The sequence below is a fragment of the Hevea brasiliensis genome, chromosome 11, assembly GCF_030052815.1.
Source record: "Hevea brasiliensis isolate MT/VB/25A 57/8 chromosome 11, ASM3005281v1, whole genome shotgun sequence".
Taxonomy (NCBI): domain Eukaryota; kingdom Viridiplantae; phylum Streptophyta; class Magnoliopsida; order Malpighiales; family Euphorbiaceae; genus Hevea; species Hevea brasiliensis.
The window spans coordinates 102,824-389,675 of record NC_079503.1 but is presented as its reverse complement, the minus strand read 5'-3'; the positions used below and the strand labels follow the sequence as shown (position 1 = coordinate 389,675).

The 286,852-nt window shown below is 34.6% G+C and overlaps 24 protein-coding genes, 1 long non-coding RNA gene and 2 other non-coding genes across 50 annotated transcripts; 11 read left to right on the top strand and 16 right to left on the bottom strand.

The window, feature by feature from the left end:
• Positions 1 to 17,572: 17,572 nt before the first annotated feature.
• LOC131170967 (small nucleolar RNA R71) lies at positions 17,573 to 17,678 on the top strand. The gene has a single exon (XR_009141727.1). It is a non-coding gene; the product is annotated as a small nucleolar RNA R71 (small nucleolar RNA).
• Positions 17,679 to 39,895: 22,217 nt separating this feature from the next.
• On the top strand, positions 39,896 to 40,289 carry LOC110650360 (flowering-promoting factor 1-like protein 2). Its single transcript, XM_021805300.2, has one exon. It carries the CDS (start codon positions 39,987 to 39,989, stop codon positions 40,287 to 40,289), a length of 303 nt encoding a protein of 100 aa, XP_021660992.1. The 5' UTR covers positions 39,896 to 39,986.
• A 17,536-nt stretch (positions 40,290 to 57,825) lies between these two features.
• Positions 57,826 to 60,307, bottom strand: LOC110650359 (transcription factor MYB90). The gene is given in 3 exon segments (XM_058130072.1): positions 57,826 to 58,647; positions 58,902 to 59,035; positions 60,230 to 60,307. Coding segments are annotated over 3 exon segments (885 nt in total). The 3' UTR covers positions 57,826 to 57,974.
• Positions 60,308 to 60,697: 390 nt separating this feature from the next.
• LOC110650356 (pre-mRNA-splicing factor ATP-dependent RNA helicase DEAH7) lies at positions 60,698 to 71,057 on the bottom strand. The gene is made up of 17 exons (XM_021805295.2): positions 70,724 to 71,057; positions 69,560 to 69,685; positions 69,040 to 69,258; positions 68,472 to 68,548; positions 67,822 to 68,071; positions 67,448 to 67,621; positions 67,207 to 67,352; positions 66,930 to 67,027; positions 65,968 to 66,076; positions 65,160 to 65,337; positions 64,819 to 65,048; positions 64,549 to 64,725; positions 63,920 to 63,991; positions 63,619 to 63,795; positions 62,903 to 62,964; positions 62,648 to 62,800; positions 60,698 to 62,523 (listed from the first exon to the last, which is right to left on the bottom strand). The coding sequence occupies exons 2-17, from the start codon at positions 69,648 to 69,650 to the stop codon at positions 60,924 to 60,926; spliced, it is 3,813 nt and encodes a 1,270-aa protein (XP_021660987.2). The 5' UTR covers positions 69,651 to 69,685; positions 70,724 to 71,057; the 3' UTR covers positions 60,698 to 60,923.
• Positions 71,058 to 72,791: 1,734 nt separating this feature from the next.
• On the bottom strand, positions 72,792 to 77,144 carry LOC110650358 (uncharacterized). The gene is made up of 2 exons (XM_021805298.2): positions 77,004 to 77,144; positions 72,792 to 73,327 (listed from the first exon to the last, which is right to left on the bottom strand). Exons 1-2 carry the CDS (start codon positions 77,128 to 77,130, stop codon positions 73,065 to 73,067), a joined length of 390 nt encoding a protein of 129 aa, XP_021660990.2. The 5' UTR covers positions 77,131 to 77,144; the 3' UTR covers positions 72,792 to 73,064.
• Positions 77,145 to 77,398: 254 nt separating this feature from the next.
• LOC110650357 (cryptochrome DASH, chloroplastic/mitochondrial) lies at positions 77,399 to 81,980 on the top strand. The gene is made up of 13 exons (XM_021805296.2): positions 77,399 to 77,930; positions 78,085 to 78,224; positions 78,352 to 78,576; positions 78,677 to 78,802; positions 78,919 to 78,993; positions 79,481 to 79,597; positions 79,697 to 79,743; positions 79,838 to 79,914; positions 80,099 to 80,174; positions 80,557 to 80,626; positions 80,840 to 80,963; positions 81,122 to 81,171; positions 81,627 to 81,980. Exons 1-13 carry the CDS (start codon positions 77,399 to 77,401, stop codon positions 81,822 to 81,824), a joined length of 1,857 nt encoding a protein of 618 aa, XP_021660988.2. The 3' UTR covers positions 81,825 to 81,980.
• Positions 81,981 to 107,410: 25,430 nt separating this feature from the next.
• LOC110643193 (RNA-binding KH domain-containing protein PEPPER) lies at positions 107,411 to 111,282 on the top strand. Of its 2 annotated transcripts, none has more exons than XM_058129530.1 (6): positions 107,411 to 107,945; positions 109,228 to 109,486; positions 109,606 to 109,754; positions 109,831 to 110,097; positions 110,328 to 110,522; positions 110,962 to 111,282. In XM_058129530.1, exons 1-6 carry the CDS (start codon positions 107,667 to 107,669, stop codon positions 111,157 to 111,159), a joined length of 1,347 nt encoding a protein of 448 aa, XP_057985513.1. In that variant the 5' UTR covers positions 107,411 to 107,666; the 3' UTR covers positions 111,160 to 111,282. The 2 variants fall into 2 exon arrangements, with proteins under 2 accessions (XP_057985513.1, XP_021651155.2); XM_021795463.2 differs by having other exon boundaries at positions 109,606 to 109,756; positions 109,872 to 110,097.
• A 4,513-nt stretch (positions 111,283 to 115,795) lies between these two features.
• On the top strand, positions 115,796 to 118,749 carry LOC110643185 (NAC domain-containing protein 92). 5 transcript variants are annotated; one of them, XM_021795452.2, is made up of 4 exons: positions 115,796 to 115,962; positions 116,332 to 116,536; positions 116,793 to 117,064; positions 118,014 to 118,749. In XM_021795452.2, exons 1-4 carry the CDS (start codon positions 115,810 to 115,812, stop codon positions 118,536 to 118,538), a joined length of 1,155 nt encoding a protein of 384 aa, XP_021651144.2. In that variant the 5' UTR covers positions 115,796 to 115,809; the 3' UTR covers positions 118,539 to 118,749. The 5 variants fall into 5 exon arrangements, with proteins under 5 accessions (XP_021651144.2, XP_021651143.2, XP_057985512.1 ...); XM_021795451.2 differs by having other exon boundaries at positions 118,011 to 118,749; XM_058129529.1 differs by having other exon boundaries at positions 115,870 to 115,962; positions 116,327 to 116,536; positions 118,011 to 118,749.
• A 711-nt stretch (positions 118,750 to 119,460) lies between these two features.
• LOC110643184 (uncharacterized) lies at positions 119,461 to 124,644 on the bottom strand. Of its 3 annotated transcripts, none has more exons than XM_058129526.1 (14): positions 124,132 to 124,644; positions 123,937 to 124,008; positions 123,745 to 123,858; positions 122,813 to 122,881; positions 122,670 to 122,726; positions 122,406 to 122,459; positions 122,273 to 122,335; positions 122,042 to 122,104; positions 121,599 to 121,763; positions 121,366 to 121,521; positions 121,130 to 121,210; positions 120,934 to 120,995; positions 120,674 to 120,804; positions 119,461 to 119,834 (listed from the first exon to the last, which is right to left on the bottom strand). In XM_058129526.1, exons 1-13 carry the CDS (start codon positions 124,249 to 124,251, stop codon positions 120,723 to 120,725), a joined length of 1,158 nt encoding a protein of 385 aa, XP_057985509.1. In that variant the 5' UTR covers positions 124,252 to 124,644; the 3' UTR covers positions 119,461 to 119,834; positions 120,674 to 120,722. The 3 variants fall into 3 exon arrangements, with proteins under 3 accessions (XP_057985509.1, XP_057985510.1, XP_057985507.1); XM_058129527.1 differs by having other exon boundaries at positions 122,273 to 122,323; positions 124,132 to 124,560; XM_058129524.1 differs by having other exon boundaries at positions 120,712 to 120,804; positions 124,132 to 124,551.
• A 1,226-nt stretch (positions 124,645 to 125,870) lies between these two features.
• LOC110643192 (uncharacterized) lies at positions 125,871 to 127,003 on the bottom strand. Of its 2 annotated transcripts, none has more exons than XR_009141219.1 (3): positions 126,769 to 127,003; positions 126,255 to 126,693; positions 125,871 to 126,131 (listed from the first exon to the last, which is right to left on the bottom strand). It is a non-coding gene; the product is annotated as an uncharacterized LOC110643192 (long non-coding RNA). The 2 variants fall into 2 exon arrangements; XR_002492579.2 differs by having other exon boundaries at positions 125,871 to 126,423; positions 126,650 to 126,693.
• Positions 127,004 to 128,501: 1,498 nt separating this feature from the next.
• LOC110643171 (beta-amyrin 28-monooxygenase-like) lies at positions 128,502 to 130,587 on the bottom strand. The gene is made up of 3 exons (XM_021795434.2): positions 129,505 to 130,587; positions 129,095 to 129,282; positions 128,502 to 128,967 (listed from the first exon to the last, which is right to left on the bottom strand). The coding sequence occupies exons 1-3, from the start codon at positions 130,460 to 130,462 to the stop codon at positions 128,665 to 128,667; spliced, it is 1,449 nt and encodes a 482-aa protein (XP_021651126.2). The 5' UTR covers positions 130,463 to 130,587; the 3' UTR covers positions 128,502 to 128,664.
• Positions 130,588 to 132,716: 2,129 nt separating this feature from the next.
• Positions 132,717 to 147,633, top strand: LOC110643172 (uncharacterized). The gene is made up of 20 exons (XM_021795435.2): positions 132,717 to 133,184; positions 133,341 to 133,401; positions 134,967 to 135,088; positions 135,203 to 135,430; positions 135,972 to 136,058; positions 136,205 to 136,294; positions 136,384 to 136,510; positions 142,278 to 142,378; positions 142,677 to 142,845; positions 142,969 to 143,090; positions 143,490 to 143,618; positions 143,700 to 143,798; positions 143,889 to 143,946; positions 144,023 to 144,098; positions 144,181 to 144,307; positions 144,947 to 145,104; positions 145,600 to 145,672; positions 145,768 to 145,962; positions 146,428 to 146,521; positions 146,707 to 147,633. Exons 2-20 carry the CDS (start codon positions 133,344 to 133,346, stop codon positions 147,501 to 147,503), a joined length of 2,910 nt encoding a protein of 969 aa, XP_021651127.2. The 5' UTR covers positions 132,717 to 133,184; positions 133,341 to 133,343; the 3' UTR covers positions 147,504 to 147,633.
• Positions 147,634 to 148,435: 802 nt separating this feature from the next.
• On the top strand, positions 148,436 to 149,395 carry LOC110643188 (calmodulin-like protein 7). Its single transcript, XM_021795455.2, has one exon. The coding sequence runs from the start codon at positions 148,736 to 148,738 to the stop codon at positions 149,393 to 149,395; it is 660 nt and encodes a 219-aa protein (XP_021651147.2). The 5' UTR covers positions 148,436 to 148,735.
• A 156-nt stretch (positions 149,396 to 149,551) lies between these two features.
• Positions 149,552 to 151,748, bottom strand: LOC110643187 (basic leucine zipper 9). The gene is made up of 6 exons (XM_021795454.2): positions 151,477 to 151,748; positions 150,713 to 150,836; positions 150,475 to 150,622; positions 150,323 to 150,398; positions 150,060 to 150,185; positions 149,552 to 149,981 (listed from the first exon to the last, which is right to left on the bottom strand). Exons 1-6 carry the CDS (start codon positions 151,657 to 151,659, stop codon positions 149,730 to 149,732), a joined length of 909 nt encoding a protein of 302 aa, XP_021651146.2. The 5' UTR covers positions 151,660 to 151,748; the 3' UTR covers positions 149,552 to 149,729.
• Positions 151,749 to 152,526: 778 nt separating this feature from the next.
• Positions 152,527 to 154,685, bottom strand: LOC110643189 (26S proteasome non-ATPase regulatory subunit 11 homolog). Its single transcript, XM_021795457.2, is given in 4 exon segments — positions 152,527 to 153,104; positions 153,106 to 153,161; positions 153,163 to 153,568; positions 153,570 to 154,685. Coding segments are annotated over 4 exon segments (1,320 nt in total). The 5' UTR covers positions 154,055 to 154,685; the 3' UTR covers positions 152,527 to 152,731.
• A 1,785-nt stretch (positions 154,686 to 156,470) lies between these two features.
• Positions 156,471 to 158,358, bottom strand: LOC110653997 (uncharacterized). Its single transcript, XM_021809829.2, has 2 exons — positions 158,024 to 158,358; positions 156,471 to 157,090 (listed from the first exon to the last, which is right to left on the bottom strand). Exons 1-2 carry the CDS (start codon positions 158,189 to 158,191, stop codon positions 156,560 to 156,562), a joined length of 699 nt encoding a protein of 232 aa, XP_021665521.2. The 5' UTR covers positions 158,192 to 158,358; the 3' UTR covers positions 156,471 to 156,559.
• A 5,141-nt stretch (positions 158,359 to 163,499) lies between these two features.
• Positions 163,500 to 164,309, top strand: LOC110653979 (protein SMALL AUXIN UP-REGULATED RNA 51). The gene has a single exon (XM_021809793.2). The coding sequence runs from the start codon at positions 163,646 to 163,648 to the stop codon at positions 164,129 to 164,131; it is 486 nt and encodes a 161-aa protein (XP_021665485.2). The 5' UTR covers positions 163,500 to 163,645; the 3' UTR covers positions 164,132 to 164,309.
• Positions 164,310 to 166,810: 2,501 nt separating this feature from the next.
• On the bottom strand, positions 166,811 to 172,731 carry LOC110653998 (uncharacterized). 2 transcript variants are annotated; one of them, XM_021809831.2, is made up of 4 exons: positions 172,422 to 172,731; positions 171,668 to 171,799; positions 167,560 to 167,618; positions 166,811 to 167,473 (listed from the first exon to the last, which is right to left on the bottom strand). In XM_021809831.2, the coding sequence occupies exons 1-3, from the start codon at positions 172,578 to 172,580 to the stop codon at positions 167,592 to 167,594; spliced, it is 318 nt and encodes a 105-aa protein (XP_021665523.1). In that variant the 5' UTR covers positions 172,581 to 172,731; the 3' UTR covers positions 166,811 to 167,473; positions 167,560 to 167,591. The 2 variants fall into 2 exon arrangements, with proteins under 2 accessions (XP_021665523.1, XP_021665522.1); XM_021809830.2 differs by lacking the exon at positions 167,560 to 167,618 and having other exon boundaries at positions 166,868 to 167,473; positions 172,422 to 172,728.
• An 18,033-nt stretch (positions 172,732 to 190,764) lies between these two features.
• LOC131171009 (small nucleolar RNA snoR77) lies at positions 190,765 to 190,891 on the bottom strand. The gene has a single exon (XR_009141768.1). It is a non-coding gene; the product is annotated as a small nucleolar RNA snoR77 (small nucleolar RNA).
• Positions 190,892 to 194,896: 4,005 nt separating this feature from the next.
• Positions 194,897 to 198,180, bottom strand: LOC110653965 (uncharacterized). The gene is made up of 4 exons (XM_058130071.1): positions 198,068 to 198,180; positions 197,563 to 197,638; positions 195,371 to 195,463; positions 194,897 to 195,186 (listed from the first exon to the last, which is right to left on the bottom strand). Exons 1-4 carry the CDS (start codon positions 198,178 to 198,180, stop codon positions 195,049 to 195,051), a joined length of 420 nt encoding a protein of 139 aa, XP_057986054.1. The 3' UTR covers positions 194,897 to 195,048.
• LOC110653999 (proteasome subunit beta type-6-like) lies at positions 198,151 to 204,144 on the bottom strand. Its single transcript, XM_021809832.2, has 8 exons — positions 203,919 to 204,144; positions 203,758 to 203,834; positions 203,610 to 203,665; positions 201,842 to 201,914; positions 201,550 to 201,661; positions 199,005 to 199,078; positions 198,567 to 198,641; positions 198,151 to 198,450 (listed from the first exon to the last, which is right to left on the bottom strand). The coding sequence occupies exons 1-8, from the start codon at positions 204,013 to 204,015 to the stop codon at positions 198,319 to 198,321; spliced, it is 696 nt and encodes a 231-aa protein (XP_021665524.2). The 5' UTR covers positions 204,016 to 204,144; the 3' UTR covers positions 198,151 to 198,318.
• Positions 204,145 to 231,734: 27,590 nt separating this feature from the next.
• LOC110654001 (gamma-glutamylcyclotransferase 2-1) lies at positions 231,735 to 234,674 on the bottom strand. Of its 2 annotated transcripts, none has more exons than XM_058129523.1 (9): positions 234,411 to 234,674; positions 233,574 to 233,695; positions 233,380 to 233,456; positions 233,123 to 233,179; positions 232,952 to 233,032; positions 232,787 to 232,827; positions 232,618 to 232,689; positions 232,436 to 232,515; positions 231,735 to 232,302 (listed from the first exon to the last, which is right to left on the bottom strand). In XM_058129523.1, exons 2-9 carry the CDS (start codon positions 233,680 to 233,682, stop codon positions 232,127 to 232,129), a joined length of 693 nt encoding a protein of 230 aa, XP_057985506.1. In that variant the 5' UTR covers positions 233,683 to 233,695; positions 234,411 to 234,674; the 3' UTR covers positions 231,735 to 232,126. The 2 variants fall into 2 exon arrangements, with proteins under 2 accessions (XP_057985506.1, XP_021665525.2); XM_021809833.2 differs by having other exon boundaries at positions 232,952 to 233,008; positions 234,411 to 234,670.
• A 2,146-nt stretch (positions 234,675 to 236,820) lies between these two features.
• LOC110654003 (trihelix transcription factor ASR3) lies at positions 236,821 to 240,206 on the top strand. 2 transcript variants are annotated; one of them, XR_002494665.2, is made up of 4 exons: positions 236,821 to 236,985; positions 237,342 to 237,874; positions 239,177 to 239,846; positions 239,926 to 240,206. XR_002494665.2 is itself a non-coding variant. In XM_021809836.2 (3 exons), the coding sequence occupies exons 2-3, from the start codon at positions 237,349 to 237,351 to the stop codon at positions 239,620 to 239,622; spliced, it is 972 nt and encodes a 323-aa protein (XP_021665528.2). In that variant the 5' UTR covers positions 236,821 to 236,985; positions 237,342 to 237,348; the 3' UTR covers positions 239,623 to 239,899. The 2 variants fall into 2 exon arrangements, 1 of the variants encoding a protein (XP_021665528.2); XM_021809836.2 differs by lacking the exon at positions 239,926 to 240,206 and having other exon boundaries at positions 239,177 to 239,899.
• Positions 240,207 to 241,101: 895 nt separating this feature from the next.
• On the bottom strand, positions 241,102 to 243,154 carry LOC110654002 (uncharacterized). Its single transcript, XM_021809834.2, has 3 exons — positions 242,194 to 243,154; positions 241,611 to 241,884; positions 241,102 to 241,540 (listed from the first exon to the last, which is right to left on the bottom strand). Exons 1-3 carry the CDS (start codon positions 243,139 to 243,141, stop codon positions 241,404 to 241,406), a joined length of 1,359 nt encoding a protein of 452 aa, XP_021665526.1. The 5' UTR covers positions 243,142 to 243,154; the 3' UTR covers positions 241,102 to 241,403.
• Positions 243,155 to 256,101: 12,947 nt separating this feature from the next.
• LOC110661045 (probable LRR receptor-like serine/threonine-protein kinase At4g31250) lies at positions 256,102 to 258,860 on the top strand. Its single transcript, XM_021819550.2, has 3 exons — positions 256,102 to 257,078; positions 257,169 to 257,738; positions 257,842 to 258,860. Exons 1-3 carry the CDS (start codon positions 256,445 to 256,447, stop codon positions 258,510 to 258,512), a joined length of 1,875 nt encoding a protein of 624 aa, XP_021675242.2. The 5' UTR covers positions 256,102 to 256,444; the 3' UTR covers positions 258,513 to 258,860.
• Positions 258,861 to 259,201: 341 nt separating this feature from the next.
• LOC110661046 (probable nucleoredoxin 3) lies at positions 259,202 to 262,188 on the top strand. 3 transcript variants are annotated; one of them, XM_021819553.2, is made up of 5 exons: positions 259,202 to 259,409; positions 259,646 to 259,801; positions 260,511 to 260,671; positions 260,949 to 261,428; positions 261,522 to 262,188. In XM_021819553.2, exons 3-5 carry the CDS (start codon positions 260,570 to 260,572, stop codon positions 262,101 to 262,103), a joined length of 1,164 nt encoding a protein of 387 aa, XP_021675245.2. In that variant the 5' UTR covers positions 259,202 to 259,409; positions 259,646 to 259,801; positions 260,511 to 260,569; the 3' UTR covers positions 262,104 to 262,188. The 3 variants fall into 3 exon arrangements, with proteins under 3 accessions (XP_021675245.2, XP_057985504.1, XP_021675244.2); XM_058129521.1 differs by having other exon boundaries at positions 260,504 to 260,671; XM_021819552.2 differs by having other exon boundaries at positions 259,646 to 260,671.
• Positions 262,189 to 262,219: 31 nt separating this feature from the next.
• LOC131170492 (oligouridylate-binding protein 1A-like) lies at positions 262,220 to 280,578 on the bottom strand. 11 transcript variants are annotated; one of them, XR_009141211.1, is made up of 6 exons: positions 280,447 to 280,578; positions 280,222 to 280,297; positions 279,497 to 279,527; positions 279,276 to 279,395; positions 277,644 to 278,645; positions 263,429 to 263,826 (listed from the first exon to the last, which is right to left on the bottom strand). XR_009141211.1 is itself a non-coding variant. In XM_058129522.1 (5 exons), the coding sequence occupies exons 1-4, from the start codon at positions 280,282 to 280,284 to the stop codon at positions 278,593 to 278,595; spliced, it is 267 nt and encodes an 88-aa protein (XP_057985505.1). In that variant the 5' UTR covers positions 280,285 to 280,440; the 3' UTR covers positions 263,429 to 263,826; positions 278,560 to 278,592. The 11 variants fall into 11 exon arrangements, 1 of the variants encoding a protein (XP_057985505.1); XR_009141209.1 differs by lacking the exon at positions 280,447 to 280,578 and adding an exon at positions 269,035 to 269,223 and having other exon boundaries at positions 280,222 to 280,440; XR_009141210.1 differs by lacking the exon at positions 280,447 to 280,578 and having other exon boundaries at positions 277,644 to 277,817; positions 278,560 to 278,645; positions 280,222 to 280,440.
• Between the last annotated feature and the right edge of the window lie 6,274 nt (positions 280,579 to 286,852).

Below are 286,852 nucleotides of genomic sequence, written 5' to 3'. Positions count from 1 at the left end.
TAAATTGTGTTATTGATTGGCAACATTGTATTGTTCAATTATTTGATCGAATTGTGTTATTGATTTGCAAAACGATATTATTCAATTATTTGATCGAATTGTGTTATTGATTTGCAAAACGATATTATTCAGTTATTTGATCAATTGTGTTATTGATTTGCAAAAAAGTATTATTCAGTTATTTGATCAAATTGTGCTTGAATTGGCAATACGGTATTCTTAAACTATTTGACTAAATTGTGTTATTATGAATTTTGATAATTTGTGAATTGGAGTTTAAATTCCTTATGACATTCATTGTCTTGAATTTAACTATGATTTTAAGTATCCACTATTGATATGATTTATGAATTGTGATTTAAAATTTGTATTTGGTTAATGTTGTGCACCACTGAGACATTGTCTCAATGATAGCTTTATTCTTTGTCACGGTAGAGAGACAGACAGGGGCGATGACTAAATTGCTAGTACTTGTGAGAGATTTTGGGTATAGTGAGTATACCATATGTGGCATTTTATCTTGTAATGTATATTCACTGTATGTATATTTTGTTCTTGGTTTTGAGCGATTGTAAATTTAAGTTGTACTGATAAAGTTGTAAAATAATTATGAGTTATTTGGCTTGTAAAAATTGTGTTATATTTTTGTATCTTAGTCTTTGAAAATCACTGTGGATTTGACTTGAGAAATGTGTTGTGTTGATAAAAATGTTGGAGTTGAGATTTGAAAATATATTGAAGTGCTTTTTACAGGTTTTCTGAAGAACTGTTTTGTCCAAAATACAAATGGCACCTTGCCAAAATTTTCTGAATACTCCAAATAAATCAAATGAGTTAGTTGTTTCACTTGATTCACCAAAGTCTTTCACACTGTAAATAGTGCTCACCATCTGTAAAAGAAGTAAGAAAAGTTTTAAAATCCCTTGTAGTGTATTTAATGGATTATCGATGAGATGAGTTGGTAATTCATTAGGTATACTACGGGATCATGTTATGCCTTACAGAGGGGTAGGGTGTGACATGTTTTAGTGGTATCAGAGCAAAGTTTTTAAATTCTGTTTTCACTTGTTACTTGAATATTCTTTCTTCACAGTACAATTGCTCAATATCATTGTTTGATACATACAGTACATTACATTATAATTATGCACTAACGGGAGGAAATCTCCTTGTATTATTGTACAAGAGGTCTAGAATCCTCGCATTGACTATGGAAGAGGGTGATCGTTTAGTCGATCAATCTATAGAGGCTGAGGTGCAAAGGATGCCCAGTAGTACATAATGTTAGTGGTTCAAAGACAGCCCCTCTGATCTGCGATTTCTGCTCGATTCGCTCGGCGAGATGGCTGCAATGTCCCAACAAATGGTGGTAATGTGCCTACTCAAGTCCCAATCTGGACACGATGGTACAACCACGATCTTACGCAAGGCAGTATGATAAATTGATGAAATATGGGGCTACATAGTTCAAGGGGACAGTAGATCCTCTAGAGGCAGAACAATGGTTAGAGAGGATGGATAGGGTATTCAAGAAACCGACCGCATGCAGGAGCTTAGATTTGAATACTCGGTATCTTTGCTCTGAGGGGATGCTTATGGTGGTGGAAAACCATTCCCCACGATCGATAGAACTGCGGTGCTAACATGGAATGACTTCCTCGGGAATTCAGCAAAAATATGTCCCCGATGCTTATGTAGACCGAAGTCGCAAGAATTCCTAAGTCCAAAGCAGGCGGATCGGTGGTGAGTATGAAAGGAATTCTCCCACCTCGGCCATTATGCAAGAAGTCTACTTTCTACCAATAGGAGAGATGTAAGAGGTTTGAAACCGGCTTGAAGCCTAGTATCAGATTACAAGTGGTCGGATTCAAACATAACAACTTCTCTGAACTTATTTCTCAAGCACTAGAATTAGAAAGAATTGAATCTGAAGTGGCCCCTGAGAAAAAGAAATCAGAGAAGACAGAAAAAGAGGGAAAGTCAGTAGAACAGAGTTCTAGTGGTCCTACTAGAAAGAGGAAAAACTTTAGGGGATACGACAGAGATAGTAAGAAGTCCGGTAGAAATAGATCTTTTGGACAGAAACCACCTTGATCCGATCAGCAAACTCAACAGAAACCCAGAAATGCGCTGTCAGATCGACTTTGTGAAACTTGTGGTAAACCACATAGTGGGCTATGTTATAAAGCCGTAGGAGCATGCTTTAACTGTGGAGAGACTGGTCATTTTGCTAGGGATTGTGTAAATCCAGGTCGTTCTGGATCATTTACTACACCAAAGGGATCAACCCAAGTTTCTACCCCAAATAGTTCACCATCAGTTAGTAGAGGCAAAGGTAGAGGTAGGGGTAGTACACCTAGAAGTCGGACTCATCGTGAATCACCAAAACAGGTGATGCTTCAACTAGAGTATACGCTTATACGACGTAAAAGAGATGAGACTTTTGACATCATTGCTGGTACTTTCTCAATTAGCAACTAAGATATATATATATGTATTGTTTGACCTGGAATTTGCATATTTTTACGTTAGTGTTAGAACTATATGTTCTGTTGTTATTCCTTTACAGGGGAATAAATTTTGACGCATTAGTGATTAGTCCTTAAGATAAGGATTGTGATAATAAGTGAAATTAGTTTTGAAAGAGTTTATCGGCGAAAAGTATTTCCTGACACACCATAAGTTATAAAGCTAATTGGCGAGCCTATTTAATGTAAAGCAAGAGGACGTAAAGGTAAGATGCAGTAATGGAATTGCTCTAGATGAGAGCAAGGAGGTTACTGTTAGAAATTGCTAATGGATATTGTAATCAAAATAAGATTCGAATATCAGTGAATTCGAAATGGATAAAAGATAGGAAAGTTTGATCTATTGGGATGTATCGTAGTAACTATGCAATGTTCTTGATGTTTATACTGTAAGCTGCAGATTACAGTACTAACTTGAGATTATTGTGTAGAGCTACGTACTACCCGATAGTACACCTAGATGAGAATAGTTGCCAACGACATCTGTTTTGGTATAGTTATGCCATGACAGAATTTAATTGTTAAAAATAAGTTTGAAAATCCTACTTAGGGATCTAAAACTCAAAAGTTAAAATATCGAAAGGTTATAGTTCAGTAAAAAAGGAAGTAAGTTATAGAATATTGACAGATAAAAAGAGTTATGAAAGTAGAGAATTGAACAGTTGATTCATGTGTAACAAAGAAATATTACAAATGTGAGGAAGACTATGGACTAGAATGGTCAGAGGACCAATGACTGATGAATGATTCTAACATGACCTCAAGGGTCATTCAAGAAGGAACGTGAACCGAAATATTAGACAACACAATAGTAAGAGGAGATTGGTGTTATCCAAACAAAGTAAACATTGTATTAGATTGTTAAAAGTCTTATACAAATTTGAGAAAAAGAAGATTATACTATCATATAGAAAGGAGAAATAAACGTATGACTATTGTAAGATGGCTACTGGGTAAAAATTTCGTGGACGAAATTTATTTAAGGGGGGGAGAATTGTAACACCCCTAAGTTCGATAGTGCGTTCTGCTGTTCCAGTGACCAGTGCTGTCCGGACAGCTAGGATGCCTAGAACCACACTTCAATGAGAGTGAGGAGACATAAAATAATAAAATACAAGAAAAGAAAGTACAAGAAAAACAAAGGAAAAATGATAGCAAAGAAATATGATCAAGTTAAACGAGCCGGGAAACCTAGCGATGGGTGATCGCACTGGGAAATCACGGCGTGGACCATTGACTAGCCTTGGACTGCGGGGAACCCTGGAAAACATTTTTAGGACTTAAATGGACCCTTATTGAAGAATAAATATCATTAGGAAGATCAAAGAAAAATTAAATAAATAGTACAAAGAAAAGTGAGAAATCGAAAAACAGACAAAACCCGGTAATACCGAAAAATCGGGAACGTAACCCGAACAGGGGCATTATGTTCATTTGACACCCCAAATTGTCTTTTGACCTAAATATCCAGTAAAAATAAATAGTATTACAATTAGAAAATGAAATGAAAAATTTGTTTAGTGGTACCTAAAATAAATAGCCAAAAATAGAGTGGAAATGGTGTAAATAACACATTAAACTTATAATATGGTTAAATAATGTGAGTGGGCCACTAAGGGAATAAACTAAAGACATAATGGGGCAGGTGTACACCCATTATCACATCTGCACTTCACCTTCTTCATTTGAGTTCCTTCATGTCGATTTGAGAAAGAAAAGAACCACCATTGACGTTTCTCTCAAGCTTCACTTAACTCTCCATTTTCAACTCCAACCTCTTAGGTTTCTTCATTAAACTTTGTCTACACATCACAAGGAAGATATTGATACCAAATTTGAGAAGTTTGGTGAAGGTTTAGCAAGTTACAATCAAAGGTAAGTTTACATTTTGAGAATTCCTTTGTTAAACTTTATGTTCATGTTATGGGTATTAGTTTTGTGAAGGAAATTTTAAAGTTTAAATAGTTATTGAGATAGCCATTTTGGACAGCCATGGGGTCATGCATTTAATGATTTATTATGCATATAATTGATGAGAAATAATGTTGATCATGGTGATTTAATGTCCTAGTGAATTATTTCACATTTATATGGTGATTTTGGCACTTGGATGAGTATGGATGAATTGTAGGGCAATGTGGTGTTGAAAGACAATTTTCGGCAGCTTGGGAACCCTTGAATAATTGTATGTATTGATGGAAGTATAGGCAGAATATTGACCTAGAAGGATTGATGGATATGTATGTAGATTGATATTGTAAAGTGTATGTAAGATTTGTAATGGTTAGGTGTGTATGTAATGGTATTTAGAACTTGTAAATATGAATTATATTTGGTGTGTTGAGGGTAATTGTAATATGCCCAAAGTAATGTTAATGTAAAGTAGAAAATGCTTTTGGTAATGTACCAAAACAGATTGGTAGGGAAGTGAACCAAATTGCAAGGTATATGTGTGTTTGAATTGGGGTTTGAAAGACATATAGAGGACAGTGTGCAAATAGACCTATAACTTTAAATGTGTAACCGCAATTGGTATGAGACCAATTGGAGGTGGAACTAGGCACAAAATGTGCCAACTTTCATTGAGAAAACATACCAAAATTCTGCTTGCAAGGTGACCTAAGAAAATGACCAATTCGGATTAGGTGCAATTAGGACCTGAAAAATGACCAATTGGGCAGCAGTGAGTGTTTAGGCCATAACTCACTCAAAACAGGTCCAATTGACCTGAAATTTTAACCATGAATAGTTGAGACCCATACCTACAAGTCTTATGAAGACACCAAAGCCCAGAAATGACCATAAGTAAGTCAAACAACTTGCACAAATTCGGGTCCAAAAACTGGCCGAACCAGAGTTGACAAAATTGACCTAATTGATACCAATTGACCAGCAATAGTATAATGACCATAACTTGGTCTACTTAACTCGGATTGACCTGAAATTTTGCCCCGCGTGCAATAAGACATAGATCTACAAGTTTGTAGTTTTGACCGAAACCCGAAAACCGAGGGAACTAGATCGTCCGGCTAGGTCAAACCAGTGTCCCGGAATCCAGCAATTTGCATTAAAATGCACTAAACAAGGAAATGACTTTGGTAAAACGTACCAAACCTAAAACCCTATCGAATGTGACATATTAACCACACTAAAACCTAATTTACCTAAAACGCAATGAGGGTCGGTATATTAGGTGATTAAGTGAATAATTGAGTTCAGTGCATTATTTACCAAACACCATCGATAGAGACAGTTTAATTTGGTACTGAAACACTTCAAATTGTGTTTCTCAGTTAACAAGAACTCAGCAAAAGGGAAAGAAATACTGAGTCAGGACCAGGAGACAAATATCAGAGGTTTGTGCACAACGGCTATTTCTTTTGAAATTTTCAATTGAAATGGATTATGACTATTTGTATATTATTGTTTTAAATTGTGTTTGTGCACAACAACTATTTCTCTTGAATTTTTCAATTGAAATAAATATTGACTATTTGTATATTATTGTTTTAAATTGTGGAAATGTGTTTGATGGACAATTATTGATTGAAAAACATTGTGAATGGTTTGAAACTATGAAAAATTGTTTGAATGATATTGATGGATACTTATTGATTGAAAAGCACTGTAAATGGTTTTTGTGGAAATTGAAGTGAATTACGAATTGTGTTGCCATTTTGTGAATGAAATTATAACTTTGGAAATTTATTGGATTCTTACGGATCATTTGAATAAAATGTTTGGAATTGTTTTGACTCACAATTGGCATGACACTGATACTATGTTTCTCCTCCATTAATGGGGTGAGTGTGATTATTCCTCCCTCTTTGACTTATCAGTCTGGGGTGAGTATGATTATGTTCCTCCCTCTTGACTTCCCAGTCTGAGGTGAGTGTGGATGAGTTCTCATTAGATAGCTAGCTTCCTCCCTCATTGATTTCGATTATTGGGGTGAGTATGTCTTGTCGTGGTGTACAACACGGCATATATGGAAAAATGTGTGTCATGACCTAAATTGTGTTATTGATTGGCAACATTGTATTGTTCAATTATTTGATCGAATTGTGTTATTGATTTGCAAAACGATATTATTCAATTATTTGATCGAATTGTGTTATTGATTTGCAAAACGATATTATTCAATTATTTGATCGAATTGTGTTATTGATTTGCAAAACGATATTATTCAGTTATTTGATCAATTGTGTTATTGATTTGCAAAAAAGTATTATTCAGTTATTTGATCAAATTGTGCATGAATTGGCAATACGGTATTCTTAAACTATTTGACTAAATTGTGTTATTATGAATTTTGATAATTTGTGAATTGGAGTTTAAATTCCTTATGACATTCATTGTCTTGAATTTAACTATGATTTTAAGTATCCACTATTGATATGATTTATGAATTGTGATTTAAAATTTGTATTTGGTTAATGTTGTGCACCACTGAGACATTGTCTCAAATGATAGCTTTTATTGCCGTCGCAGTAGAGAGACAGATGGCATAGAGACTAGGTCGCTAGTATCGCCATGAGAGATTTTTGGGTATAGTGAGTATACCATATGTGGCATTTTGTATCAGAATGTATATTCACTGTATGTATATTTTGTTCTTGGTTTTGAGCAGTTGTAAATTTAAGTTGTACAGTAAAGTTGTAAAATAATTATGAGTTATTTGGCTTGTAAAAATTGTGTTATATTTTTGTATCTTAGTCTTTGAAAATCACTGTGGATTTGACTTGAGAAATGTGTTGTGTTGATAAAAATGTTGGAGTTGAGATTTGAAAATATATTGAAGTGCTTTTTACAGGTTTTCTGAAGAACTGTTTTGTCCAAAATACAAATGGCACCTTGCCAAAATTTTTACAGATACTCCAAATAAATCAAATGAGTTAGTTGTTTCACTTCAGTTCACCAAAGTCTTTCACACCTGTAAATAGTGCTCACCACTGTAAAAGAAGTAAGAAAAGTTTTTAAAATCCCTTGTAGTGTATTTAATGGATTATCAGTAGACGGAGTTGGTAATTCATTAGGTATACTACGGGATCATGTTATTCCTTACAGAGGGATAGGGTGTGACACAAAAACTGACCAAAACTTAGTGAAACAATTGACCAAAGTGAAATGAGAGCAGTCACATCAAGATTAAATCGACCAAATGAACAAGAATCGCTCATTTGGTCATAACTCGAGTTAGGAAGGTCAAAATGGCCTGAAATTTTACCAGCAATTAGATATGATATATACCTAAAACTCTCATGAAGAACACAAACCCAAATTAGGCCATTAACCCATTCAAATTATTGAGCAAAGTTGAGTTTCCAAACCTGCGATTCTGCAGAATTCTATTTGAGCAGTAAAGTTTGATGGGCTATAACTCTCTCTAGGAAACTCGGATTTAGGTGATTCTTGAATCGATGGAAACCTAAGACATAGTAGAACATTTCATATGAAGAAAGTTAGACCAAATTATGAACTTAACTTGATCAAATTATTGAACAAATTTGGACCAAAAATCTGCCAGACCCAAAATACCAGTATGAACAGTGCACGTGAATAGTAAATTTATTTTGGCTATAACTTGAGCTACAAAACTCCGATTGAGTTGATCCAAAAATGAGAATACACTTAAGACAATAAGGAACATTTTCTATGAAGGAAGTTTTGTCAAATTCCAACAGTAGATCGACCAATGGAACAGTGCAACTTCAGAGCACCAAAATCGAAAATTGGCAATTTTGCCAAAATGACCTAAGCTTTGAGAAAATGACCAAAACCAACAAGTTTAATGACCAAAATGTGGTATGTGGGTGAAATTGGAGTTCCCATACCTATTAAGCCTTAGAAAGTCAACTATTTGACTTGAATAGTGCAGTGAATAGTAACCCGAAACACAAAATTTAAAGAACGTCGAATTTAGCACGTTAGAGCTAGGTAATTGTGAAGCTAAAATTATTTTGGATTTATGTTAAGTTCTAGTACTGAAACATTGTAAAATTGTGTGTTTCAGTTGAAAAGAATATCGGGAAGGAACCCGAGGAACCGAGTCGAGGCTAAAGGCGACTCATTTGAGGTTTGTACACAACGTGTAATTTTTGTAAATTATTTGCTGCATATTGTTTTGAACGATTTGAAAAAGTGAATTGAGACATTATTTATGATGCTTTGATCGAAATTGTTGAAAGTTAGTTGTGTATATTTGAAATGACAATGTTTAGCAAAGTGTTAAGATAAGTTTTGAAACCACAGTGTCATGACCATATATTTGAACACCTCACTAGCACGACTAGTGGGGGTAATTAGTTTCGAATTTTGATTCCTTCTCTGGAGAAGTGTTGAGGTGTGCCAGTAGAAGAGGATGTGAATGGATATCCATATATTTGAGCTAGCTAGCCTTGTGATGTGATTTCTCTTTAGCCTCTGGCTATTGAGATTCTATTTGTTTCGAATGGCATGATCTAACTGTGGGTTTTATGAAATGTGTTTTGATACTTTGAAATGAACTTGGTTTGCATTAAAATCTCATAATTCATGTTTTGTGTTTAATGCTCATGTTTAGTCAAATTTTTCAATAAATGTGATTTTATTTTTGCATAAAGATTATTTTAGTATGTTGTGTACCACTGAGTCCTAGTACTCAGCGATAGCTTCTATTGCTGTCGCAGATACAGAGACTAGAAGAGCAGCAGACTGAGCTGCTGAGGTGTGAGGAGCTATCATCTTGAAGTCTTCGGGTATAATTTATACCACATCAGAAATATTTATTTTGATGTATGTATTGCATATAAAGGTATGGACATGTAAATGGGTCTTGAGCAGCTTGTACAAAATTTGTATGAAGTTTGTAATAAAATTTAGTTTGTATTTCTTTTGATGTGAATTTTGTAAGGATGTATATAAATTGTTTTGTCTCAAATGAAATGATTGTGAAATTGAAGTTGTGGTTGAGAAAAATTTTTAGAAGTGCTTTTTACAGGTATTTGAAGAACGGTTTTCTCAAAATACAGAGGAAACTCTGTCAAAATTTTTATAAAATTTGCGGAAAAATAAAATGGGCCAAAATTTCCAACTAGCTTTTCACTTAAGTACATGTTTTAAATACTTATTAGAAATGCTCACCACTTACCAAAAGTAAGAAATTGTTTCAAAATCCCTTGTAGGGTGCTTAATGAGTTATCAGTAGGTGAAGTTCGGTAGTTCATTAAGTATTCTACGGGATCATGTTATGCCTTACAGAGGGGTAAGGTATGACACTCAGGCTCCTCCTCGCTCTCCTCTTCAGCTCTGGGGATGAGATCCAGCATCCAGGAGAAGTCTTCCACAGGATAGCGCCTCACAAGCTCGGCTAAAAGATCTCCATGAGCATTCATATAAGCGCCAGCTTCTCTCACCACAGCCTCTTCTTCTTTCACTTTGATTTCTTTGGTAAGGTGATTGACATCGGCAGATCGGTAAGCCCGAGCATCTTCAAGTTCCTGCTCCAGTTCAATTATCCTATCCTTGTAAGACTTCGTCCAATCTTCAATTTGAGCGATGTGGTCCTTAGCAGAAGAAAGTTGGGCTCTGGCGGAAGCTGTGTCCTGGACTGCCTTCAGAATTTTCTGTCTCAAGAGATGGGCCTTTTCTCTGATTATATGTTAGTTCACAATGCTCTCTACACTCAAGCTCATAGTTTGAGCCAGGAGATCGTCAATGCTATCTGGAACTAGTCTATTCCGATCTTCTTTAAAACAGATGGTGACACCCAGGACCTTGGCCAAGTCAGGATTCCCCCGAACTGAGCGATTCTTTTCCAGAGAGTGGATAAGGACTTGAGCACCCTCAAAGCCCTTCGGGTTCTTACTCCTCAATATGAAGAACCAATTTTTCCAATTTTTCAATGTAGAGGGGAGATCAGTGAAAAGCCCGCAGTTCGGCTTGGCTTGGAAAAACCAATATTCATCGTCCTTCCACCGAGCGAGCCTATGCAACTCAGTGAAAACCTTTGCTGTAGGCTTGAGCTTTTTGGCTCGGCATAAACCTCTGAAAGCCACGAGAGTCCACCAGGAGTTCGGATGCACTTGGGCTATGCAAACATAATGGAATTTCAGGACAGCTCGGTAGAATCCGTTCAGGGGAAATCGAAGCTCGACTTTCAATTATTTCTCATAAACTATGATCAGGTCAGTTTCTTCAAAGAAATGTTTGGCTCGGAGATCGCCATGACATCTGATAAGCTCGAAAGAGTTAGTTCGAAGGTTGTACTCTTAGTTAATGGACTGGAGATCGATCACCTTGAGAACCGGTGGCAACTTGTCCATAGGTAAGTTTTCTTTCCCTGAAGAAGACGCTTGTTTTAATTTAGTTGCCCGGCCATGGGCTGGGATAGAGGTTATAGAAGGTTTGGATCGCTCACTCGGTCTGGCCACCTCACCTTCGTCCGATGTCCATGAGATATGAACGGAAGGAGGACTAGCAGCTCTTTGATCGTCAGTACCGCTCATTTTCAGAGAACAAAAGTGAAACCAATCAGGAAAAGATCAAAACTCTTATTGAAGTATAAATCGGTGCCGAAAAACTCTAGAAAACAAGAAAGAGTGTCGAAGTCGCTAGAGGAAGGTCTGAAAATAACATAAGGGAACAAATGGCTAACCTCTTCCCTATTTATACCCGTCCGAGCATTAAATACTCACGAAGCCCCAAGTGATGCATCAGTTAGCAGAACCGAGCCATTTCAATGACACGTCGAAAGAAGATTCCAGAAACATAGTAAAAGGTCGGATAAATGAGGTCGATTAACGAAGGCCATCAGATCGAATAGGGTTCTGAACCAACAGATTGGTAAGATGGCGATTCATCTAGGGATCAGATCGGGCATATTTACTAGAGATCGAAACAATAACCAATGCGATAATAAAAACAAAAAATGCATATCCAAATTTTAATAATAAATTTTATTTCATTTTCAAAAGGTCAGATTACATCATTTGGGCGATCTCTCAAGATCAGATTACATCATTTGGGTGATATCTCAAGGATCAGATTACATCATTTGGGTGATCTCTCAAGGATCAGATTACATCATTTGGGCGATTTCTCAAAATTAGCACTATATCCTACCTAACTTAGACTACTCCTGAGCCTAGAATGCTGGCCTATGTTAAAGCCTAGTCTTGTGGCTGAGTCAAAAGATGTGTTTGATCAGAAAGCCAGCAATAAGTACTGGATAGATGTACAACTCAGATGGGGTGACTATGACTCTCATAATATTGAGTGGCGTCATTATCGATGTCATCAACCAGAATCGAGTTGCAATCGGGACCCTCGAGATGGTAAGGAGCCAAATGAACTTCAAGAGGCGGTCACCGATATATAAGATCGAAATTAGCGGTCCTCTTGTCAGAGGTTGGTCTGCAAGCCATACTGATGGGCCGATCCATGATCGGCGCGGTAGTCAGTTTCAACATTGATCGGTCAATTAGTCCAGTTCCCTCACCATCATTAGACGACGCCCTCATAAACCTCTAATCACCGGAATTGCTCATTTTCAGGAGATGAACAAAGAAAACATCCGGAAGAAGATTAAAGTGGCTATCGTGAGAAGAATTCTTATCAGAAAAGCCAAGAACGGAGAAATAAAACATTGAAGATTCACCAAAAAAAAGATAGTTGTGAGTAAGCGAAGAAGAATTTGTCAGCATATATATAGGGCCTTGGCATTTATTGTATGCAAAACTCGAAGCAACTCATCAGTAACTGAAGAATTTATTACTTTGACAAATACAGGTCGGATTGAAGGGAGAGATCAGAAAATAAGAGAGATCAGGAAGTAAGAAGGGACTCGATGCAAAAGATAGAGATTAGAACAATAACCCTAAAATTGGTCAGTCACAATGGGAACATCGGAAAAGCGAGGGACAACCTATAGAGATCGGAGAACTCAGAGAGTTGAATAACCTCTAATCATGACCTTTAATTAGCTCCCTTCACCATCAGAACCGAGTTAATTAAAGCATTGCAGGCATGATCTAATCCTCACCACACATCTCGTTTGTAAGGACGCACTCCTAGCCGCCAGATTCCAAACTGTTAAAGCAGCCTAGTACATCTCAATCTACACCATTGATTATAATTGTAAGGATAGATTTGGAGCCTTCAGATCAAAAGCAGATAACAGATTCGGCACTTTTTGTTCCTAGCCTTTTGATCCATTTTGTAAGGCAAGACACTTGATCGTTAGATTAAGGGATGAAAGGACAGAAATTCTGAACGGAATCTCGACCCTCAATTTTGATTCTTTTTAATTCCCAGACATCAGATTATGTCCTTTTGAATCTAGGCTTTTCATCTCCTCCTGATGAGATCCAGACCCTCCATTTTGAGCAACCATTCCCTATAAATTCCTGCATGCAATATTGTAGAAGGAGAGGAGGTGGTGATTATCGTGAAAAGACTCTAAACTTTGAGATAGTCTTATTGCCTATCATTCGAAGCTCTCAAAGCTTTAAGAAACTTTAGAAACCAGTTTTCTGAAGTATCTAATTTAAAAGAGCTTTAAATCCTGTGAGTCTCATTTTCAATATCTGTGTATTACCCCACGAGCTCAACTTCACTCCACTTTGTCCCCATCACCTCGGGTCAGCTCAAGTTTTTTAGCCGTCCCAGTCTTCAGCTCCCTAAGATTCGCCGGTACCAGTGTTGGCCCACCCGTCATCCCAACTTTCTACAGTTAAGCGTCTAACCTGTCATTTATTGAATACCCTGGATTCATTTTCTTAAGTTTTTTAAAGTATCTAGTCACACTGAATCTTAAAATAGGTTTTTTTAGCTCGTAATTATTATCTTTATCTTTTTATCATTCGTAAATTTCATTTTAATCGTCACCTCATTTTTATTTCCCTCGAAAATGAATGTTCGAGTCATCGGCGACTTGTAAATACTCTGAAGAGTACAGGTAGAAGTATTGACACGATAGTTTTTAGTCCAAATAAATGAAAATAATAGGAAAGGGAGTGTAACTTGAGTAATTATAAAAAGGGTCAGAATAGGTTGAAGGGATTGAAATGAGAAAACAAGTTACGAGATAGGGTCCTGGAGCGAGCCCAGACGATAAGACAATAGATCGGAAATCAAGACAAAGTTCGGACCTCGAGCAAGCGACCAAAAGGGACGGAGTCTGAAACCAAAGAGTTTGGATAAAGCAATCATGCGAAAGATCAGCAAGGAGCTCGACTCAATGGCCGCCCTCCAGTTATAAAATCCCATAGACTAGGAAAAGCCTTTCATAGCGGTTTCTTATGTCTTTGGTAATTCTTTCAAATATGAAAGGGATCGGGAGAGAGCCCTTACCTGAATCCCTAGTTTAGAATTCTAATAAAACACTGTTCTTATAAATACAGGAGATTGGGAGAGAGTTCTTACCCTGGTTCTCAGCAAATTTTAATAAAATATATTAGGAGATCGGCAGAGAGTTCTTACCCGGGTTTTGATCTCAAATTTTTAACAAAATATATTAAGAGTTTAGGAGAGAGTTCTTACCTGAATTCTTAGTCTAAATTTTAATAAAATATATTAATAGATTGAGAGAGAGTTCTTACCCGAGTTCTCAGCTTAAATTTTTAATGAAATATATTAAGAGATCGAGAGAGAGTTCTTACCTGAGTTCTCAACTCAAATTTTTAACAAAATATATTAAGAGTTCAGGAGAGAGTTCTTACCCGAATTCTCAGTCTAAATTTTAATAAAATATATTAAGAGATCGAGAGAGAGTTCTTACCCGAGTTCTCAGCTTAAATTTTTAATAAAATATATTAAGAGATCGGGAGAGAGTTCTTACCCGACTTCTCAGCTTGAACTTTAACAAAATATATTAAGAGATTGGGAGAGAGTCCTTTCCTGAATTCTCTAACTAAAATTCTAATAAAATGTCTCAGATGAGGAGAGAATCCTTTCCCCTTCTAATCCTAATACTTTTATTACAAAACCCTCTATATGTTCTAAACAACTGGTCTATGGGAGAGTTCTCCTAAAGTCTCCCGAATATTATGTTGAGGCCCGATGGAGAATCCTCCTCAAGGCACTCATATTTATGAGGCAAAATTCCCCCTGAAAATATCACAACTTCAGTATTCATATTAATCCTCAAAATACTTATTATGCAACATCCATTTACTAAAGGGTCATCTCATGTACTCGTGTTCTTGGGCAACCCAAAATAGTGAAATATTAAACATTCTTTTTATCCATACAAAGGATTAACATCATCATTCTAACCTTTAAATTATCAATTTCAATTTATAAAGAGTACAACGTTAAATCTGCTTACCCTCATAGAGGGACGAGGTGGGGTTGCTAACACCTTCTCCACCCGTATATGGACCCCGAACCTAGAATCTCTGTTTTCGAAGTGGTCTTTAATTTGTTCTTACAAGTGGTTGTCTTTAATTTCCCTTAAAATTAAAGTGGCGACTCCTCACTTTTTCCACTTCGGTGAGAATCGTCCGGCGACTACAAAGTCCTTGCGACAACTGCCAATAAAAGATCCAATTGTATTACACTTATCACCAAACTATGATCTAATAAAAAAAATTAAAAATTAACATAATTAAAAAATAATAAAACAACACTATAAAGGTTGTGCTATCTCAATTCAATACTAGTAACAAAGCAACAAATATAAGAAAATAAGAAATTAAAGCAACAACTATCAATTCAAGAAAATAAGAAATTAAAATATTAAACATTTGATTTTTTCAATAATTTGCATAATTATACATCATTCTATATTGGTATATTTAAAAAGCAATTTATAATACTAATAATAATGCAACATAGAGAAGAAAATTACAAATTAATTAATTAAAGCAATAATTCTCAATACTTCCCTAAACTCCCAATTCAAGCAAATAAGAAATTAAAATATTAGACATTTGATTTTTTTCAATAATTTGCATAATTATACATCATACTATATTGGTATATTTAAAAAGTATTTATAATACTAACAATAATGTAACATGGAGAAGAAAATTACAAATTAATTAATTAAAGCAATAATTCTCAATACTTCCCCAAACTATCAATTTAAGCAAATAAGAAATTAAAATATTAAGCATTTGATTTTTTAAATAATTTGCATAATAAGAAATTACAATTTACACATCAAGAGCATTAATACCTATTTAATAAAAACATACCACATAATCACAACCACAATACCCATTTAATTAGCATATCACATAATACCCATTTAATAATAAAATCACATCACACTAAATTTTTAATAAATTTAACAAAAAAAAAAATGCTAGAACCTGGAATAGGTCGAGCAACATGCCAGCATGAGATGAAAGGAGAGACAAAAGAAGAAAAAAAAAATAAAAAGAAAAAAAAATGATCGCAGGGCAACATGTGAGGAGAAGAGCAGATAAGGGCAAGAGGTGATTGCAGGGTAGCATGTGAGTAGAAGAGTAGGGGAGAGAGAGAGAGAGAGAGAGAGAGAGAGAGAGAGAGAGAGAGAGAGAGAGAGAGACGACATAACTAGTGCGGTTATTATTTTATTCTTAGTGGCAAGCTGCTCTGTTCTTGCGTTCTTGTAGTCTATACTGGGTAGGTAAGTGAAGTCATGATGGATTCTAGGGTTACTTGTATTTTTTAGCTTTTAAGAAAAAAAAAAAATCTTCCCATTACTTTCATGAAGTGGCTCTTCGTGGCCTCGTCAACTATCGCCTCTCAGGTCCAGGGCAGCCGCCTCTTTGCAGTTGCCTCGCCTCGGCCTCGGGAGTCACAGCAGCCTCGCCTTACCTCGCCTCCCCTTTCTTCTCGACTCACTTGGCACCTCTATTTGACTTTTACAACACTAGCTCTGGAGGAGAGCTAATGGGTGAATCAGCTTTTAGTGCATTGGCTAGAGTACGTGCCTCGGTAAGTACATCATTGGTTGCTGGTTTCTCTCAGCAATTAGTGTAGGAGCCTCGATAGGTGATCTCATAGGAGACTTGGCTTTTGTTGGAGCTGGAGCAGGTGCCTTCTTGGGAGCCCTAGGTGTTGGTGGAGGAGCCACGGTCTCAATCCCTAGAGCCTCAATAGCACTACTTACTTGGAGCACTGAAATGTTATAAGGCTGTGAAGCTACGAATCCCTAAGAGATGCGATGGGTGGAGCACCCTTCTGTGCAAACCCAAACATGATTCTGAGTAACATTTAAGAAGCCTTGCTGACTATTTGCAATGCTAGTAGTCTGGTACAAGGAGGTGAGAATGCTATTCTTTTTCTTAAGGTTTTCTAGCTAGCTTTGTCTTATCATAGTGATTCTCCAACATGCGGTTATAAGCTTGCAGCTGATCCATAGTTTATCTTGTGTGTTGCATTTCTTCCTCCAATTTGTTATTCAACTTGCTTTGTTTGGCAAAAAATTGTTCCATCATGGTTTTCAAAGTTGGCTTTAGTTTAGGAGGTGAAAGAGGTTATGTGCTCTTGATTGATATCCAGGAGGTGGCAGCTGTGTGGGTTGAAATTGTGACTAAAACTGAGGTTGATTCTGCTGCATGTACTACTAGTTATGAGTATAGCTTGAGCTTTGACCTTATTGACCAAAAGTTGCTTGTGGTCTCCATGTTGAGTTGTTCACATTAGAATAAGCATATCCCATATGTTTCTATTGCTAGCCTCCTACATAAGCAACTTGTTCTTGCGAGTAATCATCACCATATGAAGAGTAATTAACTCCGCAACTTTGGGTTCCATCTGTGTAGGCAACATGTTGAATAGTTGTAGGAGTTGAGACTGTTACCTTTGTGCAAAAATCACTAAGTAGCTAAGTCAACTGATTAAATCTTGCATTCATATAACTTACCGAATCAAGTTCATAGATCCTAGCCTTTTTTGGCTCAATTGTTCTAGGATTTCCCCATAAATCGGTATTATGAGCAATCTTCTCTAATAGATCATAGCATTCTTCACTTGTCATTCTCATGAAATCTACTCCTGCTTGTGAATCAATTGTGTTTCTTATAGCTGTAGTAACTCTGGTGTAAAAATTCTGAACAATCATCCATTTGGGGATTTCATGATGAGGACACTACCTTTCAAGCTCCTTAAATCTCATCCAAGATTCATATAAAGTTTTATCATCCTTTGGTCTGAAAGCTACCATTAAATTCCTTAAATGAATGGTCTTCTCAAGTGGGAAAAATTGTGATAGAAAAGCTTGAGATAGCTACTCCCAAGTGGCAATAGTAGCTTATGAAAGTGTGTCGTACCATTCCAATGCTAAATCTCGAAGAGAGAATGGGAATAAGGTAAGCCTAATCACTTCATTTGGAACTCCAGGTTGTCTTTAAGTGCCACATATCATCAGAAACTTCTTCAAATGAGAATGGGGATTTTCAAGTGGGCTACCTCTAAATTGTGAATTTGGACCATCTGAATGGGAGCATTCTTTAACTCAAATTGGTTAGCTCCAATGATAGGTCTATTATCTCTCACATCTGCACATTTAGGAAAAGCATAATCTAACATGGACCTCCTCTGAAGATCATTTTGATTAACAACTTCGTTCTGTCTGTTCTGATCATTTCCTCCACTGTTTCCATCATTAGCTCTATTTGGATTCTCCATGTTTTCAATTTTCTCCTCTTGCTCAAGCCTTTGTTGTTCTTCTTTTTTTGCTTCCTTTCTTCTCCTGGATTCCTTTTTGTTGGCTCAGTAAAATTTTTCAATTTCAGGGTTGAACAATAATTAAGTATCACTTGTACTTTTTGACCATCTCATAAATAATCAAAGTACCTAAAAAACACAATGAACAACAGTGAAAATTAAAGAAAATAAAAATTCTAATTAGCTAAAAATAGTTAAAATCCAATTTAAAACAAATAATTCCCTAACAATGGCACTAAAAACTTGATGTGCTGTAAAATAGCTACAGTAAGTGCACAGGTCGCTGTAATACAGAATTAAATATGTTGTTCCCAAGTAGAATTGTGCTTAAATTAGAATTAAATGAACAAGCTAATTAGAAATGTTAAAATTTAAAGATATTAAAATGAAATTGAGTATAAAATTGGTATTTGAGGAATTTAAACTAAATCAAATGATTAATTAAACTAATTAAACTAGATAACTAAAATTTAAACTGAAATTGCAAATTACAAATTTGGGATGATTTAAATCTAACTTCAATAAAATTAAAGTGATTTTAGAGATAGGGCTTTTCAATATTGCTTGTATGTGGTATATCCCTAATTTAGCAGAACACATGAGATTCGCACTTTTGAAGAAAATCAATTCTTAGTTCTTTGAAGCCTTTCTCAACCATTTCAAAGGTGATTTTCATCAAATCAAACCCTGTTCTGACGATGTTTCAAACCTGATAAAAACCCATTTAATGAAGGAGCGGAATCATGTAAATTGTTAGATTAGAGCATCAAATGTAAAAAAAAAAATTTCTTTTAGGGTTTTATGCATCATGCAACATCCATTATGTACCTAATTAATTTCAATGCTCAATTGCATATCAAAACACTTTTAATATGTATTAGGATCTATGTTTGCCATTCAAGATTATGAATTAACAAATTAATTCATTTAAATCTTAGTTTAAAAGAGGAGTTAGAGCACTAACCTCTTTGATGCACTATGGATGTGATTGGCACCTTTAGGAAGCACCTAGGACCCCAAGTGTTGTCCCTCTAGCTTGTCCACACCAAGACCACCAGTGGGCAGTCCCCAATTTGCTTCTCAAGCCTTTGCCAACCAATTATAAATTGGGTTCTTACCTTTAAAGAAGTTGTATGTGTGTATAGGACACTAGAAATAATTTCTAGCAATTTTAATTCAAAGGAATTTGGGCAATTCTCTTTGAATTGATGAGAAAAGATGAAGAGGAGAGGGAGAAGAAGAGGTGCCGCCACCTTTGAGAGAATATAAGAGTGTTGGCTGATTTTTATTTTCTTATAACATCAGCTTTTATAATTAGGTCAAGTAATCACTTAAACCCTATGCCACATGTCACCACCATGTGAAATGATCAAATTACCCTTATGTTGTAATTTTGAGTTCTCAATCCAAAATCATTATTTCTCCTCTTCAAATCAATTTATATCAAATATAAATTAATTAATTAATCTCTATTAATTAATTTCTCACAATTAAATTCATATTTAAATACTTTAAATATAAATTTAACTTATACTATACATCCAATAACCTAGATTTAGTTTCAAGTCATGCTAGGGACTTTGCAATCTTATTGCAAACCAAACCTATTTAATTAATTAATTAAACTATTTAATTAATCAATTAAACGACATATTACTTGGTGATTATCTTGTGTATGTGTGTGACTCACTAGGCTTATCACTAATTGGCAATGAGATATGATATTAACTCTTAATATCATCAGAACTCTTTCTTACCGTAAATGATTTCTCTAAATCATTTTAGGCATCTCATAGACCATGGTTGACACCTATCATAGCGTGCTATGGCCGCCCAATCAGTAACAAGGAATACCTTAAATGAACCTTTAATCATATGTTACCATGCACTAGAATCTCTCTGTTATAAAATCCCAATTCGAGCTGGAGTCATAGTTTATGTCAAACCCCATTTGCTATGAAAATTATGTTATCTTTTAATTCCAGTTCTTGATTAATTAGATTTTCTTGTCAGAAACTCTTTTCTGACTAAATCTGTTTGTCCTGGCTAGGAACTTAAAACATCAAGAACAATTAAATGAACATAGGACTTTATCCCTATTTACTTCGGGTAACAGATTCTATCTTGATCAACACCTACCTCCATATATAACTAGTAGGAGCCAACACATGCCCATATACCCTTACACAGTACAAGTATGAACGCAGTATCAAACTCAAACCACCTATATACAAGAAAATTGTGTTATCTCAGGTCTAAAGATTATATGCACTAATATGATATATGACAATGCATTGACAAGAGTAAACTCCATGTACTTGTCATATGTGTCACTGCTTCGGCCTACTTATCATGTATAAGTGCCTATCATATTTGTCATATGGCATGAGACTCACCATTCCATCTTATTTATATCTTACATAAATACCTTGGGAACAAACATGATTACAATCTTTGTGGATAAGTCATGTCCTTATTGTGAAGTATCCTCGATTGTGAACCAATTTATAATACTTTGTGCTAGAAATACTGTCACTCATATTCTTAACAACTTAAGAATAGAATTTCTAATAAAATATTAATGGACCTTTTCTATTACACATAAATATATTATGTAAACGGAAAAGTGAAATTGCCTTTTATTAATAAAATATGTACAAGAAACATACTAAATGATATGCTCTAGGGCATACTATTAACAATCTCCCACTAGCACTAGAGCCATTCATTACAATATCTTAGACCCATCTTCTCAAGATGTTGGATTAACTGAGCTTGTGACATAGGCTTAGTGAATGGATCAGCAGGATTTTCAGCTGATGCTATTTTCTGTATGGCTACATCGCCTCGCCCAACTATCTTTCTGATAATGTGATAGCGCCTTTCTATGTGTTTGGATTTCTGGTAAGACCGGGTTCCTTATATCCAAACAGTCTTTTTTGTAGCATCTGATGCAGCAATATGCTCAGCTTCTGTAGTGGAATCGGTAGTTATACTCTTTTTAGAACTCTTCCAACTGACTGCACCTCCATTACAAATGAACGTAAACCCAGAGGTAGACTTTCTATTATCGATGCCTGATTGAAAATCAGAATCAGTGTAACCATCTAATTGCAAGTCATTATCTTTATAAATCAAGAATAAATCTTTAGTTCTTCTTAAGTACTTAAGGATATTCTTGACAGCTATCCAGTGTTCCAAACCTGGATTGGATTGAAACCTGCTAGTCAGACTAACAGCATGTGCAATATCCGGCCTGCTACAAATCATTACATACACCAAACTTCCTAGCAGAAGCATATGGAATCTTGGCCATTTTATCTCTTTCTTCAAATGTCTTTGGAGACATCTCTTTAGAAAGGTGGATACCATATCTCACTGGTAACAATCCTCTCTAGGAATCAAGCATGTTAAACCTCTTTAACACCTTTTCCAAGTATAGACTTTGGGATAAACAAATTATTCTTTTCGCTCTATCTCTATAGATGCGAATTCTAAGAATATAGGTTGCCTCCCCTAAGTCTTTCATGGAAAATATATTTGACAACCATACCTTTACAGCTGTCAACATACCTATGTCATTACCTATCAACAGAATATCATCCACATATAAGACAAGGAAAGTGATAGCACTATCACTAACCTTCTTATATACACATGGTTCATCCATATTTTTTATAAAACCAAATGACTTAATGGCTTAACTCTTCGAAGCTTGTTTCAATCTATAAATGGATCGCTTTAGCTTGCATACCTTGGAACCATCTTGGGATTCAAAACCCCTAGTTGTTCCATAAAAATGTTTTCTTCAATGTATCCATTGAGAAAAGCTGTTTTAACATCCATCTGCCAAATCTCATAATCATAGTGTGTAGCTATTGCTAATAGAATCTTAATTGATTTAAGCATGGCAATAGGTGAGAAAGTCTCCTCATAGTCGATTCTTTGCCTTTGGCGAAACCCTTTCGCTACTAGCCTTGCTTTATAGGTCTCTACCTTTCCATCAGAACTAATTTTCTTCTTAAAAACCCATTTATTCCCTATAGGTACAGTACCTTCAGGTGGGTCAACAAGATCCCAAACTTGATTCTTGTACATGGAATCAATTTTGAATTTCATAGCTTCAATCCATTTGAAGAGTCTATATCTGATATAGCTTCTTCATAGGTAAGTGGATCATCTCCATGATCTACTTCTTCATGAGTAAACAACTCTTGTTCATCTTCATGAAGGAAACCATATCTCACTGATGGGTGAGATATCCTGGTTGATCTGCGAGGAATTACTGTAGATGATTTATTAATAGGTGTAGATTGACTAGATGGATCTATATCCATTTGATCTATTGATTAGTCAGAATTCTCCAATTCTAACTCTATTTGCCTTTCTTTGCCTCCTTCTTGAATAAACTGTTGTTCAAGAAATGTGGCATCTCTACTTACCACAATCTTTTGTGATGTAGGCAAATAAAAATAATATCAAAAACTCTCTTTTGGATATCCAACAAATCGACCTTTTTCTTATCTGGTTTCCAATTTATCAGTGTTTAGCTTTTTGATATAAGCTGGATAACCCCAAATCTTAACATGCTTAAGACTTGATTTTCTTCCATGCCATATCTCATAAGGTGTGGAAGAAACTGATTTTGATAGAATCCTATTCAGATATGCAAAGTTGATTCTAATACAAATCCCCAAAAGGAGACTGGCATATCAATATAGCTCATCATACTGCATACCATATCTAATAGGGTACGATTTCTCATTTCAGATACACTATTCAGCTGTGGTGTTCCTGGAGGAGTCAGCTGGGAAACAATGTCATATTCTTTCAAGTATTCATCAAATTCAGTACTTAAGTATTCACCTCCATGATCTGATCGAAGAGTTTTTGTAACACCCCTATTTGCATAGCCTGGTATATTTCACTGTTCCGGTGACCGGTGTCGGTCTAGATAATTAAGGGGATTAAAACCATATCTAAGACAACTAGATAAGTCCTGAACATAAATAATTAGTAATTGTCAATTAGTTAAGTATAAATAAGAAAAACAGAACATAAGAAGTTAAATGAGTCGAGAGTCACAGTGATAGGTGACCTTCTCGGGAAGGACTGTGAGGTCGATTTAAATTCAAATTTTGAATCGTAAAATGTGACGCTACGGTCCTTAGGACTATTGCGAACACAGTGAAAAAGAGAACATCATAGAAAAGAATTTTTAAGCAGGTTAAATAATTAGGTCAAGGATCCAAAAGAAATATCAAATAATTTGCAAACTAGACTGAAACAGCGAGGGGCAATTTGGTCAATTGACCCCTAGAGCTGACTCTCAACCTAATTGTCCAATAAAATCGAAGAAACTAAAATTTCTGAATCGAAAATTAAATTAAAGAACTATTAAAAAAATAAAGGAAAAACAGAAAGAATTACAAAGTTGATTTATTACATCATGTGATGACATCACAAATGATGTCAAAATTTACTTTAATTTTCCCACATTTTTTACCAAGTCAACTCAAGTTAATTACCCATAAAATAACAAAAAAAAAAAAGAAAAATCACTCATCTCTCTCCCTAACCCATTCAGCCGCCCCACCTCTCCCTTAGCACCACCATTACCACACCTCTATGAAAGCTTGCTCCAAGCTTTAAATCCCCCATTAAAGCCTAATTTCTTCCCCAATCACTTCATAAAACCTTATTTTCTTCCTTTGAGAAGGAGATTTAGCAAGAAAGAAAGAAGAAAGGAAGAAGTTTGGAGAGGTGAAAAATTCTACATAAAGGTTAGTTTGATTTCTCTTTTTGTATCTTTATATTCATACTTAGGCAACTTGATTGAGTGATGATTTGTTGAAATATGAAACCAAATGATATGTTAAAGAACTATATAAATTTCAGCCAACAGTAGGTTAGGGCTTGAAATGAGTGAATTTGATGCATTTGAATGGTTGTTTAGGTTGAATTATGTATGTAGACTATGGATAGGTGTTTAGAATGCATTAGATTTGAATTTTATGAAAGTTAGGGTTTTGGACCTAGGGTTTGGGAGATGAAATTTTGAGAATTGGTCAAATAGTGTGTTTGACCTTGTTTGAGCTGAAAAATGGTCATGTGTGACCAATTGTGGTGTGTTGGAAGTGTTGGAACCAAATGGAAATTCGGATTGGTTATGGACATTCTGCAGGCACCATGACCAAGGTCCTTTTCAGGGATTAAAACTGAAAATTTACTAACCCAATTGGTGTGAACCCAATTGGGAATAAAACTAGACACAAAATGGCACATTTTTCATTTAGGGATCATGCCCAAAAAGTGACCAAAACCTAGTGAACGAATTGATCAAATCCGGAACTGGGTGTTCTGACCTGTACAAAAATGACCAAATAAACAGTGTTTGTTTATTTAGCCATAACTTGGGCTAGGTAGGTCCAAATAACCTGAAATTTTACCAGTAGAAAGCTGAAATATAGCCCTACAACTTTCATGAAGAATGCAAGTCCAAATTATGCCCTTAACCAAGTCATTTAGCCACCCAAAGTTAGTGACCTAAAACTGCCAGAACCAAGTTGGTGCCCAGAAAATCTGGGTTAGACTAATCCGGCCAGCCATGTTCAAATGGCTATAACTTGAGCTACAAAACTCCAATTGGAGTGATTCAAAAAGGGAAATAAATTTAAGACAATAAGGAACAATTTCTATGAAGAAAACTTGATCAAATTCTAACAACAACATGACCAATGGAACAGTGTAAAATAGGACACCAAAACTGAAAATTTGAAATTTGTGCCTAAAATACTTAAGTTTTGATAAAACAACCAAAACTAACAAATTAGGTAACCAAAATGTGGTATGTGGGTGAAATTAGAATTTCCATACCTATTAAGCATTAGAAAGTTAACAAATTGACTTGAATAGTATCATGAATAGTAACCCCGGAATATAAATTTTAAAGAACGTCAAGTTTAGCATATTAAAGCTAGATATAAGTAGATTTGAATTTATTTTTGGAGTTATGATAAATTGTGATACTGAAACACTGTGAAACTGTATGTTTCAGTGGAAAAGAATACAGGGAAAGAACCCGAGACATCGAGTCAAGGCCAAAAGGTGACTCGTATAAAGTTTGTGCACAACTAACTATTTTGTTACTTTTCACTTCTAAATTAATTTAAACAAGTTTATTTTATGACTTATGATTTTGTTGTGTTTAGAATTTTAACTTATTGAATGAAATTGTATAATTTAAATATAAATTTTCTTATGCATTTAAGGATTTATTGTATGGTTTTGAGGATTGTAAATTTTAAGTTTGATGTGTTACCAACCTTGAGCATGAATTTATGATGATTCAATATGTTAATGGTTTGTAAACACTTAGTAAATAGAAATTGTTTTGAATATGATTTGAAACCACAATTGACATGGCAAAATATGTTGTGAATTCTCATTAGCTTGTCTAGTGAGATATCTCCTCCACTAGATGGGGCGAGTTCCTTCCTCTCTGGCTTGCCAGTTGGGGAAGAGTTTGAATGAGTACTCATATATACTAGCTAGTCTTTGTTCCTCCCTTTTAGCGTCCGTTAGTGGGAGAGTTTGAAATGTCGTGGTGTACAACACGGCATCTATTTGAATTTTGGGTCATGAGTTCAACTGTGTGAATTGTTGGCAACGCCTTTTAAATTATGCATAGTTTGATAAATTGTGATTGAAATAAATAATTTGTTAGTGATTGAAAATATTTTTGTATTGTTTTGAGATTTAAAAGAAATGTAGATAAAGAATTACTATTTGATCAAGATGTTATTCAAATGAATAAATTGCATGAATGAAAATATTGATTTCTGAATGTTATGAATTTTGAAGAATTTAGAAATTTTAAATTTTTATTTGTTATGAATTGTCAAAGCATAACTTATATTAAGTTTTAAATTATTAGTTTGTGCACCACTGAGTTCACCACTCAGCGATAGCTTTATATGCTGTCGTAGGTGAAAGAAAATATAGAGTAGCTGAGCGAGGTTACTGAAAGACACAGTGAGACTATCTTCGGGTATATCATAGGTATACCCTTGTACATTAGATTTTGATGTAATTCTGTAATTATATGTATGTAATTTTATTTGAGCAGTTGTATCAACTCTTTTGTAATACACTTTTGGAATGTAATCAAATACAAATTATTGTAATATTATCTTGAGATTTTATATATTTATAAAGTTTTGTACTACTAAATTTTTAATACTCCCATGAATGTAAATATTAATTTTGTTATCTTAATGAGATATTTCAATGTTTGATTTAATTTAAACTGTATATTGAGTTGCTTGTGTTGATTTGTGAAATGAGATTGAATATTAGAGTTCTGATTGAGAAAAATATTGGGAGTGTCTTTATTTTCAGGTTTGAAGAACTGTTTTCTCAAAATACAGATGTCACTCTGCCGAAATTTTTATAAAAATTACGGAGATTTTAAATATCTAAAAATTAGATTTATGTTTAGACTTTAAATAAATGTTTTTAATATCTGAAAAAAATTTTACCTACTAATTTAAAAATGAATGAAAATTGTTTTAAAATCCCTTATAGTATATTTAATGGGTTACCGGTAGGCGAAGTACGGTAATTCATTAGGTGTACTACAGGAGCATGTTACATCTTATGAGGAGTAGGGTGTGACAGTTTTAATACTTTTTTCTGTTTGATTTTGTACTTTGGATTTAAATTCTTTGAACTTTTCAAAGGATTAATGTTTGTATTTCATCAAATACAAATACCCAAACCTTGATTTATCATCAGTAAAGGTAATAAAGTAATGAAAACTACCTCTAGCCATTTCCTTAAATGGACCATATACATTACTATGTATTAGCTCAAAAATACTTTCAACTCTTAGTTCTTGTTCAACAAAGGGTGATCTAGTCATTTTGCCCTGAAGGCAGGATTCACAAGTTGGAGTAGGTTCAGAACCCAATGAGGATAAAATCCTCATTTTCTTCAGTTTTGCAATCCTATCTTCTGCAACATGACCTAATCTTAAGGGCCAAATATATTTTGAACTTGAGTTGATTTTCATCATGGCATTGCATTCTTTTAGATTGCTTGCATTCATTTTGTGTTTATCATTATTATCCAAATAATAAAGACCATCATGCATATAACCCGAGCCAATATATTTATTTCCAAAATAAATATTATAAACATCATTTGTGAACTGAAATTCATAACTATTTCTAGTCAAACTAGATATAGAAATGATGTTCTTAAAAGCATCAGGCACATACAAAGTATTATTCAAACACAAAACATGTCCACACATGTAAAAAGATTTAGATCCTATGGCTAAAGCTTCAATAGTTGAGCCATCGCCAATCTGGAGTCTAACATCTCGAGCATACAAGCTGCTACTGTTTGCTAGTTTCTGCATATCATAAGAAATGTGAGAACTGGCACCAATATCTAAAACCCAAGCTATAGATGAACTATGAGCATCATCAGCATCTAAATAACAAGATATAGACATACCTTCTGAAGGTGTATCCTTCTTGTCCTTCAAAGAAGCAAGATACTCTGGGCAGTTCTTTTTTCAGTGCCCATCCTTCTGGCAGTGGAAACACTTTCCTTTGCCTCCATCAGCTTTGGTCTTCCCTTTCTGTATAGCTATCTTCTTGGAAGGTCCTAGAACTTGAGGTTTCTTTTTCTTATTGTCCTTCTTCTTGTTGGACTTTCCAGTAAAAGAAGATACAATCAAAGCTACCTCTTTTCCTTTATTGCTTGACATATTCTTTTGGGCAATAACAAGCATGTTAAGTAAACCAGCCAAGGTGTATTCCTGCTTAGTCATATGAAAATTTGTCACAAAATTTCCAAATGACTCAGGTAGGGACTAAAGGATCAAATCCGTCTACAGCTGGAAATCCATGTTAAAGTCAAGATATTCCAGCTGCTCTATAAGCCGAATCATCTTATGAACATGATCCCTAACATTCTGTTCCTCAGACATCCTCATTTGAAATAGCTGCTTAGATATCTCATACCTAGCATTCCTACTATGCTCACCACATAACTCTTGTAGGTGAAGGAGGATCTCACTTGCACTTTGCATGTTCTCATGCTGCTTTTGTAACTCATTACTCATAGAAGCAAGCATGTAACACTTGGCTCTCATATCATGCTCCTTCCACTTGTCCAAAGTGTCATATTCCTCATGAGTGGCCTCTGGAGGTAAGGGACTAGGGACATTTGAGTCTAGAATATATCCAATACATTCTAGGTTCAGGACAAGTTTTAAATTTCTTAGCCAATCAGAAAGATTAGGTCCCGTCAACGTATTATGATCAAGTATGCTCGCAAGGATATTGAATGGTAGTGGTTGTTGTGTGCTCATTATTATCAGAAAATTAACTGCAGAAAATAACTAGATTAATTAGTAAATGTATCATATAATTAACCAAAATGATTATGGTCTTTTAATCAAATTGGTCATCCCACTAACTTAGCAAATCCTATACTTCCAAAATAGGAAACGAAAATCCTAGTTGGATGGATTTCTAGTGGGTGATTGAATTCTTATAGTCTTATTGATCATCCTCAGGCACATCCATTATTGGAATTACAATAAACTGTAAGTGAGCAACTCCTTGCCCATCACATCTCATGTGAGGTTCAATCATTTACCTAACCCCTAATGCTCAAAATCTCAGGCACATCCATTATTGACTTATCTTGCATTAGTTAAGTTGATCCCATTGAGCCAGTAAACATGCAAATAATTTTAATGTCCTCAGGTACATCCATTATTGGCCACTAAACTATTGACATATTTACAACATCTCATGCTTAACAATTATTCTTAAGAAAATCTCTTAAATTAATTGCATCATATGCAAGTATTTAAAATTTCTTAAAATAATTGCCTCAATGGAGGGCCCATGATATAATTACCTTAATTATACCATTTCCAACTTAATCATTTGTTTGGAAGATTTAGTGGTTGGCTTAATTACTATTATGATCTCACTTTGCACATTATCCAATTAGCATGCATATATCATATAATTGCATATAATCCCATACATCTCATGTATACATGGATAAACAATAAATATGGTATGATCATGGACTTTCTAAGGGATTCAATTCTGAGCCACCAAGAATTGAATCAGGGCATTCCTAGGTGCATTTCATTCATTCATTTTATAAGAGTTACTGAAGGAGTACATAATCAACACTTGATCTTGAATTCCTCTCACTGGTCCCACTAATGTTCTTGACCTCTTTGATGCTCTTGCAATCCAATTACATTGTAATCTTTAGCATACCAAGGTGAATTTACAAGAATATAGACTTTAAAGTCCTCAAATAAATGAAATTATAACCCAAAATTATTACAATACTTATAATACATGCCACCAAAAATAAAATTAATTATTTTACAACCCAAAGAAAAATAAAAAAAATAAATCCAATCACATTGGTCTTTTATTGTCCATGATCATCCATCATGCATATTACCATTTAATAATTAAATAAAACATACATACTAAAATTAAATTGAATATCTCATATTCAACTAAAAAATTCAGATTTGAATCTCATTCAAACAAATTTAAAAATTCGTATTTGAATCTCATTCAAACAATTGAATCAAAATTTAATTGTGTGATTAAAATTCTTAATTAAACAATTTAATTAAGTGTGGGCCTTAATTCATATACAACAATTGTATAAAGAATCACCAAGTAACCATGTGCACCATTTGGGGTAACCCAAACCATGCGCACCATTGGTGCACAAAGCATGCCGCCACATATATCATTCCAACCAGCAATGAATCAATCAAAATTTGGTTAAATCACACAATTAAATATCATATTAAACAATCTAAATGGCAGATATAGTGGCTCTGATACCAATTGGAGGAGCGAAAGCATGTTAATTGTTAGATTAGAGCATTGAATTTTTTAAAAAAATTCCTTCTAGGGTTTCATACATCATGCCACATTCATTATGTGCCTAATTAATTTCAATGCTCAATTGCATATTAAAACACTTTTAATATGTATTAGGATCTATGTTTGCCATTCAAGATTGTGAATTAACAAATTAATTCATTTAAACCTTAGTTTAAAAAAGGAGTTAGAGCACTAACCTCTTTGATGCACTATGGATGTGATTGGCACCTTTAGGAAGCACTTAGGACCCCAAGTGTTGTCCCTCTAGCTTGTCCACACCAAGATCACCAATGGGCAGCCCCCAATTTGCTTCTCAAGCCTTTGCCAACCAATTCGAAATTGGGTTCTTACCTTTAGAGAGGTTGTATGCATGTATAGGACACTAGAAATAATTTCTCGCAATTTTAATTCAAAGGAATTTGGGCAATTCTCTTTGAATTGATGAGAAAAGATGAATAGGAGAGGGAGAAGAAGAGGTGCCGCCACCTTTGAGAGAATACAAGAGTGTTGGCTGATTTTTATTTTCTTATAACATCACCTTTTATAATTAGGTCAAGTAATCACTTAAACCCTATGCCACATGTCACCACCATATTGCATCTTATTTTTAATTGACCTAATCACATTAAGCCAAGTGTCAAAGCTAGACTTAATCTTGACTTTGATCAACTTGCATGATGGGAAGACAAATGACAAACTATGATGCCATGTGTCACCATCTCATGGTGCCACATGTTACCATGTGAAATGACCAAATTACCCTTATGTTGTAATTTTGAGTTCTCAATCCAAAATCATTATTTCTCCTCTTCAAATCAATTTATATCAAATATAAATTAATTAATTAATCTCTATTAATTAATTTCTCACAATTAAATTCATATTTAAACACTTTAAATATAAATTTAACTTATACTATACATCTAATAACCTAGATTTGGTTTCAAGTCATGCTAGGGACTTTGCAATCTTATTGCAAACCAAACCTATTTAATTAATCAATTAAACTCTTTAATTAATCAATTAAATCACATATTACTTTGTGATTATCTTGTGTATGTGTGCGACTCACTAGGCTCATCACTAATTGACAATGAGATATGATATTAACTCTTAATATCATCAGAACTCTTTCTTACCGTAAATGATTTCTCTAAATTATTTTAGGTATCTCATAGACCATGGTTGACACCTAGTATAGCGTGCTATGGCCACCCAATCAGTAACAAGGAATACCTTAAATGAACCTTTAATTATATGTTACCATGCACTAGAATCTCTCTGTTATAAAATTCCAATTTGAGCTAGAGTCATGGTTTATGTCAAACCCCATTTGCTATGAATATTATGTTCTCTTTTAATTCCAGTTCTTAATTAATTAAATTTTCTTGTCAGAAACTCTTTTCTGACTAAATCTGTCTGTTCTGGCCAAGAACTTGAAACATCAAGAACAATTAAATGAACATAGGACTTTATCCCTATTTACTTAGGGTAACAGATTCCATCTTAATCAACACCTACCTCCATATATAACTAGTAAGAGCCAACATATGCCCATATACCCATACACAGTACAAGTATGAAAGCAGTATCAAACTCAAACCACCTATATACAAGATAACTGTGTTATCTCAGGTCTAAAGATTATATGCACTAATATGATATATGACAATGCATTGACAGGAGTAAACTCCATGTGCTTGTCATATGCATCACTGGTTCGACCTACTTATCATGTATAAGTGCCTATCATGTTTGTTATATGGCATGAGACTCACCATTCCATCTTATTTATATTTCATATAAATACCTTAGGAACAAACATGATTACACTCTTTCTGGATAAGTCAAGTCCTTATTGTGAAGTATCCTCGATTGTGAACTAATTTATGATACTTTGTGCTAGAAATACTGTCACTCATATTCTTAACAACTTAATAATAGAATTTCTAATAAAATATCAATGGACCTTTGCTATTACACATAAATATATTATGTAAACGAAAAAGTGAAATTACCTTTTATTAATAAACTATGTACAAGATACATACTAAATGATATGCTCTAGGGCATACTACTAACATTTAAAGCTCTAATTGATTTTAAAAGTCCTCTTAATCTTCTTAGCTTATTCTAACACCAAGAAAATCAAGTTCATTGCATCATTATCTATCCAAAATATTCATTTTTCAGTCCATCTGTAAAGGATTAAAACTGAACTTAATAAGGTTCCTTCATCAAGCAAGATAATAAGCTTATAAGCAGTAAATCAAAATTGCAGCAAATCTCATTTAAATAGCTAAATTAGTTCATAAACCACATTACAAGGCAATATTTACATACTCATCTCTAAAATCTCAAAGTTCTACTTGCTAAACATGGTTTCAAGACAAACCCAAGTAGAGAAATGAAGAAGAAATGAAAAACTAAGCTAAGGGAAAGAAAAACTCAGTAAAAATGGTGAAGAATCTGTTGTTGGAACGTTGAAGATGTCCCTTCAGCTATTGCAAAACTGATCTAAGAATGCTCCTCTCTCTCTTTTTTCTTTCTAGTAAAAATGTCCCTGTATTCTCCTTAGGGTAAGAAAGAGAAAAAGCAGCTTTTATATAGTTCAGGGTCCTACCCTAGAATGAGTTAAAAGATAGAAGATTCTGGAGGGAAATGATATATTGGGTTAGGGGAGAAAAGATGTTACATCAGCATTTTTCATTAAAATGACATAAGTTGAATCGGGTTGTGTTGCAAGTTGTGTTGCAAGTTGTGTAACCTTTTGGAAAATGCTAAAATTCATCAGGTGCATCAACACAGGCAAAATGAGATTGTGTCCATACTTGTGTAACTTTTGGCCTGAGAAAAACTTCATTTTTAACTGCGACACAACTTGCGACACAAGCTACACAAGTTGTATCATAGGTTGTGTAACTTTTTGTTTCTTTAAAACTCAACTTTAAATCTTTCTCTTTAAAACTTTGCAATTCAGCTCTGATTTCTTCTAAATAGCTACCATGATCAAAATATCATTAAAATTCTCCATTTTAACTAGCAAAATAAATAAATTCTATAAATTAAACTAAAAAGTATGAAAAGGTAAAATTAACTAAATAAAGGCTAATTTCTGATATAAAAGCTATAAACAAGAGTAAATTAGCTGTAAAATTATACCTAAACAATGATATGAAATACATACATCACATAGTAATCCAGAACCACATGGGTGCCCAAGGCATCATTAGGGACGACGAGGACAGTGATGGTTTGGCGGTTGTAGATTTGCTAGGCTAGACCAATCTGAGTTAGCAGATTATTGAAGGTGGAAAAGTTGGGGTAGTTAGAAAGGATTTTGGTGATACTGAAGGCCGTAGAGGTTGAGGAAAAGGGGAAAAATAGCGAGGAAGAGGAAAGAAGAGGCCTTGGAATCCATGTTAGTGAGAAAATGGTGATTCCAAATTCCCATCCCCCCCAGTTTTTTTATTGGGATGCCCTCTGCTTAATGGAGGAAATCTAAGTTGAGGGCTTCTTATACCAGTGGAGATTGTGAGATATTGAAACTTGCAGGCTGAGTGAATTCCTCTGGCTATGTATTGATTTTTGGATGGTCTCACTATATTTAGAGAAATTGATTGAGATGAGAACCCATCAAAGCCTTGGTTGTTAAACCAGCAAACTAGCCACTTTGTTACACTACGGGCTCAGACCTAGCTAGCTATCATTATATATTTCCTTAAGAGATTTTAAACACAGTTGGAAAGACTGACCCCAATATGCATTAATCCAATCGCTATAAAAGTTACATCATTCCATTGTTAGGGCGAACACATTAGGTTGTGATGACAATTGACAAAGGGTATCTATCTGAAGTCAAATTTTCATGAGCCAAGAGAGAACATGCGATCAAAGAAATAGCTCACGACTTAATTTCACTCTGAAAAATAGATCGAGCTCATAGTATTTACAAGAATTAATCATTATTAGATTGAAAAAAATAGTTTCTTAAATAATTTTTTAAAAAATAATCTTATAATTAGTATATAAAAAAAAAACATGCACCCAATTAAGAATCATAGCTTTTGTTTGAAGAAACGTCTAATAATTAATTGTATCATGTAAAATGACATAATAATTTCTGAAAAGACGTTTAATAATGTGTGGTTGGTAATTTATTCTTTAAAATAAAATGGAGTTAGTTATAAAGAATAGATCCCTATGCAGAGTAAGTTAATGGGAATATGGCATATACAGCTTAATTAGTTAATCTTTGTTCTCTTTTCTTTTAATTAAGCTACATTAGATTTTTGTTTGCCAATTCAAGTTATGCCTTACCTAATTAGTACCCTTTCATCTTGCTTTTATATATGAGACTAATAAGATAATGTTAAAGAGCACTTATGCTGTCTGCTTTCATTAATGCTGCTCTTCTGTATAATTCCTTTTAGATTGCTTTAGATAACTAATTAAAATCTATATCACTTCTTAATTATACCACCATATCTTATTTTCCTAATCAACACCACTTTCTGTATTACTCATTAATTTTATGCGTTTAATTAATGAACTGATTTCCTTTTAAAACGTTACGTTACACTCGTTATAAATATTTAAAATTAATTTTTTATATAATTTTATAAAATTTTTATGTCATTTAATTAATAAATGTTAAAATATTTTATAAATTTTTTTTCATATTTTCTTAAGAATATATTGTTGAAAATTTTCTATATTCAAAATTTATTTTACTTCTTGAATTAATGGTTTCGATTAACTTACTTAGGTACTATTTAATTACTTTTTAATATTACATTTAAATTACATGTATTTGTGATTTTAAAATTTATAAAATTAATTTTGTGAAAATTGGTTTAAAATTCTACTAAGATTCCTATTATTTATTAAAATTGTATTAATTAATTTATTGATTAATTTAATTTTATTAACCAATTAAAATAAAATAAAATTTATCTTTTATTATCATAATACTAAATTATTATGTATATTTTTTACAATCTTTAATTATATATTTCAATTGATTTTCTTTGCACCGTGCATTGCACATTGTGCATATTCATAATTAAAATTTTTTATAAATATTTTTTTTGTTAATTTCTCATATGTAATGTAATATAATAATAATTTATTATATAAAAATAATTAAATTAAAAACATAAAGATAGTTTAATATTATGAATTAAAAATTAGTTTTTTTCCTATAATTTTATCAATTTTCTTAAATATTATAATTTAATGGATTTTTAGTTGAAAAGAATAGAGAAGCCTTTATAATTAGAATAATAATAATAAAAAAAAAAAAACATAACACATGTTTGGTTTGCCTATTTTTGAAAATAGTATAAAGATTTATATTTTATAACGATTTAGCCTAAATAATTAAAATTTTGTAATTTCATTCTCTTAAAATTTTTGTTTTTATAATTTTATTCAAAATTTTATAATTTTATCAATTTTATTATGAAGTCAAAAGTTTCAACAAAATAAAGACATCACTCTTATCGGTTAACTAATATTCTTAATTTATCTTCCTATAGATTGTTTTTTACGTGGAGTCATGTGTCTATTGAACTTGTATTACAAATGATGTTTATAGTAGTAAAATTGTGAATTTCAAGCATATGCATAGTACTCTTTTGAAACTAATTATTGGAACTAAGGTTTGCATGAAGCTAATCAATAAAGATGTTTGTTTTCAAATTAGACATGCATTCTACTAAGATACAAGGAGTTTGTTTCAATCATCCTATTAAAATACACACACACATATATATATATATACTTATCAAACCCTGTACTATTAGATGGCCAATGATCTATACTATAACTGACATTAAACTACCCTTTTATAATAAAAATTATTTTCTATTTAAATAAATATATTATAATTATATTAAAATATGTAAAATATAATTAAATTAAAAAATAAAAATTATACAATAAAAAAGTCTTTTTTTTTTTAATTTTCACTATATTGATATAATCTTATCTTTTTGAATTAATAATGATTGCAAAATTTTAGTAAAAAAAATCCTTTCAGTAAGGTAAGATTGTTATTTTTATTTTTTTTAATTTTAATTATATTTTTGATATTATAAACTTTTAATATTATAAATAATATAAAAAATTTAAGGATATTTTTGTTTATTTTAAATTGCAATAAAACAAATTCATTGGGCGAAAACTAAATAAAATTTAAGTGCAAATAGAATTAAAAATTTTAAATTTATATAAAATCTAAAACTAATTTAAGTAATAAAAATTTAAAATAAATTAATTTTTAATAACCAATTAAATTTTATTTTTTATTGTCATATTAATAAATTATAGAGGGCATTTTTAGTAATGCTAATGTTTCTCCTCCGTTCATGCATTTATATATAATATAGTTATAGATATATATACCACTAAATTTTAACTTAATGATATTAGAGTCGTCTAAAAATTAGAAATTTAAATTCTAATTAAAATCAATTGTTCCCGACCAACAAAAGCAAAATCCCATTCGCAACCTGACTGGCTTGCACAATTCACTCATTCTGTTATCATAAATCTATTGAAATTGCAAGATCCTTCAAGGGTGTCAAGCATTGAGATATATAACATGAAATATTTTTAATTTCTTTAGAGTTATTTCTAATTAAATTTTTAAGTTGTAATTATTATGATAGAGTGTCTAAATGGACTATTAATTTCCAATCAAATGTATTTGATTGAATTTTATGCCTATAATAAGAACATCAAGCTTTATAATTATAATTAAAAAAAATAAGATAAAAGTTAAGCAAAGGCGAATCCCAATTTTATTGAAATTCTGGGGTAGGGCAGGAATTATGATTTGCATCCTTCGGAAATTGGGTTTGCTACCATACGTAACCATCAGCTTTTTCTCTCTTTATTCTAAAAAAATATTTCTAATAAGTCTAAGACTTGTTGTGCATGATGATGTCCCACTACACCTATAACGGGTCACGGTCTAATTCAAAAACTCAAACTCAAATTGAAATCCAATCAAATAATTTGAATCAGACCGTTTCATTTCTTTCAACTTAGATTAGAATCAACTGGTCTGATTAAGTTTGAAATGACTTTTTTTTTTATTTAGAAAAATGAAAAAAAAATTCAACCTTTATATTGAATCAAAATCTAATTAACTACACTGAATTAAATCAAAATTGAAATTGAAATCAGCGAATTTGGCCTGAAATCAAACTGGTGATCATCCCAACTATATCCTTTTATTTATAGATTTATATAGACTTAATTAAAAGGAACCTTTTTTGTAAAAAAAAAAAAAAATGACAAATATAAAAAGGCATTGGAAATTCTTGCTCTTATCTAAATTTGTCCTCCAAAATTCAAACAAATGTGATCAAACACATGACTGGGATGTGGGAAACTGATGTATATAACTTGAAAGTGATGAGTTCCTCCTTAAAGTCTAATCTTTATAAATGAATTTAAAAATATATACCCATTATTGTAAAAATTAAAAGGAAAGAAAATAGAAAACTCTTCTGTTGTGCACACTTACGTTTGCAAGTTTATCCAATAGAAAAATGGAATCAAACAATTTTCTTTTTCTTTAAGCTGAGGGTGACATGTTCAACCAAATCCAAAAATTCACATAACATCTAAAAAGAAAGGAAGAACAGGTGTTGGTTGGTGGTTGGATAAAGTGGAAAAGAAAAACAAGAAGAGAAAGAAATAGGCACCACTTTGAGGATTAACCAAATCACAAACGTAAGTGAAGGGTCTGTATCATTGGGATCTTATGGTTTGGCTAAAGAGGAACAAGAGAAGCCTTCTTCTCCTGCCTTGAATTGCTAAAGCCATACATAAATTTTCCTCCTTCCTTCATTTTGAAAAGGTTTTCAGGACCACTCCACCAGCTGACTCAGTTTTCTTGATACCAACAAATCCTCCTCCTTTCACTAGCTGTTGACATTTCAATCTGCTTTTAGTATAGAGTGTGAATACTATAAATTCAATTTTAAATAATAATTTTTAAACTAAGTAATATAGATAGAAAATATATAATATATTAATAGAGGAATTAATAGTTGTTGATATTAATTAAGCTTAGAAATTTAGGGTTCAAATGTGGAAGCATACATACAGGAATGATAGATTTGACAGAGAGAGGTCATCTTCATTCATGGACCATTTCAGCCCATGTGATCTCATGTGGACAACTTGATAATGATAAGTGAAATTAATAATACAATTTTTTTTTATAACTTGATAATGATAAGTGAAATCTGGTTTGGTGGTCCTCTAAGAATTACGTACTATAAACTTCATTTATTTGTGAATTGACCATTTCATTTCTCGCACAACATAATTCTATCTTCACTGCGATGTGATCTAAAGTTTAAAATTAAATTGCAAATATATAGTATAACAGAAGAATTAAAACTACTAAAATTGAATATTTATTTCATATAGTATAAAAAATTTATAATAACCCAATAAATTCCATTAATTTTTAAGAAATTTTATTATATATAAACAAAGAAAATTTCATATATTGTTCTCATTATATAAATAGAATGACATGTAATCTACTCCACACTTTTAGTAAGAATCTATTGACATCAATCAATATGTTTGCTTGCACAAAGAGAGAGAGAGAGAGATGTTAATTATATGTCATCCATTGGAATAATTTAAATTGAAAACCTTAAAAATGCTAGCTAATAGAAAAAGATAGGACCCAGAAGACATAAATATTCTCCCAAAAGAACATAGCATAATTCTACAACTATAGATAAATCAGACTAGCAGGGGATATATAGATAAGCTACCATTTAAATAAATTAAGAAATTTTTTTTATTATTTATTATGATCAAAATTGTATTGTAAATAAGGTTCTGCATATCATATAATCTATCTCATTAATTAAATTAAAGATACATGATTTAAGTTGAATCTAATATCCTAAAAAAGGAAAAAAATATATAATTTGACTCTAGAAAGAAAAATCTTCATTAAGTACTAATATGATAAGCTATGTATATATGAAATAATATTAATTATTTATAACCAATAAATAGTGTAATTTTTTTTTGGGAATTTATATACCTAAAATTCACTTAATTAAATTGTCGAATGTGGTGACGGAATCTTGGTTAAGAAGCAAAAGGGGAAATAGGGATTTGAGAAGAAAAGGGGAAAAATTGGGTTTTTAAGGTTTCAAGAGTATATATCCCCAATGATGAGTATGCAACAGAACTAAAGTCTAAAATAGAAGCACAAAATGGTCCTTTCAGTTGCCTAACCATAACCCACCAAAAGAATTTTTTTTTTTTAAAGAAATAAAAATCTTCCAATCTCAGCAACTCTCTTCACGTGGACAACTCGTGATGTAAGTGGTGCAACATCTTTATGTTGATTGACTTTTGCAAATAATATTTTGCATGAAGTTGTGTGTGTCCCAGTGATTCTGTATTCTAAAGCAAAGAAAGAAAGCTCGCACAACATAGATGGATTCTCCTCCTAAACCTAACCCCATGGATGGTACATGTGCCCTAAATCATACCCTAGTGGCATCCCTGTACCCTCTTATTTATACCCATATGGACCCACTGTTTCTATATTCTATACCTAAAGCCAAACATACCCAAGAACAACACCCTCCTTTAAACCCCACTTCACTCCCCGAGTATTTTCCCCTTGTTTTTTCTGCCCCTTGCACAATATATAAACCCCCCATTCCAATTCCCTTCTTCACTCGCCAACCCACTACTACTCACCAATCCATCACTATTTGTACTACTCTTTCTTTCTCTTCTACCTTGCAGCAACATACATACATTTATATATATTTACTAGAACAACACTACTGCAACCGAAAAAAAAAGAATGTCAGGAGTTTGGGTTTTCAATCCTAATGGCGTAATAACTACCCAAAATACTTCCAAGAGAAAGGTTTTGGTGCACTTGCCAACAGACCAAGTCATATCTTCTTACTCTTCTCTGGAGCAGATACTGAGAGAATTAGGGTGGGAAAGGTACTATGGGGGGGACCCTGACCTCTTCCAATTCCACAAACAATCTTCCATTGACCTAATCTCTCTTCCAAGGGATTTCTCCAAGTTCACCTCGGTTTACATGTACGATATTGTGATTAAGAACCCCAATGTCTTCCACGTCCGCAATATGTGACGTAAGCTGTACGTGCGTGTGATCCTCTCTATATTATATAGTGCTAGGTGGTAGGCTGCTGGCACAATCCTTTTATATTAGTTTGTTTTTGATTGGTGTGTTTTGTTCCTTGTGAGTTCTGTGACTGTGCAGGCTGATGAGGTTGTTTCCTTCGTTTACTATATAAAAATAAGAAGGAAGCTACTGGCCATGTATGTGTTTTGTAACTGTTTGGTTTATGTTTAAGTTAATATTGAATTAGTTTTTGTTTCGCATGAGAATTTCATAATATTTCATTTTCGAATTTCAATTCAAAGCACCAATCTCAGCATACTCCAAGCCTACATTACACAGAAAAAGCGGATGATTTTTACCTTTTTGGTTATGGGGATATGGCCTCAACACCAATTGACGACAAATCATGCATCATCAATTAATTAATCCACAATCTATATATATTTTTTGCTCGACTTGAAGGCTCACTTGGCTGCATATATGTGTGTGTCTTCAAGAAACAGATAAATAGGAAAAAAAATCCCAATATATATACATGAAAGAAGAAGAAGAAGCAGCGGTGGTGAATGAAATCAGCCATTTGGAATGCAACAACATGGTATGTAAAGCGGTTTCCATTTTTGAGTGACAGACTATTACAAGCAGGACCAAGAAACCCTATTATTTCTGAGGTTGCAATATAAGATGTTGGTGAATGAGCGTGACAATACCAGCAGATAATGATTTTCTCCCAGAAAAAGAGAGTCTCTTATCCAATCATATGCAGAGAGAGAAACATATGACAATTACTATTGCCAATCGAATGTGTGCAAGACAGAATGTGCAATCCAATCATTTTGGTCTCGATTGGTTGGGAATGATTCTTCATAAGGTCCCCCAAGAAGTGAGGGCCGATGGGGCTTCACGTGAACTGGATTTACAGACCAACAATGGGATGCCAAATGTCCAAATGGGATGTGGGTACAGCACGTGGCACATCATTTAAAAGAGAGCATAGGTTAGTGACCACGTTTTCAATATATATGCCCCCTAGAGTTTAGGCATGTGACCACATTCCTTAATTGCCCTCTTCCTATTTACACATCAAGCCAATAGTTCACACTGCAACTCATATTTGTCACTAATTGCATATATATTAATTTCAAGGAATGAAAAACCAAGCAAATAAGGGCGAGAAGAATTGTAATTAAAGAAAAGCCTTCTATTAAATCCAATCTGATCGATGAACTTGGATTCTGATCTGTTGAAATTAAAAAGCATGCTTCAAGCCAAGGGAAACCCAAAAATTAATAGATCCATCACAATCTCTCCTGTTATATATAATCTTAGTGTTTTTCTTAGGGAGGAATCGCATCTTTTCTGTTTGGCACTGAACTAACCCCAGAAACACTTTAATGAGTAACTAATGGGATGGTCATATATAATAAGAAAAACAGTTGAATATATATATATATATATATATATATATATATATAGCGGCCGGTTGCTGGAGCTATATATTAGGATAGATATATGTTAGAGTCTAAATCCAATTAGAATTAGGAAGTATAATTAGTTTATGAAGTATAATTAGTTTAAAAATTTTAGTAGAATTTAAATTATGAAATTTAATAATTAGAGTCCTAAAATGACTAAGTTGAAATTTAATAATTAGAATCCTAAAATGACTAAGTTTTAGTGGCTTATATATATGTGCAGTTGGTTGGCCATTATATGAAATGTATTGTAGAAAGCTCACAAAGTGAAGAGGTGTATTGAATTCTGTGAGTTTTGTTTGAGTAATTTTGAGGGTGAGAAAACTAATTAGTGATTGCAACTATTTTTCCTTGATAGTGGATTGGTTAGCAGAGTAGGTTTATGCTGAAGCACGTTAAATTTTGTGTTCTTTATTTTGTGTGGATGTGATTTTTCACAACAAGTGATATCATAACTTTAGTTCGAGATGTTAAAGATGGCGAGCACAAAATTTGAGATGGAGCCATTCGATGGGAAAAATAATTTCATTTTATGACAAAGCACCGTGAAGGATGTCCTTATACAACAATGATTAATTAAAACATTAAACAAGAAGCAACTAGCGACTATGAAAGATGATGATTGGGAGGAGTTTCAATAAAGGGCTGTGAGTACAATTAGATTGACGTTAACCATAGATATGAAGTATAATATCTTAGAGTAGACTTCGCCAGTTGTTTTATGAAAGAAATTGGAGAGCCTGTATATGTCAAAATCACTCATAAATCATTTGTATTTGAAGAAGGAGTTGTACCAATTCAGAATGGATGAAGGTACTAATATGAGGGATCACCTTAATATTTTTAATAAATTAATTACTCAATTAGCTAGTGTTGGTGTAAAGGTTGACGAAGAAGATAAAACCCTCTTGCTTTTAACCTCTCTCCCACACTCTTATAAAAGCTTGGTGACAACTCTAATAGTTGGGAAAGAGACTTTAAAGGTAGAGGAGGTTACTGCAGTTATCTTGGGTGATAAGAAGTTTAAGAAGATAGGTAGTAGCAATAAAGGTAGAGCTTTTGTTGCTGGTTCGAATTGTGATAAAAGCAATCCATGTGAAAGCAATTGGAGAAGGAATAGTAGATCGAGCTTGAGACCACAAGTAGACTATGAAGATTGAGAATGTTACTACTGTCATGAGAAGGGTCATATTCAATACTATTGTATGAAGATGAAGGAAGATCTTACAAAGTTTAAACAATTCAAGAAGAGTAATAAAAAATAAAAAGAAGAAACTATTGCTATTGCAATGGATGATGGTGTTGATGGTGAATGTTTTAGTGTGGATAATGATAAGGAAAAGGCTAAAGATCCATTACAAGATGAGTGGTTAATGGATTTTGCTTACCCATTACATATTTTCTTAAAGAATGAGTGGTTTGATGTGATTAAAGAGAAGAAAGGAGAAAAAGTAAAGCTAGCCAATAGGAACAAGATAGAAGTTGAAGGTGTTGAAAGAGTAAAGATCAAACTGCATGATGATTGTGTAAAGGTGTTCGATGAAGTGAGATACATTCCTAAATTTGAAATGAACTTAATTTTCTTGAGTACGTTAAATTCTTTGGCTTATAGGTGTTCGATTCATAATGAAGTCATGAGAGTTAGCCGAGGTGCTCTTGTGATAATGTAGGGTAAGAAGATTGGTATAAAGAATCTCTACAAATTGAAAGAAAGCACATTGATTTGAAGAATGCAAGTGGAAGCAAGAGGCAACATCAACAATCAAGAGTGCAAGGAAGTACCCAAGAGAAAATTGACTTTTGCAGAAATTGTGAAGACTAATTCCATTTGACTTGGTGGTGGAGATTGTTAGTGCCACGACCCAGACTAATTCCATTTAACTTGGAGGTGGAGATTGTTAGTGCCACGACCCCACTTATGGGCTAGACCGGCACTAGGACTTGGGCTAGTCTAAAGCCCCCAAGGCCCGTAGTAAGCCTAACTATTCATTAACCCAATCCTAAGGCCCATTTTAAGCTCAATTTCAAGAATTCAACTGGACAGAGTCCAGTCATAACATGGACCATACAACGGAAAGTTTTTTACTCACCCGACCTGTAAACACAATATATAAAAATTTGGGGAGCTCAGCTCACTCTCCACATACTCATAATATCATAAAATCAAATGAGAGCTCAGCTCCCTCATCCAATCTAATCATACATGCATTTAATAGATTTACAGATCTAACGTGGCAATTATAATACAAACCCAAATCAAATAAAATACTTCTAACATATGTGGAATTCTAGAAGTTAGTAAAATTATACAAAACATAACAGATATTAATAGATTGCCTGTGAAGGAGAGAGGCAAGTTAGAACTCAACAAGAAATCTCATGTATCTTGAAAAAATAAGGTGAACAGGAGTGAGAGTTCTACTCAGAGAGTGAAATACCGATTTTAAGCAAAATTTCTATAGCTATCTAAAGCTAATGCATCCTAAAAAGTGGAATACAACACCATAATTTTTATGCAAATCACATCATAACAGCAAAAAGATAATTTGGAGCACTCACGCATCCATTTAATATTTAAATAGTACATGTATGGGAGCTAATCCCCTATACAGCTCTCTTAATCCAATCTATGCCAGTGAGTACATCTCAAGCCAGACTTTTGCTTAATAGACCAAATGCGGGGGCCAGCGAGATCATCTCGAGTTGTGCCTACCCCGACTTATCTATAAAAGGATCGGGTCCCAGCGAATCAAGCTCTAGCCGCGTCTACCCATATCCAATACTACACACCACACGCACGCCAATGCACGCACACTGCTCCAAATTACCATAAAATAACACCCATAGCATTACATCAATTAAGAATGCAATATAAAATGTACCTGTCAGGACCCAACCTATGGGCCGGACCGACACTAGGACCTGGGCCAGCTTAAAACCCCCGAGGCCCGTAGTAAGCCTAACTATTCCTTAACCCAACTCTATGGCCCGTTTGGGCCCAATTTCAAGAATTCAATCGAACAGAGTCCAGCCATAAAGTGGACCTTTCAACGGAGAGTTTTCGACTCACTCGACTTGTAAACGCAATATATAATCAATTGGGGAGCTCAGTTCACCCTCCACATACTCAATGTCATAAAAATAAATGAGAGCTCAGCTCCCTCATCCAGTCCATCAAACATGCATATAATAATACGTTTACAGGTCCAACGTGATAATTATATTACAGACCCAAATCAAATAAATACTTCTAACACATGTGGAAATTCTAGGAGTTAATAAAAATACACAAACATTAATAAACAACCTGCGAAGGAGGAAAGCAGGTTAATCATATCAAAATCCTCCTGTAGCCTGAAAAATAATGAACAGGAGTGAGCGTTCGACTCAGAGAGTAAAATATCAATTTTAACCATAATCTCTATAACTATCTAAAGCTAATGCACCCTGTAGAGTGAAATGCAACATTAACAATATTTTCACATCATAACAACAAAAAGGTAATTTGGAGTACTCACACACCCAGTAATATCAAATCATAAATATATAAGAGCTGATCCCCTATACAGCTCTCTTAAATCCAACCTGTGCCAGCGAAGAACTCAAGCCAGACTTTCGCTTAATAAACCAAATCGGGGTCCCAGCGAAGAACTCAAGCCGTGTCTACCCCGAAGGACTAGGTCCCAGCGAAGATCTCAAGCCGTGTCTACCCGTCCTGTCCATGGCCAACACTATACTACACGCACGCCAACGCATGCACAATGCTCTAAATTACCACAACAACATCCATGGCACTTTAACAGTTGTGAATGCAACATAAACGTGCCTAGAGTTTAACTACATAGATATTTACATATAAGTGATGCATGGGTATGCTTAAACATATAATAATATCGAAATTACAATTAAAATTAATATTTTACTTACATACTTGGCAGCAGTCACTGTGGCGGCTGGGCGGAGGAAGAAGGCTGTCCTGGCTCACCTGACAATTTTATTACAATTATTTAATATAATTGACTCAATACAAACCAAGAAAAGACCAAATAGGTCCTAAGTCATGCCGAAAATCCGGCAGAGTCTCCCCTATACCTAGGACTTACCCAACCTGCAAAAAGGCTAAAAACACACTTCTATATTCGCATACCATACACCCATAGCTCAATGATATCACACAGCCTCTCCTGGGCCCATCCAAACAGTCATCAATTACACGATGTAAAATTATAGTGTAGTCTTTATAATTGACCCTTTTTGCAAAAACTACCCAAATAAACTCTAAAAATTCTAAAACTTTGCCCCGTGGTCCTGGCAATATTACTAGGCTATTTCAAAAAGAATCATAATTTTCTGAGCTACCACGAATATTTTATGAATTTTTAATCCCACTTAAGTACTAAAAAATTACAAAAAAGCAAGGTTCAGGCTTATCTATGCCGATTCCGACTTAGGGGACGCGCTCAGGACGTCTGACAATGGTGGGGTAGCCAAAATCTCGATCCAATTCGGAGACTTTTTAGGTAGCCGGTCTGTCTGGCTGAAAATTCACAAACTCGGAAAACTGTTGAATTTCCGCGAATTGAAGGTACCTACACGAAGCCCACAATACGGGGGTTAGTATAAAATTTTTTACGAAATTTTCTAAGCTTATTTAATGCTCAGAAAAATACTACAAAGTTCTGTGGGACTCACCAAAAAATGGTGTCGGAAAATTTTGAAATTTATATTGCCGCGAAGCTCTAGACGAGTGGAGCGCTCTGGTACTCTCGGTTTTCTAGTGGGCTTCACGGTTTGCGAGAAATCTAGCACAAAAATCAAAATGGGCTAAAACTTTTCGGACAAAAATTGGACAAACCGCTCGATGGATTTTGGTGTTCTTGGTGTTTATGGAAAGCTCTCGAGGTGTGGATATTGTTTGACGCAAGACCCGGCCCAATCGATGGCCGGATCGGCTGAATTTTAGCCGGGAAGTCGAAACGGCGAGCGGGCATCAGGTGGTCTTCGCGCGTGTTTTCCGGCTGCCTGGAGCGTCGACTAGCCGTGGGGAGGTGGTGGGGCAGCGCGCCGATAAGGTGGGGTGGCTGGGGAGGGGGCAGCGCTGCCTGGGGGTGAGGGAGGAGAGAGAAAACGGAAAGGGAAGGAGGGGAGGTCGGGTGCGCGAGGGAGAAGAAGAAAAGAAAAAGAAAAGGGCCGGTCCGATTCGACTGGTCTGATCCAGTCAGGTTCAATTCGGTCGGTTCAATTCAGGATACAAAATTTTAAATTTTACTCTGCCTTGAGACCGAAAACAAGGCCCAAAAATTCTAGAAAACTCAGAAAAATTTGTAGACTCCAAATATATTTTTAGTTTTGCCACGTGGTCTTTAAATTAATTTTTAAAAATCATTAAAGTTTTATATTTTCTAGAAATCGAACTCGATTTTTAAAATCCGAAAAATTTCAAATAATTTCCTAAAATTTAAATAAAATTAAAATACCAATATTTACTCAAAAATAATAAATTTAAAAATTAGGGGTGTTACATTCTTCCCTCCTTACAGAAAATTCGTTCTCGAATTTTATACAAGGCAGAATAAAGTACAGAATTACACATTGAATAGATAAGGGTACTTGCTACGCATGTCTCGTTCTGACTCCCAAGTGCACTCTTCCACTTACTGGCTCCTCCACAAAACCTTAACCATAGGGATCTGTTTTGATCTTAACTGCCTTTCTTGATAGTCCACTATGGCTATAGGTTGCTCCTCAAACGTCAAGTTTTCTTTCAGCTCTACTACATCCGGCTATAGCACATGAGAAGGATCAAGAATGTATTTCCTAAGCATGGAGATGTGAAATACAGGATGAACATGAGAAAGGTTGGGTGGTAACTCCAACCGGTAGGCAACTGCTCCAATTCTATCCGTAACCTCAAAAGGTCCAATATACCGAGGTGCCAACTTACCCTTCTTTCCAAATCTCATGACTCCCTTCATCGGAGAAACTTTCAGGAATACGTAGTTGCCTACTACAAACTCTATATCCTTCCGTCTAGGGTCTGCATAACTCTTCTGCCTACTGAAAGCTGTTTTCAATCGTTCCCTGATTAAAGGAACTATCTCTGAAGTGTACTACACTAGGTCTACATCATGCACCTTCGCTTCTCCCATTTCCATTCAACACAGAGGAGACCTACCCTTTCTTCCGTATAGTGCCTCATAGGGTGCCATCCCTATGCTGGAATGGTAACTGTTGTTGTAGGCAAACTCCACCAAAGGTAGCTGATCATCCCATTGACCTCCAAAATCCAAAACACTTATGCGAAGCATGTTTTCTAGTGTTTGGATTGTCCTTTCGGACTATCCGTCTATCTGAGGGTGGAAAGTAGTACTAAAGTTTAACTGTGTGCCAAGTGCCTCCTGCAACTTCCTCCAAAATCGAGAAGTGAACTGGGGCCCTCTGTCCGATATTATGGAAGCTGAAACTCCATGCACTCTGACTATTTCTCGAATATAAAGTCGAGAGTACTATGCAACAGAATATGTGGTCTTCACAAGCAAGAAATGAGCTGATTTAGTTAGATAGTCTACAATTACCCATATCAAATCATATCGTCGCGTGGTACGAGGCAACCCAGTCACAAAATCCATAGTAATCATTTCCCACTTCCATTCTGGGATAGGGAGCTCCTGCAGCTTCCCTGACAGCCTCTGGTGTTCAAACTTCAACTTCTGACAAGTCAATCACTTAATTGGACACAAAGTCTGCTATGTCTCTCTTCATGCCATTCCACCAATAGCTATCTTTCACATCATGGTACATCTTGGTGGAGCCTGGGTGGACATTGTACAGTGTATAGTGTGCCTCTCGCATGATTTTATTTCTGAGATTGTCCACATCGGGCACACATATCTTGGAACCTTGCATAAGGGCGCTATCATTAGCAAATCCAAACTCACCACTTTCACCCTGCTGTACTCTTTCTATGATCTTCATCAATTGTTGGTCTCTGTGCTGGGAAACTCTGACTCTGTCTCGCAAGTCTGGCCTCACTGAAAAATGGGCCAACAATACCCCCTCATCTGAAAGATCTTGGATTAAACCTTGATCCATCAACTCATGTACTTCCTGAATCAACGGTCTCTTCTCTACTGATATGTGCGCCAAGCTGCCAGAAGATTTTCTGCTCAAAGCATCTGCCACTACATTGGCCTTCCCAGGGTGGTACTGGATGGTGCAATCATAGTCCTTCAGAAGCTCCATCCATCTCCTCTGTCTCAAGTTTAAATCCCTCTGTTGGAAGATGTACTTCAAACTCTTATGGTCGGTGTATATCTCGCACACTTCACCATACAGGTAGTGTCTCCAGATCTTTAGTGCAAATACTACAGCCGCCATTTCTAAATCATGGGTGGGGTAGTTCTGCTCATGCCTCTTCAGCTGTCTTAAAACATAAGCCACTACTGTTCCATTCTGCATCAAAACACACCCTAAGCCAACCCTGGAGGCGTCACAGTACATGGTGTATCCTTCACCACTCATAGGTAGTGTCAACACAGGGGCGTTGGTTAGACACTCCTTAAACTTCTGGAAACTCTCCTCACAGTCATCTGTCCAAATGAATGGAACATTCTTCCGAGTCAACTTAGTTAGGGGAGCTGCTATCCTGGAAAAATCCTGCACAAAATGCCTATAGTAGCCAGCTAGGCCCAAAAAACTTCGCACCTCAGTAACTGTTGTAGGCCTAAGTCAATCAGTTACAACTTCAATTTTCTTGGGATCCACTTGAATACTTTCACCAGAAACCATGTGTCCCAAGAATGAGATACTTTCTAGCCAAAATTCACATTTTGAAAATTTGGCATATAGCTGGTGCTCCCTCATAGCCTGCAACACCATCCTCAAGTGCCACAGGTGTTCTTCCTTGGTCCGAGAGTATACCAAAATGTCATCTATGAATACGATGACAAAACGGTCCAGGAATGGCCTAAACACCCTATTCATCAGGTCCATGAAGGCTGCTAGTGCATTAGTGAGTCCAAAAGACATCACCAAGAACTCATAATGACCATATCTTGTCCTGAATGCTGTTTTGGACACATCCTCATTCCTGATTCTCAATTGATGGTAGCCTGATCGCAGGTCTATCTTGGACAAGAATCTAGCCCCTTGGAGCTGATCAAACCGATCATCAATCCGAGGAAGTGGATACTTATTCTTCATAGTCACCTTGTTCAGCTGTCTATAGTCAATACACAACCTCAAGGACCCATCTTTCTTTCTCACAAATAGAACAGGAGCACCCCAGGGTGAAGTGCTAGGACGTATGAAACCCTTGTCCAAAAGCTCCTGTAGTTGCTCCTTTAACTCTTTCAATTCTACTGGTGCCATCCTGTAAGGCGGTATTGATATGGGGTTTGTACCCGGTACAACATCAATGCAAAACTCTATTTCCCTTCCTGGTGACAATCCTAGAAGCTCCTCAGTGAAGACATCCATGAATTCTCTAACAATAGGAACATTTTCCATATTGACACCTTCTATAGATGTATCTCTCACCAATTCCAAATACCCTTGGCATCCACGCCTCAACATTTTTCTAGCACTAATTGCTGACACCAAATTATATGGAGCCACGCTCCTGTCACCATCAAAACTAAACTCTTCCACAACAGGTATGTGAAAATACACCTTTTTATTTCTGCAGTCTAAAGTGGCATAATGAGTTGCCAACCAATCCATTCCCAAGATTACATCGAAATCCATTACTGGTAGAGGAACCAAGTCTGCTGGGAGGATCTTTCCATCCACTACTACTGGGCTACCCGGAAAAATCATATCTACATCTATGTTGTCACTAAGCGAGGTAGCTACAGACAAAGAGCATTTTAAAGTTGTAGGGTTCCTACCCAATCTCATGGCAAACACTGGGGAGATAAATGAGTGTGTAGCACCCGGATCTATCAAAACACGAGCCTCATAGGAACAGACTAGAAGAATACCTACCACAACTGCATTGGAAGCCTGAGCATCTTGGTGGGTCAGGGTGAAAACCCAAGCTTGACCCCTACCCTAGGTTGCAGAACCCTGATACTGACTTCTACCTCTTGATCTGCCTCCAAATCCATGTCCCCCTTGTCCTCGGCCTTGTAGGCCACTGAACTAACTACCTGCTATGCTGGAAGCACCAGGATACAACTAACGAGGAACATTTGCAACAGAACCCTGTGACCCCATCTGTGGCTCGCTGAACACGGGGCATTCCCTAGCAAAGTGACCTTGTTGGCCACATCTGAAGCATACCCCTGAACCCATCATACAAGGTCCTGAATGTCCTTTTCCACACTGTGCATAAGGTGCAAAGGAGGATCCTAAACCAGACCCAGAATTGCTGTATTCCGAACTATGACCATTGCTGGATTTGTACCCTAGTCTGAATTCTCGAGATTTATGTCTAAAACCACTCTTCTTATTCCTACTTCTTCCTCTATAATTACTCTGGCCTCCGCTATCCGGAGCACCCATGTGGGGAACACCTGAAGAACCTTATGCTCTATTTTTCTTTGCCCTTCTGCTGTCATCCACAGCATAGCTAATCTCAATCCGTCTGGCTTGATCAACCACCACATCGAAAGACTGATCAAACATCATGGCCAGGTGTGCATACCTCCTGTCAAGCCCCTTTAGGAACCTCTTCACCTTCATAGTTTCTGTAGCTACTGCTGTAAAGGCATACTTGCTCAGTTCCAGAAATTCTGTAGCATATTCATCTACAAACCTGCCATTCTGCCTTAAGGCCTAAAAGCCCACTACTTTTGATCCCTAAAACTTTCTGGTACAAACCGGTTGATGAACAGTTTCACAAACTGAGTCCACGACAAACCCTCCACCCGAGGTAGTATGTAATCATTCATCCATTATTTAGGCATAGGCCCCATGATATGCTGCATACACTCTATAAGTCTTCTATCAGTCAACTGCAACTCTGTTCCTGCCTGTCTGCAGGAATCCAAAAACCGATATGCATCGTCTGACACATCATAAGTACCAGGCACCAACTTCTTGAAATTGATTATCTGTTTGTAAGGTTCCCCTCTTGGTGTGGTGGACTGCTGCTGTTGGGGAGGATGGACCATACACTGTGCCATCATATCAAGGGTTCTCTGCAAACCAGCTAGAGTAACTGTCATTGGGTCCATGGGACCCTGTGCTATAAAAGACTGTTCCTGAACTGGTGGCAGCTGCTCTTCTACTTGAGCAGCTCTAGGCTTCCTACCCCGCCTCCTCGGGATAGGTGCCTCACCTCTTCAGGCACATCTGGTTCTAGTGCAGTGGCAGCTCTCCTGCTTCTACACATTTTCCTGAAATTCAGCAGCATTAGCCCATAAAATTTCAAAACTGCATATTACATAGCTCTATAGACTCATATTCACACATAATATATGAAGCAGAAAATAGAAGCACAGATGACAATGCAAGACGAATGTGGACCCTATTTTTCTGCATGTGACTCCTATTAGACTCTTCCCAACATTTTAGACAATTTTTTCCTATGAATCTGGAGCCTCAGCTCTGATACTACATTTGTCACGACCCAACTTATGGGCCGGACCGGCACTAGGACCTGGGCCAGCCTAAAGCCCCCGAGGCTCGTAGTAAGCCTAACTATTCCTTAACCCAACTCTAAGGCCCATTTGGGCCCAATTTCAAGAATTCAACCGGACAGAGTCCGACCATAAAGTGGACCTTTCAACGGAGAGTTTTTTACTCACCCGACCTGTAAACACAATATATAATCAATTGGAGAGCTCAGCTCACCCTCCACATACTCAATGTCATAAAAATAAATGGGAGCTCAGCTCCCTCATCCAGTCCATCAAACATGCATATAATAATACGTTTACAGGTCCAACATGATAATTATATTACAGACCCAAATCAAATAAATACTTCTAACACATGCAGAAATTCTAGGAGTTAATAAAAATACGCAAACATTAATAAACAACCTGCGAAGGAGAAAAGCAGGTTAACCATAAAAAAATCCTCCTGTAGCCTGAAAAATAATGAACAAGAGTGAGTATTCGACTCAGAGAGTAAAATATCAATTTTAACCATATTCTCTATAACTATCTAAAGCTAATGCACCCTGTAGAGTGAAATGCAACATCAGCAATATTTTCACATCATAACAGCAAAAAGGTAATTTGAAGCACTCACACACCCAGTAATGTCAAATCATAAATATATGGGAGCTTATCCCCTATACAGCTCTCTTAAATCCAACCTGTGCCAGCAAAGAACTCAAGTCGGACTTTTGCTTAATAAACCAAATCGGGGTCCCAACAAAGAACTCAAGCCGTGTCCACCCTGAAGGATCGGGTCCCAGCGAAGATCTCAAACCGTGTCTACCCGTCCTGTCCATGGCCAACACTATACCACACGCACACTGCTCCAAATTACCACAACAACATCCATGGTACTTTAACAGTTGTGAATGCAACATAAAACGTGCCTAGAGTTTAACTACATAGATATTTACATGTAAGTGATGCATGGGCATGCTTGAACATATAATAATATCGAAATTACAATTAAAATTAATATTTTACTCACAGACTTGACAGCAGTCACTGTGGCAGCTGGGCGGAGGAAGAAGATTGTCCCGGCTCACCTCACAATTTTATTACAATTATTTAATACAATTGACTCAATACAAACCAAGAAAAAACCAAATACGTCATAAGTCGTGCCGAAAATCCGGTAGAGTCTCCCCTATACCTAGGACCTACCCAACCTGCAAAAAGGCTAAAAACACACTTCTATATTTGCATACCATACACCCACAACTCAATCATATCACACAACCCCTCCTAGGCCCATCCAAACAGTCATCAATCACACGATGTAAAATTACAGTTTAGTTCTTATAATTGATCCTTTTTGCAAAAACTACCCAAATAAACTCTAAAAATTCTAAAACTTTGCCCTGCGGTCCTTAGCAATATTACTAGGCTATTGCAAAAAGAATCATAATTTTTTGAGCTACCACGAATATTTTATAGATTTTTAATCCCATTTAAGCACTAGAAAATTACGAAAAAGCAAGGTTCGAGTTTACCTATGCCGATTCTGACTCCAGGGACGCGCTCGGGACATCTAACAATGGTGGGGTAGCCAAAATCTCGATCCAATTTGGAGACTTTTTCGGTAGCCAATCTGTCTGGCCAGAAATTCACAGACCCAGACAACTATCGAATTTTCGTGAATTGAAGGTACCTACACGAAGCCTACAACACGAGGGTTAGTATAAAATTTTTTACGAAATTTTCTAAGCTCATTTAATGCTCGAAAAAATACTACGAAATTCCATGGGACTCACCAAAAAATGGTGTCAGAAAATTTTAAAATTTATATTGCCACTAAGCTCTCGACGAGTGGAGTGCTCTAGTACTCTCGGTTTCTCGTGGGGTTCACGGTTTGCGAGAAATCTAGCCCAAAAGTCAAAATGGGCTAAAACTTCCCGGACAAAAATTGGACAAACCGCTCTATGGATTTTGGTGTTCTTGGTGTTTATGGAAAGCTCTCGAGGTATAGATGTTGTTTGACACAAGACCCGGCCCAATCGGTGGCCGGATCGGCAGGATTTCCGCCGGGAAGTCGAAACGGTGTGCCGCGTCGAGTGGTCTTCGCGCGCATTTTCCAGCCTCCTGGAGCATCGGCCAGCCATGGGAAGGTGGTGGGGCGGCGCGCCAGCGAGGTGGGGTGGCTGGGGAGGCGGCAGCGCGGCCGGGGGGTGAGGGAGGAGAGAGAAAACGGGAAGGGAAGGAGGGGAGGTCAGGTGCGCGAGAGAGAAGAAGGAAGAAAAAGAAAAGGGCTGGTCCGATTCGACCGGCCAATCCGGTCCGGTTCAATTCAGCCGGTTCGATTCATGATACAAAATTTTAAATTTTTTACTCTGCCTTGGGACCGAAAATGAGGCCCAAAAATTTCGAAAAAATTCTAGAAAACTCAAAAAAATTTGTAGACTCCAAATATATTTTTAGTTTTAACATGTGGTCTTTAAATTAATTTTTAAAAATCATCAAAGTTTTATATTTTCGGGAAATCAAACCCAATTTTTAAAATCCGAAAAATTTCAAATAATTTCCTAAAATTTAAATAAAATTAAAATACCAATATTTACTCAAAAATAATAAATTTAAAAATTAGGGGTATTACAGTGCCTAGGGTTTAACTACATAGATATATATTTATAAGTGATGCATAGGCATGCCTAAATATATAATAATATTGAAATTATAATTAAAATTAATATTTTACTCACAGACGTGAACCGAGGTCACTGTGGTGGCTGGGAAGAGGAGGAAGGTTGTCCCGGACTACCTGACAATTTCATTACAATTATTTAATATTATTAACTCAATATAAGCTTAAAAAGAATCAAAGACATCTTAAGTCGTACCGAAAATTCGACAGAGTTCCCCCTATATTTAGGACCTACCTAACCTGTAAAATGGCTCAAAATACACTTCTATATCCACAAGTCACACAACCATATCTCAATCACATCACATGGCCCCTCCTGAGCCCATATAAATAGTCAACAATCATAATTTGAAAAATTATAATTTAGTCCCTACACTAACCCTTTTGCAAAAAACTGCCCAAATGAGGTCTAAAAATTCTAAAACTTTGCTCCGTGATCTTTAACAATATTACTAAGCTAATACAAAAAGGAATTAAAATTTTCTAACTATCCACGAATATTTTATGGATTTTTAATCTAAATCAGGCCTAGATAATTAAGAAAAACGAGGATTCGGGTTTACCTATGCCAATTCTGACCCTTGGGAAGCGTCCAGGACGTCTAAAAATAGTGGGGTAGCTTATAATCTCGACCCTATTTCAGAGCTTTCCCCGTAGCCTGTCTGCCTAGTCTGAAATTACAGACCCGAGTAACTGTCGAATTTCCATGAAACGAGTGTAACTACGCAAAGCCCACAACACAAGAGTTAGTACATAATTTTTACAGAATTTATTAAGCTCATTTAAGGCCCGGAAAAATACTATGAACTTCTATGGGACCCACCAAAAAACGGTATCAAAAAATTTTGAAATGGGTATTGCCGTGAAGCTCTCGTCAAGAGGAGCACTTCGTGGGATTCACGGTTTACGAGAAATCTAGCCCAAAAATCAAAATGGAATAAAATTTTTCGGATAAAAATTAGACAAATCGCTCAATGGATTTTTGTGTTCTTGGTGTCTATTGAAATGTCTCGAGGTGTAGATGATATTTGGGACAAGACCCGATCCAATCGGTGGCTGGATCTGCCGGAATCGGACTGGGAAGACGAGGAGTCCTGCAGCGCATTGAAGGGACTTCGTGCGAGCTTTTCTAACCACTTGAGTGGCAGCTGGCGATGGGGAGGCGTCCAGGTGAGGCACCGGTGACTGGGGAAGAGCTAGGCGGCGGTGGGGCGGCAAGGGGAGGAGAGAGGAGAGAGAAAAGGGAGAGGAAAGAGAGGGAATCGGGACGCGCGAGGAGAAGGAAGAAGAAAAGTAGAGGGCCGGTCCGATTCGATCGGTCTGGCCCGATCCAGTTTGATTCAGCCAGTCCGATTCAGAATACTCGAAATTGAATTTTTACTCGGCCCTGGGACAAAAAATGAGGCACAAAAATTTCAAAAAAATTTTAGAAACTCATAAAAATTTGTAGAGTCTAAATATATTTTTAGTTTTACCACGTGGTCTTTAAATTAATTTTTTTAAAATCATCAAAGTTTCACATTTTTGAAAAATCAAACCCGATTCTAAAAATTAGAAAATTTCAACAAAATTCTCAAATATTTAATACAATAAAATACTAATATTCTCATATAAATTAATTTATTTTCAAAAAAATTCTCAAATACTTAATACAATAAAATACTAATATTCACATATAAATTAATTTATTTAAAAATTAAGGTTGTTACATCTAGCCCAAGTCTAATTGGAATTAGGAAGTGTAATTAGTTTATGAAGTATGATTAGTTTAAAAAGTTTAGTAAAATTTAAATTATGATGTTTAATAATTAGAATCCTAAAATGACTAGGTTTTAGTGGCCTATATATATGTGTAGTTGGTTGGCCATTATATGAAATGTATTATAGAGAGCTCACAAAGTGAAAAAGTATATTGAATTCTGTAAGTTTTTATTTGAGTGATTTTGAGGGTAAGAAAACTAATTAGTAGTTGTAATTATTTTTCCTTGATAGTGAATTTATTAGTAGAGTAGGTTTACACCGAATCACGTTAAATTTTGTATTCTTTATTTTGTGTAGGTGTGGTTTTTCACAACAATATACATTGAGTTAATGAAGCTTATTCATGTTCATTTTGTAATTATATATATATATATATATATATATATATATATATATATATGTGTGTGTGTACCCTAACTTTGGAATTTAACTTCTTAATAGTATGCAATGGGACTTTTATGCCTCGAAATTTTATTTCCAACACAGACAATTAATGTATAGTTTTTTTTTTCAAAAAAAAAAGTATGATTAGAGTTATTTTTTTTTATCAATTTTCACATATGAAGATTAAATCTTTTGGGTCAACTTTATGTATCAAGATTAATTCGGGTAATTTTAAGGGTGCACTTCTTCAAATTAATTCATTTGATATATTCAAAATAAATAATTTTATAATTCTTTCATGGAATTGAATCCTAATTAATTGACGAAGAAGGTGTTTAGTTTGACTAGCAAGTAGTTAATTATTTAATAAAATTATTTAAAAATAACTTTTAAATAGTTTAAATATGTAGTTAAAAGGTGCTTAAAATAACTATTTAGTTAATTTACCAAAAAGGATATGTAATTAATTGTAGTTGTTAAAATTAAGATAATTTTGATATTTTTAAAAATTATTAAAATAATATAATATTTTACTTATTCAAAGAGTAATTTTAAAATAAATAAATAAATAAATAAATCGTAAGTAATGAGTCCTTATTTATGATTTCTGACTTATTTAAGTAAACTTTTTAATTTATAATTCAAGCTAAATACTAATTTATTTATCACTTTTTACTTATAAATAAATTTAACCGACTATAATTCAAACTAAATACATTCTGAATCTGAGTTTAAACTTCTAGTTTAGGTGAGCGTGTTTCTCGAGAATTGCCCCACGTGCAATAATGATAAGTGAGCCAAATTCTTATTCTTATGATTGAAATCATAAACTAGTCACATGTTCTGGAGATCTCTCTCCGGAACCATATATGTTAGTGATTGATGTTGTCGGTGGCCATTCCACATCTGAATCAAGAAAGGAAACCAGCTGTGACATGAAATCAGTTTCAACACATCCATTGCCCTCAAATTTCACTGCAGGAAACTCTGCTGCTCCACTCTTATTAATCCCATCCATTTCTTCTTCTTTCATGTTATTATCATTCGCACCACTTGCCTTTGTCAAGTAGTCTGAATCAAGAATCTGACCAAATTCTTCCACATTAAAATCCTTCAGATAGTCCAACTCACACAGCTGCGCATTTTCTAATAATGGTCCCATTGCCACATTAACTAGTTGAACATCTTGTTGCTGAGTCGCTGTCGTGCCTGCAGGTGTTTGAATGCTTTGACACATCAGTTTTGGTATTGTCCCTGGAGATGGAGGTTGTTTCTTCTCAAGTTTAGGCAGGGTCAATTGCAACTCTTGTGCCCTCTTAGCTAAAATGGTGTTCCAGTAATTCTTTATTTCATTATCTGTTCGCCCTGGAAGTCTTCCTGCTATTAGAGATCATCTGTTGCCTAAAAGCTTGTGGAGCCTGATAATGAGTTCTTCTTCATCGTCTGAGAAGTTCCCTCTCTTTATGCCAGGTCTCAGGTAATTCAACCAAAGAAGCCTGCAGCTCTTTCCTCATCTCTTTAGACCTGCATGTTATTTAAAATAAATAAATAAATAAAAGACCCATAATTCAATGATTAAGTTAATTGATATATAAACTTTATTTATATATACTGCTGAATCTAATAAAATAGAGAGAAGATCTCTGATCTATGTTTCTGGAAATCCTTTCCCATTTTCCTTGACCATGTAAGGCGACATAATCCATGAACATTTTGTCTTCAAGAGCAGTCTATGCTCCTCTTTTATTACCTTCCTTTGAAGAGCCAGTTGTTCTCCTCATATCTCACCGTCTGTTTCAAAGAAGCTGGCTGTTGGGTTTCCAAATTGGTGAAGAAACTCGTTCTTATAGCCAGAGGCGTATTTGTCCAATAGTGCATGGACCACTGCTTTGCACGTGATCCATTACAAGAAATTTGTAACAATTATTCCATTCGATTAAAATTTTATTTTATTTTTAATAATAAGATATCGATTTATCATGCTGGTGCTGATAAAAAAATATATATATATCCTATGAATTGTCGCCTTCCTCTTATATATGATTTATTCATCTAACATTCTTAGTCTGTTCCCTCCACCAGAACTAACGTTTGCTCAAGCCCAGAGAGACATGAAAGTTTGTTGCCCACACTTTGCAAAATAAAATCACTCCAAAAATCATTCATTGTTTATCAAAGGCCTCATGTGCTAAAAACAAATTAAAGGGTAATTGTTCATTCAAATAAAACAGCCCATCAATCAACTATTTATATGTACTATATTTTTCCTAAAAATATTTATTGTTGGCATCTATATTGGAGTTAGGTTGAAAAGCATTCACTTATTAGGTGTTAGGTTAGACAAAATTTAGTTGTAGACATAATAAAAAATGAATACTGAAAAGAACTTTTGGACTCTTACTTGATAAAAAGCTGACAACGGTTGCTATGAATCTGTGTCTCCTAGAGAACTCGCTGATCAGGCTCAGCTTCATTATTCATTTTGGCCACAAGCTTCTTTTTCGCTGATATAATTGAGTTTTGTCCTTTTGTTTATTTAAATATGAATGATCTCTATGAACTACATTATTTGAGATTAGGAAAATAATGGAGTAATTGGATTACCATAACAAATCAGCTATTTATTAGGCTAAACATGGGTATGATTTTGAAGAAGGGTTGAGACTGGTGTTTAATGATAGGGTGATGATTGTTTGAGCTTGGTTCGTGAAAATGAGTTTATTAATTTTTATCTTAAGCATGCCATAGATGCACTGAGGTCGTAATTGATGGTTGCTTAAATGTGCATTTGATAAAAGCTAGTGCAGAAAAATCCAAAGGAAAATTACTAACCTATAATGTGAATGTATGAGGGTACAAGTGAGAAGGTGAGAGGTAGTGTTGGTGATGATAGGACTGATAAAAGCTATTAATGACCCCATTGAAATCGACTCTGCTGATATGGATGAAAAATAATGAAAATTATGTGGTGAATATTGATCGTGAATCTGACTATGATGACCAAGAGTTAATTGAAACTACCAAGATATTATGAAAAATGAATAGCAATAGAAAGGAAGAGACAATTCAAGGATGTACCTGATACAAATTATGAAATTGAAGATGATCAACGACTCCTGCAGGCAGGGAGTATTGAACTTGCACTGGAAATGCCATTTTCCATCTCTTTGGTCACGAGCTTCTTTTTTGCTGGGCTGATTGAGTAGTTTACAAGTCAATCTCCAAAGTTTAACAAAAATTATAATTTAACCCTTCTATTTTCAAAGAGAAATAAGTTTAGGTTTCCATTAATAAAATAATCATTTCAATAAAATTATAGCAATATAAATTAAACATACTTTAATCACACCGTTTCAAACTAACAATATCAGTGTCTTTCTTAAAAAAAGCTATTTCAACTACAATCTCAAACATGCTCTAATTCTAGAGAGAAGAGGACTTTCCTCTGGAATTATTCCTTTCCAAATTTGGGGTAGCCAATTTTACATGATGGAAAATTTTGACGTCTATGACAAATCTTGAAATCCATGAATAAAAATGCGAAAGTAAAAACAGCAGAACTCAGAATCAATAAATACTATGACTCAAATATTCTATTCTACCTCCAAACTTGTGTAAGCGCTTAAAAAAAAATGGACACTGAATTTTTTCTGTCCTCCTGTCAACAGCTGCGCTTGAGGGGACTACATCCCTCCCCCTTTTACAACATCTCTATTTTAAGAGAGGAATTGATAACATTCAACCGCAAATATTAATACAGAATACATGACATTTACAAACCAAACTTTTTTGGTCTCAAATAAGTGGAAGAGCCTTGTCGCAGCCCTGGCATAGAGACTTGCTGCTGCTGCTTTGCCCTCTTTTGCCTTTCCCTTTCCTTGCTCTCTTTCTCTACCTCTGCTTGCTCCCTTCTCAAAATTTCCATCTCTTCCTCCATTGCCGTTTTTTCTTCCTTTTGCCTTTTCTTGTGCTCCAACATAGATGTGTCCGATTCCTTCACAGAAAAAAACATTGGCCCCAGCTCAGCCAACCACTGGGGCTCCACTGCAGTGGCACACTGCATGTATTCCTTTGTTGTCAAAATCAATTCATGATATACCACGTACTCTGGAGTATAACCTAAACCATATAAGGCACTGCTTGGGTGAAGATGGCATGGCATTCCATTCCTGCAATTAACATATTCCCCAACACCCTTTAATCTTGCAGCATTGTGAAAATATGCAGAACATATGGCCTTTCGTATAACATCCCAATCATGACCACAAGAAGTTAATGGAATTTTCAAAGTTTTGAGAATATCTAGAAGCTGGGATCTGACTTCTCTAGCCTTCCGTAATCCTTTGACATGCAAAAAGTGATCGTTGCACCAATCTCCACGGTATTGATGCTCTTTCCATTGCAAATAAACATTAAGCAGAGTCAGGTGGTCAGATTCGGGAACAAAAAATTTTTCCCTTGCAGCATCACTCTCCTCTGCCCTATCTTTGGGCCGGAAAAACACTGATGGCACTGAAAGCATTGACACAATTGTCAAAACCTCATTTATACATCCTAGTTGTTCTCCCATCAAGAGCATCTTAGCTAGTGGGGGGTCTAGAGGAAACTCCACCATTTTCCAGCCAAGATCAGTTAGGCCTCCAACATTGTTGAGTGCACCCAAGACCCACAACTGATACATTGAATTAAGGATGTTATCCTGTGGAGGTGGGTCCATGAAATCAAAATCTAGCAAGTTGTCAATCTTCAGAGACTTGAGCAACAAAACCACATTACCAAGGTTGGTCCTCTGGATCTCTGGCACTGGACTGGGCAGCATTTCATTTAGGTATGCACTTTCTGTATAAAGCCCATAACACGTGCCAGGGCCAGTTCTACCAGCACGTCCAGCACGCTGATCAGCAGCAGCACGGCTAACAGGGAAAACTTGGAGAGCATCCATGCCCATCCTAGGATTGTAAACTTTCATTTTACCATATCCTGTATCAATAACATAAAAAATTCCATCAACTGTCAGCGACGTTTCTGCAATGTTTGTGGCAACGATGCATTTGCGGGCCCCATCCTCAGCTTTCTGGAATATCTTGGCTTGCAAATCAGCTGGTAGTTGGGAGTATATAGGCAGTATCAAGAGCTTAGGGACTGCTTTTTTTGTCGTAGATATAAGTTGTTCCATGCGCTCAGCAAGGGCATAGCAGGCTGCTTCTATCTCATCTTGGCCGGTCATAAAAATAAGTATGTCACCTGGAGGACTTGTAATGTGGATGGTCATTGCTTGCTTCACTGCTCCTTCAACGTAATCTTCACAAGGCGTTTTGCTGTACAAGATATTCACTGGGAATGTTCTTCCTGGAATGTGGAAAATTGGAACACTGCAACATGTTTAGAAAATTAGTTTATATTTCTGTCAAGGGAAAAAAATACATACAAAGTTTATGAAGGCAAATGGATGCGTGCAGTGTTTCTTATTTTTGGTAGCAGAAGCATATAAGTTACCTTCCAAAGAAATTAGAAAATTTCTCAGCATTTAGAGTTGCAGATGTCACAATGAGCTTGAAGTCACGACGCTGGGCAACCACCTTTTTTAGTATTCCAAACAAAACATCTGTGTTTAACGATCTTTCATGTGCTTCATCCATGACTACAACCCTGTTACAATCACAATTACAAAACTAAATACTCTTGATTCTAGCAAAAACAATAACTTATTAATGAAAATGAGATGAATACAGAAATAACAGCTTCACATACCGATACTTGTCAAGATCAGAATCTTTCAGAGTTTCACGCAATAGCACTCCATCAGTCATATACTGCAAAGTTGAGAATGAAAGCTTTAGAATGTGACTGTCTTATATAAGTTAGAACCAAACTTGAAAAAATAAAGAAAATAAGATAAATTGCTCAACAACCTATTACTACAATGTGGATAATAACTCATTCATCTGGCTATCTTCATATCAATTATATGAACACACCATTGTCGACATTAAAACTAAAATAAAACACAAAGCCAAATCCTCAAGATATTACTGGTTCTCAAACTATTATGCGTAATTCGGATCATTTTTGAAGTTCTCCAAAGCTTATATTTTAAGAACGCAAATTCTACGTTTTCTATTACATTTCCCATTAGCTTTTCTTTCAAACAAGTCTTATTTTTAAATTTCGTTTACAAAAATGCACACATAAAAAGTCACTGGATAGGGAGATTCTAGTGTAACTCTGTTTTTAACAAGTTAGATTTAATTTATCAATCCAAATCCCCATGAATTAAAAATGTTTTGGATTCTATGGCTAAAAAGGCAGAGTGAAAACCAAATTACCTGAAAGAAAGATAAGGTATAAGGCACCCATTGCATAGAGTGATTTCAGCAATAACCATTGGCAACAAAGGCTTATTCAGAAACTATCAAATAGCATCACATTGCAAAAAAATAAAAAAAAAAAGAGGAGCCAAAACTCACCTTAATTATGGTGTTTGGCCCAGTCACATCCTCAAAACGGATAGCATAACCAACCTTATCTCCCAATTCAGTTTCCATCTCTTCGCTAACTCTCTTTGCAACACTCATGGCTGCCACACGCCTTGGTTGGGTGCAACCAACTATACCACTTTTTGTATACCCATCTTCGTGTAGATACTGCAAAAAAAAAAAAAAAACGGACACGTCAGATTCCAGTTCAGGAGGTGTCTGCACCTCTAATATTATAAATTAGTAAAAGCTTTCCGGAAAACAGAAAGGAGAATGTAATGCATGGGGTTACCTGTGTCAGTTGAGTAGTCTTTCCTGAACCAGTTTCTCCAACAACAACCACCACCTGATTTTCACGAACCACCTATGCAGAGCATAATCATAAAAATAATGAGCAAAAACAGGTCTGCAAAAATATTCCATGCATGCATCAAAAGGCACAGCCAGTTAGCAACAAATGAAATAGCAACTAGACCTAAATTTTATGCGCATTTCAAACATAAGACACAAAAATGAACCACAAATGGGATGATTTAGTGGTCAAATCACCATTGCTAATTTGAAGAATGTTTTAGGTACAACATTATAAAGGAGGGAAAAAAAAAAAGAAGCTTTTTAAACAGAACTCTATTTGTTACATCATTATACCAAAAAAAAAAAAAAAAAAAGATAATTTCCATCAGTTCAATTTCCACATATAGCTCTATCCCTCTAACATCCACCCAAAAACTCCAAAAAGAACAATTAGAATAAATGCCCAAAACATTCCATTTTGGACAGTCCAGGCAATATTATGGGGAATAAATTTTGTAATGTTCTGAACTCCCCTTAGAAGGCAACAGTTAAATGGAGAAACAAGCAATTTTCAATGCTGCTGAATGCAAAAACATACAAGCATACAATGATAGAAATGTGTCAAACCTGTAATAAATCCTCTCGCACTGAATATATGGGCAGATATTGTCGCTGCTCAGCAATGGATTTTGACCTTGCAAAATCACTCACAGCTTCCTCCTTTTTCAAATGCTGTGCAAATTTTGCATCTTCCTTAAAATCAACTTCACCTTCTTCACCTACTACAGCTGTATCGGCATCAATCTAAGATCAAAACAAAAGTTGTGTTTTAAGACCGATAATTAAATATTCTTCAAAAAAGCTTAAAGAAACCTACATTTTCGTTCAGATGTGTACCTGTTCTGCTGTCTTCTCAACACCAAGAATATCACCAAGTTTTGAGCCAGCAAGCTCCCAAAAACGCTGGCGTGACTTATTCATACTTTGCTTCTCATGAATTTCTCTAACCAAAGCAGATCCTTTGCGTGAAATAATGGCCATGTCTGAGGTAGGATCTTTTATGGGCATTATAGGCTCTGCTTGTTTAGTAAAAACAACTCTTCCATCCAGGAATGGAGGTTTTGTATCTATCACAACAAAAGATGACAAAAAGTTTAGCTAAAAGAAAGAATAATTTGTTTTGCATTCTGCTCACCAATTATCTAAATCTAACAAGGCCCATTGAGATGTTCTCTTACCATGTACAAGAAGAATGACCTTGCGTTCTTCCTCGTCATCAAAATTAGTCTGCACTTCAGTACCCCTAACAGCTCCAGATCTTAATAATTGCCGGTCCTCCCATTGGGCATTGTCAGCAGTAAGTTGAGACAACCTTTTGCTTTGTGCAAGTGACATTCTGGTGCCATCTCTTCGAACCTGCATAAAAGATGCCATTATCTGTCAACAGGGGAACTCGGCATGCTATAATTAATAAACAATTGTTATACCACTTCAATAATTTGTAAGGTAGAATTTCTGTGGATTTTTATTTATGCATCCATATATAAGAAAGAGAAGAAAAAAAGGCACCCATAAATAAAAATAGAATGTTTTGAGCAAATGATCTTTTTCTTAATTTCCAATTAATAAGGTTCATACTTCACAACCATCTACACTAATGTAAGAGAGACTCTAACTTGCGACTTGTTTATGACCCCTTAAGCATGTTGTGGATTGCAAGGACATTTCTAATTAATTCTAGATGTCAAACCACTTTAATTAGTTTCCTTACATTATAGATATAACATCCTTTGATGCAGAAAAAAGTGTGCTGAATCCAAATATGCACACAAAAACATAATGATCAATTTGAATATTGATAAGACATGCAAATTTTGTTAGGCAGGCAATGAATTAACGTCGTTCACTCACTGCGTCCATTACATATAATATTGATCAACCAAATTGTCAACGATGAAGACCAATTAATACAGTCAGAGAGAGAGAGAGAGAGAGAGAGAGAGAGAGGGGGGGGGGGGGGAATTTTCCAAGCATTTATAAACATACCAGCCTTTTGGCCAATTCTGCTTCTTTTTTCTGGAATGAGGCATCATCTCCAAGGAAAAAAGATGAGCTATCAGCATCAAACATTGTGTTACCTTCTTCTCTATCATACCTATGCATGAAACTCCATTTAGCAAAAATAGAGGCATAAAAGAAAAAATGCTGGTATAAAATTAATACTGTACAATGATCAACAACCAAAAAGAAGACTACTTGGCGGAGCCATCATATCTGGATTGATATAAAGTAATGGAAGTTTGATCTAATTTGAAAAGGCTGTATTTAATAGGTTAATAACCAAAAAGGGACAAAATTCTTCTAAAAGTACAATTGCATTAAATTCTTTAAAAACATATTATCGTAGCCTGTACATTACATATTGCTTTCATTTCTACTGTTGATGCTGTCATTAAAATAATATCCCAACGAAATATCATTCCATTAAGCTCCAATGAAAACCATAGCAGGAACAATAACAAATCCACTTTATAAGGAAGGCCAATATGAAATTTTTAGAGATGATATATGATATAGTCTCCATTGAATAAAAAATAACTCACCAAAAAATAGTACTATTTTGTCATTGCCTTCAAAAAAGAATTTTTTTAGCTTGGCTATAATTGTAACTAGTTATCATGAAAAGGCTATAATAATATATTCCAAAGAAAAAAAGGCCTCATTTGTAGATCTGGTGAAAGATCATGCTTTTTTAACTACTTAATATGGTAGCAATCACTTGTAACTAGGCAAGCAATCCAAAAAGTACGAATATGTGTATAGGTGCAGACAAAGGATAATTACGAAAAATCAAAGAAAAGGAAATGACATTCATGGATTTGTGCATTCTATGAGTTCTTAGGAATAGACATGACCTGCTTGTCCTCAAAAAGTTCATATCTAATCCCATCAATGAAGAAAATAAAGCTAATATGTATAATCTCAAACTAATTTGAGAAACTAATTACCATGCTCGATCAGAATTGTACTCCATCTCTAGGCGCATGCTTTCAGTAATCTCATGATTGTGTTCCTCAGATGAATAAGCTTTATCTGCTCCTTCCTCCTGCAAATATATAATGAGGCATGACATTGACTTGGGCTAATATTGAACATAAAATTGATCAACTTAGGAAGTGCACTGTGATCATTCAAACATACAGAATAATTATACACATGTAAATTATTTTTATTGAAAGAATAAGCAAACAAAACTATGTGCATCACTAACCACCTACACATTACCTCTAATGATTGTGACCTTGCAGAGGAGAAAGTAAGTTGATGGGACTTCCCACCATTCCTAGAACTAGAAGACTTAGCTGAAGATCCAGAGGCACGAATCGGAACTGGAGAGGGAGCAATCTGATCCCATGGAGAAGCGGTAGAACCTGTGCATTTCCAAAAATGGAGTTATAAGCCCAAAAAAATAGGAAGAGAAAATTATAGCAGTTTCCAGACAAATTACAATCACCATTGAACATACCAATAGAAGAAGGTGTATGGCTGCCCAACCATGGGGAAACTAATCGTGCATCAGGTGAGGCTCCAACAAACATCGGGGATGGTGAATAATAATGGCGCTGGCTTGTATTAGAGTGACTATCCCGACGGGGAGTTTCTTCCCATTCCCATCTCCCATCATCCCAGTCAAATCTACCTGCATGATCCAAATTTAATTTTCTTACATTAGATATGTGATAAGGATAAGATGTCCCCATCCAATCAAAACAGGAGACTAGAAACTAAAATTATTAAATTTTTTTTTAAAGTTTTATAGAGCAAGAGAAATAATTATGCTATTGTATCATGTGTAAAGAAGAAGATATCTAATAGACCAAGAAAAGAAGTTATATATACCTGGTGTCCTCCTTGAACCTTCGTATCTGCCTCGTTTTCTGTCATAATCTCTACTATGTTCTCTTTCATACGAACGACGATCTCCCCTTCCATGACTGCTCTCTTCACTATTATCCCTATGCCGGTTTCTATTCCTGCTTTCACCCCTGGAATCATCCTTAAAATCTCTTCTCACATTACTGCGGTCATCTCTCCCACCCCTAGGACTGCTTGAACGGATACCTCGAGAACTCCTAATAGTGCTAGGATCCTTATTTCAAAAACATAACACTATTCAATACCATATATAAAATACAAAATTAGAAGCTCAAAAACGTTGCCAATGTAATCACTAGTCCCAGAAACTAAGTAATGAAGAAGCTCATAAATTTGACTATTTTGACATAGTTCTGGCCCTTATTCTAGTTTTGTTACCCAAACAAAATAACTCATTGCACATAACAAAATATTATCAACAATCCATTTTGCACACAAGGGGTAAAACTGCAGTTAGACCATCAAAAACTCCAATAAAGATACTTGGTAACACCTACATCATAATTGAAACTAACTTTTTCTGAAAGATATAATTTCTAGTTCTATAACATCTGCAAGGTAAAAATTTTGATATAACAATAAAGAAAAATAACAGAAGTTGAGGATTAACTCACATCTGATGATACATTTTCTCTTGAGTGATGACTACCATAAATATCACTAATTGTTTCTCCTTGAGTCACGGTACTTTCTGCAAGTTATGATTGAAATCTTTTGAGAAAACATGAAAAGGCCTTGCTTCAAAAATAAACAAGAGGAGGGAAAAGGATAAACATAGACATCTGATAAGTATTATGAAAGACACATAAGTGTCCATCAGACAGGACTTGAAAGTGTATAAAACCAGTCCAAGACCATACATCATACATAAAAACCACACTTTTGAAAAACATTGTGGGGAGGCAAAGAGGGGTCAAGATTAAAAATTGTGCAGATATTTGTAGGTAACTTCAATGTTGCCTGACTACTTTGCTGGTTTGCAAAACTTGTTGAGATCTCCACCACAGTATTTGATTGTTGAAAATGGGTCCAGTCTCAAGTCTTTCTTACAAACTATTGACACAGTCTAACAATTGCCTAATTTAGAATGACTAGAAACAACACAAAATCAGGGTTTTAGCAGCTCAATAAGTGCCTACAACAATTGATCATTTCCACCACAGACAAATTCATTATGCATACCTTCATGAGTGATCTCATGCGCAGCTGTTTCACGATAACGTCTATTTACATGATTGTTTACACTAATAGATTCACCATCCCTGACTTCATCTGTTCCAGATGATTCAAGTTCTCCCTCGTCGATGGATGCTGCAACAGAGGTGATTCTTTCTCTTGGAACCTTAAACATGCCATTTGATTCAGATTTCTCCCGTTTTTCATTTGCAAGGATGTCCAAACCTGTTAACTCTTCAGTGTTAGTTGATGAAACAAATAATCTTATCACATTGTGAGTGTGAGAATGCTTACAGCATTCAGCAGAAAAATGAAAGGGGATTAAGATTTCATTACTTATTCAAGAGTAGAATCAGAGCAAAGATGGAAACAAACATGAGTGTCATCACACAGTACATGATTAAAAAAAATTAATTAGAAAATACAGCAGAAAAATGGCAAAAAATACAATTCGTAAGAAGAATTATATAGATTCAAAACATATATAATAACATGTCAAAGATTATATAGATACAAAATCTCATACCTAAAAGGGACTTCCTTTGAGGAGCTCTGAACTCGACTCTCTGCTTCCCAGGAACATATAATCCTCCACCGCTGCTCTGCTCAGGTTCCATAGTTACCGTTGTTTAGGAATTTAGACTACTGCTACCTAAAATTGAACAAATATGTATAATAGGAATTCAGATTACATCTAGGAATTTAGGCCACTGCCACCTAAAATTTCACAAATATGTATAATAGGAATTCAGATTACATTTAGGAATTTAGGCCACTGCCAGCTAAAATTTCATCTCCCATTTAGGCGAATGTTTCCATATTGATAATCCTCTTTAAAGTTTAAGTATTGGGAATACCTTTGCATTAAGCAATTATTCTTGCTTTTATTTTTTTTTTTTTTTTTTTGAAGCTAATAAATATAAAAATATCATCAAAATCAAAGCATAAAGTTCCATATGTGGCAATGTACTAGTAATGATACAATTCTCTTCACAAGGATTTTATATGATATTTTCTAGAGTTAGTTACATATACAATCCAGGCAATTATTTTGTTCCCACTAAAATACTGCATTTCTAGACAAGGACATTTTATGTTCCCTTTTTTTTCCCAAATACAAAAGCAATACACACTCTAGGAAACCTAGGTACAAACCCTCTATTCTATTCTACTTTGGACGGTATCTGAATTCTAATCACACAGCAAAAAAAGTCTTATCTCAACTGTTTCTTCCACTACAAACTTCCTTGCAACAATAGCATACAGAAACAATGATCCACCGCAATCTATTAACTTTCAACCCAAGAAAATAAATTGAACTGCTAAAAAACCGAAAATTTCTAATTCAACTGCAAAAATCACCCAGTTCCATTCTAAATCCCTGAAACCCATATTGACAATTCTAAAAGATTTTCAAACAGATTTCTTAGATACCCAGAATTACAACACCCCTATTCGACCAACTCAGCATCTCCCTTCCGTGGAATAAAATTTCCCTTCAGCTAAATTTTCCATCGATTAGATTGAAACTTTTACCAAGTCCCACTTCATAAATCTATCCCTATAGAAACCCCTTCATAAAACCCTTCAAAAAACGCACTGAAATTACAAAATACACATTCAGAAATTAAAACCCTAAAACCTAAAATTGATGGCAAGCAAATCAAGAAAAAAGTTGATAAATCATTACCAATTGAAAAAGCAGAGAGTTGATGAAATAAGCCAAGCGAAGTAAAGACGGAGAAACAACGATGGAGGATGTGGGATCGTGAGACGACACAAAGCTATGATTGGCAGAAGTAGTGGCTCGATTGGAGTGGGAACAGATTAGGGATTTCAAAATTTTCAAAGGTAGCAAGTGGATTTGAAAATTTTTTATCTAATTGCGTAAGCACTTCCTCGCGTGCGATTGATGCTAATTGGTTTAGAGAGAGACAAAGAGGAGCGAGCAGAAGCTTACTTTTGGATTCTGTGCAAAAATTTGGCGCTCTGCTCCTTACTTAGTGCAGCGCAAATATATAGAGACACTGAATTTTTTGTGTTCTTAAATTATTTTAATATAAAGTTCGTTTATACATTTCCAAAAAAATTTAGATGTACAAAAAAAAAATTGACAAATATAATAATTGTAAAATTATAAGCATTGATCACCATCAATTTATAAATTTTAATTTTTATTTAAAATTATTAAATATTCAAATAAAATATCATTAATTTAAAATTATTAAATATTTAAATAAAATATCATTAATGAGTATATATATATATATATATATATATAAATAAATAAAATAGGAAGTTTACTTTTATTAATTTTTATTTTTTTGTTTAAATTGATTTAAAAATTTTAATTTAATCTAAAAGTAAAATTTTTTAGACTAAATTTTTTTATTTATTAATTTAAATAAAAAATTAAATAATTTAATTTCTTATTTTAAATCTAAAAATAAATAAACTCAGTATATTAATTTTTAGTTAAATTGAATTTAAAAATGAAAATTTTAATATAATTTAAATAAAAATTAAAAGTAGACTAAATTAAAATTTTCCAATAAATAATAAATTCCCTTAACATTTTAATGTTTAAGCTTCAAATTCCAAATATATATATATATATATATAGATATTTGTCATTTATTAATTGGTAATAAAATTGTATATCTAAACCTTAGTAGTCAAATTAGTTCGGATAACTGGGCATTAAACTTGAATCCTACACATTTATTATTTGTTAAACTTAAATATATTTCAATATTAATTGATTAAGTCGAGTATCTGAGAAAAATACTTGTCTTACTGTTTTTCGTAATGAAAATACAAGTCTGACCGTCATTCATAATGAAGGAGAGAATGAGGAATTTTATATTATGAATAAAACCATGTCACTTAAATTGACATAATTTTGATCAATTGGATTTCAACCTTTTTGATCTTAATATCAACTGAATCGAGTAATCGAATTTATTTTTTAAAAAAATTCAAATGAAAAAAAAAAAAGAAAATGATGTTAGAATAATTTAATTTGATTTTTCGATTGTTAACATTTTATGCTACACCTACGACTAGTCGCCACCTTCATCCTAAGTATCACCACCACAACACAATGCAGTGAATTTTGGGTACGTCCACTTTAAGCCACCACACAAGCTAACTGCGACAATCTTGGGGTAGGTGAGTGTTGCACTACCGCTACGTCCATTTCAAGTCCCTACAGATGTGAAGACCACTAGTTTCCATGCAGGGAGAATTGGAGTTTGAGATGTTGCACTACTTGGTTGTGAGCTTAAATTTGAAAAATGGTTTGGAAAAGAATTAAGTATTTGCTTGGTTGAATCCCGCACGCACCCAGTCCATGGAAAAATATTTGGTCATACTTGCTTTCAGTTACAAGGTTTCTCACCAGATTTCAAGTAATGTATTATTTGATGAGAGCCTTAACCAATACTTCTCCCACTGAAAATCCAAAGTCTCTCTGAAAAACTGGAATCAATTTCCTTAATATTTTTCTTGCCAAAGGTGGATAAAATTTCTCATATCAAATGGTTAAGAGTCGTGCAGATTTGCAGTTGCAGCAGAAATTTCAGCTGCACCCTATTTGTATTTTTAGCAACTCATTCCCACTTTCAGGACTAAAGATTGAATAATGAACTCAATATCAGTAATCTGCATGCTAGCGTGCCAGAAAAGACCCTGTTAATAGAAATCAAGTTGCACAAAGGATGCAAAGTAGAAGTCACCAATCACATAACAGCTGCCTCTTCAAACATATTCCAGAAAATTTCATCTACCATCCAAAGACATCCATGAAATTACAATCTGACTTGCCAAATATCAAGGAAAGTACCTCATATAAAATTTTAAGTCCAACCATTTCAGATGATTAAAATATGTAAGTTCTTCAACGGTCATCTCTAGGACCTCATTTTTAGAATAGGAATCACACCATTTCAATTGAATAGGAAAACATGTTTGCAATTCCACAATACAATTGCAATCAAAATTCAATTCGACTGACCAATCAAACAAACTAACTAACCAGGCCCCACTTTAGGAATGTCATAATGCTCACTTAGGTTAGCCAGATATTGGTTGAATTCTTGAATCTGATCACGGTGTGATTTACTGGCCATCTTAGTAAGTCTTTGGAGATCAATTTTCTCCCACTGTTGAAGATAACGCCTCTCAGCTGCTGTAATATGGTCATCGTACTTGGCAGCCTGACCCTTTTTGTCATCTTTGTCTGTCTCATCATTTATATTCTCACCATGATCTTTTGATGATGAGTTGTTTCCACCTGACAGCCTCCAAGATGAAGAAATTATGTTAGTCGAATAAATATGATAAGAAAGTAGAAAAACAAATAGATTAATCATTATCGCCAAATGTTATAGAATTAATTTCAGAATACATGACAGCAAAACGAATTGCATTCGCAAAACAATATGAGGATTTAAAGCACCCTCCTTCCCTCCTCTCCCCCTGCGCCCACCCATCCTCTCTGTCTCTCCCTGCACCTAAGTTACATAGCTATTATATATCCCTAACATATGATATCAATCACTGATTTTTTTTTTCCCAAGGAAGATAAACTGCATATTGTATCCCCAGGTTTCGTAATGAATTTACAACAAATCACCCATTGAGAACTCACTAGTGAACCCACGATTATCATCTGCTAACATTTATAAAACATAAGCTCCAAAAGTTCAGGCCTTAAATCACTCATGAGAAACCATTGGATAGGAGCCCACAACAACAACTAAGCCTTAATCTCAAACTAGTTGGAGTTGGCCATATGGATTCTTTTTTGTCATTTAGCTATATTAGATACATCCCACAAAAATCTAATAACACACATAAAACAAATCAGTTACTATATAGGAAATAGATTCAGGAATCTCATCCCAACAGTGTCCACTTTAATATTCATTCACTAGCAAATAGCAATCACCTAGACAAAAATGCTACCCTAATTTGTCTATAAAGCATGTTCTCCTTGTAATGTTGGAGATAGCATAAATAGTGAACTCTACCCCTGTTCTGGTTTTGGACACAGCAGAATAGCTACAGGAGTAAAATGGATCACTGAAACACATCTACTTCTCACAATACCACATTACATCAAAGCCTACTTATCTTCTTATTTTTACTGTCACGCCTTGTAACACCCAATTTTTGTGAATAAAAAAGGAAAATTAAATATGGTTGTGATCAGAAATAGAAACAAAATTTATAAAGTTTTGAGGAGGAATATTTAATTTGAACTTGGACTTGAAAGAAAAGTTTTAGAAGTTTTGAGGTAAAAAATAGGATTTTTGAAGAATTCAAGGACCAAAAAGGATATTTTTATTTTAATGGGCAGCCGAGGGTCACATGATGAACTTCTCTAGTAGCTTAAAAAAAAAAAAGAAATAATTAAATTACGAGCTTTTGAATGAAAAATTAACTTTTGAAGGGTTGAATGACCAAAATGAAATTTGATTTAAAAAGGCGGACAGCAGGTTGCACATCCACGTGACTCCTCCAGCAGGATCTATAAAAAAAACAATAAATAAAAAAAGAATAGAAAGAAGATTCAGGAAAGAGGGAGAAAAGGGGGAAAAAAGGAAAAGAAAGAAATAAAGAAAGAAAGAGGGAGAAGAAGAGAATGGAAGAGGGAGGAAAGATGGATGGATTTCTGGAGTTTTTCTAGCAAGAAAGAACACCAACAAAGGGGAAAAGAAGGATTTTGGTCTAGGATACAAGAAATTAAAAAGAGAAAAGGGAGAAAGAAGGTGAATAGTAGCAAAAGCAGGACTCTGCAAGGGTAGCAGCTCTCCCATCCATTCAAGTGAGTTTGATTTTTCATCATTGATTTTTGAATATGTTTAAGTACTATAGTTAGGATGCTTAGAAAATTATGAAATTTGGTAAAATTGAATGTACAAAGTACTAAATTAGATATTAAGGATTGAGTTAAATTGAATAAGTGATTTTGATGGAACTAAAATTATTTTGAGATGGGATATAGTATTTATTGAATTATTATGTGATTGCAAAATATTTTTGAGAAATAATTAAGTGTTTGGTTGGATTTTAGTGATATGAATGAGTTTTGAGTATAAAATGGTGGTATGTATAGTTTCTATGGGTTCTTTAAATTTTATATACTTGGTTGAGAATGAAAAATTTATATTTGTGAACGGTTAAATTTAGGATGAATGTGAGCATTAGTAGTTGGAAAAATAATTTGATGTTGTTGTAACCAATTATAATTGAAGGAAGTAAATTGCATTAAAATGAAAATTTGAGTTTATAGAGGAAGTGGTAGTGAAATTGTGATTTTAGTTATGCAAGTTAATATATTGATATAATTTTGGAGTTGTGGATTTGAGTTCGTGATAGGAAGTTTAGTTTAATTTTAAGAGGAGATGTTGTCGAATTTTCATTAGATTATTAATATGAAAAATAAAGCATGTGGTTAATTTTGATTATTGGATTATTGATTTTTTAGGAGGAGCTTTTGAATATGAATTTATATGGATGGAGATGTTGCAATCAGGTAAGTGGTATTTTACAATATATAGCATGAATTTGCATTTTAATTGATTTTAGTTCCTTCAAAAGTTGTGATTTGCTTTTGATATCATTTGTTATATTCTGATAATTTAATTTCTCATTTTGATTCAATTTAATTCTATTATATAATTGTTCATTATTATTCAAATGTTATTTCATTTATATTAGCAAGTCTAGAAAGAGAGTTAAGAAATTATGAGAATGGAAATAGTAATGAGATTAGTAGCACATTATAGAGCGCTAGTAGCTAAATTTAGTAAATATAATTTGATATTTTAGAATTATGAGAAATATTATGAGATTGTGGATTCACATGATAATTGATTGATTATTTAGCTAATTTGGGTAGCAATGAATTTTTACTAAGTATAATTATGTTATTGAAGATGGTGAGTTTGATGGTATCTGATTTTGACAACTATGACATAACTTAATATCATTATGAGATATTGAATTGTAGACATAGTATCATTATGAAATATTGAATTGTATTTAGCATAATTGCTCTCACTAGAGAGATACCGGTAGTTTAATTATTACAGCAGAAAAGGATTGCCCATAAAGAGGTGGAGTCGCCGTTGTAAGGTTAACACAATATAGATATGATTTTGATATCTATTTTGATACCTTAGCATATCCTTAGTTGTCAAGAATCAATTATCGATATTTTTACATATGTAAGAAATGATTGAAAACTAGAAAGAATTTAATTTGAGATGGATATAAAGATCTTAGAATTCACATAGCATGCATGTTAAAATTTATTATCTACTTTATTCAGCTTGTTTTAAAAAATTTTATTATTTAACTTCTTTTTCTCTACTTCCGCATGCTGCATGATATACATTATAAATGCTAACTCACTAAACTTTTCCCTAAAAGTTTACTCCTCCCAACTCACCAGTTTTGCAGTTGATAGTGAGATGAATGTAGAGTATGGTTTTAGATGCTCCAATTGGCTAAACTCTACAGTCTTAGAAAGCAAAGGAAGAATAATTTTCAGTAGGGATAAGGGCGTTACACGCCTTATTTAATACACTCTCTCGTTCTTGTTTTGATTCAAATTATATTTACTATATAATGAATTATCAAATAAAATTTTAAACCTTCTATCTCTCTGCCACCTCTAAGACTAGAAGACAGAATTACAGCCACTAGCTACTAGCCATACCAGTGTTGATAGCCAAAAGACTAGCAAATCTATATGAGAAAAAAGCAGAACATATATCAACTCCATTGTACCAACGGCGAGAAAAGACCACCTGAATTCATTCTAACAAACATTAATAATTGTCACTATAAAACATCGTCACACTTCAAATCTTCAACCAAGGCGATGTTATTGTTTATGTCTAATTCGAAAGAATGGGTGTAAATTAATTAACCGAGAAGGAAGGATGACATGAAGGAACCTGTTCTGGGTCGATCATGATAATGATGCTTTTTCTTTTTCGTCTTAGAAATGCCAACTGTTTTCACATCTAGTGGCTGTCCCTTCAACCTCAGCTTCCCGCCAACAACGTTTTCATATGCCGACATCTCACCGTCGACCACCGAAAAATAGTCAAAGTCACCTGGAATTTTCTTTTCTCCCCTTGGTTGTGGTAGGTTCGAGAACCGACCTCTCTGGAAGGAAGACAAGCCCAGGTGGGCGATTATAAAGGACAAAACGCGAGAACGTGCAATAATCGGTAATGTGAACAATACGGCGCCGTGTAAAACATAGTAATTTCAGTGTTGTAAGCCCACCCAAATTTAGCTCAGCTCAACTGGACTCGTTGAACCCAATCCGACTTTATAGGCTGATATGGAGCCACGTCATAAGCAACAAGAAAAAGCCACGTGGCAACCGGATGACTGTCCACATCCCTGTGTCTCCCTCTTCTCCTTTCTCTCCAAAATCCAAACTATATGCGTACACATGACTATCCTGTTTCCTTCGCTGTCTTCACTTCCCCTGAAGAAACTAATCCAGCCATCAAAATCCCTTTCAGTGTTCATACATCCAATATCAACCGCCCACGCAAAGCTCTCTATTGGCTCCCAAATCATGAATCCCACTTCAAGCTCTTCTTCTACCCTCACCTACCAAGTTCCAGCTCTGGACTCCGATCAAATGTGCCGCGTTGCAGACCAGACCTTTGACAGATACTCGTCGAACACGGTCAACAGGAAAGGTAAAGGGACTGCCATTGTTTGGTTCAGGAACGATCTAAGAATACTGGACAATGAGGCTTTGTTCAAGGCTTGGGCTTCTTCCGAGACCGTTTTGCCTGTGTATTGTGTGGATCCTCGACTTTTTGGAAATACTTACTATTTTGGCTTCCCTAAAACTGGAGGTATTATCCATGCCAATTTTGTTCTTGTTCCAATGATTGTGGTTTTATTATCGTCGAAAAATGTGCAAAGTACCTTTTTTCATTGGATTTTAATTGAAGATGAGGAAGTTGATCAGGTGATTGTAAAGTTTCTTCTCTCTTCTGCTTTGACCAGCTTTGAGAGCTCAATTTATTATCGAGTGTTTGGCTGACTTGAAGAAAAATTTGATGAAGAGGGGACTCAACCTGCTAATTCGACATGGCAAACCTGAGGAAATCATCCCTTCTCTTGTTCAAGCTTTTGCAGCCCACACAGTTAAGTGTTTTCCTTGCTGTTGTTCTTATAAAATACTCTCTATAAAATATCAAGGAATATAATTATCCTGATTTTCTGGGCATCGAAGCAATAAGATGTTTGGGTATCTCAATCTAATCTAGCCAGGTATATGCGCAAAAAGAAACATGCAGTGAAGAGGTAAATGTCGAGAGATTAGTCAATAAAGCACTGCTGCAGGTAAAGTTAGCACCTTTTCCAGAGAAATCCACTGGCCAGTGCTCTACAAACAATCCTAAGCTACAACTTGTTTGGGGCGGCACTATGTACCACATGGATGACCTCCCTTTTTCTACCAACACCATACCTGATGTGTATACTCAGTTTCGTAAGGCATGATTCCTTATTTACTATTTTTTAACTTTTAATTCCATCACTTTTTTTCCCCTGTTGATGTTTATTGGAAATTTCTTTGTGGGAAGCAACAATTCAGTCTGTTGAAGCAAAATGTACCATCCGATGCTGTTTTAAAATTCCAACATCTCTTGCACCACCGCCTAGCGTTGAAGATTGGGGTTGTGTTCCATCAATTGATCAGCTTGGACTTCAATCACAAAAGGCAAGATTGATATTCCATGTGCTACTGTAAAAATGATCTGACCCATGAAAAGATATCTGATACACCATCTGACTGCGAATGATCAATTCTTTTGGTCGTTTCTCTTGTTCTTGCAGGTTAACAAAGGAATGAACTTTCTGGGAGGTGAAAGTGCTGCATTATGTAGGGTTTTTGAGTACTTCTGGAAGAAGGCAAGTGGATTTTCTCTCTGTATCTATGTATATCTACTACTATTTCTTTGTTAGAATTGCAAAGGGACTGTTGTATTGACACAGCTGAAAGTCTATTATGTTCAAGTGTTAAATGTTGTAGCAAACAAATTGATAACTTCAAGATTGATGATAATAATTACATTTTCATGAATATAAAATTTCAAACCAATAACTCTGGCTCTTCTTGAGAATTCAATATTTGAAACAACATATTCTTAAGGAAATGATATTGTCCATATTGTCTTATATTTTTATTCATTCTTGAAGTTGTTGCATCCTAAACTATACTTGATTGTAAATAATTAAATTAAGCAACCACTAATCCTCGTCAAGTTGTAGAACTTTTAGTTTAGGTAGAATATATTTTGGAATTTTTACGTGCAGAGTCTGTAATACTGAACAAGAGCGTCAACTGTCTCAGACTCAATCATCTTCGAAATTTTTGCTCTCACGCTTACACAAACAGGATTTGCTGAAGATATATAAGGAGACTAGAAATGGGATGCTGGGACCTGATTACTCAACGAAATTCTCTCCATGGCTTGCTTCAGGAAGCCTTTCTCCTCGTTTCATCTGTGAAGAGGTCAACAATTAATCCCTTTTGCAGTGGCAGTTTTTAATCTTCAATAAATAGTGAATGATCAAATTGATTCATGGAAGGTATTTTTATTAATTGCTATAGGTAATTAGATATGAAAAGGAAAGGCAAGCAAATGATTCCACATACTGGTCTCTACCTCTCTCCCTCTCTTAAAGTGACAAACAGTGTGTCTTTCCGTTAGTGTTTTGATGTCTTTACCTGAATTTCAATATGCCATTTCAGGGTTTTGTTTGAATTGATTTGGAGGGATTACTTCAGGTTTCTCTCAACCAAATATGGAAATTCAATTTTCCATTTAGGTAAAGATTTTCTCTAGTATCCAGTCTATCCTAAGAATTCAAAAACAAAGGAAAATTGAAAGGATAGTTTTAGAGTAGAACATTGAAAGTATGTGAATAGCATTAGAACTAAATAGAAACTGTAAGAAGGAATACATGTTACATGGAATTTTCATCATGTTGTCTTGTCAATTTCTGTTTTTAGGTGGCCCACGGAAAGTGGAAAGAAGATGGAGTCAAGACCAGAGGTTGTTTGAATCTTGGAGAGATGGGTGTACAGGGTATGTTGTTTGATCCTAGAATTTTTGTGAAGCATCGCCCTTTCTTACAAGCATTTTAATCTTTTGGCTCATGAGAGCATTCAATCACCATGATGAAAAACTTCAAATCTACTAAAACTTTACTGTTCTTATCAATGAAAACAAAAAGATTTATTTTTTTTTTTTCCCATTGAAACTTGCTAGTCTTGGTTGTCTAACTAGACCATTTGCATTTACATTTTTCCTTTTGCTACTTTCCTTCCTTCTTTTGCCATGGCTGGACATGATTAGTTCAAGCATTGCACAATAAGAATACATTGAACTTGTTTTCTTAAGAAGTTTGCAGTGCACCTTAAATAAAGTTGCATTGCTTCTATTCTCATGTATACTTGCAAATTTCTAGGTACCCTCTCATAGATGCAAACATGAAGGAACTTTTTACCACCGGATTTATGTCAAATCGAGGACGACAGGTAATAAGCTAATGATTATATTTTGGCACATCCTTAGTTATTTCAGTTGGGACACTAACAAGATGACAACTCCATTTGTTGTCAAAGCCCCTCTTATTTAAATGTGTGTGGTTGTTAATACAATTAACCTTAATCTACAGATTATCTTCTTGCATTCTTGCAAAGAAATAAACAAGTCTTGAACATGAAAATGAGTGGTTTTTATTTTTACAGATCGTGTGTTCCTTTCTTGTTCGAGATATGGGCATTGACTGGCGTATGGGAGCTGAATGGTTTGAGACATGCCTCTTGGATTATGACCCCTGTTCCAATTATGGGAATTGGACCTATGGTGCAGGTAAGGCATTTTTTTTTTTTTCTGTATACATTTATGGAATTTATCAATATTTGGTTAAGTCAACTTGTGTAAGAGAGTGCATCAGCAAACAAACATGCTAGGAGTACTCTTATTTTATTTTTGTGAATTAAATACTTATCCTCGGTTCTTCTCTGAAGGAATTGGAAATGACCCTAGGGAAGATCGTTATTTCAGCATTCCAAAGCAAGTAAGTGCACTTTCCATATATTTTTCCTGTAATGATAATAATATCATGTTTAGTTAATTTATGGAAATGAAATAGAAATGGAAATTGGTGTCATCTAGATTTCTTATTTTGAGAATCCCAACCAATTTTGTTTTTAAAACTATAAAATATAATCTAACAGTAATTGTAGAAATTATAGTTGAAGTCTAAAAAGGTTAGATTTCTTGTACACCAAACAACAAAATAGAATCATTTTTCAAGAATTATATCCTATCTCCATTTACTAGGGCAAAACATGGCCTAGATATTTAGAGATAATTAGAAAGGATCCGAGCGTTTTCAACATATCCAAAAAGGAAGATGATGTAGTTTAGAATTCCCTTTATATATACATATGCTATGAAAGTTACTGAGCTGGCTGTGGAATGATATGTTAAATCAGTTGTGCCAAAGATGATGGTTTTATAATTTTCTAGGCACAAACCTATGATCATGAAGGCGAATATGTTGCATACTGGTTGCCACAACTGCAAAAACTTCAGAAAGATAAGAGACACTTTCCTGAAAAATCGTACATTGAGCAAATTGTACCTCTCAAATATGGAAACCCAAAGAAGCACCAGAGCCAAGAGAGAGCCTTTGCTACAAGACAAACAAAAGGATTCGACAGATAGGAACAAAAGAAAATTTGAACCTTTTACTTGCAAGTGAAATTACTTGTTACTAGAATTTATTTAAAATTCACAGTTAACATGTATTGTCTTATTTGTTGAAAGACATGATTATTGGGACAGTTGGATTAGTAATATTTGAAAGTTTTGGTTTTTGTTGATCGGTTTGGTTACTTTTCAAATATTTATCAAATAATCAAAATTTTAATTAATAAATATATTTTTATAATTTTACAAATAATATATTATTCGTAAAGTGTTTTGATTCTGTCTACCATTAAGTCCTCTGTCTAGATTTTCTCTTAACCTGCGTTTTCAGTTGGGTGAGTGAGTTGTATCGAAGCGATTTTCAGGAGGCCGACGCAATTCTAAAAGGGTGGCTCGCGGCTGCAAATAATGGTGGGTGAATTTTACTCGTAGTACGGTGAAGGGAGGAAGAGGGTTGGATTGAGAGGGATGGAGTAGGTGGTAGAGGTAAAGGAAGGTTATTTTAGGAATTAAATTTTGTTTTTGTTCAACTTTATTTAGACTAACATTTTTAATTAATAAAAAAAATTAGACACAGAGATGTTTTTGTTTACAGAATAAAAATTAATAATATATATATATATATATATATATATATATATATATATATATATTTAAGAAACTGACATATGGTATTTCTTTAAAAAATTTACTACATGTTATATTTTATAAATATTTTTATTTACATTAATTATTATTTAATTTTATTTTTAATTATATAATATTATCTTAATATTAATGATTTAAATTATTATTTTATTTAAGTTTTACTTTTTAAAATTAAAAATTTTTATAATTAAATGTAATCTTTAAAAATTATTTATATTATTTTATAAATATTAATTATTATTTAATTTTTTTTATTTTTTAATTATTATTTATTATACCACTTCAATATTTTTTATTTAAATTATTATTTTTTTAAATTAAATTTTTAAAAATTAAGACTTTTTATGATTAAATTTAATATTTAAAAATTATTTATATTATATTTTTATAAATTTGTTTATATAAAAATATTATTTATCACATGTTACTTTCTATAACAATAATAATAATAATAAAGGTTATTGGTGTCCATTAGTTTAAAGAAAATTAACTATTAATTTGAGATATTAGAATTAATCATAAATATTTTTTTATACTAATTATTATTTAATTTTTTGATTTTCTTTTTAATTATCATTATTATTTACAATAAGACTTTAACATTTATGATTTTAATTATTATTTTTTTTTTAATTTAATTTTTAAAAATTAAGACATTTTGTAATTAAATATAATATTTAAAATTTATTTGTATTTTTTTATAAATACTAATTGTTATTTAATTTTTTTATTTCTCTTTTAATTATATCATTATTTATAATACTACCTTAATATTTATTATTTTAATTATTATTTTCTTTAAAATTTAATTTTTAAAAAATTATGACCTTTTATAATTAAATGTAATATTTAAATTTATTTATATTATTTTTTTATAAATTTATTTAGGTAAAAAAATTTTTTGCCACGTGTTACCCTCAACAACAACAACACCAATAATAATAATAATAATAATAATAATAATAATAATAATAATAATAAGATCATTGATCACTATTAATTTAAAAAAATTAATTATTAATTTGTGATCTTATAATTAACTATCATATAATTTAATTAATATTAAATTATTTTATATCTTTAATAAATATTTTTATTACATTGTATATTTTTTATTATTTTTATTATAAAATCTTTGTCAAAAAATTTGAGAGACAAAAAGGTTAGTATATATAAAAAATTATAAAAATAAAATAAAGAGATTTGACTAATTTATAGTTAGGATGTAGTATTTTTTATGTTAATAATTTAATTTTCTTCTTATTTTATTTTCTTAAGATTAATTAATACTTATTATAATTATCATTATTGTTAACTTATAATGATTTAATTAAAATAGTTAAGTAAATAGAAATAGGAAATATTTTACTATTATAAAAATTAAATTTGAATGTTTTTATTATTATTTTTTAATTAAATAATATTTAATTATAAATTAATATTATATTTAAATAGTTTTTATTGGTTTGCCTATATATATTATTTCATATGAGATATTTAATATATATCAAGCACTCTTCTCTCATCAAGTATTTTCATTTCACCTAAATACTCTCAAAATTTTTTTTATTTGTACTATTTTTTTATTATTTCTGTTAAAAGTTATTAGCTATTATTCTCAAAAATTATATATTTAAATATATTTAATTAATATTTATTTAATTATTAATTTTTTATAAATTTCTTATTTAATATTCTTTAACTTTTAATTATTTTATTTCTTTATAATTATATATCGAATGCAATAATAACTAATATTTTAATTATTTATATTTTATTATCATTAATTTTTAATAAAATTATTTTTAAATTTTAATTAAATATCTATATTTTCATGCATAAATTATCTCACAACTATATTTTTATATAAAAGTAGAATTTCAAAGATAAATTGTAAATATGATTGCACTAAAAATTTAGTTACAAATAAAAATTATTAAAAATAATTAAAATTACAACATTAAAATTATAAAATTTGTCTTTTAAAAAATAATATATATTTTAAAATTTTAATTTTTATTAAATATATTTATTTTATATTATAAATTTATATAAAGTGATAACTGTTTTTATCAAAAAATTAGTTTATAAAAAATATATCAAATTAATAAAGAAAATTTTACACTTAGATATAGTATTTTTAAAAAATAATATAATAGAATGTTTCCTAAGATTAATTAATGATTATTATAATTATCATTACGGTCAATTTATAATTATTTAATTAAAATAACTACCTGTTATAAAATTTGAATTTGAATACTTTTGGTATAGTTTTTCAATTAAATAATTTTTAATTATAAATTAATATTTTATTTAAATAGTTTTCATTTATTTTTCTATATATTGTATATTGTATGAGACATTTGATATACATTAAGTATTTTCCTCTCATCAAGTATTTTTAATTCACCTAAATGCTTTCAAAATTTTTTTTTTGTTTGCACTATTTTTTTATTATTTCTATCAAAAGTTATTGGTTATAATTTTCAAAATTTATTTATCTAAATATATTTAATTAATATTTATTTAATTATTAATTTTTTATTAATTTTATTTTTTTTAATATTTCTTAAACTTTTGAATATTTTATTTCATTACAATTATATATTGAATGCAATAATAACTAATATTTTGATTATCCATATTTTACTATCATTAATTTTTAATTAAATTATTTTTATATTTTAATTAAATATTTATATTTTTATGCATAAATTAACTCTCAATTATATTTTTATATAGAAGTAGAATTTCAAAGATAAATTACAAATATGATTATACCGAAAATTTAGCTATAAATAAAGATAATTAAAAACAATTAAAGTTACAGTATTGAAATTATGAAATCTGTTTTTGAAAAATAGTATGTATTTTTAATATTTATTATATTAATAGAAAATGATGATATTTTAAAATTTTAATTTTTATAAAATATATTTATTTTATATTATAAATTATGTAAAGTGATTACTATTTTTGTCAAAAAATTATTTTTTAAAAAATAAATCAGATTAATAAAAAATTTACATTTAGATATAGTTTTTTTAAAAAATAATATAATAAAATGTTATTTTTAATTAATAATAATGTTATATATTTTCATTATTATTAAAATTAAATAATTCAATTCATTATTAGTAATTTAATTTTTTTTATTATATTAACAACCAAAAATATTATATTTATATATTTTTAAAATAATATTATTTTTTTCATTAATTTAATATATTTTCTGTAATTTATAAAAAAATAAATATTAATTTACATAAATTATGACATATAATACAAAAATTTCATGGAATTTAAATTATTTTTTGAATGATGTATTTTTATTACATTTTAAGTGAAATAATCATGAAAACTATTATTAATACATGTATAAAAAATTGCATAGGTATTTTAATTAATTACATCATAAATTAATTAAAAATTTATTATTATAACAGCTAAAAATTTATTCAAATTAAATAAAAGATAAATTTAAATTTAAATTTAATTTAATAATAATTTATCTTATTTAAAATGTAATTAAAAAATAAAATTTATAAATTACCCATGCATAAATATTTTTCTTTATACTAACTAGCATAATGCTAATACTATTCATAAATAATTTATAATTTTTATTTTTTAATTTAATTTTTAGTTACATTTAAAATAAGATAAATTATTACTATTAAATAAATTTTCAATTGATTTTTTTTTCTTATTTAATTTAATTTGATAAATTTTTATCTTTATAATAATATATTTTTAATCAATTTATTGTATAATTAATTAAAATATTTATTTAATTCTTTATATCTATATTAATAGTAATTTTTATGATTATTTCAATTAAAATATAATAAACTTACTTTATTAAAAAAATAATTTAAATTTTATGAAATTTTTACATTTTATCTTATAATTTATGTAAATTAATTTTTTTAGATTACAAAAAATATATTAGATTAATGAAAAAATTATGTTATTTAAAAAATATATAAATATAATTTTTTGTTATTAATATAATAAAAAAATATATTACATTACTGATAGTGAGTTGAATTATTTAATTTTAATAATAATAAAAATATATAACATCATTATTAATTAAAATAACATTTTATTATATTATTTTTTAAAAATATTATATCTTTAAATTTTTATAAAGTATAAATTTTTTTTATTAATCTGATATATTTTTTTATAAAATAATTTTTTCACAAAAATAATTATAGTTTACATAAATTTATAATATAAAATAAATATATTTCATAAAAATTAAAATTTTAAAATATTTCAATTTTTATAATAAAAATATCAATTTTCATAACTATAAAATATTTCTTATTTTATTTGGTTGTTTTAAATGAATGGCCATAAGTTAGCCATAATGATAATAATAATAATAATAATAATAATAATAATAATAATAATAATAAGTATTAATTAATTTTAGAAAAGTGAAATAAAAATAATATTAAATTATTAATACAAAAATTAATGCATACTAACTATAAATAAGTTAAATCTCTATATTTTATTTTTATAACTTTTTATATACACTACAGTTTTTGTTTCTCAAAATTTTTAACAAATATTTCATGATAAAAATAATAGAAAATATAATAATATAATAAAAATATTTATTAAAAATATGAAATAATTTAATGTTAATTTAATTATATAATAGTTGATTATGATATCATAAATTAATGGTCGATTTTTGTTAAATTAATAGCCATAACTGATCTTTTATTATTATTATTATTATTATTATTATTATTATTATTATTGTTAAATTATTTTTTATTTTAAATTATTATTATTATTATTATTATTATTATTATTATTATAATAGAGCGTGATATGTGATAAATAATATTTTTATATAAATGAATTTATAGAAAAAATAATATAAATAAATTTTAAATATTACATTTAATCATAAAAGGTTTTTACTTTTTAAAAAATTAAATTTTATAGAAAATAATAATTTAAATCATAAATATTAAGGTGTAATTGTATATAATATTATAATTAAAAGAAATAAAAAAATAATTAAATAGTTATTATTATAAAAGAGTATAAAAAATAGTTATTAATGAAAAGTGACACATCGTAAGTTTTTCAAAAAAAAGTACTATATGGAATTTTCTTAAAAATATCATGCTGCTTTATTTATATATATATATATATATATATATATATATATATATTTATTTATTTATTTATTTATTTATTTCTCTTTTAATCTATATTTATATATAAGATAAAGAGGCATTTTCAATAAAATGACATGTGATATTTTTTTTAAAGGTTTGCCATGTGTCACATTTTATAAATACTCTCATTTATATTAATTATTATTTATTTTTTATTTTTTTTAATTATTATTATTATTATTATTTACAATACTACCTTAAAAATTATGATTTAAATTATTATTTTTTTTAAATTTAATTTTTAAAAATTAAGACCTTTTGTAATTAAATGTAATATCTAAAAATTATTTATATTATTTTGTAAATACTAATTATTATTTAATTTTTTATTTCTTTTTTAATTATTATTATTATTTATAATAATACCTTAACATGTGAGATTTAAATTATTATTTTCTTTAAAATTTTATTTTTAAAAAATTAAGACATTTTATGATTAAATGTAATATTTAAAAATTATTTATATGTTTTTATAAATTTATTTATATAAAAATATTATTTGTCATATGCTATCCTTAATAATAATAATAATAATAATAATAATAATAATAATAATAATAATAATAATAATAATAATAATAAAAGATCATTGATGGCCGTTAATTTAAAGAAAATTGTCACGATCTAAATTATAGACCAACCCGGCACTAGAACTTGAGTCAGCATAAGACCCTAAAAGCCCGTAGTAAGTTTAACTATTTTCTAACACAACCATAAAGCCTATATTTGAGCCCAATTTCAATAAATTAATCAGACAGAGTACGACCATAATCTGGATCATCCAATGAAGAGTTCTCAACTCACCCAACCTATAATAACAAAATATACAAATTTTGGGAGCTCAACTCACCCATACAATCCTTAATCAATCAATAAAGTCTAATAAGAGCTCGCTCCCTCATTTATCATAAATATTCATTCCATTCAATATACAAGCATAATATTAAGCTTACGATTTTAAAATAACAATCTTTCACTATTCCCAAACCAAATAAGATAATCTAGCACGTGCGGAATTATAGAGTTCAAATTAATAGTATGAAATATTGATTTAGTAGCTAATGGACCTGCGAGAAAGGAAGCAGGTGATACACTTGTATTATAGAGATGTTTTTAAGCACATTTATGCAACATTTCATAGCATTTAGATAAGTAATTTCATGCATAATCATCAAATTCATTAACTTTTGAAAAATTCATTACTCTGCACTGAATTTTATGTTTTCTATATATTTTTCAAGTGTTTGAGGAAGTTTCAAAGCATAAGAGTAAAGAAGGAAGCTTGGAAAAACTCAAGAAGAAGAGTATTGCTACTAATACATAGTACACGGGTTGTGTAAACATAACACAGACCCGTGTAACCTATTGTCGAGAGATAACCAATGAAGTCAAAGAGGAGTCATAGTACACAGGCCGTGTAACACGACCCGTGTAAACAGTGGAGACCCGTGTAAATATTCTGCCTAGAAAAGCTTGAAGAATTTCCAGAAGAACAGCAGAACACGGTCCGTGTAATTGGACTCGTGTAACCTCCTGCTCCGACAAAAGTGCAACCTTCAAGTTCCAGTAAGTTACATGCCCCTAGACCATATAGTGAAACATGGGTCGTGTATCAGCCGATAACTAGTTTCCTGATTAGGTTCTAGCTCTAGTTTTTATGTAGAAAACAGACTCCTAATGCCTTAGGGACTCTAAAAACCTAACCCGAAGACATTGAGTATAAATAGAAGCAGTAGAAAATAGATAAGAGAGAATCTGGACACACACAACTTCACTCACATACATCTTCATCATTCTCTCCAAGCCGTCTTTAAGAATAGTGCATCAGTATCAAGGAGGAATCCTCAGCCGAAGTTTCACAAGTTCAAAGCTGTAGATTCTCTTCGGTTCTTTTATTCTATTTCTTTAGGCTGCTTTCATGTTCTTTTATTTTACTTTTATTATGTTTGCTAAATTCACTATGAATGAGTAGTTTCTTTATTCTGGAATTAGGAAAGTAACACTTTTAATCATTATTATGGATAAATATTGAGTTTTGTTTATTAGATTTGAGTTTTGTTATTTGATTTTAATATTCTGTGTTCTCAATGCATGCTATATATCAGTACTCACTTAAACATGATATAAGATACTAATTGAAGAACTGAAAGGTGAAGATTAGTATTGGAAAATCAGAATATTAAACTTAGAAAATCTGACCTAGAAATAGGCTGATGACCTTCGTGAAATCCCATAATTGATCATAGATCTTAAAGGGTTTTTATTAGGACTAATCACTAACGACAGTAGAATTTAACTCTAATTGAAACACACCTTAGGTATCTTAAGAGAGGACCTAGGATTTCTTAGGATTAATTTCCATCAAAGCAATGATCCTCAATCCAATGAATAGACAAGATTGGATCATAATAATGTTAAAGAGTGAAATCTTAATTCTAGAATTGTTTTAATAGATTGTTTCATTTTAAGTTCATTATTCTCCTAAACTTTAGTGCTTAAGATAAATTAGATTCACTCCCCTATTTTATTCGATAGCCTAAACAGTCATAATTGTCGTGTAACTTGGTACTTGCTAATTAAATTTCTCGTGCAATATTACTCTACTCACTACTTTATTACTTGTTAGTAATTCTTGCACTTGCGGGGTTATAAAACTAGTAAACAAGTTTTTAGCGCAGTTGTCGGAGATTTATTTCTAGTAATATTAGGTGATAGGCAATTTAGCTGATTTAGGCATTTAATTTTACTATTTAAATTTACTTAATTTGTTTTTATTCTTTTACTTTATCTCAGGTATTTGGTTTGGTACATGACTAGAACAAAACCAGAGGAAGGGATTTTAGACTTGGACCCTGAGATAGATAGGACTCTAATAACTATCAGGAGAAAAAGGAGACATCAAGAACGAGATCAAGAAAATTTAGAAACTCTTGTCATGGCCAACAACAACAACTAGCCAAGACCCTTGAGGGCTTATGGAGCTCTATCTATCCAAGGATTTCAATCCAGTGTTACAAGATCCACAGTGGAGGCCAACAATTTTCAACTAAAATCGACATGGCTCCAGATGATTCAACAGACCCAATTTGGAGGTTCACCTATCGAAGATCCACACTACCACCTCCAATGCTTTCTTGCTCTATGTGACACATTCAAGATGAATGGAGTCTCTGATCAAGCTATAAGACTCAGAGCATTCCCATTCTCTCTTCGAGATAGAGCAAGTAAATGGTTACTCTCTCAACCAGTTAGAACATTCACCACTTGGGAGGACCTCTCGCAAGCTTTTCTAGTAAGTTATTTCCCACCTGCGAAGATAGCAAAGTTGAGGGTTGAACTCAACACTTTTAGGGAAAAGGAAGGTGAATCACTCTATGACGCATGGGAGAGATATAAAGACCTACAGAGGGAATGTCCATACAATTGCATAGAAGATTGGCTCCTAGTTCAGAATTTCTATAATGGGCTACTGCCCTCTACAAGGAGTACAGTAGATTCAGCTACAGAAGGAGACATGATGGAGAAAATAGTAACACAAGCTCTTGAACTTCTAGAGAGGGTCGCTTATCACAATTATGAGTGGACAAATGAAAGAGGAGACACAAGAAGTACAGTAGGGATCCTAGAAGTGGATGCCCTAAGTATGATAAATGCTCAATTTAAGCAGCTCACCAAAAAGCTTGACAGAATGCAAGCCAATGCTATAGGGATGAACAACCAACACTGCGACAGCTGTAGAGGAGGGTGTATGACTTCAGAATGCAACAACTTCAATGAGCCCCCTATAGAACAGCTAAACTATGTGAATAATAGAGGAAACTTTAATCAGAGGCAGGTTAACAATCCATATTCAAACACTTACAACCTTGGATAGAGAAACCATCCTAACTTCTCATGGTCCAACTCGCAGAATCAACCAATGAACAAATAGCAAGGGTACAAATCACTAGCACCCCCAGGTTTTCAGAATAGAGGACAAAGCCTTACAGAGTCACCACCACCTCCTTAACCTCAATAGCCTGAACGAAGGTTAACTATGGAATCCATGATGGAAGGCTTCTTAGTAGCCCAACAATAGCAGAATGAAATGATAAAGCAGTTAGCTTTCAGAATGGACCAACTAGCCACCCACAATTAGGGGTGTGCAGTTTTCGGTTTAAACCGAAAAACCGAACCGAACCGATTAATTCTGTTCAATCGGTTCGGTTTTAAAATTTAATCGGTTCGGTTCGGTTTTAAAATTTAATCGGTTCGGTTAATCGGTTCGGTTCGGTTATTTTCATAAAAAAAATCAAAAAAACCGAACCGAACCGAAATTATTAGTATATATAGGAAATAAAAAAAATCAAATCAAATTGAATCGAACCGAATTGAACCGAACCGAAATCAAAGAAAACCGAACCGAACCTAAAGATTTTTGAGTTTTGATTTCTTATTTTTTTTGTTTTTATGTTTTTATTATTTAGATTTAATGTTAAAAATATGAAATTTTATAAATTTCGATTTGATCGGTTTAAAACCGAACCGAACCGAAATTTATCGGTTCGATTCGGTTCGATTTTCTCTTATCAATCGGTTCGGTTCGGTTTTTAAAATTTTCGATTTTCGATTTTCGATTTTATCGGTTCGGTTCGGTTCGGAACCGAACCGACCGTTTGCACACCCCTACCCACAATAAGATGCTTGAAAACCAAATTGCTTAACAGGCAAGTTCTTCAAGCAAGGCTGCTGGTAAACTGCTAAGTCAACCAGAGATGAACCCCAAAGAACACTGTAAAGCAGTTACCTTGAGGAGCAACAGAACATTAGAAAAGCAACCATCAGAGGAAAAATCAACCGAGAAAACCTTTGATGAATCTGATAAACAAATAGAAGAGAAGGAGGAAGAAGTTAAAAAGGAAGAGGAAGAGGAAAAAAAGAAGAAGAAGAAGTTACCAGAGCCATATCAACCTTCTCTACCCTTTCCCTAGAGATTTCAGAAGGCTAAACTGGATAAACAGTTTATAAAGTTTTTAGAAGTTTTGCAGAAACTCTGCATTAACATTCCGTTCATTGAAGCACTTTCTCTGATGCTATCCTACGCTAAGTTCCTTAAAGAGATTCTTTCAAAGAAGAGAAAGTTGGAAGATTATGAGACTGTTGCTCTTACAGAGGAATGCAGTGCCATATTGTAAAACAAACTGCTACCAAAGCTCATGGATCCAGGAAGTTTTTTCATACCTTGTCTTATTGACAACATAAAAATAGACAGGGTACTCTGCGATCTAGGTGCATGTGTGAGTCTAATGCCTCTATCAATATGTCAGAAGCTGAATGTAGGAGAGCTCAAACCCATAATAATTTCACTACAATTAGCTGATCGGTCTGTCAAGTGCCCGGTGGGCATCCTAGAAAATATTCCCATCAAGGTGGGAAAATTCTTCATCCTTATTGATTTTGTTGTCCTAGAAATGGAAGAGGATGTCCAAATTCTTATCATCCTGGGAAGACCTTTCTTGGCAACCGGCGGAGATATTATAGATGTTAAAAATGGGCAGTTAACTCTCAAGGTAGGAGATGAAGAAGTGGAATTCAACCTGTTCAGAGCAATAAAGCATAAACTTGAACCTGATGAATGCTTAAGGGTTGACATAACTGATAAGCAAGTTGAAGAGGAATTGCACAAAACACATCCTAAAGATCCTCTTGAAGCATGCATAGTGCACAGCCATACAGTAAATAATGAAAACACGAAAATTACAACTTGTGCACAATCTTTAGAAGCTAACCCATCCCTACCCTTAGCTCAAGCTCTACAGGTGGAAGAGTTAAAGGAGAAGCAACCCAAAAGCAAGTCACAGGAGGACATCAAACAGGTAGAACTGAAAACTTCTTCCCTCCACACTAAGATGTAAAGAATCAAACTTGGTTCTAAATTGGGAAAAATGTCACTTCATGGTAAGAAAAGGTATAGTTCTTGGGCACTTGATATCAGAAAGAGAAATTAAAGTTGACAAGGCAAAAATTGAAATAATTGAAAAGATGCCACCACCCACATCAGTCAAGGGAGTGCGAAGGTTTTTAGGATATGCAGGCTTCTACAAAAGATTTATTAAAGATTTTTCCAAAATAACTAAGCCACTTACTAACTTATTAAGTTAAGATGATCCCTTTGATTTTGATGAAAATTGCCTTTTTTCTTTCAACAGGATCAAAGAAGCCTTGATTTCAGCACTAATTATGCAATCACCTGATTGGGAGATGCCATTTGAGGTGATGTGTGATGCAAGTGATTATGCAGTTGGAGCGGTACTCGGACAAAGAAAGGATAAAAAGCTCCATGCCATTTACTATGCTAGCAAAACGCTTGACGATGCACAAATCAACTATGCTACCACAGAAAAGAAATTCCTAGCAGTGGTGTTTGCAATTGACAAATTCAGATCCTACCTACTTGAATCAAGAGTCATTGTATTCACAGACCATGCTGCCATCAGTACCTTTTGAACAAAAAGGAAACAAAGCCAAGGCTTATTTGATGGATCTTACTCCTGCAAGAATTTGACCTTAAAATCAAGGACCAAAAGGGATCCGAGAACTTAGTAGCTGACCACCTCTCAAGGCTGAAACAGAAAGACATAGGGGACACTGAGGATTTACCAATTGATGACTAATTTCTTTGTCACGACCCAACCTATGGGCCGGACCGGCACTAGGACCTGGGCCAGCCTAAAGCCCCCGAGGCCCGTAGTAAGCCTAACTGTTCATTTACCCAATGCTGAGACCCATTTGGGCCCAATTTCAAGAAAACAAACGGACAGAGTCCGGCCATAAAATGGACTTACCAACGGGGAGTTTTTGACTCACCCGACCTGTAAACACAATAAACAATCCATTGGGGAGCTCAGCTCACCCTCCACATACTCATCAACATAATAATAAATGGGAGCTCAGCTCCCTCATCCAATCCATCAAAACAGACTTAAAATATTAAGTTTACAGGTCCAACATGATAATAATATTACAGACCAAATTCAAATAATTACTGCTAACACACGCGAAAATTCTAGGAGTAATTAAAATTACACAATTATTGATAAACAACCTGCGAGGTAGAAAAGCAGGTTAACCCAGAACAAAATATCCTCCTGTGGCCTGTAAAAATTTTTGAACAGGAGTGAGCGTTCGACTCAGAGAGTAAAATATCAATTTTAACCATAATCTCTATAACTATCTGAAACTAATGCAACCTGTAGAGTGAAATGCAACATCAACATCATATTCACATCATAGCATCAAAAAGGTAATTTGGAGCACTCACACACCCTGTAGCATCAATCATAATATATTGGGAGCTGATCCCCTATACAGCTCTCTTAAATCCAACCTGGTGCTAGCGAAGAACTCAAGCCGGACTTTCGCTTAATAAACCAAATCGAGGGTCCCAGCGAAGAACTCAAGCCGTGACTACCCCTCGAAGGAACGGGTCCCAGCGAAGAACTCAAGCCGTGACTACCCCTCGAAGGAACGGGTCCCAGCGAAGAACTCAAGCCGTGACTACCCCGTCCTATCCATAGTCCACACCACATCACACGCACGCCAACGCACGCACACTGCTCCAAATCACCACAACAACACTCATGGCACATTAACAGTTATGAATGCAACATAATTCGTGCCTAGAGTTTAACTACATAAATATATGCATATAAGTGATGCATGGGCATGCTGAACATATAATAATATCGAAATTACAATTAAAATTAATATTTTACTCACAAACTTGACGACAAATTACTGTGGCGGCTGGGCGGAGGAAGAAGGTCATCAGCTCACTCGACAATCATATTACATTTATTTAATACAATCGACTCAACACAAACAAAGAAAAGACCAATTACGTCCTAAGTCGTCTTAAAATCGCAGAGTCCCCTATACCTAGGACCTACCCAACTGCAAAAGGGCTAAAAACGCACTTCTATATTCACAATCCATATATCAGCTCAATCATATCACACGCCCCTCTTGGGCCCATCAAATCAATCACCCATCACAATACGCAAAATTTCAATTTAGTCCTTATTATTGATCATTTTTGCAAAACGCCCAAACAAGCTCTAAAATTTATAAAACTTTGCCCATGATCCTTAGCAATATTACTAAGCTATTGCAAAAGAATCGTAATTTTCTAAGCTACCACGAATATTTTATGGATTTTTAATCCTATTTAAGCACTAGAAAATTACGTAAAAACTAGGAAAGGGATTACCATTGCCGATTCCGAAATCTTGAACGCGCACGGTACGACTGAAAATGGGGGGGCTAGCCAAAACCTCGGCCCAATTCGAGATTTTTCCAGAACAGTCCATTCGCCGAATTTTGCGGACGATCAATCGTCCGAATTTCCGCGAATCGAGGATACCTACACGAAGCCCATAACACGGGGTTAGTACATAAATTTTTCAGAATTTTCTAAGCTCATTTAATACTCGAAAATACACCGCGGTTCGTGGGACCCACCGAAAAACGGTGTCGGAAAAATTCGAAATTTATGTTGTTGCGAAGCTCTCGACGAATGGAGAGTGCTGGTGGCCTCGGTTTCCTCGTGGGATTCACGGTTTTCGAGAAATCTAGCCCAAAAGTCGAAATGGGCTAAAATCTTCCCGAGCAAAAATCGGACAATCCGCTCGATGGATTTCGGCGTTCTTGGTGTCTATGGAAAGCTCGCCGAGTAGATGATTTTGGACACAAGACCCGGTCCATTGGTGGCGGATCGGCCGGATTTGGCCGAGGAAGTCGGCGCGTGGCGGCGCAGGGGCGTTCAAGCGCGATTTCCATTGCTCGGCGCGGCCGCCATGGTTGGCGGCTACGGCGCTGGCCGGGTCGGGTCATGCAAGGCGCTTAGCGAGAGGAGAGAGAAACGAGAGAGAAGAGAGGAGAGGGCGTCGCGCGCGGGAGAAGAAAAGGAAGAAGGAAAAGGGCCGGTCCGATTCGACCGGTCCGATCCGATCCGATTCGATTCAGCCGGTTCGATTCAGGATACAAAATTTTGAATTTTTACTCTGCCTCGGGACCGAAAACGAGGTCCAAAAATTCCGAAAAAATTCCGTAAAACTCAGAAAAATACGTAGACTCCAAATATATTTTTAGTTTTGCCACGTGGTCTTTAAATTAATTTTTAAAAATCATCAAAGTTTATATTTTCGGAAAATCGAACCCGATTTTTAAAATCCGAAAAATCTCAAAAAAATTCCTAAAATTCAAATAAAATTAAAATACCAAAAATACTCATAAATAATAAAATTTTGGGGTGTTACATTCTTCCCCCCTTACAGAAAATTCGTCCTCGAATTTTTACACAAGGCAGAATAAAGTACATGATTATACATTGAACAAGTAAGGGTACTTGCTACGCATGTCCCGTTCTGACTCCCAGGTGCACTCTTCCACTGACTGACTCCTCCACAAAACCTTAACCATAGGGATCTGTTTTGATCTTAGCTGTCTCACTTGGTAGTCCACTATGGCTACAGGCTGCTCCTCAAATGTCAAATTCTCCTTTAGCTCTATCACATCCGGCTGCAGTACATGAGAAGGATCGGGAATGTATTTCCTGAGCATGGAGATGTGAAACACGGGGTGAACGTGAGAAAGGTTGGGTGGTAGCTCCAACCGGTAGGCAATTGCTCCAACTCTATCCGTAACCTCAAAAGGTCCAATATACCGAGGTGCCAACTTGCCCTTCTTTCCGAATCTCATGACTCCCTTCATTGGGGATACCTTCAGGAAGACATAGTCGCCCACTGCAAACTCCACATCCCTCCGTCTGGGGTCTGCATAACTCTTCTGCTTCATCGAAAGCCGCCTCGCCGTTCCCTGATTAAAGGAACTACCTCTGAAGTGTACTGCACTAGGTCTACATCATGCACCTTCGCTTCCCCCATTTCTGTCCAACACAGAGGAGACCTACACTTTCTTCCATATAGTGCCTCATAGGGTGCCAACCCTATGCTGGAGTGATAACTGTTGTTGTAGGCAAACTCCACCAAAGCTAGCTGCTCATCCCATTGACCTCCAAAATCCAAGACACTCATGCGAAGCATGTCTTCCAGTGTTTGGATTGTCCTTTCGGACTGTCCGTCTGTCTGAGGGTGGAAGGCTGTACTGAAGTTCAACTGTGTGCCAAGTGCCTCCTGCAACTTTCTCCAAAACCGAGAAGTGAACTGGGGCCCTCTGTCAGATATTATGGAAGCCGGAACTCCATGCAATCTGACTATTTCTCGAATATAGAGCCGGGCATACTGTGCCACAGAGTATGTAGTCTTTACAGGTAAGAAGTGAGCTGATTTGGTCAAGCGGTCTACAATTACCCATATCGAATCATATCCTCGCGTGGTACGAGGCAACCCAGTCACAAAATCCATAGTGATCATTTCCCACTTCCATTCTGGGATAGGGAGCTCTTGCAGCTTCCCTGACGGTCTCTGGTGTTCAAACTTCACCTTCTGACAAGTCAAGCACTTGGACACAAAGTCTGCAATGTCTCTCTTCATGCCATTCCACCAATAGCTATCTTTCACATCATGGTACATCTTGGTGGAACCTGGGTGGACACTGTACAGTGTGTAGTGTGCCTCTCGCATGATTTCATTCCTGAGGTTGTCCACATCGGGCACACATATCCTAGAACCTTGTACTAGGGCACCATCATTGGCAAATCCAAACTCACCACCTTCACCTTGCTGTACTCTTTCTATGATCTTCATCAATTGTTGGTCTCTGTGCTGGGAAACTCTAACTCTGTCCCTCAAGTCTGGCCTCACTGAAAAGTGAGCCAACAATACCCCCTCATCTGAAAGATCTAGGATTAAACCTTGATCCATCAACTCATGTACCTCCTGAATCAATGGTCTCTTCTCTCGAAATGTGCGCCAAACCGCTGTAAGATTTTCTCGCTCAAGGCATCTGCTACAACATTGGCCTTCCTGTGGTGGTACTGGATGGTGCAATCATAGTCTTTCAGAAGCTCCATCCATCTCCTCTGTCTCAAGTTTAAGTCCCTCTGTTGGAAGATGTACTTTAAACTCTTGTGGTCGGTGTATATCTCGCACACTTCGCCATACAGGTAGTGTCTCCAGATTTTCAGTGCAAAGATTACAGCCGCCATTTCCAAATCATGGGTGGGGTAGTTCTGCTCATGCCTCTTCAGCTGCCTTGAAGCATAAGCCACTACCTTCCCATTCTGCATCAAAACACACCCTAGGCCAACTTTGGAGGCGTCACAATACACGGTGTATCCTTCACCACTCACAGGTAGTGTCAACACAGGGGCAGTGGTTAGACACTCCTTGAGCTTCTGGAAACTCACCTCACAGTCATCTGTCCAAATGAATGGAACATTCTTCCTGGTCAACTTAGTTAAGGGAGCCGCTATCCTGGAGAAATCTTGTACAAAACGCCTATAGTAGCCAGCTAAACCCAGAAAACTTCGCACCTCAGTGACTGTTGTAGGCCTAAGCCAATCAGTTACAGCTTCAACTTTCTTGGGATCCACTTGAATACCGTCTCTAGAAACCACGTGTCCCAAGAATGAGATGCTTTCTAGCCAAAATTCACATTTCGAAAATTTGGCGATACCGGTGCTCCCTCAAAGTCTGCAACACCATCCTCAAGTGCTACACGTGTTCTTCCTCGGTCCGAGAGTATACCAGAATGTCATCTATGAATACGATGACAAAACGGTCCAAAAATGGCTTGAACACCCTATTCATCAAGTCCATGAAGGCTGCTGGTGCATTAGTGAGTCCAAAAGACATCACCAAGAACTCATAATGACCATATCTTGTCCTGAAAGCCGTTTTGGACACGTCCTCATTCCTGATTCTCAACTGATGGTAGCCTGATCGCAGGTCTATCTTGGAAAAGAATCTAGCTCCTTGGAGCTGATCAAACAAATCATCGATCCGAGGAAGTGGATACTTGTTCTTCACAGTGACCTTGTTCAGCTATCTGTAGTCGATACACAACCTCAATGACCCATCCTTCTTTCTCACAAATAAAACAGGAGCACCCCAGGGTGAAGTGCTCGGACGTATGAAACCCTTGTCCAAAAGCTCCTGTAGTTGCTCCTTCAGCTCTTTCAATTCTGCTGGTGCCATCCTGTAAGGTGGCATGGATATGGGGTTTGTACCCGGAATAACATCAATGCAAAACTCTATTTCCCTTCCTGGTGGCAACCCTGGAAGCTCCTCAGGGAAGACATCCATGAATTCTTTGACAACGGGAACATTTTCCATGCTGACATCTTCTACAGATCTATCTCTCACCAATGCCAAATACCCTTGGCATCCACGCCTCAACATTTTTCTGGCACTAATCGCTGACACCAAATTATATGGAGCCACGCTCCTGTCACCATCAAAGCTAAACTCTTCCACACCAGGTATGTGGAAGTATACCTTTTTGTTCCTGCAGTCTAAGGTGGCATAATGAGTTGCCAACCAGTCCATCCCCAGGATTACATCGAAATCCATTACTGGTAGAGGAACCAAGTCTGCTGGGAGGATCTTTCCATCCACTACCACTGGGCTACCCAGAAATACCATGTCTACATCTATGTTATCACTAAGTGGGGTAGCTACTGACAAAGGGCACTCTAAAGTTGTAGGGTTTCTACCCAACCTCATGGCAAACACAGGGGAGACAAATGAGTGCGTAGCACCCGGATCTATCAAAACACGAGCCTCATAAGAAACGGACGGAAGAATACCGCCACAACCGCATTTGAAGCTTGAGCATCCCGGTGGGTCGGGGTGAAAACTCGAGCTTGACCCCTACCCGAGTGGCGTAACCACGACATCGACTTCTACCTCTGACCGCCTCCAAATCCACGTCCCCCTTGTCCTCGGCCTGCCAGCCCGATCGCTGCCATGTTGGAAGCGCACGGATACAACTGTCGAGGAACATTCGCAACAGAACCCTGTGACCCCATCTGTGGCTCGCTGAACATGGGGCATTCTCTAGCAAAGTGACCCGGTTGGCCACACACAAGCATACTCGATCCCATCAAACAAGGTCTGAATGTTCTCTTCCACACTATGCACAAGGTGCCAAGGAGGATCTGAGCAGGACCAGGCTGCATGCCCGAATCGTGACCACCGCTGGATCCGCACTGGTGCAATCCTCGTGGTTTGTGTCTAAAACCACTTTTCTTGTTCCTACTCTTTCCTCTGTAATTACTCGCCACCACTATCCGGAGTACCCATGGAAGGGACACACGAGGAACCCTCTGCTCTGTTTTTCTTTGCTCTTCCGCTGTCATCTACAGCATAACTGATCTCAATCTGTCTAGCTCGGTCAACCACCACGTCAAAAGACTGATCAGACATCATGGCCAGGTTTGCATATCTCCTGTCAAGCCCCTTTAGGAATCTTTTCACCTTCATAGTCTCTGTAGATACTGCTGTAGGGGCATATCTGCTCAATTCCAGAAATTCTGTAGCATATTCATCTACAGACCTGCCATTCTGTCTTAAGGCCTCAAAGGCCCACTGCTTCTGATCTCTGAAACTTTCTGGCACAAACCGGTTGATAAAAAGTTCCACAAACTGAGCCCATGTCAAACCCTCCATCCGGGGTAACACGTAGTCATTCATCCATTGCCTAGGCATGGGCCCCATGACGTGCTGCATACACTCTATCAATCTTCTATCAGTCAACTGTAATTACATTCTGCACATGCAGTAGGAATCCAAAAACCGATATGCATCGTCTGACACATCATAGGTACCAGGCACCAACTTCTTGAAATTTATGATCTGTTTGTAAAATTTCTCTCTTGGTGCGGTGGACTGCTGCTGCTGTGGAGGGTGGACCATATACTGCGCCATCATGTCGATGGTTCTCTGCAGACCAGCTAGAGTAGCTGCCATGGGGTCCATGGGACCCTGTGCCATGAAAGACTGTTCCTGAACTGTGGGTAGCTGCTCTTCTACTTGAGCAGCTCTAGGCCTCCTACCCCGCCTCCTCGGGGCAGGCGCCTCATCCTGTGCCGACACCTCGTCAGGCACATCTGGTTCTGGTGCAGTGGCAGCTCTCCTGCTTCTACGCATTTTCCTGAAATTCAGCAGCATTAGCCCACAAAATTCAAAACTGCACATTGCACAGCTCTATAGACTCATATTTACACACAATATATGAAGCAGAAACTAGAAGCAAAGATGACAATGCAAGACGAATGTGGACCCTATATTTCCGCATGTGACTCCTAGTAGACTCTTCCCAACACTTTAGACAACATTCCCTAAGAATCTGGAGCCTAAGCTCTGATACCACATTTGTCACGACCCAACCTATGGGCCGGACCGGCACTAGGACCTGGGCCAGCCTAAAGCCCCCGAGGCCCGTAGTAAGCCTAACTGTTCATTTACCCAATGCTGAGGCCCATTTGGGCCCAATTTCAAGAAAACAAGCGACAGAGTCCGCCATAAAATGGACTTACCAACGGGAGTTTTGACTCACCCGACTGTAAACACAATAAACAATCCATTGGGAGCTCGGCTCACCCTCCACATACTCATCAACATAATAATAAATGGGAGCTCGGCTCACTCATCCAATCCATCAAACCAGACTTAAAATATTAAGTTTACAGGTCCAACATGATAATAATATTACAGACCAAATTCAAATAATTACTGCTAACACACGCGAAAATTCTAGGAGTAATTAAAATTACACAATTATTGATAAACAACCTGCGAGGTAGAAAAGCAGGTTAACCTGAACAAAATATCCTCCTGTGGCTGTAAAAATTTTTGAACAGAGTGAGCGTTCGACTCGAGTAAAATATCAATTTTAACCATAATCTCTATAACTATCTGAAACTACTGCAACCTGTAGAGTGAAATGCAACATCAACATCATATTCACATCATAGCATCAAAAAGGTAATTTGGAGCACTCACACACCCTGTAGCATCAATCATAATATATTGGGAGCCGATCTCCTATCTGACTCTCTTAAATCCAACACAGTGCCGTGAAGAACTCAAGCGGACTTTCGCTTAATAAACCAAATCGAGGTCCCTGAAGAACTCAAGCCGTGACTACCCCTCGAAGGAACGGGTCCCAGTGAAGAACTCAAGCGTGACTACCCCGTCCTATCCATAGTCCACACCACATCACACGCATGACGCCAACGCTGCTTTGCTCCAAATCACCACAACAACACTCATGGCACATTAACAGTTATGAATGCAACATAATTCGTGCCTAGAGTTTAACTACATAAATATATGCATATAAGTGATGCATGGGCATGCTGAACATATAATAATATCGAAATTACAATTAAAATTAATATTCTACTCACAAACTTGACGACAAATTATCGTGGCGGTGGCGGAGGAAGAAGGTCATGTCGCTCACGACAATCATATTACATTTATTTAATACAATCGACTCAACACAAACAAAGAAAAGACCAATTACGTCCTAAGTCGTGCCGAAAATCGTGAGTCCCCTATACCTAGGACCTACCCAACTGCAAAGGGCTAAAAACGCACTTCTATATTCACAATCCATATATCAACAGTTCAATCATATCACACAGCCCCTCTTGGGCCCATCAAATCAATCACCCATCACAATACGCAAAATTTCAATTTAGTCCTTATTATTGATCATTTTTGCAAAAACTGCCCAAACAAGCTCTAAAATTTATAAAACTTTGCCCCGCAGTCCTTAGCAATATTACTAAGCTATTGCAAAAAAAATCGTAATTTTCTAAGCTACCACGAATATTTTATGGATTTTTAATCCTATTTAAGCACTAGAAAATTACGTAAAAACTAGGTTCGGGTTTACCTTTGCCGATTCGACTTGAGAACGCGCTCGGGACGTCGACAATGGGGCTAGCCAAAACCTCGGCCCAATTCGAGACTTTTCGTAGCAGTGCATCCGGCGGAATTTTGCGGACCGATCAATCGCCGAATTTCCGCGAATCGAGGATACCTACACGAAGCCCATAACACGGGGTTAGTACATAAATTTTTCAGAATTTTCTAAGCTCATTTAATGCTCGAAAATACACCGCGGTTCCGTGGGACCCACCAAAAATCGGAAAAATTCGAAATTTATGTCGCGAAGCTCTCGCGAATGGAGCGTGCTGGTGGCACAGGTTTCCTCGTGGGATTCACGGTTTTGAGAAATCTAGCCCAAAAGTCGAAAATGGGCTAAAATCTTCCGAGCAAAAATCGGACAATCCGCTCGATGGATTTGGCGTTCTTGGTGTCTATGGAAAGCTCTCGCCGAGTAGATGATTTTGGACACAAGACCCGGTCAATTGGTGGCGGATCGGCCAGATTTGGCCGAGGAAGTCAGCGCGCGCCGCAGGGGCGTTCAAGCGCGATTTTCCATTGCTCGGGCGGCACGGCCGGGTGGTCTGGTAGGCTAGAAGCGAGAGGAGAGAGAAACGAGAGAGAAGAGAGGAGAGGGCGTCGCGCGCGGGAGAAGAAAAGGAAGAAGGAAAAGGGCCGGTCCGATTCGACCGGTCTGATCCGGTCCGGTTCGATTCGGCCGGTTCGATTCAGGATACAAAATTTTGAATTTTTACTCTGCCTCGGGACCGAAAACGAGGTCCAAAAATTCCGAAAAAATTCCGTAAAACTCAGAAAAATACGTAGACTCCAAATATATTTTTAGTTTTGCCACGTGGTCTTTAAATTAATTTTTAAAAATCATCAAAGTTTATATTTTCGGAAAATCGAATCCGATTTTTAAAATCCGAAAAATCTCAAAAAAATTCCTAAAATTCAAATAAAATTAAAATACCAAAAATACTCATAAATAATAAAATTTTGGGGTGTTACATTCTTGATGAGCAATTACTAGCATTCTCCCAAGCTCCACAGTATGCTGACTTTGTTAATTATCTTGTACGCTAGGTATTGTCACCAAACATGTCCTATCAGCAAAGGAAGAAATTCCTGCATGATGTGTGATTCTACACGTGGGAAGAACCTCTACTATATAAGAGATGCAATGATAGGCTAATAAGAAGATGCATACTAGAGGAAGAAATAGAGAGCATTTTGTAGCACTGCCATTCATCATTATATGGAGGACATTTAAGCACTACAAAAATAGCAGCCAAGATTTTGCAAGTAGGGTTTTTCTAGCCAAATCTATTTAAGGATGTGAGATCCTTTATGATGGCTTCTGATCAATGCCAAAGAACAAGGAACATCTTAAGAAGGAATGAAATGCCACTGCACGGTATACTAGAAATAGAACTATTTGACGTGTGGAGAATAAGGTATGTATCTCTTTTGATGTTTCCTGAGAGTGTCATTGTCCTAGTCTTAGAGATTATTGGAATGCCCATTACTATATGCAAACATAATGCTTTTCTACGGTTTTTCCATACCATGCAACTCTCCTGAGAATATAATTTCTTAACCTGGAATATTCTGTAGACTGTTTTGCTACATGCTATAGTGTAGGCAATGACTTTAATATGTGCTTTGTCATGCTGACTGCTGTAGTCAATTACTCAATAATTAGGTGTGCTACTCCGTGAATCTTAGCTGAGTTAATATTATTGTATTGCATTGTTGGACTTTCTTTGGTTCATTACTTCATTTGTTGTGTTTGAATCTAGCATGATTTATATGAGCTTGACTTGGCCTGCTATGATTTACTTGTGTTCGATTTGGTGTTACTTACTTGATCTTGTGATTAATGTTAAAACTTGTCTTTGTTTTTACTTTCTCTGGTATGATGTGTCTTGGATTTGAGTTGGGCCCATAAGTCTTTTCTGGCTTCCTGCTGTCATCCTGGAGATAGAGAGGTTTTATTAGTGGAGGTAGGATGGTTTGAATTATTTTTTTTGTATGCTGTTTAACTGGTATGCTTTCATGTGCTTAGTGGAACTGAGGTGCATCTGGAACTCTGGGATTTAGTGCAGTGCATTCATTTTGCTGTCAGGGTCAGTAAGTAATAAAGCTTTGAGTTCATCATATTAGTTGGAGCTCAGTAGCCTGGTTGAGGGCACCGACAGAGATGAAGACTTCATATACAAGCAATTGCAGTTACTATGCTCTAATAAGTGAAGTATAGCGATTTGAAATGTCAACCACTGCTTATGAGAAGCGCAAGATATTTAACAAGTTATTATACCAGATTCTTGTTGATTTGTGTTCATCAAAATCAATGCTCTGGGTTGCTGTTGGATCCAAAACATGAAATCCCAGTACCTTACTCAACAACTCATTCCATCTGCAATGCTGGGAGAAAGTGCCATAAGAGCTCAAATAGCACCTTGGGCACTCAGCACTTGACTCGAAACTCCTCTTTTTTGTATATGCGAAAAGAGCTTTGGTTTGGGTTTTAGTAGAAGCAGGTGAGAATCCCAGTGACTTGTATCATTTTTAGCTTGTTTATTGAGTTATGCATATGGCTTTATTAATAAATGGATTTACCTGGAATATTTTGTATTTTTGCAGTGGTGTAACGGGAGGTTGTATACTTTCGTGTAGTGCCTGACCAATGATATTCGATTGAACCAAAAGAAAGAAAACCCACGGTACAAAGTGCTCTTGTATATTTGTGTTTTTGAGTCATTTTATTGATAGAACCTCTATTTTCTGTTGTTCATTACACTATGTAATTAAGATTGAACTTGTGCAAATAGTGGGAGCCTTCAAAGCTGGTGCTTGTCTATGATGAAATGATAGATTGTTGTTTCTCTAGAGTCAATGAAGATGACTGGCAATTCCTACTACTTCTTGTCAGATCTAAGTTGAGTGATGCTGTGAGGCCAAGATTTTGGGCCTTGTTGAGAACAAAGCGATGGGCAAGAATTATCAATATATAATTCATGCACTGCAGTGCAGGTAGTTATTCTCTTTCTTTCTTTGTTTCTATCTCTGGATGGCTTGGAAGTTGGAAAGGGGATTGGATACATAAATACTTTACTGGCCGATTCAAAGAATCAAATGTGTAGTGCTAAAAGACACAGCATGAACATCATGATGTAAAACAAGAAACCGATAGAGCAAATGTTCTAGTAAGTGTTGCTGAAGAATAAAAGACTTAAATAAATTGCACAAAAGGTCTTGTATATTTATATGGATGGATGGACTAATTTCTTTCTTTCAAAGAGGTCCCGAAATATAGGAACAAACCTTCTTCGGCTCTTAAGAATAAAGCATTTCTTGGTGTGATGGATTTGTTGGTCCAATAGACTATGTTATGATTCATTAACTTGAGCACATAGTTGCCTATAGCAGTCATTTGAGCAAATAAAAAAAAAAAAAAAATTAAAAGAACAATAGCCATTTGATTGTCTAAGATCTCTCCTCTTGTAGTATATATATATAAAAAAGGGAAATGGAATATTTTATTTAGTTCTATATTTAGAAGACAAAGGAGGGAAAAAAAAAAAAAAAAAACTTTGACTATTCACCTTTAACAATTTGAAGTTAAAAAATTTCAAGGTAATAAAAATCATCCGCGAGATCTCTAAAAAGGAAAAAAGAAAATCTTCCATGAGATTTAAATCTTAATATTGTTTAAGTAATTTAATCTTTATTGTCTTAATTTCTCTCTTATAAAAGAAAAATGATATAATTCCTCAATACTAATTAATTGATTTTTAAGATAAAACATCATTGTAAATTGAAATTATTTTACTTTTACAATAAGATTATTTTTCATGTTAATTAAATAGGAAAGCTAAAAAAAATATTTATCTTTTAGAGGTAGGAGATTCTGAGCGAAACTGTGTCGTGAGAATGCCAGTGTCTCACGCCACAAAACTAAAAGTAGAGAAATCAGCCTTCGGTAATTCTTTCTGATGTGCGTGAGGAAGTGAAGGCTTGAAGCCACACCCTCCATTCCCTCTCTTCTAAGCTGAACTCATGAACAACCCCACCGCTGCTTGCTAGCTGGCTGCTACTGCTATTCTTCTCTTTCTCTATTTTCTCACGTCATCAATAATTCTATATCACCCGCAATGTCTTCACCGCCCACAGATACTATCAATTCAGTCCCACCTGAACTCAATGCCGAGGAACCACCACAGTCAGAGGGAGCACAACACCAGCAATTACAACCACAAACACAACCAAAGTGGCCAGGATGGCCTGGAGACAACGTCTTCCGGCTTATTGTGCCAGTAGTGAAAGTAGGAAGTATCATTGGAAGGAAGGGAAAGCTGGTCAAGAAAATGTGTGATGAAACCCGCGCCCGCATTCGCATACTCGAAGGCCCCCTTGGCATCCCTGACCGCGTCGTTAGTGCCTTTCTTCCTTTTTCTCTCCCTACCCATTTCTGTCTTTTGCATCACTGCTTAGTCCTTTTCTCAATCTGTTTTTGCTATGCTATCGGAAAACTGACAAAGCCGGAGTTCTTGTTTGGCATGTGATTATTGAATTCGATAACTTTCTATGCTTGCTTAATGTTTGGTTGCTGTCCAGTAAAACTAGGACCAGAAGTCTTCAAAATGTATACCTTTGGTTTTTTAATTTTATATGTCAAAAGGCAAACCCTAGATTCAGGCAGGCTTCTGGTCCAGTGCCCAAATTGAAATCATAGCTGTCTGGAATTCTGGGCAATTCAAGATTTGCTAGTTGAATTGATTTCTTTTCAAACTCCAGCTGAAACCATTGGTTCAGCTTTGGATGGTTGAGATTGGCTTGGATCAGTTAGAATAGTTTATAAAATTGAAGCTTGATGTTATTTAACGCTAATATGAGTCTCTACATACACCTTTTTCATGAGTTTAGACAAACTCCATTGGTAATTGGGAAGCCTAGCTGTCACCAAATGAAATGCACTTCATGAGTCTTGTTTGTAAGCTTGGCAAGGAAAAAGTTGCCATTTTTAAGACAGTCCAATTCTTCAATTGTGCTCTAGTTTTTTGCATATTCTATAAGAGTTCCTCATATGATTTCATGAATGAAATCTTTCAGTCTTTGTATGTTAGAAGTACTATCAGTGTTAGTATTAGTATCAGCCAAGATACACTATAGTGGTTTTTTCATACCTATTGAAGTATGAGAGCTTGTCTTTCCATGACTTTGCTAAATTTATCCATGTCCAACTAAATTTTGTGAACTAGATAATACATGATTTGTCTCACAAATTTTCTTTCATTTGACCAAGTCACTATTTTGTGATTCTGCAAGTTCACTAGGTCCAACAGAATACATCAGTTTCAAACTCTTAATCTATAAGCTGCTCTGTTATGATTGATACTGGTCCTTTCACTTCTTTTTTTACCACATATGCTGTTTTAAGCATGACATTGCCCTTTTTGTGGTTCATTGACTGGGTTGGGTTCCAAAACATTCATGCTATCTTATCATGGTTGAGTAAGTCTTATCATGGAATATTTTTCTCTAATTATAATCCTTGTTTTTCATCTTTTTGTATGACTAGATTGCAATAACTTCATGTCTTAAGGCAGTAACTCAACTGAGCAAGATCAATTGATATCTGCTGCAATTTTTTATTGAGGTGCAGTTGTACTCTCTGGTGATCCTTTTCTGGTGATTTTATATGTTTATTTTTAGGTTTTGATATCTGGAAAAGAAGAACCAGAAGCAGCACTATCTCCTGCAATGGATGCTGTTCTGAGAGTGTATAAGCGTGTTAGTGGTCTATCTGCTGGTGAGGCTGACGGTATGGATTCAGCTGTTGCTGGTGCTGCATTTTGCTTCATACGGCTATTGGTTGCTTCTTCACAGGCGATTAACTTAATCGGAAAACAGGGATCTACAATCAAATCGATACAGGAAAACACTGGTGCTGTTGTTCGTGTTTTAGCAGAAGGTTTGCTCCTAGTCAGTTATCTTTTTTAGTTAAGTAATTGGATTCTACTATTTGCTATATTCTTTTGCCTTCTGAAAGTGGCACAAAGTGTAATTCACTAATTCTACACGTTCTTGTAGAGGAAGTGCCTTCATATGCTACTTCAGATGAGAGAATAGTTGAGATACATGGTGAAGCTGTAAAGGTTTTAAAAGCATTAGAAGCAGTAACTGGACACCTGAGAAAGTTCTTGGTTGATCATAGTGTCATTCCTATATTTGAGAAAACTGTGTAAGAAGTCATTTAGTTGCGATTGTTTGTTGAGATTGCAGGAATTATGAATTAATTCACATATTTTGTTGCAGTACAATGCAACAATTTACCTGGAACGCTCTGCTGATTCCAGGGCTGAAAAAACTCCGCCCTCACTCCATTCAGCTCCTGCTCATCAGATTGGGATTGGTTCTGATTATTCCCTGTCCTTGAAGAGGGATCCTTCAATATATGATCGTGAAACCCATCTTGACCCAAAAATCTCACAATCTGGACTGTCACTTTATGGACAAGATTCTGCACTTGGTGGATTACGCTCAACAGGACTTGGTCGTGCCACTGCTCCTATAGTTACCCAGGTTGGTTTATACTGTTGGAGTTAAACTTGACTAGATAGAGGAAACTGATTCTGGGATGGGATCAGGCTCCTTTTTCTGTAATAGGAAGAGTCCCCATTCTCTGAGATCTTTTAAAAATGTTGATCACTCGTGTATCCTGACTCTTGAAGCTGCGTGATTTATGCCATTCGTATGTCATATATCCTTGCTACATTGTGTTTGACCTTGAGAATCATTGTTAATTATTTCAGATGACACAAACTACGCAAGTACCTCTTTCATATGCTGAGGACATCATTGGGGTTGGTGGATCAAATATCGCCTACATTCGTAGTAATAGTGGAGCGATTCTTACCATACAAGAGAGTAGAGGTTTACCTGATGAGATTACTGTGGAAATTAAGGGCACCACTTCTCAGGTTCAGATGGCTCAACTACTTATTCAGGTAATTTTCTTGACTAATGAGATGGGGTATTTTTGCTACCAGTAGCTTATTTTCTTTTGTCACTTTGTGCTGGTTTTCTGGTTGTCTGGATATGCATTTTGGGGCCTAGTGTTCACTTGTGACAGTTTTTGCTTTCCCATTCCCACTCTTAAGGTTGACCTATTAATTTGAATCTAGCTTCCTTTCTTCAGGAAATGGTAAAAAGTGAAAAATAACAACATGCGCATCATATTCAGAGTTGGTGATATTACTAACTTTGGATATGTAGCCTAATCAATTAATTGGTTTGTTGTTGTTTTTTAATTAACTGTGAATAAGGTGCATGTTAAATGTTCTCTTTTGCACTGAACCTTCTTTTGTAATGTGGAGAATGAAATAGATTAGTTGTGTTGTGTGGCAGATTTTAATTAACCGTCAAATTGGGCATTCTTGTTTGTAGGAGTTCATTAGCACTCGGAAGGAACCAACACCAAGTGTGTGTGGGAAGATGGACTCGGGATTCAGTTCATATTCACAAGTAGCGGACACCAGCTACCCTTCATCTTCTTTTGCATCGCATCTAGGAGGGTATGGATCTTCAAGCTTAGGAGGGTATGGATCTCCCAGTGGGGGAGGTTATAGCAGCTACAGATTTTGAATGTTTGTCCAGAATGCCCTTGTAGAACATATGTTTTGGCAATAGGAATTTGGATCCATTGAGGTTATGATATTTCATGTTAAAATATATATATAAGTGGAAACTTGGCCGGCTGTTAGAAAACTACCTCAAGAAAAGGTGAGAAATCTCTGCGCAACATGGTGAAATGGATCCATTTCCTTTCTCATGTTCATGGGACTTGAATGGCTCTCAGGCTTGCCATACATGGTGGACTTTCCTTGACATAAGTGGCAAGGTGGGTTCTCGTTAGTTTATTTGGGATTCTGCTTAGGCCTATGGAGAGGGTTTAGCAAAGGGCGCGGCTAATATGCATTATCAGGTCCATAATAAGAATAGGCAAACAGCTTCAATGAAACCATCTAAATGGTGCTTTCTTTTGAATTTTGAAGGATCAACGGTGCCCATCCCGCTGAAGGGATATGCAGATATCTTCTTATCATTTTGATTTGTCTGTGAATTGGGTTGCTGTAGGCTGCAACGACTAGAGTTTTCTCTTCTAAAACCTTCCTTAGGTAGGGCTTAGCAAGCAAGCTAGGGGTATTCTGTGGGCTCAATTAATTCCAGGCCTCAGAGGCGAGTTCAGCCGGTGAAATTCTGAACATTAGCTTCACATATTGGCTAATAAGATTTCTTTTGGAAGCATTTGAGGAATCTTTCATCTTTCGTAGTCCTTGGAATTTAAACTCATCAAACATCTGAGGAGAGTAAGCTTCAGGCCTGGAAGCCATATTTAGAGGTTTTATTTAATATGCTCCGTTCCTGTCCCACCATTTTAACTTATATAACACATTTATTTTTTAATAAGAGAGTAATTTTTTTGATAACTTATAAAATTATTTTAAAAAAAAAAATCCCTATTCTCATACCGCTTTAGTATAGGAATAGGAATAGCCAGAAACTTGAAAGAATGAAGTCTTGGGAATATGTACGCTTCTAACCTAACATGTAAGAGCAAATTTTATGCAAGTAGCTAGCGTTTTAAAGTTAATGAACAAGAAATGCATACGCCAAGGACTAAGTTACGTAGAGAGTAAGTTGCAAAATTAAGAGATTAATTGGTGCTCTCGGACTGCCTACAACGTCTCTCGCATATATATATATATATATATATGATATAGATTCATTATTCATATTTTAAAAAATTGTTATAATATAAAGATGATGTCTTTTTTTTTTTAATTTATTTAAAGTATTTCCGTAAAATTAGTAGCAACAAATTAAAGAAGTGGAGAAACGTAGAGATATATTTCTTGTATATTGACATGCAACTACCTTTTTGAATATATTGCACCCCTTTTGGAAACAAATTCATCGCAGCACTCTTCCTCTTATCCTTTTCTTACTACACATATCATTGTATTTTGGTAAAACAATGAGATTAAACACCAGTCCTTTATTATATTTTGAAGTGCTCGACAAGTAGCATGCCAGCCATATGAATGATCTGCAACTAGCTAGCTTAAGGGTTCTTACTATTTCTAGAGAGTCTTCATGACAAATGCCTGTCAACTACTTCACCATCAAAGATCCATAAAGTCATCGCAAAATTATTTTGAAATATTTGATTCATCAAAAGAGCCCGTATTCTTTAGTCGTATTTACAAAGCGGTGGGATGGTCATATTTAATTTTTGTATTTTTTTTACAAATTAACACGAAATCTTAATTTATATTTTTACAATAACAAAATGAGTTTGAAATTTAATAATATGCACAATTTTAACATAACAACAAATCATTGATAACGAACACTTTTTAACTTCTGGCTAACTACAACTAATATGTAAAAGTTTCTTTAATTATATCCTTGTATTCAATAGTTAACCTTTGAATCTAACTCCTCAAAATCCTTTAATTATATAGGCGTATGAAAGGTTCCGAACACTATGCTTTGCTAGCTAGCCATGTTCAACTTAATTATATCTTCTTGGAAATGAGATTGAGTATTATTGATGAAATTCATCTCCTCTCTGCCTTTGTTACTATTCTCTTTAGACCATTTACATATTACAAGTGTGGCATTTCCCCCACTTTAGCTGGATTTTTTTTTTTTTTTTGGTTAAGCAGGGAAGATATATTTAAGGGAAGAAAAAGAACACAAAACAGAGAAGGAAGAGTTCCAAATTAATGCCCATGCCAACAGGCTTACCGGTATACTTTGAATGCTTAATTCTCACCAACAAAAAAAAAAAATTATAGTCAAATCAAGTATATCATTTCAATCATGTATTTGTCTCATGTGTAATTAATTAACTTTAAAAATAAACTTAATAAAGTTAGTCTAATTGGTAATAAGGATTGGAGCTCCCATTTCTTATCAACTAAGGCTCAATTATGCTGGGAGTATTCTAAAATTATTTATATTATATAGGTGCATCATATCGATGTAAGAGAATATGTTCATAAAATCGTCCAGGAAGAAGACTTGGTCTTTGTGCTTGAAAGTTGATCCGAAAATACCCAAAATACAGATACTAAAAAATTAACTTCAAAAATAAAATTGGCTGTTTGTTTTTTGAGGATTAGGTCGCCTTTGGCAACAGGTGGATGTGATGAAGACCCCTTTATGAAATTATATGGTTGAAGTGTTTGATAAGTAAATTAAAGATGGTGATGGATGTCTACCCCTGTATAATTTATTAACTTCTGATCTCGTTGCTCAATAATTCAAAGTTAAACCTCTCAATCTTGGCAAAATCGTAACTAACCCACCTTTTGATTATGAGATGAGAGAAATACATACGAATTATATTACAAATTTCCCTCAAACATAACCTACTTAAATTTCACGTAAAGTTAACTCTTCCTTTTGCCTGAGGATAGAATTAGTTATCGAACATAATTTACTAGTAAAAGCCTCTAGATCTATCTTAAATTGTAAAGCTGTGACAATCACAGATATCAGACGTAATAATTTATTTATATATTAATCTAAGCCATTATTCTTGATGGTAAGAACTGATAAGAATGCATACATGCATGCACAGGAAAAAAGAAAATTAACTAATTTAATTATGCCAAATTCAACAATTATTATGGAAAGACAATAATTTTAAGGTTGAACGTATTTAGATATCATATAGATCTCACCAACGGAAAATTACATAGTATATATATCTGGTACACAAAAACAGTGCACCCCATACTTACATGTGGGATCCTCTTAAAATATAGTACTCGAAGAGTACTGAATAATTTCCCCTCATTCATGTCTCATAATAAGAAAACCATCCAGTCATAGAAGCTGCAGATGCAGAGAATAATTGATCCTAAATTGGTTGTGAAATCTCCTTAACTTATTTCTGGTGGCAAGTACAAGAATAAAATGGCTATATATAATATTGGTCAAACAAGAAATTTACCAGATCAAATATTTGATCGTCAAAGAAGAAGCATCTACAGAAAGAAGGAATGCTTACGTTTTATGCATCTGTCTACGGTAAATTTTGAGCAAAAGAAAAGGGAAAAATAATTAAAAAGATTAGCAGAATTCTCTGCCATATACATTTTTTAAGTTGCAATTCCAAGTACGTAGTCTGTAGAAGAGATTATTTTGTTATCAATGTAATTAAATAATAAAATTCCCAAGGTATTATAAATTTATGAGACAAATAATACACATTTTTCCTATTTTAATTTTTGACAGTTAATTTTGCTGCATTTAGCAGGTTTTATTTGCTTTTTTTCTCAATAATTTTAGAATTTTATTTTGTCCGAGGTATAAATTAAATTATATGCTTACATAATAATATTAATAACAGATAACAAAAAAAAAAAAAAAAAGATAATAATTATATAGATCAGTGGAAGGTATCCTCTCTCCCTTCCTCCCTTTACTTCCTATAATGCCTATTTTTGTTTTCGAGTTTTGACTCTTTCCTCGTCGTCTTACTTAGGAGGGTATGGCATCCATGGAATGAAACGATTGATCAGTAGATTTTTCCTCAAATAAGAAGGGTGAGGACTCACAATCACAGGGCATTGGGTCGGTCTAAATATAAAGTGTGAATGGGGTTTACGTGTAGCAGTAGTCAACATGGTCTGATGACCATTATTTGTCTTATTTGCATGTCCAAATAATCTTTAATAAATATTATCGAAGGCATCCATATATCTTCTTTTTACCCTTTTCCTCCCAATCTCTAGTGTATCATTTATCGTGAGGATGATTCATTTCTGAATCAGTCTCGAATTATTTTAAATAGAAATTAAGTTCAATTAATTCTCTATTTTAGTTTCAAATTATCTAAATTCAATAATTTAATTTGATTCGAATATTATTTTAAAAAGTATAATGTAAAAAATATAAAAAAAACTACTTGAACTAAATCAGATTAAATTATTTAAAATTAAAATTAAAATCATTTCAAAATGAAATCAAAATATCAATAAATTAAATGGAACTTGACCCTGAATTGTCTTGAATAGAAATTAATTTAAGATGGATTAAATTTTACTTAATTTTTCGTCTTCAATCAATCATTAATTTCGATTTGGAATCGATGTGAGATCTATCTAATACTAGAGGTCATTAGCCATTCTACAATGCATGATATTATTTATTTATTATTATTATAATAGCTACATAGCAATTGGGGGCAGCCATGGATTCTAAACAAGGATTTCTTCGATGACTTTCCAAGTTAATAAAAGCATAGGATGTGGCTTTGCTGTCCCTTGTATGAGAAGACCCATATTAGGTGAGAGCTTGAGAGAAACTCCCTCGCTCCTCATTTCTTTTCTTCATATCAGAAGCTTAAATTTCCCAGATTTCTTGTGGATGGTAAGTAAGAAAAGGTTTCATCAAGTCTTTGAGCTTCATTATTGTCACCCACATTTTTATCAAAAAACTGATGAGAAAGCTCCACAACCTAATCCAAGAATTTTAATTTTGTCCATGCAGTAAGCTAGCAACTACTTCTCAAACAAAAACATTAATTTTAGACCAGAAGATTTTCCTTTTGGATTGTCCTTCCTATTATTACTAAGGGAGATATTTTCATGCCGCTAGGGTTTGTTTGTAAAACCAAGCAAGCCCTAAGCAGGGACCAATATGGAAGCATACATTTTTCACCTTCTTTCATGAGTTTCAGGGTTTTCTTAATTTTGTTTTTCAGCAATAATTCATTCATGCCGTTTATTTGTAGTACAGAAGCATACAGGTGAGAAAGGAAAGAAGGAGAAGGTCATGGAAGGAGATGCAAAGGAGGAAACTTTACCACCAGGGTTTCGGTTTCACCCTACAGACGAAGAACTCATCACTTACTATCTTGTAAGCAAGATCTCGGATACCAATTTCACCGGGAGAGCAATTGCTGATGTTGATCTCAACAAGTGCGAGCCATGGGATCTTCCAGGTTTTTGGTTCATCATCAGGATAGGCTTGATCAATTCTTAGACGTAGAAATCATCAAAAGCTTGCCAATCATATATGCATATACATACATAAAAAGCAAAACCTTCAGCCATCAATTATACTTCTCATTTTCTTGTGATATATGATATGTAGATCTATATGCCATTTTCTATTTTCCCAACAAAACTAGGCAAACTTTCTTATCTAATTTGACTATATATAGACAAGGGTTTCACTTTTCTTTTTCTCTGAAATAGGTAAGGCAAAGATGGGAGAAAAAGAATGGTACTTCTTCAGCCTTCGAGATCGGAAATACCCGACTGGCGTGAGAACAAATCGAGCTACAAATACTGGTTACTGGAAGACCACAGGAAAAGACAAGGATATCTTCAACAGTGTCACGTCAGAATTAGTAGGGATGAAGAAGACATTGGTTTTCTATAGAGGGAGAGCCCCTAGAGGAGAGAAAACCAACTGGGTCATGCATGAATATCGTATCCACTCCAAATCTGGCTTCAGAACTAGCAAGGTATCATTATAATTAAACAACCCTGCAATTCATCAGAACTTTAATTAAGAACTGACTACTAGTGTTTTTGTTTTTTTTCTCTGTCAACCCTAAGTAGGGAAGTTAGCTGAAGCTTAAGATAAAAACAGTGATTCATACTATTATTTGGGGAGTCACAGCGCTAGCTAGTGAAGAAAGCAACAAAACAATGTTCCATCTTATAGAGTTATTAAAAACAAATGTTTCTGCGCTTTGCATTGAAATTAATTAATTAGAGAATTCGAAACTTCTGATTACTTTGGATCCTTTTCTAAAGTATATATTATCTTTTTTATGTGGTTCCATTAACTTCTGCCTTTTTAATTAGCTGGAAATTGAAAAATAAAATTATATGATCATTTTCTCTCTCTTTTTTCTTATAAGCAGTTATTTTTTTAATATTAATAAAATTATGTGATCCTTTTCTTCCGGCCTTCAAAATCTTCTTAACCTCCATCAAGCTGCAGGTCCATGCATATATGCATCTTTCTAGAAGATTATAGAATATTCTCGGTGTACACAAAAATATTACTTCATTTCTCATAAAAAAGTGGACCCTCGTTATAATATGAAAAAGTGAGTTTTATATAATTGTGAGAAATGGTGTATGTGCAACTCATAAAAAAATAGACTTTCTTTATAATATGAAAAAGTGAGTTTCATACGATTGTAAGAGATGATGCATGTGTACCAGATATACCTAATAATCTCCCCTTTCTTTTATATATGAATATACAATTTGAATATATTTCTATATATAAGAAGAGAATTACTTGAAATATTGAAAGACTTGTTGTTCCTATAGATTATGAAAATAGCTTATTTTAACATGGAAAAGAAAAAAGAGTTTTCTTGTTCTTTTTAGATGGTTGCCAATTATATAAATATATATCATGTTTGATGGCCGATGGCGACTGTGTGAATCCAGCAGGACGAATGGGTGGTTTGCCGTGTCTTCCAGAAAAGCGCAGGAGCTAAAAAGTACCCATCAAACCAATCAAGAGCAGTGAATCCCTACAACCTTGAAATGGGACCCAGCGTTATACCCTCACAAATGATGCAGGCAGCAGAGAACTATCAGTTCAATGTTGGAAGAAATTACATGAATCAGGCAGAGGTGGCAGAACTCACTAGGGCTTTCAGAGCTGGTGGATCAACTAGTGTAAATCTACCAGTTCAATCTCAAATGAACTACCCACCTGGAGGTGGATGCTTCACAATTTCAGGGTTTAACATCAATCATGGAGGGGCTCCAACACAGCCCATTTATAGGCCAATGCAGCCTCCTCTTCCAGTCATTAACCAGCAAGATGTTACTTCTTCCATGATGACTAGTACTACTTTCGCTGCAGAGGGTAGCTACGGTGCAGAAATCAACAACGCAAATGGGCCAGGGAGCAGATTTATGGGCGTGGAACATTGCATGGATTTAGACAACTACTGGCCTTCTTACTGAAGGAGAGAGAATTAGGCAATTATATATCGAACTAATAGGCAAGTTTGTTAATGTAGAATATATAGATTAATTATATGTTTAATTCTAACTGCTTTCAATTAATTATCTGTTAGGGCTGGCAATGGGTAAAATACCCAGCAGTTTATGTTAGGGATTGAGATCCCTGAATTCTAGCTCGTTTTAAGTTAATCCAGCTTCAACTTTCTTTTCAGTCATCCCTTTTCTTTTTTTTTTTTTTTTTAGGGCACGAGCAGTAGGGATTTTTCCCTGGGGAGTAGAGAACAAAATACAAGTCCAAAAATTTGAAAAAATTATTTAATATTATCGATGAAATACCTTTGCATATAATGCTCTACACAAATTTCCTTCCCATTTTGAACAAATTTTTTCTATCATAAATATAGTACTCTTGATATAAATTATATACTATACTCTTGTTCATAAAATTATATTTTGGATGCACTTGGATGTAGAAATTTGAATTGGAGTGTTTTTTTTCTTTTTTATTTTTTTTTGGGCTTAAAATTGTACATCCTCAAACAAAGTACAATTCAAGATTCAAATTTTAAATTAGAAAAAAAAATACGTAAACCATATTTTAAAGAATGTACTTAAAATCATACTTTCTGGTTCACTTTCATAAATTCAATTTCAATATACTTATCAAATTAAACGAAAATTTTCTATATCTGTAATCCACTTACGTGAGAAACCGTTAATCGTTATTCTGATTGCACTTGCACGAGTACACGAGTTTCTGTTTGGGTTCAGAAACAACGAAAGACCTGAAGAGAGCTCGTGAAGCCAGCCCATCATTTGTCGTGGAACAATGAGGCTACGAGAAACAGGTCAGTCACAAAAAATGGATAAAAATGAGCAACAATAAAGCCACCCATGGCCTGCTCAAAAAACAATGCGAAAATGATATCAATCCATGCTTTTGCTTCAACATATTTCCCCTCTTCCACAACACTAAACCATGGGTGATGGTTCGAAATACCTCCACACTCGTTATAATCAATGGGTACATTATAGTTTTTTCAACTGTAAATTAAGAATAAACCCAAATAAAAAGACAAAAATTACAACTCTTCTCTACCAACATTAACAGAATTACACCCGTATTACATCTTAAAAATTATCAGGATGTTTCAATCTGTGGTGTGAAAATGGTTCTGAACATTTTTCACAATGACTATGAAAAGAAAATATGCAGGAGCTCCAAAAGCATCAGAATTCCTGACCAGGACTGAACTTTGTAGATCTAAGAGCAAATGCAAGGGGCAAAACTCCCATCTGCAACAGATAGAAAGCAACAGTTGGACCGAATCAAGATCCAGCTAATAGCAAGGAGAAAAATAATTTTCAGCCATAGGCATATTTTGGCATGAATCCAGTGCAAATTCTAAGTACACAAGCATTCATGGCTCCAATATCAAGCTTATCCACACAAAATAGGATTGCTAATCAAAAAATGCAACAGATTGCAAATATAACCTCCCTAAGATAACTTTGAAAAACTTGCATTATTCTACTTTATAGATGTACTGTGTCATCATGGCTTCCTTGCCTCCTGCATTTTTATTAGAAAAAAGGACAAGGGGTTTAAGAGGTACGGAGGGAATGGGAACCTAGTAACATTGCCAAATCGGAATTGAAATAGCAGAGAGTTGCTCATCTCTGATGTGAGGACTCCTGAAAAAGAAGCAATAGTTCAATCCAAACCTTAAACTCTCTCTCTCTCCCCTTAACAACTCCATTTTGCAGGTTGTTAATCTATTCTTTATTGCAAACAAAGGACAGAAGAAAAATAGGATGAAAGAATAAATATTGTAGATGACATTAGCACATCATGATTTGTTATTCCATAAAACAAAAGTAAAAAGTGGCAATCCAAATTACCACAAGGAATGTAAATGTGCACCCTTGTCATATTTTAGAAGTTCAAAAACAGGTAAATCCAAACCAACAAACTGGACCCAAGGCCATTCCAAAAATACCAAAAGTAATCACCATTGTCAACATGCTAGGAGGATGCATGTTGCTTTAAATGGGCATTGCATGCAAAACATAAATAGTGATTGCATGAAAATTGAAATGCACCCTTGACATACTGTAATTATAATGAAGCATACCACAACTATTTCCCAAAAGAAAAGAACCAGGACACAACTTCATGGCACTCTACTTGTCTGGATGCCCCCGTTTAGCCTTACGACGAGAGTGGCTTGTGTTAGCGTTTCGATTAGGTCTCTTTGCCTTTTTGCTGCAAGGTAAACAAAACTAAGTCAAATCACAAATGAAATTAGCTAAAAATATAGTAATGTAAATGAAGACATTTTTTGATATATGAATAGAAAGTTCACCGAAATGAATAATTAATTAAGAAACTGACCAGAAAATAGCTGAACAAATTCTGGACAAAATGATGATGGGTAAGGCCAACAAGGCAGAGGCCTACAACATTGAAAGAGAAATAAATTGGGTACTTGTTCAAGTTAGGTAGCTTCCAATATATAAGTTTTTTTTTTCTTTTTAAACAACTATTTAATAAAAAAAAACTTGGACAATAAACAAGCAAAAATTCATACCGTAAACCAGATCAACTCCTTAGTTGCAAGAGGTTTAGTCAGCTCATGCTTATTCAGTGTTTCTTGTACAGTGCCTTGCACCTTAAATAAAAGGAAAACAGTTTAATGTGCTGAAATAATTTTTTAAATGGTGAGTCGTATGAGATGAACCCACCTTCATATTATTACCCAGAAATAGTCACAAGAAAATTAGAAAGCCAATATTTCATCTAACATACAAAGAGCAGCATTGATACCTGATGATGGTATGTAGTTGCAGACTCCAAAAATTTTCTGTAAGCGTGAACTGCCTGCTTCGTGTAGGGCTTCAAAACCACCCTAACCTTGTCAACATGGGGTTTTGTCATAGTGGCCACTTGATCAATATAAGGCTTACTGAACTTCTTAGCTTCCTGTCAAGAAATTAAGCATTCAGATGCAGCTTAAGATGGCAGATATAATACAAAGTTCAATGACATTAAATACACACCTGAAAGTATGGATCAACAAATTCTTGCACTCTAATGATGTGTGGGGTTATTGTAGTCTTTGAGGCTTCATAAGCTTCAATGATTTTTGCAGTAAGTGATTGCACATGTGGTTCAACATGAGCTGTTATCAGCAACCATTGCTCCTTCACAGCTGGGATCCATTTCTTCAAGCAACAGTTCAAAGAACAATAAGTACAAAACAATCAAACATTGTTCCATTAAAGGACAACTCTTAGCAAAAAGCTAAACTAACAGACAGTAAATAGCTGAAAACCCTTGATTTATCTCTTTGTAAAACCAAATTTCAATATGCTCACAGCAAGAACATGCAATCTGACAAAGGGAAAAATAAGTGACTGCATCGGAAATGGCAGTCACTATGCTCCACATTAAATAATGGAAGTCAGAGCAGAAACTTAGAGAACAAAGAAAGAGATCTTACAGTTTTAATTGTTTCCATGTGGGGTTTGGCCCACTTTTCGGCATCAGCTTTTTTCTCCAGGGCCTAAAACAAATTTCAAATCTTCCCTTTAGTGATAAACATTTATTCTATAAGCCGATTATACACTTGAGACCTAGTATTCCACTATGGGACTATGTTTAAGTAGTAAAAGGTCAACAGAAAATAACATAAAGGGGAAAAAACCATGATGTTGCAACCAAAAGATAATACCTTTTGAACCACCAACTCCATGGCAGGCTTTCCATGTTCATCCCAATGTGTCTGGACCAAAGACTGCAAAATACAACATCATCATGCCATAGAAGAAGCTTTTTGGTGCAAAATAACATATTGCACCAATTACCTGACAACGGACTACTTGTACAGCAAGCCAAGGTGGAAGCCATGCACCATGAACCTAAGCATTCAACAACAAACACCAATATCAAATAATCTTATCTGGTTTTTTTCATGAGAATGAATAGGACTTACTTTACAACCAAATGAAGATATACAGTGCATTGAATTTAATCTAAGATCCTCAAAACAACACATCTAAAGAAGAATATGAACAAACAAAGGGTAGACAACACAAGAAACTAAACCATGTTAACTTATTAGTTGTTACCTCACTTAATTCTTGAGTTTTTGAGGAAGCTTCAAACTTTGCCTTCATCATTTCTTCCTACAAAATTAATTAGTGATAAACTGCATATAAGAACCATGATTAAGAACTACATGTACAGGAAACTTCATAAATAACATAAATACCTCAGCAACTTTAAGAGCACGCTCTGTCTTGCGGAGTTTGCTCTTCTGTTCATCAATAACCTTTTGAAGCTGTAAAGTGAACATGTTGTATATCATTCATATCATCCCAATATAAGAAATATAAAGCAAATCTCAAATCATAAATATACCTAAAGCCTCAAAACGATAAAACAGAAAGCACAGAAATATATTGAGTACATAGTATTACACAGAGGGAAAAAAGAGTTGCAATAGCCCAATTGCACAACTAGAATTAAATTCAGTAGCAGACACCACACAAATGTGGCCATGTGGGCATGCACCGGGCTGAAAGGCACAAGTGTGCATACAGAAATAAGAATGTGAAAAAACCGGCTTTCTCTCAAACAAGGGCAAAGCTATGAATTTTTTATTGCAAACTCAAAGAATGTTGAATTAAGAAATAATAACAATAATAATTTCAAAATGTTATCAAATAGTAAATTGCTTGAGATAGCATAAAATTTTTTGAAAATTCAATTTAATTTAAAGCCCTTAAATTGAAATAAATAAATAAACCCATATTTCACCTCAACACCAAGCCAATTTTTTGGCTCAAAATTTAATAAAAACAAGAAATGATAACGTTGCCTCTGCTTCAGAATTAAAAAATATAAAGCATTTCCTGTATAATTTTAGCTACTGAAGAAGGAAATTTTACCAAATTCAACAAAAAAATAAGACCATAAAAAAATATATATGCTGCAGCATAAAACTCATAAAAAATATAATCAGATGCCCTTAATAGACAGAAGACATGAAGTTAATGCTTTATTTATTCTAAAAAAGGAATGATGAATACTTGAGTGATGCTTTCAGAAGATTTTAAGATCAAAGAAATCAAAGAAATGTTGGATGAAGGCTGACCAAAAAAGAAAGGATTTTTAAGAAATCCTGTGGAACAAATTACTTACATTCTCTAGTTTCAAGTTTAATTCACCCATCTTCTTTTCAGCTTTATTGGCTTTTGCTTCCAAAGCATCTTTCTGCCTCTGTTGTGTTTCCAATTCCTTTTTAAGTTTGTCAACCTGCATTGAGAAGTAGCATTTACAAATGTCCAACACTTCTTTCAAAATTAGCATTTTATCTACCTAGAATTATTCAACCTGATGCTCCAGTTGGCCAGCCCGTGCATGAGCCTTTCCCACCTGCTCTGCAGTGTCTAGTTTCCCCTTTTTCTATTTAGCAATAGAATAAAAGTTCATATAACATATGGATTTCATTTCCAGAGTTAAAAAGAATGAACAGTCGGAAAACATTCTTGTTTTAGCACTTAGCACGTGATTTTGTGGAATGCTTACCTGAAGGGAAGATATTTTGCTTCCCAAGGACACAATACTATCTGATTTTTCTTGAATGATTTTCTCCTTCTGCGCTATTATATCATCTTTGCTCTTCAATTCTAGAGTCTTCTCATCCATTCGGGATTCTTCATATTCCAAAAATCAAGGCAGATTGAAAAATATAGAACCCATTAAGTTAGAAGCTTCCTTAATAAAAACATTCCAGAATTGGGAGGAAATTCTACAAGTGAAGAAGGTAAAAAAAAATAGTAATAAATATTTTCAACATAATTTCACTTAGTTGTTACAGTTAATTTTCTTTAGTTAGAGCAGCACTTCATGCCCTGCCAATCTTATACTTCCACAGCACCTGGCTTGATGCAGCAAAACGATATTGTAAAACTCATAATGGAAAGAGGAATTGTACGTGAAAAGTTACAAGAATACATCATTAGCCTCTCCCACTTCATAGATAAATCTAAGTTGAACCCAAAGCAACATTCGATGGTTTCAAATATGACGAAATAACACGAATACATCATTGGGTTGTTTCAATGCAACTCGTGTTTGTGCTCCTAGCGTCTGCCTTTCAGGACGGTGTGTCCGGGGGAAAGAAAGAATTTGGGCCAAACCATCTAGCAGGCCTACAATGTGGATCCTATTCCTCCTTCCCAGGGCCCCAGTTAGCTTGGACTTGGCATTGCCTGCGATGAGTGAGATGCGTTGAGACAAACTCATATTGGGTCTATATGTCCAGAAGATAATTGTTCTAATGTAAAGTCGCGAGGGAGCATTGCCAGCGCCTAAGGAGCCTGGAATTTTCCCTGGAGGAAAATTGATTGAAGCAGTATCTTCCTGAAGCAAAAATGTATTTGAATTTGATTGAAGCAGGATCTTCCTGAAGTAAAAATGTATTTGAATTTTGTTTCATTTTTTTTATCAAAATCAATAGTAAGATTGATGACAGTAACAAGAAGCTTTAGCTAGGTGAAAATACAAGGAATAAAAAGCTTTTATGACTGTCTGGGTGAGATCACTTTTCTAGCTAATTGGTAGGCCATTGCCTGTACCTGTTGAACTGCAGTTGAATAACGTTAATATCTTATGATTAATGTCTCTTGTCATGATCTATCATGATCTAATTAAAGAGATCATGATCTATAACATGCATCTCTTTGGTCATTATTGTCAGTCTTGCATCTCAATAATTAAGGCGCAATAATAGCAATACATGAAACAAGGAACATCTTTGATACTCGTTGGAGAGGCATGGCAGGCCCTTTGTAGCAACGCTTTCCATCAGTTGAAAAAAGGAGGAACATATTAATATACTCGATTAAGCTGTGTGGGAATGGAACTTCGCTCGATTTACTTCGTTTAATTCTTGAGAAATACAGATTTTATGGTACGTATGTTTGCTTTCTAGAATAGACTAAACGGTGTGTGAATTAGTTAAATTCCTGAATCCTGATATATATAAAACAGAGGATGATCCAATGTTCACATTTGTCACCACTTAAAAGCTAGCGAGTGTACACTAAATGCTGCAATGCCAGCTATGCTTCTGAGGAGAACGGCATCAATTATTATCGCCCAGTTGGACACATAAATGAATAGAGAATATGGAGGGAGACCACCTTTCTTTTTCTGTTTTGTACAGGCTACTGGTACGCTCCATTAATTGTGGATGATGTGATGAAAAGAAATGATCGATATATATATATATATATTACATGATAAAGCAAATTATGCAGTGAAATTGTTTCTTGATGTCCATATCTTGAAGGAGTATCCCCCCATTGGCATCTTCTATTTGCTCTCACATGACCAATATTAAGGTAGTAGCTTATCCCTATAGCCGTGTAGCCTATTCTTATTTCAATGCTTTGCTACTGAAATATCGTAGTTGTGGGCCATTTGTAATATTGCCTGCCTCTAAAAGCAACATCAGGTCACTGTCCGAGCCATATCGTCTTCTTTTTGAATCTTCGGTTGGGATTTCATCTTTGCGAGTCTCTCTGTCAATTGATTAATTAATTTATAGTTGGTTTTAATCACTTATGGGCGCCTAATAGCTCTAAAATGACAGCCACATGAAAAAGTACGTAAAAGTCTTTTTTGCATGATAAATGAGTCATCACCTTTTTTCATATTTGCTTTTGTCGTACATGTTTCTCAGTGGCTCTTCCGGCTTATGCTCAGCCACTGTGGTTTCTTTTTTCCTCTGCCGAAAAATAAACAACTCCATCTTACAGGGAATAGCTCTACCACTCCTCTGTCATTTATTTTTACTTAAAAATCAGACCTACCCTACAATTTCCATAGAAAATTTTAACATATTATCATCAGAATCATCAATAGAATTAAGTAGCATGTATTTTCAGTTAAGGTAAACAAATTAAGCACAAGAAAAATAAGATTTTTATTCCACATATATTTATTTACTTATTTCAATATGTACAATTAATTCTTTCTTGAATTCGGAATAGAAAAAATGGAACACTTAAACCAAGCAGAAAATGTTAATGAAACGTACCAGCTGCAGGTTTATGTATAACCCAAATTTAGATGATTACTTGCCTGCCAGTAAAAAAAAGATTAACAGAATTAAAAATAAAATAAATAAATGAACAAACAAAAATAGGCTGCGCATACCCCTTATCCTCAGTTCACATGTAATCGAAGTGGCTGCATAGCCTGGTAATCTGGTGTGAGGTTCATCAGTACGTAGTACCTGGGTAGGCCTTACATGAGAAGAAAAGAGTATAGTGTAGCCAAGGAACAACTTGCCGGACCGTATAATCAGTGCTTCCGGCAAGTCATCCTTGGCTGAATTACACTCTCTACCTCTTCATGCAAGGCCCCCAGGTCAGCATCAGATTCATTTCATCATGCATGTCGCAAATCCAGTGTGTATTTATAGGCAGAAAAATAAGAGAGGCAGCACAGACATATATACATTCTGAGTCCAAAAAAAGAAAGTGGCCAGAGCGCCAAAAAGAACCTCCAAATAGCCATATCCATCCAAACCCTGCTCAATTGGTTGGCAGTGTGGACCCCAGTTGCAGATATTGTGTCCCACTTTTTTTTCAGAGGGAGTCAAAAGGTAGTACGAAATGTTCACTGGAGGGGAATATAATCTTTCAAGAGATATGGTTTCTGAGGAGATAATACGTGCACCGCATTGTCAAGCCTCTAATGATTAGCGCAGATGGTTTATTAGCTCATAATTTCCTTTTAATGGTCGGCTTGTATAATCACAGGCCGGTGCAGAGACTGGGATTAAGCAAGCAATCATGCAAGTGGGTGCAATATGACAGTATATAAGAATGCAATTGGGGAATAGCTGTAAGGTGCATGGTTTTGGGCTTTAATCCATCGTCATCACCTACTAATTGTGTCCCTGCTTTGTTATTCTTTCTCAGAGCATCCTCAATATTTATGTCTTCATGCCTCACAATAAAGTTTTCACTTTTCACTGGCCACCGCCTACATGCTTCTATCTATGGTAACTAGTAATCTAAATAATCAATATATATAGGAAAATAATAATAACCACATATTTCAATGCAAAAATAATTCAATAAAACTATTCCATATGTTTTTGTTCGCTCAAACCAAATATCAATATTGGAATGGCAAAAACTTTAATTAATGAAAATTGAAAGGGATAAAAGAAAAACGTGGGAAATGGACAAAAATAGAGGCAGAAACAATGCAAGGACAGCTTGTCAGCTTTCATCAATTGCGTATAGCTTTAAAATTAATATATACCTCCATATGTACCATCATATCTGGTTCTCATTTACAAAGAGGCCATGTTGATATCCATGTATGTAGAATGAGAGAGAACTCTCTTTTTATCATTTTACGCTTGCCACTACGTAGATGCAGCCTAATGTTAGAGAAACGAGAAAGTAAATATTTGGGTTTGGAATTTGGTGTTTTGTGGGTTTGGGATTAGGAATCTATTGTATTGATAATCCAAATCGGAAAGAAATAAATTTACAATAAAACTTTTTAAAAATATATATATAAATTTGATAAAATTAAAAAATTACTTCAAAAAAAAAATTGTGTTTGTGTATAAAAAGGCCGATAATCTCAGAAAATCGATCAATCAACTCATCAGGTCAATTCAATTTCTATATTAGTAAAAATATAGAGATTATCTGCATACTACTAAACTAAGCCCCAATAGAAGAATAACATATGATGAAAAAGACAATTTTGTCAATATTGACGGAAATTTAATATTTAAAATACAAGCTGTATATTTTTATTGATTTATATCTTTAATTTTCTTCAAGTTGGTTCAATATTCTTGGTCTACGTAGGCTTACATGTACAGGCTTTATCAGATATGTGAAAGACTTGACTCGATTAAATTCATGCAACAAATAGGGTCTACTATCATATAAAAACAAAATTACAGTCATAAATAAGAATTTATTCCATTAATGATTGATATTGGTGGGGAAAAGAAGTACGCAGGAACTAGTAATTTGAAAATTAAAAAGAGTACATGATATAGAGGTAGTGGATGACTAGTCAGAGTTGTTGATGAGGATAAAGGCGAATTGGAAGGCCTTTGGCTGGCCTTAAAACGGGAAGACCAATAACCTTCTCGTCAGGAAACACTTTTTGTAACTTGAATTTTGTGACCACATTATGCATCAAAACCAGTATTGCAATTCGGGCATATTCTTTTCCAGGGCACATATGAGCGCCTCCTCCAAATGGAACATAAGAGTAAGGAACAAGCCCATTTCCTTCAAACCTTGATGGGTCAAACTTTCCGGGATCCGGGAAGTACTCTGGACTTTTATGCGTGGCGAATGCATTCCAGTGCAGCTGTCGAGGGTAAAAAATTAATTAAGATCTCTACAATTAATATTATTATATGGTGTACAACAAGAATATATATATATATATATATATATATATATATATATATATATATATATATATATTCCTATACCTTCCAGCCTTTGGGAATGAGAAATCCAGCGTATGTGAAATTGGTGATCACCTCTCTAAAAGCTCCATTAGCTGGTGGATGGAGTCGTAACACTTCACTTGCCACATTCCATGAATACCTCATCTTTTGTATGTCATCCCAATTCAAGGGCTCATCTGCTTCTTTTGCTTTGGCAATCTCGCTTTGCTCTATATATGCAGTTACTAAATTTTATTAGTTTTTGAAATTTTATCGCATATATAAAAATTAGGATACGTGACGATCATTTATTGACTAATTAATCAGCATCCAGCCATTAATTAATTTGATGTACTATTATTGGTGTAGGATATTATTTTTGGTGAAATTAAATCAAATGTGTACATATATGTGTAGTGGTGGTGTATGCATGCTTATTTCAAATGAATTACCTCTCAAGACTGCATCATACACATTGGGCATCTCTGCTAGATACTTGACTACAAAAGTCATTGCGGTGCTTACGTTGTCATAAGAAGCACTTATCAAGGCTAAAATCCTGGTTGCCATGTCGGATTCTTGTCCCTCCTCGTTCAGCTCTAGTAGATGTTGTGACAATATGCCCTGTGATTGGGATGGTGACCTGTCGCGCTTCCACCGCTTGATCATAACTTCAAACTCCTTCCGGAGCTCCTTGGCTGCCTTGATGGCACGCCTGAAATTCGTCCCTGGAAGATCTATAGGCAACGAAAGAAGCCCTGCTGAAAAGTGGCCAAATGGCTTCTGAAGTTGTGCAATTGCTTCCTCATCATCAATGCCTAAGAGCAATCGACATGCTAATGCAAATGTCAGATCCTTGGCAAAAGGGTGAACCTCAACAACTTGTTGGCCATCCCAGTGAGCCTTTAGATGAAGTCTTGTTTTTGCATCCACAATGTTGACATACTTGCGGAGTGTGTCTGGCTTCAGAACTGGGGTGACAAATTTCCGCATTTTCATGGCCTCCTCGCTCTTGGATGCGTTTTGAGTGTCAAAGAATTTATCGACGGAGCTAGGCCACCAGGACGTGAAAAGCCTATTCTCATTGGAGAAAACAAATTTGTTTCCCTCAGCATTGCACAAAAGAACCATAGGTTGGCCTAGCAAAGACGTCTTAAAGAGCTTGGAGGAGTATTTCTTCCTTCTATCGTTTATGAACTTTTCAGGTATACCTTCCTTGGTGGTGGAGAGATATTCGATAGTTTCACCGATCAAGGGCCATCCGATGCTGCCCGGTGGGGTCTGCAATAGTGCTTGTGCCTCATTTTTTGTGGATCTCAACTTGTTGTGACGCAGGAAGTAGAGCAAGAGGGGAATGGAGAAAAAGAAAATGGCTGAAATGAGTAGAGAATTAATCAAACTAAGTTCCATATTTGTGGGATTAAGGAAAGAATAACATGGAGTGTGTATATATAGTAAAGGATAGAAATTTAGAAGACAAATATACGAATCAATGAATCAGAAAAAAACCGAGTAAAAGAATATATTTATATATATATATATATATACCATCGATCGATGATCTCAAAAGTATCGGCTAAATAAATCCAAGAACACAGATGCATATGTATAATCTTTCCTTAATTATAAAAGAAGATTTAATTATGCTTAATTATCAAAACTAATGGCAACAAATTAAGGCTTTCCGATCGATGCAACTGATATAACAACTCTTTAAAATAAACTTGACCTGAAGAAGACAAAAACCAGGACAAATCTCTCCTCTGCTTTCCATTCAATTTTTATAATTAGAATATAATGTGAGATTGAATGAATTCAAATATATAGCCCGTCGATTTCCTCTTCCAGTTTGCAATAAGCAACTAGTGTATTTTTAACTGTTAATTAGCACATATTAATTCAACCTGCAGATTTGGAGTATAATACAAGGGAAGGGAAGCATATTCTTATGTCATATATATATATATAACATACACGAAAAGCCAAATCTAACAAGGAGTTAATAATAATTTGTAAATTTAAATTAATAAGAATTTAACATGCACTTGATTTAAAAAAAAGATAAACCATAAGTTGATGTTTGATTTAATTAATGAGAATCGATACATGCTTCAAAATGGATTTACCATTTTGCTTATTAAGAAATTAGACTTGAATGGACCGATTTAATTTAAAAATTAAAATTCTTTTAAGTCTAATTTAACTAAAAATTAACTTTAAGCAAGATTGATCAAATTCAATTTTATGCCATAGGCGACTTTTCATTACAAAAAAAAAAAAATATTAAAGTTAACTAAAATTAAATTGAATCGAAAATTAAAACAGACCATTTCATATGTTGGATTTATCATTCACAACCTTTAATTTATTGCTTCTATTAACACTCTCCATTCTTTTATCTTTTTATTTATTAATTGGCTTCCATCAGTTGTTTTAGCAAGTGATGCCTAATATTATCCTCTTCCAATTTTACTGATTTTGTTGTTACTGCTGAAATGATGTAATTGTATCGGATACAGAAATTACTGGGTACTAACAATAATTTGTCGCTTTCAGGACCGAAAATAACCTTTCATTTGCTAATTAAAACGATGCGTCGTTCTACAATGACACATTGTTTTTTTTTTTTATTTAAATTCAAACTTAAAATCTAATAAATATATTGACATACAATCAAAACCTTTAAAAATAAATAAAATTTAATCTAAGACCTTAAATTTCAATTTAAAATCTAAGAATAAACGAAGAAAATATAACTTTAAAAAGCAATTTTGATTGAATAATTAAAAAAAAAAAACTTGCACATAATAGAAATATAAAGGTTTTTATAGAGTTTTGAATTATAATCGAACTAGGAATAATATAAGTAAGAAATAATTTAAAAAACTTAAATTAAATAAAAATAATATTATAAAATTATAAATAAATAAAAAATATAAATAAAATCTACCTAATAAAATAAAGAATCTAATTAAAAATAAAAATTCTTATGAATATAAGAAAATTTTTGAATCTAGTTTGGATTTGCATACCACATTAAATATATTTTAAAAAGAGAAAAAATTACTATTTAATTTTTATATTTTTAAGAAACTAACTATTTATTTTTGTATTTTAAAAAATATACTATTTAGTTTTTATATTTTACTTCCATTAAATTGATTAATCTTTTCGTTAATTTTTTCATTAATCAATGCCATTCAAACTATAATTTAATCACTTTATTTTAACAAAACTAATTAGTTAGTCTATATATTTTGAAAAAATTTTCACAATTTTTTTTAAAAGTAAATTTAAATTTAATTTCATATAGCAAAATTTATATTTTTATTCAAAAATATATTTTTTTAAAATATTATGTTTTTCAAAATATAAAAATGAACTAATTAGTTTCTTCAAAATGGATGGATTAAATCGTAATTTGACTAGTATTGACGAATGAAAATTTTGACAAAGACACTAAATAATTTTACAGAAAAAAAAATGAAAACTAAATATTATATTTATCAAAATACAAAAATTAAATAATTAATTTTGTTAAAATATAAAAACTAAATAGTAATTTTCACTTAAAAAATTTATGAAAAAGGCTAAATTTGTGAAAACGGCAATTTAAGCACAAACAAACACGCATATAAACTATAGGGTGGTGGCGGGAACAAGCAAGGCCTCTTGAATTTTATTAAGCTTTTCGCACTCCTTCATTCCTTTCACCGAATTCACGAATTCTGTGGAATTTATACTTTGCTTACGCCTTAATTTCATCCTAACTATTCTTTCCCATCCCTTTCTCCCATTTCACGCCTCTCTCTCTTTTTTAAATTGTATTCTTTTTCTTCTTGCCTTGCATTACATCTTCTCATTTCACAGAACTAGCATCATCCGTCAGTACCAAATTGACATACCTATAGTTACCGCGAGCGACTTCTGGTGGATTACGTGTCCAGTCGTCCACGGCCAAGAGGGAAAATTGCTTGTCAATTTCAGCTTGGATTTCTACGACTAGGAGGAGGAGAGCAGGTGGCCAGACAAACACCAGTCCAATTGAATATTCTTCACCCATTTCCAGAAACTACGCTTGTATCCGATCGTTTTGAGCGTTCACAGTAGTCTTGTTTCGACCTGCCTTGAGGTAATAATCTCTCATTTTAGTTTTGTATTGTTGCATTATTTTATTATTAATTATTTCTTATTCCATTACCAATGCTTTCACCATTCAATTTGGTCCCTTTGCTGTGCTTTGAATTCCGCATGCTAATTTTCCACAATTAATTCAAATTCACTGAAGGCAATGTTCAATTTGCTAGAGGTTCGATTGATTTCTGCTACTATACTCGCCTTCATAATAGGTAGGTATTGTTGTTTACAACTTTATTAGCCACAACTTTAATTTATTGCTTCTATACTGGCCTGCCTTCATACTAGGTATGGCTGTCAATTGTCGGCTAGAATCAACCATTCTTTCATTAATTTAGAATCTTTTGGATTTAACCGTTAGATTATGTCTAGTTGATAATCGATAATTATAGTTGATAGCTGATATAACTGATTGTAGCTGATGTATTTTAAGTATTTTATGAAATTATATATAACTGTTACAATTGATATATAAAATAACTAATAAAAATGCATGTTATATAATTTATTTTATTATTACATTATTATTAATTTATTATATCATATCATATTTTATTATTAGTATTAATAAATAAGAATAAAATAATGTTATTATATTTTTTAAAATCAGTTACTCGAAAAACTATTTATTGAAACAATATTTTTAAATAAAAATATTGAATTTCAAAAATTAAATTCTCCCAATCCCACCGTGTAATTTCACTCAAAAAGTGGTTATTCATTTTTTTTTTTTTAAGTAACTGTCTTTGTTATTCCTTTTTATTGGGTACCAGCAGAAGCGTGTTAGAATCAACAAAAACATTGGCCACCTCGACGCGCTGATGAGGGTTATTTTTGTCAAAACAATAAATAAAAATGCAGCTGATTTGAATCAGCTCCTAATTTGAGCTGATTGAAACGACAACCGATCAGTTATCATCTATGATTTTGAGTGCTTTATCAAACCGGTTGGATATTTATGAACAAATCAAACACCTTTTTAAGATCATATTATAAAGTTTCCTCAATTTTAATTTATATTTTATTTTTATTTGAGTCAATTTTAATTTTAAATAAAATTAATTTAATTTCAATCTAATTTCGACTTAGAATGGGATGATGGCCATGCTTGCTTCACACATATATGATATATCTCAATCTTTTATCTTTTTATTCTTCGGCAGTCTTTTATTTATTTATTTTTTATTCCTTGGCTTCCATCATCTGTATGTTGATTCGTTGTTTAGCAAGGTTCATTTAATATTATTGTTTAATTTGTTATTAGAAAAATGTTATGTTAAATATGATAATTAAAAATTAATTTTAAATTAATCTGAATATATTTAACTAGAAAAAATTACTATTTAATCTTTCTATTTTTAATCGGTAACTATTTTGTCCCTCTTATTAAACTTTTTTAAACTAAACTAGTAAAAGGAGAGAATGATTGTATTATTTAAATTACAGAGAGATTGAATAGTTAAATTGAAAAAACAAATTTACTTCAAAATGAGGAAAAACGTATTTCAGCTTGGAATTGTGTATATTCTTAACAAGTAATAACATATGTAGAAATTGTTATTGTTCATTCAAATTTTGTGCATTCATGACCTCTTTTTTTCTTTCTTTCTTATTTTTTTTCCTAGTTTTCTTTGGGTAGTTGATATTCATTGTTGATTAGAGACTTTTGTGGTCATTTTCTCCACAAAAGACAGAATAAGCATGGTGCAACCTTAAATGAGCATACAAGTTCCTTTAATTTATTTACCATTGATTTTTTATTCCCTTTTTTTTTCAGTAAAAATCTGTAGACGTGGTTGTTCTTGGTTCCAGTTTGTACCTAGGATGGGATGCGGAAACATTTATGGAAGGCGGGTGAGAGTGTTTGCTGTGGCTTCAATGATCTACCTGGATTATAAGGTATTGTTTCTTGATTGCTACCCACTTATATTGACTGAGCATATGTTGATTGTCTGCTTGTGCCAATTACCCTCCTCTTCTTATTTAATATTTTATTTATTTATTTGTATCAAGGCTGTAGAGCAAATAAATAAATGGACCATCGACTCCAAAAGAGCTGCACTGTGGGATAAGACTCATGAACGCAATGCTAAGCGTCTTCTCAACTTGATCATAGAATTGGAAGGTTTGTGGGTAAAACTTGGACAGTACTTATCCACACGTGCTGATGTTTTTCCTTTTGCATATATATCAATTCTCAAGCAGTTACAGGACTCTCTTCCTCCTCGTCCCGTGCAAGAGGTTTGTATTCTTTATTTAGCAAATAGTGAAGGTGTTCTTATAATTCACATTTTCCGTCTGTTTTATATGGATGATAAATGTAGTTTTATATGGATAATAAATGTAATGAAATTTAGTTGGTTGCATGTTCACTACAAGACATTTGGCTTTTGAACAGCCTGTGCCGAAAGAGAGTGAAATAAGAAGATTTTAATATATTAAGGTACCAGCAATCATTGACAGAAAAAAGAACTAAAATGTAAAATAGGCCAGCATGTGCAGAGTACCCGTAGAAGGGCTTGTTTAAATTAAGCAGAAGAAGTAAATTGGTGAAGATCATGTTCCATTCTTCTGTTAATTAGCTTAGTAATTTGTAGTAAGCAATATCAAGTTTATGAAGTGGCTGATCACATGAAGAAGGACAAAGCGGAAACTTCTAAAAGTTCCTTTTTTACTTTTTAGGAGTAGAACTTTGAAGCATGAGTGTATGCATTTATATGGTTTTTGCATCCGAAGAAACTTTAGGTGCTTGGTTTACTGATTTGAAATTCCATTTCCACAGGTTTGTCATACTATAGAGAAAGAATTGGGGAAATCCGTGGATGATCTTTTCTCATATTTTAATCGAACTCCTTTGGCAACAGCATCAGTAAGAACCTTGGACTACTGTTTTTTGATGGGAAAATAAAACCAACACATAATAAAAATAAAAATCTACTCGTCTTCTTCTCCAAAGGTATAGCAAGACTCGGTACATTTTTTAATAATTCTATTGATTCCAATTATATTGTGTAGATTGCACAAGTCCATCGTGCAACGCTTATTAATGGGGAGGAGGTGGTCGTTAAAGTTCAACATGAGGGCATTAAGTCAGTGATATTGGAGGTTTCACACTCTTTGGCTCTTAAGATGCTATAATGAAGAGTAATAGTTACAACCTTTATGTATCTTTTGTGTATGCCATTGTTTTGCAGGACTTAAAGAATGCCAAGTCAATTGTTGACTGGATAGCGTGGGCAGAACCACAGTATGACTTTAATCCCATCATGGATGAATGGTGCAAAGAAGTTCCGAAAGAACTTGACTTCAATATTGAAGCCGGTACGCTTTGATTCTTTGGTGATATTTATGTTGAGGAGATTCTGGGAATTGTGAACTTGACAGAATAAGAAGTTGTTTTCTTTAGTGAATAATGAATGCAACTTGAAGATCAGTCTGGTTAATTGAAATTATGAGTCACGTCAGTAATTTCACTCATAATTTCAATTGTAGATAAGTAATCCAATCATCTAGAAAAGTGAAATTCAATTATAATTTAGAATCACACTGTGGATGAGCATGTTAAGTTCCTGTCAAATTGACTTGAGTATAGGGGTGCCAGTGATGCTGGAGACTATGGAGTAGCCATTGGCAATGCCACAACAGTAGTGTGACAATCATAAGTGATGAAATGCTATCAGAAGGTGTGTGATGTAGAACAAAGGAAAAAAATCAAGAAAAAGAGAAATCAAGGACCAATTCTTAAAAAAGAGAACTAATTCTCAATAATTTTATTTCATCTCAATAATAATCATAATAATAATTTTATTTAATCTCAATAATAATCATAATCTAAAGGTTATCTAATAATGATAGAAACCCTAGGTCTTATTTATAGAATTAGAAATCCTAATCACACTAAGATTTTAGAATCCTAATTCAATCCTAATTAGGAATACTAAATTAAATCAAAATAAATTAGGAAATAATAAAATTTCTAAATAAGAGACCTAATAAGATAAAAATTCCTAAATAATAAAACTCCTAAATTTTCTAATTTTACAATGAGAATAATTCCTAAATTCTATTTTTCCCATGCTGCATTGTTCTCCTTTGGTTGGAGAAAAGTCGACCTCTAGTTCTGAAGTGTTGAAGCATCAAGAACCAAGTAAGGAGAATACACAGTGCAACCTTCTTGGACGGTAGCAATAAGAATGACTTGGAGAAGTTTGCGCTAGCTTTTGTATTCTTAGAAACATCTGGACAGATAAAATCAATTAGAACAACAATTGAAATGCGCTTTAACTCAATAGGATCTTCAATTTTCATTGATGTTTTCATAGAATCTTCTTCATTCCCTAATATATCTTCCTTAAGCTTTGGTTGTGTAGTTTTATCAATATCTTGCTTTAGAAAAGGCTCTTTAACATGTGAATGTTCAAGACGTGAATCGTTGGATTCTTCAATCTCATACTCTTCAACGTTTGTTTCTCTAGGTTGCTCTTTTTGTTCCTTGTTCTCATCTTCAAGTTGTTTTTCGAATTTTTCTTCTTGTTCATCTTCAATGTCAAGCTTCTTTCCTTGATTTACAATTTGAATTTCTTCTTTAAGTTCTTGCATAGCTACCAATAACTTAATTATTAAGCTCTTTTTTTGTCACGACCCAAAATTCTGAATTGTGATCGGCGCATAATTTAAGTATTCTTAAATCATGCAAGCCTTATCAGAGTATCTTGAATGAATATATTGTTACTTACTAATCCCAAAAATAGTCAAAATCCAAATAAACAAAATGCTGAATAAACATCATAAATATCCCATAGGTAAACTGCGGAGTCTCTACAGATTTCAATAAAAACTTAAACTGTTCAATAAACTAAACTAATTATTAGCCCGAGAAAACATGAATACGGGCATACCATGAAAACAAATCAAAGTTGTCCCTCTCTAGAAAATGGACTGAATATTTGGATCACCATGAATTCTACCGATCCAAACAGGATAATGACAGAGAAAACGTGGTTTGAGCTAGATGCTCAGTGAATGATAATTATAGCACACAACGGAATAGGAACAGGCAGACGCTTGATTAATTTCACAATAAATTTTCTATTCAATAAAATCATGCTTAATAAAATAACTTCATAAAATATATATATAAAAGAAATTCATTCAATAAAAATTTTATGGTACAGTGCACCAGGGTGATGATACCCCACATCACCAAAGGCCAGATGGTAAGCGCGCTACCAGATATTAGATACAGTCCTCCTCCTTCACAGATATCAATGCATATGATACTAATGCAATCCATAAACTGCAATGATGCATGACTCGACAATGCAACCTAATACCGTGATAGTCCACACGGCGGGGCCAGATAACAGAAACAGATACTGGGCACAGGTACCAATTCAAAATAGAAAATCAATTTGTACAAATCAATCAAAATCAATAAAAAAAAATTCAAATAGCAAATAATAACTGATAGTGCAATTCCAATAGTGTATTTCAATAGTTTCAGAGAGTCAATAAAATCAAATCAATCTCAAATCAATTCAGTAACACATCGATAATTTTTATAGTCAAATATCAATCAATATAAATACATTAAAGGCCTGTTCCAGGAATCCTAATGGGTCTAATGCAGAGATAGTTGACAAAATCAATTATTTAATCAAAATCGAAATAAAATTCAATAATAAAATAAAACTCTAGAAAATCACATATAAAATAATTGTTAAAATATTGATTTAAAATTTCATTTAATAACAAACTTAATCCTAAGAAATTTTAAAAGGGACTAAAACGGTGCCATGTACTATAATTACCACTCACTTAGAACCTCCAAAATAATAGCTAGATTCAATAAAAGAGAGACAATTTCAGCTGACAGAATGAATATTTGAATCTCCTACATACCCAAAATATAAAAGAAAAATATTAAATAATAATAAAATAAAATAATTTTAATATATATATATATATATATATATATATATATATTGGGTAGACGAACAGGGGGGACGAATTCGGTGGACAGATGTTTATATATATATATATATATATATATATATATATATATATATATATATTGGGTGGAAGAACGTGGACGAACAGAGAATAAAGGGTTTATATATATATACGGACGTGGACGAAGGTACAAAGATTTATATATATATATAAAATCTAAATTGAAGGTTACTATTTCACAGTAATCATGATCAACCCAATTCAATACCAATGGTCAAAGAAAAAAAAAATTTCTAGAGTAGTTGTAACAAATCGAGGAAAGAAAATAAAATCAAATTCACTCATTATTGAATAAAGAATGAGAATTTTTACCTTGAAAACAGAATCGAAGGTGATGAATAGAGAAGTAAAAATTTAGGGATTCTCTGCGCACATCAGATTATAAATAGTAAATTTTTTATATTTATATATATATATATATATGTACATATATAATAATAATTTAAAAGATAATGAAAATACCTGTTGAGAGTATTTGATAGAAAAATGAAGTGACAAACAGGTTTTGAGAGCAAAGTTTAGCAGAAGAGATGATTAGGGTATATATATATTTCAAGAGTTCTATTAGGTGTAGAATGGGATAAGAGTTATTATTAAACTGGATTGTTCAGATTGCAGATATATATTTAATTTCAAAAATAATATATATATATATATATATATATATATATATATATATATATATATATATCTAAAAATAAATAAGCAGACCATCCAATAAAATATATATATTTTTTATAAATATATTAAATTATTGTTAGCTAATTAAAATAAAATAATAATAAATAATAAATGTATATGGGTTTCCACATTTTTTTTATGACTTATCATTACTTCTACTTTTGATGACTTATCAAGTTGTGCTTTTAATTTTTTTACACTTAGAAATCACAAGTTCTTTTCTGCATTCTTCAAGCTCTCTTTCCTTAACTCATAAGAATTATTGTAAATCTTTATATTCCCTTTTCTTCTCTAGTAAACTCTGTCTAACTTCTCGATATTCATTATGTAAGAAAGAACATCTTTTATGATCACATCTATAACTATAATTATCTTTCCAATGACATAGAGATAGTAACTGACCCTTATGAAATCCAATATCATAATTAATTTCTTTGAGAACATTTTTGTAGTTTGATCTCCTCTTCTAGCCTCATAATATAAGTTTCTATGGCATTTGAAGTAAGAAAACATATCTTACTTGAAGAAAAGAAAAAGAAAAAAACTCAAAGTTTAGCTTTATGAATACTCGATCTGTGGGGTTAAAGCTCCAGGTGCATCAAACTGAAGTTCCGACAACGCGAAGAAACAGATTAGCTAATGATGAGTTGTTGGGTTCTTCTAGTTTTCGATTTTTTTTTTTTTTAATTGTAAGTAGCAAGAAAAAATTTCGAAGAACAAAAACACAAGTGGGGATCTAAGGAATGGGAAGAATTGAATGGGAGGTTTAGTAATTTTGTGGAAAGTGATGGAAGGTTGGCTCGATTTTAGGCTCTGATACCAAAATTGATGTAGAACAAAGGAAAAAAATTAAGAAGAGAAATTAAGAATTAATCCTTAAAAAAGAGAACTAATACTCAATCATTTCATTTAATCTCAATAATAATTATAATCTAAAGCTTGTCTAATAGCAATAGAAACTCTAAGTCTTATTTATAAAATTAGGAATCCCAATCATATTAGAATTTTAGAATCTTAATTCAATCCTAATTAGGAATGCTAAATTAAACCAAAATAAATTAAAAAATAATAAAACTCTTAAATTTTTTAATTTTACAATGAGAATCATTCCTAAATTCTATTTTCCTATACTGCATTAGTATGGAGTAGCTGTATTGTAGTGGTGTTAGAATGGGGGCAGTTGTGGTGTGATAATTGGTGATAACAAGGGTATCATGGATGAATGACATGTGGCGTAGTGTCAAGGATCATATAGAAAGGAGTATAGGTGTGTAGGATGTGATTTATGAACAAACGAGAGGCTTATCCAACCGGTTTCGAGGGGGTTTAGAGGTCCAGGAATGTCCTTCTATAAGACACCAAAAAAGTTAGAGGGCCAAGGGTTGTTTCCACTTAGCACTCCAATGGTTAAGTTAGTCACCGTCGGAAAAGAAAGACAAGCAGTCAAGAGAATAAGGGTTAAGAGTGTAAGAGTTCGACTGTTTTATATTGAGGGATGTATCCTTATACACTAACCATTAACTTAACAGGAAGTGCCAAGTATTGTTATGGAATATTAGTGTGGTGGTAGCCTCCAGCTTTGGTGGCATGTTGCTTAGAGTTTGTCTCTAGTAGCAGGTGCCCTGTCATTCCTGCAATGGGGTTTATTGTGTTAGTGATGAGGATATTTGTTGTGGACACAGCACCACGATTTTTTGGCTCATTGGTAATAAATGGCTCTCCATTTGTCAGGAGGGTATGCCTTTCCTCTTGAATGCTAGGTCTCAGTTTATAGGAATCCACGTGTCACTAATCCATTAATTGAGTATTTTTAAGTGTATCATGGTGATTTTGTAGACATTGAGGATGTCATTGACCAACACTAGGGCACAGTATAATAAAGGTGTGTTTACAGCAGTGGCAACACTAGTGGCAGTAGCTCTGGTCTGTAAACTTAGATGGAGCCACAATACAGTTGGTACTGTAGTACTAACAGTATGAGGACAATAACATGGCGCTGGTGCCAATTTGGTGTTAATGATTTGAGGTCATTGGCCTGGTGCACCTTGATGTGGTGGCCATTATGGTGCTACAATGGAATGGAATGAGAAGCACAGTAGCAAGTAGCATTGCCCCAGGGATGAGTTTGGAGGATATGGTGCTGAGAGTGATGTCAGCCATGGTACAATAGTCATCAACTTTCTTGCATTTCAGGATCTGTGGCATGGATACTGCAACTCCTTGTGTTGAATATTAGTGGACTACGGCCTTTCTTTCCACTCTTTAAAACTTTCCATATATAGGAAATGACCCTAAATTCCTCTTTCAATGTCTTCAAACACCTTACTGGACATCTCAACTTTTTAGTGTACTTTTTCCTTTTTACTGAGTGCTGACTTTTCTCTTTGTGTTGTAGAGAATACGAGAACCGTTGCCAGTAATCTTGGCTGTAGAAAGAACAATGACGATAACAAGCTTGCAAAATCAGTGGATGTTCTGATTCCAGAGGTTATTCAGGTAGTTTTCTCCTTATGACATTTTATTGTAACAAATGTACCTGCTGAAGTGGAGACACTTTAGATACACAGGGTAGTGTTAAAAGCCTTAGGATTAGTTTTTCAGTTTTTTATTACCATATCAAAATTTATAATGCAATTCCAAGAAGATGTCTCTCTTCTTCCACCTTCAACAAAAAAAAAAAAATAACGTTTGACATTGGGGATCTTAACCATTATTCCCATTATTTTGCTTGGCATTTCATTTTGTTCTTCTTGAACTGAAAGCTGTTGCCTAATTGTGTTGCTTCTAATGACAGTCAACTGAAAAGGTCCTAATTTTAGAGTATATGGATGGGATTCGTTTGAATGACAATGAATCTCTTGAAGCTTACGGTGTTGACAAGCAAACAGTTGTTGAAGAAATAACTCGTGCCTATGCCCATCAAATATATATTGATGGATTTTTTAATGGTGACCCACATCCCGGTACTTTATTGTTCTCTCTCCCTTGCGTTCTTCTAGGGATCTTTTAACATATTATTACATGCAACATTTTTAAGTTTTGTATCATTCTACTTTTCTAATGTTCATTTTTGCCCTACCTTGCAGGAAATTTCCTGGTGAGCAAGGAACCACCACATCGTCCAGTTCTACTCGACTTTGGGCTTACGAAGAAAATATCAACTTCTATTAAACAAGCACTAGCCAAAATGTTTCTTGCATCTGTGGAGGTTTATATTTTTCCCCCTTTTATCACTCTTTCTGTGGACTTTTCCAATAATACACGAGAATTATGGATCATTAAATAGTTCTTGATTTAGTGAGTGCCAATGAGCTAATTGCTATTGCATGACTCCTCTATACTATTTCCAACTCAATTTTTTTTAACTCTCTCTCTCTCTCTCTCTCTCTCTCTCTCTCTCTCTCTCTCTCTCTCCACCTACTCCTGATCATTAATTTATGTCCTTAGGTATTCCATTTTCATCAGAATTATTAAAGTTAGTTTGGGTAGTTGAAGTAGAATCAATATTGGGAATGCAGTTATGTGCAATAATTCTCGATTGCTTCATTGCTCAAACTGTTCACACACACATATAGGTATATTGTAATTCTGAATCTCTGTGTTACAGGGGGACCATGTGGCCCTTTTGTCTGCCCTTGCAGAAATGGGGCTCAGGCTGCGCCTGGATATTCCAGATCAGGCTATGGAAGTAACCAATGCATTTTTTAGTACTTCAACTCTAGCAAATGAAGCTTTTGTAAGCACGCACTGCCTCCTCTGATTTTTTTTTTTCCTTCTAACTCCGCAATTCTTATCATATATAAATGATCTTATTAAGGAAACCATGCAATCCTTGGGCGAGCAAAGATCAAAGCAAATGAAGGTGATACAGGAAAAGATGAAGCTCAAAGAAAAAGAAGTTAAACGCTTTGACCCTGTAAGTCCTAGTGTCACCTCCTATTTCTATGTTTCACAATATGTTTGTTGACTATTTCAGTCAAATTTAATAACAAGCATTTGTTTTCAGATAGATGCATTTCCTGGAGATATTGTAATATTTACGCGGGTCCTCAATCTTCTGAGAGGTCTATACAGAAATCTCCTTTTATTACCTTTTGCAAAAAACTATGCCTTTTTACTGATTTTCTAACATTGATTTAGGGCTTTCATCCACAATGAATGTTCGGATAGTATATAAAGAAGTCATGAGACCATTTGCAGAATCTGCTCTACAAGGGTGAGTCTATCCTAAACGTACTGTTGATTTTTAACAATTTTGTCTCTAATTTTGCTGTTCAAATTGTGGATTTAATTTTCAGAAACCTCAAGGGACCAGCAGTTAATGCACAATGGATCTACGATACACCATCTCATTCTGATGTGGAGACAAAGTTGAGGAAGCTCTTAGTTGAGCTGGGAAATGAAGAAAAAATACTTGGAATCCAGGTCTGCGCCATTATCAACTATTTATATGAGCGAATGATAATCTAAATAGCCATTTTCTTGTTATGTAGAATGAAAATAAAATCTATGTAATAATCTTCTTCTTGCGTTCTCTTCGTTTAACACTCCATATTATTAGTTTTCCTATGTAATTCCATTAAAATCAAGCATTGTATCCGATACACCTACAGCTGGAGAAAATTGCAGCAAAAATTAGATAAATAAATAAAGAACTGAATGCCTTTAATTTATCATGGAAATAAAAAATATAATATTTTTAATCTAGAACTTCGAAAATTACAAATTCATCAACCAACCTCAATGCTTCTGCACTTCTATTTTTTAAATCTAAGAGAGTTCCTTGTAAGATAATCAAAAGCAATGAAACTAATGAAGTTAAAAAGTCTTTAAAATACTAGAATGAAGACATGAAACAATTTTTGGGGATTATTGCATAAAATAGAAAGAGTTATTATAAATCCTTTTACGTGCAAACTATGCTCATTGAAGTATTTTAATAACTCTTTATAATTGAAAAAATAATAGCCAATTTCTAATTTATGACCAGTTGACATGAAAAAGTTAAGAATTGGTTAAGCTCTGCTGTTATAATTTGATATTTTTCAACAATAATGTCTTAAGGTATGTGCCTACAAAGATGGCAAGGTTATTATTGATACTGCCGCGGGAGTACTGGGTAGATATGATCCTCGCCCAGTTCAGCCTGATAGCCTTTTTCCAGTGTTTTCTGTAACAAAGGGAATCACGGCAGGAATGCTACATTGGCTTATCGACAATGGGTAAGTAATGTTATTTTATGGCTATTTTTTCATGTTTTGTATGTGAACTGTAGGGAAACAGATCTGTAGAAGTGTATAATCTTTTCTTTGCATAATTATTTGCCCTATAAACTGTTGGTGAAACTTTATAGTTTAATATCACTAAGATCCTGCCAAGTGATATTTAATTAGTCTGCATGAGTAAAGAAACTCGTATACAGGAAATTGTGTAAAATGACCCATCACAATAAAATGTTGATATTTTGGTGAAGTGACTGGATTTTTTTGCTTTGCAGATTGAATTGGATTACGACTAACTAAGAAATTTCAGTATAGAATATAAGATTGAATCATTGTACCAAAGAGATATGGTTTAAATATACTTGATTAGATGGTCAGGAATGATCCTAAAAGTTTCGCACATTATATGACAATTTTGTTATGTACTGGTCTTGAAATTCTTGAACTTAAAATAGTCCATAGTTTCCTAACAAAATACAGAATGATGAGTTGCAGAAAAGTCAAGCTTGACCAAAACATTGCCAATGTGTGGCCAGAAATTGGAACAAAAGGCAAAGATGAGATAAAGGTGTGAAATTTTGTGTTAAAAATACCAGGCTTGTCCAATTAGCATCTGAAGTTTTTCATTATTTTCTATCTTGCTCATTTGTTGTTCTCTTTTAGGTCTGTCATGTTCTAAACCATACATCTGGTTTGCACAATGCCTTGGCCATTCTTAGAGGAGAAAATCCTTTGCTAATGTGTGACTGGGAAGAATGTATGAATCAAATTTGTATGTCAGTACCTGAGACAACACCTGGCCAGGAGCAGCTGTATCATTATTTGTCTTTTGGTTGGCTATGCGGTGGAATAATGGAGGTACTATAATCTCATGATTACGTTTTAGAATACTGAAAATTTCAAGGTCAAGTACAAATTCATTTCTCAAAATGTTAATCGGAGTTCATCACTATTCACTACACTCACCAACTGGACATTACATTCATTATATATGTGACTGTTTACATAAGTTCACATCTTCATAATCATCGCGATTGTTCCCTGATGGAATGCTTGAACACGGTCCCCCCCCCAACCAAACACCCCCCCCCCCCCCCCCCCCCCCCCTAACAACACACACACGCACACACAAGAAGTAAAAGAAGAGGAAAAAAAAAAAAGAAAAAACACTAAAAGCCAGAGACAGCACATAATAACAATAATATAACTTTCTGATCGGAATATATGATTTTGATCTGTTCCTCTGAACATAATGAATAACTTGGGATGATTTTCAAGGAGTCGTACTAATTCCCTGTTTTAATAATGATTCAAATGAAACAGCATGTGTCTGGCAAGAAATTTCAGGAGATTCTTGAAGAAGCAATCATTCAGCCCCTCAAAATTGAAGGCGAGCTGTATGTTGGAATTCCTCCTGGTATATGTCATGCAAGCATGTGAAAACAATCACTCTCTTTTCATCTCTTATCTGTAGTTTACACAGTGTTTGGTTCAATTCTATAACAAATAAAATTGTAATGGTACTATCTCCTAGTTCCTGGGAATTGTAAACTTGGACTTGCTTAGATAATTGCAGTATAATGTGTTTCTTCTTTTCTCCAGGTGTGGAATCTCGACTTGCAAGTCTAACAGTAGATACGGATAATTTCAGCGATCTTTTAGAGAAGGACCTATCATTTTTCTTCCAGCTAAGCGACATTGCTCAACAATTATCTGCCTTGCCGGCTTTATTCAACACGCTGAATGTTCGTCGCGCAATCATACCTGCTGCTAATGGACATTGCTCAGCCCGCGCTCTTGCACGCTATTATGCAGCCCTTGTTGATGGAGGCACAATCCCACTACCACATTCCTCTTTCTCCAAGCCACCACTTGGTAGCCACCCCCACATTCCCAAGTTTCCTTCTGAGAAGACCCCTAAAAGGCAAAAGGGTAAAAGTAGTAGTAGCACTAGGCTTGCTGTTGACACCGATAGCAGCAGCAGTAATGCCAGTGCAGCTGACAACTTTGCAAGCGATGATGGTTCTAAAAAAAATAATGTTGGGAGGATTTTTACTAACCCTAAAATTCATGATGCATTCTTGGGCGTGGGGGACTATGAGAATATGGCCATACCAAATGGAAAATTTGGACTCGGATTTAGGAGGGCTATTTTAAATGATGGATCCTTTAGTGGGTTTGGGCACTCGGGCATGGGAGGATCCACGGGCTTTTGTGATATCAAAAACAGGTTTGCCATTGCAGTGACACTAAACAAAATGTCGTTTGGGGGTTTAACAAGAGAAATCATTCAGCTTGTTTGTTCAGAGCTAAATATACCATTGCCGGAGGATTTCTCAAGTTCTGGCGATAGAGGACCTGATGTACTGTTAAATATAGGGGGATCGCTGATTAATTGATGCATAAGAAAAATCTCTCTTTGTTACTTGTATAATACAACTCAAAGATGTTATAATGACCACAGTTGATTTGAAAATAATGTGGACATCTGTTGTGGTTCTAATTAATGATGGTATGCAGTTATATAAACACGTTTGTAAATGTTTTGAGTTGCATTTGTTGCTTTCAAGAGATGCATTTTGTGTCTTTTGTTAACCAATACACATATGTAATCAATGAGTTTCGGCTTAGTGGCGTCGGATTTGTGCCTAGGGGAGAAAGAGAGAATTAAAATTGAGAAGGAATACCAATTTTGAAAGCTTTGAGAAGTAAGAAGATGCATAGCACAGATGTCACTCATATGGCAGCAAAATGTTAAGCAGTGCTGGAGTAAAGCACATTATTGAATTAGAAAATCACAGAGCAATAATTTTACAAACAACGCGGTTTCATGTGCTCTCTCTTAAACAATACAAAAATAATCTCTCATTAATTGATGAGATTTGCAAACTTGTCATTTTATTGGTAGAGATGCTGAGATTTTAGGAAAGCAGTGCCTTGAAACTGCGTTAACAAGCAATAATTTCCAAGTAAATTGATGAGTTGTGAGCTGGTTTTCACGTCAAATCTAAATCATATTCTTCAAGCTTCTTTAAATCCACCAATCCCCATAAATCTATTGCTCATGATGGGCCAAATTTTCTCATAATTTCTACTTTTATTCGGTTATGTTCATGTATAAATAACACTCCTATATTTGAACATCTTCCTGTCCTCTGCCTTGCAGCGAATAAATAAATGCAAGTCTCTCCTCTAAGGAAAAGCTAAGAGGATTTAGTATATATAGCCTAATCCAGCGTAAGAATACAATTAAAGAATAATTTAAAAAAAAAAATCCCATATACTCCTATGGTTCATACATTGTACCAACTAGGGCAGTGTTTATCCGATGCATTGACCCAATTTAACGTAAGTATTCACCAAATCATCATGGGCCATCAACACTTGTACTGTAAGAGAATTTGCCAGCTTTGCAATAATGTAAAAAATTAATCATCAGATCAACTGGAATGGAAGCAATAATTGAATGTGGCAATCCAATGGCATTCAAAGTGATTTTCATCAACATGAATGTTCTTTATATGGATTACCAACTATATAAAGCAGATGATACTGCAGAAAAGGGAACCAATAATTTCTGTCTGTACAGCAGAAAGAGCCCTTGAGCGAGTTTCTAATTGTATTTTGCAAAATGATGAACGTATCAGGACTGTGCTCCAGACTGGTCGGAGAGCTAGTGGAAGCAATGGGAGTTGCAGGGTCAAGTTCGCCATGCCTTGATCCAAGTCCAAGTTACAACCCGCAAAATGCACCTCAAGTGGATGACTTCATGATCCGGGCATTAACTGTTGTGTTTGGGATGGAAAACAATGGTAAAATAAAAAAGGAGAATGCACGCCAAGTGGTGGAGAAGCTTGGTTTGATATATGGCGAAGAAGAAGAAGAAGAAGAAGAAAACAAATCTGCTGAAGTGCCGGTAGAGGAGGTGCTTAATGGATTGGAAAAAGGGCCAGAGCGCCAGCATTTGCTGCATGAAGCCTTCAAAATATTTGATGAGGATGGTAATGGGTATATAGAAGCAGTGGAGCTGAAAAGGGTGCTGCAATGCTTGGGTCTGGACAAAGGGTGGGATATGAGCGATATCGAGAAGATGTTGAAGGTTGTGGATTTGAACTTGGATGGAAGGATTGATTTTAGTGAGTTTGAATTGATGATGAGCCAATTTAATTTTCTTTTCAGTCTTAATTGTATATTCTTTCCCAATAACCGATGGGTTCTAATTACTTGCTCTCCTTCCTTGACCTCCTTCAATCAGCTTACCTTCAACCTCCCTAAACTCCAGAGTCAGTAGATTAAATCCAATATGCCTTCATGGAAATACTACTAGAAAATTTTGAGCTTTCCTTCTGGTTAAGTCCAGATAAGAAGTAAAAGTTGAATTTTCATTAAGCACTATCAATCATGAATCTAAGATTCATCTTATGTCTTGAACCAATGATAGGCTTAGTTTAGGTAAAAAAAGAAATCCATTAATTATTGTACTTATAAGCAGAAAACAACTATGTATTGTACAGACAACAACATTACCACAAGTGAGGATGACAGGAAACAACCTAAGACATAAGAAGACACATACACCTAATTTTACAGTGGAAAGGCAATTCGATATTGATATTCTCTCATTCTCAAGGCCAAAGCTCCGACACACAGCTTACAGCATCACTCATGACACTGCTCCTGAGATTGCCATTACTAATATCGGCATTTCCAACTCCAACAGCATACGAGGCATCATCTCCATTAATTGTGATGGTTGGTGAGACTCGCAGATTATGGTTATTGAGTGGTTGAGGTGAAGTTAGATGATTTTGATGAACAAGTTGATTCAAGCTAGAGGTTAAGGAACCTCGAGTAACCATATCTTCAGCTAGCTTCACCTAGTTCACATCACAAATGCAACCCTTTAATCATCTCAATAATCACTTACAAAAAAGATATAGTAAGAAAAAGTATACCTTGGCTCTCAAAGCCTCAACGTCTGATTTAAGAACTCGGTTATTTGTATGAGCATCACGATATTGATGAGAAGCATCTGAAAGCTGCTTGTACAAAGACGCATTATCTCCTGTGAGTTGTTCAACCTGAAACCCATGAAGCAACCTGTGACATTGCTCTCTAAATATGTATCCAATGGAAAAAATCTTACCAAGACACAAACACAGGTACAGAGGTCTAGAATTTTCCTATCCAATTTACTAATAAATATTAAATTTTATACCTGCGATTCAAGCTCGTGCAAATGTGCTTGTTTTCTTTTTCTTGATCGTCTAGCTGACTCCCGGTTTGAAACCATCCTAAAGGCCAGAATCACGATATCATATTGGCTTGCTTATGCATAGGTGAGAGTTGAGAGAGAGTGACTGAGAGTACCTTCTAATGCGTCTTAAATCAATGGGATTGGAATTGTTGCTCTGTTCACAAGGACCGGCTTCTGTCTCTGCATCTTCATCGTCTGAGGAACCACTGCTACTTACTCTTGTTTGGTTTGGTTTATTATTGGCCGACAATGGACTGCTAACTGCTCAAATTTGAAGTTATTTGAATGTTACTGAGAAGCGAAACAAGACAATTCCTTCATTTAGACAGACACTCTGATTGAAGAACATACCACAAACTGATGACTGAGCATCAATGGGTGCTGATGAAATGCTGGATTGCTTGGGGCTGATGTTTTGAGACCACACAACAAATGATTCTGGGAGTCCACAACTTGAAAAACCATTCATCGCGTCCTGCATACATGCATCTATTAAGAAGATGGGACTTGGAAATTAAGCATTTTGCTTCGATAAGGACTCAAATTTGAGACTAAATGTCCTCTTCTTATAAAGATATAGAATAAAATGAAGTATTTCTTTACCATCATAATCTTGAAAATAAGCATTAAAATATTTGTCAAAAGTAAATAGATAAACTCAGAAACATATAAAATACAGTTGATCTTGCCACAAACATTAACAACAACAATTAAAACTTAATTTCAGATTGAATAAGATTGGTTATACATTTTTTTTTTTTCCATCATTTAATTCTATTTGAGATTAATTTTATATTAATATTAAAAAATTATACATCTTGTTTTAACTCTACTTTCTTTCACGTTATTTTAAATCTCTCCGGATTAAGAATTTCATCTTTGGACTAAGATCAGGCGCAGGGCAGGAAATTAAGCATTTGAATGAATGGTTGGCTTAGTAAGGTATTCCTGAATTCTCATAACAATAAATTCTAAAGTAACATTAATTTATATAAAATAATTAGTTTCAATGGATGGGATTGTGGGTACAGGTCAGCATGATTGTCCAAAGCTTTTCAACAAGTGTTAATAAATAAAAATTAAAACACAAGTATCTAAATGTAAAGAATCCAAACCAGAGTTTTGAAGGAGAAAGAGAGATCATCGCCAAAGAAGCTGTCGAGCTCAGCAGAAAAAGAGTTGTCACGATTTTCCTTCATTTCTTCACCTCTAATTTGGGTGGTCTTCTTGATAACCTCTTGGAGGGCCAGTTCTGACTCACTTCGCTTCATGTCACCTACTGCTTTTCTCTGCTCCATCCCTTCTTACTTACTACTGGTCTACAACTATTGCTATGAGAGAGAGAGAGAGAGAGAGAGAGAGAGAGAAGGAAGGGAAGGATTACGAGCGAACTTCGTGTTGATATATAGAGAAAACAGAGCAAGTAGAGTACGCCTCTCTGTGCGTTTCAAAAAACAAAGAGGAGGCGTTTGACCTTGTTAAATTACGGAAAAATCCTTAAACATTTTCACAATGTATTTAACAAATGATATCATGTTTTTTGTAAATAAGAAGGTAGAGCAGGGTTATAATCGACACAACGGAGGTTTGATATAGACTGCCACCGACCTTAGAAGAAAGCCACAAAGTTGCTGATTGGATACCTCCACTTTCTTTACAGAATTGAGTATCTGCTTTTCGCTCTCTTTAGACTGGGCGATACCTAACTTTGTACAGTGGAACACAGCAAAGCCCCACGTTGCAACCACAATTCAATTATTTTACTTCCCTTTATTCGTATGGCCTTTGCTTCTTTGCTAATTAAATCACTTCACTTTCCTAATCCTTGATTTTTCATATGGGGTTTGCTTCCTTGCTGATTAAGGTCTCAATGAAGTGAGGAGCCTTATGCTCTGCTCGCTGACAAATACAATGTTGCATTTGCAAAAAGAAAAGAATTTGTACGCATCTGGAATCAGCAAGCAATAATGACACACAAGCACAACCCCACATCCCCTTTTGATATAATTTTATAATAAGAATGCTTCGATTTGTAGCTCTAAGTTTATGAAAATTCCAACCAACATAACTTTTCTCATATTTTGGTTAACCAGAAAATTTTAGGTGCATTTCATCTATCAGTCTCATTACAATTCTACTCGCTTAATTTACAGATGACATCATGATAGACCAAGTTTGTTTACTTGAGATTTTATTCCGGTTGATCCGTTTTTTTACTTGAGATTTTATTCTGGTTGATCCGTTTTTCAAATTCATACAAGATTATGAGGAAGCTGCTATATGACTAATACATTTATTTTTACATATCCAAGCATTATAATTTATAAACAACTTACCAGACTTCCAACTGCAATATTACCCGAGACAATTCTATTTTGGAAACAATATAAAGGCAGGAAAAACAACACTGTTAAGAAGATCCACCAACGAATGTGTCAAAAGAGGATAGCACAAACAAAATTCCACTGATGAAAATTTCTTGGCAGAACTGACAAACAGGCTATCCACAATCTTGCCCATGTTGGAAATGGTTTCTAAAGTTGCAGGGTAGATTGCATCTGTCTTCTGATCTTCAAATATGATGAGGCACCCAGCACCCTGATCCAATGTCCCAGCAAACTTCTTGTCCAGAATCATCTGTGACAGCTTCTTTTCCGGATGAGCAATTGATAATTCAATCAGTTCAGCTATATGGGCAATCTCAACCCTTGAGAAAGGCTCAATCAATCTGCACAGATTTTGTTGAGAGATGCCTGAGGACAATTGGGTCTTCCTCCAGCTGGGCCTTATAATTGCGCAGGGGCAATCTCAAACGACTTCAAAGATCGCTTGGAGTGAGCATCAGCCACGGATTTAATAGCATCCAAATCTGGCCCCATGTGCTGGAGACCTGCCTTTGAAGAAATTATCCCAGTCACATCATCAGCTTGATTCACCATGATTTTGCATAGTAGCATGTATTTAAGACTGAGAACTGCCCTTGGGCCTTCAAGAGCATTGAAGGACTTAAATGCTTCAAAGAAATAGCTGTAAGCAGTTTTATAATCCTTCTCTTCGGCGTGAAGAATCCCACTCTGCAAATCAATTGTGCCTTGTTGAGCTGGGGGTACATATATAGCATTTGCAGCTGTCCTGGCAGCTGTAAGAGCAGCTTTTGCCTTGGGAAGGTTCCTCAAGGAAAAATGTAGCTTACACTCTAGTAAGTCGTTTGTCATCTAACCTCCTCACCTCTTTCACCAAGTTGGTAAGAAGAGTCCATGCTTCTCAATATTCCTTATTTTCCATCAAAAGAGCTGTAAGCCTTGCCTCAACTCGCTGCCTAAGGAATGTACGCTTTTCTGCTCGGGTCCATTCTACCATTTCCTTGAAAGCAATTTGGGGATCAGATGTACCAGGTATTCGAGCTGCAGAATCAATTATTCCCCTGACAATTTTGGCAGTTTTAGCCTTGGGAATTAGGGCAAAGAATGGTCTCATATGAGTAAGATGCCCATAAAGATCTTCAGCCCTGTTCCCTTGTCTAAGAAGGTCAGAAAGGTTTGTAATAGACTGTTCTTTTATCCTCAATGCTTCTGGAGAAGAAGAAGGGTTTTCAAGTATCTGGTAAAGAATGGAAATGCGCTCAGATGGATCTTTAGCTTCTAAAGCCAGAGAAATGGAGTCTGTTGTTGCAGGAAGATATGAAGAAGACATGGCCACTGCTGGAAGAATTCAAGTCCTGCAACATGAGAATTCACAGATTGTTTAATGTGAAGAAATCACCAGAATTGTAAGGTTGGCTGCATTTAACACCTACATGAAAGGTTGTGTATATGATAGACAAAATTAAAATGATTGTCCATAATTGCAATTTGAACAAAGATTTGGATTTTTTTTTTTTTTTGGTAAAAACATAAAAGATCCATCCTTATTGAGCATATTGGAGTCATATCCACAGTAAACATTCAAAAACAATTTAATTGAACTAATCTACAGTATCTGGCACTTTTAACACATTTCTAGAGCTAGTCCGCTTATTGTTGATAAAATTTGGCTTATTGGAAATCAGAAGCAAAACATAACAAGTCGACAACAGAACTTGGCACCCTTACAGATGAGTTTTGGCAATGGATATTTTATAAGAAAACTAATTACTAGAGCTCCAGTTGGTCTGGTATGAAAAGTTGTGGGAAAGAATATATCACGGCATCTCTAATTTATGAACACAAAAACATCCATGAATGAAAAAAAGTTCAAAATGGCATATAGAAAACACATAAGAAATGAGGTTAAATCAAGAATTTAAAATGGCATAACAGTCAAACACTTTTCCACTAATTGAATTTAAAATGAGTAACTACCAGCTCTAGAGACCAGAATCTGCCTCCAAGAATCCAAACTTCGAATCCTACAGTTTGAGGCTTGGCCTCCATCACTATAGTCTATGAGTAGTGGCCTCATTACATATACCAAGAAGTAACTCGTTTAAATATATAAGTAATTTGTTCACTTCCAGGAAATAAACCCATTAGACAAAAGCGAAATCTTGATAAAAAATTCAATTCTTAATATTCAATGAAAGAAAGAGCACAGTATTAACAACAATGATGAAGATATAAGAAGACTGTCACGGTGACTACTGCTGAAGAACCAATTTCAAGATAGAAGCATAAACTCCATAATGCAATTAGAGAAAAAAAAAAAAAAAAAGAAGGATTAAAATGGGATTAAGCTAGAACAGCATTATTGATGCGAAGAGCAGAAACGATAAGGAAACACTAAGAGCTAGTTAACCTCAGAAACTATGAAAATCATTGAGCTCCCAGAAACTATGAAGAGAGGCATACAACTTGCAAAGCTGAAAATTAAAGAAGCAAGGCATAAAAGGGTTAAAAAATAATAAGAAGAAGAAATCCAAGCACAAGTATAACCAGGAAAAGCAACAGAGATAGATGAATGGAAAGGAAGGAAGAGGAGCTAAGAAAGTACTTGCCTTGAACCATAAGACAGAGGGGTGGGTGTGGCTTCGGAGTCGAAACAGGCTTCCCTCAGCAAGTTATATTAATCCTCTCAGAGTCTGGGTAGGACCAACCCATTAGCCAATTTAGGCCACTTCATAAGCCAATTGAGCCCAATTTCTAATCGCACTTCGACAGCCTGTTTTAGTTTAATAGTTAAATTCATATAATTTATTAGCAAGTGTTAGGTTCAAATTCCCATTTCTCTCTTGATTTTTTTATAAAAAAAAAAAAATTAAATATAAATTATGCTTCAAAAATCATACCAAAAAATTAAGAGATTTTAGTTGTGGATTAAGTCATTATATATTAACCATTGCTAATAGTGATATTTTAATTATTAATATAAAAAATTCATTTCTTTGCATTTTTCATGTGAACGCATGGGGTTATAAAGACTTGAGGCTCAAAGAAAGCACATATTGGCTTCGGATTTATCCATCATTTAAGAATTTATTTTTGCATTTTTATTAGAATTATTAATAAAAAAAAATCTCTTTAAATATATTAGTTAGATATTAATAAATTAATTTAAAGTTAAATTTATTATATTTTAGTACTAAAAATTTAAAAATAAATAAACTAATTTTTTAAATTTTTTATAACATTTAAAATAATATTTTGAAAAATATTTAAATTACGGTTATTTATTTTTGTTATTGGGCTTCAACCTATTTCCATTACACATAATTTTTCCTCATAATTCAAAATAGCTTTTTCATTTTTTTTTTTAATTAATTTAGATTGAACTGATATTCCAACCTAAAATTTTATAGCCTTAAAAATTACTGGGATACTATTGAAATAAATTCTTTTCACCCATTTTTGTTTTTAACCTTTATGTTCCTAAGAATATTCACCCAACTTTTGGGGCATAGGAAATTATTGGAACACCAAAGAAAGCACAATTGGGAATTGGGTTTGGTAGGTAAAAGAAGAATTGAGTTGATTCATATTCAGCTTGAGGTAGTTAATTAAAAAAATCCAAATATGATGATACCCAAAAAGAAAATAATAATAATAATAATAATAATAATAATAATAATAAAATTGTTTATAATTTTTCATGAAAACTTAATTAAATTTAATTTATTATAAATTTAAGAAATAAATATATAAATTTATCTATTTTATATTAAATCTCATCATATATATTATATTATATGATGCATCCATAATTACAACCTACTATCCCATACATTCAGACAAAATCCCCTTCCCCGTTGACATTGCTCTTTCTCTTTGCAGTGCCAAACACAAAGTCTGAGTTGTAGAGCACAGGGACCATCGCAACAGAACATAAGAAAACCAGCACTGGTCCAAATATCCACAGAAGAAAAGGCATAGCAGCATAGAAGAGCCTGTTGCCCACAGAGTTGAGAAGAAAACCCTTCTCTAATAGCTCGGTTACATACTCAGGGGTCACAATGGACATGGGATCAGGTGGGGTGTTGATGAGTAAGTTGACCTGGTTCACAAACCTAATGGACAGAGAGTGGCAAAAGAATGAGAAGAGGAAAAAGCTTAGCAGAGTCACATATTTCAATGCCACCATGAATTCACCATGAGCCCCGTAAACGGCATCGTTTAGTGGCTTCTTCACAGTATAAGTGCTGCTTATAATGGCAGCCAGCCCAGCAGAGAGAAGGATTGATGTGGTGGCCATTAAGGTGGATCCCATTATCAAGTTTCTAAGAGTTTGAACGGCCAAGATGTTCTTCTTGTCATTGTCCTGAACCCAAAATTACATTACCCACTTGAGTATCTGATACTGGTTTATACGTATGCTACTAGAAAAGGCATGAGATTTGAGCAAAAGAAGAGTATTGCTTGCTTGTCATATACGTACAACAGGGCAAGACAGGTTGTCGAGAGATTCGTTTCAAGGCATCTATGCCCTTTTTCTCAATGAAATTGGCGTCACTGTTCTAATAGTAATTAAACAACGCTAGGCATCTCAATTATTGATGATGCAAATGAGTAAAAAGGAGGCATGATCCATCGTGGTCATGGCCATATCATAAAACCATAAAGGGAAAAAGTTACCATCTTTTCTTCTTCAAGATTGGCAATGAAAGTGAAGTGCACGCATAAATATATAATAATGTATGTAGAAACTTTGCATGGGGAGGGAATTAATCCCCAACCTCAGTCCATCATAAACAGCTCTTATCTACTTTACGTGAGAATTCCATCATATTTATTGTGTATCAAATCCATAATAAATCAAGAAATTTCCCTAATTCCAATTATATATTATTCCTATATGCTTTGTCGGCTATTTGTTTCCAAATCTATGTTTACATGATTCTTAATCTTATGGGAATTTCAAGAACAGGGAAAAGTCAAGAACAGGGAAAAGGATATATGTAGAGAGAGAGAGAGAGAGAGCACAGAACAGGGTCTTTTTCAGAAGTATGGAAATGATATTAAAGAAAAAAATCGAATTTAGATGCTAGAACGTAAGATATATATTTTTTTGCCCTTATATTTAGTGAGATGAAAGTATAATTAGCGTGGTTAAATGATTAATGGAAAATTATAAAGCTTGAGTTATTATATATATATATATAGAGAGAGAGAGAGAGAGAGAGAGGGAGAGAGAGAGTGAGTGGGGGTAGGTGGGAGTAATTAAGGGTGTGTATATGCATGAGAAATGAGATACCTTTATCATGGCCAAAACCCAGTAACGACGTCCGCTTGCGTTTGTGCCAATGATGGTGGAGAGGGGCTGCGTTCGAACCTTATGCCATAACCAGATATGATAGGCCATGGTAATAAGGAATCCAAGTGGTACTAGTATCACATCTAGATAACATTTTCTCCACTCCATCTTCTATCTCTCTCTTCACCTAATTCCTCTTCTGACACCTCTATTTATACACTCCTGGAAAGATGTACATGGACATGTTTTATCTGGGCAATTCAATCTACAGGAACAGGAAGTAAAAGCATACCCCCTCTCTCTCTCTCTCTCTCTCTTTTATTCACTGAACTTTTCAATAAAGATTTTGAATAATGATACACTATGCCTAATTACCTATATATCTAAGAATTTATCTTCTGAATTCAATTTGTTATTAATTAATAGTCACTTATAACTCATCTCTCATTTCGTACTATCTCTTGGTTAATAACTTACTTACTCTTATCTTATCTTCTTCCATTTTTCCATATAACTTACCTTATCTTATCTTATCTTATTTCTTGGTTAATAACTTACCTACTCTTATCTTATCTTATCTTCTTATCTTATTATTTCATGTTAATATTTATTTATATACACTTTGCTCATTATATTATTATTATTATTATTATTATCACTTTCTTTAAAATAATTAAGTTGGCTCTTTTCTTTTTTGCATAAAATATAAAGTAATAGAAATTAATAATGCCTTCCAAAATTTTGCATTATTTCATTCATTTAAATATGCCATTATTGTTGTTTTCTTAAAATGATAAATTGGTTAATTAATTAATATGATTTAGTACTAATGTTTAAATATATAAAAACATCACATGATTCCAACGATTTGTTGCATTGAGCTGACATAGGATATGATGGTATCATATTCAGTTTCCACTAGTTCAAAGTTCTAACCAAACCAGGGATTCCAAGTCCAGAATAAATTCTTTTACCCTTTTTTTTATTTTTCTTTAATAATTAAGCTTAATTTTTGCTTAACTTACAAATTGTATTTGCAAATCGAATTTTAAAATTAGTGAGAATGGGATATTCGTTAGGCTAATAACAATGAATCACGCATCATGTATTTCTGAATTCTATATATATATATATATATATATTCCCATCTTTTTTATGAATCTGCTTTATATATTGGAATTGGATGTGTTAGGCCATGTAGCAATATGAATGTTCTTCAATTAATTAATCTTGAAGATGTCTATTTTTTTATTAATTTAATTTCGATTAGAACTTGAAATTAAGAATTTACTTTTTTGAGATTGGCTTTAATACTAATGAGCTATTAAATTAAACTGATCAAAATATGCCAAGATTTTCTAAATTAATCCATAGGATATGTGACATATTTTAAAGTTTTGGATGATTTCAAACAGAGCATCCATATACTAATTTTGGAATCTTAAATTTTATGTGCTTTATTACAGAAACCTTTAAAATTTTATTAACTTTATCATCGATCATCGATCTTTCATGTTAATATAATTTAACAATTTAACTCAAATTATAAATAAGTAAAAATAAATAAATTGAAATGTCAATCCTAAAATAATATTTGTGTGAATTATTAAATTATTGTCAATTTATCAATGTGTGTTTAATATGAATGATTCGATATTCCTATCTTTTAAGCGATGTTGAATGTTCGGCTCTCGCAGTATGAGCTTTTAAATCTCAATCTAAAGCCAATTATATATTTAGGTAACCCTTCAAACTAGACATGGGTTAATAGGAAGGAATTCATATGATAAAATATATATAGAACAAAGCTTTCACCTTTATTATTATGGATTTGCTTTTCGTCGGCTTTATAAAGCCTTATTAAATTAGTAAAATTTAGACAGAAATTCAAAAGGTTTTAAAGAATCTTTTGGATCTTCCAATTAACAATGGATTTCAATGTTTTTTTGAAAAAGCTATTTGGCCTCTTGTTTGTCACCTTGTGCTGTGCAACTCATACGTTCATGATTGATGGAGCATTAGTGTTTCCATATTAATATTTTATTCCCACGTACCATTTAATAAATGGAAATTACATATAACTTCAAGAAAAAAAAAATATTACAATTAGTTCTTAATTTAACAATGATGAAATATTTAAAAATTGACTAAAAATATAATATGATTGATAATTCGCTATAAGTGAACTTCTTTAATTGATATTATCATTAACTATATATACTTCCATTTTTCTTTTTTTGGTAATAAAGGTGGAGATAAGTTCAGAACACAGTATAGAGCGAGAAGAGAACAGGAATCATGGAGAAACCAAAGAATAATTTCGAAAGCAAACTCACCTATGACAAATAAGAGAATTCGATTAGTCGATCTGTACAAAAATTAATTTCTTTGTAAATATGCTAAATGCCAACACAAATAGATATATATACATACTTCCATTTTCATAATTTTATAAGAAAGGCTAAAAAAGGATTTAAATTTAATGTTCATGTTATGAATATATATGATGAGTCTTTTAAAAAAATTAAGCTAGGGTATAAAAGGATATGTAGTCGATAGTGTGATGCGTTTCATCTGATTAGTGTGAGTCGTCATATTGAATAATATATATATATATATATATATATATATATATATATATAAGCGACCGAATGAGTTAAATCATTGGCCATTTTCCAGCATGCAAGAGACAAGTTGGTGGAGTGTGCAGTTGCATGTAATTTACATAACACAAATCAATATAAAGCTAAGCGTCTCTCTCTGAGTTTTTTAGTTATTACCTAATTAAGAGCATCAATGAATTTTAATTCAGTTATTATTTTTATAATTTTGAGATTACGTGCGTTTAAAACTATCGGAATCCATTCATTCAATCCCAAAAAAAAAAAAAATCTAATAATAATTAAAGAATGTTAGTTATGTCATATATATGTGCAAGCAGTAGAATTATTCAAATCTCAAAGATAATCAAACCATGCAAGAGGAAATTCCACCCTTATCATGTCGTGTCCTCCACCAATTATATATAAAAGAAAAGGTTAATATGGGCTAACAATTGGAGAAAATTCATTAGGCTGTGTTACAAATCCATCCAGTAATTGAAACCAAACATACAATGTTGGGATGGGTTCCATTTGTAGCCCAAAATAAAAGTCTTTGGATTATTTATGGTCCGTACCATATTTATCATTAGATAATGGCTGTGGAAATATAGAATAAGAGATAGGTTTTAATCCAAGAGCTTATTATTATAATAATACAATTTCACGTTTGTGGAGTTTTCAAGACACATGCTCTGATTGTGCTTTCAAGTTTCAAGTTGCTTCAAAATGCAAGAAATACTTTTCTATATCTCTGATAAATTATTCATTGCATCTAACGTAATGTGCAATCAACTCTACAATAAGATCAAAGTTGTAACGCCTTATTTAGAAGAATAAAAATGCAATCTAATAATAAAATTTTAATATATAATATTATTTTACTAGATATTATTTTAATTTAAAATTATTAATACATTTGAGAGTAGTACTACTAGTTAAACAGTGATAGTGATGGCGTAAGAGGCCAAATAATGGTGGTGGGGTTAGTAATAGTGATGGTGGTAGCAACGATGGTAGTCAAGTAATAATAATAGAAGAGGTAACTCGGTGATATGATGATAGTGTTGATAATAAATAAAAAATAAATAAAAATAAGTAATTATAATTATATATATTTTTGTATGTAATAATGATTATGATATTTAAAATATAATTGATTATATTATTTAATTGATATTTCAATGCATTAATTTTTTTTTACGCTATTAAATAAAGTAATCAAATATGCTTAGATTAGGTTATAACAAATATAGCCTTAATATGTACCTATTGTCTAGCATTCATATAAGGTTTATTATCTACATTTTAAAAAAAGTCCATAAATATATAAATAAATGGTATACTATTTTTATGTGCAATAAGATTACTCTATAATTTTTCATACCTAGCTGTACATGTATAGGCATTGGTCCACCTTAACTCATATTTTGCTCTATGGACACAAATAGAAGGCAATTTTAATTAAAGTCAATAGCATTAAGTTAATTATAATAACATATAATTGAACCACAAGCGAGTGCAGCCTCTCTTTTCTCCTTTAGCAAATTAAAATGATATTGTCTTCTTCTTCTTCTTTAATAATATATATCTGTTGTTTAGGTATATGTGTTTTTGTTCTTTGCATTTGTCAATGATCATATCTTATCCTATAATTTTTAGTGTGAAATGAATATATATATATATATATATACACAAAATAGTGCTGCAACTTTGCAATTATATAATACTAAACTGGCAATTAATTACATATTTATTAGCTTGCATGTGTTTGCTGGCTCAATAATTCAGAGATTTCAATGATATAAATTGATGATTAGGAAGAGTCAATTTTATCTTTTGAAAATTCGCAGATCAATGTATTACACACAGTACCAATGTATATATAGAAAACCTTTTTATATGATGAAATGAAAGCCATACAATGCAACTGACACATTTTCAATATATATATAATTGATATTAAATAATATAAACAAGTAAATGATGGTTGAGAAGCAATTCCTGAGCACATGTGAGCCACTTATGAGAGGCATGAATTGAGGATGAGGCTACTCCTCCTTGTAATGATGCACTTTTAGGAGAAAGATAGAATGAGGCATTTCTAATAATGACACAGCAAAGTGAACATTAATTAAGTATGATTGGTTAAGGTCAAATTAAAATATTTTCCTCTCAATCAGTGTAGAGGAGTGGGGCTCACGACCAAGTGCATCATTGATTACCTGAAGTTAGTTGATGATCAAGTTAAAGAAAAATGTTGTAAAATGGTAATGCATGGATGTGATTCTTGCTTTTGATGCAACTCATGCATGCTCCGCATCAACCATATAATTGAAAGCACCAGCCAAGTAGCATTAGCACATGAAAAAGAATAGAGCATTTTCATTTTCACATGGGGCCAGAGGGCTTTGGGCTCTCTCCTCTCGATGCCTTAAATGCCGCATTCACAGGACTATCAGTTCCAGGACAGTTTATAATATAAACCCAGTTTGAATAGTACAAATGAATTGTACTACGAGAACAGGCCCTTTAGAATTATTGACTGTTTGGGCGTAGTTTTTGCATTGGAAACTTAAGCAGTCAAACATCATAAACCATTTCTTAATTCCTTGGAATCTCAGTCCAGATCCGTTTCGGTTTAAAATACCCGCTACTAGGCACTAACCCGATAACTCCTACGTCAAATCAACAAAAAACCCTTCTAAAATCAGCAAGAAACCCTCACTTCGAAAAAGTACTGCTAGTTTTTTAATTAAGCAATTAAAAAATGATTTCATATCGTACGGTCTGATTAATGGTTAGTTATTAAATAAATCATCTTCTTTCCAACACACACACAAATATATATATATATATATATATATATATATGCAAATCATCTTTATTATATTTATTAAAAAAATGAAATTCAAAATTCCTAAGCAAGACCCTTAAGAAACCAAGTCCTATAAGTTGAGAGCAATTCCCCACTGAACGTTAGACGGTATAACAACGCTGCCTAGCTCATCAAGTAGAGACCATGGATTCCACGAAGTCTAACAAGATCAGAGAAATCGTTAGGCTTCAACAGATCCTAAAGAAGTGGAGAAAGTTGGCAACCTCATCCAACCCCACCACCACCACCACCAACAATGGCAGCAGCAAAAGCATTAAGTTCCTGAAACGGACGCTCTCTCTATCGGAGACAACCTCGGGCAATGCCGTCCCAAAAGGCTACCTAGCCGTTTGCGTTGGCGAAGAGCTCAGGAGATTCATAATCCCGACAGAGTATTTGGGTCACCGTGCATTTCACTTGTTATTAAGAGAAGCAGAAGAAGAATTTGGGTTTCAGCAGACGGGCGTTCTCAGAATTCCTTGTGAAGTCGCAGTTTTTGAAAGTATCTTGAACCTGGTGGAAGAAAAGAAAGATGTGAGCTTCATGCAGGAATGTGCAGGGTTGGGACATTGTTCGTCCAAAACCCAGCAAACTCCATCTCACCATCCTCAAAGCCCCATGTGCAGATAGTTATCCATCCATTTTTGTTTTCCCTTGACCTCATTTATCACTTTTTTTTTTGCTCTTTTCCAGGATGAGGCCAACGTATGAGAGAGTTTAATAATGAAGTTGTTTCCAAATTGTAACACAAAGTATCAACTTTGATAGTCTGTTATATCAACCCTTAATGCAAACCTTTCTTTCCCCATCTTTGGTCTATTTTTCCACTTTCCAGTATATGGAATGGTAACTCCCTCTACGCCCTGTTGTGTCATTAAGAACTCCAATGAGATCTATGTGTATAGAGGTAGCTCCAAAGAGATAAAGTAATAAAATGAGCTTTAAGAATAAGCATACATCCAATAAGAAATAAAATGCACATATCAAAGATCACACACAATCCAAGCACGCTCTAAGATTCAATAATGAGTAATTGAGTACTACTCGGATGAACACGTACACAGTTTGCCTAATATTGCTATCAATGGTTTCATTGGATGAAATTGTGTACGCAGCAACCCATCAAAACTTTGCGATAGAGTAAGAAAGTACAGTACCCTTTGTGTTACACTACGGAAATACCCATAACAAATGTGTTACGGAAAGAAACACATGTTATAAAGATATCATACCACTAAACTGCAGCAGTTTGCACACAAATAAACAAAGTATAGAATATAATACGTCGTTTCCAGAGCTTTAGCAATAAAATTCACATACACCCCATTTATTTCATGCTCCAAGTATATGCACATGTTAGGAGTGACTCATCAAGTCCTGACCATCAAAACAAATAAAAAGAGGTGTTCCCTCATTCATATGGTCTAGCTAGCACAAAATAATAAACCATCAGTCATAAGGCCACGCAAGATCCAATAAAAGAGGAGAACCACATGACACATCTTCATGATATGTACGTATATATATTGCCCAGGCAAACAATGGCATATGCTCAAGGTCATATTTAAAGGTCTGAAGTAGCTAGCTAGAGTTACACAAGCCTGAAATTAATCATCATAGCAATTGTATAATTTTATCTTTCATTAATTTTAACAGTAAACCAACACTCACAAATAACCTGGATTATGGTTCCTCAAGAGACCATATGGTAGATATAGGATATGATGCAACAACCAATATCATGTAGCTGTCTATCTCATTCCAATCCAAAAGTGTGTATGAATATCTAAATTATTGGGGAAATAATAAATGATTTAATAGTACACTCAACTCAACTCAACTAAGCCTTTATCCCAAGAATTTGGGGTCGGCTATATGAATTCTCTTTCTCCATTCTAAAAGATTTTGGGTTAAATCCTCGAAAATATGTAATGCTTATAGGTCATGTTATACTCCAAGTCAGTTTAGGTCTACCCCTTTCTTTTCTTTCTATCATCTAACCTAATGTGCTCTACTTGTCTAACTGGAGCCTCTGTATGTCTACGCTTTACATGACCAAACCACCTCAATCTCCCTTCTCTCAACTTATCCTCAATTGGCACAACTCCTACTTTTTCTCTAATGCTCTCATTACGGACTTTATCTAGTCTAGTATTGCCACTCGTTCACCTTAACATTCTCATCTCCACAACTCTTTTCTTAGACACATACGACTCCTTCAGTGCCCAACACTCACTATCATATAATATGACCGGTCGTATGGCTGTACGGTAAAATTTTTCTTTCAACTTATTAGGAATCTTACGATCACATAAAACTCCCATAGCACTTTTCCACTTCAATCATCTGGCTTTAATACTATGACTAACATCCTCCTCATATACCCCATCTACTTGAAGGATTGAGCCGAGATATTTAAAGTGATTACTCTGGAGCAGTACCACTCTATCTAAACTAACTCCTTTTCTATCACTAGTTCAGCCTTCACTGAACTTGCAATGCATGTATTCTGTCTTCGTTCTACTTAATTTAAAGCCCTTTGACTCTAGAGTATCTCCAAAACTCTAACTTTCTATTGACTCCTTATCTCGTCTCATCTATCAGAACTATATCATCCGTAAACATCATGCACCAAGAGATACTCTCTTGCATATGTTTCGTTAATTCATCTAAAGAATTTAATAGTATGGTAGAGTCAAAACTTTTTATCAGAATGCAATCTTAAAGAATAGTTTATAACCTCCATCTGCATATTAGGGCTCAAATGTGATTCTTGTTTTGGACAATAATAGGAGGTTATGGGAAATAATAGGAATGATTAATAATACTGCAAGGGAACTTCATGACTATGCATGCCGAGTTGTATTCAGACCAAGATTATTCAACAACCATCAACTAAATGAGACTATTCGAAAAGAAGGGATTCATAAAGCATTGCCACGTCTAATTGATTAAAGAATATTTTATTTCACAATTCCAATCCATCTAATATGTGCAAATATCATAAGAAATAGTAACCACTAGGTATCATAAGACCTTGACTTACATTGTTTAGGTTGCCTCGTATAATTAGAGCACCTTGCTGAAGCTGGACAGCTTAAGTATTAACACATTCCTTAAGGCTGCAATCATATGTCTTCAAACTACAAAGCCCATGAAAAGCTGACCATCTTAATTCCCAGCTTGTTGTCAATTTGGTGACCTAGTAACTTCTTACTCTTACATTGAAAACACCTCACATTAACTTTAAATTATCAAGAAAATAAAACTGTTCCAGACATTCTAACTTGTATTATCAAGAAAAGAAAATTTTTCCAGACATCCGATTTCCATTTATTTAATAATTACAGACAATCAAGAAACCGAAAAGTAAAAGCAGCACACTATCACCAATAAAATGGTAATTCCAAATGTAAGGTCACTGTAATTCACCAGTGAAATAATACATATCAGAACAGTTCTGCAACTCCACAACTTGGATAACCACCATCACCACCAATACATCTTCTCACCATGAAGAGCCTATTAAGTCTAATAAACAGATACCAAAATTGGTCTTGGGCTCCTCGTTGAGGCCGTTTGTCCTCATATAAAAGAAAAAGAAAAAAAAATTGTTCAACTCAAACTTCTACAGCATTCAATAATCAGCAATGAACTACCCGATTCATTAAGTTGGAGTGCAGCTATTTACTTTAATAAAGATATACAACAGGTCAACATTTAGCCATTCAATCTATATTGAATTACTCATATATGAACATTACAAAGAGGCTTCTGAAAGAATATTTTTGAAAGGGAATAAATGGAAAAGACAGGAACCTTAAATAAGCCCCTCAAGACAATCAAAGTGAAACTCTAAGCAAAGTGGTTGAATGATTCCCAGCTCCATAAAGTTCATAATCCACCATCACTATAATTTGGGAAGGTAACACATTTGAAAACTTTGCACTTAGGACATAAGACATATCCAATCTGCATCAAAATTTTAAGCATAAAAGTAAGGAATATCATTATAATCTCTTTTAAAGACGCATCTATGCTTCACAAGTCATACATACCTACAGGATTCTTAGGTACATTCAAACAGAGATCAACAAGCAATAGCATGACAGACACACTGCATTATCAAAAGGTTCAGACCAAATGCTAATAAGTATGGATAGGATATATATATATATATATATATATATATATATATATATATATAGGCAGTTATTCCTTGTGATCTCTATTCATAATATCCCTATTTTGATCTTATGATGCAAACATTGCATCATAAGATCAAAATAGGGATATTATGAAAAGATGATGCAATGTTTTCCCATAGCTAAAGAGTTATCTGCTCTTTTTTCATCCTTATATATATATATATATATATATATATATATATATATATATATCTCCGCCTAAGTAGTTTGCGCTTAGCCGGTCCCAAGCCAGGATAAAGGAGGAGGGTTGCGGTAGGTGGCAACCAGCGTAAAAATTTCGTCACACCCTATGATATGGATTCAAATGATATAAACGTTAGGGCGTCCTCTACTAATGACACGCTACATCGGAGCCCGGGTGTAGTGATAAATATGCAAAAGTGTAGGGCGTTCACCAAAAGCGACGCGCCATGCCGGCGCCCGGGTATGGTGTTAAGTGAGCAAGGGTTCCCACATCATGGACGGGTGTGGGTAAAGAAGTTAGTCCATAGGATAGATAGTAGAATAAATAGTAGAACAAAACACAAGATAGACATAGAAAACAATAGAAGATATCATAGAAGGAGACCAATTAGGAAGGAGCAGGATAGGAGGAGGATCAGGGTTGGTACTTGGAATGTTGGATCACCTACAGGAAAATTAATGGAGCTTGTGGATACCTTGGAAAGGAAAAGGGTAAATATTGCTTGCATTCAGGAGACTAAATGGGTAGGAGAGAAAAATAAGGAAGTGGGTAATTCAGGTTACAAATTGTGGTTTACCGGAAAGGAGAGAAATAAGAACGGAGTGGGCATAATCATAGACAGGACATTGAAAGACGCAGTAATAGCTGTGAAAAGAGTAGGAGATAGAATTATACTAGTAAAACTAGTACTAGAAGGAGAAACAATAAATATAGTTAGTGCTTATGCCCCACAAATAGGACTAGACAGTGAGAGTAAACAAAAGTTTTGGGAAGATATAGATGATTTAATGCAAAGCATACCGAATGAAGAGAATGTTTTTATTGGTGGAGATTTGAATGGGCATTTAGGAAGTGATAGACAAGGTTATGAGAATGTTCATGGAGGTTTTGGTTTTGGCAGTCGAAATGAGGAGGAAAAAAGCATCCTGGATTTTGCTATGACATACGACCTAATACTAGCAAATACCTACTTTATAAAAAGAGAGTCACATTTAGTGACTTTCAAAAGTGGGCAATATAGAAGCCAAATCGACTTCCTCTTAACTAGGAAGACAAATAGAGCTCTATGCAAGGATTGCAAGGTCATTCCAGGAGAGGCTTTAACAAGTCAACATCGGTTGGTGGTCTTGGATGTCAAGTTTAGGAACAATTCAAGTAAAGTAAAAAGAAATAGTGTAGCTCGAACAAAGTGGTGGGAGTTCAAAAGAGTAAAGCAAGTGGAGTTCAAAAGAGTAAAGCAAGTGAAGTTCAAAAATGAGCTTCTCGAGTCCGAAGAATGGAAGCTGGATATGGAGGCCAATGATATGTGGATACAGATGGCATCAAAGATTAGAGAAGTAGCTAGAAAAGTACTTGGAGAGTCTAAAGGACATAGACCACCCTCAAAAAGAGATGGTGGTGGAATGAGGAAGTACAAAAGGCAGTGAAGAGAAAAAGAGAATAGTATAAGAAATTACTTAAATGGGATAATAATGAGGCATATGAACAGTACAAGATAGCAAAGAAAGAGGCAAAAAAGGCAGTTAGTCAAGCAAGAGCACAGGCCTTTGAAAAGTTATATGAGAAACTTTGAATTAAAGAAGGGGAGAAAGATATTTATAGATTAGCAAGGAGGAGAGAAAGGAAATGTCAAGATCTCAATCAAGTTAAGTGCATTAAGGATAAAGAAGGAAAAGTGTTGGTGAAAGATGAGGACATTAAAGAAAGATGGAGAAATTATTTTAATGATCTCTTTAATAATAGTCAAAATGGTAATAGCGTGAATATAGATTATAGAATAATAGAAAAGAATGTGAATTATACTAGAAGGATTAGATCTTTAGAAGTAAAGGAAGCACTTAAGAGAATAAAAGTAGGTAAAGCCTGTGGACCCGATGAAACACCAATTGAAGTGTGGAAGTATTTGGGAGATATGGGAGTGGCATGGTTAACTAAATTATTTAATAAGATTCTAAATTCAAAGAAAATGCCTGATGAATGGAGGAAGAGTATTTTAGTACCTATTTTTAAAAATAAGGGAGACAAACAGAGTTGCTCAAATTATAAGGGAATTAAACTCATGAGCTATACTATGAAGTTGTGGGAGAGAGTTGTGGAGCATCGACTACGTCATGATACTTCTATCTCTCTCAATCAATTTGGTTTCATGCCCGGTCGTTCAACTATGGAAGCGATCTTTCTCATTAGAAGCTTGATGGAGAAATATAGAGATGTGAAGAAAGATCTACACATGGTTTTTATTGATTTGGAGAAGGCTTATGATAGTGTTCCAAGAGAGGTCTTATAGAATGTGTTAGAACAAGAGAAGGTATCTATTAGGTACATACAAGTATTGAAAGATATGTATGAAGGAGCAACTACTATTGTGCGCACAGTGGGAGGGGACACAAGAGATTTTCCGATCTTAATTGGATTACACCAAGGATCAGCCATAAGCCCTTACCTTTTTACATTAGTTTTAGATGAACTGACGAAACACATACAAGAGAGTATTCCTTAGTGCATGATGTTTGCGGATGATATTGTTCTGATAGATGAGACACGAGAAGGAGTCAATAGAAAGCTAGAACTTTGGAAAAGTGCTCTAAAGTCAAAGAGTTTTAAGTTAAGTAAAACAAAGACAGAATACATGCATTGCAAGTTCAGTGAAGGCCAAACTGGTGATAGAGAATGAGTTAGTTTGAATGGAGTGATACTGCCCCAAAGTAATCACTTTAAAAATCTAGACTCAGTCCTTCAAGTAGATGGGGGATGTGAGGAGGATGTTAGTCATAGGATTAAAGCCGGATGGTTGAAGTGGAGACGTGCCACGGGAGTTTTATGTGATCGTAAGATTCCCAATAAATTGAAAGGAAAATTTTACCGTACAGCCATACGCCGGCTATATTATACGGTAATGAGTGTTTGGCACTGAAAGAGTCGTATGCATCTAAGATAAGAGTTGCAGAGATGAGAATGTTAAGATGGATGAGTGGCCATACTAGACTAGATAAAGTCTGTAATGAGAGTATTAGAGAAAAGACAGGAGTGGTGCCAATTGAAGATAAGTTGAGAGAAGGGAGATTGAGGTGGTTTGGTCATGTGAAGCGTAGACATGCGGAGACTCCAGTTAAACAAGTAGAGCACGTTAGGTTAGAGAATAGAAAGAAAAAAAAGGGGTAGACCTAAATTGACTTAGAGGAGAGTAGTACAACATGACCTAGAAGCATTACACATTTCTGAGGATTTAACCCAAAATCATTCAGAGTGTAGAAAGCGAATCCATATAGCCGACCCCAAATTTTTAGGATAAAGACTTAGTTGAGTTGAGTTATATATATATATATATATATATATATATATAGGCAGTTATTCCTTGTGATCTCTATTCATAATATCCTATTTTGATCTAATGATGCAAACATATATATATATATATATATATATATATATATATATAGGCAGTTATTCCTTGTGATCTCTATTCATAATATCCTATTTTGATCTAATGATGCAAACATTGCATCATAAGATCAAAATAGGGATATTATGAATAGAGATCACAAGGAATAACTGCCCTTCAGTAGGTTCGATGTACGAAAGAGATGTAAAGGAAGACTCAAAGCCAATTTATCATTCACAATCTTCGCATCATAAGATAAAAATAGGGATATTATGAATAGAGATCACAAGGAATAACTGCCCTTTAGTCGGTTCGATGTACGAAAGAGATGTAAAGGAAGACTCAAATCCAATTTATCATTCACAATCTTCCAAATTATTGGCATAACTTACAGCTCTGCAAGATGGACATCGACGGTAGATCCGCTTATTTTCAGCTTTCACATTGGTTTTTTGTCCTTCACAGAAATCACAAAGTAGCCATCCTTTTCCATTACAAGGTTCACACATGATAACCGAGTCAACCTTCACAAAGACTGGACTAGAGTAAGAACAGGATTAGCATAGAAGAACAATGACACAAAGAAGGACACGTTAAAGAGTATACAAAAAAATCCATCCTTTTCCTTGGAATATATAGCTTAATAACCGTTAGAAAGCAACAAAAACGATATTAAGAACTAAGTTGCGCAACAAATTACTACAAAATTCATTGTTTTCTTTAGCAACTAAAAGTAGCTGTTGCGCGGCCTGATTAAAGAAGAAAGATAACATAAACCTTAACCAAAAAGAAATACAAGAAAACAGAGGAAGTTAATATGGAAGTTAGAAGATGACCGGGATAGTCTGCTCCAAAAAGTAGGAATACGGACAGCACCTCAACATTTCAAAAATGGCAAAGAAATGCAATGGAAACTTCGGGTGGCACAGAGTGAAAATCCAAGAGGTAAGGTCACAAAAAGGTAAAGATATCGATAAGGCACGGTAAGCTCCCAATTCCCAAATGCCTGTGTCAAGCATAAACCTAAAAAACTACTCGATTGTCCACTAAAAGAAACAGAGAGATTTGGAATAATTATGAAGACTGCAATCACTTTCATTCTTGAATCTTTGATGAATTTGCAAGAATAATGGCAAATATGCAAACCTGCTCATCTTGCAGCAGCTCCTGCTGCACTGGAGCACAGTGCAAAGGCTTGAAGAAATGCCTGGTGGTGGACGTGGTGTTCATCGTCCTCTTCCATGGCGACGCCGACATCCTTAAGTAATTGATCTTCGGTGGACTTAATACCATAAGAATTGCCATTTTTAATTTTACAACTCTCCCCTCCCAGCTCCAGTTATGCGATGGCGATAACGTCAACACTCAACACAGGCTGAGAGCAACAAGAGAAGAATGCACCCTTTTTCTCACAAATAACTAAACTGCCATCTCACCTCCACCCCAAACGATACGTACCGGTCCCACCAGATATATATAAGTAATAGAGGTTTTTCTACGTATTACAAGACAGAGATAATAATAGCTTAAATTCAAAGAGAATATTTATTATCACTCATATATAAAAAGTAAAAAAAAAAAAAAAAAAAAAAAGCCTTTTATTTATAAAAATTATTGACTTGATGTTTTACAATAAAAAATAAATGAAGCGTGTTGCTTATTAAATTAAGTTCAATTAAAAAAATGTCAATTTAACGATGAGCAAGTCGGGGTTAATATCATCGCTCTCTTAATCCTCACCTTATAAAGGATTAAAATCGAGGCAAGAATTTTTTTCATTGAGGAGTGGGACAAATTTCTCCTTCAAATTTATTTTATTTTATTTTAATTTATTATTATATAATATAAATTTATTTATTAACAAAATAATATTTTAGAAGTATAAATTTTAAACCTAATTTTAATATATATATATATATATATATATTTTTGTAAGCACTTAATATAAATAAATTAATTTTTTAATAAAAATATAATTAATTTATTATTATCAATGCTACAATAACAAATACAAAGACCCAAAACTAAAAAATGACTTGTTGTTTTGTCATTTGGTTTCTTTGTTCAATCAGACTTCTTCACATGAAAAGTCATTATTACAAAGCCTAAATTCTAAGTTTAGATGCTTCCATTTTTCAGAATAATGTTATTTCACAAGTGATGTCTAACAATTTCAACCATTTGTTACTCTCTCAAATCTTAACTCAGTCTAGACGAATCCTCTCGAAGGAGCTGTCAAACTGAATTTTAGCACAACAACATCTTCATCCAACAATATGGGAGCTTCAACTATTATCGGGAGAGATGCGAGAGGTGATTGTTTGTGATGGCGTTGCAGAATACATAGATTTTGCTCTGACCTTCTGATATTAGAAACTACAACTTGCAGAGAAGTGATTCTTTTGGCAATTGAAAAAGCATTCGGCAATGTTATCTTTAAGGGTGATTCACTCATCACAGTCCAAGCCATCCAGGGTGCCTCTGTAATACCTGCCATTTTTTGATGTTGGAATATCTGTCATTAACGGAATATCCAGGCAAAAAGTAAAACTTCACTGATAAAAGAGTGATGGTAAGGCGTGAAAGTATGTTCATGTATGTGGATTTGAAATGTTCAAAATGTATTTAAGAAAGAAAAAATGTCTTAAAAGATTTATTTCCAAAAAAAAAGTTTTTAAGTAAGTATTTTTGGCAGAAGGAGTTTCGGCAGCCTAAGTATGGGTTTTCGACAGCCGAAACTCCTTTTCTTGTTCAAAAGCTCTTTTGAATATAATAGGCTCCGACAGCCGAAAGCTGAACTTTTGGCAATAAAAAATCCCTCAACAAAGAGAGTATAAAAAGAATTCGAAGCTTATTTTGCTGTCAAAACACTTAGAGTTTTCTTCTTCCTTCTCTCTCTTAACTTTGGGGCACATAAGGAGCTATTTGAAGAGATTTTCTTGAGTTTTTGAAGATCTGAAAGTGAATTCTTCCATTTAGAATGGTGAAAGAGAATATTCAAGCTTTAAAGTTATGGTTCTCTCATCTTTAAGCTCCAAGAAAAGATGTAACCTTCTTTTTTTATTGATTTAATGGGTAGATCTAAGAATGTTGATGAGGAATTAGATTTCTATAATTTTAGTTTCATGAAAAGTTATTTTAAGTTAAGTTTTTAAAAAATTTATGCATGCTAGTGTTAGGGTTTTGTGATCTTCTATTGAAGTTGTATGTTTTATTATTAAAATAGTTATGTTTAAGTGTTATGGACCTTAAATGGCTAGTTTCCCTTAACGGATTTGAATAAATCCATGTATATGCTACGTTAGGTTTGAGAGAAACCTGGGATATGAGTTTTTTATTAATGTATCTGGGTATTAAGTATGTTTTCAAGTTGTTTTAGACCCCAAAGATGTGTATATGTGACAGAATTGTGTTTTGAAACTTTGAAATGAGTTTAGGTGTTGACGGGAAAAGGAATCTATAGGTTTTTAACTTAGAAAATCTGAAAATTTATAGGTTCGACTGCTGAAAGCCAAAGATTCAACAGTCGAAACATGTAGTTTCTTGGGAAAATCTAAAAAAAATTTCTAAGTTCGGCAGCCGAAGTCAGTATTGAACAAAAGTGCTGTGTAAAGCCTAAGATGTCGGCAGCCAAAGTGGGTTTTGCCTGACTTTTTCTCTCTTCTTCTGCCTGACATCCTTATCCATAATGTCATATTTATTTAGGATATATGTATCTAGAACACGAAAATATTGCATAATTGCATAACTTGTTATTGGTGCATTGGTAGATGTTGGATGACCCACTAACTCCCCCCATGTTATATTCATGTAACATTATGTATGTTATGGATCCATAAGTAAATCCTTCAAGGGAGATCTTTAAGTTGCCCTTCAAGGGAGATCTGTAAGTTGCCCCTACGTACATGACATAAGTCATATTTAAAAGAAAAGTTTGAGGAGTTACTGATAATAATGTCCATCTTATATGAAATGTTTTTTATGTGAAAACCCATATGAATAATGCATTGTACATGTATGAATGAATGATATAATTATTGATAGTTAGTGTAACATCCTCACTCTAGCTAGTCCGTACAATCTATTGTTCCGGTGACCAGTGTCGGTCCGGACAGCTAGAACGTCTGGAAAAATATTTAAACTAAAGAGAGAAACCATAATTAACTCAAATATTAATAAGAAAAATTTACAAAAAATTTTAGAAATAAAATACAACTAAGTTAAATGAGTCGGTGCTCTAGCGATGCGTAACCTAGTGAGAAGTTGCGGTTCTCGCAACTAGGAGCCTTAAACCCAGGAGAAAAATTATAAAATAATTATTGGGACTCCAGAGAAGGGTTATTGAGGTTCTTATGGCATTAGAATGCCAAGGAAATGCTTAGAAAAATTTTTCAATTGGTACAGACAATTTTGGCCCGTTAAGCCAAACGGAGGGTATTTTGGTCATTTCGTCTTCAAAGATGATTTTTCGCCAACTTGTCCAGTTAAATAAATAATTTATATAACATAAAATATGATTAAATGTGGTTAAAAATTTAATTGAAATTAATTAGACAAGAAATGGAGAGAAAATGGACTTATGACTTCATAATGATGTCATTAAGATTCTCCCAACCAACCCAAAGTTGACACATGGCATAAGCTTACTTAAAAGAGACAAATGGGCTGGAAAATGAACAAAAAATCAGACTTCTTCTCCCTTTCTTCTTCCTTGCCGTGAACCTCCTCCATAGCCAAACCATTTTCAAGCTTTCAAAGCTTGATTTTCACTCACTTCTACCCAACAAAACCCTAACCTAGCAACACAAAAAAGTGTTCTTGCATCTTGGTGATTCTTTTGGGAGCAAAAAGAAAGGAAAAGGAAGAGCTTTAGCAAGTGGAAAAATCTCACTCCATAGAGGTTAGTGACCTAAACCTTGAATTTCACTTTAAATTCATGTTTAAGAACTATAAATGTGTGCAAATGACAAAGAAATTTAATGAAATACCATTGGTATACTAACCCTAAATTTTGGCAGCCATGGTTAGGGTAATATGGTGATGATTTTTGGGGAGCTAACATGCTTGTATGGCTGCCCTTAATGTGTATCTCATAAGTGAATTGATAAATGCAATGATAATGCATGGTTTTGTAATGTTGAGTTAGGGTTTGGGGTGGAAAAATGAGACTTTGACCATGTGATGATGGAAGTAGGCTTTAATGGTCAATTAGTGACCATTTGGTATTGTTTGAATAAAAAATGAAGTGCATTGTGTAGTGGGATTGGAGCTTGGTGTGGCTGCCCTTGGTGACCTGCAGAATTAGACATGAGTCCAGCAAGTTTGGGCAGCAATAACTTGAATTGTAGAGGTTCAATTGGTGCAAGGCCAATTGGACATGAAACTAGACACATAATGGCACAACTTTGGTGAAGAAACCATATCCAGAAAACCAAACCAAGTTGACCAAAAGTTTGCCCTAATCCGAATGACCTGGAGTCTGCCTAGGCAAAATGACCAAATGAATAGTGTTTGGTCATTTGGCCATAACTCAGTTTAGAAATGTCCAATTGACCTGAAATTTTACCAGCAACAAGCTGAGATATAGACAACAACTTTCATGAAGAAACCTAACCCAAATTATGACCAGAACATAATCAAAAAGTGAGTTGTAGTCACTATTCGTAACATTGTAGATGTGGTCAGTCCAGAAATTCTGGACAAAATTTCAATCCGGCTAGTTGTGGTTTTTGGGCCATAACTTAAGTTACAAAACTCTAAATGGAGTGATTCAAAAAAGGAAATTCAACTAGACAGAATAAGAAACAACTTTTATGTTGATCATTTTGCCAAATTTTCACTGCAAAAATGACCAATGAAACAGTAAAAACAAAGTATGAAAACTGAAAATTCTGCCCAATTAACATTAAGCTTAGAAATGGTATTGGCAACCAATACCAACAAATTTTGAATGTAAAATGTGGTATATTGGGAGTAGTAAAACCAATGTACCAATTGTCTATGCAAAAGTCAACATTTTAGTTGACTAATGAAATGAATAGTAACATTCAAACTTGAAATTCAAAAATTGTGAAATTTAAAAGTGTAAAATGCTCTAGTATACCTAGCAAGATTGGTTTGGATAGGTTGGCATGCCAATAGTGTCACGACCCAACCTATGGGCCGGACCGGCACTAGGACCTGGGCCAGCCTAAAGCCCCCGAGGCCCGTAGTAAGCCTTAACTATTCATTTACCCAACTCTAAGGCCCATTTGGGCCCAATTTCAAGAAACCAACTGGACAGAGTCCGGCCATAAAATGAACTTACCAACGGGGAGTTTTTGACTCACCCGACCTGTAAACACAATAAACAATCCATTGGGGAGCTCAGCTCACCCTCCACATACTCATATCATCATAATGATAAATGGGAGCTCAGCTCCCTCATCCAGTCCATCAAACATGCATATAATAATTTTTACAGGTCCACAATAATAATTTAGTTTACAGACCCAAATCAAATAAACATTTCTAACACATGCAGAAATTCTAGGAGTAAATAAAATTACACAAATATTGATAAACAACCTGCGAGGAAAGGAAGCAGGTTAACCTCAAAAATATCCTCCTGTGGCCTGGAAAAATATTGAACAGGAGTGAGCGTTCGACTCAGAGAGTAAAATATCAATTTTAACCATAATCTCTATAACTATCTAAAACTAATGCACCCTGTAGAGTGAAATGCAACATCAACAACATTTTCACATCATAACATCAAAAAGGTAAATTTGGAGCACTCACGCACCCTGTAACATCAATCATAATATATGGAGCCGATCCTATACACTCTCTTAAATCCAACTCGGTGCAGTGAAGAACTCAAATTTCGGACTTCCACTTAATAACCAAATCGGGGTCCCAGCGAAGAACTCAAGCCGTGTCTACCCCGAAGAACCGGGTCCCAGTGAAGATCTCAAGCCGTGTCTACCCGTCCTATCCATAGTCCACACCACATCACAAGCACGCCAACGCACGCACACTGCTCCAAATTACCATAACAACATCCATGGCACGCTAACAGTTATGAATGCAACATAAATCGTGCCTAGAGTTTAACTACATAAATATATGCATATAAGTGATGCATGGGCATGCTTGAACATATAATAATATCGAAATTACAATTAAAATTAATATTTTACTCACAGACTTGACAACGGTCACTGTGGCGGCTGGGCAGAGGAAGAAGGCTGTCCCGGCTCACCTGACAATTTTATTACAATTATTTAATAAATTTGACTCCATACAAACAAAGAAAAAGACCAAATACGTCCTAAGTCGTGCCGAAAATCCGGCAGAGTCTCCCCTATACCTAGGACCTACCCAACCTGCAAAATGGCTCAAAACACACTTCTATATTCACAATCCATATGTCCACAGCTCAATCACATCACACAGCCCCTCATGGGCCCATCAAATCAGTCATCCATCACAATATGTAAAATTTCAATTTAGTCCTTATAATTGATCATTTTTGCAAAAACTGCCCAAACAAGCTTTAAAAATTCTAAAACTTTGCCCTGCGGTCCTTAGCAATATTACTAGGCTATTGCAAAAAAGAATCATAATTTTCTGAGCTACCACGAATATTTTATGGATTTTTAATCCTATTTAAGCACAAAAAAATTACGAAAAAGAAAAGTTCGGGTTTACCTTTGCCGATTCCGACTTCGGGAACGCGCTCGGGATGCCTTACAATGGTGGGATAGCCAAAACCTCGATCCAATTCGAAGACTTTTTCAGTAGCTGGTCTGTCTGGCCGGAAATTCACAAATCCGGACAACTGTCGAATTTCCGCGAATTGAGGATACCTACACGAAGCCCAATAATAATATATAAAAAAATCAGGGGTGTTACATTCTTCCCCCCTTACAGAAAATTCGTCCTCGAATTTTACACAAGGTAGAATAAAATACATGATTACACATTGAACATATAAGGGTACTTGCTACGCATGTCCCGTTCTGACTCCTAGGTGCACTCTTCCACTGACTGGCTCCTCTACAAAACCTTAACCATAGGGATCTGTTTTGATCTTAGCTGTCTCACTTGGTAGTCCACTATGGCTACAGGTTGCTCCTCAAATGTCAAGTTCTCCTTTAGTTCTATTACATCCGATTGTAGTACATGAGAAGGATCAGGAATATATTTCCTGAGCATGGAGATGTGAAACACGGGATGAACGTGAGAAAGGTTGGGTGGTAGCTCTAGCCGGTAGGCAACTGCTCCAACTCTATCAGTAACCTCAAAAGGTCCAATATACCGAGGTGCCAACTTGCCCTTCTTTCCAAATCTCATGACTCCCTTCATTGGAGAAACCTTCAAGAATACATACGCCATCGCAAACTCCACATCCCTTAGTCTGGGTCCGCATAACTCTTACGCCATCGAAGTCAAGCTTTCAATCGTTCCCTGATTAAAGGAACTATCTCTGAAGTGTACTACACTAGGTCTACATCATGTACCTTCGCTTCCCCCATTTCTGTCCAACACAGAGGAGACCTACACCTTCTTCCATATAGTGCCTCATAGGGTGCCATCCCTATGCTGGAATGGTAACTGTTGTTGTAGGCAAACTCCACCAAAGCTAGCTGATCATCCTATTGACCTCCAAAATCCAAGACACTCATGCGAAGCATGTCTTCCAGTGTTTTGATTGTCCTTTCGGACTGTCCGTCTGTCTGAGGGTGGAAAGCCGTACTGAAGTTCAACTGTGTGCCAAGTGCCTCCTGCAACTTTCTCCAAAATCGAGAAGTGAACTGGGGCCCTCTGTCAGATATTATGGAAGCCGGAACTCCATGCAATCTGACTATTTCTCGAATGTAGAGCCGGGTGTACTGTGCCACAGAATATGTAGTCTTCACAGGCAAGAAGTGAGCTGATTTGGTTAGGCGGTTTACAATTACCCATATCGAATCATATCCTCGCGTGGTACGAGGCATCCCAGTCACAAAATCCATAGAAATCATTTCCCACTTTCATTCTGGGATAGGAAGCTCTTGCAACTTCCCTGACGGTCTCTGGTGTTCAAACTTCACCTTCTGACAAGTCAAGCACTTGGACACAAAGTCTGCTATGTCTCTCTTCATGCCATTCCACCAATAGCTATCTTTCACATCATGGTACATCTTGGTGGAACCTGGGTGGACATTGTACAGTGTATAGTGTGCCTCTCGCATGATTTCATCTCTGAGATTGTCCACATCGGGCACACATATCCTAGAACCTTGCACTAGGGCACCATCATTGGCAAATCCAAACTCACCACCTTCACCTTGCTGTACTCTTTCTATGATCTTCATTAATTGTTGGTCTCTGTGTTGGGAAACTCTAACTCTATCTTGCAAGTCTGGCCTCACTGAAAAATGAGCCAACAAGACCCCCTCATCTGAAAGATCTAGGATTAAACCTTGATCCATCAACTCATGTACTTTCTGAATCAACGGTCTCTTCTCTGCTGAAATGTGCGCCAAACTGCCAGAAGATTTTCTGCTTAAAGCATCTGCTACTACATTGGCCTTCCCAGGGTGGTACTGGATGGTGCAATCATAGTTTTCCAGAAGCTCCATCCATCTCCTCTGTCTCAAGTTTAAATCCCTCTGTTGGAAGATGTACTTCAAACTCTTATGGTCGGTGTATATCTCGCACACTTCACCATACAGGTAGTGTCTCCAGATTTTTAGTGCAAAGACTACAGCCGCCATTTCCAAATCATGGGTGTGATAGTTCTGCTCATGCCTCTTCAGCTGCCTTGAAGCATAAGCCACTACATTTCCATTCCGCATCAAAACACACCCTAGGCCAACTCTGAAGGTATCACAGTACACGGTGTATCCTTCACCGCTCATAGGTAGTGTTAACACAGGGGCAGTGGTTAGACACTCCTTATCCTCATCATTATAACTGACTCTATCGAGCTCTCTTCCTGTCCTTTGCATCTTATCCACTTCCCTTTTCCTATTTTTGGTATTGTTGGTATCTTTTCAACCTGCTGTACTTATTCCTTAATTTTAGTCCTATCTCATCCTTACACCTTTTCCTTCAAAGATGTCTATCCCATCATCAACTTTAACTTTCTTTTTATTTCTTAGTCTTATCTTGATTACTAGTTTCATTACTGAGAGAATTCTAACCCTATGATTTACTCCTACCAGCACATTCTTCACCTTATGTAACACTTATAATTACCCATAGAAAATTTTTCTTGTATCCCCTTTTTTCCAACTTAACTATCAGAACATTATTATTCCCTACCAGCCTTAGTAGGAAATTGCTTATCCTGGATGAATATGAGCCCCATAAACTATAAGTTCCATCTGAACTAACACGGCTGTAGGAAATATGTGTCATGCCTTAATTCCAAACAAGATACTTCACGTGTTCATTCTCCTTAATATAATCATATATACTGCCCATAGCTTTCTAAACTTCAACCTCAAATTACCCATCAACAATTTCATCTATTGAAACTCATCCATAAATAGTACTTCATCTAGCTCATAGTTTAAAACAATGCATAAGCCTTAGTAGCTAACTCAATTTAACTCTGTCATTACTCGATCATCCTTTCATACTTAACACTAGGTATGCACTTCTTGTCATTCTCATATCGAAATTGTATATGAATTGGTGCCTATCAAAATCTCAAATAACTAGGTCTCCTTGCCTCGTCTCTGCTCCTTATATAACGCTCTGGAATCAAAACACGAGCTAAACTTGAAAAGAAAGAAAAATATCCTCTATATTCAATCGCTGCTTGATTGTCCATATAATAACGTTTAACCTATGTTTCTTAGTCTCTCTTCAAATTTCATCATCTCCTAGCACAATTGTGCTCTACCTATAAGGTATCATCTGCATGAACCCTTTACTGTACCATCGTCCTTCCTGACATAATATTTTATAATTTATTAACTTTACTTATACTCGACCTATGATTCATATCTATCATCGTTTATATTGTGCCCTTAACCCTTGTTGAATCCTGAAAGATTTCTCTCGCTAATAGATTCTTTCAACACTAATTCCACCCTTATCTATGGTCATTAATTTGATCCTTAAACTTTATAGTGATTTATTACCATCCATACTTGTTACTTTTTATTCTACCCCTACTGTTGCTCTGTTGTTATTGCTTCACTGCAAAGTGATTCTGTTGATCACACTAAAAATGTTTGCCTGACATTCATAACGAACCTCTAACTACCTTCTCACTATCTCAAAAGTCTAACCTAAAACCTATGTGTCATTATCTATCATTCTTTTCCTCTCATCATACCTATTTGATCCCTTAGACTGACTTTTATTCAACTTACTGCTTACTAACTTCTCTTTCTCTACCTATTTAGGTAGTCTGCAATACCATCACACACCTTCTAACATTTACTCATTATTATTGTATTCCATACCTCCATCACTTTTCTCACTAATGTGGTCCCATTTTGGGTTTTCCATCCTTGTCATTCTCCTTGCCAAGAATAACACTTAGCCTATCCTATATCTTAACTTTGTTCCTTTTATTATGCGCTCTTTAGGTTGTCCTTTCATTTATTTCCTTTGTCTTACCCAAAATAGAACTTGACTATTCTATCCCTTGTTCCATTCTTCTTTCTAACATAACAGTTGTACTTGCTAACTATATCTTTCAGAGTCTCTATCGCGTTATCATATGTCTGTGCTACTCAGATTTGGTCCTTTGACCACTCTAGCTAGTACTCCCACTAGCACTTAGATTATATTGCATCTGTAATCAATTATCCCAATTTTCATTCTACACTTTCTCTGTCTACTGGCCTTCTGTGATTTATCTTCGCTAATTTATTACTCTTAACACTTTTATAATTATACTACTGTTTGAACAATATGAAGTCAGAAAGGAACTCAGGAAATTGCAGTCATACCTTTATCGTATGATTTCTATTCTTATCCTTTAGCTTACATAATACCCTTACTACCTCGAGAACTGATTCTGCAGTAATTTTATTTATTATTATTTTTATTATTATTATTTTCCATGTTTACTCAATTCCAAAACTTAAGATTTCGGGCACCCAAACCCGTCATCCAATTCAAAGGATTTACATCCATCGTGATCTGATTATATATGATTCCTATAATGGACCTTGTATCCTCTCCAGGATACCCGAGCCAACTACTCTCTACCACACTTTACAGTCCCATCTGGGGCACTATTTTGTGGGTCACCATTATTAGTAATAACTTTCGATCCCTTCTGAAAAGATAGGACTATACCCTAACTTGCTGCAACAAAGGTACTACATTTACCACCTTGCCCAAAACCATGTCAAACTAATGTCTCTCTTATCATATCATAGCTCTGTAAATCATATATTCATAGTTTCGACCTTCTCTAGGTAGTAGGGTTGTACTTTATTCCATACTGATACACACAAGGTATACTATTCTCACTAAGCTCTAAGCAAAATGTTTGTCATACTGCAAAAACCATCCAAAATTCCATACCGAAGACTAGATGGTCTCACTCTATAGGTGTCACCTTTACTTTGCAACTAGTCCGAAACCTCTGGTCTGATAGCAACTCTTACTGTAACTCTAGCTCATGCTAGGGTAACTGGGTCACTGACTCTAGTTACCACCCAACTGTGACCTTCGATAATCTAGCTCTAGATCCCTAACCAAGAGTTCCCAACTCCTTTGCAGATATAGAACTCTGTTCTGGCATTACTGTACCAAAACAGATACTGCTTGCAACATCCTCATCATAAGCACTACAGGGAAGTACGCAGCTCTACACAATAATCTCATGTCGGTACTGTAATCTGCAGCTTACAGAACAGACATCGAGAATATTGTATAGTTACTACGATACGTCCTGGCAGACTAGGTCTCTTAATCTCTTATCTCTCTTGAATCTTCTATTATCATAAACTTATTCTGTCTGGGTCATCCACTGATGACTACCAAAGAATGGTATCCTCATCCTTATCTAGGCAAATCAGATTTTCAAGACTCACTTTTATGTACTCGTGCCTTGCACGAAATGGGCACACCATTTAAACCCATACTGAAGAAAATATAGTATTTATTGGAGTACGTGTTTTCAAGGTAGATCTCAATAAGTTTGCTAAATCTATTTCATGTTTCTATGTACTCCACGAAAATCAAGACACTAATCGAGGTAATCTTATATTTCAGAGGTATAACGTAGAATCTAGAAATAAAGAATTACAGGAAAAAGGCAAGCAGAATCCTATACTCGCATGTGACTCCTAGTAGACTCTTCCCAACACTTTAGATGAACATTCCCTAAGAACTGGAGCCTAAGCTCGATACCACATTTGTCACGACCCAACCTATGGGCGGACCGCACTAGGACACAGGCCACCTAAAGCCCCAGGGCCCGTAGTAAGCCTTAACTATTCATTTACCCAACTCTAAGGCCCATTTGGGCCCAATTTCAAGAAACCAACCGGACAGAGTCCGCCATAAATGGACCTACCAACGGGGAGTTTTGACTCACCCGACCTGTAAACACAATAAACAATCCATTGGGGAGCTCAGCTCACCCTCCACATACTCATATCATCATAATGATAAATGGGAGCTCAGCTCCCTCATCCAGTCCATCAAACATGCATATAATAATTTTTACAGGTCCACAATAATAATTTAGTTTACAGACCCAAATCAAATAAACATTTCTAACACATGCGAAAATTCTAGGAGTAAATAAAATTACACAAATATTGATAAACAACCTGCAAGGAAAGGAAGCAGGTTAACCTCAAAAATATCCTCCTGTGGCCTGGAAAAATATTGAACAGGAGTGAGCGTTCGACTCAGAGAGTAAAATATCAATTTTAACCATAATCTCTATAACTATCTAAAACTAATGCACCCTGTAGAGTGAAATGCAACATCAACAACATTTTCACATCATAACATCAAAAAGGTAAATTTGGAGCACTCACGCACCCTGTAACATCAATCATAATATATGGGAGCTGATCCCCTATACAGCTCTCTTAATCCAACCCGGTGCCAGCGAAGAACTCAGCTCGGACTTCCACTTAATAACCAAATCGGGGTCCCAGCGAAGAACTCAAGTCGTGTCTACCCCGAAGGACCGGGTCCCAGCGAAGATCTCAAGCCGTGTCTACCCGTCTTATTCATAGTCCACACCACATCACACGCACGCCAACGCATGCACACTGCTCCAAATTATCACAACAACATCCATGGCACGCTAACAGTTATGAATGCAACATAAATCGTGCCTAGAGTTTAACTACATAAATATATGCATATAAGTGATGCATGGGCATGCTTGAACATATAATAATATCGAAATTACAATTAAAATTAATATTTTACTCACAGACTTGACAACGGTCACTGTGGCGGCTGGGCGGAGGAAGAAGGCTGTCCCGACTCACCTGACAATTTTATTACAATTATTTAATAAATTTGGCTCCATACAAATAAAGAAAAAGACCAAATACGTCCTAAGTCGTGCCGAAAATCTGGCAAAGTCTCCCCTATACCTAGGACCTACCCAACCTGCAAAATGGCTCAAAACACACTTCTATATTCACAATCTATATGTCCACAGCTCAATCACATCACACAGCCCCTCATGGGCCCATCAAATCAGTCATCCATCACAATATGTAAAATTTCAATTTAGTCCTTATAATTGATCATTTTTGCAAAAACTGCCCAAACAAGCTTTAAAAATTCTAAAACTTTGCCCTGCGGTCCTTAGCAATATTACTAGGCTATTGCAAAAAGAATCATAATTTTCTGAGCTACCACGAATATTTTATGGATTTTTAATCCTATTTAAGCATAAAAAAATTACGAAAAAGCAAGGTTCGGGTTTACCTTTGCCGATTCCGACTTCGAGAACGCGCTCGGGATGCCTAACAATGGTGGGATAGCCAAAACCTCGATCCAATTCGGAGACTTTTTCGGTAGCTGGTCTGTCTCGGCCGAAATTCACGCATCCCATTAACCGCCGAATTTTCGCGAATTGAGGATACCTACACGAAGCCCAATAATAATATATAAAAAAATCAGGGGTGTTACAAATAGGGTTTTGTTAGTAGTACTGCATATGGCTTCATGCCATTCTGTGTTTCATGGCTTTCCATGTCATTCTGTGATATAATAGCCTTTGACTATGTTATTTGAGTTGATATACTTAGGTTTTAACCCTGATAATTATTACAGCTTGTTAGCTGTTCTGTTGCACACCGGGAGACACAATGTGATCGATAGTGTGATGGTCCGAGGTACTTAGTACCCAGTGCCAGTTTACCCGTTTCCAGTCCAGTCAACTAGTATGGTTTACTCAGGCAATAATAATAAATCTTATCAAATTTTAATTGAATAATACTGTAAATAATATCAGAAATTAAGTTTACTAAAAAATGTAAACATATATTCTGCATAATTATTTTATTTTATTTGATTTTATATTATCACCACTAAGTGGTAGACCTAAATTGACTTTGAGGAGAGTAGTACAACATGACCTAGAAGCATTATACATTTCTGAGGATTTAACCCAAAATCGTTCAGAGTGGAGAAAGTGAATCCATATAGCCGACCCCAAATTTTTTGGATAAAGGCTTAGTTGAGTTGAGTTTCACCACTAAGTAGAATTGCTTAGCGCGTCGCTTTTGCCACGCACAGGTACTGGAGATCTAGCTGGGGAGCCCAGCAGACATCAGACAGGGTGAGCGTTCAGAGCTGCATCCGGAGTCCAGATTCACCTCATCTCTGCAGTGCATATGGTAGGACATAGGACTTTGGGGTAGCATTTGTATTTTGTATTTTGTATTAGTTTTTGGATTGTAACTATAAACTTTTGAAATTATTTGATGATGTAAATATATAAAATTTCATGTTATTGAAATTTTTTGTATAATGTATGTTGATAATGAAATGTTGAGAAATATTTATGATTGAGCTTCCAGTAATGAAGTGAAGAGAAAAATTTCTGAAAATAGTGTTGTGATTTGAGATTTTGAGATTGACTTGAAATGTGTATAATAGAGTTTGGATTTGGAAACTATATTGGAAGTGTTTTTAAACAGGTTCAGAAGAACTGTTTTTCCAATTTACAGCCGGCACTCTGCCGGATTTTCTATAAAATTTACGAAAAAATCCAGATTTATCAAAAATTGTAAATAAATAAATTAAAAGGGATAAATTGTAATTGAAACATGAATTGGTGCTCTGACACACTGAGTGGCATAACTTGCTCGGCTACACTGTAGACGGGTAAGGGGTGTTACAGTTAGTTTACTCACTGAGCTTGTGTAAGCTTATCCCATTCTCCTAACCCCAAGGTGCAAGGTTGCAGGACTAGAAGAGTTTTTTGAAGAGAGAGTATCAAGGATAGCCTTAGCCTTTCCTTTCTGTATGATGTATGGATAGATGAACATGTAATTTATGAATGGATAATACTATGTTGGTGATTAAAGGAAATTGGAAATATGTGATATTCATTTAAGTATGATGATGTATATGTTGTGTTAACTCTTTTAAGGGTATGCATGTTGAACCATCACATTTTGGATCTTATGTATGTTAATGTTCAAATTATGAACCATTATTATGTTATGAATGTTTTTGTATAGATGAAAAGACTAAGGTGTAACAGTTTGATATATATTTAGATGGTGAGATGTAGGAATGAATATATGTTTCTCAAGTTTCAAGCTTACTATGGGTTCTGGCAACTTTAAGCTGACCAGATCCCTAATGTTGATAATGGTCCCTAGATTGGATCATTATAGCCTCATTTCTGCAACATATTCAGAGCTTGATTCTTGACATTCGGTCCCTTACGAGTAATTTTCATAGTTAGAACATTCACTTTGTTAAGAGAACCATCTGGCTCACTCTTTGGCTACTAGCACCCTTAAGAAACCTTTTTTTGTTTGTAACCTAAGGGACCAAATTATGTTTGTATCCTCACTACTTAATGCAGTTTCTTTTTAATGAATTACCTCTTTAATTATATATATATAAAAAAAAAAACAAATGGTGCTCAAGTTGCTCCGTAGGCTGGTATGCTTCTTATTAATAGTTTCAAATTGAGATGGTGCTAATGTTGTTTCTTATTTTTTATTTTTTTTATAAAAAGTTTATTTTAGCCCTTACGGAATTAGTTGAAAGTCATATAAATACAAATAAAAAAGGGTCAATTAAGCCCTTATTTATTTTAAAATGGCTTATCTAAAACCAAACTTCTTAAAAATGAGCTGAATAAGTATAAAATTCAGTCACATGACTATTTGACTATAAATGATGCCTCCTTTTGTTATCATATTTTCCCTCCAAATGTTTGAGAAACCAAAGAATTCAATGAAAATGTAATTGGCATTTCCGAGATTGAATCTAAACATTGTTGGGCCATTAGCGTCTGGTCTTTAAGCCCTCCTTCTCTATATTGATCATTTATTGATGATCACTTAGAACCTAAAAAAATTTGATATAAAAACCTGAGTAATAATTGAATATAACCTGAGCTTCTAGAATTAATTATATATTGAATTCCTATATACGTGATGACATGAGAATTATTACTTTTAATCGAAATACACCCATTGGATCATAAGAAGAAAAGCAGAGAATCCCTCTAAAAATAGAGCAACACCATAAAAGTGTAAAATCAACAAAACTCAAATGATAAAGGTAGTTGAAACACGAAACGTACTAATTGCCTTCCAAGCAAAACCCAGTAAAACAAAAAGAGAGATTGGATGGTTGTGATAATTTACCTACCAAAAAAGTTTTACTTGAATTTAGCCTCAACTTCTTCCTTGTTAATTGGGTTCTTTATCTGGAGCAACTTCATGAAAAGCTTTCTATAAGAATTTTTTAAATCTTCATCTTTAACATTCTTGTTCACATGCAATAATCAGCACTCAAATCAAATTTCTCTTCTTCCTCACTTTGTATTGCTTGCTACTATCTTCTGCTAAAAATTGAAGGGGTGACAACAAATAATCTATGAAAACTAACTATATGGTTATGGATTTGTATTATTGGTGTCATTGGCTGTGGTGATCAAATGTTAGATTTTGATTTTAGATTGATGGATGCGGCTTTATAAGATGCTAAAGAATAAGAGAAAAAAAAGAAGATTGTCTTGAACATCTTAGATGAAAAAAATTAGAAATCTGTGGAATAGAAATTTAGAGATACATAATTTGTAAAAATAAATCCACGAGAAGATCTTTTTAGGGATTTATTATTATTATTATTATTAGTTGGAATTTAAGTGAGAGATTGAGTTAATATCGTCAACTCAGGACCTTTTTATGCATTTTTTTAATCTTAAGAGCTTAAACGGACTAAATGAATTGATGGGTTAGATAACTATTGAACTATTTCACATGGATTTAAAAGGCCTTTTACTTTTTTTTTTTAGATAAAATAGCCCACACAGAGGCTAAGCAACAACAAACGAGGACTAGCTATACCAATTGGATCAAAAAATAGAGTATTGAGCAGAACCTGAAGAGGATCAATGAGAATGTGAAGAAAAACAATGTACTAAACACAAATTCAAGTAGTTTTAAAATTCTCTCTTTTCTTTTTTTGATAATATATCTCTTAATTCTCTATCAATCAGGTGTGATTAATTCCTCAGGTCATTAGAACCCATAATACAAAAGAACTCAAAATAGAGAATCTCAAACCATCAATGCTCATAAGAAGCACTTGTGGTCCCACCAATAAAAAATATAACCTTAAAGCTCAAAACACACGAGAAAAAACAACAACTTTAGTCCAAGCTTGCCGTTAATTCAACATATCACTTCAAATTTCATACTTTAAGATACAGAAGGATGAATTCCCACTTCTAAAGTTTAAATTGAATTTCTTCTTTTAGCCTATGAAAATATAGGTCTAGTCTCTTTTAGGAGAAGACCTTTAAATAGTCACAAACTGTAGTTTAAACTGTTGAACACAAATACAAATGATAGCTTCTAATTGTCACCTTATCTTGTTCTCAAGCAAGAATTTTATTGGTAAAAACCTATAGTTGTAAAGCTACAAAACTCTGATATCACATGTTGAAGCTACATCACTAGGATGCATCCAATATGCTTGCACATTCACAAATGTTAACCTATTAGAGTTGCTCAACAAGGACAACCAATGTATTCTGATGATTCAAAACCATGGAGGATAACCTAAATAATATATTTGCACATTCCAATATTGATTGATGTTTCCTGTATTAAGAACCAATGATACAATTTTGTTCAAAAATTTTGTTCAAATTGGACAGACTAACAAAATAGTGATCAAGATTATTTTTTAAGAGCATCAAAGACAGAAGTGGGCTTCTCCAATTCATACCCAATAAGAAAAAGTTACAGTATTTAACATCTACGATTGGTTTCTTGAGAAAGAAGAGGGTGAGGGAAGTTAAGAAATGGTTAAAATTGTGCCTAGGCTTACTAGACAAGCTTCAAGGAAAAACCTCAGCAAGTCTGAAAAGTAAAAGGCAATTAATGTACGAGCAGTTAAACACCTTCTTGGCTATTATATTTTCTGCAAAGAGGCTACCTGCATTGTTGCCCGATATTGAACTCTAAACCAGAAAGGCAAAAACCAATCAAGTGGAAAAAAAAAAAAGTGATTTTAAAGAATAAGAAGATGTATTCTCACAAAAGAAATCCGCCAAAACAAGAAAAAATCATAGCGAACAAGGGTGATAGGTTGAGAGATTGATTTAGGGAACTGCATTCATCTCAATGGAAAAGGTAACTAGCCAAAGAGTCAAACTTCAGCCCCATATATTCAGAATACATCTATGTAGATATCAATTCGATGCCTACTTATGTGATTGTGCGATTGAATCATGGATGCTGATGCATAGCCAACTTATAAACCCTAACCAAACTGAGTGTAATGTTGATGTTGGAGAACAATATATACACAAAATCAAAAAGCCTTTTGTCATAAAGGGAAAATTACTATTTAGTCTCTATATTTTAATGAAACTAACTATTTGGTCTATGCATTTTTAAAAATATACTATTTAGTCCCTGTAAAAATTTTTGTTAAACTATTTAGTCTCTTCATCAAATTTTCTATTACCTATATTATTCACACTATTGTTTAGTCCCTTTATTTTAAAGAAACTAATTAGTTGATCCCTGTATTTTAAAAAATACTACTATTTAGTCCTATTTTAGTGAAACTAATTAATTGCTTTATGTATTTTGAAAAATATTCTTAGATAAAAATAAAAATTTTGCTATGAGGAGACTAAATATTAATTTACATTTTTTTTTAATTTTCAATTATTTGGATATCATTTTTATGTTTTCTCTACTTAGAAATAATTTTTCTTAATTATTTAGAAATTTAAAGAAACTGATTAATTTTTTTATATAGACAGTTTATTCTATTTTTATTGATAGATGAAAACAAAGAGAGAATAAGAGAGAGAAAGGTGTGGGTATAGAGAAAAAGAAACATGGAGAGAGAAATAAGAAAGAATAAGAAGGAAATAAGAGAAAGAGAGAATTGGGGTAGTTTAAGTATAAAAAATAATTATGAAACTAAAAAGTTAACAGAGTCAAATCACAGGGACTAACTAATATGTTTTTCCAAAATATAGGGACTAAGTAATTAGTTTCATTAAAATAGAGGAATTAAATAATAGGTTAACCAATATTGATTAACGAAAAATTTGATGGATGGACTAAATAGTTTAAGGAAGTTTTTACAATGACCAAATAGTATATTTTTTAAAATATAGGGACCAAGTAGTTGGTTTTTTTAAAATATAGGGATTAAATAATAATAATAATAATAATAATAATAATAATAATAATAATAATAATTAAGTATATTCTATTATCACTAAGCAAAATAAGAAGATTTAATGAAATTTTACAATTCATCTCATAAATAAACTATATGTGTCAAATTTTATTAAAAATTATAGGAATAGGTAATTGTTAAAATTAAAATTTAAAAGTAACCTAAATTCAATATTTGCTTTACAATTAAACCCTAGTCGCTTTTTTCTCTAAGCTCTCCTTCCTCTCTCTCCTCTTCAAATTTTATGCTTTGTGAGTATTTTCATATGTAGTTATCATGTCTCCTTTTTTCTTTTCTTTGTTTTTTCTAATAATAATTTTTAGATTTGTATCTGTTTGGAACGGATCAGTATTTGTACTCAACTTATTTTTATTAATAGATGTGAGTTTTGTCACTTTATTGAAGAGAATTTGATGTCTCCTCTTTATGAGAATTTGGTATTTCTTTCTTTCTGATGATTTATTGTTTCCTTCATTGCATGATCTATTTTTTCTTTTTTTTTTTATCATGGAATTAGGAGTTTTATTTTGTTATTTGAATAGGCGTGCAACAATAAAAAGTACAGATTTTATGTTTATGAGGATATTAAGTGTATACTATTATACTAAATCAAATATTTTATCAATACGATCAATTCCTTCAAATTAAAATAATTACTATTATATTTTGTATAAGAGATTTATTTTAAATTTTCTTAAACAAAATTGTAATAGTATAAGGTTTTGTGCTTTAAAATTGTATTCTATCTCTATTTAATGAAAGTTTTATATTTTATTTTCTAAAAAAAAAATTGCTTTACAATTAAGTTTTTTTTTTGTTAGTTGTAAAATATGCATTACAAGGCAGCAAGTGCATAAATATGAGAATTGATACAGAAGGATGATTAATCACCCATAAGGTAGGCAAAAAATCATTAATACAACATTTGGAAATCCAATCTGCCGCTTTATTAGCATTTCTCCTGATATGAACTGCCAGAAAGAAAAAAAAAAAAAATAAAGGGCCATCTTACCTTGAATAATCTGCAAAGCAGCCGCAATTTCCTAGGGGACTCAAAAGGCCAGCTCTAAAGATATCCGTTTCGAATGGATGCATTACTATTCATGGATGCAGCTATTTTAAAATACTGAACAGAAGCTTCTGTTGCAAGGGGGAGATAATGCTGAAATGTTTAAGGCACAACCATCATACAAAATACCCTGATCATTCCTAGCAATGACTGCTGTTGCAGCCTTGTCTATTATTTTTCCAAACTGGCTTCGCAATTGAGCTTTAGAAGTCCTCTTGGAGGTGCAGACCATGTTCAAGAAGTGGGGACATTTTGGGAAAGGAATTTAGTTCAGAATTATGCTTTCAAATTATAACAATAGTTGCAATGGGATTAGGCTGGGTATGTTGAAAAATGAATTCATTTCGTGTCTTCTAAATTTGCCAGCAAGCCATAACTAATGGTAATGGGCGGTAAAAAAAGATCATTTTCTGCATCTAATGGTATCTCCCACCCTCAATCTCAAAACAAAGCCTTAAGCTGCATGGAATAATTAGCCATACAAGAGAGAAAACTAAGCTCTTGGTCGGACAAAAATCTATAACCTAGTCACACTGAATATAGCTCCTTTCGATCCAAACTAGATAATCCCCATTATTAGGAGTGGGCAAAAATCAGTTATAAAATTGAACTTAACCATTTAAGTTTGATTTTTTAATTGGTTTGATTCAATTTAATTAGCCTATTTTAGAATGTTTATTTTTCAGTTGATTCAGTTATAGTTAATTTTATTGATAAAAAATTATTGATTAATTTAATCATAAAAGAAAAAAAAAAAAAGAGAAAAGCGGGTAAAATATTATTTTTATTCTTATTAAGAGAGAAGGGCAAAAGAATAATTTTATTCTTTGTAACTTGGAAATTTGATTTAAATGAAAAAAAGTTAAATTGAAGAATTTTGTTTTAAAAAATTGAAATTGAGTGATTAAAATAAAATAATAAATAACGATGCCAACTTACTTAAGTGGAACGACACTCACCATTGTAAGATAATCTTTAAATGGATCCTGTCTCGAGTTTTTACCAGACATAGAGAATCTCTTCTTATAGCTCCATACCATAACCACTCACCAGACGTATAAAAAGGGATTTGTTATTCTTCCTTTCTTGTTTTTCCCCTTTTTCCTTATTTTGGGGGAAGAGGGTTTAGGAGTTAAAAGTTCCATGTTCACTTGAATTCCTATGTTGATGAAATATTGATCCCTCAAGCAAGATTGGTGGACATTCATAAGAGAAGCACACGTTTTTTATTTTATAGGTTGATTTTATTCATATGGGAAACTGAGCTTGTTAGCAACAGGCACAGATTACCGTATTCTCGTCAAAGGGAGAATAAATATCTGATGCCTTCAACACAAGATTATATTCAGCAGAGTAGAATGCATCTCAATGGCTGCTTGCCTTGACAAGCAAATACTTCCCTGCATTTGGTATGAAATGAAGCACTGCAAGGCAACCCTTATTTAATTACATTCTCCTACTTTCCGGTGATTACAAAACTACATACAAGGCAAGTGCAAGGATTTATTATTTATATTCTCAAACATTCGTAAATGATGGTCAGACAAAGGATTAAATTCAGGAGGGAAATGAAATACATAACTGGCATACAAAGAGAAAACATATAACATTTTGTAACTGCACCGATCAACAGGACTTAAGATAAAAATCATTAATTGTTAATTTCACCCGACACAGCTGCAAGAAAATTTAGCCGTTTATGTTAGACTGATAAACAGGAAAATAGTTTTGTTTATAAGAAGTTTGACACAGCCAAAATGTAAACTCTTACAGCGTTCAGCTTGGAATTTATAAGCATGTAGGGGTGAGCTTGCTGTTCTCTCATCATGTGAAGCACGTTTGTTTGCCACAGTAAAAAAGAAAAGTCTGAAACTTTACCTCGAGATCCCACTCTCCAAACAAGTATGGGTCATTTTTGTTTCCCCAAACATAAGTATGTGCTTGTAATTTGTGAGAACCATCCTACAAAATTGAAAAGAGAATTTGGTAACTTTGAAACGGAAGAGGACAATTGGATGAACAAAATTGAAAAGGGTAAAATGATGTGATGGAACTAATGGGTTCTTGAGACAAAGAAAGGAATTAGCAGCCGAGCTTATGAGGAACAAAAGGATTAATGAGAGAAAAAGTCACAGCATATATATGCCTTCAAGGAAACATCTACATTAGTCCTTTCATACTCAACGTCCTCCAAGGTATCTAAATTATTTAATTCAAGATCACTGATGCCAAAGAGGATCTGCACTCAATTTTATTTCAACAAATTAAGAAAAAGATGGAATTTTTTTTTTCCAATCAAAATTGAATCTCAATACAAAGTCTGATTCCATTATATTACAATTTTTTCTTTTTATCTGAGATTCCATTATATTACATTATGGATCAATAGATTCAATAATTATATTAAGATTTATATAGAATTAATTAAAATATACACAGACCTTGCAGGTAACTTAGTTGTTATGGAGAGGTAGAATGGCAGGATAAACACAGCAAGGGGGTGTTTGGTTTACCTGTTGGGTGCAGCTGATAGCTGATAGACACCCAAACAGGTAAATTGTGGTGTTTTATAAGTTTAAAAATAGAAATGATAGATGACAAGAATCGATATATTAGAGTTTCTCATCGGTGATAAATTGATCTGGTTTTATTTTTTATTTTGACCATATTATCCTTTTTTATTTAACTTGAAAATTAATATTATTAATATTTTTATTTTTTTATTTGTAATTTTAATATTTTAATTAATGTATTTCAACTTTGTTAAAATATTTTTTATTAATAACATAAAATATAAAATATTTATTTATATCCAAAAACTTAAAATTAGTTATAAATTTTTATATTAACAATAATAATTATTTTATTATTTTATCTATATTTTTAAAATTATTTAATTATCTTAAAAAATAATTATTTTCTTATTTCAATAATAAAATAAATGATATAATATAAAAGATTAATAATTATATATTTATTTAAATAATATAATATATTAATTTAATAATTATGTATTTAATTTAATAATAAAATAAATAATATAATGTAATAAATTTATAATTTTATATTTATTTAAATAATAAAATAAATTATATGATATATATCATTATTAGTCATTACACATATTAACAGCAACAGCTAAATATAATTTTACCAAACACTTAATATAAAACAGCTATCATCAGCTATCAGTTATCAGCTATCAGCTAACAGTAACAGCTATCAGCTAACAGCTATCAGTTGTATTCAACAGTTAATCCAAACAGGCCCTAAATCTATGACTGCAAAATATTTGTTGAATTAGAAGGGTAATGCTACATAACCCAACTTTCACTGTCCACTTGTCTCACCTCTTTCTCTCTCTCTCTCTCTATATATATATAATTTAACCCTAAAAATTTAAACTCTAAAATTTCAAAAACTTAAACCCTAAAAAATTTAAATTAATTTTAAAAACTTAAACTCCAAACCCAAAAATTTCAAACTCTAAGCCTTAAAATTCTAAACCCTAAACTCTAAGAATCTAAACTCTAAACCTTAAGTTTTAAGCTTTAAAATTCTAATATTTAAATATAAATTCTAAATTCTAAATTCTAAAACCTAAATTATAAATCTTAATTTTAAAATCATAAATTTAAACTGCTAAATCAGAACTTAAATTTTTTTTTTAAAAAAAAAAAGTTAAGTAGGAGAAAGTTGAAATATGTATAATTGAATCATTTAGCATATTCCGAATTAAAAAAGAATACTAAAAATATGATCCTAAGAAGAAGAAATCACTAATGGAATGGCGGACGAGGGTGGTAGACACGGTTGAGTAAAACGCGAACGGCGTCGTCTGCTAGAAGGCTTCCGTACACTAAGACTTTGTGAGCCTCACTGCCACCACTCGCACCCTCGACTGCTGAGATGACGAGCTCATATTATCCTTCGCTCCCTCTCCCTACCTCTTACAAAACAATCTGATAAAATGAGTTCAATAGTTAATTAGACATAATAAGATTCGTGCATAATTAATATATTTATAATTTAAAATTATATAAATTATGCAATAAACACTACGATGCTAAACTTCTTCCTATAATTTTTTAGCAAAATTGACTATGCACAATTCATCTCTTAAATTTTTTAAAAAAAAATATTATGTATTTTTTTAGTTGAAGGAACTTTATTTTTTTACAAAATCATTTTATAAAAATTTAATAAGTTGAGTGATAAATTTATGTAAAATTATTTTATTTTTTATAACAAAATAATTATACTAATCATAAAAGTTCTCAAATACTGAAAAAAAAAAAAAACCACCAGCTTATACACAACGAACACCACACCTCAAACTTCACAGAATGGATCCTTCTTGGGCAACTTGGCAAAATCAAGACAGAACACATTTAGTGGCTGATTAGTAGAACATCTGTTTTATGGTGCCATGCAATTAATAATAATAATAATAATAACTTTTTGACAAGATATATAAATTTTATTTAAGGCTTTTCCAGTATTTCTTCATTTCATATGACAAAATTATACACAGTAATTGTATGCGTGTCAAGAGGAGGCGATGTCTTCCAAATATTACTTTACCCCAACTACATAAACTTTAGCATATATTTTAACTATTAATCATAATAATTTTTGCCTAAATCTTATTATAATAATTAAAATATATTTATTATACATTATATTGAATAATTTTTCCAACTACCGCTCTCATAGTTCAAGGACGGACCCGCAGGATTCAGATGCACCTTTTGTTTTTTTAGAAGATCCAGATCCACCTTTCAATGGGCCGCTATAGACTCATAAGACTTCAACTTCTATCTCGCTGCTTTACCCCTCATACCTTTGTGCCGCGGTGTTGGAGTCGATAACGAGCAGCTGATATCTAGCCATAGCTAAACAAAGAAAAACACGCATTATACCCAATAAAACCTCAAGTCTTAGTCTGAAGCCCATTACGTTTAAGTTCGAAGTTGAACAGAAACCATTAGAATTCCTATCCGAGAATATAGGATGCAGGCAAAAAAGATAATAAATTGTAGCAGCCAATCCACTGTCGAAAATACTAAAATATGGCAGCGCATTTTCACTTCATCATATGTTCATTGGCTCTGGACCAGAGGCATTTAGAATATCCAACAATGAATTATGAGACTCCAACTCTTCATGCCACAGTGGAAGTCCGTCCCCAGGATAGAAGTTTCCTATCACTCCGTCCGAGTTAATCTGCAAAAAATTGCATTACAGGCCAAGGGTTTACGGTTTATGCCATCTTGTTCCTCTTGCAAAGAACAAAACTGATAGATGCTTAGTAACAAGTGTCAGAGTTCCTTGAATCTTACAATTACTGTGCGAACAACACCACCACTAGCACCATCTCTTGCCATGGCCAGGGAAACTGCCTTCACCACTAATTGCTGCAAGAAAGAATCAAAACACCATTATAATCAACCCTAAATACAAAATTATTTATTTATTTATTTTCTGTCACTTCGCTAACCAACCAACAGATTCATACAAACAAGGAACGTTGAAGCTCATGTTCTTCCTTCACTCTGTCTTTCATGGAGCAAAAGGAAAGAAAAGAAACACTGGCAGACACATTTTAGATGCACTTTAACCAGTTAAACTTAACTCCTGTAGTGGCACAGAGTTGTGAATAGGCACAATATCAGAAGTATTAACTAGGAAATCATTCCAATGAAAACATCCAGGATCATTCATCTCTGTTCCAGGGTATTAACTAATTTTTCCATTTGCATTCATCAACAGCTACATACCTCAGCTTCATCCTTGGTCATTTTTTCTTTCCATGCTTGATCAAAGAATCCATACAAGTAACCAGAGCCAGATCCTGAAAAACCCATCATTATGTCAATTGTTCCCGCATTCTAGGAAAAACAATCCCCCAAGATTTTCTTCTTGCATCAATTAAGTTTTTAAATAGAAGCTCAAAATCATCCATAGGTTATAAAGTATTGGGGAAATTCAAAACTCTTCCAAAAAAAAAATCATAGAACTAAAGTAACTAATATAGCAGTTGCCTATTAGTAATTCTGGAAAAACATAAAGTTGAAACCACAGCAGACTTTCCTAAACAGCCATTAAAATAATATTCGCTTCTAAAACTTTAGTAAATTCCAAGCATAAATATTAAATAGGGACAACATAAAGATAATAAATAAAAAGCATTAGATTCATGCAATTTAGCAAATTAACTCAGATGAATTCTAACACAGCCTTAATTCAAAAGTAGTTGCGCTCACCTATATGAACCAGGTTTAGGGCTACATATTCAGAGATATCCAAGACTGCTAAATTTCAAGTTACCCCAATTCAATCCTACGCCAAACAATTCTGGATCCAAATCATATTTTACTTGTTAAATCTAAGCTGACTCAATTTAGGGGGTTTTCCAAGGCTTGGTCCCTGCATTTATGGGTTGTCCAAATGCATTAATTACATTTCTTAAGAGGTTAATAGCAACAGAGGTGGACAAAAAGCTCAAAAATTAAATAATTACGAGAGCAAAAAGAATATACTTCAACAGAATCATCTAGTTCTGTGATTACAAGTATGATTCATGCGCAGACCATCCCTCAAGCCAAATTAAACCAAATTCCCATTGACCACTCATCAACCAATTTGATCCCTCATCAACAAGATCATTATCAAGACAAACATTGGCCAAAGCAACAAGCTTCAAAACCAAAAAGTGATCAGGAGGCCCTATGCAGCAGCATTTTGAATAAAACACCACCAATACCTGGGAAGGGTATGATCTGTCTGGCACTGCCTCCACCAAGTAATCATCCGACCAATGTCATGCAAGACTATTCTAAAATTCCACTTTTCACTTCCTTCTTCAAGCCAGTTCCAGAAGCCTCCCTCAGTTCACCAATTCTGGGTACTACCAGAATTTCCCTTTTCCAATGTTTAAAGCCTTTTTTCCTTTTCCTTGTTTTATATATAGCAGTTGATTTAGTATACCAATGCGTATACTATTGAGGGATCAAGTACAAGAAGAAGAGTAGGAATGAAAATGAAGGCCCATTACCATTTCCAATTTCTAATCTTAACAACTAGATTGAAAGATGAAAATCAGGTAAGAGAGACTCATTTATTCCTGATTTCTCATAAAATGCAATCCAAAAACCCAAGAAAGAAAATGAAAACTTGATTCCCATTTTTCCATTCCTGATCTGTCATTTCCTATGACCATTCAACACATTACAATTATTAGAAGAGCATTAATTAAGGACACGTGGAAGACCATGAAACTTCAGGGATCAAAGTGAAACATCCTATAAATTACAGAAACACATTGAAAGACCCATTAAATTTAACCATTAATATTGTGGTGCATGTGTGCTTTGATACAGTTTGTCGATGCATTTGAACAAGTACTTTTTTTTTTGGTAAAAGAGGGAATTGGAATGTTAAAGAATCATAGTTACTACTAACATCAAAACATCCAATGTCACCATATTTCTGCAAGGCATGAGCATAGAGGCGCTGACAAACATGGAAACCTTACTCGCAAAGCTTATTCCATGAAAAAGTGCCAACCATTAAAAACTCACCTAAACATATTGATGCAGTATTGGAAGAAGACTCAACTTAGGAATTATATTTATTATATAATTAGGAATTTTATAACTCTATTTTTAGGAAAGTTAATCAGGAAGCAGTATTTTATTCTATTTAGGAAGTTTGAGTTTGTTTAGTAAGTATTTCCAATTAGTTACTAATATGACAAGTTGATAAACTATAAATACCTATGTCTAGTCATGTTATTAAAGACAGTTTATTATGATATCATTGTTGACAATTAACAAGAGTTTAGAATTTGTTTCTCTTCTTTATCAAGAATTTATTTCTCTGGAGAATATGTTTCTCCATCCTTTGAGAACTTGTTATATTGGTTCTACATCAATTTGGCATCAAACTTGTTCGACATCACATACAAAGATAGTCTAACAACTTGAGTTCATCAATAATCATATCAAGTATCAAATGTTTGCATAAGTTGACAAACCAAGAGGAAATAAAACGTCAAACACTTACTTTGCAAAGAAAAAGGCGCTCTTAAAAGAAAGGAGGCTACAAGTCATGCAGTATACTGAAAAAGCAACATGTTGATGCAAGACCACATCATCTCAACTAAAATGTATGGGTAATGGTAAATGTATTTAAACAACAGCATCAAATTGAGGTGCATCATCTCTCATTCATAGAGCAAGGGCATCATAATGCACAAAGCTTATGCTTTGTAAGTTGCAACAGGTTAAGACCCTTTTATAGAATTGAGAGGGAAATATATACCTCCTATAGCAAAAGGCTGCTTTATTATTGTTCCACCAAGAGGAATTGCATAAATTTTACCACCTTCATACTTGTCCCAGCCACCAACAATTAGGCCAGTTTCTAGCATATTCTACAGAGTCAAGAATTATAAAAAGTCAAGTATGAGCATGGAAACTCAAATCTTGTGAATTCTATGAAGCAAGAATGCTTATCAAGTAGACCAAAATAGCAACTCACCAACCCAAACCCCCTTTTCCTCTCTCTCTCTCTCTCTCTCTCTCACATATCCATCAAAAAAGCAAGCACAAACCTTATTGTTATAAGATATTAGCCTGACCAGATTTGCAGCAACTTTGACTGTTGCAGGCTGACCTAGCTGTATTCTGTACATAAAGATAATTGGTGATTGAAAAAAAAAATGCAAACATATCAGGACAAGAAAATCACAACAGACAGATGATTAACATGATGCAAACTTGTCACTAAGTGGCAACAGAAGTAGAGCATCCCAAATCATCCCTAAACCAAGCATTTACAAATGGATAAGAATGTTGAATAGGGTTTTAAATAATTGTATTGATTGTGGTGTAGTGGAATCAGACCATAATGAATTGTAACATCTGCTGATATACATTTTTCAAAAAATTAATAAAAAACTCAAGTTCATTGTTTAATAAGAATTTAACTAGATGAATATTATATTAATACTCTAGTCAAAATTACATGATAGCAATAAAAATGTACAGAATCAACAATTAAGCCTACATGATGATGATGATTTCCTAAAACGATTTTATAGACAAATTAATTTATTTATAAATGAGTACATGGCCCTTTTATTAATAAAAAGTGAAACCTAGCCGAAATAATATGATTTTGCAAGGACCCTAAATTAGATTTTGGGTTAAAGAAGAGAAAGAAATAGATGCCCAGTAACAGGCATCTGTTTCTATCACTGAAAGGATTTCTAGATAAGTCAAAATTAGATAAATAGAAATAATGTTGTGTTTGGTAGAGTGCAATGTAATGCAACGTAATCAATTATATAATGCAATCAAAGTTGTAATATAATATAATTATCATTATATTTCTATATTTGGTTGCAAAATAAAAATATAAGTAGTGTAATATAATGATAATTTTTACTTTAATATTTAATTTATATATAGTGTTAATAATAAGTGATAATGATTTTGGTAATTAATAGTTGAATGGTGGCAGCGTTGGCAGCGGCATTAGCATCGGTGATAGCAATAATTTAATAATAGTAGTGGTAGTAATGGCCAGGTGGTATTAAAGTTGACAATAGCTAAGTGGTGACAGCAGTGATCGAGTGGTAGTGATTGTGGTGGTGGTAATGGTGATAGGGTAGGGACAGTGGTGGTAGTAGAGTGATGGTCGAATAGTGGTAGTGGTGGTAATCAATAAATACAAAAATCAAAATAAGTAATTATCATTACATTAATTTTTGTATGTAATGATCATTATGGTACTCTAAATATAATTAATTATACCATGTAATTTTCAGTCCATTATGTCAAATTTTCAACTTAATGAAATATGTTTGGTAAATTGTAATGCAATGCAATGCAATGTAATCAATTATATATGCAATCAAAATTGTAATATAATGTAATTATTATTATATTTCTATATTTGATTATAAAATAAAAATATAACTATTGTAATATAATAATAATTTTAATATTTAATTTATTTACGGTGTTAATAATAAGCGGTTATGATTGTAGTGATGAATAGTTGAGTTTTAGTATCCGAATAAGTTTCACCTATCTATTTTTTATATGGAATGACTATTGCCTTATTTTAAGTTGATTACATTGTATAATTGTCATTGATTACAACGTACCGAACATAGCCCAATGCCAAACATAATCTAAGTTCAATTGAATTACACCATTTGGATAGTTTCTCGAGAAAACAAACAATAAGAGAGAGAGAGAGAACATAGTCAAAAACGGAGGCTGAAGAAGAACATAGTCAGTCACATATCACAAGTTGCAAACAAAAAATTAAAAAAATACTTTAAGAAAAAAATTAAAAATAAAAAAACTCACGTGTGCTGATGAAGAAAGTAACGCACATGGTCAGAAACGATTTGGGAATTTGCAGCCTGCAAAAGAAGCGAGTATGAAATAAGAATTCCAAGGCAGCACAATGTTGAAGGAGAAGAAATAGGTTGAGGGAAAGAGATGGAAAGAATACCGATCCAGAACGACAAATGTAGACGTTATCAGTGAGCTGAGTGATTTTGTCCGATGCCCTATTAGCGATATACATCCCTAAGAGTATCATCATGGGTTTATTAAAAGAATTGTTCTAATAAAAAAAAAAAAAAGGAATGGCAAGAGAGCTAACAAAAATACCAGTGCTGGTGCGAGAGTCAGCACCCAGGACGACGCCGCCGTTATAGGTGACGCCAATAATAGTGGTACCCATTGAGTGAGGAGCCTTGAGATCCATTAGCTTGGTAAAAGGAAAAGATTAATATTGCAGATCAGTGGAGCAAAGCAGCAAGCAGAAAATTGTTTTTATTTTTCTTTGTTGCCTGGGAACCTGACTTCCCCCTCAAGCCTATTCGTTGTCCCTGAGAAAAAGAAATAAAAAATTATATATATATATATATATATATATATATATATATATATATATATATATATATATATATATATTCTCAATTATAGTTAAATTTTAATATTTTAAATTTAAAATAATTATATTCTCAATTTTTATTTAGTCACTAAAAAGGTCGATTAGTCTAAATCAAGTATAAAATTCAAGTTTTTTTTTTTAACTAGCATAAAATTTAAGTTAGCCAGCAAGGGTATGTAGTTTTGATTGTGATTTGATTTTAGGTTTGCGTAAGAATTGGAAATGAATCAAAATTTTATATCGATTTTAATTTGATTCTTTATTATTTTTATTTCGATTTGGTACAATTCTCAATTTTTTTATTAAAGTTCAGTTCTATTCTTAATTTTTGAAATAATTATATATTATTATTTAAAAAAAAGTCATATTTAAATTAGTATTTTAGTTTTAAATTATATTATTAATATATAATATATCATATAATATATCTTTTAATCATTTCTAAACATATAACTCCTAACTATAAAGTACATATATAATTTAGGATTAAGTATATTATATAATATAATAATATAAATATATCATATACTATATATTTTAACTATTTATTAATGATATAATATTTAACTATAAAATCTTGTTTGATTTAATTTTATAGTAAAATTAATTTCATTTATAAATAAATTTCATGATAGAATTCATTTAACAACTTAATTTCTTTATTTGGTGTATTTTATATTAAATACGAAATCAAATAAAATAAATTTTGTACTTGAAATAAATAAAATAAAATAAAATATAATAAAAGGATAATTTTGTTACTTAAAATAGATATAATTTTAAGTTTAGAATTCATTTGCAATTTCTATCGATTTTGATAAAATTTGGTTTAATTATAATAAATTCTATGGAATTGATTATTAATAATTCTAAATGAATTTTTATTTAAACCTAACATTAAAATTTTAGATTTGTAAATAAATTTCATAAAATTTAATAGAATTCATTTATACCAAATATTACCTAAGATGCCAATATAATTATGAATTTATACATATATATATATACACACACACACAAACATATATAATTATATTAAAAGTATATAATATATCTAAAAATAAAAAATATGTATAAATTTGATTCTCAGTTTGGTTTCGGTTCGGTATAGTTTCGATAAGGTTTCAATTCTATTTTTAGTGAATAATCAGAACCAAACTAAAGTATCAAAATAACTTCAGCTTTATATAATTTCTGTCGATTTGGTGTGGCTCTTCAATTAGGTTTGAGACTCCTAAGAACCGTGCACAACCCTACTTGTAGGCTATATGTCTAATGAGGCTTAATTTTAATTTTTAGACTTAAGTAGCACAAAATTATTCTAATCAAGATATTTTAGTCCAAATTAACAAAGATGACATTATGTTGAACAGCACAAGCATAGGGTTTTGATTGGATGCAACCAAATTAAGAAAAAAAAAATCTCTTAGGTTTGTTTTGTATGGCGTAATCAAAGTTATAATGTAATCACGATTACATTGAATATTTGATTACGTGATTTGGTAACACAAAAAAAATTAATGTAATAGAATGATAATTACATAACGTGATTAATTATACTTAAAGTTATGCAATAATCATTAAATATAAAAATTGATATAGTCATGATTATATTTTTTTTATTTTTTTTATTTATTATCAATATTATCACTACTACCACTACTCAACCGTCATTGCTCTTACTCTGTCACCATTATCACCACCAACACAACCACTGTTACAACCACCATCTTATTATCGTCATCACTATTACTATTATCACCGCTTAGCTATTCTCACCTCTACCACCTAGCTACCATTACCACCTCTATCTCATTTTGCCACCACCACCATCATCTAACTATCATTATCGCCACCACCACTTAACTACCACTACCACTCGACTACCAATCACTATAAGTATTATCACTTATTATTAATAATATAAATAAATTAAATATTAAAATAAAAAGTATCATTATGTTACATTATTTATATTTTTATTTTGTAGTCAAACAAAGTAATGTAATTACATTATATTATATTATATTATAATTTTGATTACATTACATAATTAATTATATTGTATTATATTATACTCAACAAATGTAATCTTATTTCATTTATATCAATTTTTTAGAAAATAAGTCACTATTTCTTTTTATGTAAATGGGAGAGCATTTGATAAAATAAAAAATCGATTTTGTGTAACATGTCAATCAAAATCAAACTAAATTGAGAAAAGAATCGAATCAAATGGAACCTAATTGGTTTAGTTTAATTTGATACAATCAAATTTTTTTATTTGTTTGCAGCCAAACCCAAATTTCCAAATTCTAAATACTCATATCCAGATGCATGCAGATGATATCAAATCAGAAGCAACATTCTTAATTCAAAAGCAAATGGCATCAATACCCATTTGTAATTATAGATGGTTTTAATGTATACATACGCGTTTGTAAGTACACAATATCGTACATATAATGAACTTTACTAATATCTAGACTATTAAAATTTAATGAAATGAAATAAGTAATTTTAAAATTAAAATTAAATTTAAATTTGAAAAATAAAATTCAAGTCAAATTAAAATTTTAGAGAATAAAATTAAAGAGATTAAGCTATTAGGGAATATCTAACATTTTTTTTTTGTTGAAGGGAATATCTGACTTCACTTAATTTAAATGTAAAACTCAAATATTTTGTTTAATAATCTAATTTTAACTATTTATGTATAGGCAAATAATCCTAATATTGTCAATAAACTCTCTCGAGTATTACTAAAAATACTAATTAAAACTTACATTCTATTTCTCAATAGTAGATCAAATCTTAATTAGTTTCTTTAGTTCAATGATTATTTCCAAAAAAAAAAAAATCTATAACACCCCTAATTTTTGAATTTATTATTTTGTGGGTAAATATTAATATTTTATTTTATTTAAATTTTAGGAAATTATTTGAAATTTTTCAGATTTCAGAAATCGGGTTCGATTTTTCGAAAATATAAAACTTTGATAATTTTTAAAAATTGATTTAAAAACCATGTGACAAAACTAAAAATATATTTGGACTCTACAAATTTTTCTAAGTTTTCTAGAATTTTTTCAAAATTTTTGGGTTTTCGATCACAAGACAGAGTAAAAATTCAAAATTTTGTATTCTGAATCGGACCGACCGAATCAAATTGGATCGGATCGGACCGATGAAATCGGACCGGCCTTTTCTTTTCTTCTTCTTTCCTTCCCCGCGCGTCCCGTCCCTCCTCCTCTCTCTCCCGTTTTCTCTCTCCTCCCTCCTCCCCACGTTGCGCAGCCGCCACCCAACCCTCCCCACGTCACCAGCGCGCCGCCCCAGCCTTCCTCCACTGTCGACAGGCCTTCCAGGCTGCCGAAAACGATGCACGAAGAGGCGCGATGCGCAGCGCGCCGTTTCGGCTTCCCAGCCGATTTGGCCACCGATTGGGCCGGGTCTTGTGTCAAACACCATCTACACCTCGAGAGCTTTCCATAGACACCAAGAACACCAAAATCCATCCAGCAGTTTGCCCAATTTTTGTCCGGAAAGTTCTAGCCAATTTTGAATTTTGGGCTAGATTTCTCGCAAACCATGAACCCCACAAAAAAATCGAGAGTACCAGAGCGCTCCACTCATCGAGAGCTTCGCGGCAATATAAATTTCAAAATTTTTTGACACCGTTTTTCGGTGGGTCCCATGAAACTTCGTAGTATTTTTTCGAGCATTAAATGAGCTTGAAAAATTTCGAAAAAATTATATACTAACCCCGGTGTTGTGGGCTTTGTGTAGGTACCTTCAATTCGTGGAAATTCGACAGTTGCCCCGGTCTGTAAATTTCTGGCCAGACAGACCGGCTACCTTAAAAGTTTTGGAATTGGATCGAGATTTTGGCTGCCCAACCATTGTCAGACGTCTCGAGCGCGTCCCAGAGTCGGAATTGGCATAGGTAAACCCGAACCTTGCTATTTCGTAATTTTCTAGTGCTTAAATTAGATTAAAAATTCATAAAATATTCGTGATAGCTCAGAAAATTATAATTCCTTTTGCATTAGCTTAGTAATGATGCTAAGGACAGCAGGGCAAAGTTTTAGAATTTTTAGGACTCATTTGGGTAATTTTTGCAAGAGGGTTAAATTATGAGGACTAAACTATAATTTTACATGTTGTGATTGATGACTGTTTGGATGGGCCTAGGAGGGGCTGTGTAATGTGATTGAGTTGTGGGTGTATGGCTTGTGAATATAAAAGTGCGTTTTAAGCCCTTTTGCAGGTTGGATAGGTCCTAGGTATAGGGGAGACTCTGCCAGATTTTCGGCACCACTTAGGACATCTTTGATCTTTTTCTTAGTTTGTATTAAGTCAAATGTACTAAATAATTGTAATAAAATTGTCAGGTGAGCCGGGACAGCCTTCCTCCTCCGCCCAGCCACCACAGTGACTGCGGTTAAGTCTGTGAGTAAAATATTAATTTTAATTGTAATTTCGATATTATTATATGTTCAAGCATGCCCATGCATCACCTATAAGTATGTATTTATGTAGTTAAACACTAGGCACGTTTTATATTGCATTCATAATTGTTAAAGTGCCATAGATATTGTTGTGGTAATTTGGAGCAGTGTGCGTGAGTTGGCGTGCGTGTGGTATGGTGTTGGCTATGGACAGGACGGGTAGACACTGCTTGAGATCTTCACTGGGACCCGGTCCTTCGGGGTAGACATGGCTTGAGTTCTTCGCTGGGACCCCGATTTGGTTTTTTAAGCGAAAGTCCGACTTGAGTTCTTTGTTGGCACAGGTTGAATTAAGAGGGCTGTACAGGGGATTAGCTCCCATATATGTATTGTTTGACCTTATCGAGTGTGTGAGTGCTCCAGATTACCTTTTTGCTGTTATGATGTGAAAATATTGACGTTGTTGCATTTCACTCTACATGGTGCATTAGCTTTAGATAGCTATAGAGATTATGGTTAAAATTGATATTTTACTCTCTGAGTTGAACGCTTACTCCTGTTCATTATTTTTCCAGGCTACAGGAGGATTATTGTTGTGGTTAACCTGCTTTTCTTCTTCACAGGTCATTTATTAATGTTTGTGTAATTCTATTAACTCCTAGAATTTTCCACATGTGCTAGAAATATTTATTTGATTTGGGTCTGTAATATAATTTGACAGGTTGGACCTGTAAACTTATTATATGCATGCATGTTGGACTAGATGAGGGAGCTGAGCTCCCATTTGACTTTATGTTATTATGAGTATGTGGAGGGTGAGCTGAGCTCCCTAATTAATTATATATTGTATTTATAGGTCGGGTGAGTCAAAAACTCCTTGTTAAAAGATCCATTTTATGGCCGGACTCTATCCGGTTAAATTCTTGAAATTGGGCCCAAATGGGCCTTAGAGTTAGGTTGATGAATAGTTAAGCTTACTACGGGTCTCGGGAGCTTTAGGTTGGCCCATGTCCTAGTGCCGATCCAACCCATAGGTTGGGTTGTGACAAATGTGGTATCAGAGCTTAGGCTCCAGATTTATAGGGAAAAATAGTCTAAAGTGTTGGGAAGAGTCTAATAAGAGTCACATGCGGAAAATAGGGTCCACATTCGTCTTGCATTTTCATATTTGCTTCTAGTTTATGCCTGATATAATTTTGTTTTAATATGAGTCTATAAAGCTGTGTAACATATAGTTTTGAATTTTGTGGGCTAATGCTGCTGAATTTCAGGAAAATGCGTAGAAGCAGGAGAGCTGCTACTGCACCAGAACTAGATGTGCCTGACGAGGTGTCGGCACAGGATGAGGCGCCTGCCCCGAGGAGGCAGGGTAGGAGGCCTAGAGCTGCTCAAGTAAAGGAGCAACCACCACCAGTTCAAGAACAGTCTTTTGTGGCCCCAAGTCCCATAGACCCAATGACAGCTTCTCTAGCTGGTTTGCAGAGAACTATCGATATGATAGCACAGTATATGGTCCACCCTCCCCAACAATAGCAGTCCACCGCACCAAGGGGGGAACTTTACAAACAGATAATTAATTTCAAGAAATTGGTGCCTGGTACTCATGATGTGTCAGACGATGCATATCGGTTTTTGAATTCTTACAAATAGGTAGGGATGGAATTGCATTTGACTGACAAGAGACTTATAGAGTGTGTGCAGAATGTCATGGGGCCTATGCCTAGACAATGGATGAATGACTATATATTACCTCAGATGGAAGGTTTGTCAAGGACCCAGTTTATGAAGCTGTTTATCAACAGGTTTGTGCCAGAAAGTTTCAGAGACCAAAAGCAGTAGACCTTTGAGGCCTTAAGGCAGAATGGCAGGTCTGTAAATGAATATGCTACAAAATTTATGTAACTGAGCAAATATGCCCCTACAGCAGTGGCTACAAAAAGTATGAAGGTAAAAAGGTTCCTAAAGGGGCTGGACAGGAGGTATGCAAACCTGGCCACGATGTCTAATCAGTCTTTTGATGTAGTAGTTGATTGAGCCCGACAGATTGAGATTAGCTATATAGGAGATGACAGTGAAAGGGCAAAAAAAAAATAGAACAGAGGGTTCTTCAGGTGTTTCCCACATGGGTGCTATGGATAATGGTGGCCAAAGTAATTACAGAAAAAAAAGTATGAACAAGATGAGTGGTTTTAGACACAAATCTCGAGGATTCAGACCAGGGTACGGATCCAACAGTGGTTACAGTTCGGACTATAGCAATTCTGGGTCTGGTTCAGGATCCTCCTTGGCACCTTGCGCACAGTGTGGAAGAGGACATTCAGGACCTTGTCTGATGGGTTCAGGAGTATGTTTCAGGTGTGGCCAACCAGGTCACTTTGCTAGGGAATGCCCTGTATTCAGCGAGCCACAGATGGGGTCACAGGGTTCTGTTGCAAATATTCCTTGTCAGTTGTATCCTGGTGCTTCCAGCATGGCAGGCAATCAGTGTAACACCCCTATTTGTATAGCATGGTATATTTCACTGTTCTGGTGACCGGTGTTGGTCCGGACAATTAAAGGGATTAGAACCATACTTAAGACAACTAGAGAAACCATAAACACAAATAATTAGTAATGTTCAATTAGTTAAGTATAAATAAGAAAAACAGAACATAAGAAGTTAAACGAGCCGAGAGTCACAGCAATGGATGACCTCCTCGGGAACGACTACGAAGTCATTTTAAACTCAAATTTCGAACCGTAAAATGTGACGCTGCGGTCCTTAGGACCCTTATGAACACAGTGGAAAAGAGAAAATCATGAAAAAGAACTGTTAAGCCAGTCAAATAATTAGGTTAGGGAGCCGGAAGAAATATGGAATTATTTGCAAACCGGGATGAACCGGCGAGGGGCAATTTGGTCAATTGACCCCGAGAGCTGACTCCTGACCTAACTGTCAAATAAAATCGGAGAAAAGAAAATCTCAGAATCGAGAATTAAATTAAAGAACTAATAGAAAAAAAAAAGAGAGGAAAATGAAAAAGTAAAAAGGTGATGACATCATGCATGATGCCATAAATAAATTAATTAAGTTAATTATTAATTTAGATTTTTGTGGTCTTCCATAAGTTAAATTAGATAAAAGAAAAGAAAAAAAAAAGAAACAAAAACTCCTCTTCCATCTCTCATTGCCGCCTCACATCTTCCATAAATCCTCCATGAAAGCTCTTCATTTAAGCTTACACTTAAGCTTAATTTTTCCTTACTCAACCTTAATAACTCTCATAAAAACTTCACTAGAGCTTGTTATTGCAACTTGAGAAGAGGATTACAAGAAGAAAGAAGAGTTAAAGATAGGGTTTTGAAGTTTTAAGAGAGGTTAGTATGTTAACTTGTTACTTTCCATTTTAAATGCATAATTAGTTGTTGAAATGAGCTTAGAACTAATGAAATGAAATAAAAATATGGGGGAAGGACCATCACTCAATTTTCGGCCAGCTTGAAGGGGAGTATGATTTGTATGAATTTAATGGGTTTGAATGATTTTATGGACCTCCCTTAGTTGAATGATTATGGTTGAGAACTTTGAAATTTGCTAATGGTAATTAAGTATTGAGATTAGGGTTTGAAACCTAGGGTTTGAACCAAAAATATGAGAAATGAGTAAATGATATCTTTGACCAATTGTGAAGTAAAAAAATGGTCAATTGTGACCAAATGAGTTGTGTTGGAATGGTTGGAATGGAAGCTAAATTCGGAGGTTGTATGGTCATGCTGCTGGCAGCATGACCAAGTCAACTTTGAAGGACCAAAAGTGAAATTTTACAAGTCCAATTGATATGGTACCAATTGGGGATTAAAATAGACATAAAATGACACAATTTTCATTCAGGAACCATGCCCAAAAAGTGACCAAAACTTAGTGAACCAATTGACCAAAGTTGAATAAGAGCAGTCTGCCACTGTACAAACTGACCAAATGAACAGTCTTTGTTCATTTGGTCATAACTCAAGCTAGGAAGGTCAAATTGACCTGGAATTTTACCAGTGATTAGATGGGATATAGACCTAAAACTTTCATGAAGAACACAAGTCCAAATTCTGCCAGAAACCAAGCCATTTGGCCACCCCAAGTTGGTGACTCAAATCTGCCAGCACCAAAATTTGCCCATAAAATCTGGGTTATTTTCCATCCGGCAGCCCTAATTCAAAGGGCCATAACTTAAGCTAAAAAACTCCAATTGGGGTGATCCAAAAATGAGAATAAACTTAAGATAATAAGGAATATTTTCTATAAAGGAAGTTTTGCCAAATTCCAACAATAGATTGACCAATGGAACAGTGCAACTTGGAGCACCAAAATTGAAAATTTGACAATTTGGCCAAAAGGATTTAAGCTTTGAGAAAATGACCAAAATCAACAAATTTAATGACCAAAATATGGTATGTGGGTGAAGTTGGAGTTCCCATACCTATTAAGCCTTAAAAAGTCTACAATTTGACTTGAATAGTGTAGTGAATAGTAACCCAAAACACAAAAACTTTGGAGAACGTCGAAATTAGCACATCAAAACTAGGTAAAAATGAAGTGAAATTTATTTTTGGATTTATGCTAAGTTATAGTACTGAAACACTGTGAAATTGTGTGTTTCAGTTGAAAAAGACTTGGAAACTCGAAGAGACTGAGTCAAGGCCTAGAAGCGACTCACGTCAGGTCTGTGCACAGAAATTTTATTTGAATATATGATTCTTGAAAAATTAATTTTTTTTGAGCTAATTACAAATTGTGTTGCCATTTATGATTGTGAATATGACTTTGAAAGTTTACCAGATTTTCAATAAATTATTTGAATAAATTGTTTTGAATTGATTTTGTGTTCACACTTAGCATGACAGTATCACACTATTCCTCCTCCATTTATGGGGTTGAGATCGTTTATTTTCCTCTCTCTCTGGCTTGCCAGTTGAGGTTGAGATCGGATGAGTACTCATTAGCTAGCTAGCCACCTCCCTCATTGATTTCGATTAATGGGGTTGTAGATTGCTTTGTCATGGTGTACAACATGGCATTGATTAGAAATTTTGTGTCATGGCTTAAGTTGTGTATGACTTTGGCAACATTGTGTTTATGAAATTGTTTGACTAAATTGTGTTATTATGAGCTTTGATAATTTGAGAAATATTTAAATTGTGTTTCACTAATAAATGATTTATGTATTGCATTTTAAATTTTTATTGTGCACCACTGAGTATTTTTATACTCAGCGATAGCTTATTTTGCTGTCGCAGATAAGAGCAAGGAGAAAGCAGCAGAGTGAGCTGCTATCGAATTGTGAACCACATCGATCATTTTGTACGGGTATTATTTTATACCCTTGTAGATAATTTTGATGTAAATATAGAATTGTTGTATGTATCAATGTAGTTGAGCAGTTATAAATAAATTGTAATAATATTATTTTGGATTTCCTTTTGTAAATTTAATATTTGTACATGTGAATTTCATGTTTTATGCCTTGTGAATGAAATATTAAATATTTTGAGATGATGAATTTTGATTTGTATTGTGGAATTACTTTGAAGTGATTTGAATTGAGTTGATTGAGATTTATTGGAGGTTGGGAGTTGTGAAAATTTTTTGGAAGTGTTTTTCACAGGTATTTGAAGAACTGTTTTCTCTAATTACAAACGAAACTCTGTCAAAATTTTTATAAAATTTGCGGCAAAATTAAAATGGACAAAAATTTTTACTATTATTTAAACTTTGAATAAATGGTTTTTAATTCCTACCAAAATGCTCACTACTTCCAAAATGTAAGAAAATTGTTTTAAAATCCCTTGTAGGGTACTTAATAAGTTATCGGTATGTGAAGTTCGGTAGTTCATTAAGTATTCTACGTGATCATGTTATGCCTTACGGAGGGGTAAGGTGTGACATGTTTTAGTGGTATCAGAGCATGGTTTTTAAATAAATTTTGACTATGTGTATGAATATTTCTTTGATAAGTACAACTGCTGAAGTGTCTAATTGATACATATGACGTATTTACATCATGAATATGCACTAACGGAGGTCAACCTCCTTGTGTTTGATCTCAGGAAATAGAAAATTTGGGAAAACGAAATGGAAGGAGGAGATCATTCCGAAGAACAATCTGTTGAGGCTGAGGTTCAAGGGGGAGCCCCAGCACTCAAGAACGTGAGTGGGTCAGCCATTCCAGCTCCTACTCGACCGCGCGATTCCACGCTTTCGGTTTATGCAGATGGCTGCGTTTTTCCAGCAAAATGGCAGGTAATGTGCCACCCCAAGCTCAAATGCCAGTACCTGTAGCACAACCATAGCCCTCAGCTCGGCAATATGAAAAGTTGATGAAATTTGGGGCCACCAAGTTTAAAGGCACTATGGATCCACTGGAGGCAGAATAGTGGTTGGAAAGAATGGAACGAGTTTTCAGAAAACTGCAGTGTACGGAAGAGATGAAGTTTGAGTATTCTGTTTCCTTGTTATAAGGGGATGCATATGAATGGTGGAAGACCATCCCCCACAGCCTGGACAGACTTCCTGAGGGAATTCAGGCAGAAATGGGTTCCTGATGCGTATGTGGATATGAAATTACAAGAATTCTTGAGTTTGAAACAAGGGGACCGAACCATAGCAGAGTATGAGAGAGACTTCTCAAGGCTAAGCCACTATGCTGAAAGCTTAATCTCCACCCCCAGAGACAGATGTAAGAGGTTTGAGTCCAGATTAAGGCCAAGTTTGAGGATGCAAGTCATGGGTTTCCGACATCAGAATTTCGCTGAGTTGATCTCACAGGCCCTGGAATTGGAAAGGATAGAATCAGAAGGGGCAGTAAAGAAAGGTACACAGGAAAAAGAAAAGACTAAAAAGACTATGGGACAAGCATCTGAGAGTGGTTCTGGCAAGAGGAAACAGTTTGGGGGACCCAGCTCCCGTAGATCTGGCAGAGGTAGATTTTCTGGCCAAAGACCACCCGGGTCTGGTCAGCAGACCCAGCAGACACCCCGAGGAGCTCTATCAGTCCGACAGTGTGAAACTTGTGGTAGAACTCATGGTGGGGTTTATTTCAAGGCCACCGGTGTATGTTTTAACTGTGGAGGGAGCGGACATTTCGCTAAAGATTGTACTAGTCCACGCCGGTCTGGATCTTTTGCTACATCTGAAGGATCAGCCCAAGTCTCTGCACCTAGAGGGTCACAGTCAGCTGCTAGAGGTAGAGGCAGAGGTAGGGGTCCTGGTAACACTCCTGGAAGTCAAAGCACTGTTAACTAGCCAGTACCCAGTGGCGCACCAGTCAGAGTGTATACCATGCGTCAGAGGGAGGAAGCTGAAACATCAGACGTTGTAGCTGGTAATTTTTCCATCCTTGACCAAGATGTACATGTGTTATTTGATCCTGGCTCCACACATTCGTATGTTAGTGCCAGTGTGATGTGTTCTACTGTTATTCAGTGTGTACCAATGGACTATGATGTGCTAGTAACTAGTCCATTAGGCCAGGAAGTCAGGGTAAATAGGCTATATAGGGACTGTCTTTTGGTGATCCAAGGACACTTTTCTGTCTGATTTAATTGAAATGCCCTTCAGAGATTATGACATTATCTTGGGCATGGATTGGTTAGCCAGGCATCATGCGATGATTGGTATGGCGAAAACGATCACTTTTGGTCTTCCTCAGTATGGTGATGTAATAATACATGGGGAGAGGCAGTTATTACCTTCAAACATCATTTCAGCTGCACTGGCCAGAAAAATGATTAGAAAAGGGTGTGAGGCATACTTGGCACATGTGATAGGCACCTAAGTGTCCAGCACTGAGGGACATTCCTACTGTATGTGACTTTTCGGATGTATTTCCTGAAGAATTGCTAGGATTACCTCCAGAAAGAGAAGTGCAGTTTGAAATTGATGTTATGCCTGGTGTACACCCAATCTCCATAACACCATACAGAACGGCACCTGCAGAACTAAAAGAATTGAAAGTGCAGTTGCAAGGACTGCTTGATAAGGGCTTCATTCACCCTAGTGTGTCACCTTAGGGAGCGCCGGTGTTATTTGTTAAGAAGAAAGATGGCACTCTCCGGTTATGCATTGACTATCGGCAGTTGAATAAGGTGACAATAAAGAATAGATACCCCTTGCCCCGCATTGATGACTTGTTTGATCAGTTGAGGGGTGCAGCTGTATTCTCCAAAATTGCCCTAAGATCAGGTTATTATCAGCTGAAAGTACAAGAGCAAAGTATACCTAAAACTGCCTTCAGAACCCGTTATGGCCATTATGAGTTCTTGGTCATGCCATTCGGGTTAACTAATGCTCCGGCTGCTTTTATGGATCTGATGAACACTATATTCAGACCATACCTCGACCAGTTTGTTGTGGTATTCATAGATGATATATTGGTCTATTCGAGGAATGCAGAAGAGCATGATAGACATTTGCGGATTGTGCTGCAGACTTTGAGGGAGAAACAGCTATATGCCAAACTGTCGAAATGTGAATTTTGGCTGAAGGAGATATCCTTTTTGGGGCACATAGTATCAGCAGAGGGTATTAAGGTAGATCCTAGCAAGATTGAAGCTGTCCTTAATTGGAAGCCACCCAGAAATGTCACGGAGATTCACAGTTTTCTGGGGTTAGCTGGATACTACCGTCGATTTGTGAAGGGATTCTCCATGTTGGCATCTCCATTGACCAAGCTACTTAGAAAGGATGTGAAATTTCAGTGGACGGACAAATGCCAGCAAAGTTTTGATGAATTAAAAAGATGTTTGACTGAGGCTCCAGTCCTGACTTTACCTACACTGAGTAAAGAATATACAGTTTACAGCGATGCTTCTCACAATGGGTTAGGTTGTGTGTTGATGCAAGATCAAAATGTAATTGCCTATGCATCACGCCAGCTAAAACCGCATGAGAGGAATTATCCAACACATGATTTGGAGCTTACAGCTATTGTGTTTGCTCTTAAGATCTGGAGACATTATTTGTATGGGGAGAAGTGTTACATCTACACAGATAATAAGAGTTTGAAGTATTTGGGCACCCAGAAAGAGTTGAATTTGAGACAGAGGAGATGGTTAGAATTGATAAAAGACTATGATTGTCTGATAGACTATCAGCCAGAGAAAGCTAATGTTGTAGCTGACGCCCTAAGTCGCAAGACTATGGCAAGTCTACAGGTTACTCCTTTGTCTTTGGTACATGAGTTGAGATTATTACATGCCAATTTAGAGATTAATGATGAAGGGCAGACAACAGTTGCATGGCATGTACAGCCAGTGTTGATTGATCAGATCAGAATGGCTGCTCAGAATGATGAAAGGTATCAGAAGCTGTTGGAAGAAGTCTGGCAGGACAAGAAACCAGAGTTCTCAATCAGAGATGATGGTTTACTGCTACACCAGGGCAGAATATGTGTTCCTAATGATGTTGATTTGAGGTAGATTATTTTGAAGGAAGCACATGAGTCTCCTTTTGCTATGCACCCTAGTGGTACAAAAATGTATAGAGGGCTAAAGGAGCATTACTGGTGGAGGGGTTTAAAAAGAAATGTGGCAGAGTTTGTATCCAAATGCCTAACTTGTCAGCAAGTAAAGGCAGAGCATCAAGTACCAACTGGGTTATTACATCCACTGTCAGTGCCAGAATGGAAATGGGAGAGAATAACAATGGATTTTGTAATGGGACTTCTAAGGACACAGAAGAGTCATGATGCAGTGTGGGTCATTGTCGACAGACTGACTAAGTCTGCTCATTTTTTGCCAGTCCGAATGGACTATAGTTTAGACAGATTGGCCAGGTTGTACATTGATGAGATTGTGAGACTTCATGGAGTGCCAGTATCCATTGTATCAGACAGAGATCCTAGGTTCACTTCTAGATTCTGGGTTAGTCTTCAGAGAGCCTTAGGAACTAGATTGAACTTCAGTACGGCATTCCACCCACAGACAGATGGCCAGTCTGAGAGGGTAATTCAGATCTTGGAGGACATGCTACGGGCTTGTGTGATTGAGTTTGAGGGTAGTTGGGAGACACACTTGCCTTTGATTGAGTTTGCTTACAACAACAGCTACCAATCTAGCATAGGGATGCCTCCATATGAAGCTTTGTATGGCAGAAAATGTAGAACCCAGTTGTGTTGGGATGACGTGGGTGAAAGAAAGATGATTGGACCTGAAATTTTCCAGCAAACTGAGGATAAGCTCAGGATGATCAGAGATCGACTTAAAACTGCATCAAACCATCAGAAGTCCTATATTGATTTGAAAAGAAGGGATATTGAGTATGCAGTGGGTGAGAAAATTTTCCTCAAGGTTTCTCCTTGGAAGAGGATTATGAGATTCGGCAGGAAGGGGAAACTAAGTCCTTGTTTTATCGGGCCATATGAGGTATTGGAAAGAGTGGGTCCTTTGGCTTATCGTTTGGTACTACCTCCAGAGTTGGAGAAGATACATAACGTCTTCCATGTGTCTATGTTGAGGAGGTATCGATCGGACCCATCTCATGTACTACCAGTAGAAGAAATTGAAGTGAATCCAAACCTCACATATGAAGAAGAACCCATAAAGATTCTGGCTTATGAGGTGAAGCAGCTGCGGAACAAGCAGACACCATTGGTAAAAGTGCTGTGGAACCATCATTCGGGCTAGGAGGCTACTTGGGAACGAGAGGAGGACATGAGGAGACAACACCCACAAATTCGAGAGATTGATACGGTAAAATTTGAGACGAAATTTATTTAAGGGGAGAGAATTGTAACACCCCTATTTGTATAGCTGGTATATTTCATCATTACAGTGACCGGTGTTGGTCCGGACAATTAAGGGGATTAAAACCATACTTAAGACAACTAGAGAAACCATAAACACAAATAATTAGTAATGTTCAATTAGTTAAGTATAAATAAGAAAAACAGAACATAAGAAGTTAAACGAGCCGAGAGTCACAGTGATAGGTGACCTCCTTGGGAACGACTGCGAAGTCATTTTAAACTCAAATTTCGAACCGTAAAATGTGACGCTGCGGTCCTTAGGACCCTTATGAACACAGTGGAAAAGAGAAAATCACGAAAAAGAACTGTTAAGCCAGTCAAATAATTAGGTCAGGGAGCCGGAAGAAATATGGAATTATTTGCAAACAGGGATGAACTGGCAAGGGGCAATTTGGTCAATTGACCCCGAGAGCTAACTCCTGACCTAACTATCAAATAAAATTGGAGAAAAGAAAATTTCGGAATCGAGAATTAAATTAAAGAACTAATAGAAAAAAAAGAGAGGAAAATGAAAAAGTAAAAAGGTGATGACATCATGCATGACCTCATGCATGATGCCATAAATAAATTAATTAAGTTAATTATTAATTTAGATTTTTGTGGTCTTCCATAAGTTAAATTAGATAAAAGAAAAGAAAAAAAAAAAGAACAAAAACTCCTCTTCCATCTCTCTTTGCCGCCTCACTTCTTCCATAAATCCTCCATGAAAGCTCTTCATTTAAGCTTACACTTAAGCTTAATTTTTTCTTACTCAACCTTAATAACTCTCATAAAAACTTCACTAGAGCTTGTTATTGCAACTTGAGAAGAGAATTACAAGAAGAAAGAAGAGTTAAAGATAGGGTTTTGAAGTTTTAAGAGAGGTTAGTATGTTAACTTATTACTTTCCATTTTAAATGCATAATTAGTTGTTGAAATGAGCTTAGAACTAATGAAACGAAATAAAAATATGGGCGAAGGACCATTACTGAATTTTTGGCCAGCTTGAAGGGGAGTATGATTTGCATGAATTTAATGGGTTTGAATGAATTTATGGACCTCCCTTAGTTGAATGATTATGGTTGAGAACATTGAAATTTGCTAATGGTAATTAAGTAGTGAGATTAGGGTTTGAAACCTAGGGTTTGAACCAAAAGTATGAGAAATGAGTAAATGATATCTTTGACCAATTGTGAAGTGAAAAATGGTCAATTGTGACCAAATGAGTTGTGTTGGAATGGTTGGAATGGAAGCTAAATTCGGAGGTTGTATGGTCATGCTGCTGGCAGCATGACCAAGTCAACTTTGAAGGACCAAAACTGAAATTTTACAAGTCCAATTGATATGGTACCAATTGGGGATGAAAATAGACATAAAATGACTCGATTTTCATTCAGGAACCATGCCCAAAAAGTGACCAAAACTTAGTGAACCAATTGACCAAAGTTGAATAAGAGCAGTCTGCCACTGTACAAACTGACCAAATGAACAGTCTTTGTTCATTTGGTCATAACTCGAGCTCGGCAGGTCAAATTGACCTGGAATTTTACCAGTGATTAGATGGTATATAGAGCTAAAACTTTCATGAAGAACAAAAGTCCAAATTCTGCCAGTAACCAAGCCATTTGGCCACCCCAAGTTGGTGACTCAAATCTGCTAGCACCAAAATTTGCCCAGAAAATCTGGGTTATTTTCCATCCGGCAGCCCTAATTCAAAGGGCCATAACTTGAGCTACAAAACTCCAATTGGGGTGATCCAAAAATGAGAATAAATTTAAGACAATAAGGAACATTTTCTATGAAGGAAGTTTTGCCAAATTCCAACAGTAGATTGACCAATGGAACAGTGCAACTTGAAGCACCAAAACTGAAAATTTGACAATTTGGCTAAAAGGATTTAAGCTTTGAGAAAATGACCAAAACCAACAAATTTAATGACCAAAATATGGTATGTGGGTGAAGTTGGAGTTCCCATACCTATTAAGCCTTAAAAAGTCAACAATTTGACTTGAATAGTATAGTGAATAGTAACCCGAAACACAAAAATTTCGAGAACGTAGAAATTAGCACATTAAAGCTAGGTAAAAATGAATTGAAATTTATTTTTGGATTTATGCTAAGTTATGATACTGAAACACTGTGAAATTATGTGTTTCAGCTGAAAAAGACTTGGAAACTCGAAGAGACTGAGTCAAGGCCTAGAGGCGACTCACGTCAGGTCTGTGCACAAAAATTTTATTTGAATATATGATTCTTGAAAAATTGATTTTTTTTGAGCTAATTACGAATTGTGTTGCCATTTATGATTGTGAATATGACTTTGAAAGTTTACCAGATTTTCAATAAATTATTTGAATAAATTGTTTTGAATTGATTTTGTGTTCACATTTAGCATGACAGTATCACACTATTCCTCCTCCATTTATGGGGTTGAGATCGTTTATTTTCCTCCCTCTCTGGCTTGCCAGTTGAGGTTGAGATCGGATGAGTACTCATTAGCTAGCTAGCCACCTCCCTCATTGATTTCGATTAATGGGGTTGTAGATTGCTTTGTCGTGGTGTACAACACGGCATTGATTGGAAATTTTGTGTCATGGCTTAAGTTGTGTATGACTTTGGCAACACTGTGTTTATGAAATTGTTTGACTAAATTATGTTATTATGAGCTTTGATAATTTGAGAAATATTTAAATTGTGTTTCACCAATGAATGATTTATGTATTGCATTTTAAATTTTTATTTTGCACCACTGAGTATTTTTATACTCAGCGATAGCTTATTTTCTTTATCATGAGATAAGAGCAAGGAGAAAGCAGCAGAGTGAGCTGCTATCGAATTGTGGACCACATCGATCATTTTGTACGGGTATTATTTTATACCCTTGTAGATAATTTTGATGTAAATATAGAATTGTTGTATGTATCCATGTAGTTGAGCAGTTGTAAATAAATTGTAATAATATTATTTTGGAATTCCTTCTGTAAATTTAATATTTGTACATGTGAATTTCATGTTTTATGCCTTGTGAATGAAGTATTAAATATTTTGAGATGATGAATTTTGATTTGTATTGTGGAATTACTTTGAAGTGATTTGAATTGAGTTGATTGAGATTTATTGGAGGTTGGGAGTTGTGAAAAATTTTTGGAAGTATTTTTCGCAGGTATTTGAAGAACTGTTTTCTCTAATTACAAACGGAACTCTGTCAAAATTTTTATAAAATTTGCGGCAAAATTAAAATGGACAAAAATTTTTACTAGTATTTAAACTTTGAATAAATGGTTTTTAATTCCTACCAAAATGCTCACCACTTCCAAAATGTAAGAAAATTATTTTAAAATCCCTTGTAGGGTACTTAATAAGTTATCGGTAGGTGAAGTTCGGTAGTTCATTAAGTATTTTACGGGATCATGTTATGCCTTACGGAGGGGTAAGGTGTGACAATCAGTTCAGTGACCAATAGGGCCGAGGACAAGGAGGACGTGGATTTGGAGGTAGATCAGGAGGTAGAAGTCAGTATTAGGGTTCTGCAACCCAGGGTAGGGGTCAAGCTCGGGTTTTCACCCTGACCCACCAGGATGCTCAGGCTTCCAATGCAATTGTGGTAGGTATTCTTCTAGTTTATTCCTATGAGCCTCGTGTTTTAATAGATCTGGGTGCTACGCAATCATTTGTCTCCCTAGTGTTTGCCATGAGATTGGGTAGGAACCCTACAACTTTAGAATGTCCTTTGTTTGTAACTACCCCGCTTAGTGACAACATAGATGTAGATATGATTTTTTTGGGTAGCTCAGTAGTAGTGGATGAGAAGATCCTCCCAGCAGACTTGGTTCCTCTACCAGTAATGGATTTTGATGTAATTTTGGGAATGGATTGGTTGGCAACTCATTATGCCACTTTAGACTGCAGGAACAAAAAGGTGTATTTCTACATACCTGATATGGAAGAGTTTAGCTTTGATGGTGACAAGAGCGTGGCTCCATATAATTTAGTGTCAACAATTAGTGCTAGAAAAATGTTGAGGCGTGGATGTCAAGGGTATTTGCCATTGGTGAGAGATACATCTGTAGAAGGTGTCAACATGGAAAATGTTCCTGTAGTCAGAGAATTCATGGATGTCTTCCCTGAGGAGCTTCCAAGGTTGCCACCAGGAAGGGAAATAGAGTTCTACATTGATGTTGTGCCGCGTACAAACCTCATATCAATGCCGCCTTACAGGATGGCACCAGCAGAATTGAAAGAGCTAAAGGAGCAACTACATGAGCTTTTGGACAAGAGTTTCATACGTCCGAGCACTTCACTCCGGGATGCTCCTGTTCTATTCATGAGAAAGAAAGATGGGTCCTTGAGGTTGTGTATTGATTATAGACAGCTGAACAAGGTGACTGTGAAGAACAAGTATCCACTTCCTCGGATCGATGATCTGTTTGATCAGCTCTAAGGAGCCAGATTCTTTTCCAAGATAAACCTGCGATCAGGCTACCATCAGTTGTGAATCAGGAATGAGGATGTGTCCAAGATAGCCTTCAGGGCAAGATATGGTCATTATGAGTTCTTGGTGATATTTTTTGGACTCACTAATGCACCAGCAGCCTTCATGGACTTGATGAACTGGGTGTTCAGGCCATTCCTAGACTGTTTTGTCATCGTATTCATAAATGACATTTTAGTATACTCTCGGATCAAGGAAGAACACGTGTGGCATTTGAGGATGGTGTTGCAGACTTTGAGGGAGCACCAACTATATGCCAAATTTTCAAAATGTGAATTTTGGCTAGAAAGCATCTCATTCTTGGGACACGTGGTTTCTAGTGAAGGCATTCAAGTGGATCCCAAGAAAATTGAGGCTATAACCGATTGGCTTAGGCCAACAACAGTCACTGAGATATGAAGTTTTCTAGGCTTAGCTAGCTACTATAGGCGTTTTGTGCAGGATTTTTTTAGGATAGCAGCTCCCCTAACTAAGTTAATTCGGAAGAATGTTTCATTCATTTGGATAGATGACTGTGAGGAGAGTTTCCAGAAGCTTAAGGAGTGTCTAACCACCGCCCCTGTGTTGACACTACTGACGAGTGGTGAAGGATATACCATGTACTGTGACGCCTCCAGAGTTGGCTTAGGGTGTGTTTTGATGCAGAATGGAAAAGTAGTGGTTTATGCTTCAAGGCAGCTGAAGAGGCATGAGCAGAACTACCCCACCCATGATTTGGAAATGGCAGCAGTAGTCTTTGCACTAAATATCTGGAGACATTACCTGTATGGTGAAGTGCGCGAGATATACACCGACCATAAGAGTTTAAAGTACATCTTCTAACAGAGAGATTTAAACTTGAGACAGAGGAGATGGATGGAGCTTCTGAAGGACTATGATTGTACCATCCAGTACCATCCTGGGAAGGCCAATGTAGTAGCAGATGCTTTGAGCAGAAAATCTTCTGACAGCTTGGCGCACATATCAGCAGAGAAGAGACCGTTGATTCAAGAAATACATGAGTTGATGGATCAAGGTCTGATCTTAGATCTTTTAGATGAGGGGGTATTATTGGCCCATTTTCAGTGAGGCCAGACTTGCAAGATAGAGTCAGAGTTTCCAAACACAGAAACTAACAATTGATGAAGATCATAGAAAGAGTACAGCAGGGTGAAGGTGGTGAGTTTGGATTTGCCAGTGATGGCGCCCTTATGCAAGGTTCCAGGATATGTGTGCCCGATGTGGACAATCTCAGAAATGAAATCCTGCAAGAGGCACACTATACACTGTACAATGTCTACCCAGGCTCCACCAAGATGTACCATGATGTGAAAGATAGCTATTGGTGGAATGGCATGAAGAGAGACATAGCAGACTTCGTGTCCAAGTGCTTGACTTGTCAAAAGGTGAAGTTTGAACACCAGAGGTAGTCAGGGAAGCTGCAAGAGCTTCCTATACCAGAATGGAAGTGGAAAATGATTACTATAGATTTTGTGATTGGGATGCCTCATACCACGCAGGGATATGATTCGATATAGGTAATTGTAGACCGTCTAACTAAATCAGCTCATTTCTCACCTGTGAAGACCACATATTCTGTTGCACAGTTCGCCCGACTCTATATTCGAGAGATAGTCAGATTACATGGAGTTCCTGCTTCCATAATATCTGACAGAGGGCCCCAGTACACTTCTCGATTTTGAAGAAAGTTTCAAGAGGCACTTAGCATGCAGTTGAACTTTAGTACCGCTTTCCACCCTCAGACAGACGAACAGTCCGAAAGGATAATCCAAACACTGGTAGACATGCTTCGCATGAGTGTTTTGGATTTTGGAGGTCAATGGGATGATCAGCTACCTTTGGTGGAGTTTGCCTACGACAAAAGTTATCATTCCAGCATAGGGATGGCACCCTATGAGGCACTATATGGAAGAAAGTGTAGGTCTCCTTTGTGTTGGACGGAAATGGGAGAAGCGAAGGTGCATGATGTAGACTTAGTGCAGTTCATTTCAGAGATAGTTCCTTTAATCAGGGAACGATTAAAAACAGCTTTCAGTAAGCAGAAGAGTTATGCAGACCCCAGACGGAGGGATGTAGAGTTTGCAGTAGGCGACTATGTATTCCTGAAGGTTTTTCCGTTGAAGGGAGTCATGAGATTTGGAAAGAAGGGCAAGTTGGCACCTCGGTATATTGGACCTTTTGAGGTTACTGATAGAGTTGGAGCAGTTGCCTACCAGTTGGAGATACCACCCAACCTTTCTCATGTTCATCCTGTATTTCACATCTCTATGCTCAAGAAATACATACCTGATCCTTCTCATGTGTTACAGCCAGATGTAGTAGAGCTGAAGAAAACCTGACGTTTGAGGAACAACTTGTAGCCATAGTGGACTACCAAGTGAGGCAGCTAAGATCAAAACAGATCCCTATGGTTAAGGTTTTGTGGAGGAGCCAGTCAGTGAAAGAGTGCACCTGAGAGTTAGAGCGAGACATGCGTAGCAAGTACCTTTATCTATTCAATGTGTAATTCTGTATTTTATTCTGCCTTGTGTAAAATTCGAAGACAAATTTTCTGTAAAGGGAAAAGAATGTAACACCCCTAATTTTTGAATTTATTATTTTGTAGATAAATATTAATATTTCATTTTATTTAAATTTTAGGAAATTATTTGAAATTTTTCAGATTTTAGAAATCGGGTTTGATTTTCCGAAAATATAAAACTTTGATGATTTTTAAAAATTAATTTAAATACCACGTGGCAAAACTAAAAATATATTTGGACTCTACGAATTTTTCTAAGTTTTTTAGAATTTTTCAGAATTTTTGGGCCTCGTTTTCGATCACAAGACAGAGTAAAAAATCAAAATTTTGTATCCTGAATAAGACCGGCCGAATCGAATCAGACCGGATCCGACGCCCTCCTCCTCTCTCTCCCGTTTTCTCTCTCCTCCCTCCTCCACACGCCTCGCCGCCACCACCCAGCCCTCCCCACCTCGCCGGCACGCCGCCCCAACCTTCCCCCACCGCCGGTAGGCCTTCCATGCAGTCGAAAATGATGTGCAGCGCGCCGTTTCGGCTTCCCGACCAAAATTTGGTGGATTCGGCCATCAATTGGGCCGATTTTTATGTCAAACGCCATCTACACCTCGAGAGCTTTCCATAGACACTAAGAACACCAAAATCCATCGAGCGGTTTGCCCAATTTTTGTCCGGAAAGTTTTAGCCCATTTCGATTTTTAGGCTAGATTTCTCGCAAATCGTGAACCCCACGAGAAAATCGAGAGCACCAGAGCACTCCACTAGTCGAGAGCTTCGCGGCAATATAAATTTTAAAATTTTTCGACACCGTTTTTCGGTGGGTCCCACGAAACTTTGTAGTATTTTTTTCGAGCATTAAATGAGCTTGAAAAATTCCGTAAAAATTATATACTAACCCCTGTGTTGTGGGCTTCGTGTAGGTACCTTCAATTCATGAAAATTCAATGGTTGCCTGGGTCTGTGAATTTCCAATCAGACAGACCGGTTACCAAAAAAGTCTTAGAATTGGATAGAGATTTTGGCTACCCCACCGTTGCCAGACGTCCCGAGCGCGTCCCAAGAGTTGGAATCGGTATAGGTAAACGCGAACCTTGCTTTTTCGTAATTTTCTAGTGCTTGAATTGGATTAAAAATTCATAAAATATTCGTGGTAGCTCAGAAAATTATAATCCTTTTACATTAGCTTAGTAATGATGCTAAAGACTGTGGGGCAAAGTTTTAGAATTTTTAGGACTCATTTGGGTAGTTTTTGCAAGAGAGTTAAATTATGAGGACTAAACTGTAATTTTACATGTTGTGATTGATGACTGTTTGGATGGAGCCAGGAGGGACTGTGTGATGTGATTGAGTTGTGGGTGTATGGCTTGTGAATATAGAAGTGCATTTTAAGCCCTTTTGCAGGTTGGGTAGGTCCTAGGTTTAGGGGAGACTCTGCCGGATTTTCGGCATGACTTAAGATATTTTTAGTCTTTTTCTTAGTTTTTATTAAGTCAAATGTACTAAATAATTGTAATAAAACTATCAGGTGAGCCGAGATAGCCTTCCTCCTCCGCCCAGCTGTCACAGTGACTGCGGTTAAGTCTGTGAGTAAAATATTAATTTTAATTGTAATTTCGATATTATTATATGTTCAAGCATGCCCATGCATCACTTATAAATATGTATTTATGTAGTTAAACACTAGATATGTTTTATGTTGCATTCATAATTGTTAAAGTACCATGGATGTTGTTGTGGTAATTTGAAGCAGTGTGCGTGAGTTGACGTGCATGTGGTATGGTGTTGGCTATGGACAGGACGGGTAGACACAGCTTGAGATCTTCGCTGGGACCCGGTCCTTCGGGGTAGACAAGGCTTGAGTTCTTCGCTGGGACCCCGATTTGGTTTATTAAGCGAAAGTCCGGCTTGAGTTTTTCGCTGGCACAGGTTGGATTAAGAGGGTTGTATAGGGGATCAGCTCCCATATATGTATTGTTTGACCTTATCGGGTGTATGAGTACTCCAAATTACCTTTTTGCTGTTATGATGTGAAAATATTGACGTTGTTGCATTTCATTCCATAGGGTGCATTAGCTTTAGATAGCTATAGAGATTATGGTTAAAATTGATATTTTACTCTTTGAGTCAAATGCTCACTCATGTTCATTATTTTTTCAGGCTACAGGAGGATTATTGTTGTGGTTAACCTGCTTTCTTCTTCGCTGGTCGTTTATTAATGTTTGTATAATTTTATTAACTCTTAGAATTTTTCGCATATGTTAAAAATATTTATTTGATTTCTGTCTATAATATAATTTGTCAGGTTGGACCTGTAAACTTATTATATACATGTATGTTGGACTGGATGAGGGAGCTGAGCTTCCATTTGACTTTATGTTATTATGAGTATGTGGAGGGTGAGCTGAGCTCCCCAATTAATTATATATTGTGTTTACAGGTCGGGTGAGTCAAAAACTCTCCGTTGAAAGGTCCATTTTATGGCCGGACTCTGTCTGGTTGAATTTTTGAAATTGGGCTCAAATGGGCCTTAGAGTTGGGTTGATGAATAGTTAGGCTTACTACGGGCCTTAGGAGCTTTAGGCTGGCCCAGGTCCTAGTGCCGGTCCGATCCATAGGTTGGGTCGTGATAAAATCCCATTGGTCAAACCCTCTATATTCGCTCCAGTTCTTATTCCGATGCTAATTGCTATTTAATTAGATTCATAATCTTCCCTCTAAGTACAAATCATGAATCAAATCATTCAAGAATTAAATATAGACGCCCAAAAGTATCAAGTTCAATAGCAAGAAAATGCATTAATAAAAAAAATTAAACATAATATTTGTTTTTGCAATAAAAGCTACATCAGATTCCCTAGTATAAAGGTTTAGTTACTCATCATCTCAAGATCAAATACAAGACTTATCAAATATAAATAAAAAATCATCTAACAAGAGTATAACAAAATAAAAACTAAGATAATACTCAATTCAACTCAACTAAGTTTTTATCCCAAAATTTATTGGGATCGGCTATATGAATTCTTTTTCTCTACTCTAAACGATCTTTGATTAAATCCTCGAAAATGTATAATGCTTTTAGGTCATATTGTACTACTCTCATCCAAGTCAGTTTAAGTCTACCTCTTCTTTTCTTTCTATCTTCTAACCCAATGTGCTCTACTTATTTAACTGGAACCTCCGTATGTCTATACTTCACGTGCCCAAACCACCTCAATCTCCTTTCTCTTAACTTATCCTCAATTGGCACTACTTCTACATTTTCTCTAATAATCTCATTACGAACTTTATCTAGTCTAGTATGGCCACTCATCTACCTTAACATTCTCATCATCGCAACTCTCATCTTAGACACATACAACTTCTTCATTGTCCAACACTCACTACCATATAACATGACCGGTAGTATAGTTATACTGTATAATTTTTCTTTCAATTTATTGATAATCTTACAATCACATAAAACTCCCGTGACACGTCTCCACTTCAACCATCCAACTTTAATTCTATGACTAACATCCTCTTCACATCACTTATTTACTTAAAGAATTGAATCGAGATATTTAAAGTAATTATTTTGAAACTAATCCCCCCTTTTCAAAATCTTCTTTTTCAATAACAATGGTGGATTTTAGGTGTTTGAAAGGCTAAGGGATATTCCCTTTCGCTGCTGATTGAAGAAAAACCCAACTAACTCTATCTTAGACTCTTCCCCTTTCTTCCTTAGGTATCCAATGTTGATTGGCTGAGAAAATAGCTACAGAAGACAATCTCATAGCCTCTAATGCTCCCAATCTCACAGCTAGCCATATACCCCTACGTTCAATCCACAGACAACCATGCGATTTTCTTAATTCCCACAGGCACTTGTGAGATTTTTTGCTTGTATATTCAATCTTCATTTCTTTATCAAATTTTGCAAAAGGAACAAACTTCAATTTAAACAAAAGAAACTAACTTTTAACTTAATTAAATTATGAAATGGAAATAAAAATTAATGAAAAAACTAAATATTTACAATGATTAATACAATTTACTCTATAATTATGCTATATATCAATATACTTCTATAAATATGTATAACAAAACCCATAGCTTTTGGAAAGGGGACACAGAGATGCCAGCCTTCCTTGAATCCTCATGACACGATGTTGCTTACTTGCTTTCGCCACTGCCTCCAGGCTCCAAAGCAGCGACACTGTGACGTATTCCAAAACCTAAATGATAGTCTTCTTAAGTGCGAAGAAGAAAAATCAACAATGAAAGGGATTAAGAAAAGAACGAGAACAGAAGAACAAGAAAGAGAAGAAGTGGCGGCAGCAACAAGCAAGGTGAGAAACTGAGAATGGATGGTTAGGCCTGAGAGGGGGAGAGAGAGAGGAGGAGAATGAGAGAAGGGGCGTGATTTTCTATGGGGACAGAAGAGGGAGCGTATTTTTGGGCTTTTATGGCAAGGGTGGGAGTTTTAAACACATATTTATAGCGGCAGGAGAAAAATGACAGTTTTATAATTTGGTTAGTTCGGTTTTTTTTTTTTAATTTAAAAAATAAATTGAATGAAAAAATAAAAAATATATAAAATTTATAATCGAATTAAATTATTTATATCAAAAATTTGAACTAATTAAATTAAATTATTTCGATTTAATTTAATATTTTAATTTAAAGTGAAAATTATATAAATTTATGTATAAAAAAAATCAACGTACTTATAATGAATTTAGTATGTTACAGTTTTTTGAGTTAAAGTATAATATAATTTATTAATTTATTTTTTAATTTATTATACTTTTAATGATATTACGTACATTATTATGTTTCATAGTAAACTTATTTTATGATAAGTTAATTTGTATACTGACTTCTTGAAAAGTAAATTCTTTGAAAGGATACACTCTAAAAGACACAGCGCTTTAAATTATTACTCCACTCATATGCAAGCTTGTTAACGTAGGGGATGAAGTAACGGCTTGTAACGTGGAATTCCTTAAAGAGGTGTTATTAGTTTAATAAATATATTATTATAAATAATTATTACAAATTTAATTTATATCTTTATTTATAGTTATATAAACACATTTAATTATACAAACTTAATTATTAACATGATTAATATTATTAATTATTACGTTTATGACTCTTACACCATTAACCATTAACCATCATTCGTATAATTGTTAATTCCCATTCATTCACCTCATACCCGCCCTAAATGAGATCTTAAAAAAAATATATATATATATATATATATATATATATATATATATGTATAAAGGCTTATCCCACTGTTTTTCTCTTTGAACAAAGCATAACAATGATAGAAAACAATATCATCTTTATATTCTCAATAATTTCAACGAGACAAATTACAATGAACCATCTCAACCATGTTTAAGAAGGGTATTCAAATGATGATCAAATTTCTACCAAAGCAATTAAAACATACTCCAGCAAGGAAATATCAAAAGGACCCCTGGCAAGGTCAAAAATTCAAAATTAAAATTGTAGGACTGGCAGCCTGTTACAAGCAATTTTTCTCAACCATTTGGCTATGGACCAATGATGTTTTGAATTGAATGCTATGCTAAGTTAGAAAAGTAGAATTGTGAACTAGATAGATTGCTAACTGAAAGGAATGATAAAATAAAAAAATCAAGTTAGTTAAGCTCTGCTTTGTCGTGTTCTTTCAGTTATTTGTCTTGTATTTTTAGGAGTCCAGGGCAACGGCTTCAGGAAGCGGACGCAGTTGAAGAGATGCCATCTGGGCTTTAAGTGCAATGTGGGATGGACCAGCCAACATCTCCTTGAAAATCCCTTTTCCTACAATTCCAAGTACCTTCCTTACTTCATTCGCTAGCCCAATCACCATATCATCCTCATGCCCTGTTTACAAATTCCCAAACTTCAGTAATTCGTGCTCAAGCATTTGGAACAAATTAAATACTTTTTAGGATGCAATAACTTTGAACGCTCATGCTCCATGATTAGTGTGTGTGTGTGAAAAAATGAATCTTACCAATATCATACATGGCTTTCTCTAGCAGGAACAGATAGTCTCTGTTGTTCCCGCAAGGTCCATATGCAGTCGCAATTTGCCTGAAAGGGTAAATATGCGTAAATGGATGATAGTTTGTGGACAACTCCACGTGCAAAAACTAATATAGATGAAAAGAAAATGACATACGCCAACATATTTACCTAGCCATTTCATCCAAAGGGGCAGGCCCCAAGTAGTACTTGTTTGAAATTTTATCCGGAGTGGAGGTGAAACTGCACGAGAGAAAAATGCATCAGTTCTGCTGTCCTGTTACTGTCTAACACAGTAAAACAATGGAATGAATTAATGGACACCAAGCAGCAAACTTACACTATGACTCCTGGTATAGCAGGCTCCGATGGATCCGCTTCCTAGATTAACGGAGACACAATACTTGAAATAAGAACAAGCAGCATAGAAGTACAAACATACATCTTAATTGACGTTTTTAAACCATGAGATTTCAAATTTCAATAACACAAACCATCAACTCACCTTGTAAAAGTCTACGAGGGATTTTTTATCATATTCACATTCTCTCCGCTCCAGATACTGGGGAAAAAAGAAAAAATGAGTAATGAATTCCTCCTTCAATAATGTTAATTACTAGCTATGCATTTCTCATCAAAACAAGGTTGAAGTTTCAGAAGCAATAAAAATGTTTACCTCCATTGCCAGTCTTTCCTTTTCAGGTCCTCCACGAACACAATAAGCAGCACCCCACTACAAAAGAGAAGACAAAAAAAAAAGCAACAAAAAAAATGTAAGATAAAAAACGAGGTAAGAAAAGGCAACAATTTATTACTCACAAACATTTAGCAATGATACAAATTTTGCACGGAAGGAATTAACAACTTTGCCTGATTTTCATGCCCACCAAAAATTGGTAAAATGCATGAAAGTTGATAATAAGATCTACTTACGCAAACAGCTCCTTCAAAATTTTCCAATGTGCAAGTTCTTGCAGGACGATCAGGTGTACCTCTGTGATCAATGCAAGCTGGCATACAGACGTCGATAAGAAATTAAAGATCAAAATTTGAAGAGTAAAATAATACAATAAACATCCAACAAATAATCGATACATTGAATTGACGTATGCTCATAAGAAACATACCAAGATCAAATACACGCCTATAATCCTTGATGAAGCCTATAACTTTCTCATCGTATTCAAATCCTGGGTTCCACACCAATGAACCATAGCCAAAAACCCAGAACACCATCTCTATTTAGCTCCTGAGAAATTAATGTTTCATTATCACTTCAGAGTTCCAAAAATATAAGGTGAAATTAACATTACCAAACAAAATAACACTAAAGGCTAATAATTTGCGTAGTAAGTTTATTGGCACTACTAATCTAAACTACCCCGTTATATATCAAATCAATGTACAAATAGAGCCCAAATCTCATAGTAAATTCAAATATTCTGGAGACTATGATTTCCGTTATCCCAATCTAATGGAACCCTTGAGTGCTGTCCAAGGTCCCCCATCATGGGCTGTACATTTCTACAGCATAAACGCGTAGAAAATTAGCATTTTCACAAATAATAAATTTACAGAGCATTGTAGACACAAACATCAAAACAAACCGAACCGTTTTGCCACCAGCCTTAGTTCATCATAAAATATGCAGAAAATCACAAAACTGTAAACAACCTTTTCTTTGTTTTTCTTTTAGGAAAGAAAGCTGAAAATGCTTCACAACCTAAACGGAACAATTTTTCTCTTTTTCTCTATCCCTCTATTCTACCAATACCCAACATGAGGTGAAAACCAGGATTGCAGATCCAGGGAAAAAAAAGGACAAAGAAATAAAAAATGAAATAAAATCACCGACATTGTTTGAATGATAGAACATCGCAGAAAACAAAAATCTGGCGTGAGTAAAAGAAGATGACATGAAACCACAAAAGGGAAGAAGGCGGAGGGGAGGTTGAGTTTCTTACAAGAAGATCGACAAGCGCCCCTAAAAAGGAATCGGCGAGGAAGTGTAGGTAGATATTCGCCGATCTGGAGGAGCAAGCTGAAATATTGAAGATTGCGAAGGTAATAAGCGATAAAGAGAACAAGGAAAGAGAGAAATAAAAGCTAAACGATGAAGGTTTAGCTTAGATTTCAGGATTCTCTCTTTCTTTCTGTTAATCCTCTCGAAGTCTCCGTGCTTTATCCAGGTTTCGACGGGTTGGCCAGGATGTGAATGAGGCTATTTATTATGCAACTCCAGAAGGGGAGACCCCACATATAGGAGATCTAGGAGGGGCTCAATAAGTAGGATTTCCCTTTTTTTTTTTTTTTTTTTTTTAATAATTTAGAACGTGGACTAGTCTAAGTTTTTTAGCGTCCAGATGCAATGAACCTAGACAGAATCACAGCTTGAATATCAATCTCCGTGTTGCGACTTGCAAGGATGCAAGTTACGAAGCGCGTGGACTGTGGTGCCAGTGGATCCAAACACTAAATGCACCTCAGGTTCAATGTATCTGGACGCCTCCAGCCAATTACCGTGGAATTTTTTTTTTAAGAAACAAGAGAGGTTAACCAGTCATGTCACGATCTAAATTAGTTAAGGAAGATTTATAATTTTGCATCTGAATTTTCTCTATTAAAACTTAATTATTTTTAAATTATGTAAAATGTGTTAACTGTGTATTCCTTTTAACCTTTTTATTTAAAATGTATTTTATTATTAGAGATTATAATTGTTAAATTGAAAATAATATTAATATTTAAAAAATTATTAAAATAATATAATTTTTTATTTAATTAAAATATAATTTTAAAATAAATAAAAAAATCATCAGGTTATTAAGTTTTCTACCAAGAGAAAATATAAAACCCAACTCAAGTTGCAGGCAAACTTAATCTAGAACAAGCTTTAAAATTCAACCCCTTTTTTGTAGTTTTCATTAAAAGCACCACTGACCCTCAACAAGGAGAAACTAAAAGAGGGATGTTATCGAAGGAAAGTCAGAATCTTAATGACCATAGCATTATTATGAATGAAGCTCATTCCAATGGAAATGGAGGTGGCAACGATGGATGCAGCCATACAAGCAGCAGTTATGGGCAGCGTGTAGGTGAACATAGTAATGGTTACAAACTTACAATCGCCAACACATCCTCAATTAGTACAATTACAAACCCTGGGAAGTGCTCTACTATTATTAATTGGCCCGAAGCAGTTAAAGCCGACAAACCTATCCAAACACAATGTGCCCATCTGAAAATGATCCAGCGTTGTGGCGAAATAGTAAATTTTAGGCATTTTTTAATTTCTTATTCTTCTGTACAATTTCCTCTTCTTATCCATGTTTCTTTTGTGAAAGCAAAAGTATGACAATTGCGTGTGGCGGGAAGGAATTGAGGAGGGAAGTGTACGGTAAGGGCGGGGGTGAGATGAATAAGCTAGATGTCCATGTGTGACGATGGAGATTGCGTGTTGAGTGTGGTGGAGAGGAGTTGAGGGTGTGTGGAAACAACCCCTGGGGTACAGCTGACAAGTTGTGGAATTGTTAAGTTTTTCCACTGTAATAGTTATCATTGAGGTTTGCTGAAGTTGCTATAATTATTTGGTTTATTAGGCAATTATTGGAATTTGTTTGTGTTATTATTGTGGACCGGGTAATTCTTTAAATTTGTTATTGGTTCATTTTTGTTGCATTTGTTCTTATTGTAAAATTACAATATAAATTGAGATGAGATGGAGATTCTGAATTCGTTGCTTCAATTATTAATGCTGATTAACTAAAAGGAATTTTAAGTTTTTACTTTTAATTAATGGAATTCTATTTTTAAATTGCATAAATATATTTTAATTTTATCAAAAGTAAAAGTGATGAATTAAATGGTGTAATTTCTAACAATACAAAAATTACAAAATTCTGACTATTATAATATAAAACTCACGTATCAAATTATAAAATTTCCATTAATTATATTAATATTAAACTCTTAATTCTTTAGGAAACCTAATTAGTCATAATTCTTTTATTAAATTCAAACAAATATATCTTACTCAAATACAATATTATAAGCTAAAAGTAATACATAAAGATATATTCAATCATATATATATATATATATATAATAAATTAAAAATTTTGATTATTATAAAATTAACCTGAGTGTAATAATTATTGAAATTTATACTTAAATTTTATAAAATCAATTAATGAATAATGGAGGAAAAAGTAATATATACAGCTGGTTGGAGATGAGTGTGACACGTGGCATAAGTGACAGGTGTATATATATATATATATAGTATTCCTAAAACTTAGTCCAGCCATTAGACTATTTGAGTCCAATCATCATATCCAAAAGTTTCATCTGCTGAACTAAACCCAAAGCCCAAAGTACGATGGGCCGAATTTAGCAGGCTTGGTTGATGGCGGGTACGAACGAGCCTCCTCTCTCATCAAGCGCAAAGACCGAGTTTAAGATTGTAACCTCGTAGTTTTCGCTCAAGAGCAGAAGTGGAGATCACAAAGAAGGTCTAATGGCGTGTTCCTCTTATTGCTGGTATTTCTCAGAACCTAATATAGTTTTTTTTTTTTGGGTGGTTTTTTATATATATAAGGGACAAAAATAACAATTGGGTTCCATTTTTTATTTTTATTAGATGATCTAATGCCCATAATAGATTGAGAAAGTAAGTGAATGTAGGAATAAAAGATTTGAAATTTAGGGTGTAATTATGTATCAGAAATTCCATGATTTATCAAAATCCAGATTTCAGTCTATAATGAGCTTTAGCTCAGTGATACTGAAGTGCGCGTAGCAGTATGTGAGATCTCGAGTTGGAGTTGTATGAAAAAAAAAAAAAAATTCCAGATTCCAGTCTCTAAGACTATCAAACGGTTTACTGTTTCTTGTAGTTGAAAGATGGAAGCGAAAGAAGCTGCTAACGAGTTTCAAAAGAAAGGCACAAAGCGTAGGAAGGGAGTGGAAGACAGTAGCAAAAGATCTGGGAATGCGGGTGCTCCACGTACGCGTTCTCAGGTAGCTCCTGACTGGACCACCAAGGAAGCACTCATTCTTGTCAACGAGATTGCTGCTGTTGAAGGGGATTGTTTAAGAGTTTTGTCTTCCTACCAGAAATGGAAAATTATAGTCGAAAACTGTACTGTTTTGGATTTACCACGCACTGCGAATCAGTGTCGGAGCAAGTGGAATTCGTTGCTGGCTGAGTACAACCAGATCAAACAATGGGATTCCAAGTCCAAGAACGATTCGTATTGCTTTTTGGACTGTGAAAGGAGAAAACAATTAGGACTTCCTGAGAATTTTGACAACGAGCTCTTCAAAGCTATTGACGATTATGTGAGGGCACAGAAGGACCGCCCGGATACGGATCCAGATACTGATCCGGAAGCACAGGCTGACCTGCTTCATGTAATAGCAAAACTTGGTATGTTTTTTCTGCTTAGCAATCTACTTCTTATTTATAATTTTATTAACTCGTTGATGGATGTTGCTTATAATATTAAATATAACAATTGGACTGAGACTTGAACTCAACTTCTTAGCTCCAGGGACGACTCCTTTACAAATGAGCTCCGCTGAGGTGGAGCTCATTGGTAAATGTAAGTAATCATTGATAATTTATAATTTTCATATTTTTGGTTGACTGCCATCCATTTTATTGCAATTGTGTAATTTTTGTCCATTTGAATACCAAAATCAAGTGCTTAATCTTAAGGACTTCCTAATGTTGCTGTCTTGAATATTCTGAAAATGAAAAAGATTATTTGCTATTGCTATTGAACTGCATTTATAACCATTTGATATTGCTTTTCTACTAGTAGCTCTTGAAAGCTCTAATGGATTGTCGGATCTCCATGAACATATAATTGTCCACAACAGCTCCTTAATGCTTGCTTTTTAAATTGTGGCATATAAATTATGGAGATAAAGCTACTTCTGATGAAAATTTATTCTAGTGGTATCATGTTATGCTTCTTAAATTTTATGTTTTGGATTTTATCTTGTCAGAAATCAAACATCACATTTATTACCGTTCACAGATCATTTTCCTTGGTCTGGGGCAAAATTTTTAAGTTCTTCATTCCTTTTCATAGGTAAAGATCATGGTGAGTTTCTTATGATTCAAATATGAAGCAGGGTTGTATGCAAAACTACTAATAGATGCCAGAGCTGCTACATTTCTGGTTTGGTTTACTGTAACTTTTCCATGTGATTTATGTCTTTTTTGTTGCTTGAATGGGCGACAGTTTATGTTTCTCTTGGTATTAAACATTTGTGAGAGAGAATATTTGTGTGCATGTGATGTGGATGAAACAGACAGTGGGGAGCTTTGAATCATGAAAGCTTAGATGCTTACGTTTAAGACTTGTCTAGGTGTTATTTAAATAATAAAATTGAAGGAATGATGACATTTTTATCATTTCTGTGGTTCCTGGGAATTGTGTAATAAAATGTTCAAATTTTTTGAGACTTTATTGCATAAAAGAAAAACTTGATATGGCAGGAATTGATGGTGGAGACTGGAAATATGTGTTAGCAACTTAGCGTAACTGCTTAAGTTTCTTGAACCATTGATCTTGCACATTGAGTAATGTATGTTGTTATACTCTGTTGATGATTGTGCTTGAACCTATCAGAGATTCAGAGTAGAACAATGAAGCTGCTTTTCAGTTCCTGTATTGTTAAGGCTAATGGTATCGGTGTTATTATAACTTTGTCTTTATAGGGTCCAAGAGAAAACTTAATGCATTACTAGGAGAAAAGCCTCAAAATTGCTGCACAAAGGAACAGCCTCTGAAATTCCATACTGGAGAGGAACCTCAGAATAGTTGGAAGGGAGAAAATCCTCAGATGTGCTGTGAAAAGGAAAAGCCTCAGAATATCCAGGCTGAAGAGAAACCTCAGAAGACTCTTATGGAAGAGAAGCCTAAAAATGACTGCACACAAAAAAGGAAGATAACTGGCACAGAAGAAATGGACCAAATGATGGTGGACAGGCTGCGAGAGAATGCAGAATTGATCCATGCTATAGTTCAAGAAAACCCTCCTGAGATAGCAGACTTTGGGGCCGCTGATTTTGTAAGAGGTCAAGGGGACAAGCTTATTGCATGCCTTGGTGATATTGTAAATATCCTTAACCAATGTCCTCATCTTGTCCAAGCCAGTGACTAGCTGATGAATCTCGTTAAATTTAACTTTCAGAGTACTGGTGGAATTCTGTAGCTATCTTGACTAGAACCAGTGGAATTAAGTGTTGCTGTCTAGCTTATGATCTGGTATGTCATATGTGATGGGAAAGGCAATAAATTGTCATGTAGTTTGTGGAGATGGCGTCAAAATTTGCCGGGGACCAGGATTTGATCCATTGGTTCAGAAGTGATTATTGAATATATTCGGTATGTATACATCCTTGCTCACAGTTATATAGAATTCACTTTCTTTATGAGTATGAGATAATTCTGAAATTTTCCTTAGACCATGGAGTCAATTGTTCGGCAATCATTGGGAAGAAAACATATTTCTACAGTCTTTGCCTGATTGAATAGTCAACCGGTGCAGATGTTAATACTGCTCTTCGAAAAGGTTCCTTCCAAGCTTGTCCCATGTTGGTCGTCGGATGTGTGGGAAGATTTTGGCCTGTCGTGTGTCTGCAGAGATATTTTTTAGATAAAAGGCGCTCGCATAGACTTTTTTAAGGAGAGAATAATAGATATGACATTTTTTTTACAATAATAAAAGATGTAACATTATAATCAGTATTATCAAACTAAAATATTTATAATATAAAATTAAATAATCAAATAATATAAAATGTATTTAATTTAATATTAGGCTTTATTAATTTTATGGAAAATATTTTTTTGTATCTTTTAATGTTTGGACACTCAAAAAAAATATCAACAGAGAATGTTTTTCTGGTTCTTTAAAGAAAATGACAAAGAAAAAGCCACTTTTGCAAAACAAACAGTCATAATAAGATTTCAATATGAAATTTCTCGATTAAAGTTTTAATATTATCAGTTTTATTATTAGATTAAGTCCTTATTGGCTTAAGGACTGAAAAATGAAAATATTAAATTATTTATAGAAAATCCATGAATATCAAAGTTATGCAAATAGTCATTGGTTTGGTTCAGTAGAGTTTAATCCCTAACAAGTCTCATCTCTTTAGAAGTTTCTAAATAGGAAAAAAAAAGGTCACTAGGAATATGAAATCCTTTCACCATACTAACTGATAATTGTATGAGCAAGTACATGGGGATAAGCCGAATTATGTTTGTTTGATCACAAACATTTGAGTAGCATATAACACTGAATCTGGGAATGCTCTCAACAGTCAGCACCGTACTTCTTGAGAAAGTAATCCAGGTAGCAGATGGCCTTATTTGCTTATGCATTTTTCATGAGAGCAAAATCAAACGCAGGACTAGGAGAATTTTTTTTTTTCTTTAAAAAAAGCATGTGAATATACATACAGATTTGTAATTGCATAAGATGTTACATTATGAGTTTGGTAGGAAGCTTAACGTCTTCTCTATTTGTACTGTGACTTGTATTTTTATTAAGGGAACAAGACTTCTGAAAGGAACTCTGTTGGGTTTGAAGAAAGGAAAAACTAAAAAATTTAAGAGAGATTTATGCTAAAACAAGTATGAGAAAGAAAAACATAAATTTATTACAAAAACATAGGATTTACATATATAAATTCAAAGATTTTTTTTTTCCTTTTCTTGCTCATTTTCTTAACTCTCTCAAACTCTCTTTCCAGCCCTCTCTAATTCTCTCTACTCTCTCTTATTTTTCCAGCAGCAACCTCTCCCTTCTTATAGGGAAATATTGCTTTCTTTTATAAACTAACGCCATACTTACTCCATATTTAGGTATAGCTCTTTTCTGTAATTGTTCACATAGAATTTTTACCTATTAAATCTCATCAACTCCAACAGACTCGTTCAAGACAGAACCACCACTTTGCTCAGAATCCACAGCACCAAAGAGAACTCAAATGCAAAGAGTGTGTGAAGCAATCCGCGATCAAGTGCAAATCCGAACAGTGTGATTCCTCCGTTGTTGTGCTGCAAATATGCCACTGCACAAAACATTTTTAGTACTGTTATGTGCAATTGACCAGCACAAGAGATAGATTTATGAATACTTACCAAATGCCTGCCTGGTTTGGAAAGACGATGGATTCTGTGAGGAAGTCGAGACCAAAATGTCTGACGAATCGGCATCAGTAACAGCGGATTTGGATACTAGAGTCTCATCAACCTCCGGGACAATGCATTTCCCTTGGTCTGATCTGGCGGATGAAGATGTCACGATCATATGCCATCTAGTTGCTATGGACACGACGCCTTGAGCTCTATGTGTGATTCTAGCTGCTCCCAGTATGCATAGGAAGAAGCCACTTAACTGAACCACTGAACAAATCTGCATTCTCCCAAGAATAATAAAACTATATCAACTCAAGCGTCTCTAGACTCCCTATATATGTAGACTTTTCTAATTTATATTATCTTTGTAATTAACGGAAAATACTTTATTGTATATTTAAGATACAATATGTATAGTGAATACTGGTGAATTTATGTGTTTGTGTCTTGGTCCATAAGGATTAGATAAATTTTTGTCATGATTAACACCTCGATGATGATAGTTTGTCGTAGACCATTTTGTCATCTGCCATAATATTGCACAACATAATTGTTTTGAAAATTTTAATTAGGAAACTAAACATACCACAAGGTCCCCTGAATTGACGAAAGTTTTGTCAGACTTGAATGCCAGAACCAGCAACAATGCTCCCAGTTGACTAATGGTAATGGTAACCAAACAAGCAATGATAAAGAACCGATATCTGTGGCTTGTAACAGACAACTGTTTCTTAATCCTAACATGCTCCCTGAATATGACACCAGCATACGATTCGCATCCGTCGAACAACTTATGAAACCCTTCAAATCTGAGTATTTGGAGCTCACAAGTCAGCCGAAATAGAACGCAGACCAACAGGAAAACGCCTGTCCTGTAAACCCACGATGCCAACACCAACACAAACATGATAGAATTCATCGGAACACCTGAACTCATGCAAGGTAATGATATTTTCACTGAAGAGAAGAAGATGATTTTGTGTGCCAGTTCCACAAAAAAGGATGGCAGTAGAATGCATGCTAGGTAACGAAAAGCCTTATCAAGTTCCCGAGAGTATCCACGTCTGACAAACAAAGAATCGTCTTGTAGCCCATCCAGGAATAAGAGCTGGCGCAGGCTATACCTTCTAAAGAAACGGGATAGGGTCAAGAAAGCCATTAGAGCCAAGCCAGACTCAGGAAACTGCACCAGGTTGTTGAAAGATATGGGGTCATCAGATGCTGCTGATGAGGATGGGACTTTAATAGAGAGGGAGCTTATGGTGGGGACAATAATAGTGAAGAATATGAATGTGAAATATGATATAAATTTTCCTATGCAAGAGGAGTGATCAAGGGCGCACCATTTGAGGCTTATTCGAAAATTGCGTAGTTCATCGAAGAGTAAGGATTTTGACATTGCATATGATGGTTGGAGTAAAAAGGGTACGTTAGCATGCGCTGCTTCATTGTTTTGATCAGGTAATGCCGTCAAATGTCGATTGGAGAATTGGGCATCGTTAAGGGTGTCAGCAGAAGTGGTGGAGGTGATCATGGTTGGAGCCTTGGAGATCAAAAAGGAACTTGGAATTGATATATATATATATATACACACACACACATTAGGCCTTTTGTATAGCCATCGGCAAGTGGCCTGTGATTCTGTGAAACTTTTCTGATTTTGAAAAAATTAACATTATGTTTAATTTTTTTTTTTAGGTAAATAAGCAATATCTTTGCTTGGGAGGGTAAGCTAGCTTAATATGCTTTCTAGGTAGATCAAACCAGCAATTTATTCCTAAATTGAGTAAAGTGAACAACTCCATCTTCAATGTATGACCATGATATGAGAAGCCGACGGCACAACCTGTAAAAGCAGAAAACTGGCTTTATCCCGTGAGTCCTCTCCTACTGGAGGTTTCAAATTTTCAATCAAGCCAAGAATTAAAGAGAACTAGACAAGGACCTTCCTTTATGGTTGCAACTCATTATATGTATATTCGTTGCTTCAAGTAGCCAAGATGAAAACCATTTTCATTTTCACTTGCGAAATTGAAATATTTATTGATGGATACAGACATGTGGATCCAAGATCACGGGTTCACATCATACGTGGATTGGATCCCAGCCACAAAGGCGAGTTTACTCATGTGATCCCATCACTCTCACATACAGATACCTGCAGAAATTACTAGATGCATTTAAAATAATTTTTTCCCAATAATTTGTGAAGATATTATTAATAAGTTATACTTTAATGACATTGAAATAATATTAATTATGAAGTCTCAAAATTTTAATTTCGTCCATAGTTAATTGTATTAAAAAAATTGTATAGAAACTCATACATATGAGTGCGAAATACTAAAGTTTTATATTTTAGATGTGTCTAATAATTTTATAAATATTTAAATTTTATTTATTTTATGTATAAGTCTAATTATATATTTTATATTTTTAAATTCATGATAAATGAAACATAAAAGAATTTTCAAATAGATGATTAATAACAACATTATAAAATCTGAATCCATTTGATAGATTAATTCGGTAAATGATTCAAATAAAAAATTAAATTAGTTTTCTCATTAAACCAGATAAAGTGTTGATAAAAAAAATCTGAATGATTTGATAGTTAAATCGGTGACCATTAACCTAATGACTTTGCCAATTTAAAAATTTTAAAATATCAATAATATCATTGATATTTTAATATTTAAAATTTTAAATTTATATTACTTAGTTATTATCTTTTTATTTATAATAATACAATAAATTTTATAAAATGATATATTTTTTTATTTTTAATGACAAGATAGTATTTATTTATAAAAGTATTTTTATTTTATATATTAATTATAAATTTTGATCCAGTGTTTAATAATTATGATTAATGCATATTATTTCAATTATAATAATGGATTACAAACTAAAAAGAGCAGAATAAATAATGCTATTAGAAGCGGCCCAACTAAAAATGAGGGCCTGTTGACCCCACAAGCTCAAAGGAGCATAGATTTTGATGATACCAAAATTTAACTAGAATCAAACTAACATTGTCTTAAGTGTTGTGTATCTCAAAGAAAAAGACACAAGGATTTCATGATGGATTCGTGCTTCTGAAGAAAGGATGACATTCTAAGGATAATACAGGACGAATCAAAGGAGATAAAAGAAGAAAATGTTACCTTCCAAGGCTACATTGAAAATCAGAATTGAAGGTACATATAGTATAGAAGTTAAGTTTTATTTTTAGGATTACTTGTGAAAAGAATTGAGGAGTAAAAGTCAATGATGCTTATTTTCAATCCCTCAAAAGATTTTTCTTTTAAACATCATTATTGGCCTAAAAAGTGTTTGACTATGATTTGGTGTAAAGTTTTATAGTTTTGAAAGTTATGCAGAAAAGTTTTCCTGGTATGCTAATTGGTTTGCTACTTATTTTAGTATGCTAACTGGTTTGCTATTTTCTCCAGTATGCTAACTGTCTCAACTCTACACAACATCGCAGAAAATGATAAAATAACGGCTATTTTCTTGAAATTCGTATCTGTAACGTTCAAATGAGTTTTCAAACGGTAAAAAACATTCCAAAGTTATAAATACACCTACCTTTGGCCATTTTGCACTTAATGAAAGACTCTCCACTGTTCAAAATCATAAAAGCTTTCATTCAAAGTGCTCAAAGTGTTTTATTGCTCATCATTGGCTTATTTACTCAACTCTTCTTTATAGATTCTGTTATATTGAGTGAGAGTGAGTTTTAAACACATTATTATCATTTATGAGAGGTCATTCAAGCACCTAGTGAAGCTTGGTTGTGAAAAGTGTTTGGGATAACACTTGGTAGAAGTGTGAAGCTACTTGTAAAAGCTTTGTTGAGAAGATTTGTAAAAGGCTTTTTGTCTCTTGCCTTTAAAAGAGAAGAATAGTGAAGTGAAGACTCAAAGTGGGATCTTTGAGAGAGTGGATGTAGGCTAGTTTAGCCGAACCACTGTAAAAATTTCAGTGTTCATTTTCTCAACCATTGCTCTTTACATTTATGCATTTTAACTTTATGATTGATATGCTTTTGCTGATATGAAAGTTGAGGCCATTTGCTGTTAACCTTGCTGCAAATTGAGAAAATTAGTTTACTGCTAAATCTGTTAATATCTGATTTAATCTGCTGGTTGTTTGATCTGCTGTCAATTAGTATATCTGGTATACTGCTCTGATTGCTGTGTTAAAAACTTGTCCAGACATCGATATCTCTCTTTGAATCTGATATAATTTGTTAGATCAAGATTATCGATTGCATATAGCCTAACTTTGAATCAACTTGTCAATAGAGCTGTATTGTTCATATTTCTCATTAGTCAATTGAGTTGAACCTAGCTGCAATTTTCAAAGGTTTTGAGCAAGAACCGAAAATTATTTTTAAAGTCCAATTCACCCCCCTCTTGGACATATTTTGGGACATCAATTTGGTATCAGAGCTTGTCTCTCTTGCTTGAGGATTAAACCCCTTAGAGTGATCCATACACATGGCTAGTTCATCTAGAAACTCAGCCGGTATACCTGCCCCCCTAGCTGAAGGTTATTCCATCACTAGACCACTTTTTAATGGCACAAATTATTCTTTTTGGAAAACTAGAATGAGAAACTTTATACAATCTGTTAACATTGATGCTTGGAGAATAATTAAAGATAGTCCTTATATTCCTTATAAAACCAGTGAAGGAACTGTACAAATTCCTAAAGCTGAAGTTGAATTTGATGATAATGATTGGAAGAAAATTTCTACAAATGCCAAGGCTATTAACATTCTTCATTGTGCTCTTGATATTAATGAGTATAATCATATTTCAGGATGTCAAACTGCAAAAGAAATTTGGGACAAACTAGAAGTCACATATGAAGGAACTGATGTGGTGAAAGAGTCAAAGGCAAACCTCCTCATCCTTGATTATGAGTTGTTTGAAATGAAACCTGGTGAAACTATTGCCGAGATTAGTACCAGATTTATAGATCTTGTCAATCTACTTAAAGCTCTTGGAAAGAGATTTGACAAACAAGAGCTTGTAAAGAAAATTCTGAGGTCTCTTCCAAAGACGTGGGAAGCAAAGACTACTGTTATTCAAGACACCAAGGATTTCAGAAAATACACCTATGATGAGCTAATTGGTTCTCTCATTGCACATGAGATGATCTATAAGAAAGATGAGAAAGAAGGTGATCAAAAGAAAAAGAAAGGTATAGCCTTCATATCCGAAAAGGTAGATGAGAAAAAGAAAAGTGTTGCTCTTAAAGTTAGTTCAAGTGATGATTCAAGTGTTTCAAGTGATGATGATGAAGATATGGCTATGATAGTCAAAAGATTCAAAAGAGCATTTAGAAAAGGTGGAAGCAAATACAAGAAGTTTACAAAGAAATATGCTCCAAAGACTCCAAATCATTCAAGTGAAATAGTTTGTTATGAGTGTAACAAACTAGGCCACATTAAGCCAAAATGTCCTACATTGAAGAAGAAAAACAAGTTTAGAAAGGATAAAAGTAAAAAGGCAATGGCGGCAACATGGAGTGATAGTGACTCTTCATCAAATGATGAAACAAGTGACAAAGAAGCTGCAAACACTTGTATGATGGCAATTGAAGAAAAAGGTGAAAGCTCACACATCGAAGATAGTGAAAATGAGGTAAATCTTGAACTTTCTAATGTTGATGAATTAGAACTTGCATTTGTGAAGACATATGATAAATATAGAACTTTTAAAAAGAAATGCAAAATTTTAGTTCATGAAAATTGTGCTTTAAAATCAGAAAATATATCCTTGAGTATGGCTTCAAAGGAAAATGAATCACAAATGAAATTATTTAAGGAAGTTAATGATGAGCTTCAAAGATCAAAAGAAGTGTGTGAACAACTTCTTGAGAAAAACAGAATTCTTGAGGCAAAAGTTGAATTTTTGACAACAGATTTAACTAAATTTACAAAAGGAAAAGAAACACTTGATATACTTCTTGGGAATCAAAGATCCACAAATGAAAAATCTGGAATTGGTTATGATGGATTTATGAAGTATGAAAAATACAAACAATTTTTTGTTAAAGCTACATCCTTTTCTCAACCAAGTATTACATGCTTTTATTGTAATCATAAAGGTCATATGATTAATGCTTGTCTTATTAGGAAAGGAACCTTTAAGGCAAAGAAAGTATGAGTGCCTAAAGGAACCCTACCTAATGTTACTAACACTCAAGGACCCAAAGTTGCTTGGGTACCTAAGAACAGTTAACTGATTTCAGGTCTGCCTAAGGAGTATGCTGGAAACAGAACATTGGTATATTGATAGTGGCTGCTCTAGGCACATGACAGGAAAAAAAGACAAGTTTTCCTCTCTTACGTTAAAAGAAGAAGGTTATGTCAAATTTGGTGATAAAAGTAAAGCTAAAATTATTGGATGTGGAACTATTGGTAAAAATCCTTGCATTGAGAATGTTGCATTAGTTCAAGGATTAAAGTATAATCTTTTGAGTGTTAGTCAATTATGTGATAATGGTTTTAAAGTCATTTTTACTTCTACACATTGTGAGATTCATGGAAATAATGTTATGTTTGCTGGTGCTAGAATAGATAATATTTACCTACTTGATTTAACAAGTCTTGAAGAAAATTGTGAAACATGTTTTATGACTTCAGATGATAGTGCATGGTTATGGCATAGAAAATTAGGACATGCTAGCATGAGTACACTTGCTAAACTCTCTAGAAGGAACCTTGTTAGAGGACTTCCAAAGCTAAGATTTAAAAAAGAATTTCAATGCAAAGCTTGTGCACTTGGTAAGCATACAAAATCATCTTTCAAATCCAAAAATGTTGTAACTACGTCTAGACCATTGGAATTATTACATCTTGATCTTTTTGGCCCAATCACACCTAGAAGTCTAGGAGGCAAGGCATATACATTTGTTATTGTTGATGATTTTTCAAAATTCACATGGACTTTCTTTCTTGCTCATAAAGATGAAACCTTTGATATATTTGAAGCTTTTTGCAAAAGAACTCAAAATGAAAAAGGATATTGCATTACATCTTTGAGGAGTGATCATGGAAAAGAATTTGAAAATAATTTGTTTGAAAATTTCTGCTCTCAAAATGGTATTTATCATACATTTTCAGCTCCTAGAACTCCACAACAAAATGGAGTTGTTGAAAGGAAAAACAGATCTTTGCAAGAAATGGCAAGAACAATGCTAAATGAAAACAGTTTGCCAAAATATTTAGGCGGAAAATTTGTAAATCTGACATGCTACATTTTGAACAGAGTTTCCATTAGAGCTATTTTAAAGAAAACTCCTTATGAACTATGGAAAGGAAGAAAACCCAATATTGCATATTTTCATGTCTTTGGTTGCAAATGTTACGTTTTGAATAACAAAGACAGCAATCTCAAGAAATTTGATGCTAAATCTTGTGAAGGAATATTTCTAGGCTATTCAACAAATAGCAAAGCATATAGGATTTTCAATAGAAAAACATTGACCATGGAAGAATCAATGCATATACTTTTTGATGATGCTAACACTTCTGTGCAAAGGAAAGATTCTTGTGATGATGAAATTGAGCAGATTCTAAATTCAAAGAATTCAAATAAAGATGAGCTTGATTCAAAAGAACTAGTGGAGGATGATCAAAATGACAAAGAAGAAGAACTACCTTGCTCCACAAATGTTGAAATTCAAGAAGACTCTCAACCAAATGTGGAAGAACTACAAATTGAGGAACCTCAACATCAAGATATTCCACAAGAATGGAGGTACCATAGAAATCATTCCAAAGATGACATTTTTGATAGTCCATCACAAAGAATGATGACAAGAGCTCAACTTAGAAGATATTTTAGTAATGTTGCTTTTGTTTCTCAATTTGAACCCAAAACATATGATGATGCTCAAAATGATGAAAATTGGCTTTTTGCTATGCAAGAGGAATTAAATCAATTTGAAAGAAACAAAGTGTGGACACTTGTTCCTAAACCTAAAAAGCATTTTGTTATTGGAACTAAATGGGTATTTAGGAATAAGATGGATAAAAAAGGACATGTAGTTAGAAATAAAGCTAGACTAGTAGCTCAAGGATACAACCAAGAGGAAGGTATCGATTTTGATGAAACCTTTGCTCCGGTTGCTAGAATTGAAGCTATTAGAATGTTGTGTGCTTTTGCATGTTTTAAGAATTTCATGCTTTATCAAATGGATGTTAAAAGTGCATTCTTAAATGGATACATTGATGAAGAAGTTTATGTAGCTCAACCTCCTGGTTTTGAAGACCCTCACTTTCCAAATCATGTTTACAAGCTTACTAAAGCTCTCTATGGTTTAAAGCAAGCTCCTAGAGCATGGTATGAGAGACTTAGTAAATTTTTGCTTCAAAATGATTTTAAAAGAGGAAAAATGGATACTACTCTTTTCATTAAGAAACTAGGAAAAGACATGCTTATTGTGCAAATCTATGTAGATGATATTATTTTTGGTGCTACTGACCATTCTTTTTGTAAAAAATTTTCAAATATGATAAAAAGTGAATTTGAAATGAGCATGATGGGTGAACTTACTTTCTTTCTTGGATTGCAAATTAAGCAAATGAAAGATGGAATTTTTATAAATCAGTCCAAGTACATAAAGGATATGCTAAAGAAGTTCAAAATGGAGGATATGAAAAGTATCGGAACTCCCATGAGCTCAACAATTAAATTGGAGAAAGATGAAAAAGGTAAAGAGGTAGATAACAAACTTTATAGAGGTATGATTGGTTCTTTACTCTACTTGACAGCATCTAGACCAGATATTCATTTTAGTGTATGTTTATGTGCAAGATTTCAATCATGTCCAAAAGAATCTCATCTTGTAGTAGTTAAGAGAATTTTTAAGTACCTCATTGGCACTCACAACATTGGCTTATGGTATCCAAAATGTGAATCATTTGATCTTATTGGTTATAGTGATTCAGATTTTCTTTGGTAGTAGATCGAGAAAAAGCATACGGAACTTGTCAATTTCTAGGTCATGCATTAGTTTCATGGCACAGTAAAAAGCAAACCTCTGTTGCACTTTCTACTGCAGAAGCTGAATATATTGCAGCTGGAAGTTGTGTTGCATAGATTTTGTGGATGAAACAACAGCTTGAAGATTTTGAAATTAAATTTGATCACATTCCCATAAGATGTGACAATACTAGTGCTATAAACCTATCAAAAAATCCTGTTCAACACTCTAGAAGCAAGCATATTGAAATTAGACATCATTTTATTAGGAATCATGTTCAAAATGGTGATATTCAAATTGAATTTGTCCCTTCTGAAAAACAGCTTGCTGACATTTTTACAAAGCCACTTAATGAGGAAATTTTCTGCAAAATAAGAAGAGAACTTGGTATGATTGATGCTCTTGATTAAGTTTTGATGCATTCTCATGTTTCTATATGAAAATGAAGTGATATATGTTGGTTTGTAGTGTTAAAAATGCATTCTGATATTTCTGGTACAAGTTGAAAAATTCTGGGTCTTATCAGATATGAACAGTAACCTGCAGAATTTGATCACAGTGGCATACTAATCTGTTTGCTAATTTTCTTGTTTGCTAAATGCTTCACCACTGCTCCTACTTTTTCGTTGGCAAACTGGAAGTCAGGTTTGATTGTACTAAAACTCTAAATTATTTTTTTTCTCGAGCGCCTATTCTGCATGTTTAAAGAGCATATTACTTAAATGCCCCTCTATTTAGAGTATTGTATCTCTATGCATTTTAAGGGCAAAACAGACTTTTAACACATTAATTAGCACGGGACTCAAATTTTTTTTTGGAACCATCAATATTTTCTCTGCAACTCCACTGATACACGGTACCCATTCTCTGCAAATGTCTTCAATTGTGTCTTTTCAGTTTTAAAATTCAAAACTCCTTCTTCTTTTCGTCGCATCACCTACCAAAACCCGAACAGATGTATTTTCTCTCCATTTGCAAACCCATTTCATTCGCAACCTTTCAAACCATTGTCTCCCTTCATCGTTCTTAAATATTTCTGAAACCCATTGGCTGTGAATCGATTAAATCGATTGTTTCAAGTTAGAAAATCCCTAAAATTTTTCATTTCCGTTATTTGTCTAAATCTGCCGAAAGAAACCATTTCTTGTTGGATTAGTTTTTGGTTTTTGACGCGCTTGGTAACAATTCGCACTCTCTGTCTCTGCAAATCTCAGGTATCAAATATGAAACTTTAATGGAATCGTGTTTTACATTTTGTTTGTGCTTGTTTTGTTTGTTTTGATTTCGCAATGTGCTGCTGATTTTTTTGGGCATTAACATTTCATAAAAATGTGGTATATAACAAAATCATGAATCGGTTGCCATGGATTCTCAAAAACCCGAATATCTCTTGTTGTTTGTTCTATTTTTATGACATTGTGCTAAGTTGTGCTAAAAATATATTGATGTGCTTCGAATAGTTTATATATATTAACTGCTCACATCATTAAATTTGTGAACCCAGTTTTCACTGTCCTTGCGGCCTAATTTGCTTCTGAGATTGGTTATAGCGCGAGAAAAAGGAAAAGGCAAAGCAAAAATCCCCACATATTCATCGTCTTCAAACTCCACTGATGCAAGTGTTCCTGCGTCTCCTCCTCCACAAAAAGATGCTCCTCTGGTAATTGGAAAATCAAAAGAAACACTCAAGAAAAGAACCAGTGAGCCTATCCAAGAAAAAGGAACCAAAAAGAAAAAGACTTTAAAAGCTCCAGTTATACATATGGAAAGGGCCATTCATGAACCCAGGTATATCCACTGGCCTGCTTTTACTGAAGTTTCTGTTCCTTTACAATCCTTGTTTGAATATCAAAAATGGGACAAATTGTGCTCGACCTTTGAAGGAGTATATGTGGACTTAGTTCAAGAATTCTATAAGAATTTAAGGGTTGATGATTCTGATAGAGATGAATCTTTTAAGGTGAAAATGAAAGGGAAAGTCTATGAAGTGACTGTTGATAGATTAGCCAAAGCCCTAGGAATCCCAAACAGTGAGAATAAAATTTGTTCTCACAAAGATGTTTTTGCTGTTGGTGGATTTAACAAAAGAGATTTTGAGGCTGAAGTATTTAAAGGGGAAGTAAAGGATAAAACTAGCATTACCCATGCTCATCAACACATCAAAATTCTTCATAGTTTTATCATCTATGTGTTGAACCCTAGAACTGGCAGTCCAAACTATTTAAGTACCCTTGATCTCTGCATAATTTGGCATATTGTGAATCAAATTGAATTTAATCTTGCCTACTTTATGCTGAAACAAATCATGAAATGGAAACCACCTTACAAGCTACCCTATGCCCATCTTCTTAATGGTCTGTTTAGAGACTTTGGGATCCCTTTGGAAATTGAGAAACTTAGAACAAATATGATCCCAATTACAAGTCTGCAAAAAGATGATGATGGTAGAAAGCTTAGATTTGAACAAGGTGCTAGTTCCAAGGATAGTGCAAGCGGTACTGTAAATGTTGAAGGAATTCTAGAAGAAGTAAACAATTTGAGGGAATTTGTTGAAATTGAACTTGGAGAGCTACAGAAATTTAGAGGTTTTCAAATTGTTCTTATGAATGCTCTTGATTCTAAAGTTGATGGTACCTTGATGTTAATATATAAAATTGTGGAAGAATTGTTTAAAATCAAAGTTCATCTGGGTATTTCAAGTACTGAAGCTGGAGAAACCAGTAAGGCTGCTACTGGTTCTGTCCCTCAAACAGAGAAAGAAAAAGAAAAAGAAGAACAAGAAACAGAAAAGGAAGAAGAAGAAATAGAAGAAGAAGAAGAAGAGAAAGAGGAAGAAAAGGAAGAAGAGGAAGAAGATGAAGCTGAAAAAGATAAAGATGATTCTGATGATGGAAATGGTAATGGAGGCAGCAAAGAAGGAAGTGGGACAGATATGAGTGACTCAGAATCTGAGGCAGAACCATAGACTCCTGCTCCTGCTGCTCCTGCAAAAGACAAGGCAAAACCAGCTCAAAAGGAACAAAGAAGGAAGCAAAAAGAGGAAACTGGTAAACCATCTAGCAAAAAGGCTAAAACTGGTAAAAAGTTGACAGCAGAATCTGGTACTACTGCTGCAACTGAGTTAGCAGCTGGCCCCATTATTCCCTTGACACCAGGAACTGAAATGGTTGCTGAAATTCTTCAAACCTTGAGTGATAAACTTGTCAAGCCAAAGAAGTTGAAGATGGCTGCTCCAAAACCAATTAGACAAAGCTCTAGGCTAAAAGGATAAACAACCATTCTGCATATTTGATGATTACATTTTATCTAACAGTCTGTCTCTTAATTTGCTACTTAGTTTGCTACTTTTGGTTTTTCTGAACTTTACATTAGTTTGCTATGTCAGTTACTGCTTTGACTGTTTATTCACTGCACTTAAACTGGATTTTGATTTATACACATGTGCATGATTTCTCCCATTATTTTTTTTTTGATGCTGACAAAAAGGGGGAGAAAATGAATGAGTAATATTGATGATATAACTTGTGGTTGATATAGCTTGTGATTACTTGTGGTTGATATAGTTTGTGAATAGTATATTGTTGATATAACTTTATAGTGTGCATATTGTTGATATAACTTGTGAATGGTATACAGTTTATGATTAGTGTGCATATTGTGCATATTTAGTTAGTATCTTTAGTCACACTTGACTCCTTAAGAAAATGCTTATGAATATTTCATTGAAATTATTAAGGGGGAGTTATTTGTGATTAATTGTTGATATAAGCACATACATAGGGGGAGTTATTCTCACATATACTTTCATATACATACTCACACTTATTAACATTTACATGGTGATTCAATTGAGTTTTGTCATCATCAAAAAGGGGAAGATTGTTGACCCCACAAGCTCAAAGGAGCATAGATTTTGATGATACCAAAACTCAACTAGAATCAAACTAACATTGTCTTAAGTGTTGTGTATCTCAAAGAAAAAGACACAAGGATTTCATGATGGATTCGTGCTTCTGAAGAAAGGATGACATTCTAAGGATAACACATGACGAATCAAAGGAGATAAAAGAAGAAAAGGTTACCTTCCAAGGCTACATTGAAAATCAGAATTGAAGATACATATAGTATAGAAGTTAAGTTTTATTTTTAGGATTACTTGTGAAAAGAATTGAGGAGTAAAAGTCAATGATGCTTATTTTCAATCCCTCAAAAGATTTTTCTTTTAAACATCATTATTGGCCTAAAAAGTGTTTGACTATGATTTGGTGTAAAGTTTTATAGTTTTGAAAGTTATGCAGAAAAGTTTTCCTGGTATGCTAACTGGTTTGCTATTTATTTTAGTATGCTAACTGGTTTGCTATTTTCTCCAGTATGCTAACTGTCTCAACTCTGCACAACATCGCAGAAAACGACAAAATAACGGCTATTTTCTTGAAATTCGTATCTGTAACATTCAAATGAGTTTCCAAACGGTCAAAAACGTTCCAAAGCTATAAATACACCTACCTTTGGCCATTTTGCACTTAATGAAAGACTCTCCACTGTTCAAAATTATAAAAGCTTTTATTCAAAGTGCTCAAAGTGTTTTATTGCTCATCATTGGTTTATTTACTCAACTCTTCTTTATAGATTCTGTTGTATTGAGTGAGAGTGAGTTTTAAACTCATTATTATCATTTATGAGAAGTCATTCAAGCACCTAGTGAAGCTTCGTTGTGAAAAGTGTTTGGGATAACACTTGGTAGAAGTGTTAAGCTACTTGTAAAAACTTTGGTGAGAAGATTTATAAAAGGCTTTTTGTCTCTTGCCTTTAAAAGAGAAGAATAGTGAAGTGAAGATTCAAAGTGGGATCTTTGAGAGAGTGGATGTAGGCTAGTTGAGCCGAACCACTATAAAAATTTCAGTGTTCATTTTCTCAACCCTTGCTCTTTACATTTATGCATTTTAACTTTATGATTGATATGCTTTTGCTGATATGAAAGTTGAGGCCATTTGCTGTTAACCTTGCTGCAAACTGAGAAAATTAGTTTACTGCTAAATCTGTTAATATCTGATTTAATCTGCTGGTTGTTTGATCTCGCCGGTTAGTATATCCGGTATCGCTTCCGATTCTTTGTGTTAAAAACTTATCCAGATTACTGATATCTCTGCTGAATCCTGATATAATTTGTTAGATCAGTATACTGATTGCATATAGCCTAACTTTGAATCAACTTGTCAATAAAGCTGTATTATTCATATTTCTCATTAGTCAATTGAGTTGAACCTAGCTGCAATTTTCAAAGGTTTTGAGCAATAACCGAAAATTATTTTTAAAGTTCAATTCACCCCCCTCTTGGACATATTTTGAGACATCAATGCCCAATTCCAAGATCTATGAATGCAAACTAGCAAGCATCACGAATCATTCGTCAGAATCGAGAAAATTTCATTGAAGACATCTTCTTCATTTTTTTTTGGTCGAAACATCTTCTTGCAACATAGAAGTCGCAGTCATATAGTGTCGTCCTTTAATTTATTATAACAGACGGCTGAGCCAACAATAAAACATCATTATTTTTATTAATTTATTAGCATTATGCCGCAGAAGCAAATGCTAATACTAATAAATACAAGGCAATAACCATCAAAACTAGCTATGGAACGAAAACCAAGAATATATCACCTGCTCAGAACGCCGGCCACCTCCATTAACAGCTCATTCTTGACTACCAAAGGGGACATTGTCGATTATATTTATTAATTTGTCTCTTTGCTATAGAGCATTTCATTAGTCTCTTGTCTTCCGAGCACAATCCTCATCATCATCAATTTTCGCGTGTATGCTTCATTATGGGTCGCGCTGTAGCATGTTGGATGCCTTTGTTATTATTTTTCTTTTTCACAACTTCATCGTCCGGCGATGGTAATACTGCCGTCCTCATCACCTTCAAGAACTCCCTCACTAATTCCGCGGCGCTTTACAGTTGGAACGAGACAGTCAATCCATGCAATTGGGTTGGTTTGCATTGCAAAGATGATGGTGTCATTGATAAGTTGACCCTGGAGAACATGGACCTGTCTGGCATGATTGATATAGACACCCTCGTCCAGTTGCCTAAGTTGAGAGCCTTGAGCTTTAAGAACAATAGCTTCGAGGGCCCATTGCCACCGTTGAATAAACTCACTTCCTTGAGGACCTTGTATTTGTCCATGAACAAATTCTCGGGGAAAATTGCTGACGATGCTTTTGCTGGAATGAACTCCTTGACTCAACTTTATTTGGCAAATAACAACTTCACGGGCCCAATCCCTTCTGCGCTTCTTCCCTTGCCCAAGCTTGTCAAACTCAGCCTCGAGAATAATCAATTTGAAGGCCAAATACCGGACTTTCAACACGACTTCTTATTGTTTAACGTCTCCAATAACCATTTGAACGGTCACATTCCGGTTGCCCTTGCCGGCATCAATCTAGCCTCTTTTGCAGGTGATCTTTGCAATTGATTTAGTTGACCTTGCTATGAAAAAGTTTTTTGTTTTATGAATGACATTTAATAATTCAATTTGTATGGAGCAGGGAACGATGGCCTATGTGGAAAGCCACTGTCTGCATGCAAGTCCTCCAGGAAGAAGACCATAATAATAATCGCGGTAGTGTCGGCAAGTGTGATTGCATTAGCTGCCCTGGTTGCAGTTGCTTATTTCCGCGGCCGCCGAACCAAAACGACCCAAGTGAAGCAGCTCCAAGTCCAAGGGACTAAAGCACAAACCAAATTTGCTGTTATGGGCCGAAAAGAATTTGTTCAATCGCCTGATCACGATCACAAGGGCCAGTTGCATTTCGTTAGGAACGACAGAGAGAGATTTGACTTGCAAGAACTTCTGAGGGCCTCTGCTGAGGTTTTGGGAAGCGGGAATTTTGGGTCATCTTATAAGGCACTTCTTTTAGATGGGTCTGCCATGGTTGTGAAGAGGTTTAGGGAAATGAATAATGTCGGCAAGGAAGAATTTCAGGAGCACATGGCTAGGCTAGGAACGCTGTCGCACTGTAATTTGCTCCCTCTCGTCGCATTCTACTATAGGAAAGATGAAAAGCTTTTAATTTTTGACTTTATTGAAAATGGGAGTTTGGCTAGTCATCTTCATGGTATTTCTCTCATCTTTTACATTTTCTAAACCACTAAGGTAAACTCTTTAATGTAACAAAACTGGAACTTAAAGATGGAAATTTCTGTCTTGATTGATTTCAGCTAAGCGTGCCTCCGGACAACCAGGGCTGGACTGGCCAACTCGCCTAAAAATCATCAAAGGGGTAGCCAGGGGATTGGCCTACCTCCACAAGGAGTTCCCTAACCTAACTCTACCGCATGGTCACCTGAAATCCTCTAACGTGCTTCTGGACCATACTTTCGAGCCCCTGTTGACGGACTATGGGTTGGTGCCTGTGGTAAACAAAGCTCATGCTCAACAAGTTATGGTAGCGTACAAGTCCCCAGAATTCATCCAAAGTGACCGCACCACAACAAAGACCGATGTGTGGAGTCTCGGCATTCTAATCCTGGAGCTGTTGACCGGTAAGTTTCCGGCCAATTATCTTAGACAAGGTAAAGGCGCCAATGCTGATCTAGCGACTTGGGTAAATTCAGTTGTCAGAGAAGAATGGACGGGAGAGGTGTTTGATATGGATATGAGAGGGACTAAGCATGGCGAGGGTGAGTTGCTGAAGCTCTTGAAGATAGGGATGTGCTGCTGTGAATGGAGAGTGGAGAGAAGGTGGGATTTGAGGGAGGCTGTGGACAAGATCGAGGAGTTGAAGGAGAGAGACAGCGATGATGACTTCAGTTCCTACGCAAGTGAAGGAGAACTCTACTCTTCCAGAGCAATGACTGAGGACGATTTCTCTTTCTCTATCAACCGTTGATCACTGAAGCTTGCTCTACTCTTCGAAAGAGAACATTGACTCAGAGGTCATTTTTGGCCACAAATTAGTCCATGAATGGATGAGTTCATTGTCCGATCAGTGGTTGTTGTGTGTTTCTCAATTTTATCTTCCTTTTCTTAATATTCTTATTTCGTCCAATTGATCATCTCTGTTATTAAACTATTATATATGTTTTCTTTTTTATGTAATTGATTTAGAGTCTCTTACTCTTTCCAAGAAATAATTTTCTCTTTGAAGAATAGGAAGTGGCTGCTTAGTTTCTCTGGGTCATTTTCAGTGATGGTCCAGCACGTTTAGTGGTATATTTTCTGGGTTTTAATGTCCTAAGTAATTTTTCCTGAGACATATGTTAGAATTAGCATCATTATACCATGTTACTCTTATTATTGTTTGCATCAAATATCAAATTTGTGTATGCAATTAATGCCTACATTAATGCGGTGTAGCCTGACTTGAACCTCAAGAAGAACCCTCGTAATGACGCTGATGTACAGCGTCAAATTGATGCAAGTGCGGGGTTTGACGCCATCCCAGTAGAAAATGCAAAATCCTATTGTCAGCCTGTGTTAATAATTATGATATATTGCAGCATAATTTCGGAAATGGAATATTCCTGGTGAGTATTGCTGGCTACCTTAGATATAATCAACTTCCACGCATCATTATGCGATAGATAGAGACTTGTATCTCTATCCTATCGAGAAAAGTTGCGCCTGCTTGCCTGTCTACAATTTTTATGCATCTATTCCCTTCCCAGGATAACCTCTCTATGTGCTCCCAAATTCCCCTCATCCCCTTCTCTTGGAATATGTAATATCCCCATCTTTCTCTTCCAGAGTCCACAAGCTAATCCATCCATAGTCAGTAAATGTTAAGGTAATTCTACTTTCTGTACAGCTACATTCCTCAGTACTTGCTGTAAACCTTACTCCTTTGGAATTTCTTCTGCAATGGATAAAAAATTAAAAAGAAAAAAAAAAGAAAAAGAAAAAAGAAAACCTGAAACATGAGATTATAGTGGATTTTTTTTGTGAACTTTGTCTTTTTTCCTTTTTTTTGAATTTGATCATTTAATTATAAATTGATTATGAAAGCATAGCTTGTTCATGCAGAATCTCAGGTGATTGATAAATTTGTTGCCTTTTCATTCTTTGAACACCGTGATAAACCAAAGGTAATCGATTCAACAAGTTGGGTGTGAGGGCACTAGATCGTATCCAGCAAATTGTTTTCTCCTGTCCAAGCTGCTAAGCAAATTGTTACCTCAGGTTTATGCTCTGCTCTATCTCTAGGGTTTTCTATGCTATGCTTTGCTTGGGGACAGTTAATGTAAAATAGAAACAACCCAAAAAAAGAGGCATCATTCACTGATTTGTCACTGCTGGGCCAAAGAAGGTTCCAAACACTTTACAGGGTTGGCGTAGGTTCAACAAAATGCATACTTCTCACACTGTGGTAGGCCTTATTATGGCGTGGACAGAATTAGCATTAGATTCATTTGCGCAAGTGTGCTGTCATTTCCATGAGAAGAAATGTCATAGATTCTCTTCTAAAAATTTGGACCTACCTTGTCCTTGGCTTGTTTCTTGACAGATAATGAAAATACATGAAACTGATGGTTTCCGTTTCTTTTTCTTTTCTTTTTTTTTTTAAATTTTGGTTTGCAAAGGATGGTTTTTGTCTCTTAATAGTCACCAAGTGTGCTTCACATGCATTTGCACTCCTTTGCGTTTCACTTTCTTTGAAAAAGGCATTAATGCTCTAGTTATACATGCTGAGAAAACTTAATTAGGTAGAGAAATAAATAAAAAAAAAGACAAAAAATGGAGATTATAATAGCATGTTTAAAATGGCAAAGAAAAGTTATCTTTAAAATAGGCCAAAGAATTTTATATATGAACCGTCCAAAATTCTTTTAGAGAAGGAATAACACTCTTGCGGTTTTATTTCTCTCTCTTTTGATCAACACGTCTCAAGGAAAGCATATAAAAGAGGGAAGGTGGACACCAGCTTTTACTCGTGGTTATAAACTTCTAATGGCAGGGCCTGATAATCAAGACAAGCTTATCGACAGAAGAGACTTTGTGACGATCTTAGCATCTCAAGGGGTCGATTTTCTTCTTTCGGGTGAAGGAAAGGCAAGTCCTTGTTTTTATTTTTTAATATCTTATTATTTATTCTTTGTACATAATACATAACTGTGCTGTGCAATTAGTGCTAAAAGCTTTTACTTTGGTGTTCAAGCAAATAGGTTAGAAAAGGCTTTTGATAAGGTACTTCTGTCTCTCTTTACAGAAAGATGGAAAATTTCTATATTACTGAAGTTTATTTAGCTTAGGAAATGTCATCTTCAATGAAATTAATTAGAAGACTGAAACACAGGTCTTCTTCTTTTTTTTCTTATGCTAACTTCAGGTACCCTTATCATCATGTGATGGGAAGATAATTTGCCTGTTCTTCTCCGCAAACTGGTGCAGGCCATGCAAAACCTTTGTTCCTCAGCTTGTGCAACTTTATAATAGCCTGAGAGTTGAGGATAAAAAGCTAGAGATTATCATGGTCTCCTTTGACCGTGATGAGGATGGATTCAAGGAACACTTCAAGTGCATACCGTGGCTTGCAGTTCCATTTGACGTGGAATTGAACAGAAAATTGAGTGAAATCTATGGCATCAATCGCATTCCATCATTTGTTTCATTGGCTTCAGATGAAATATCGATTGAAGAAGATCTGATTGGGTTGATAGAGGATTATGGCTCCCAAGCATTTCCCTTTACCTGGAAGAGAAGAGAGGAATTGAGGGCTATCGATGATGCAAAGCGCCAAGGAGGAAATTTAGAACAGCTTTTGGCACATGAAGGACGAAATTATGTTTTATCTAGAGATGGTAGAAAGGTGATTTACTTTTATCCCAATTGTATTATATTAATTTGGCCTTTTGTTTCTAATGATGATATATATTTATGTAACTTTGCAACCTTTGTGCAGATACCAGTATCTGAACTTGTTGGGAAAACAGTAGGCCTGTATTTTGGAGCATACTGGTGCCCTCCTAGCCGTGCCTTTACTGCCCAGCTAATAGAAACCTACAATGAGCTGGTAACCACAGGGGATGGATGCTTCGAAATTATATTGGTGTCCACAGATCGAGACCTTATAGAATTTAATACCAACCTAGGTAACATGCCATGGCTTGCCATTCCATACGAGGATAGGACGCGGCAAGACCTGTGTAGGATCTTCAACATTAAAGGGATTCCTGCTTTGGTGATAATTGGGGAGGATGGGAAGACTATCAGCATGGATGGGAAGGGGATGATTTCTTTGTACGGTGCCAAGGCCTTCCCGTTCACAGAAAGGAGGATTGCAGAGATAGAAGCAGGGTTGAAAAAGGAAGGAGATGCATTGCCTCAGCAAGTGAAGGACATAAAGCATCATCATGAACTGAAATTGGACATGGCAAAAGCCTATGTGTGCGACTGTTGTAAAAGGCAAGGGAGGTTCTGGGCATTCTCTTGTCAAGTGTGTGATTATGACCTTCACCCTGGATGTGTGCAAAAAACAGAATGATGTGATCTGAAGAGAGTAATACTAGTGATAATAATATTAAATATTAATATTCTAGCAGTAAGCAATGCATTAATTATTTTGGGTACTTCAATTGCAACTCGTAAGCATTGCACCTAATTAAAATTGCAACATGCTAAATGAGTTTACTTTTATGCAGCAGTATTTACTGACCATGGAACTATTGCCAAGGATAAATACTTGTACAGTTGAACCAAAACTTGGACATCTTCAATAATCTTCCCTTCTAAAGATCCTATGTCAGACAAGGACATGATTGCATCGATGGTATTAATCGAATCACTTCCAAAATTAGCATTAAAAAAATCAGTATCCGAAGCAAATAACAGGGCTTCTCTTGCTGTAATTGCTTCCATCACAGCTGCACTTGAGGCGTTACGAAAAACTTGGGGAGACCTGCCAAAGCTCCATGAAAGTTTACTTTGATTGACCAAGACGAGGGGCCTTCCAACCAGCAGGAAAAATTAAAGAAGAAAGCACATCCAGCCGTGAGGAGCATCTCAATTCTTGAAACTCATAGCAATGACAGTTGACCCACATAGTGGCCATTGGAAACAACAATTCCTTCTCAAACTTCCATGTTTCTATGATTCCATAAAGACTTACCGCAACGTCCATAAATTTTTCAAGACCTTCCATCCCTAATGATTGATACACAAAATAGATCCAATCAATAAAGTCATAAGCATTATCAAACTCAAATCTATTTCTTCTAGGAAAATTACAGCTTTGAAATACACGATCAACACACACAGCATTGAATTCACAACAAGCACACGTCACACCTACACTACACTACATCCTTTCTTGAGTGAAGCACATCCGGTAATAATTATATTACGAACCACTTTCCATAGAAACTCTTGTCTATGTATTGCACCTTTTTGTTGAAATGACAAACATACCGATCGATTATAGAAAATCTACCTAATGGAATTTGCTTGACCTGTCGGCCTCCCACGGCAAGAACAAAATGTCAATAGCGTTTACTTTCCATTGCCTATTAGACTGGTCAATAAAATCACATACTTGAATAAAATTAATATCACCTGGATTAGGGGAAGCCACCTTAAACCTGGATTAGGGGATGCTTGAAATAAATTGTCAATAGCATTCTCCTTCCTTTCCCCGTTTTCATGCTAGATTGTGGCTCTGCCACAACACCACTCTTTTTAAGCTGATACCAACCGTTATGGAGTGAGCCCACAGTCCTCAGATATGAGAAATAAAGAAAGAAGTAGAGAGAAATAGAACTAAAGAATAGAAAGAAGGAATAGAGAGAAAACAGAGAGAAATTGAGAGAGAAGTGATTAGAATTCTGATGTTTCTTTGATTATCTCTCTTTAGTTACATAGCAGTTTTTTATACAGCTTATTCCCTCAAATGTAACTGTTCTCGCCAATTCCAACTTCCTCTAACTACCTCGAGGCTCAAGCTCACCTGCTAGCTAACACAGTCATCCTAACTTCCCTTATTACTTCTTTATACAATTACAGCCCTTACTCATCCCCTATTACAGCTCTTATTCACTTTAACCCTCTTACTTTAACCTGATTCTGTTGTATGTGACAATCAGCCTGGCTCAGGGCATTGTAGGATAATAACCTTGGTTAATGCCAGATGGAAACATCAGATATAGTTGAGTTGGAGATGGCAACGGATTTGAAGCTGTCCCAGGCGATGTTGACTTGCTACCCCTTGAACACTGGGACAAAATGCATAAGCAAATCAAAATCAAAAGGTGTAGCAAGTTTTCATGGTTGCAATGTCATAGTTAGACTACTGGACTGAAAAATAAAAACAGAGCAGAAAATTTCAGGAAGAATAGATGAAAGTCTCTGTATTTTCATTCATTTATATAGACAATTAGAAAACACCAACTTCCCTTAAATTAAGCAAATATACTGCTTAAAGCCATGCCTAAAACAAGCTGGATTACTAGTTCTAAATTTGAACATATTTTTTAGTAAAAAATTACAGCAAAATTATAATATTAAACAAAAAAATTCTAAACAAAATATCTCTAATGTGACAGCATTAGTATCACAACTGTTGCACCTTCACTCCTCCTTGACACAGATGCTGCTTTGAATTCTAAGCCTCTCTCTCAAATTTTCAATCAAATTTTCAAATTTGAACTTTTGCAAACCTTTGGTTTAAGGGTGAGCACTATTTTGTTTGAATCGAATAAACCAAACCGAACCGTCTTAATTTGATAATTCGGTTCGATTTTTAAGATAATTCGAATTTGATTTTTAAAATAATTCGGTTCAGTCGGTTCGGTTTTACATTCTCAAAATTTCGGTTATTTCGATTCCGTTCGGATTTGGAGAGGAAAAAATTGGTTGAACGAACCAAGCCGAATTACTTTATTAATTTTTAAATTAATTTATTTTTATAAGAAATTTATGAATTATATGTAATTTTATATATATATATATATATATATATATATATATATATAAATTATTTAATTTTATTGATTAATAGTTATTAGGTTGCAACTACTATTGTGCGCACAGTGGGAGGGGACACGAGATTTTTCGATTTCAATTGGATTACACCAATGATCAGCTATAAGCCCTTACCTTTTTACATTAGTTTTAGATGAATTGACGAAATATATACAAGAGAGTATTCCTTGGTGCATGATATTTGCAGATGATATTGTTCTGATAGATGAGAAGCGAGAAGAAGTCAATAGAAAGCTAGAGTTTTGGAGAAGTACTCTAAAGTCAAAGGGCTTTAAGTTAAGTAGAACGAAGACAGAATACATGTATTGCAAGTTCAGTGAAGGCCAAACTGGTGATAGGGAAGGTATTAGTTTGGATGGAGTGGTACTGTCCCAAAATAATCACTTTAAATATCTCGGCTCAGTCCTTCAAGTAGATGGGGGATGTGAGGAGAATGTTTGTCATAGAATTAAAGCCGGATGGTTGAAGTGGAGACGTGTCACGGGAGTTTTATGTGATCGCAAGATTCCCAATAAGTTGAAAGGAAAACTTTACCGTATAACCATACGACTGGCTATGTTATATGGTAGTGAGTGTTGGGCACTGAAGAAGTCGTATGCGTCTAAGATAAGAGTTGCAGAGATGACAATGTTAAGGTGGATGAGTGGCCATACTAGACTAGATAAAGTCCGTAATGAGAGTATTAGAGAAAAAGTAGGAGTGGTGCCAATTAAGGATAAGTTGAGAGAAGGGAGATTGAGGTGGTCATGTGAAGCGTAGACATATGGAGGCTCCAGTTAGACAAGTAGAGCACATTAGGTTAGAGGATAGAAAGAAAAAAAGGGGTAGACCTAAATTGACTTGGAGGAGAGTAGTACGACATGACCTAAAAGCATTACATATTTCTGAGGATTTAACCTAAAATCGTTTAAAGTGGAGAAAGCGAATCCATATAGCCGACCCCAAATTTTTTGGATAAAAGCTTAGTTGAGTTGAGTTGAATAATTATTAGGTTCAAATCAAGGTCAAAATCATACCAAATAACTTGAAAATCAAGTCTAAATTAAAAAACCCATCAAAACTCAAAACCGACCGATTCGAACCGAATTTGAAAGCATGCTGGTTGCATGCATTGCATCAGGTCTGGTGACTAATAAGTAAAGAAGGCAGCCAATAAGACGTCTATACACACTTGCATCAACCTTCTTCCATGTACCCATGATGCTTAATTTCTCACAAGGAACTAGAGGAGTGCTGACTTCTTTACAATTCTGCATCCCGAACTTCACCAAGACTTCCATCAAATACTTCTTTTGACACAAGGAAAAACCTTACTTTGACTGAGAAATTTTGATTCCCAGAAAGTATGAAATCTTCCCCAAATCATTCATTTCAAAAACACCCTTAATTTCCTTTTTAAATTGATTCACCATCTCATAATTGCCTCCAGTGATCAAGAAGTCACCAACATAAATGGAAACAATCAATAAATCTAATGAAATAATAGGATTTGGAGGAATTTTCTGTGCATTTCAATATGTATATTTACTTTGTACAGGTCTCTATTTATACAAAAGAATCCTCACTCTACAAAAAATCTAAGAAGATGAGGAAACTAATAGAAAATAGGAAACACTAAATACAACAAACGAAAAAAATAACAATCCCTATATTGCAGGAATTAGATCCGGATTTCCAACACTCCCCTTCAAGTTGGTTCATGTATATCATACATGCCCAACTTGTGCACTAGAGGATGAAACATTTTATTGTTCAATCCTTTGGTGAACACATCGATCAACTGTTCTTTAGAAGCCAATTGTTTTTTAGAAGCCACATGAGAGACACTCAAAGATCCATCTACAATTTTTTTCTTTTACAAAGTGTTAGTCAATCTCCATATGCTTAGTTCGATCATGCTGTGTTGGATTATTGACAATACTAATAGTAGCTTTGTTATCACAAAACAAGTGTAAACCATTTATTTCTAACAATTTCATCTCTTCCATTAACTTACGTAACCACAGTAACTCCTAGACGCCTTGAGCCATGGCTCTACATTCAGCCTCTGCACTAAATCTAGCAGTCACATTTTATTTCTTACTTCTTCAAGTGACCAGGTTACCACCAACAAAAGTACAATAACCTGTAGTTGACCTCCTGCCATCAAGTGATCCTACCCAATCTACATCTGTAAACACCTTTATCTAAAGGTGTCCATGTTTAGAGAAGAGAAGTCCTTTTCCAGGGGTATATTTCAGATATCTCAAAATGAGAAGAACAAAATTAGATGAGATTCACGAGGATCATGCATATATTGACTTACCAGGCTTACTGTATAAGTTATGTCTAGTCTAGTGTGTGAAAGGTAGATCAATCTGCCAACTAACCTCTGATATCTCCCTAAATCCACTGACCCTCCAATTCTAGCTTGCAATCTATGATTTGCTTCAATAGGGAACTCTGTTGGTTTATAGCCCAACATACCTATTCCTTCCAGAAGATCCAGTATATACTTTCTTTGAGAAATAAAGATCCATTTGTCTAATCTGGCAACCTCTATTCCAAGAAAGTACATCGGTCTCCCGAAGCCTTTGATTTCAAATTCCTGTGCTAGGCATTTCTTTAACTGAGCAATTTCTTCCTTATCATCTCCTGTCACTATTATATCATTCACATAAACAATAAGTAATGTGATCTTACCTCCACCATATTTTATAAATAGAGTGTAATCGGCATTACTCTGATAGAATCCAAAGGAGATAATAGCTTTGATGAATTTATCAAACTATGCTTTAGGAGACTGCTTTAGACCATACATAGTCTTTTTCAATCTGCAAACCTTCCTTCTAGTTTTCTCATCCTCAAACCCTCGAGGTATCTAAATATATACATCTTCCTCTAAGTCTCCATGTGAAAAAACATTTTTGACATCGAATTACTGTAAATCCCAGTTAAGATTTGCTGCACACGATAATAGAATCCTGATGGAGCAAAGGTCTCTTGATAGGCCACCTTATATGTCTGTGTGAAACCCTTTGCTATCAATCTGGATTTGTATCTCTCAATTGAGCCATCTGCTTTATGTTTTATAGTGAACACTCATTTGCATCCAACTGATTTTTTTTTTTTTCCAACAAGGAGAATAACAAGATCCCATGTCCCATTTGTTGTCAAAGCTTTTACTTCCTCAATCATCACATTCTTTTATTTTGAATCAAGGTATGCTTTCTTCTAATCCTGTAGGATAGAAACAGAAGAAACAGACAAAACAAAGGCTCTATAGGATGGAAATAATGAGTTATAAGATATAAAATTAGAGATGGAATGTTTAGTACAAGCTCTGATCCTTTTTCTTAAGGCAATTCGGACATCAAGATCAGAATTAGAACTATCAAGGAGAGAAGAAGACTTATTACATACCTTATGATGTCTAGGATCTGAATCCAGGGTTTCTAATTAATCAAGCGTATCGTGCTCAATGGCTTCATCCATTCTGTTTCGATGTGTAGATTCTCAAATTCAACCTATTCAATCTCTCCATAGCTGATTTTTTCTGAACGTGTTGAGGTGAATCAACCTGAACATCATTTTTCTTCTTTTAAGGAATTGGGAGGAAAGAAGATGAGACAGGAAAAAACACCTCTTCCCTCTTATTTTCTCTCTGAAAAGGTGATTGAAATATGGTTCAGATTCCCTAAAAATGACATCCATGCTCACAAAATATTTCCTAGAAGGTGGGTGATAACATTTGTATCCTTTTTGAGTACCAAAATACCCCACAAACACACTTAAAAGCCTGAAGTTCTAATTTCCTAGCATTTGTCCTATGAACAAAGCACACATAACCAAATACTTTGGGTGGAACAGTATAAGAGTTTTTTCCTTGTAAAACTTCCAAAGAACTTTTAAAATCTAGGGTTCTAAGAGGCATCCTATTAATTAATTATGCTGCAGACAAAATAGCATCTCTCCAATAAGATGTAGGAAGGGTCATAATGAACATGAGGGCCCGAGCTACCTCAAGTAAATGTTTATTTTTTTTCTTTCAGATACTCTATTTTGTGCACTAGTATTAACACAACTAGTTTGATGTAAGATGCCATGTGATTCCAAATAATCTTGAAACACTCTATTCACATATTCTGTGCCATTATCAGTTCTTAAAATTTTCACTTGGGCATCAAATTGAGTATAGATTATCTTATGGAATTGTTGAAAACAATAAAATACCTCACTTTTTGTTTTCATCAAGTAAACCAATGTTAATATAGTACAACAATCAATGAAAGTAACAAATCATCACAAAGTAACAGATAAAGAGATAGTTTAGTTAGATCCCCACACATCAAAAGAAATAGTCATGAAAGGAATCAAGACTCTATTATTTATGGAAGGATAAAACTATCTTGTGTGTTTAGCCAGTTCACAAGCATCACAAACTAAAAATTTTGACTTACAATGTTTAAACAAAATGAGATATAACTTTTCTAACTCTTATGCCACTTGAGAATCTCTTGGTCAGCATTCACAAATTATCCTAACAAAGCTCGGTTTGTTTTAGGATTTGAGAAACCACCACAGTAATCCAGTAGATATAGGCCATTTTGCAGTCTACCATTGCCAATTGTTCTTCCTGTTTTCAGTTTCTGAAATATACAATGAGTAGGCAAAAATGTGATTTTACAGTTAAGGGCCTTTGTGATAGAGCTAACAAATAGAAGATTAATAGGAAACTAGGCACATGCAATACTGAGGTGAGATTCAAATTAGGAGTGCATTTAACAGAACTTGTTCCTAAGATATTAGTTAGGGATCTGTCCACTATGCAAAGTTTTTCTTTTTCTGAACATGGTAAGTATGTTGTGAATTTGTTTGAAGAGCCTATCATGTGTTTGTTTGCTCCACAATCTATAATGTAAAAAGTTTTTTCAAGATTAGCAAGAAGAGTATTACCTGATTTCACAAAGTTGGAAGAAACAACAGTAGACTGAGATTCTAGCTGTGATAGCAAACATATTAGGGATTGTACTTCCTCATTGGAAAGCATTCTAGTTGTAGCTGTACTGCTAGAAAACTCCAATGTTTCAAATGCATTAGTTTGTGGTCTTATTGAGCCCCTACACTAATATTTATTTCCGGGGTTCTCATTTTTTTTTCCTTTTCTTTTGTAATTTTTTCTATTTGATTTATGATTATCTTTCTTCTAGCAGAAAGATCTTTCATTTTTTTTTTCTGTTAGTGAATAATTTGTCCAAGTCATAGATTGAATTGGGATGGATAATTTTTGAATCGTCTCATTATTGTTATTGATTATCGAATCTTTTTCTTTTTTAGGTTCATTCAATTCATATGGAGTTTCTAGCAATGTTCCTTAGTGTGGCGGGATTTTCCACAATAGTCACAGTGCAAATGATCCTTGTCTGATGAACCACAGCTAAGTGGTTGTTCTTTAGAGGTAGCAGCAATAAGCCCTGACTTGTCAATGGGCATAGAATGAACCATAACACTTTTTTTGCTTTCCTCCTGTTGAACATGAGAATAAGTTTGCCTTAAGGAGGATAAAGAATCCTTGCCAAGTACCTAAATCCGAATCTGATCATATTTTATGTTTAGTCCAGCAAGAAAATTATAGATCTGCTCCTTCTCAACTAATTTCTGGAACTTAGCAGTATCACTGGCAAATGTGGCCTAGAAGTCTTGGTCGTAATCCAATTCTTGCCAGAGACCACTTAATTCAGCAAAGTATTGAGTAACTGTCATCTCACCTTGTTTCGTACTGTGAACTTTATGCCTTAATTCATAAACTTGTGCATCATATTCGAAAGTAGGTTTGGGACATTACGCTCTAAATGGAAGATGCATTATCCAACAATAAATATCCACGAGCTATCTAAGGTTGCATGGAATTGATAAGCCAAGACATTACAAGAGAGTTTTATGATCCCCACTGGTTATAGGTTGAGCTAGTAGTTTTAGGTTTTGGTTTATCTCCAGTAATATACCCCTATAGTCCTCTAGCCTAAATAAATAGAAGATAGGATCTAGACCATGCCAAATAATTGGTTCCACCAAGTTTCACATGACTCATTTGTAAAGAGGGATTATCACTTAAAACACCAATTTTTCCCTCACCCATCACCTTTTTTCCATCAAACATTTTAAAAAGGAAAGAAAAAATATTTCACAACAGGAGACTGAAACAACCAAAAAGAAACAAACTTCCAAGAAACAAACCAAATTGGGTTAAGAACCAAGGCTGGGTAGAGGCGCGCTACACTAGGAAGGTCACCAAAAGAAGAACGGCTAGAATAAAATGGTTGGAAGACATCTCACACACCGACACGTGAAGAAGTGCCAAAACTGGATGTGGCACGTGAAAGGGGTGTGCGGTTCTAGTTCAGTTCGAGGTCTACTTAGGAACCGAATCATAAACGAAATTTTGGTACAGTTCCGGTTCGGTTTTTCATTATTTCGGTTTTGATTCGATACGATTCTTAATTCTTCGGTTCCGATTCGGTTCTCGGTTCTTAAAACAATTTTATATAATTATTTCTTTAAAAATTTATACTTGAATTAGCATTTAAGTTTTGAATTAGGATATTAATACATAATATATCATAAAATATATCTTTTAGCCATTTCCAAACTATATGATCTTTAACTATGAGGTTCATATATAATTTAGAATTAAATATATTATATAATATAATAGTATAAGTATATCATATAATATATATTTTAATTATTTATTAATTATGTAATATTTAACTATAAGATACAAATATAATTAAGAATTAACATATATATAATATAATAGTACATCTATAATTAAGAATTATAAGATAATGTATTTATAACTAAAATTATTAAGAAAATATAGAGAAATTAAATATAGTATTACGTTATATTTAGTTCATAATCATATACATATATATAAATATATATAATTATATTTAAAATATATAATACATCTAAAAAAATAGAAAAACATATGTATAAATTCAGTTCTGGGTTCAGTACGGTTTTAGTTTAGTTCTTAGTGAAGAATTATTACCAAACCAAAGTATCAAAAAAATTTTAGTTTGGTTCAATTCTCCCAAGAACCGTGCACAGCCCTATGTGAGACCATGCGCTTCATCGGACAATGCGATTCTTTTGGGAAAAGGCCGATCGGCAGCACCAACAACTCCCACTTGTAGGCAAACGTTTAGAAGCTTGACCCAAGAACCCTAAAAACCCTATATCTTTTTTGAAGTGCAAATTTATGCCAAAAAAGGTTGGCTTAGCTTTGATACCATGATAAAATAATAGGATTTGGAGGAATTTTCTGTGTATTTCAATATATATATTTACTTTGTACAGGTCTCTATTTATACAAAAGAATTCTCACTATACAAGAAGTCTAAAAAGATTAGGAAATTAATAAAAAGTAGGAAACACTAAATACAATAAAGGAAAGAAATAACAATCCCTATAATACAGGGATTAGATCCGGATTTCCAATAAAAATCTCTATTCTTATCCTTTACAAACAATGTAGCCTCATTGCAAATCTTGATGAACCCCAACTTCTTTAGATGATCATCAATTCTACAATACCAGGCTCTTAGTACCTGTTTTAGGCCATATAAGGCCTTCTTCAACAAATAAACCTTATCCTCACTCTCTTTCTGTATAAAGCCTTTAGGTTGCTCAATAAAAATCTCCTCCTGCAAGTGACCGTTTGAGAAGGCAGATTTTACATCCAATTGGAAAACATCCCTACACTTATGAGCTGTAAGAGCAATAAGCAATATGATAGAGTCAAATTTAGCCACTGGTGCAAATGTTTCTATAAAATCCCATCCATATTGTTAAAAGTAACCCTTTACAACAAGCCTAGCTTTATACTTATTAATAGTACCATTAGGATTTAACTTTAGTCTATAAACCCATTTAACACTTTCCAACCGGTCTATCAACAAGGCACCGTGTATTACTTTTGCAAATCATATTAAACTCCTCCTACATTGTTGCTCTCTATTCCTGAGATTTTTTTTCTTCCACATAGTTGGCTGGTTCACTTACAACTAGTCAATCTTCTTGTTCCTCTAATAGCTTCATCATCTACATCTTTTGAATCATAGCCGTCACCTTCATCAGTTGCTTCTGATTCTTAAGTAACATTCTCAATTGAAATTTGTTTGGAAGAGAAAACAACAAACTTCTCCCAATCCCAAGAAGATTCTTCTACAAACTTGACATTTCTACTCACAACAATTTTTTTAGACTTCAAATTCCAAACTCTATAGCCTTTTGACTGATTGCTATAGCCTTTTGACTGATTGCTATAGCCAATAAAGACACCAACTTTAGCCCTTTCATCTAATTTATCTCTTTTCACCTCAGGAACTTGGTTATAGCATAAACAACCAAAGATTCAGAGATGCTTAACAGAAGGCTCAACTCCAAACCACATCTCATATGGAGTTTTATCTTTCAAAGCTTTAGTTGGTAGCTTCTTAAGCAAGAACGCTAAAGTGTTGACTGATTTTGCCTAAAATCTTCTTGGAAGCTGCTTCTCAAAAAACAAACATCTGGCCATGTTCAAAATTGACCTATTTTTTCTTTCGCACACTCCATTTTGCTGTGGAATATATGAAATTGTTAATTGATGAAGAATGCCAGCCACTTGAAGAAACTTCTCAAATTCATGTGAAGTAAACTCAGGCCCATTATCTAATCTCAACACCTTGATTTTCTTGTTGCATTGATTCTCCACCAAAGACTTAAATCTTTGAAAGTTAAAGAACAACTCATACTTCAATTTTAAAAAGAACACCCAACACATTCTATTGTAATCATCAATGAATAGCAAGAAATACTTGCTTCCATTAAGAGAAGGTGTCCTCATAGGGCCACACACATCAGTATGAATAAGCTGGAGTTTATTAGATGCTCTCCAAGCTTGATTTGTTGGGAATGCCACACTACTTTGCCACACACATTAGTATAGATAAGCTGGAGTTTATTAGGTGTCCTCATATTCCCAAATGGCCGAAACTTGCATAACTTGCCGCATAACTTGTACAGTCCACATATGCACTTTCACGGGAAGCTTCAAAACATGCAAAAACTTGCACGGGCAGCCCGCATAACTTGTGCAACCTCACAGGAAGCCCCTGTAACTGCCAGATTCACACCAAATCTTGCATGACCTGTGCATTTTTTCATAAATGAGCTGGAAAGAAAAGATTCTCCCACGTGAATCAATGACCACACACACCATTTTAGGTTTTCTTTGTCAGAGAATATAAATAGAGAATTTTTACCTCATTTGTAGAGACAGAAAAACAGAGGAAAAGAAAAAAAACGCAGACAAGGCAAGAGAGAGGAAGCAGCCAGCATTTTGCTCCTGCACCAGATTTGGAAACTTCTTTTTTTCTTCATCATTTTCTACCTTTCCTTTACTGGGTTTCTTAGTTCTTAGTTTATTTCCTAGATTTATTTCTATATTTACTTAGAATCTTTTGTATTAAATATGGGTAGTGAGTAGTTTTCAAGGATTCTGGAGTTTAGGTATGTAACATTTAAGATATTTTGTGGATTTTAATTGGGTAATCCATATTATATGATTTTTATGAGGTTTCATCCATTTCTTGTGCGCTCAATGACATGCTTAGTGTAGTAATGTTCATAATCCTTGGTTGAAGCACCGAATGGAGAAAACCTTGAGATAGATAATCAATAAATTTGACTTAATTAACTTGGATCTAGAAATAGACTAAGGATTAAGAAGATTAATAGATTGATTAAGGAACCTAATGGGTTTTAAGTAATCTCAACTCCACGAAAGTAGGATTGAGTTAATTAAGGCACTCGAAAGAGTATTCAAAGGATTTAAGAATTGATCTCCTTGAAATCCATAATTCCCATGTGTTTGGATAACCAATTTAAAATCCGAAAATAGCTTGAATATAAACCCCTAAACTCCGGAATCATTTTATTATCATTGATTGTTAGTTGATGGAAGCGATCTTTCTCATTAGAAGCTTGATGGAGAAATATAGAGATGTGAAGAAAGATCTATACATGGTTTTTATCGATTTGGAGAAGGCATATGATAGTATTTCAAGAGATGTCTTATGGAGAGTGTTAGAACAAAAGAGGGTATCTATTAGGTACATACAAGTATTGAAAGATATGTATGAAGGAGCAACTACTATTGTGCGCACAGTGGGAGAGGACACAAAAGATTTTCCTATCTCAGTTGGATTACACCAAGGTTCAGCTGTAAGCACTTACCTATTTACATTAGTTTTAGATGAATTGACGAAACATATACAAGAGAGTATACCTTGGTGCATGATGTTTGCGGATGATATAGTTCAGATAGATGAAACGCAAGAAGTAGTAAATAGAAAGTTAGAGTTTTAGAGAAGTACCCTAGAGTCAAAGGGCTTTAAGTTAAGTAGAACGAATAGATAATACATGCATTGCAAGTTCAGTGACGGCCGAACTAGTGATAGGGAATGAGTTAGTTTGGATGGAGTGGTACTGTCCCAAAATAATCAATTTAAATATCTCGGCTCAGTCCTTCAAATAGATGGGGGATGTGAGGAGAATATTAGTCATAGGATTAAAACCGAATGGTTGAAGTAAAGACGTGCCACTAGAGTTTTATGTGATCGCAAGATTCCCAATAAATTGAAATGAAAATTTTACCGTACAGCCATACGACCGGCCATATTATATGGTAGTGAGTGTTGGGCACTGAAGGAGTCATATGTGTCTAAGATAAGAGTTGCGGAGATAAGAATGTTAAGGTGGATGAGTGATCATACTAGACTAGATAAAGTTCGTAATGAGAGTATTAGATAAAAGGTAGGAGTGGTGCCAATTGAGGATAAGTTGAGAGAAGGCAGATTGAGGTGGTTTGGTAATGTGAAGCGTAAACATACGGAGGCTACAGTTAGACAAGTAGAGCACATTAGGTTAGAGGATGGAAATAAAAGAAGGGGTAGACCTAAACTGACTTGGAAGAGAGTAGTACAACATAACCTAGAAGCATTACACATTTTCAAGAATTTAACCCAAAATCGTTTAGAGTGGAGAAAGAAAATCCATATAGCCGACCCCAAATTTTTGGGATAAAGGCTTAGTTTAGTTGAGTTGCGTTGATTGTTATTTGAGTTTGATTGATTATCAATTAAATTTTTACCACGCTTAATTTTGAAGGGTTTATTTCTTATAAACATAGTTGGATTCCCATTTAGGTTATTTCTTAGTTGAAATTATAATTATATTCGTAAATTTCATGCTCTTCCTTTTATTACCTTTTTAGTTTAATTTTAACTATAATCAATTAATTTTACATCAACAATTCAATCACTAACACAACTCTCCGTGGGAACGATATCTTTTTTTGTACTACTTGTGCAATCTGTGCACTTACGGTTGGGCCACATCACTTTGGCCTTGCACACTTTTTCAACATGCCCAAATTGCTTGCATGTTCTGCATTGCTCTCTAGGCCTATACCAGAAGTAATTTTCAGAGTGTCCCTTTTTGTTGCAATGTGAATATGGCTGGTACTTCCCTTTGTTGCCTTGATAATCTTTCTTCTCCTTTTCCTTTTTATCGCTAGCAAGCTTCTTTTCTCCTCCACTTAACTGAGCTTTTTTTACTAGCAAGGAGAGCACTTTCATTTGTATCTTCAAGTCTATAAGCTTTCCTCTGCTTTACAGCTTGTAAGGCATTCACCAACTCAGCTTTCAATCACCCTCCTCTTTGGTAAATCTTCCCAAGCAACCTGATTTGATTTAATGCTTTCACAAGCCTACTAGCATACTATTTTACTGGTCCACTCTCTTTCATTTTCAATAACTCATATTCTTTTTTGAAGTTTAAAACTTGCATGTGCTTGGTCTTTTCACTCCCTTGAGACTCTTCTTTTAATTTGTCACAAGCTTCCTTGCCCGTTTCACAAGCCATAATTCTTGTGAAAATTGTCTCTGTCACTGCAGTATGAATAATGGACAAGGACTTGTATTTCTTGGAACTCTCTTATGCATGATGCTTCATCTGAGTCACAGTGGGGTTGGCTCTCAATGGTAGAGGACCATTTCCAGTCTCCACAACTTCCCAAAGATCAAGGCCTCTCAGATAGGTCTTCATTTTTACAGCCCAAAGCTGATAATTTTGACCATCAAACACTGGTGGTGGACCAGTTCCAAAGCTGCTGGAAGCCATAACAAATGGGGGTTGAAATGGCTTTGGGTTTGTGTAAGGGAATCTGACTGGTTTTCTCTCCTTTGTCGCTCACTATTCAGGCCTCTCAAAGATTAGAGAAGACTCCACTACCACTTGTTGGACTGAAAAATAAATACAGAGCAAGAAATTTGAGGAAGAAGAGATCAAAGTCTATATTTTCATTGCTATATATAGACGATACAAAAATTTGCTTTTACAACCAGTTAACACCAACTTCCCTTAAGCAAACATGTTGCTTAAGAGCATGCCTAAAACAAGCTGGATCACTAGTTCTAAATTTGAACATATTTTTTAGTCAAAAAGTAAGGGAAACTTATAATATTAAATAATAAAATTATAAATAAAATATCTCTAATGTGACAGCATTAGTATCATAGCCGCTGCACTTTCACAAACCATAACAATGCAAGTTGAAAATTTTCCATAATAGAAAGCAAGGCACTACAAGGTTAATAGTCAGCCGCTGGGTAAAGCAGAAATAAAATCTTCATCATGCAAGATCTGGGCATATGACATAAATGATGGGCACGTTAACCTCGTAGCTATCAACATACCATTAATGTGAATGGGAATGACAGCTAACGATGGCATTGACTACACACAGTAAAGTTTGCAAGTGTGGTAAGTTGAGGTAACATTTGAATTGTGTATTTTGGACCTTATTATAGCCATGCAAAAGCTCCCCTCTCCAGAGCATCATGATGCCGTAAAGGCCATCTTTATAGGAATAAAAGACATCAAATAAGTTGTAACCGACCAACTGATTCAAAAAATAAAAAATAAAGCAGGCGCTTTCATCAAGTATAAGCCTGACCTTCATGGGCTTTCCTGAAATTATATTTCCATTGGCCATCTGAGTGGCGGAGGCTGCTTCTTCATGAGTATTATATCTTATAAATCCAGAACCTTTATCTCCCTGAACTTTCACTTCCTCAATTACCCCAGCCCCAAGAGCATGAAATTGACAATGAAGCTCAGCTTGAGTTACCTTATTGCACAAACCAAATTGTGAAGGAAAAATTCAAGAGCTAACATCATTGTTTGCACTGAAATGGATAAGATGATTATAACTAAAAGTAATCATAGTTACAGAGTGACAAGACAACATGAAAACAGAGTTCAAAAGTTTAATGGAAAAAGTATAGGAATTGTCGTACCAAAAGCAGATTACAAAGAAGACCAACAAAACCTATCAGAAACAAAATGAGAAGGTGCAACATAAAGAGCATTAGCACACATCTGGAAGAAGTGCAAACAACCTCAAGGAAATTTCAGTGGGGCATCCAATAAAGAAAAGTTCCCAACAGAGCTCTTAAGGGTGGTTCTTCACTTAATTTTGCAACTAGCCTCCTACAGTCCTACTTTCTTACACCAACGGCAACTGATTCATTGTTCACCAGTTGTGACATTCAATCCAACTAGGACAATATTTCTCATAAAAACAACAGCAGAAAATATTCTAGAAATTTTATTAACAAAAAGCTTATTAAATATAAGGGGAAAACTTATTACTGAAATTATTTGCTCCTAAAACACTTCAATTATAATTTGAAAATTCACAGAACTGACAGTAGTATAAAACTACAGTCTTATAAGAAGTTACTATTCATCAAGGGACCCATATGGAATCAAAGTTCCCTCTTATGGACATCAGTAATGGAAAAGATTAAATGTATAAGCAAAGCAATAGCATAATATATCGATTCCTTTATTCTACATCCTTCAATTACCTTATGGGAAATATTACCAACACAGACAGTAGTTTATGCAGGATTGTTTTCACAAGCATCCTTGTTAGCATTTTCTTGGACTCCTTCTGCATGACAAAGATGAATAATGAAAAATCTATCAACATCCAATTTCCACCAATTCTCTTGCAAAAGATATCTTCACTAAGCCAAATTATAGCAGGCAATGGTACAATTGAAAACCAGAACTCTGAAATAGAAAAAGAAGAATAGAATCAAATTGAATTTTGATTGTCACCAAACTATAATCTTAATTGACTGAAGCATAAAGAAACCGTACATCATGCTAAACTAAATGGTTTAATAAACCCAAGAAAGGCTACTCAAAAGACTTGGAGTCATCTAAATGAATCCTTTGCTATAGTCATACAAGTTAGCCAGATAGTAGCAGGAAACTTAGCATTTTCTTAGAGCAGCTGGTCAATTATCCACAAAGGAAACTTGCTTCTACTTAGTAAGTATAATTGTCTAAATCACAGGAGCATTTTAAATGAATCAGAAAGCACAATTATCAAGCACCCCAGTATATGCTAATTAACAAGAGTATTACACATGATGTTGCAATGTATGCCGTTGTTACATGCTTCACAAATCTGCATATTATTTTGGAAGTAGTGGCCAAACACCAAACTGGGTCAAGATAAATTTCTATGCAGGAAACTCTGATTGTACATTTAACAATAACATGAAACAAATACCTGACGATCCACTGGTAAGTACAACTGCATTTTGATTATTACCAATTTGCTTGTCTTCACTGGATCCAGAGCCTCTAGGTGCCAAGTTGCATCTTATTTGCCTATTCGAAAGCCATTTACCTACAATTCAGAGTGTAAAACACATCAATCATCTGTGCCAATACTTTCTAGAGAGTGCAGAATGATGAAACCAAGCAAGGAAAAGTTCTTAAATGCCAAACCATTCAAGTCATTGATAGCACTCTCTGCATCCTGCCAAAAAGTTAGATGTATAATAAAGGCACTGAAATCAGTCTATGGCTTTAGAACACCCTATAAAAAAACTGGCACATCCAAGACTGAAAATTCTCAATAAGACAGTGCCCTCGTCACAAGTTGTGCTAAAGTCCAAATAAAAAAAAAAATCCAAACTGTTATTTTATCAAGATTGGTAAAATGGAAAAGAAAAATAAAGAACTTGATACAAATCAATGGTCCACAAAATTAAAATAACCTGAACAGGAGATTCATTTAGAGGCCCACAAAAATTGAAGGTTTCAAGCAACCACTTATGTGCATAGAGTTACCTCTTCCTTGAGCAACTTCAATACAAGTATTTCAACACGTTCATAAATATGAGTGGAAAAGAAAAGTTACTTAAGCAATAAATCTACTTCCCTAAAGCCTCTGACTTGAGAGTCACATTAGCAATGGATGGCAGAAGAAGAAATGAATGATTCCTTTTTTAAATCCTCAACCAAATCCCTCACTTCCCTTAGTCTTATGATGAAATGAGTGTAAGGAACCAAGTTTATGGAGGCAACTCTCGAACTCTTCGTTCAGTACGTGTGTATGTGTTAGTGTGTACCTCCCTATCTGGGGGCTGACTCTATTCATCACTTTGGGATTCTATTGAATCAAGAAAATTGTTTCATCAGGTAGCCACTAATAACAACACAAGTAATACCTGCTTATTGCGGAAGGAAACGAAGCCATATCGTTTTGAGCGGGCACTTTTGTGATCCCACATGACAAATGCATCACTGCAAATGATAAAACCACCTTAGAAAAAGAAAAATCATGACCTTCAGAGAACAATAAGTACACCAACATAGGGATGGCGCTACTGTTTACATATGATTTGAAAATTCACAAAAAGATTGGGAATGGAAGATGATTCTTAAATAAATACCCATTTCGGGTCTACATAGGATTTTGGCAAAAACCTCCACAATTATTCTTCCGGGTAATTACTATTAGTAACCTTAATCAACATAATCATAAATTAAGCTCTCTAAATTTGGGATAAAAAGTCTAATTTTTTATAAGTGATGGACAGATGTTTAGTTGAAGTTTATTTTTATTATATAATCTAAGAGTTAAATTTTTTATTGCTCTTTCACTTTCTTTCTAACTTAACTTTATCGGTGTTTTGTATTATTGTTATCATTCAATATGTCCAGTATTAAATTCAGTGCTTTTTGACATATCCCATGCCAGATGCAAAAAGAGAAGTTTAGAGTATTTCATAATCCAATGACACTAGGCATACTGGATCTACAGCTTAATTCTATCAATAAAAAGAAAAATAATTAAAAATATGAGTGTTGTGTAGTGTTATTGCTATTTAGTATATCTAGTGCTGAATTTAATACTTTTAGATAAGCTCATGCTAGATGCAGAAGAAGAGTTTCATGCAATGTATGATACTAAGCATGCGAAACTCACGTTTAATGAAATACACACAGCATTAAGTGGAAGCTTGTAAAAGCAAATTTGATAAAGATTTTTTTACTCTAAGAATAATTGTCAGGACATAAATGAATCAATTGAATTGATAAGAATTTATTTGAGTAATTGCCAAGAAGTTTAAATAATCAACCAAATTTATAAAAACTTATTTGACTCTAACAATAATTGTCAAGGCTTAAAAATTCTATTTATCAAGGATTTTCAAAACATCAATATACTATATTATAAAACGGAGTTCACTATGAACAATAGAATGTACATGACTTTTTTAATTGATTTGAGTAGGGATGATAAAAGTTCTCAAACTTGACTCACTTAGCCCTGAACCCGATCAATTTTTTTCGATCCAGCCTTAACCTCGATTTGTGCCCATCCTGAAACCCCATAACTGACATGGCACAATAATATATTATTATTTTTTTATTAAAAAAATTATTTTTATATATTTATATATTTAAATATTATAATTTTATCAAAATATATAAATACATTATTAAAATAATGTGTAAAACTTGTATTTCTAATTATATTTTATTTTTTTAATAAATAATTATATTATATACTAATAAATTAAAATGAAAAAAATAAAAAAATAAAAAAAAATTCCTTGCAAGAAACCGCCTAGTCCCACGCCCCGGCGAAAAATGTCTTGCCTGAATTCGAATTCCTGTGGAGCCGAGATGAGAGGAGCTGTCACGACCCAAATTCTGGGCCGGACCAACACTAGGGCTTAGGTCAGTAGAAGGCCCCCAAAACTCGTAGTAAACCTAATTATTCTCTAGCACAACCTTAAAGTCCATATTCAAGCCCATTTTCAAAAAATTAACCGGACAGAATTTGACTATAAACTGGACTATCAACAGAGAGTTTTTTTAATTTGCCCAACCTGTGATCACATATATATATGTGTGTGTGTGTGTGTGTGTGTGTGTGTGCGTGTGGAGAGCTCAGCTCACCCTCACAATCCATAATCAATCAGTTTAATCAAATGTAAGCTTAACTCCCCCATCCAAAATATATGCCCATCCCATTCAACCATACATGCATAATATTAAGTTTACAACCTCAATTAATAATCTTTTGCAGCCTAAATCAATAAAATATTTATAGCACATGCGAAGTTCCAGAGTTTAAATCAATAACATAACATAAATATAAATAGAGTGACTAGTAGACCTGCGAGAAAGAAAGCAGGTAAGTTACAAAGAAAAGCCCTCCTGCAGCCTAAAAAAAATGGTGAACAGGAGTGAGCGTTCGACTCATAGAGTAAGATATTAATTTTACATATAATTTCTATAACTATCTAAGTCTAGTACATCCCTAAGAATTAAATACAACATCTTCACACAATTCAAACAAGTTAAGTCATAATCACACCAAAGGCAATCTGGAGCACTCACACACCTGTGTGCCAAATCCATACTCCCACATATTTATATGGGAGCTGATTCTCTATATAGCTCTCTTAGTTCCAACCTCTGCCAGTGAGATCAACTTAAAGCCAGACTTTCTCTTAATATCCAAATACGAGAGCCAATGAGATCAACTCGAGCCATGCCTACCCCGACTTATCCATAATAAGGATCGAGTTCCAGCGAGTCAAGCTCTAGCCGCGACTACCCATCCTACCATATCCATATACACACAACATACACACCAACTCACGCACACTGCTCCAGATTGTCATAAAGCATTAACCATAGCAATATCATCAAATACAAATGCAATACAAGGCATGCCTAGCAAATAACTATGTACATATATCTATAAGTGATGCATTAACATGCCTTAAATACATAATAATATTGAGATTATAAGTAAAATCAATATCCACTTACAACACTTTACAAGTTACTTCGCCCGCTGGGTGGAGGAGAAAGGCTAGCCCTACTCACCTAAACAATTACATTACAAACTGATCAATATTTACTTGAAATAAAACTTTGAAAGAGTCAAAGACAGCCTAGGTTTTATCAAAAATTTGGTAGAATTTTTCCTATACCTAAGACCTACCCAACCTATAAAGTAATTCAAATCACACTTCTAAAATTATAAGTCTCAAATTCACATATCAATAATATCATCTGGCCCCTCCTGGACCCTTCAACTAGTTAAAACTCACATACTATACATAAAATAATTATTTAAATATTTGGAGTGTTACATTCTTTCCCCTTTATAAAAAACTTTATCCTTAAATTTTACATAAGGCAGAACAATGACACAGAGTCACATATCAAATAAATATGGGTACTTGCTGCGCATATCCTGTTCTGACTCTCAAGTGCATTCCTCCGTAGATTGACTCCTCCACAAGACTCTAACCATAGGGATCTGCCTTAACTGAGGCTGCCTCATGTAATAGTTTACTATGGCTACTGGTTGCTCCTTAAAGGTCAAATTCTCATTTAACTCTATTGTGTCTGGTTGCAACATATGAGAAGTATTGGAAACATACTTCCTAAGTATATAAATGTGGAATACTGGGTAGACATGAAAAAAGTTTAATGGCAATTCCAATCGATAAGCAACTGCTCCTACTCTGTCCGTGATCGCAAAAGATCCTATGTAACGGGGTGTTAATTTGTCTTTCTTTTCAAATCTCATAACCCTTTTCATAGGAGAGATCTTTAAGAACACATAATGTAAATTCTACATCTTTCTTTCTTGGATCTGTATAACTCTTCTGCCTGCTCAAAGCTGTCTTTAAACATTTCCTTATCAAAGGAACCATCTCTAAAGTGTACTGCACCAGATCTAAATCATGTACTCTCGCCTTTCCAACTTCTGTCCAACACAAAGGAGACCTATATTTCCTGCCATATAATGCCCCATAGGGTGTCAATCCAATACTCGAATGATAGCTGTTACTATAAATAAAATCCATTAATGATAGCTGATCATTCCATTGACCTCCAAAATCCATAACACACATGTGAAGCATATCCTCAAATGTCTGAATTGTTCTCTCAGACTGCCTATCTGTCTGAGGGTGAAAGGTTGTACTAAAGTTTAACTGTCTACCAAGTATCTCCTGGAGTTTCCTCCAAAACTGAAAAGTGAGCTAGGGCCCTCTGTCAGATATTATTAAACATAAACTCTATGCAATCTGACTATTTTACGAATATACACCCTTGTATACTAGGCTATTGAATAAGTGGTCTGTACCAGTAATGTCACACCTTACCCCTCTGTAAGGTATAACATGATCTCGTAGAATACCTAATGAACTACCGAACTTCACCTACCGATAACTCATTAAGTATCCTACAAGGGATTTTAAAACCATTTTCTTACATTTTGGAAGTGGTAAGCATTTTGGTAGGAATTAAAATCATTTATTCGAAGTTTCAAAACTACTTAAAATTTTTGTCCTATTTTATTTTTCTGTAATTTTATAAAAATTTTGGCAGAGTGCCATCTGTATTTTGAGAAAACAGTTCTTCAAATACCTGAGAAAAACACTTCCAATCAATTTTTCCACAACTCCCAACCTTTAAATAATCTCAATTCAACTCAAAATTCTCATATTAAACCATTTCAAAATAATTCCATCAATATTGCATTCAATAAAGCTAATTTATAATCACAAGATTAATTTACAGATATAAAATCTAAAAATAATATTATTACAATTTATTATACAACTCCTCAACTTTACATTGATACATAAAACATTACAATATTTACATCAATTAACTACAAGGGTATAAATAAATACCCGTACAAAAGATCAACGGAAGCTTTTCAGGTTCAGCAGCTCACTTTGCTGCTTTTTTCTTGCTCCTATTTGCGACAGCAAAATAAGTTATCGCTGAGTATAAAAATACTCAGTGGTGCACAATAAAAATTTGAAATGCAGTACATAAAACATTCATTGATAAATCACAATTTAAGTATTTCACAATTACATTTCACAAATTATCAAAACTCATTATAGCACAATTTTGGTCAAACAATTTAATAAACATAGTGTTGCCAATTCATACACAACTTAAGCCATGACACAAAATTTCCGATCAATGCCGTGTTGTACACCACAACAAAGCGATCTACAACCTCACTAATCGAAATCAATGAAGGAGGTGGCTAGCTAGCTAATGAGTACTCATCCGATCTACAACCTCAACTGGTAAACTAGAGAGGGAGGAAAAATAATCGATCTCACCCCATAAATGGAGGAAGAATAATAAGGCACTGTCATGCTAAGTGTGAATCAAAAATCTATTTCAAACATTTTATTCAAATAATTCATGAGAAATCCGATAGATTTCCAAAGTCATAGTTTCATTCACAAAGTGGCAACACAATTCATAATTAACACCAAATTTTCATAAATCATACCAAATCAATTTTTCAATGACAAATACTCAAATAAGGTTTATTGTGCACAAACCTGATGTGAGTCGCCTCTAGGCCTTGACTAAGTTCCTCAGACCTTCCGGGTCTTTTTCAGTTGAAACATAAAATTTATAGTGTCTCAGTATCTTTACTTCATAACAATTCCAATATGTTTAAACTTACATTCTTGCAAATTTTCATGTTGAGGTTACTATTCATGATACTATTCAAGTCAAAATATTGACTTTCTTATACTTAAAAGGTATGGGAACTCCAACTATCCTCACATACCACATTTTGGTCGCCAATTTTGTTGGTTTTGGTTGTTTTCTCAAAACTTAGGTCTTTTAAGCAAAATTGTAAATTTTCAGTTTTGGTGTCTTATGTTGCACTGCTCCATTGGTTATATTGCTGTTAGAATTTGGCTAAGTTTTCTTCATGGAAGTGATTCCTTATTATCTTAACTTTATTTCCCTTTTTGAATCACTCCATTTGGAGTTTTGTAGCTCAAGTTATAGCCATTTGAACATGGCTGGCCGGATTGGTCTAACCCAGATTTTCTGGGCACCAACTTGGTTCTAGCAGTTTTAAGTCACTAACTTTGGGTGGCTAAATGACTTGGTTAAGCGCATAATTTGGATTTGTGTTCTTCATGAAAGTTGTAGGTCTATATCTCAGCTTTCTACTGTTAAAATGTCAGATCATTTAGACCTGCCTAGCCCAAGTAATGGCCAAATAAACAAACACTGTTCATTTGGCATTTTTGTACAGGGCAGAACACCCAATTCTGGATTTGGTCAATTTGTTCACTAGGTTTTGGTCACTTTTTGGACATGATTCCTAAATAAAAATTGTGTCATTTTGTGTCTAGTTTCATTCTCAATTGGCCTCACACCAATTGGGCTTGTAAAATTTTAGTTTTGGTCCCTGAAAGGGACCTTGGTCATGCTGCCTGCATACTGCCCATAACCAGTCCGAATCTAAACCTAATTCCAACACTTCTAACACACATCAATTGGTCACAAATGACCATTTTTCATCACCAACAAAGTCAAACACATCATTTAGCAAATTTTCACAGTTTTGTCTTCCAAACCCTAGGTGCAAACCCTAACTTTCATACAATTCACCTTTAATGCATTCCAAACACCAATCCATAGTTTATCTTCAATATTCAATTTAAACAACGATTTAAATACATCAAATTCACTCATTTCAACCTAAATTTACTGCTAGCCGAATTCACATATGGTCCCTCCACAATAATTTTCTTTTCATTTTAAGCATATTTCCAAGTTCTTCATGCATTTAAACATAATAATTCAACTAGAATTTAAAAGTTTAGCTTACTAACCTCACTTTGAATTTTCACCTTTTCAAAACTTCTTCCTTTCTTCTTTTTTTTGTTGTCAAGTTCTCTGTCAAAGCTTGAATTTAAGATTTAATGATGGAAGTTTAAATTTCTATGGTGGGATTTAGGATTTGATCAAGCTCAAAATGAGCTT

What these genes read in the sequence shown, in the direction of transcription:
- LOC110650360 (XM_021805300.2), top strand. Translation starts at nt 39,987, where the DNA reads ATGTCAGGAGTTTGGGTTTTCAATCCTAATGGCGTAATAACTACCCAA.
- LOC110650356 (XM_021805295.2), bottom strand. Translation starts at nt 69,650, where the DNA reads ATGGAACCTGAGCAGAGCAGCGGTGGAGGATTATATGTTCCTGGGAAG. An exon ending in TACAATTCTGATCGAGCATG is followed by an intron (nt 66,077 to 66,929) that starts GTAATTAGTTTC and finishes TTTCATGCATAG; the next exon opens with GTATGATAGAGAAGAAGGTA. An exon ending in TTTTCTAATTTCTTTGGAAG is followed by an intron (nt 62,524 to 62,647) that starts GTAACTTATATG and finishes AACATGTTGCAG; the next exon opens with TGTTCCAATTTTCCACATTC.
- LOC110650358 (XM_021805298.2), bottom strand. Translation starts at nt 77,130, where the DNA reads ATGTCGGCATATGAAAACGTTGTTGGCGGGAAGCTGAGGTTGAAGGGA. An exon ending in TCATGATCGACCCAGAACAG is followed by an intron (nt 73,328 to 77,003) that starts GTTCCTTCATGT and finishes GGAGGCTGTCAG; the next exon opens with GTGGAAACAACTCATCATCA.
- LOC110650357 (XM_021805296.2), top strand. Translation starts at nt 77,399, where the DNA reads ATGGAGCCACGTCATAAGCAACAAGAAAAAGCCACGTGGCAACCGGAT. An exon ending in TTGGACTTCAATCACAAAAG is followed by an intron (nt 78,803 to 78,918) that starts GCAAGATTGATA and finishes TTGTTCTTGCAG; the next exon opens with GTTAACAAAGGAATGAACTT. An exon ending in TGGAGAGATGGGTGTACAGG is followed by an intron (nt 80,175 to 80,556) that starts GTATGTTGTTTG and finishes GCAAATTTCTAG; the next exon opens with GTACCCTCTCATAGATGCAA.
- LOC110643193 (XM_058129530.1), top strand. Translation starts at nt 107,667, where the DNA reads ATGTCTTCACCGCCCACAGATACTATCAATTCAGTCCCACCTGAACTC. An exon ending in TTCCTATATTTGAGAAAACT is followed by an intron (nt 109,755 to 109,830) that starts GTGTAAGAAGTC and finishes ATTTTGTTGCAG; the next exon opens with TACAATGCAACAATTTACCT. An exon ending in TGGCTCAACTACTTATTCAG is followed by an intron (nt 110,523 to 110,961) that starts GTAATTTTCTTG and finishes TCTTGTTTGTAG; the next exon opens with GAGTTCATTAGCACTCGGAA.
- LOC110643185 (XM_021795451.2), top strand. Translation starts at nt 115,810, where the DNA reads ATGACTTTCCAAGTTAATAAAAGCATAGGATGTGGCTTTGCTGTCCCT. An exon ending in TCCCAGATTTCTTGTGGATG is followed by an intron (nt 115,963 to 116,331) that starts GTAAGTAAGAAA and finishes TTTGTAGTACAG; the next exon opens with AAGCATACAGGTGAGAAAGG. An exon ending in CGAGCCATGGGATCTTCCAG is followed by an intron (nt 116,537 to 116,792) that starts GTTTTTGGTTCA and finishes TCTCTGAAATAG; the next exon opens with GTAAGGCAAAGATGGGAGAA.
- LOC110643184 (XM_058129526.1), bottom strand. Translation starts at nt 124,251, where the DNA reads ATGGATGAGAAGACTCTAGAATTGAAGAGCAAAGATGATATAATAGCG. An exon ending in CTGGCCAACTGGAGCATCAG is followed by an intron (nt 123,859 to 123,936) that starts GTTGAATAATTC and finishes TTCTCAATGCAG; the next exon opens with GTTGACAAACTTAAAAAGGA. An exon ending in ATTTGTTCAGCTATTTTCTG is followed by an intron (nt 120,805 to 120,933) that starts GTCAGTTTCTTA and finishes TTTACCTTGCAG; the next exon opens with CAAAAAGGCAAAGAGACCTA.
- LOC110643171 (XM_021795434.2), bottom strand. Translation starts at nt 130,462, where the DNA reads ATGGAACTTAGTTTGATTAATTCTCTACTCATTTCAGCCATTTTCTTT. An exon ending in GTATGATGCAGTCTTGAGAG is followed by an intron (nt 129,283 to 129,504) that starts GTAATTCATTTG and finishes CTGCATATATAG; the next exon opens with AGCAAAGCGAGATTGCCAAA. An exon ending in TCATTCCCAAAGGCTGGAAG is followed by an intron (nt 128,968 to 129,094) that starts GTATAGGAATAT and finishes TACCCTCGACAG; the next exon opens with CTGCACTGGAATGCATTCGC.
- LOC110643172 (XM_021795435.2), top strand. Translation starts at nt 133,344, where the DNA reads ATGTTCAATTTGCTAGAGGTTCGATTGATTTCTGCTACTATACTCGCC. An exon ending in TGACTTCAATATTGAAGCCG is followed by an intron (nt 136,511 to 142,277) that starts GTACGCTTTGAT and finishes TTTGTGTTGTAG; the next exon opens with AGAATACGAGAACCGTTGCC. An exon ending in GTATGTTGGAATTCCTCCTG is followed by an intron (nt 146,522 to 146,706) that starts GTATATGTCATG and finishes TCTTTTCTCCAG; the next exon opens with GTGTGGAATCTCGACTTGCA.
- LOC110643188 (XM_021795455.2), top strand. Translation starts at nt 148,736, where the DNA reads ATGATGAACGTATCAGGACTGTGCTCCAGACTGGTCGGAGAGCTAGTG.
- LOC110643187 (XM_021795454.2), bottom strand. Translation starts at nt 151,659, where the DNA reads ATGGAGCAGAGAAAAGCAGTAGGTGACATGAAGCGAAGTGAGTCAGAA. An exon ending in CTTTCTCCTTCAAAACTCTG is followed by an intron (nt 150,837 to 151,476) that starts GTTTGGATTCTT and finishes GCATGTATGCAG; the next exon opens with GACGCGATGAATGGTTTTTC. An exon ending in TGCACGAGCTTGAATCGCAG is followed by an intron (nt 150,186 to 150,322) that starts GTATAAAATTTA and finishes CATGGGTTTCAG; the next exon opens with GTTGAACAACTCACAGGAGA.
- LOC110653997 (XM_021809829.2), bottom strand. Translation starts at nt 158,191, where the DNA reads ATGGAGTGGAGAAAATGTTATCTAGATGTGATACTAGTACCACTTGGA. An exon ending in GGGTTTTGGCCATGATAAAG is followed by an intron (nt 157,091 to 158,023) that starts GTATCTCATTTC and finishes TTTTGGGTTCAG; the next exon opens with GACAATGACAAGAAGAACAT.
- LOC110653979 (XM_021809793.2), top strand. Translation starts at nt 163,646, where the DNA reads ATGGATTCCACGAAGTCTAACAAGATCAGAGAAATCGTTAGGCTTCAA.
- LOC110653998 (XM_021809830.2), bottom strand. Translation starts at nt 172,580, where the DNA reads ATGGCAATTCTTATGGTATTAAGTCCACCGAAGATCAATTACTTAAGG. An exon ending in AGCTGCTGCAAGATGAGCAG is followed by an intron (nt 171,800 to 172,421) that starts GTTTGCATATTT and finishes GTCTTTGTGAAG; the next exon opens with GTTGACTCGGTTATCATGTG. An exon ending in GATGTCCATCTTGCAGAGCT is followed by an intron (nt 167,474 to 171,667) that starts GTAAGTTATGCC and finishes ATTTTGATGCAG; the next exon opens with ATTGGATATGTCTTATGTCC.
- LOC110653965 (XM_058130071.1), bottom strand. Translation starts at nt 198,180, where the DNA reads ATGGGCTTCAGACTAAGACTTGAGGTTTTATTGGGTATAATGCGTGTT. An exon ending in AGAAGGATCCATTCTGTGAA is followed by an intron (nt 195,464 to 197,562) that starts GTTTGAGGTGTG and finishes AATTGAGTGCAG; the next exon opens with ATCCTCTTTGGCATCAGTGA. An exon ending in ATGTAGATGTTTCCTTGAAG is followed by an intron (nt 195,187 to 195,370) that starts GCATATATATGC and finishes TCAATTTTGTAG; the next exon opens with GATGGTTCTCACAAATTACA.
- LOC110653999 (XM_021809832.2), bottom strand. Translation starts at nt 204,015, where the DNA reads ATGGATCTCAAGGCTCCTCACTCAATGGGTACCACTATTATTGGCGTC. An exon ending in TACTTTCTTCATCAGCACAC is followed by an intron (nt 201,915 to 203,609) that starts GTGAGTTTTTTT and finishes CTTTATGTACAG; the next exon opens with AATACAGCTAGGTCAGCCTG. An exon ending in TAATATCTTATAACAATAAG is followed by an intron (nt 201,662 to 201,841) that starts GTTTGTGCTTGC and finishes TTGACTCTGTAG; the next exon opens with AATATGCTAGAAACTGGCCT.
- LOC110654001 (XM_058129523.1), bottom strand. Translation starts at nt 233,682, where the DNA reads ATGGTGTTCTGGGTTTTTGGCTATGGTTCATTGGTGTGGAACCCAGGA. An exon ending in ATTTTGAAGGAGCTGTTTGC is followed by an intron (nt 233,180 to 233,379) that starts GTAAGTAGATCT and finishes TCTCTTTTGTAG; the next exon opens with TGGGGTGCTGCTTATTGTGT. An exon ending in AGGAAAGACTGGCAATGGAG is followed by an intron (nt 233,033 to 233,122) that starts GTAAACATTTTT and finishes GAGGAATTCATT; the next exon opens with ACTCATTTTTTCTTTTTTCC.
- LOC110654003 (XM_021809836.2), top strand. Translation starts at nt 237,349, where the DNA reads ATGGAAGCGAAAGAAGCTGCTAACGAGTTTCAAAAGAAAGGCACAAAG. An exon ending in TCATGTAATAGCAAAACTTG is followed by an intron (nt 237,875 to 239,176) that starts GTATGTTTTTTC and finishes TTGTCTTTATAG; the next exon opens with GGTCCAAGAGAAAACTTAAT.
- LOC110654002 (XM_021809834.2), bottom strand. Translation starts at nt 243,141, where the DNA reads ATGATCACCTCCACCACTTCTGCTGACACCCTTAACGATGCCCAATTC. An exon ending in TCAATTCAGGGGACCTTGTG is followed by an intron (nt 241,885 to 242,193) that starts GTATGTTTAGTT and finishes GGGAGAATGCAG; the next exon opens with ATTTGTTCAGTGGTTCAGTT. An exon ending in CCAAACCAGGCAGGCATTTG is followed by an intron (nt 241,541 to 241,610) that starts GTAAGTATTCAT and finishes TGTTTTGTGCAG; the next exon opens with TGGCATATTTGCAGCACAAC.
- LOC110661045 (XM_021819550.2), top strand. Translation starts at nt 256,445, where the DNA reads ATGGGTCGCGCTGTAGCATGTTGGATGCCTTTGTTATTATTTTTCTTT. An exon ending in CAATCTAGCCTCTTTTGCAG is followed by an intron (nt 257,079 to 257,168) that starts GTGATCTTTGCA and finishes TGTATGGAGCAG; the next exon opens with GGAACGATGGCCTATGTGGA. An exon ending in TTTGGCTAGTCATCTTCATG is followed by an intron (nt 257,739 to 257,841) that starts GTATTTCTCTCA and finishes GATTGATTTCAG; the next exon opens with CTAAGCGTGCCTCCGGACAA.
- LOC110661046 (XM_021819553.2), top strand. Translation starts at nt 260,570, where the DNA reads ATGGCAGGGCCTGATAATCAAGACAAGCTTATCGACAGAAGAGACTTT. An exon ending in TTCTTTCGGGTGAAGGAAAG is followed by an intron (nt 260,672 to 260,948) that starts GCAAGTCCTTGT and finishes TGCTAACTTCAG; the next exon opens with GTACCCTTATCATCATGTGA. An exon ending in TATCTAGAGATGGTAGAAAG is followed by an intron (nt 261,429 to 261,521) that starts GTGATTTACTTT and finishes ACCTTTGTGCAG; the next exon opens with ATACCAGTATCTGAACTTGT.
- LOC131170492 (XM_058129522.1), bottom strand. Translation starts at nt 280,284, where the DNA reads ATGTGGGATCACAAAAGTGCCCGCTCAAAACGATATGGCTTCGTTTCC. An exon ending in TTTCCTTCCGCAATAAGCAG is followed by an intron (nt 279,528 to 280,221) that starts GTATTACTTGTG and finishes ACTTTTTGGCAG; the next exon opens with GATGCAGAGAGTGCTATCAA. An exon ending in ACTTACCAGTGGATCGTCAG is followed by an intron (nt 278,646 to 279,275) that starts GTATTTGTTTCA and finishes TTTGTCATGCAG; the next exon opens with AAGGAGTCCAAGAAAATGCT.